The sequence below is a fragment of the Lissotriton helveticus genome, chromosome 3_1 (assembly GCF_964261635.1).
Source record: "Lissotriton helveticus chromosome 3_1, aLisHel1.1, whole genome shotgun sequence".
Taxonomy (NCBI): domain Eukaryota; kingdom Metazoa; phylum Chordata; class Amphibia; order Caudata; family Salamandridae; genus Lissotriton; species Lissotriton helveticus.
In genome coordinates this window covers 1,936,267,101-1,936,555,458 of record NC_136061.1, presented here as the reverse complement: position 1 = coordinate 1,936,555,458, position 288,358 = coordinate 1,936,267,101, and positions in this window count along the sequence as shown.

Below are 288,358 nucleotides of genomic sequence, written 5' to 3'. Positions count from 1 at the left end.
TTTATTTATAACAAGACTACCCTGAACTCTTTATGAGTCAGGGAGCTAAGCACACAACAAAACTCTTAAGAAAATACTTTAAGTCGCACAATTTACACAAATGCCCTAGGGGCACGAAAAACCATATACACAGTAAGTGGAATGCGAACTTGCTAGCAGGTAAGTAATACTTTTCTAGACTTAGGAATCGCTAGGCCTACGATTCTAAACACTGGGATTAGATGCAGGAGGCCTGTGGACGTCGTGTGCAGAGTGGGAACTCTCACGCGTAAGGCGGGAAAAAGTCTATGGAGGCTAGCAGTTGCAAAGTTACTGTTCTCGGGCGAACCCGACTAGGTGGGTCGAAAACAAGAGTGGATCCGAACACTTAGGGTGTTGGACTATGCTGGAGCACCGGAGTACTCAGGTTACCTAGCCCAGGGGCTGCGGCTGCATAGGGTTGAAGTTGCGTCGGAAACCCTCGTTGAAGATCCAGGAGCCTGAAGGAAGAGTTGCTGGCAGGCGGCCAGTGAAGAAAGTTCGGAGTGATCCAAGCCTGGATCAGGGAAGAAGAAACCTGTAAGCAGAGGGGACCAAGTTCTGAATCACTAGCCAGTGATTTGAGTGGGCACCAGGATGGCACCGGACGAAGTCACCTCAGCCAGGTGAGTGGGCGCTGCTAGGCTCTGCAGTCTCTCGGACCAGGAGGCGTTGTCGGCGACCAGGATGGAGGTGCGAGCTGTCCCACGAAGGTTCTTGCTGTCGACGTCGCTGGACCCAGGATTGGGCAACAAGTCTTGGCAAATGCAAGGCCCACGCGGTGGACCTAAAATGGCGTCTTGGGTGGACCAGGAGGGTCCAGGGTGCTCCTCTGTTGGAGGGGAGCAAGGGCTAGTCTGGAGCAACCAGACCAGCAGTAGTTGTCGTCGTGGAGCATCGTGAAGGGGTCACTAGCCAACGGGCAAGTGACCTGGACAACGCGGTTGGCAGCAAAGAGCAGAAGGGCCCCACGCAGATCTCGTGGATGCAGGGGGGCTGAACTTCGGTGCTGGAGCTGCTCAGGGTCGGGGCTTCTCTTACCCCAAAGCACTCAGTCGAGGGTCACTCGGGGGTCGTGCTGGACAAGCATCGTGCAGTTCTGAAGATGGCCGGTCCCTCGATGTCTCGTCACACCCACGGATCACAGCTGGGCTGATGATGTAGGTTGAGGTCAGAGGTGCCAGGGAAGCCGGTTCTCGTCGTGCTGGAGCAGTCTTGATCCGAAGGAGAGACTGGCAACAAACCGCGATGCTTGGTTGGTGCCTGCTGCTGCAGGGTGACTACTCCTTAGTCACAAGGGAGAATCTTGGGAAGAAGTCTTGAGTTCCTTTCGTGGAAAGTAGTTTCAGGATTCAAAGATGATCTGATTTGGAAGGGGGCCAGTTCCTACCTTTATCCTGCAAAAAGGGGCTGGCACGCGACTAAGTCCTGCCCTATGGGTGGGACTAGGGGGGGGGGGGTGGTTACACCCCTCTCCTTTGGCGGGCTTTCCCCAGGCCAGGGGCTGGAGTGCCCCTGGAACTGGTTTCAGCCGGCCTATGCACAGTGAGCACCGGGGTGCCACTTGCAGTCACCTTCCTCTAAAGCCCTGCCTACCTAGGATACACAAAATCCTGTCTGGGACGGTGCTGGCACCGCACCTGACAGGAAACCCTTTGTCCTTGCCTCCTGCTCTGGGAGGACCCCCAGCAGCAGGAGGGCAGACTTGTGTCTCGGTGGCAGCATCCATTTTGTGGAGCTAAGGCTATGTCTGACTTTAACCGGGGTTACAGGTTACATACATGTCGTGTCCCTCTAGAAGGGTGGAATGCTAACCCCGTCGCCAGAATTGGCGAGGGGTTAGTATTCCAATTCGTATGACACCTTACTCGACATGTTTTGATAAAGCGATACCAGAGTTGGCATATAACCGCGAGGATTATAATGCACTTAAGAGTATATGGTATGCGATATCATGGAAACGGCTAAGGGATGGATCCCGAAAGCCGCAGACAGGCTCAGCTCATGCCAGAGCACTATCTCACACGATTCCAAGCACTCTGCCTTCAGGATTGTTAAGGCCTGCCATAGGAGTGACTGATAGGAGATCTGTGTGTCCATTTAGGTTTAGATATAGGGATACTATATCTAAAGCAAAGGGTGAGTACACCACCTTGCCCCCGGCTGTCAAGCAGCCAGTTGTGTCTGTTTGGTTAGTCAGTCCAGGGGTGGCATAATACATGCTGCAGCCCCTGGGAGACTTCTGGGTGCACCTCAGCCCTGGGTACAGGGACTTAGAGAGGGCCCAGTGCCAATTCAGTACCTGGGTACAATTTGGAATAGAGACAACAGCTAGGCTGTGGGTCTGATTAGCAGGCCCACAGCCAGGGAAAGTCGTAAACCAGTGAAGCAAAAAGCAAAAATCTGGGTGATCATAGGATTGCAGACCCTACTCTCCTACACCTGCGGAGGAGCTATTCCTTACGCCAGCGGTGGTAAAGGCCGCTCCCTCCCGACTTTTGAAGAAGTACAGGGCCCCGGATTCGGATCCGGCTTTCCTGCGGATGGATCCAGTTCCCGACTCCGTTATAGTGACGGCGGCCAGGAAGTTACACTCTACCTCCCCGTCCTCCACCGTGCCACCGGATAAGGAAAGCCGATGGATCGACTCGGCTGGGAGGAAGGCTTGTGGGACTGCTTCCACTACCATGAAAGCCTCCAGCGATTCGGCTTTGCTGGGGCAGTACGACCGTGCCCTGTGGGATTCCCTGCAACAGTTCACGGACCTTCTACCACGAGACAAGAGGGAGGACTTCCTAGAGATCCTTAAGGAAGGGATGCTGGTTTCAAACCAAGTCATCAGCGCGGCTGCGGATATCTCTCTTTTGGGAGCCCATGGTTACTATCATGGGATCAACCAGCGCCGTCATGCTTGGCTCTGGCTCACGTCACTCAAGCCGGAGGCCCAGCAGCGGGTGGCCAATCTGCCGTTTTCAGGAGAAACACTGTTCGGAAAACATGCCGATGATGAGATGGCCGGCATGAAGGCGGAGGCAGAGACCCTGACGGCGGTGGGCTTGGAGAAGCCCAAGGAAAAGAAGTCCTACCGTCCGTTCCAGAGACGGTTCGGTGCACAGGGCAGAGGGCGAGGACAGTCTTCAGGACAGCAGCAGCAACAACAGCAGCAGTTCCAGAGACCCTTCCAGAAGCGCCAGAAGGGTAGAGGTGGACAGCAGTCCTCTACAGCTAACAAAGGCCCGTCCGGGTCTCGACCCTGAGCGGTTACTTCCCCTTCATCCGTTACCCGCTCCGGTGGGGGGAAGCGTTCAATTTTTTCTGGCAGAGTGGAGAAAAATTACTCAGGACAAGTGGGTGCTGAATATTGTTTGCAATGGATACAGTCTTCGGTTCACCAGCCCTCCTCCATCGATTCCTCCGGTCAGCTTGCAGTATCAACTGCGCGAGCTCCAAGCAGAGGCCGATATCCTGTTAAGGAAAAGGGCGATAGAAGACGTACCTCTGTCTCAAAGAGGAAGAGGTCTGTACTCCCGGTTCTTTCTGGTCCGCAAGAAGGACAAGAACGAGTTCAGGCCCATTCTGGACTTGCGACAGGCAAACAAGTGGATTCGCAGAGAAGTTTCGCATGCTGTTGTTGCATCAGATTTATCCTCAGTTGCAACAGGGAGACTGGCTATGTGCAATAGACCTACAGGATGCGTACTTCCATGTGCCCATTGCACTCAAACACAGGAAGTTCCTGCGGTTTCAAGTCGGCGCCAATCACTATCAGTACACGGTACTTCCATTCGGGCTGAAGTCTGCGCCCAGAACTTTCTCGCAGTGCATGGCAGTGGTAGAGGCACACTTGAGGAAGAACAAGGTGTTTGTCTACCCGTACCTGGACGATTGGTTGATCAAGGCCTCCTCCTTCTCGAATGGCTCAGGCTCTTTTGACCACTCCATCTACAACAGTGAGGAAGGTGTCTTCTCTACTGGGATCGATGGCCTCTTGTATCTTCCTGACGCCACACGCGCGGCTGCACATGAGACCGCTGCAGGAGTGCTTGGAGGATCAGTGGGGCCAGAGGAGAGGATCTTGGGACGACTAGATACAACTGTCTCTGCATGCTCTTCAGTCTCTGAAGTGGTGGTGTTCAGTGGGGAATCTCCTCAGAGGAGTTCCCTTCCACAAGGACATTCCCACTCAGACTATCGTGACGGATGCTTCTCTCCAGGGCTGGGGATCGCACTCTGGGGATTTACAGATTCAAGGGACGTGGTCCCCGACGGAGTCCACGTACCACATCAATTTCCTGGAACTCAGAGCTGTTCACTTGGCACTGAAGGCCTTTCTCCCATCCTTCCAGACCAACTCTCTGCTTGTTCAGACGGACAATACGACCACTATGTATTACCTCAACAAGCAGGGGGGTTCGAGATCACGCACCCTGTCGCAGGAGGCGCAGGCGATCTGGCACTGGCTTCTGGCCCGAGGACTGACGATAACGGCCACCCATCTGCCAGGTGTGCAGAATGTTCAGGCAGACGCACTGAGCAGACTGATTCAGTAAAACCACGAATGGGTCATAAACGACGAAGTACTAGGAGAAGTCTTCGCAAGATGGGGAACTCCAGACGTGGATCTGTTCGCCACCGCAGAAAACAGCAAATGCCCAGACTTCGCCTCCAGGTACTACCAGCCGGGGACACTGGGGAATGCGTTATGGATCAACTGGTCGAACAGCTTTCTGTACGCTTTTCCACCTATTCCCTGATTCCGACGGTTCTCATCAAGCTGTCTCAGTCCAGGGCGCGGAAGATACTGATTGCCCCGGAATGGCCCAGGCAGTGGTGGTTCACGGACCTGCTTCACCGGTCTCTCCTTCCTCACATGAAGTTGCCGTGCAGGCCGTACCTTCTCACGAAGTTCGGGGGGCAGATGTTGCACCCCAACCTCTCGTCTTTGAGTTTGGCGGCATGACTCCTGAGATAGTGCACTATGGCCATCTTAATCTCCCAGAAGATTGCATGGACGTACTGAAGGAGGCTAAGCGACCTTCCACTAGGACTTCTTATGCTTACAAGTGGAAGAGGTTTTGTATCTGGTGCAAGTCCAAGAACTATGACCCGACGACATGTAAGGAAGAGGTCATCCTTCCATACCTTCTACATCTGGCGCAGTCTGGCCTTAATGTCCATTCCATTAAGGTCCATCTGGCTGCATTGACTGCCTACAGGAAATGCCCTTCACAGACTTCCTTTTTCCAGATCCCTGTGATCAAAGACTTTTTGGAAGGCTTGAAGAAAGTGTTTCCTCCTGTCAGGCTTCCTTCGCCTTCATGGGAACTGAATGTGGTGCTGTCCAGGTTGATGAAGGAGCCTTTTGAACCTATTCATAAGGCTTCGTTGCAGCACCTGTCCTGGAAGGCGGTGTTCCTCGTGGCCATTACATCGGCCCGCAGGGTGAGTGAAATTCAGGCATTGTGTTGCCAAGAACCTTATACTGTATTTCATGCTGCTAAGGTTGTTATGCGTACTCACCCTAAGTTTCTTCCCAAGGTTATTTCTGACTTTCATGTCAACCAGACTATAGCTTTGCCTACGTTTTTTCAGAATCCTTCATCTCCAGCGGAAAGGTCTTTACATTCCCTGGATGTTCGGAGGGTGTTGAAATTTTATCTGGATAAAACCAAAGATATTCGTAGGTCGTACCAATTGTTTATCAATTATGGATCATTCAGGACAGATCTTGCTACCTCTAAGAAGTCCATCTCGAGGTGGATTGTGTCCTGCATACAATTATGTTACCAAAAAGCTAATAAGACCTTAGGAAGTAAACCTAAGGCTCATTCCACCAGGGGCAAAGCTGCCACGACTGCTTTGCTCCGTAATGTTCCAATTGCAGAAATCTGCAAGGCGGCCACTTGGAAGTCGGTTCATACCTTTGCTAAGCATTACTGCCTGGACACTGATGCCAGAGCAGACGCTCAGGTTGGGCAGGCTTTGCTGCGAAATATGTTCGCACAATAGTGGTGTTATTTCTCGTTTCTCCACCGCCGCTTTGGTGTGGGGATGGGCTTGCCATTCTATTCACTAGATTATGACTATACACAGAGATCCCCTACTACAGAAGGAGTAGTTTCTGTCCTGTAACTCCAGTTCTGTAGTTGGGGTATCTCTGTTACAGTCATAAGCGCCCGCCCTCCTCCCCGGTGGAGAGAGATATTCATGTAAGGAATGCTACAGGTCTGGCGTGTTACGCCTTCAAAAAGAACTGAAAGTAAAAGGGACCTGCAGTGCATTCTGGGATACTGTGAAGTTCTGGAAAGTTCTCTTAAAGGCACAGTATCCTGTTCTGAGCCACATAATGGCAGCCTATGGGGCTTGTCTGTCCAGATCCTCCTCTCTATCATTCCAGGTTTTTTTGTTTTGCTGCTGAAGCAAGGGAAATCTGTACAGGCTTTGCTGTTTTGTGGATTTTTTTGGTGGAATTTCTAGTTGAAGTACTGGACAGTGTAGCCTGGGTTATAGGCTGCATTATCTGTCTTTAATTCTCTCTTAAGTCTCTGTGCAAGTCTGCATTTTTCGACACTTTAAGAGATTATTTTTGATTGCTCCGGGGTCCACGCACATGGGCGGGACTATTCACTAGATTATGACTATAACAGAGATACCCCTACTACAGAACTGTAGTTACAGGACAGAAACTACTCCTTATAGACCAGTTATCCTAATGGTAGCATGGACAAAGCAGTCTTAGGCTAAACTCTTTTGGCATGTGAAGCCAGCTGTTTTACCACAATATAACCCCTTGAAAACCAGATGAAAGGACACCACACAGGTTGTTATGAAAATAAACAGTATATTTATTAATAACAAACACCTCTGAACTCTTTGAGATCAGAGGGCTAAGCACATGACAATCTCTTAGGAAAAATACGATAAGTTGCACAGAATTACAATGGTGTCCAAGGGGCACGACAAACCATATACTAAGTAAGTGGAATATGAAAGTCGATAGAAAGAATGGAGCTGTCCTGAGGCTGTAGGATCGATAGGACCACGCTACACTAACTCTAGGTAAGTAATAGGAGGCCCACGGAACGCGTGTGCAGAGTGTGAACTCACACGCGAGATGCGTAACAACGTCTATGGACAGTACAGTTCAAGTTAAAGGTGAGTACGGACAATCCTGACTAGTTAGGACTAAAACGACTGTGGAACTGGACACTAGGACAGTTAAACTACCCTTGAGCACCGAAATGCTCTCGTTACCTCACCCACGGGCTGCAGGAGCATAGGTGTCCAAGTGTGTCGGGTTCTCGCGTTGAAGTCTATGGAGCCTGGAAAAAAAGATGCTGCAGGCGACCAGGAGGAAGATGTCCGGTGTGATCCAAGGGTGGATCAGTGAAGAAGAAGACCTGAAAGCAGAGGGGACAATGTTCACAGTCACTAGCCAGTGACTGGAGTGGAACTAGATGTCGTCGTCGCGATCAGGTGAAGAGTAGACGCTTGACTCTGCAGCCACGTGGACCAGGAGGTGTCTTCGACGACCAGGATGGAGGCACGAGCTGTCCTACGCAGGCTCTCGCTGTCGGCGGTGTTGGGTCCGGAATCGGCGTCAACAGGCCTTGGCAAAGGCAACCCACGCGGTGAGTGGAGAAAGCGTCTTGTGTGGTCTAGGAGAGTCCGGGGTGCCCCTCTTTTGGAAGGGAGCAAGGGCCAGTCTGGAGCAACCAGACCAGCAGCAAAGATTTCAAAGTTCGTCGTCTAGGAGGCCACTAGCCAGCCGGCAAGTGACCAGACAACGCGTCGAGCAGCAAACAAGCAGAAGGGCCCCACGCAGATCTCGTGGATGCTGGAGGGCTGATCTTCGGTGCAGGGGCTGCTCGGGGCTGGGGCTTCTCAATCCCCAAAGCACTTGGTTGAGTTTACCTCGGGAGTCATGCTGGAAGCGAAGTGCAGTTTCTTTCAAGATGGCCGGTCCTACGTGTCTCGTCGCACCCACGGATCTCAGCTGTGCTGCAGATGTAGGTTGAGGTCGGAGAGGTCTGGGAATCTGGGTCTCGTCGGGCTCTGAAGTCTGGATCCTCGAGGGAAGACGACAAAGTGAAGCCGCTGGACGCTTGATGGTGCCTGCAGTTGCAGGGTGGACACTCCTTGCCCACAAGGGAGATTTCTTCAGTCTTCTGGTGAGCAGAACGTCGAAGTCCAGAGTTTCTTCTTGTAGAGTAGTTCAGGATTAATCTAATTTGGAATGGGACCAGCTCCTACCTTTATCCTGCTAAAGGGGGCTGTACTGGTGACTAGGTCCCTCCCCTGGGTGGGACCAGGAAGGGGAGTGGTTACACCCCCTATCATTTGTCCGGTTTCGTGCCAGAGCTGGGGCAGGGATGCCCCAGCAACTGGTTTGAACCGGTGTATGCACAGGACACCTTGTGTGCCCCAGGCATGTCTCATTCCTTTCAGGCCTCCCTACCTCAATACACAAAATCCTGTCTGAGGTGGTGCTAGCACCTCCCAAGGCAGGAAACCCTTTGTCCAAGCCTCCCTCGCTGGAAGGACTCCGAGCAGCAGGAGGTCAGACTTGTGTCTGTGGTGGCAGCATCCATTTTGTGATGCCAAGGCTCGAGTTAACTTTAACTGGGGTTCTCAGTTACATACATGTTGTGCCCCTCTAGAAGGGTGGAATGCTACCCCCATCGCCAGAATTGGCGAGGGGGTAGTATTCCAATTCGTATGACACCTTACTCGACTTGTTTTGATAATGTTATACCAGAGTTAGCATTTAACCGCGAGGTTGATAATGCATTTAAGAGTATATGGTATAGCGTTATCATGGAACAGCTATTAGGACTTGGTTCCGCAAGCTGCAGACGGGCTCAGCTCATGCCAGAGCACCATCTCACATAATTCCAAGCACTCTGCCTTCAGGATTGATAAGGCCTGCCATAGGAGTGACTGATAGGAATATATGTGTCCATTTTAGGGTTAGATATAGGTATACTATATCTATAGCAAAGGGTGATTACACCACCTTGCCCCAGCTGTCATGCAGCCAGTTGTGTCAGCTTTAGATGGCCAGCCAGGGGTGGCATAATACATGCTTCAGCCCCTGGTAGGCCCTGGGTACACCTATGCCCTGGGTACCTAAGGTACACTGTACAGGGACTGATAAGGTGGCCCAGTACCAATTGGTAAATGCACCTAAAGTACATGGTTGTCAATTTAGAGAGAGAACAGCCAGGCTGTGGGTCTGCTTAGCAGGCCCACAGCCAGGGAAAGTCGTAAACCAGTGAAGCAAAAAGCAAAAAATCTGGGGTGACCCTAGGATTGCAGACCCCACTCTCCTACATAACCCCCCCCCCAAACTTAGGGAAATTAAACTAACCTTGACCAGGTGAGTCTTCCTGTTCTAAGTGGAAATACCTGGAGAGACCATCTGCATTGACATGGTCAGTCCCTGGTCTGTGCTCCACTGTAAAGTCCATCCCCTGTAGGGAAATGGACCACCTAAGAAGTTTGGGGTTTTCACCCTTCATCTGATTTAGCCATAAGAGGGGCTTATGGTCGGTCTGAATCTTGAAGTGAGTTCCGAACCAGTATGGCCTCAACTTCTTCAGGGCCCAAACCACAGCAAAGGCCTCCCTCTCAATAGCTGACCAACGTTTCTCTCTAGGGGGTCAGCCTTCTGCTTATAAAAGCAATGGGCTGGTCATGACCATCAATATTCAGTTGAGATAGAACAGCTCCCACACCCAACTCAGATGCATCTGTTTGGACAAAGAAGGTTTTGGAGTAGTCAGGACTCTTGAGAATAGGTGCAGTACACATGGCCTGCTTTAGGTCATCGAATGCCTTCTGACAGCTAACTGTCCACTGAACTTTCTTTGGCATTTTCTTGCTTGTCAAGTCATTAAGTGGTGTCACAATGGACCCATAATTTGTGACAAACTTCCTATAGTAAATTGTACACCTATGGTCTCTTAACATGTGTGTATGAGCAAATAGGTAGTGCCTCTCTCAAACAAAATACTTTGTGTATAGGTGTAATAGGTGTACAATTACAATTTGGTATTTAGATTGTTAGTGGGAACATACACCTAGGGGTCTATAATTTGTCCCTTCAGACCCCCAATCCACGGTAGTTTTATCTTACTTAGTACGGTCTATGGCGTGGGTCTTTTCATCGTTTAAGTCTTGTTTTGACTAAACTTTTTCCCTTTTCTCTTTCTTTGTTGCTTCAGCTCGAATGGGGTGGCTTCTGTCCCTGTGGGTGGCGTAAGTGCAAGGGCCCGAGAGAGAGATATATAAAAAATGGCAGAGAGATTAGGTCTGACCTTTGATGAAGACATGACACGTGAGATACTCAGCACCCCCAGCATTTTAGATATCACTTCCAACACTATATCTAAACCTAATGATGACTGGGCAAAACTTACAACCCTTAAAAAATCGCACTCTAGAACGGAAGTACATGGGCTTGTAATGACAGAATACTTTAGGGCTAACTGTGCACCATCTGGCCTAATAGTCACAAATGCTCCGCGCCTATTCCTCGATGACAAACCTTCCTACGCGACTGGTCTCTCATCGCATGGAAATGCACGAGAGACTGGTTAATACTGATTATCACAACTGCAAAGAAGGCAGCCGACCTAATCCTTGTGGAAAACACTAGAAGCCAGTATTAAGCAAGCTATTGTGAGTCTAGTGTACAAAAAACAATCGGATAAGAAACAAGCAGAGGAATCCTTTAAAAAACAAGTTGAAGATACTAACAAAAACAATACTGATTTTAGGGATTCTATCCTAACCACTAAGATTGCAAAATTTAAAAAGGATCTGGACAAGTTCGCTATGGACAAAGTATATCCATACACAAGCGATGACTATGTCCCACCGCAATTCAACTGGAGAGATGGTAGATATGGTTCAAATTATTCCACTTCATCAAGCGACGATGACTCCAATATGGATGACAATACAAAATATGGTGGTCAGACTGGCAGACCATCTAATCGTCGAGGAAGAGGTCCGAGAAGGGGCAACCCTTTTGGGCAAGGATATAATCCATGGTGGCAACCAACACCATTTGGATTCCCACCGGGTAATCAACAACAAACAGTTTTTTCCGTACCCGCCATATAACCAGGTGATGCCACCACAACCTTTTTTAGGGTTTGGCCCCCCCAATCAAAGAGGCAGAAGAAGAGGTCAGAAAACAAGGGTGAGCTGGAACTCGCCTGTGGCGACAACAATAACGGCTCAACCCTCAGGAACAGCGACAACGAGCGGCACAAACAAATAATAATCAACTTGAGTACTTATACACCTACTGAACTTGAACTACAAGTCCTGAAGAAAGGGCTTGGTTTTGTGCCTACATATAAAGGGGATGCGTTCCAAGCACGTCAAGAGTTAGCAGCATTCTTCAGAAAAATTTGTCTCAATGCCTTTTTCAAGGACAGAGAACAAGGAGAGATTAACATTACTAATACTGGATTACGTCCAAAATCAACATTCAATCCTCCCATTCATAGGATTCCAGCACGCATCATTGCTTTTGAAGAAGCTGTGCTCCATGATTTTGAGAACATTACGAGCAGCAACAGGAACCAATATCAAAACCTTACCCGCATGGAAAAAACCTCTCTACGCAATTTGGCTAACAACTCAGATCTAGTTATCAAACCCGCTGACAAAGGGGGAGCGATAGTTCTTCTGAATAAAGAGACCTATAGAGATGAGTGTTTACGTCAACTTAACGACCCAAAAAAATCTTACCAGAAATTGCAACTGGATCCTACAAAACGTCTGATTAAAGAAATCAGCAGCAAAGTGGAAGAAGCGAAGGAGAAAAAATGGATCACGGATCATGAGGCACTGGTAGTTACGATTCCAATAACACCGTACTTTTATGTTCTGCCTAAGATACATAAAGCCACTAGACCACTACCAGGGAGACCGATCGTTTCGGGGATCGGCGCCCTTCTCGAACCACTTTCCACTTTTGTGGATTCTTTTCTTCGCCCTATGGTATCACAGATGCCTACCTTCGTCCAAGATACCAAACATCTTCTCTCAGAAATTCAAGGACTATCATTTGACACGGAAAAGGATTGGCTGGTATCCTTTGACGTGGAATCTCTTTATACCTGTATTCCACAGGATGAGACACTGGCCACAATCAAAACCATGCTTGAGAACCTCAATTGGGAAAGTATAACACCAATAGATTTTGTGATGTTTTGTGCCAGAAAAGTGCTTAAAGAAATTTTTTTTAAATTTGAGGATCAGTTGTACCTCCAAACTTTGGGTACTTGTATGGGCAGTGTGTGTGCCCCGAGCTTGGCAAACCTATATGTCCATAAAGTAGAACAGGAGACTATACTAACACCTAGCAACCCGTTCTCCAGCCACCTATGTACCTGGAAAAGGTACATAGATTACATTTTTGTCATCTGGCGAGGAGACGAAGAGACACTCAAACTGCTCCACGAATGGTTGAATCAGCAGGATGATTTCTTACGGTTTACTCTTGAATTCTCTAGATCTAGTCTGCCGTTCATGGATTTATTAATAAAACCTATTAATGGAACTCTAGAGACAGAACTGTACAGAAAACCTACCTCATGCAATTCTCTGCTGCCTTTTCAGAGTTATCACCCACGAGCTCTTCGCGAAAATTTGCCGTTCGGGCAATTTTTACGAATAAGGCGTAATTGCACCGAAATGGCACAATATGAAAAACATGCCAAAGCATTGTCATTTGACCTAAAAGAAAAGAAATATCCCACACGATTAATTTGTAAATCAAAGAAAAGAGCAGCAAACAATAAAAGAGAAGCGTTGCTAGAAAAAAGTACAACTAGAGCAACAAACGAGAGATTAACATTTGTGAATACCTTCTCTAGCTTCTCTTATTCCGTGAAAAAGAGTATCAACAAACATTGGGGGGTGCTGAATTTAACAAATAATACCCTCCCAAGGCCTCTATTTGCTTATAAACGGAGTGCTAACCTTCGATATAAATTGGTTCACACTCGACCACGTGGTATTAAGAATATAGAGTCACAGACCACGTTGTGGAACATGCCCCAGGTAGTTGGTCATTTTCCGTGTGGGACATGTACAGTTTGTCCCCAAACCGAGAAAACTCTTGAAATAGACATAGGCACTTCACGCCCGTGGAAAATCGACAAACACACAAATTGTAACAGCGATCGTTTGATCTATCTGATATGGTGTCCCTGTCAACTGCGCTATGTGGGAATGACCACTAGGAAAATTAAGATCCCCATCCAAGAACACAAGAGTACAATAAGATGCGGCAAACGGTCAACTAAATTGACCAATCATTTCATTGACAAAGGACATGCTGATACTGACCTACACTGGGTAGTATTAGAAAAACCCTGGATTCCACCACATTTGGCAGACCCCACAAATGTTCTTTTTCGCAAAGAACAGTGGGTGTACAAACTCAAAACAGATGATATGGGCCTAAATGATGATATACCCTGGGTCTCCATATAAAAAAACCACCTATAATCAGTTGACATATATTAAGACATGAGGGTCGATACCTTTATCACAACCTTTGTAGTTTGATAGTTACACTGAATACATAAGTATCCGTAGAATGAGTCCATAGCCTTGCGATTAGGGAGATAATTTCTCTTTAAGGATGTGACTCGGTGGTTCCCCTCGCATACAAAAAAAGCGAGTATTGAGTTGGACTATGTATTCAGTCTTTCTTTTTCAGGGTACAGGTAACCTGTGATTGGTGTACCATCTATGACCTTGTATTTTGTAGAGTACATATACTCCAGTAATTAAAATACTAGTGCGTATTTGGGGCTTTACACTAACTGCATGAGCCTCTCTTTTTCCCTACTTACGGGTGTTTGGCTATATGTATGATGATACCGGCATCATCTGTACAATCTAACAAACATTTAACACTACCATATATGCTTATTAATGGTGTCCATGCATACACAACAACGTAAATAAACACAGAAACACAAAACCGTCTTCTCAACTGCATGAGCCTCTCTTATTCCCTACCTACGGGTATTTGGCTATATGTGTGATGATACCAGCAACATCAAGTACTATTATAAATAGTACTATTATATATGTTTAGTAATGGTTTCCATGCATACACAAAATAAAATAAAAACAGAAACATTAAACCATCATGTCTTCTTCACTGCACGTAGGCATGGGGCTTCTAGAAATAATCCCGGTTAGATAGGCAGATATATAACTCAGCCGCGTCATACCACCGGGATCGCTAGGAACCCTTGCTAACCCCACCCCGACCAGCAGCGTTATATTTAACATGGGGAGGCAATTGAACACGTGCTTTTGAGTAGCTCTAAAGTTATTAATTTGAAGTCTGTTCCTGATGAGATGACAATCTAAAGTGGCAGACTATTTCCGTAATAGGCGCCTGGCCTCAGCCTCCACTTCTCCATTGCGGGTACGCATCGAACCTCTATACCCCCCACCACACAGGGCCAGCACTTCTGCCTTGCCCATCTCCATATAAGCTAGTAACTAACGGTTACCTAACTAACAGCTTGGCCAAGTTCAAAGGTGAGTGAAAGGGTGGGGTTCGGGCACAGCCGTTAACGCGATTTTGACCCCCCACAGTAATACCGCAGCGGCGGGGCAACGGACAAGATGGCCGCATTGATGTGAGGCTCGGCCGGACCGGGACATAATCCGATAAACATCTGCTGCATCATGACATATTTGAGCATGATATGCAGCTGAACAGAGTCCCGCTTACTTGCTGCATGCGTTGAAGTCCGTGGCGATTGATTTGAGGCTGCAACAACCGGGTGAAGCGGACTTTACTACTCTATGGCAAAGTTGCAGCAAATGGCGGCTGTGGTGGTGTGCTAGGCGGATCGTCTGCTGACCGGACCAGGGCCCGCTGCACCATCGTGCTCGACTCCCGTTGCACCTGAAGGGCTGCGCTGTGTGGAGGATGCAGGGTGTCCTGCTGTGATCGTCAGGGCGGCTGTCGGAGACTGCCAGCGGAGTGGAGCGGACGGCTTGGAATACCGCCATGTGTGTGGACGATCCTGCGTGGTGACCGGGGTGGAGCACTGACGGCTGCGATATTGGGCGGCGCCTCTATCGACGGCTGCCCGACACCTCCTGAGAAGGTCTCCTGCCTGAGCTGGTGCCCGTCGGCGCTGGTGGCGGTAGGTAGGGGTGGCGGTTTCCCTGCAGTACGGGCCGTGGAGGCGGGATCGGGCTGCGGGTAGAGACCGTGTCCTGCTTGCTGTGGCTGGCGCGAGGTCTAGGGGAGGTGCGGCGGCTGGAGGGGGTGCGCTGGGCCCACCTGTGTTACTCGGCAAAAAGGGATCGTGCTGTGAGTTCTGTATGCAGCTGCCGCTGGCCTGTGAGGCAGAGGGGCTGCAAAAAAAATGTGTGAGCTGCGTCTGTGTGCTCTGTGAGACTGACAAGCTGCAGGGAGCAGTGGGACCTGCCATCGGCTGCATGCATGAAGATATCCTCGCGGATGGCGGATCTCAGGGGGTGCCTTTAACATGATAACGCAGTGGGAGGTGAGCCAGCATGATTCGCGCCGTATTGCCTGTCTCTACAATGGCGCCGTGTCTGGGCCCTGATTTAATCGGAGTCTACCTCCCTGTAGTGTTGTTCTGCTCAAGGGGTTCTCTGGTCTGATTATGAGCCCCCAGGCCAAGCCATGGCTGCTGCTCTGTTTAAACCCTCCCAATTAAGTACAAGATAAAGGATTCCTAACCCATCACCCAGTTCACCGCACCTGACCCCAAAATGACGGATGAAAGCAAGATTTAGGTCAGCGTTTCTCATGCTCCTCATACCCTGAGCCCACTTTTGCTGCTCCAGCATCACCTTCTGCCCTACTAAGCGGTGATTGGGCCTGTTAATTGCTGAGTGCCACAGGAGGGCGGGAAGGCTCTCACTTTCTTCAGCGCAGCAAGTCCTCTGCTGCCATTTAGGCCTTTTACAGCTGCGCAGCAAGTAGTGCCAGCTGCACCGCTTAGGCCTTCTACAGCTGCGCAGCAAGTAGTGCCAGCTGCACCATTTAGGCCTTTTTACAGCTGCGCAGCAAGTAGTGCCAGCTGCACTGCTTAGGCCTTCTACAGCTGCGCAGCAAGTAGTGCCATCTGCACCGTTTAGGCCTTTTTACAGCTGCGCAGCAAGTAGTGCCAGCTGCACTGTTTAGGCCTTTTTTACAGATGCGCAGCAAGTAGTGCCAGCTGCACCGTTTCTGACACCTCTTTCCATGGGGACTTTTCTGACTGAGTCAGGACTCTCGCTGCATTGGCAGCAACCTTGACATTATGGTTTCTGATTAGGGTACAATAGTGGTCTACTGAGATTATGGGCGTACAATGCGGTTGGTACCGAATGTGCTTATGTTTCAGGCTGATGCTAAGTACAGTGATCACCAATAGTCACTGGGCGTTCGTCCGTGATCTGCTTTACTTTGACTTATTGTGCATTGTGATGGTTTTTGACAGTGATCCAGCTGGTCCTATCATATGTAATCTTGTCCCTTGTAAATATTATCTTGTGCACCTAGATGAAGGGCCCAACTAATACCCACCTCTCTTCCCGGACTACACATTAGTTACATTTTCCACTCCCGACGCCTGGAACATGTGCCCCCTGTTAGTCCCTATACTTCTCATCACCACCGCTCTCCTAGGTACACCCGTCTCATACCCCCCTCGCGCTCTTTCTCACGTCCCCAACATGGCCACCTCTCGAGTCAAGGATGGAATTAACTGCTACAAAATCATCTATCCTCCTGGCCAAACTAAGGCTTCAGTTAAACGATTGAAGCATAAGACTATTGAACGTTTCCCTGATTCCCTTTTTGTTGACCGATTTTACAATTGTCGTTCTGTGAGGCGCAAAAATGATTTCATTTTCTTCACTCACGACTCCCCTTCTTGGTCCTCCAGCTTTTCTAATTCCCTTAACGTCACCTCCTCCTCCTCTATCCCTCATGGGAAACAACTAAAGATTTCCCCCTCTGCGTATTTCAATGGCTCCCTCACCATCTCAATCTATAACAATGGTACTGTCTTGATCCAAGGCAAAGACACCTGTCTCTCTCTCTTTGACCACCTCTTCCCCTCTCTATTCCCCTCCTCTGCAACCAGGTTTTCACCTGACTCCATCTAACTCCACCCTTTACTCCCTTTCTCCTCCCCTGACCCCCCTTCACTCCAATAGGTTGCACCCTCGGGAGGCTCAGGTCAGCTCCCTTCCCTCCCCCTCCCTTGTGCCCTCATCTCCCTTTCCTCACACTTCACATTATGCCCCCCCCTTTTTCACGTCAGCCTTACCACTAGGTAACACGCTCCTCGTCCAATCTGCACCGTCCCGGTACCCCAATTTCATCTCGTCCCCCCTTTTCCTTTCTGCTACTCCCTTTTTTAGTCCACCCCTCCGCCAACCTCCTCCCCCAGCTAACCTTCCTTATGCTCCCCTCATTCTTCCTTCTCCCCCTTTTCTCTACCCCCTGCTCCCCTCACTTCTTTCCCCGATTTCTTCACTATCCCATTGCATCTCTCTCCTTCCCCCCACTCTGCTAGCAATGCTGTGCTGCCCCTTTTACCCCCTGGTAACCCTTTCCATCTCCCCCCATCAGGCCCAGCAGAACCATTTCCTGTTGTCAACTTCCCCTTCTCCCAAACCCCCCCACCCTACCAGATACCGGTTTCATCAAAGCCACCTCTCCTAGCCTACAGGACCCCTCCAACCACCTCCCCTCTTGTCCCCCCAAACCTCCTACACTCCTATGACACCTCACAGTCCTCCCCTCTCCTTCTTCCCCACCGTCTTGTTCCGCTCCCATCCCCCCCTAAACATGTCCTAAATTCCTTTCCTTTGTGCAATGCCAACAAGGACAACTCTCCCTTCACCTCGGATACACCAACCCCTGCTCTCAACCTCCACCTTTCCCCACCTGTGAACCCTATACCTCAACTCTCCTCCTGTCCTCCCACCTCTCCCTGCCTCCCACCACCTACACCACCCCCTCCTTTTGCCATCGAGACACTCAACCTTCCGTGCTCTGCCCTACTCTCTCTTGAAAATAAGCTATGCTCTCTTACCACCTCCATCTCCCAGCTTGTAGCTTCCATTTCTCTTTTAAGCTCTAAGATTTCAACTTTCCCATTCGCATCAACTCCTCTGGAAAACTCCCACCTTCCCACGAGATGCACCTCGCCCCCTCACACTATTATAGCCAAGCATAACCTGTCGTCTGCAAAATCGCTCACCCACACAAGCCCTTGAACGCCACCCCTCTTCAACCAGCTTCTCTGAGTAACCCAATTACCTACTCTATTCCAACCATCTCCTCTGTAAGAACCAAGCATCCACCTAAACCCTCCCGTGCACCCCCATATAGATATAATATCCCTATCACCCTTCTTAGCACAAGTGCCCCGTCACCAAAACAGTCTCGACAGAACTGCGATGCCTGCTCCACAATTGCAGATCTGCAATAAAACACAAACTCGAAATCTCTGATACCATCACCCTTCACAATATTGACCTGTTTTTCCTAACAGAGACCTGGTTCAACGATACCTCTCAATCTATGTTTGATCTTCTTCTACCCACTGGCTACTCTATTTTCAGGAATGACAGACCTATCAAAGTTGGGGGAGGTGTTGCAGTCATCTTTAGAAACTCCCTTTAACTCAAGGCTTTTCCCATCAGCGCCTTCCGCACTTTCGAATGTCTATCTCTTGAGCTTCAACTTCACCACCGCTCACCCCTTAGATTCCATGTCATATACCGCCCACCTGGCAGCGGCCCTTCGTTCATGGAGGAACTCACTGACTTCATCAGCGACCAATACGCACAAAGTGACAATCAGACCTTCGTGGGTGACTTCAATCTCCACTGGGGCTCCTTGCAAGACTCTTCCGCGAACTTGCTGACCTCCTTCCTCTCTACAAACGATCTTACCCAACACTGCACAGAATCAACACACTCTAAGGGCTCAATCCTGGACCTTGTTATTTCGAAAGCAGGCATGCTTTCTATTGCTACCGCTATTATCGTAGACTGGTCTGACCACCTCCTCCTTCCATTCTCTCTTCTCCTAGCACACTCTATTACTCTTGGCCAACCTAAGAGGGCTACCTCCTGGTTCCGTGACGCTAAAAATATTGACACTGTTTCCCTCTGTGAATCAGCTTTGCTGTCACTTCCAAGGCTTGACCCGAACCTAGATGTTGACGATCTCACCTCACAATGCCTCTCGGTCCTTGCAGTCGAAATTAATAGCGTCGCTCCTCTCCAAAGCAAAAAGAAAAGGCCCATTCCCTCAGCACCCTGGTTCAGCAAATCCCTATATGAAGAAAGGAAGCACCTAAGACTCCTGGAGAAACAATGGGGGCAAGCACCCTCCACCGATAATTTGGCTACGCTTCGTTCAGCAAGATCCAAGTACCACAAGCACATCTTCCTTGGGAAAGCATCACATTTCAGAACCCTCCTTGACTCAGCCAAAAATAGACCCAAAAAACTATTTGATCTCATCAAGAATTCTAACTTCTCTCCCCCAACCTCCAAATTGGAGGATTCTACAAAGAAAGCAGCTGAGTTTGCGGTGTTCTTTGACGAAAAAGTGAAATCCCTTGTGGTTCAGGTCGCTCATCCTACCCCTCCAGAGGAGCGCAAATCATTAGCCATCTGGCAGAACTTCGACACCATCTCTGAAGATGACCTCCTCAAGTGCATCCTCGAAACAAAGCCCTCAAACCACTCACTTGACCCCATCCCTAGTGCCATTGCCATTGACTTCTACACCCTTTCTCTTCCCTATTGGACCACTCTGGTCAACCTCTTCCTCTGTCAAGGCTCCCTTCCTGCTCCCTTCAAAACTGGGCAGGTCACCCCTCTGCTTAAAAAAACCCACTGCGGATGCGAATGACCTCAACAACTTCCGCCCCATCACTAACCTACCCTTTCTTGTGAAGATCATAGAAAGATGTGTTGCGAAACAACTGTCTCGTCATATCAAGGACAATGATCTTCTTGACATTTTTCAGTCCGGCTTCATCCAAAATTGCAGCACTGAAACTGCCCTGCTGCAAGTGATCGATGACGCGCTGCGAATACTAGACTCGGGGGGGGGGGGTCTTGTCTTCTAATTCTCCTTGACCTTTCGGCAGCCTTTGACACTGTTAATCACAACACCCTCCTCAACACTCTTCAACAGAGAATGGGCATGGAGGGGACTGTGCTTAAATGGTTTGCTTCTTTCCTTTCCGATAGATCCCAAATGATCAAAATAGCGGACAGTCTTTCACCGCCTTTGGCGGTGGGTCAAGGTGTTCCCCAAGGCTCTATTCTTGCACCCACATTGTTCAATCTCTATTTGGAACCTCTGGGAAATCTAAGTGAATCTGGGGTCAACTATCATCTCTACGCAGACGACACTCAAATCTACCTTAAGGTTGCCTCCATTCACGATCTCTCTGTCCTAAGCTCTACCCTCGACTCCATTCATAACTGGATGTCAACACATCAACTGATTCTGAACCCCTCCAAAACTGAATTCCTCCTCCTCTCCTCCTCACTTTCTCCTCCTCCGGTTCAATATTGGATGGACCAGATGAATCTGCTGAACAATAAACCCATCATTGTCGACAGCGCAAAATCCCTTGGTGTCATACTCGACACAAAACTCAATCTACTCTCCCACATTAATTCAATTGCAAAGTCTGCCCGATACCAACTGCACCTTCTCTGGGGGATTCGTTGCTTCTTCCCGGAGCATGACCTTAAAACCCTGGTCCAATCGCTGGTCCTCCCCAGACTGGACTACTGCAATTCTCTTCTGACTGGCCTCCCCAAATCCCATCTAGCCCCCCTTAAGTCTGTTCTGCATTCAGCAGCTCGTTTCATCTATGGGGCCAAAAGAAGCGACCACATCACTCCCATGTTATCCTCCCTCCGCTGGCTTCCCATCGAGGCTAGAGCTATCTACAAGACTGCCTGCATCACCCACAAAGCCTTGCACTCCTCCACTCCGCGCTACCTGGCGAATAAACTGAAACTCTCTGGAGGCTCTAGACCTTCACGAAATGCGGAAAATCTACTGCTTGAACCTCCCACTTTCAAGAAGGAAAGATCGATGGCCCAATCCTTTTCAGGCAGCGCAGTGAGAATCTGGAACTCACTTCCGCCTCAGCTCCGGACCACCACCTCCTCCCAGGCCTTCAAAACTGACCTCAAAGTTCTCCTCCTTCAAAGACACTTCCAAATGTAATCCTTGCCCTGTCTATTGTCTGAAGGAGCCCTTCAATAATTGAAAAATCTACTTTACATGACTTTGGAAGTGTCTTCCCAGTGTGTTCTTGTGGTTTGAGAGTCTGCCATTTATTGCGGTATTATCCTTTTACCTGTGTTTTGGACTCTTGCGTAACATGCACATGTCACTTTCTCTTGTAACACACTGTTTTCTACCTCTTACTTTTGTTTGTTTTTGATACCTGCACAAGTGCCACCAGTGCCTACGTAACGTTTGTACTTGTGCTTGAGTGTCCTCCTTATATTGCAGTATTATACCTCTGTTTATTTTGTATGCTTTTGTAACCTGCACATGTCACTTTTTCCTCCTGCAATGCACCTTTGTAATGCACCGTTTGCTACCTCTTGTATTTTGTTGGCTCACGATTGTCACTTTTGTAATGCACCGTTTGCTACCTCTTGTTTTTTGTTGGTTCACGAGTGTCACTTTTGTATTGCACCGTTTGCTACCTCTTGTATTTTGCTGGCTCACGACTGTCATTTTTGCCTCATTTAATGTAACGTTTGCTTTTGTTTTTTGCTCATTCATAATGTTCTCATGTATCAGTTCTGTTCCTTTTGTGAAGCGCTCCGACACCTTCGGGTAAAGTCCGCGCTATATAAAAACGCATAAATAAATAAATAAAATAAATAAACCCTAGCTAATCCTTTTTCAAGCCATCGCGTACCGATACACTTTATCTCTTACCGCGCATGCGCAAAAGTATAGTGTATCCTTCGCGCATGCGCACGGTTGGAGCGCTGATCTTTGGTGCATGCGCCTTTGGAAAACAGGCGCCTTTTGAGACTACCTACCTTGAGGCCCCATTCTTCCCGTGCACGGCTGGAATCAATTATAGGGCGACTATAAATACAGCGGTCTACCTCCCGTTCGGTACCTCCCGGGGTGAGCTCTCGTGGGCATCGAGGTACCGACGGACAGGTAAGACATCGAGTTGCTATGAATTTTAGGAACCCTTTAGATATATTACTATGGATGGTATAACTTAATAGGGTACCTTACCTCATTTCTTAAGCTTAAACCTTACAGTTCTAACTTGCAAAGCCATAGTTATTCTCTGAAGCACATGTGGGTCCTTATTATCTTGTTACACTCTGGAGTATTTTTGCTCTCCTGTTTGAGAAAGCTACAATTTTTCTGAGATTAGAGTATAGTGTACTTATTTAGACACTGATATTATTTCCCGTAGAGCCGGGCCTCCCTCCAGAGCAGCCAGCCAGGTAAAGGTGAGGCAGGACTATCCTAGAATTGAGGGTAAGTCCATGTTACTTATGACTATTTCCACAGCATAAAAACATGCAATACAGTGACAAATCCACGCAGTATGCATAGTATTACATGTGATAATCCAGCAATTCGTTTGTGTCTCTCTCTCTCTCTATTTCTACTTTTCTTGTGTTTATTTATAGATACCTGGGTATGACCTGACTGACAAATGAAACGCAGGAATACCGGTGGTGTATAATACTTTATTTTCTCAATATTATAATTTCTCACCTTATTGCAGCAGCATTTGCACATAATATATCTGGTCCTGAAGAAAGCCGCTGATACTTTGGAATAGATCAATAGGCTGAAACATGTCGACCATTAAGTGACAGTGGTTTTATGTCCATACCACTGTGCTGTTTCATTTTAACCCTGTCAAGTAGAACACATTAATAAAGTTATGTAGTGATTCTACTTAGCCAGTTTTAATCTCACCCATTCACTCCATAATACAGCGCTGCACACCTCACTACATCCATCATCTCACTTATGGGATTACCATCCTTTTTCTCATCAAAACATCTCTGAGCTCCTTCTTTAAACACCGAAGTAGTAGCTCCCAGTGTTGACTAGGTTTTCAACACTGGTAAGTGAGGGTTCTTATCCTTAAGGGATGTCTTCCCCAGCTAATTTTCTTTTGTAATTTTCTTTTGTAGTATTTTGTTTGAGAGAGGCACTACCTATTTGCTCATACACACATGTTAAGAGACCATAGGTGTACAATTTGGTATTTAGACTGTTAGTGGGAACATACACCTAGTGGTCTATAATTTGTCCCTTCAGACCCCCAATCCACGGTAGTTTTATCAAACTTCCTATAGTAACCAGACAGGCCCAAGAAAGCTCTGACCTGTGTCTGGGTGGTTGGAGGAGCCCAGTCCTTTATGGCCTGTATCTTGCTCTCCAAGGGTTGAACCTGGCCTCCACCCACAAGGTGGCCCAGGTACACAACCTGACTCTGCCCTATCTGGCACTTGGTGGCCTTGATAGTGAGGCCTGCCTTTTGCAGGGCCTCCAAAACTTTCCTCAGGTTGATCAGGTGATCCTCCCAGGTGGAGCTAAAGACAGCTATATCATCTAGATATGCTGCACAGAAGTCATCCAACCCAGTGAGAACTTGGTTCACCAACCTTTGAAAAGTGGCAGGTGCATTTTTCAAACCAAAGGGCATCACCACAAATTGGTAATGACCTCATGGGGTAGAAAATGCTGTTTTGGCCTTGGCATCCTCACCTAACCTGATCTGCCAATAACCAGCTGTTAGGTCAAATGTACTTAAGAAAGTTGCAGAAGCCAACTTGTCTATCAGTTCATCTGCCCTAGGTATTGGATGGGCATCTGTCTTAGTGACAGCATTGAGACCCCTGTAGTCTACAGAAAACCTCATCTCTCTCTTACCATCCTGGGTGTGAGGTTTTGGCACTAGAACTATAGGACTAGCCCAAGGGCTCTCTGAGGGTTCAATGACTCCCAATTCCAACATCTTTTGAACTTCTTTCTTAATGCAGTCCCTGACGTGGTCAGGTTGCCTGTAGATTTTACTCTTGACAGGCAGACTGTCACCAGTGTCCACCTCATGGGTGCACCAGTTTGTCTGACTGGGGGTCAGTGAGAACATTTGTCTAAAGGCTTGAAGAACCTGTTTACAATCCTCTTGTTGATGCTCAGAGAGGCTGTCAGAAAAGACTACACCATCTACTGACCCATCATCAGGGTTCTGAGTGAGCAGGTCTGGGAGAGGGTCACTCACTTCCTCCTGCCCCTCATCTGTGGCCATGAGCAAGCCCATGTCCTCCCTGTTGACAACTGCCTTGAGCCTGTTTACATGAAACACCCTGTGGGGGCTCCTGGGAGTTCCCATGTCCACCAAGTAGGTGACCTCTCCCTTTTGCTCAATGATGGTATGGGGTCCAGACCATTTGTCTTGGAGAGCTGCTGGGGCCACTGGCTCCAAAACCCATACCTTCTGTCCTGCATGATACACAGTTAGGGCAGCCTTTTGGTCATGCCAAGCTTTTTGAAGTTCTTGGCTGGCCTCAAGGTTTTTAGATGCCTTCTCCATGTACTCTGCCATCCTGGAGCGGAGACCAAGTACATAGTCCACTATGTCAAGTTTAGGCTTTTTGAGAGGTAACTCCCATCCTTCCTTTACCAGACATAGGGGTCCTCTTACAGGATGCCCAAACAGAAGATCAAAAGTACTGTAGCCAACCTCCTTCTGTGGGACCTCTCTGTAAGCAAACAGGAGGCAGGGTAAAAGGATGTCCCGTCTTCGCCTAAGCTTTTCAGGTAACCCTTTTATCATCCCTTTGAGGGTCTTGTTGAATCTCTCAACAAGCCCATTGCACTGTGGGTGATAGGTTGTGATGAATTTATAATTGACACCACACTCCTTCCACATTGCAGTCAAGTATCCTGACATGAAGTTTGCACCTCTGTCAGAGACAACCTCCTTAGGAAACCCCACTCTGGAGAAAACTCCAAGTAGGGCCCTGGCCACAACAGGAGCTGTAGTGGTCCTAAGGGGAATAGCTTCTGGATACCTGGTGGCATGATCCACTACCACCAGTATAAAGCTGTGCCCAGATGCTGTTGGGGGGTCCATTGGTCCAACAATGTCTATCCCCACTCTCTCAAAGGGTACCCCCACCACAGGTAGTGGTATGAGGGGGGCCTTTGTTGTGCCACCTGATTTGCCACTGGCTTGGCAGGTGACACATGAGCGACAAAACTCTTTAGTGTCTTCAGACATATGAGGCCAGTGAAAGTGTGGGGCAAGCCTTTCCCAAGTCTTGTTCTGGCCTAAGTGACCTGCAATGGGAATCTCATGGGCAAAGGTGAGAAGGAAACCTCTAAGAGACAAGGGGATGACCAGCCTCCATGGTAGCACCAGGCTTGGGGTCTTTTGCCTCAGAGTATAGGAGTCCATCTTCCCAATATACCTTATGGGCACCTGTAGCATTCCCTGCAGCCTCAGCAGCAGCCTGCTGTCTGAGGGGTTCAAGAGAGGAACAGTCTAATTGGGCCTGTATCAAGTCTGCCCTGGAAGGTCCCCCTGTCCCAAGAAACTCAACCTGGTCAGGTTCAAGCTCTTCTAGGACAGTTCCTTCTGGGGTCTCTGGGTCAGTCTCCTGAGAGGGCTGATCCTCAACCTGAGGCAGGGGAAGGGCTCTGCCTTAACCCTACCATTCCTTCTCTTGGGTAGTGTCTGGTCCATTCTTCCAGGATCCAGCACTTGTTCAGCTGGGCATTTCTTGGCCTGTGACCTAGTCACAGCAAGGACATGTGAGGAGAGACCTAGCATTTCTACACGAGTCCTGTACTCCACATCTGACCACAGTGAGGATTCCAAATCATTGCCCAACAGACAGTCTACTGGGAGGTCTGAACTAACTATAACCCTTTTGAGGCCAGTTACCCCTCCCCAGGAGAAATTAACAACTGCCATACTGTGATTGGTAGTGACATTGCTAGCATTGGTCACTAGGTAATCTGAACCTAGCATGATCTGGTCAGGATCCACAAATGTTGGTGTCACCATAGTGACACTGGCACATGTGTCCCTGTAGGCCTGAGCCATTTTTCCATTGATTAAAGGCGTTTGCCTGTATTTGCCAGGAGTACTAGGACTTACAGTAGGGGTCATATCCATGTCCCCAGTACAAACAAGAACTGCCTGAGTAGGTATTCTGACTAAGTCAGAACCCACCTCAGTTCCCAGGGTTAACCCAACTATAGCCTTGGGAGGTACACTACCACTACTAACTGTACTAGGGGGTGCAGGTGTCTTAGGGACAGTAGTGGTAGGAGTTTGGCCTTTCTTGGTGCACTCACTAAACCAGTGAGTCTTACTTTTACAGTATTGGCACCATGGTTTCTTAGGACCATCATTCTTCTTCTTTTGGGAATTTTGTGACCCACCCTCCTTAGGTTGTTGGGGCCCTGTTGAAGACTTCTGGTCATTTTGCTTATTCTCATTACCCTTCTGGTCTGCTTTCTTCTGGCCACCACCCTGGTTCTGGTTCTGCTGCTTGACCCTTGTCCTGACCCATCTGTCTGCCTTCTTTCCCAATTCTTGGGGAGAGGTCAGATCTGAGTCAATCAAGTGCTGATGCAACAACTGGTTCTGACAATTATTTAAGATTTGCTCTCTCATAATTAGAATATACAATCCTGTGTAATCAGTAACTTTACTACCCAGTAACCAGCCTTCCAAAGCCTTAGTGGCACAATCAACAAAGTCAGTCCAATCTTGAGCCTGAGTTTTCTGGGTGTCTCTGAACATTAACCTGTACTGTTCGGTGGTTAAGCCAAACCCATCAATCAGTGCATTTTTCAAGACTTGGTAATCATTAGCATCCTCATCTCTAACAGTGAGGAGCTTGTCTCTACCTTTACCTTCAAAGTAGAGCCACAATATAGCTGCCCACTGACTCTGGGGTGCCTGCTGTACTTTGCAGGCTCTCTCCAAAGCAGTTATCCACTTGTGGATATCATCTCCTGTCTTATAGGAGGGCACTATTTTACTCAGGTTTCTAGTATCAAAACCCCTTTCTCTATCCCTAGGGATATTGCTGCCAACAGTGGGGACTACCCCACTCAACTGTTGCTCTCTAGCAAAGGCAAGCTTTTCTTTGGCAAGGGCAAGTTCTTCCCTTTGGATCCTCAGCTTAGCCTCCTTCATCTTTGCTTCATGCTCTCTCCTCTGAGGGGAAGTCATTCTCCTCTGAGCAGATGCATGAGAGTGCACAGATCTATTGGAGTCCCTAGGAGATATATCTCTCCTAACCCCAAAGTTAGGCCTGCTAATGGTCAGTCCTGGGGGTCCCCCAGTTCCTTCCCTATGCATGTCTAAGTTGGCCCTGGTTAGTCTGCTGACTACTACAGGACCTTTGTCTGCCTCATCCCCAGAGGGTTCCTCATCCTCCTCCTCCTCCTCATCTACATCTTCTGTTTCAGGGAGGTCTGGATCACCACGAGTACCTTCTAAGGGGGGCATGCTCCTATCTGGATTAGAGGGGTCTGTGTCAGCAGCCCTTCTGGCATCATATGTCTCTAAGAGACCTAACAGAAAAGGAGTGGTAGGGTTAGAACCCTGTTTCAATTTCCTGGAGGTACACAATTGTCTCATCTCCTGGTAACTGAGAGCTGCATATCTGGAAAGGACCTGTGGAGGGTCACTAACCACTAGGGGAGTCTCTGAAGTCTCTCCATGGGTAGACAGGCTTTCTAGTGAGGTGTAAGTGATGCACCTACCTACACTATGGGTTTTCCTACTGATCCCATGCTAAGAGTTGTAGTCAGGGTGTGCTAGGCCCTTTCTACTACAACAGCTGGTTCAGTAGAACTCAGAGTATTTCTAAGCTTGTTATATGTACCTATAGTACCTTATGTGATCTTTCAAATGATATTTCAAGATTATATGTGGTAAAAACAACAGCAAGCTCAACTCCCAACCGCTGCACACCAATGTGAGAAGTTGGCCTGATATATGATGCTCACTATTTCTAGTGATCACCTTGTATCAGTCCAAACAACGCTTATGGTGATTGGTTGTAAGCCAACCTTATAGACCAGCTATCCTAATGTAGCATGGACAAAGCAGTCTTAGGCTAAACTCTTTTGGCATGTGAAGCCAGCTGTTTTACCACAATATAACCCCTTGAATACCAGATGAAAGGACACCACACAGGTTGTTATGAAAATAAACAGTATATTTATTAATAACAAACACCTCTGAACTCTTTGAGATCAGAGGGCTAAGCACATGACAATCTCTTAGGAAAAATACGATAAGTTTCACAGAATTACAATGGTGCCCAAGGGGCACGACAAACCATATACTAAGTAAGTGGAATGTGAAAGTCGATAGAAAGAATGGAGCTGTCCAGAGCCTGTAGGATCGATGGGACCACGCTACACTAACTCTAGGTAAGTAATAGGAGGCCCACGGAACGCGTGTGCAGAGTGTGAACTCACACGCGAGATGCATAACAACGTCTATGGACAGTACAGTTCAAGTTAAAGGTGAGTACAGACAATCCTGACTAGTTAGGACTAAAACGACTGTGGAACTGGACACTAGGACAGTTAAACTACCCTTGAGCACCGAAATGCTCTCGTTACCTCACCCACGGGCTGCGGGTGCATAGGTGTCAAAGTGTGTCGGGTTCTCGCGTTGAAGTCTATGGAGCCTGGAAGAAAAGATGCTGCAGGCGACCAGGAGGAAGATGTCCGTTGTGATCCAAGGGTGGATCAGTGAAGAAGAGGACCTGAAAGCAGAGGGGACAATGTTCACAGTCACTAGCCAGTGACTGGAGTGGAACCAGGAAGGAACCAGATGTTTTGTCGTCGCGATCAGGTGAAGAGTGGACGCTTGACTCTGCAGCCACGTGGACCAGGAGGTGTCTTTGACAACCAGGATGGAGGCACGAGCAGTCCTACACAGGCTCTCGCTGTCGGCGGTGTTGGGTCCGGAATCGGCATCAACAGGCCTTGGCAAAGGCAACCCACGCGGTGAGTGGAGAAAGCGTCTGGTGCGGACTAGGAGAGTCCGGGGTGCCCCTATTTTGGAAGGGAGTAGGGGCCAGTCTGGAGCAACCAGACCAGCAGCAAAGATTTCAAAGTTCGTCGTCTAGGAGGCCACTAGCCAGCCGGCAAGTGACCAGACAACGCGTCGAGCAGCAAACAAGCAGAAGGGCCCCACGCAGATCTCGTGGATGCTGGAGGGCTGATCTTCGGTGCAGGGGCTGCTCGGGGCTGGGGCTTCTCAATCCCCAAAGCACTTGGTCGAGTTTACCTCGGGAGTCGTGCTGGAAGCGAAGTGCAGTTTCTTTCAAGATGGCCGGTCCCACGTGTCTCGTCGCACCCACGGATCTCAGCTGTGCTGCAGATGTAGGTTGAGGTCGGAGAGGTCTGGGAATCTGGGTCTCGTTGGGCTCTGAAGTCTGGATCCTTGAGGGAAGACAACAAAGTAAAGCCACTGGACGCTTGATGGTGCCTGCAGTTGCAGGGTGGACACTCCTTGCCCACAAGGGAGATTTCTTCAGTCTTCTGGGGAGCAGAACGTCGAAGTCCAGAGTTTCTTCTTGTAGAGTAGTTCAGGATTAATCTAATTTGGAATGGGACCAGCTCCTACCTTTATCCTGCTAAAGGGGGCTGTACTGGTGACTAGGTCCCTCCCCTGGGTGGGACCAGGAAGGGGAGTGGTTACACCCCCTATCCTTTGTCCGGTTTCGCACCAGAGCTGGGGCAGGGATGCCCCAGCAACTGGTTTGAACCGGTGTATGCACAGGACACCTTGTGTGCCCCAGGCATGTCTCATTCCTTTCAGGCCTTCCTACCTCAATACACAAAATCCTGTCTGGGGTGGTGCTAGCACCTCCCAAGGCAGGAAACCCTTTGTCCAAGCCTCCCTCGCTGAAAGGACTCCCAGCAGCAGGAGGTCAGACTTGTGTCTGTGGTGGCAACATCCATTTTGTGATGCCAAGGCTCGAGTTAACTTTAACCGGGGTTCTCAGTTACATACATGTTGTGCCCCTCTAGAAGGGTGGAATGCTACCCCCGTTGCCAGAATTGGCGAGGGGGTAGTATCCAATTCGTATGACACCTTACTCGACATGTTTTGATAATGTTATACCAGAGTTAGCATTTAACCGCGAGGTTGATAATGCATTTAAGAGTATATGGTATAGCGTTATCATGGAACAGCTATTAGGACTTGGTTCTGCAGCTGCAGACGGGCTCAGCTCATGCCAGAGCACCATCTCACATAATTCCAAGCACTCTGCCTTCAGGATTGATAAGGCCTGCCATAGGAGTGACTGATAGGAATATATGTGTCCATTTTAGGGTTATATATAGGTATACTATATCTATAGCAAAGGGTGATTACACCACCTTGCCCCAGCTGTCATGCAGCCAGTTGTGTCAGTTTTAGATGGCCAGCCAGGGGTGGCATAATACATGCTTCAGCCCCTGGTAGGCCCTGGGTACACCTATGCCCTGGGTACCTAAGGTACACTGTGCAGGGACTGATAAGGTGGCCCAGTACCAATTGGTAAATGCACCTAAAGTACATGGTTGTCAATTTAGAGAGAGAACAGCTAGGCTGTGGGTCTGAGTAGCAGGCCCACAGCCAGGGAAAGTCGTAAACCAGTGAAGCAAAAAGCAAAAAATCTGGGGTGACCATAGGATTGCAGACCCCACTCCCCTACAAGGTGCTTCATTCCCCTTCTTCAGTTGTGGAACTAATGCTGCCATCTATCGAGGCTGTTACTGAGCCAGTTTTGGATTTGTAGTGTAAGCCCTTTTCATCTCCTGTGGTATCAAGGACTCTAGCAAGGAGTTATAGGGTTGCTCCTGGGGATCCGGACTTTTTGTCTTCACATCCATCTCCTGAGAGCCTGGTAGTTCAGGCAGCCTGCTCCAAGTAATCTACCGGAGCCTTTCCTCAGGTACCAAGTGATAGGGAGTCAAAGAAATTGGACCAATCGGCAAAAAAGGTTTTCTCATCGGCCAGCATGGCTTTGAAATCTACGAATGCAACATGCCTTCTGGGGTGTTATATTCACGTTCTTATGGACTCCGCGAAGCAGTTGGTTCCAAAGATACCTGTAGAGGATAGGCAGAACTTCAGTGAGATTCTAGCAGATACGCACGCTGCCGTTCGCCAGGTAATCCAGAGCGGTTTGGATACGGCGGACTCTGTGGCAAGGGTCATGGGTTCATCTGTTGCCACTAGGAGGGCTGCTTGGCTGAAATCTTCTGAGTTTTCTCCTGATGTACAGGCGACTTTGATAGATCTTCCTTTTGATGGGTCGGGTCTGTTTGGCAAGAAGGCTATGTCTCTAGGCCTACAAACCAGAGAATCTTCAAATAAGAGATTCAGAGGATTCGGAAGGTCTTCCTTTTGCTCTTACAAGCAGCAGCAGCAGAATTCCCTGTACAAATCTTACAGGGGCAGAAACAGGACCCGTGGTCGAGATAGTCAGACCTCCTCTTCCTCTTCCCACCCCCTTCTGCCACAGCAAAGCAGCCCTAGATCCACCATTCTGGATCATGTTGGTCCTGTGGGGGGTGGGGGCGTCGGCTTACTCTGCAGGATTGGGAATCGGTCACATCAGACCTTTGGGTTCTCAATCTTATAGAGAATGGGTATGCTCTTCCCTTTTGGGAATTCCTTCCAAATTACCCTTTGTGCCAAGGATTTTGCTCAGAGGACCACCTACTTCTGCTGCAGGAGGAAGTCCTGGTGTTTCTGAGAAAAGGTGCGATAGAGGTAGTTTCGGAGCAGGAAAGGGGTCAGGGATGCTATTCCCAGTATTTCCTGATCCCCAAAAAGGATGGCAGACTTCGTCCAATCCTGGACCTCAGGGTTTTGAACCTCTTTCTGAAGCAGGAGAAGTACAAGATGCTCACCCTTGCGCAGGTTCTTCAGGCGCTGCAGCAAGAGGACTGGTTGGTGTTGATCGACTTGCAGGATGTGTATTTTCACATTCCAATCCTGAAGTCGCACAGGAAGTATCTCCGTTTTACGGTAGGTTTTCTGTTCTTCCGTTCGGTCTTACTGCTGCACCTAGAGTCTTCACCAAGGTGATGGCGGTGGTGGCAGCCCATCTCAGAAGGTCGGGATACCACGATTGCCTTATCTGGACGACTGGCTGATCAAAGCACAGTCGCCAGAGAAGGTGCTCCATCATCTGCAGATTACAACTCAGTTGTTGTACAGGTTGGGTTTCTCGATAAACGTGCCCAAATCTCACCTGGTGCACTCTCAGCGCAACCTGTTCATAGGTGCGGTACTGGATACCACTGTGTGTCTGGCATTCCCACCTCCACAAAGGATTCTCGACATACAGGAAATGATTCCTTTATTTTACAATGGAGAGGTTGTTCCAGTCCTAAAGGTCCTTCGTCTGCTCGGTCTGATGGCTTCCTGTATTCTGTTGGTCGACCATGCACATGAGGGCACTCCAGTGGTGTCTCCACAGGCAGTGGTATCAGCACAACCGAGATCTCAGGGAGTCAGTGAGGATCTCCAGAGAAGCTGCGGCGGATGTATCTTGGTGGAGCGTGGAAGGCAATCTGTCTCAAGGAAAGCCCTTTCATCTACCTCCATCGGTGGCCACAGTGATAACGGATGCATCCACCCTAGGGTGGGGTGCTCATCTGGGGGATCTGAGGATGAAGGGTCTTTGGTCTCCAGAGGAAAGGTTGCCTCACATCAACCTTCTAGAGTTGCGGGCGATACGTTTAGCGCGCGAGGCCTTCCTCCCTTCCCGGTCAGTCGGTTCAAGTCCTAACGGACAACACTACCGCGATGTGGTATATCAACAAACAGGGAGGAGTGGGATCGCATTGCCTTTGCAGAGAGGCTCTGCGTCTCTGGTCCTGGGTTCAGGGCCATCAGATTTGACTGCTGGCAAATCTGGCCGGAGTTCTAAACGTACGTGCAGACAGTCTGTCGGCAGTTCTCAGCCGACCACGGGTGGAGGCTTCATCCAGAGGTAGTTCGTCACGTCTTTCGGACGTGGGGAACTCCTCAGGTGGACCTATTCTCCACTCACGAGAATGCTCACTGCCCATCATTCTGCAGTCTCCAGTATCCGTGCAGGGAGCTTTGGGGGACGCGTTTCAGCTGAGTTGAGTTGGGGTTCACAACTAATTTATGCGTTTCCTCTGGTTCTGAGGAAGGTTCGCCAAGACCGGGCCAAAGTCATATTGATCGCCCCAGATAGGCCAAGAAGGATGTGGTACACAGATCTTCTCCACCTCTCCTCGTGCTCGCCGCTCCCTCTCAGGGCAGACCTCCTCTCGCAGTCGCAGGGACAGGTTCTACACCCCCACCTCTAGAGCTTACACCTTCATGCCTGGAGATTGAACGGGGCAACCTGAATTCTTTTTCTCTCCCACCTGACGTGTTGGATGTTATTTTATCAGCCAGTCGGCACTCCACCAAGTCTATCTATTCTTATAGGTGGTCCAAGTTTGTCTCATGGTGTGGAGAGAAGTCCATTAACCCCTTGAAGGCTCGCTTGTCTGACATTCTTCAGTTTGCACTCTCTTTGGCTCAGCAAGGATTTGCTGTAGCGACAGTGAAATGTTATCTTTCGGCTTTGTCTGCATTCTTTTGTCTGCCGGACCAGCCGTCCTTAATTAAGCCACCTGTTGTTTTAAGGTTCTTATGAATAAATTTCCTCCCAGTCCTTTTATTGTGCCTCAATGGAACTTGAATATTGTCCTTACTTTCTTAATGGGTTCCCCTTTCGAGTCCTTGCACAGGTGTCCCTGGAGGTTATCTTTTAAAACGGTCTTTCTGATTGCGATTACCTCGGCAAGGAGGGTAAATGAGCTTCAAGCTCTAAGTTCAAAACTCCTGTTCTTGACTATTCATGCTGAAAGAATGGTACTCAGGACCAGGGCTGCTTTTCTGCCTAAGGTGGCAACTCCCTTCCATCTGGGGCAGTCCATTATCCTCCATACCTTTTATCCTCCCCCTCACCCTTCCAAGGAGGAGGAGAGACTTGACCGTCTGGACCCTAAGAGGGCAGTGAGCTTCTACCTTGACAGAACCAGGGAGTTCCGAATTGATGACCAACTCTTCGTGGGTTTCGTTGGCTGCAGGAAAGGCAGAGCGGTGCACAAGCGCACGCTGTCTAGATTGATTGTCCTGTGTATCAAAATTTGCTACTCCCTGGCTGTTAAGGAACCTCCAGAAGGTTTGAGAGCTCATTCTACTAGGGCAAAGTCATCTACATCTGCTTTGTCTAGAGGTGTTCCTGTGGAGGACATTTGCAGGGCGGCAACTTGGGCCTCCCTCCACACTTTCGCAAAGCATTATTGTTTAGATGCAGAGGTGAGGAGGGACGGACACTCTGCTTGTTCCGTCCTGCAGGACTTCTTGGTAAAGAAGGGTGGACAACCTCCTCCCGGAGTGGGACTTCTGTTGTCATCTATTCACAAGGTGAGCAATCCACTGGCAGATGTATCCATCAGAAGAACAAGTTACCTACCTTCGTTAACGCTTTTTCTGGTGGATACAGTATCTGCCTGTGGATTCCTCACTGACCCACCTGCCTCCCCGTTGTCCACCTTTGTATACCTATAAATAGTTGCTTTTGTGCAAGTTGTTTTAAAGGCAATGTCTTGTTTCTTTTTGCTCTCCTGCATTGTCTTCACACTGTTTGGGTTACCTTGATTATTTTGTACTGTGTACACTGCATATATATACTGTTGTCGGTCCGTCCGTGTGCCTCGAAGGCACTGAAAAAAGGGCGGATCTGATATCATCATGCCAATGGGGTCCTTTTATGGATTCAGTGACGTCAGCGGAGCCGTGCGCGATGCCGTGCTTCTGTGAGGTCGTCCACGTGGGTGTGACGAGCTACGAAATAATTTTCCGAATGTTGCGGACGCAGGGGATATTCACAAGGTGCGGAATCCACAGGCAGATACTGTATCCACCAGAAAAAGCGTTACTGAAGGTAAGTAACTTGTTCTTCAGGGCCCTAGTTTTATGCACCAATGGTCAGTATCTTGTATGGCTCTGCATTCCTGGTGCAGAAAGTTGTGTAGGGAACTGACGTCAGCGCGCATGGTGGCGCCTAAGTACTCTCCGTGATGTCATCCCGGCACTTACGCCGCCAGGGACGGACGCGGACCCGCAGGACGCCATCTACTGATGTGCAGGGTTCCTGCTAAGCAAAACTTTCCGGATCCAGCCTGACGCCTGGGGATATGCTAAGGTAATGAATCTATCACTAACTAATGTCTCTTACAGATATATTGTAACACAAGTAGTAACTTGTGCTTCGTTCCTCTGCCTGCTCCTCTAATTCACTCTGTTATATCTGGTAGACTGCCTGCACACCTACTTTCTCTGCCAACACATCTCCTCTTGGGCTGTAAACTTCATTCCCGCTGACATGTTTGATAGATTTCCTGTTTATGTTTCACTCTCCTGCGCATTCCACTTGCTGCCTGCTAACCCTCATTTCCAGGGATGTGCCTGTCGGACTGTCGAGCGTCTCCTTTGCTACCTGTGCACTGACCGTGCACCTCCTTGACTGCCTGCTCACTGCACCTCTCCTTTCCTACTTGTGCATTCCCGTCCTCTGCCTGTGCAGCGATCGCCTCCAAGTCGTGGATCGCCACTTACAACACTCTGCTTCTGTGTCTCAGGCAGCGCCTATGTGGGCCCGGCTCTCTTTCTAAGCGCCACACACGCAGGTGGGCAGCCCCTTGGGGAGTTCTCAGTTTCAGCTCACACCGCATCGAGGGCTGTGTTGAGGAGCCAGGATCGTGGTCACCTCTTCCTTCAGAGTAAATTGCTTTAACCCCTTCCACGCTGATGACGAGCTGGGCTCGTCATGAGGTAGCCTCCTGGCACGCTGATGACGAGCCCAGCTCGTCACGTAACATGCGCTTTAAAAAATCTCAGCGTACGAGCGGAATTCCGCCCGCACGCATGCGGTTAATCCCGGGATGGCATACCCATCTCTTCCGGGTAGCGTGAAATGAAGCGTTACATCTACAGCCACGCACTAACATCAACGGGCAGCATGATCGATATGTGAAGAGCATTTTCAGCCCTGCAGAGCACCGGCAGCCTACAGGTACACTAAACAAGCATTTAAAATGCAACGGTTTCGCCTTTCTAAAAGTTAGAGCTATTGGCATTGTAAATGACAAATTTTGTATTTATGTGTTGGTTTTGAAAACAGATAAATAAATGGCATTGTCATTTACAATGCCAATAGCTTAATCTCTCACAAATGCGAGACCTATTGCATTTGCACACACACACACAGAAATGGGGGGGGGGGGGGGCGAGGAGCAAAACCAAGGCCCAAGTGATTGGTTCTTTCTGAAATGATAGTGATGAGCTAAAACGATAGCATGGAATGCACGGCTAGTGATTTAGAGTAATTCAAGCATTTCCACGTGTCACTTTTATTCTCTCCCAGGAATGTGCTGCCATTATTCTCACCTAAGATCCCATTACTTGTTAGACATGAGGGCTGATAATCGAAAAAACAGGTGTAAGAGCTCATATGTTGAGTAGTTCTTCTTTTTCAATATGCATACACAGGTATCAGCAAGCAAAGCTGCGCTGTAAAGTTAACTCTTCAAAGAGCACCTCTTGCCAATGACAACCTCATCTCCTTCTGCCCTCTAGAGCAACGTTTTTGTAAATGATATTGAATCGTTCCCACTCTGCTACTTCTCAAAACAGCACGCTTATGAATGTCAATATAAACTTTCAGAAACATACAGAGAATAATTCCAAAAAGAAACGATTCCCATCTTCCATTCAGGAAAACTGTGAAAAATGTAGATTTTCACAATGACCGGGAAAGTGCTCACAAACAATAAGAACTTGCAAACGAATGCGTCCCCAACCTAACAAACTGCACGACTTTTTCTCAAATACACTAGCTTGGAAGAAGCCACAAGTTATTACAGGCTAGCAATACGTCTGTACAGGCAGGCAGGCAGAACAGTCAGGAGTTCAGTTGACCACAGATATCACAATCCTCAACTCAGCATTGTCTAATCTTTCTGAAGGATTTCTAGCCACCCTCTGCGCATGGTGATTTGGCATTCCCAACTTCAGCACACTTTGTTGTATCTCGAGGTTCTGGACAAGTAAGTTCTTTGGAATTCATGGGAGTGCAAAAATGTGTTTCTCGAAACCCTTACTTTTGTGCAATAGTATTTTGATACAATAAAGTGATTTGTGTTTAATATTAAATATCCACCTACCTGCACTGGGCTCTAAAACGGTTACGCTCAAAATAATGTTTTTTTTAAAAGTGTGTGTTATTTTATGGAACTGTCAGTCTTACTAAAGCAGACGACTCGATTCTAAGTGGTAATTTATCCATTCTGGCACACTTCTGGAAACTATTCTTCAACTATTGCTTTGGGGAAAATGTGGCAACTTACCATGCTAATTTCTTGTTTTGCCACTCAGGGTACTGGCTAGCTTCATTTGGGAAACACTACTCGCATCCCGGGATGCATAACGCTTATTAGGGGCATGACATGGGTATTGTATGAAACAAATGGAGAGCACCACTTATACCAAGGATTTTGTATGCAGGCAAGGTAGTCAGAATGAAATTATGTATTATGCAAGCATACAACAGTTTTAAGACCTATCCCATTCCATGTTGCAGCAACCTGACAACTCCCTATCCCCTATGAATATTGCTGGGTCCCCCTTCACCCTGAGACACTGCCATTGGCTCTTACACCTGTGCAAAGTAAGTCTCTGATACTAACCTTTATTCGCAAAGCCGGGTGGATGTCTGAGGACAACTGTCCTTTCCACCAATGTGGCTCCAGCTCCATTCTCCCATCCAGGGTCAAAGCACCTCCGAGATCTATAGAAATTGAGGATTGAGGTCATTAAGGGATCCTTCAACATTACAAATCCATTAGTGGCTCTTTCAAAACTACTATCAGGGAAGAGCATCCAGATGTCACTAACCCGAGAATCCGAAAATCCTCTCGAGGTTCTCTCACCCTTTTCTTACATCTTTCAGCGGATAGACCTAGGGGTTGCCCCACCTCCAAACACCACAGAAAAAATACCAGCATGTCTCCCAATCCCAGTGAAGATACCGGCGTTGTTTCTCATCAGAGGACCATAGAGTATTGTTCCCCCTTCCCATTATAAGCATTTCCAGAGGTAATAAGCTCACCTGTTCCAGCCGATTATGAATCCATAGTTAGAATCGTAGAAGACCCTACTCTCCCTCTTGGGCTCCCGTCCCAAAGTACACCTTCCAGAAGTCCCGTCCTACAGGCTAATGCTTTCCTTCTGATTTCACCAATGCCCCTCTCTATCCCCTTCAGACTCCTGCTCCTCTTCCCAGGACCTAGCGTCCTAAAGTGGCTGCCTCCACTCAGTCTCCTGCTCACCCACTCCCCATCAGAGTCCCAAGGTACCCTTCTCGAGTCAGTTATAGCGTATAGAGACTGAACTTCAGTGTACGATCACTAAGCGTCTGCGTCGAGTGAAAGGAATCATCCGCCTCCTGCTTCATTATCCATTCTCTACAATCACCTTTCCTCAGCCTAACTCCTTACCAGCCCACACTCCTCCTTTTCACTTCCCTCCACCAGCCCAATTTCTTATACTCACTCTCTTCCACGCTTCCCTAACTTTGCACTCCCGTATTCACTGTATCGTCAGTTCCCTCTCATCGCCCACCCTCCCTCCTCACTCAGACACTTCTATCCCTTCCGTGGGCCTCTTCCAGCCTTTCTCCGTCGCTCGCTCAATGGGAGCTTCGGGCACCAGTCGCCGCGCAGGCGCGACGCTAATGAAGAAATGAAATCTTCATTCTCAGGGAATACTTACTAATAGAAAAAAAGAACTTGGCACAGAAGCTGAAAATATGAAAAGACATCTTTATTAAATTTAATAAGTGAGGCCACGTCACACAGAAGCCGTAGCAACTGAATGAGGTAGTCTGAAGAATACAGAAAGCAGAGGCCTTTTATATGCTTAGGGCATGGGTACTCACAAACTTTCTCTCGGGGGCCAAATTTACAGTGTGGTTTGTGGCCGAGGGCCGCACCGGTGGAGGCGGAGCCAGTGGGGGAGGGGAAGGGGCTAGAAAGAAAAAACTGTGACCATGAAGTTGAACACAGGCCCCTGCAGCTGACGCGTTCATCCACTGACCCAACAGACCAGCATACACACACATCTCTCTTTCTCTCTCTCTCTCTCCCTATCTCTCCCTCTCTCTCTCTGTCTCCCTCCTTCTATCTCTCTCTCTGTCTCCCTCCTGCCCTCTCTCTGTCTCCCTCTGTCTCTCTCCCTCCGCCTCTCTTTGTCTTACCTCTCTTTCTCTCTGTCTCCCTCCCTCTGTTTCCTTCCCTCTCTCCGTCTCCCTCCATCTGTCTCCCTCTAACTGTGTCCCACTGTCAATCTCCCTCTGTCTCCCTCCCTCTGTCTGCCCTCTGTCTGTCTCCCTCCCTCTCTCTGTCTGTCTCCATCCCTCACTCTGTCTCCCTCCCTCCCTCCCTCTGTTTCCCTCCCTCTGTCTCCCTTCCTCCCTCTGTCTCCCTTCCTCCCTCTGTCTGTCTCCCTCCCTCTGTCGGTCTCCCTCTGTCTTTCTGTCTCCCTCCCTCTGTCTGTCTGTCTCCCTCCCTCTGTCTGTCTCCCTCCCTCTGTCTGTCTCCCTCCCTCTGTCTCTCTGTCTGTGTCTGTCTCCCTCTGTCTGTCTCCCTCTCTCCCTCTGTCTCCCTCCCTCTGTCTATCTCCCTCTGTCTGTCTCCCTCTATCCCTCTGTCTCCCTCCCTCCCTCTGTCTCCCTCACTCCCTCCCTCTGTCTCCCTCACTCCCTCCCTCTGTCTCCCTCCCTCCCTCTGTCTGTCTCCCTCCCTCTGTCTGTCTCCCTCCCTCTGTCTCCCTCTGTCTTTCTGTCTATCTCCCTCTGTCTGTCTGTCTCCCTCCCTCTGTATGTCTCCCTCCTTCTGTCTGTCTCCCTGTCTCCCTCTGTCTCCCTCTGTTTGTCTCCCTCTGTCTCCCTCCCTCTGTCTGTCTCCCTCTGTCTGTCTCCATCCATCCCTCCCTCTGTCTGTCTGTCTCCCCCTGTCTGTCTCCCTTGTCTGTCTCCCTCCCTCTGTCTGTCTCCCCCCTCTGTCTGTCTCCCTCTGTCTGTCTCCATCCCTCCCTCTGTCTGTCTGTCTCCCTCTGTCTGTCTCCCTCTGTCTGTCTCCATCCCTCCCTCTGTCTGTCTGTCTCCCTCTGTCTGTCTCCCTCCCCCTGTCTCCCTCCCTCTGTCTGTCTCCCTCTGTCTGTCTATCTCCCTCTGTCTGTCTCCCTCCCTCTGTCTGTCTCCCTCTGTCTGTCTCCATCCCTCCCTCTGTCTGTCTGTCTGTCTCCCTCTGTCTGTCTCCCTCCCTCTGTCTATCTCCCTCTGTCTGTCTCCCTCCCTCTGTCGGTCTCCCTCCCTCTGTCTGTCTCCCCCTGTCTGTCTCCCTCCCTCTGCCTGTCTCCCTCTGTCTGTCTCCATCCCCCCCTCTGTCTGTCTGTCTCCCTCTGTCTGTCTCCCTCCCTCTGTCTATCTCCCTCTGTCTGTCTCCCTCCCTCTGTCTGTCTCCTTCCCTCTGTCTGTCTCCCTCCCTCTGTCTGTCTCCCTCCCTTTGTCTGTCTCCCTCTGTCTGTCTCCCTCTCTCCCTCTGTCTGTCTCCCTCTTTTCCTCTGTCTGTCTCCCTCTCTCCCTCTGTCTGTCTCCCTCTGTCTGTCTCTCTCAGTCTGTCTCCATCCCTTCCTATGTCTGTCTCCCTCTCTCCCTCTCTCTGTCTGTCTCTCCCTCTGTCTCTATCGCTGTCTGTCTCTATCGCTGTCTGTCTCTATCGCTGTCTGTCTCTACCTCTATTTGTCTCTGCCTCTATCTGTCTCTGTCTGTCCCTGTCTCTGACCCTATCACAGGGCTCTCACTCCCTGTCTCTATCTGTCCCTGCCTCGATCTGTCTCTATATGTCTTTATCTGTCTCTATCTCTATCTGTCTCACCTCACCCGGCTCTCACTCCCTGCTGCCCTCTGTCACCTCACCCGGCTCTCATTCCCTGCTGCCCTCCCACCTCACCCGGCTCTAACTCTCTGCTGCCCTCTGTCACCGCACCCGGCTCTCACTCCCTGCTGCCCTCCACCTCCCTCACCCGGGCTCTCACTCCCTGCTCTGCCCTCCCACCTCCCTCACCCGGGCACTCACTCCATGCGCCCTCCACCTCCCTCACCCAGGCTCTCCCTGCTCTGCCCTCCACCTCCCTCACCCGGGCTCTCACTCCCTGCTCTGCCCTCCATCTCCCTCACCCAGGCTCTCACTCCCTGCTCTGCCCTCCACCTCCCTCACCCCGGCTCTCACTCCCTGCTGCCCTCCACCTCCCTCACCGAGGCTCTCACTCCCTGCTCTGCCCTCCACCTCCCTCACCCGGGCTCTCACTCCCTGCTCTGCCCTCCATGTCCCTCACCCGGGCTCTCACTCCCTGCTGCCCTCCACCGACCTCACCCAGGCTCTCACTCCCTGCTCTGCCCTCCACCTCCCTCACCTGAGCTGTTACTCCCTTCTCTTCCCTCCACCTCCCTCACCCGGGCTCTCACTCCCTGCTCTGCCCTCCCACCTCACAGGGCTCTCACTCCCTGCTCTGCCCTCCACCTCCCTCACCCGGGCTCTCACTTCCTGCTGCCCTCCACCTCCCTCACCCAGGCTCTCACTCCCTGGTCTGCCCTCCACCTCCCTCACCCAGGCTCTCACTCCCTGCTCTGGCCTGCACCCCCCTCACCCGGGCTCTCACTCCCTGCTGCCCTCCACCTCCCTCACCCGGGCTCTCACTCCCTGCTGCCCTCCACCGACCTCACCCAGGCTCTCACTCCCTGCTGCCCTCCACCTCCCTCACCCGGGCTCTCACTCCCTGCTCTGCCCTCCCACCTCAGCCGGCTCTCAGTTCCTGCTGTCCTCCCCCCTCCCACCCCCTCTCCCCTGTGTGTCAGCCTGGCTGACACAGCCTCCCAGGCACCCCAGTACTCCACAGGTCTTTAAACGACCATTTGTTTGTTAATGAGACTTTGTTCACCTGTTAGCGCCCCTGCAGCTCCACTCTTGACTGCGGCTGGAATCGCTTGGGGCCCCCACAGAGCAGGCTCTCTGATTACACACTGCTGCTCCCCGAGGTGTTTGCTGAAGTCTAAAAAAACAAACACACAGGTGCGATGTGTCTCAAGCTCCGCGGGCCGCCACTGAAGGCTTGCCGGGCCGCTACTGGCCCGCGGGCCGTACTATAAGTACCCCTGGCTTAGGGGTACAAACTTCAGCATACAAGTAAGGGGCAGTCCTAGCTTTTGCAAGCATGCAAAATGCCTAACATTCCTTCTTACACAAGCCGGACAAACCCATAATAAAAGGACCACAACCAATATCATAAACAGACCATAAAAGAAGGAACAGAAACAGATAGAAGTAGGATAAGGCATGTTTGTGTGCAGTAAAACTTTATGATGTCCTGTGCTCTGATCCTTAATCTTGATCAGCTAAAGGGCAGGAACTGGTTTAACAAGGTCAGCTTCAGGCAACAGGGTCAGTTCACTCAGGTCAAACAGGAGTCAGCACGAGCTCGAGCTAAGGTGTAAATGTCCTTAAAAGACTAGTTCAGCCACAATCATCGGCCTATGTGAGGGCAACCACAAAATGGCTGCCATACACAAAATGGAACCCACAGGTTCAGAATTCACAGAACCTCAGACCCTCCTTTTGCCCTTACATAAGCAATCACTCAGTCTGTATCTGAATCGATGTCATTATTATCTGTTATTCCCTTCACTAAGACATTATTACTCGAGTTATCTTTAATGGAACGCAAGGGATAGACTTTGTTGGCATAAATAAACATCGTCTGATATGCCCATACAGACCCATTGTAACTAAATGACAGAACCAAATAGGGAATACCTCTATCTGTAGTATGTGGCATAAGACCAAACACCCAACAATTAGTGGTGTTCATTACTAACTTGTGTTGATGCAGAAGCTGTACTAAGGAATTATTAGTAAACTCTGACCTCCTAACCAGTTCATGTTCAGATAAAATATGGAAAGAATGCGAAGAAGTAGTAGTAGGGAGAGACATAGGTTGGGAGGTGGGTACAGATGTCAATTGGGTAGCAAAAACAATCCAACCCACAAAAGACAACATCATGCTTAAAAATACTAGAAAACATGTTATTAAGAACATATGGACAACAGGAGAAAGTAATGACCACTATTACAAACAAAAGTATCATTTTTCACAACTCTTAAGCAGAAAGCAAATCCTAAAATTATCTAGTAACATTTTTTATGGCTCCTATGCATTTCAGTAACTTATTATATGTTCAGGTGAAACAGTGGTGATTCTCATCAATGCTCTGAGGTGTAAAGGGATACTCTTCCACAGGTAATGGACTTTATTCTGCTTTTACTAAACAGAATACTACTTTAAAACAATGCCAGCAAAACAGCAAAAATCAGTCTCCTAACACCCATTTTATGCAATCGCACGGGAAATACCCAGAGTCCGTCCAAGCCTCTCCGGCAGGCTTCTATTGCTCATCAAGTCCTCTTCTGTTGTTTTCTTCCGCATGGGCCTCTTCATTCCGGCCTTTCATGAAAATGGTCCTTCTCAGTATCCGTTGGAGTGCCCTCCTGGCAAACACTTGCAGCTTATTTGACAGTCTCAATGTCTCAAGGCAGTGCACCAATATCTCTCCTCTGCGGCAGGCACTACAGATAGTGTGCTCTCCATTGATCATGGGCACAGATCATCTCATGCAGACCCAAGTACTATTATTCAGGAAAGAGCAACAGGCTTTCATACTCAGCAACACTTTCAGACTCCACTACTCGCTTTTCAGTGTCCGAGGATGCTCAGGCTGCCCTTCCATTTAATCATAGGTACCACAATGTAGTGCCTTTTTCCAATCCTGGATCCTCTGGTGCACTACCTTTCCGTTGGAGCAAAGAAAAGGGGGTGTGTGGCCAAAACTCAGACCAAGGGGCTCAAGGGACTGCACACTGTCAGAGGTTACCAGCACATGACAGGTCGCTCTTTTGCACTGAAACTCTGGTTCTGTGGCAAAACCAGCTCCTCCTTCTTTTCTGATGTTCAACGCCTTCTGATGAAGCAAGTACAATACGTTGGAGATATCACTGATGACACGCTGGCGATCACTCTCTGGGTGCTGGGAGTGTCACTGATGGGAATTAGCTTTTCATCAAAGGTCCGCAGGTTATTATGACTTAATCCCGCAGAACCTACTGACGTAGGAAATGGGACACATTTATTAGTTACCTTCAATTTAGTACAAAACAAAAACAATTTGTCTTTAACAAGAGGATTGCAAGCAGGTGGTCTGCAATCTGCGAGGGAGTGGCTATACGCCATGAGACAATTCTGGTCTAGAATACAGTCATTCTCAAAAGCGATACAAAGACAAAGGCAGTAGGCAAAACAGTGCCTCTAGCCTCTTCAATTCATTTCCATGTGAGAGCATATCCTCTACCATCTAAAGGTAGATAGCGACATAGGGATTCTATCTGAATGGATATCCTCAAGCATGATGACATCGTCTAATGGGGTAAACATATGTTTTTCTCTCAATGATTAAGTCTAGGTGTTCCTAAATTCCTTATCTAGAACATCTCAAAAGAGAAATTTCATGATACAGATTATCAGGGACATGTAAATACCTCCCTTTTAATAACTGTGCATCATGTGCACTGTGCAATACACAGACTAATGATCAAAATGTGGAAACTCGTCTTATAATAGCATTGATTCAGTTAACCAGTCCATCACTACCATGACGGTCAGACTGGAAAACATCGAGGTAGGCCCAAAGAAAATTCTTAAAAACCAGTCTTGTTATACAAAAGGGATTTATACATAATATGGGGGGTTCCTAGTAAATTACTGCAATCTGGAAGTGTGAACCTAATACAATAATAACAATAAAAGAAGGCTAACTGGTGAAAGGAATATGGAAAAGGGAAAATGGGACTAGGACACAGCTAAAATCCCCAATTACTAGGCACGATGCAACATCGGTCAGGGGAGAAAAAGAAAAATCTATAGGAAGAACAAGAAATTACTTGAGTGAACAAAAATCAAAAATAGTTCAGAAATGTTAGCTCTACCGCTGGCCGCTAAACCATATATGGTAATCTCAGCTAATGTTCCAGTTTCTTTCTTCAGGGAAAAATGAAACCTTGTTTCCTTTATGGTACAAATCCATACACTACTTAGGAAATCGAACAAAACGGACTAATGTAATATAGAAATTAGGTCACCATGTACAAGAGTCACAGATCTATAATTTTATCCTTACATCCAATCAGGATACATAAATGTAGGGCTGCCTGTTCCTTAAGGGGAGGGGCAGTACGTGACTAACAGCATGTGACGCACTTTGATTCTGTATATCTCTTTTTTTATTTTCCTTTAAATACCATTAAAGCCAAATTTGACATACACTGAGGAAGTGTTGTCTGTCTTTCTGTGAAATTTAGTGTCAAAGCTAATCTACCCAACTGTTTGCAGGATACACATCGTCATGTATATCCCTTCACAACACAGGTAAACTTGTAATAGTATCAAAAACAACAACATAAACGCAAAACGCACATGTCAAGCCATCAGATATACTTGCTGTATATCAATCACAAAAAAGCATAGACAAAACAATAGCATATATAAATGAGCGGCGACGCACACACTTCAAGTCCTTTACTTTATGCACTGTGAACCTGCAGCCCAAAACTCAATATTTGGGCTTGCTTAATTTGTCAGGTTTAAAATCCTCACCCTTCTTTTGACAGCAAATCACCATTTAGTGGACATTTGGCTGTCAAATACAACCCACTATGTCTCTTCTGACACACAGGACCCGCAGGAACAATTCATGATAGGACCAAATACACAAACATGAAAAACGCATGGACATTTCTTTCCAAAGGAGTTACGCAAAAACACATCTCATTTTAACCAACCAAACTCACGTGTCTTGTCAGCCTTAAAATCACTCCGAACAATCCATGAATGATCTATGGGCAGAAGCAAAAAAAAAATACACAACACACAAAAGAGAGACATGTCTCATAGCAAACAGACATCAATTATAACTTTTAATCAGAAGACAAAATATAATACACATGAACAGACGCAAAAATTAATTTCCATTACTTAACTGTTACCATCTTGTCAGTCAGCTTGCAACATTAAGCCATTTTAACTTTCCAAAAGTAAAATTCTTTCACTGACACTCCATGTTATCTTTGCGCCACAATTCGTTCTCACTTAGGCATGTAGCCTTCAAAATTTCAATAAAAAGCTTTGTCTTATTTTCTGTCTAAGACTTAATGCAATGCTTCATTTTCGGTGAAATAAAAGCAACTAGCAGGCATTATTTTTTTAGAGGCAGAGATACAAATATATCATTTCTGCAGAGCATTTAGCATGTGTTGGGACTTTCAAAGAAACCTTTTTCATATTTTCCCTTTCGAATTAAGTTCTTTAATTTTGTGGAGAAACCAGAAGCCCTTACTTTTAGATGCCTGTTTAGCAAGGTCATTCTGCATTTCACAGAGACAAGGCCCTAATTTAAAAGGTCACAAATGTCAACATGACAGCCTCCTTCCATTGTTTACAGGGAAACTAAAGATAACACCTCAGCAGGACTTGAGCAAGCCTCTGCAGCTCTACTAGCCCCCACCCTCTGCTCATTCTGAGGCTGACAAAGGCAAAAGGCCTTCCTAATTCCCCCTATCCTGCAATAATTCACTCTATTTTGAAAAATAATGTCTCCTTTTTAGGCGCTAAAAATTATCTCAATTCCCAGATTATTAAACAACATTTACTGTGAATAATTCACAGAACCTAATAACACACATACCAGTTTTAGAACAAATGCTTGTTGCAATGGTACTTATTTCATCAACCTTAAATGAATCTCACTGGGCCATTTAAAAGCAAACCCAAAATGAGAACAGCCTGCAAATTTGTATTATACCTAAATGTATGCATTCACTGAAGCCTAAAAGCACTTTAAAGCTATTATAAATGGCAAAAATACCCAAATTCGACTTTGATGTTTGGGGCACTTAAAAATAAATATCCTATAAGTATGTTACATATTAATCATCCTCAGAATGTTCTTTACACATTACAGATATTAGACATTAGACATATCTCATGCAAATCCTTAGAAAAATGAGTTTTTTACGCCTGCGCTAGGTGAGATGTCATATGCTAATGTCCTCATTATGCAGTGCAACACAACTCAAATTAAATTATAATGCTAGGAGGTCACAGTATGAGCATTAAGCTTCATAAATAGTAAAAAACGAATTTTGTAGCACTTATTTTTAATAATTATTTTTCATAATTTAATAATTATTTTTAATAAACCCAATCATTTTTGATAATACCACATATAAAAGCAAGCTGCATCCCTTGCCTATCATTTTTAGACGCATTCATTTATAAGCCTAAGCACAGAAGCCTAACTTAAAACATGACAAAATTTGGCGCCATATTTTTCTTTCTAAAAAGGACAATTTATTCCTAGTGAATGCGAATTTTAATTTTATTTCTTTAAGCATTTAGACATTTTGCTTAATAGACTGAAAACATAAAAAACACAAACACACATTTGAGCTCATTTCAGACATAAACAGAAAGGGGTGAAACACTCAAGACACACAATATGGCGCACTTTAGCCATGTATTTCATAAATAGCGCCATCGCTATGTACTTACAGAAGTTGCACTAATGGGAAAACCACATAGACATTTAAACACACATTTAACCCACAAATCAATACTCAGATCAAAAACAAAGGACAGCCCACAGACTGTACTTAAACCAAACCATTTGTAAATACTAGTTGTAAGTCATATTTACAAGAAACACTTCTCAATTGTGTTTCAAAAGACTGCAAAAACAGCCCAACAGACTGATGTATGTCCAAGAAGCGAAAATACACTCAATTCACTAGCTTTGGCTAGCAGAACACCAAAAATCGTTCTACATATCAAAAAAAATGCACAGAACAAAGGATCCTTGTTTGTATTTTGTCATATTTTAATTCCCTGGGGATTACAGAATCACCAAGGAAGTAATATTTTTGTATACTTAAACCTATTTAAGTATTCCTTCTAGGAGAGCCGGCTAATTAATTTCACATCACACTATGGTACCTTCCAAATAAAGCCACACATTCTTCTTATGTGAGCTTTTAAACAGGCATGCCAAAAATATTGCAAAATATACAATATTATAATCAATGTAGTCTTAATGTACTTTTCGCACGTGCACCGTTCAACTAAACCAAATAGAGAAAATTCTCCTCATTACCTGTTCTACACAAATTGCAATTCGCATATACAAACCTATACAAATCCAAAGTTGGCCAACACAAATTCCAAAGTTCCAAAGTTACAGTCCTAAATTTGCTAAGACCAGGAATTTTATAGCTCACTAATCTAGCTTCAAACTTCATGGGGTTATCAAAAACGATATACTTGCAAATATACGAGACCTTCGGCTTTGATAATTGCAATAACCAAATCAAAACCAAGAAACCAACCCCTCGGCTTTGCTAATTGCAATAACCAAATCAAAACCAAGAAACCAAACAAAGTCGTGGGAGCGACCCACTTGTACTTCTTATTCTTACTAATCAAAAGGTTATCCAAATTCTAACTGTCAAGTTCTTCATGACCTAACGGTCTTTTTTAGAATAATCACGCCAAAAAGGTTCTCAGTCAGGAGTGACATCATGTGGAGGATCAAAATCAGGAAGATCAGAAATATACTTGGATGCAGAGACAAAGAATCTCCAGAATTCCTGTGCACAGAGTAGTAGAGTCCTGTCCTGTTCTCCTCAGTAGATTTCAGTCTCCTGACAAGATCACTCCTTCAGAAAGTCACTTCTCTGATGAAGCCCACGTTGGCCGCGCCATTTGAAGAAATGAAATCTTCATTCTCAGGGAATACTTACTAATAGAAAAAAGAACTTGGCACAGAAGCTGAAAATATGAAAAGACATCTTTATTAAATTTAATAAGTGAGGCCACGTCACACAGAAGCCGTAGGAACTGAATGAGGTAGTCTGAAGAGTACAGAAAACAGAGGCCTTTTATATGCTTAGGGTTACAAACTTCAGCATACAAGTAAGGGGCAGTCCTAGCTTTTACAACCATGCAAAATGCCTAACATTCCTTCTTACACAAGCCGGACAAACCCATAATAAAAGGACCACAACCCATATCATAAACAGACCATAAAAGAAGGAACAGAAACAGATAGAAGTAGGATAAGGCATGTTTGTGTACAGTAAAACTTTATGATGTCCTGTGCTCTGATCCTTAATCTTGATCAGCTAAAGGGCAGGAACTGGTTTAACAAGGTCAGCTTCAGGCAACAGGGTCAGTTCACTCAGGTCAAACAGGAGTCAGCACGAGCTCGAGCTAAGGTGTAAATGTCCTTAAAAGACTAGTTCAGCCACAATCATCGGCCTATGTGAGGGCAACCACAAAATGGCTGCCATACACAAAATGGAACCCACGGGTTCTGAATTCACAGAACCTTACTAAGCACTCTGGAGATTGAAGTTTTTTTTCTTGTGGACGAAGGAGGGAAATTAGAAAAAAATCACAAAACAGAAAGAGGACATGTCGTGAACTCATGCCCTGTAATACAAGGCGTTGCTATAGCCATCTTCGAAAAACCTCAACACTGCAATAACAGAAAGAGAAGGCCAAACAATTGTCCTTAAAACTGCCTAACGCCGAAAAACAATCGGCAGCAGGGCCTGCTTAACTCTGACTTTACCTTTTTGTTGTTGAAGAAAAGAGAAATCCGCCCGAAGACATTCAATATAGTACAATTCATAGCGTTTCTTCCCGTTTCAAGATGGCCGACGCCAGGCACGAGAAACCCGGGAAAGGGAGGCGTAGTCGTATGACGAATATGTAAAGACTGAAGTAAGTGTTAGCACGTGCCCCTTTCGAAATGGCTGATTTTCGTTGCCACACAATTGACAAAACGAAAGGGAAACTTCTTTGAAGGGATAAAAAAACAAACACACGGAAAGAGCCTGTGCCCTCCCCTTCCCATTGGCTGGAAGGTAAAATTCCAGCCTATGGGAAGAGGAGAGGGCGGGACTTAAAAAAAGACCCAGAAACGCCCCCGAATCGCGTCAGGCGAAACCTAAAAACATTGATTTTGTGCCATGATTCGCTGTTAATTTTCTCCCCTTCATATGGAGCTGCAGATTGCTGTTGTGGTTGTCGCTTTCCAGCGTGAGCGCTAGAGAGCGGACAATGCATGCATTCATTTTTAGATCAGCTGTTGCACACTCTGCACCTTTTTTGAGGGCACACACTTTCTGCAGAGGTGAGCGCCATGGAACGGAACTCCACAGACTTTCAATGAGTTTTTGTGCTACTACGCGAAATTCCGCAGAGCACAACTCCATGAACTCCACCCACCCCTGCTATTGTGACTTCTGCCACTCTGTTGAGCATGGTCACTGTCCACTCCCTGCTCAAAAGTGTTCTCAATATCCGTGGCATGCCTGACCTTAAGTCCAGCCACCTTCTTGAAATGAGGTTTTGATGTTCTAGGTTTGTCTTCCTATTTAATGATTTAGTCAGATGAGTTTTGTGAGTCCTTCGGTTTCACGTTCTCCGATCTGCGCTCTGACCGTCGTCCTCTCTCCAAACATTTATCAGGTGACTCTGCAAGGAACAAGACTAACAGGTATCAGTATCCTGATACCTGTCGGGTGGTTTTATATCACGGTTACACATATTGTAGCGTTTCTCAGGGGCTTCCTGAGGGGGAGGCCCACCCTGTGATTTAGTTATGTCTTTGTTTTTCTTATTATCCCACTTCTTCTTTGTGGAAGATTCAGATGCTTGAGCAGAGTTATACTTTACGGCATTACTCCCAAATTATCTACCCAGTGTAGCATAGGTTTCTTAGAACATTTTAGGTAAGTTGTGCTCCTGTTGTCCTGGAGCATATGCACTGGCGTATAGCTAACGCTGCTGATCACCCCTTACCCCCTTCTTACTTAACCAGACCCCCCAGGATATAGCGGCATGGATTCGCAAATTTAGCGGCACAAATATGGAAATTTAGCGGCACAAATATGCAAATTTAGCGGCATTTTAGCGGCACTTTATTTTACTCATAAGCATTCATTTTCAGCCTTAAATCAATGGAAACTGTTTTAGCAGAGTATTCCACTTTGAATAGGCGACCTGGAGTATGGAATAGAGGAAGCAGCCCACAGGTGAAGGCTGTTATCCCTTGGAATTACAATTCTTCATCTGCCAGTTGGGCTAAACAGAAGTGTGAGGTCTAAAATTTTGTGTCACATTTTGTGATGTCAATTCCTGTGAGGTCATGGGTCTTGATGCCACTTCCTGTGATGCGATGTGCCATGTCGCGCTCAATGATGTCACTCAATGTGATGTCACGCGCTATGCTGCCTAACTTGGTTAGACCCCCCCCCCACTTCTGTTTTTTAGGACCTGTGCCCTCCAAAGAAGTGAAATAAAGACAAAACAAGACAACAGGCCTCCTCCATCCGTGTACCCAGAATCGGGGAGAACATCCCTGTCTCCATCAGGGCCACCCCAGCGCGGATGAAATGCAGGGATTGAGTGACAGGCACTCACCCACACCTGACCCCCCCCTGCATGTCTGGTTTCTGCCCCCAAAGCTCTCCTGCCTCTGAAGTCATGGCTCCTGCCTGGATCCGAGGGGCAGGTGCAGAGTACAAATGATGCGGAAGTGAGTCCTGTTCCTAGGGAGGGCCGTGCCAGGGCTTGAAGGTTACATTACAACCATCGGAGTGGGCTCCTGAAGAAGTGGCGACGAACAACTTCAAATGTTAGTCAATTTTAAATTTATCTCCATGCTTACCAAGATAATTGTAAAATTTCAAAATACCCAGCTTTGAGCAAAGTTGTCTGGTGGATACTCTGCTTCCTCCAGGTCTGCTGAAGTTTCTGTAAGTTTTTCGCAGTGAATACTTATCCTACCTTTCTGCCTCAGTTCATTTGTGAATTACAGAACAGTTCATCTTGCACAGTAAGTGTGGTAATCTCCAAGGTGCCCAACGGTATACAACCTTTACAACGCACTACCATTACAACTAAACTTTTACACTGCAAAATCCATGCAACGCATGCATTTACAACGCAGTCATTACAACGCATGACACTACAACGCATGACACTACAACGCACACCACTACAACGCATGCCATTACAACGCATACCATTACAACGCATGCATTTACAACGCAGTCATTACAACGCATGGCACTACAACGCACACCACTACAACGCATGCCATTACAACGCAGTCATTACAACGCATACCATTACAACGCATACCATTACAACACATAGTACCCTACTCTATCCAACGCTTACCCTACTGTTGCACCCCCTGGAGTTATAATAGTAAATTTTACCCCTACACTATCCAACACTTACTCTACTGTTGCACCCCCTGGCGTTAGAATAGTAATTTTTACCCCTACACTATCCAACACTTACCTTACATGCAAAGTAATGTAATGCGTTGTAATGGTATGCGTTGTAAATGTAGTATGCGTTGTAGTGGAATGCTTTGTAAAGGTAGCTTCAAAGAATTTGTTGTAATGGTATGCGTTGTAATGGTGTGCGTTGTAATGGATGTTGCGGTGTAAAAAATGGGTTGTAAAGGTAGGCGTTGTAAAAGTATGCGTTGTAACGTCATACATCCTGCCCAACACAATCTGGTTAATGGAATCAGTGATTGGAAAAGTAGACTTTTTGCTCATGCTTTGTGAACTTGAAAACTGAGGCCTTAATCCCTGCCTCAATTCACGAGCTTGCGGCGAGGTGCTTGATTCATTTAAATAGTGTACACACTGTTCCGGCTTTCAGAAGCGAATATGGAAAGCTTCAATCATCAGGGCTCCTAGGTAAGAACCTTAAAGGGAACCAACTTGAAGAATTGGCTTACCATTGCATTTGCACATCTGAAATGCAGGTTAATCCACAATTGTGCATCACAATTATGTTTCATTCAGTTTTGTTTCAGTCCCGGTTAGTCTTTTTTTACAGCAAGATGTTAGGCTTCTTAGTTGAAGACCCATGTATATTGTTTATAGATATGTGCTTCTTCTGCTTAATTCACGTTTTATTGCCGCTTGTTATCAGACATGAACCTGAATATGATTGGTCTTCCTAGATATATTTCTAAGCCCTCCTCAGGAGTTGGCAGGGCTGTCCTTAACCTGGATGTAGGGAGTGCGCTGCTTCTCAGAGCTAACTAGTGGTGTAACCACCTGCCCCTGTTCCTTAAAGCAATCTGGTCGCTGGTGCTTGAGCCTCTTGTTGGGGTCTGGCTATCCACCCTGGTGTCCTTGGAATTGAGACGGCTCTTAAGGTTGATGTGTGCGGGATACTTCAATTGCTGGGGTGTGCAACACTTCTTTTTCTCACATGCTACCAGTTCAATATTTTACCAGCTTGCCTGTAGCTTTCTTTACATTTTGTTCTCGAAGAGCGAGTAATGATATCTGGTTATAAATCTCCAGGAAGTTCACTTATCCTTCCTTGCCTCCCTCCTCCCCCCACACACACACATACACACACAATTCCCTTTAACATAAACCGGTCTCCATGTATTTTACATTGTGCATTTTCTGGCTAAAATGTTTAAATTGCAACTTTTGACTGACACATGGTCCAATGACCAGAAGCAGTTGGTTTTACATATTTTCATGACTCTAGAATGGATATCTGTGGTCAGTTTGAACTGTGTTTTTTGCTTACTGATGATACAATTAACTCTTGGTGTGCCTGGCATGGTGAAGATAATTTTACTGTGCTCCGCAACTGACAGACCAAGGACCCCTTAACCATTAGGGCCCGTTTATAAAGGATTAGCTTCTACTAATGGAGCAATGGGTGGGAATGCGAATTCCCTTTAACATAAACCGGTCTCCGAGTCCGGCTGGAGTCCAAGCAGCAGTTTTGTTCAGCGAGTCTCGCCTGGACTAAGGATCGCACTGTTGAGGGCTCTGCATCTCTCTGGGGGTCCTGCTGTATCAGTGTCTGCCATAAATACAGCGCTCTGCTTTCACAGTGCGCTGCCATGGTAACTCAAGTCCCTTGGCGCAAGGGGAGCTTGGCCTAATGACCTGTGAAGTACTTGGGTGCGGCTGGCAGAGCTCCAAAACTGACTGTCTGTGTGTGTCCCGGGAAGCTGCTGACACACACGAGTGGTGGGGGCGGCGCACAGCCAATAAAGGCATTGTTTGTTTTGCTGTCTCCCGGTAGAGAGACTTTTCTGTAAAAATCGCGGCCAATATGGGTATTATCGCGGTAATCTGCCGATTTCGCGATTTTTTCGTGAATCGCGAAATCGCGATAAACTGGAGGGTCTGCTTAACATATTGGCAGATGCCGCAGCAAAATTGCCCATTAGTTTCATCTCCAAATCCAGGCCAGGTCCTGCCCTGTACTCATTATGAATCTGTTTAAGCACTTCTGGCAAAACAGCTAATGAAGGGGTAGTGGGTGTTCTTGTATACACTACAGCAAAGACTGTGCCCCCACATGGTGCATTCTTCCACAGGGGGAGCCATTCCAATTGGCAAGCAAATATTCTGCGTTTTTCCTGCGGTCCCGTCTGGGAAAACACTGCTTCAAGCTGACTTGTTTTTTGTGCAATTCAGAACTGAATCTCCTCCTATCTGGTAGGAACCTTACCTGTTACTGTATTTAGTATTTGTGGGCTGATGCCCAGTGCAGCCAATTGTGGTTGTGCAGCTTGAGCAGTCCACGCAGGGTTAAGTGATAATGTTCATATAACTAATTGTTACACATCTGTATATTGTTACTAAGTGTTTGTATAGTATCTGCAATTGTGCTGCTGACAAATTATCAACATTTGTTATTTCAAAAGATTTTATTAGAAGAGTTTTGTACAGTGCTCTGTACCCAGCTGACTGGTCATGTTGCTCCCTCATAACTGAGGGGACCTAGTCTAACGTCTTCTGTTGTGTGTGGTAGCGTGCCATCAAATCAATTTCTGTCTTCTTGGTATGTAAAAGGTATTTCTATTTCTTCATGTGGTGTGTAGTTATTTGGAATGTTGTCTTGTTTGTATTTGTGAAACAGCCCTGCTGTGTTGTCAGCTGCCATGAGCAGAACACCTCTGTCCTATATGCTTGTGAGCCTTAACTGCAAAATTAACATTTCCACCCGTAAGTGAGAGTCCGTGTTGTAATACTGTCTGAGTAAACCGCATGTCTGCAGTTCTCAGCAATGTTGAGTGTCAGTGTTGTCTCATGACATAATGGATCACAGAGAGGGTAACACAATTGGAATTAATCCTGTTGAAGTGTTTAAGCTTAAACAATCTGCAGCCTCAACATCTTTTCATGCACTGGCACCTTAAAGGCACACTTGTTGGCTTTGTTATTGCTCGAGTCAAATGCTTTGTCGAGAGAAAAGAACTGGGGGGGGAGTGGGTGGGTGGGTGTTGCTGGAGTCTTTTGTGCTTTTCCGCACTTGGACATGTTACTTGATTCTAGATTAGACTGTAGATGGCGCTGCAGCACCGTTAACGGCCGAATCCCAACCTAGCCTACACACAGCTGAAGCTCACTTTCTGGTTATAACTCTTGCATGGTAGTTTTCTAAACAGAATGCCTGGACTATGAAGAGGCCGCTAACTTTGGAATGCAGTTGTTATGCTCACTTGCCTGAATTGCCGTTCTTTATTCCGCTAGAGGCTAGAAATGAGTACAGTTCTGTGACGCAGGCTCATTCACTTCATACACAGGGCTGTAAGTGGGATGAAAAAACGGGGGGGGGGGGGGGGGGTGTCTCTCAAAGGGGCGTGGCCAATGTAATTAAGGGCGTTGCTTAAAAACACATAAGCTAACAAGCATTAGAAATGCAATAGGTCTCGCAGCATTAGAGTTAGTGCTTTTAGAATTGTTAATGGTTTTTTTTGTAAATCTTTAGCATGAGGTTGAGGGTGAGTGAGGGTGAGTGAGGGTGAGGGTGAGGGGTTGAGGGTGAGTGAGGGTGAGGCTGAGGGTGAGGGTGAGTGAGGGTGGGTGAGGGGTTGAGGGTGAGGGGTTGAGGGTGAGGGGTTGAGGGTGGGTGAGGGGTTGAGGGTGAGTGAGGGTGAGGGGTTGTTCCTGTTGGGCCAGCCCTGCTGCTGGCTGGGGGAGGGCTGGTGAGACTGGTGGAGGGAGTTGATGGAGAAGGGGTCGAGGTGTGAGTAGGGGTCTGCCGACTGGGAATACGACAGGGGCTGGTAGGGGGGCGGGAAGTACGGAGGCTGAAAGTCAGACGAGCCAGAATGAGAGAGAGGAGGGGCCGGGCTGTACAGGTGCTGGCTCATGGCCGAAAGGTGAGGTAACCTCGGGTTCCCGTTGCTGCTGCCATCATGTCGGTCCAGAGGAGAGAGGAAAAACACAAGATGTAGGTAATTGAGAAAGAAAAAGGACTCAAAATCCGCGCGCATGCTTCGTATATTCAGTTTTGCGCTTTTCACTTCAATTATCGAGTTTTAAAAAAAAGAAATTATATAGCTATATTTAACAGATTAATCGTAAGTCAAAATCGCTGGGAAAAAATATGCATCAATAAAATCAATTATCCATCTAAAAATGCACTATGGAATGGACTCCTTGCGTTTTTTTAGCGCCGGATACTTCCTATCCAATACCTGCGCACTATTGGAAGTTCGTAGAATAAAGACAGAAACACGATTTGCCCAGGATCACACAATTTTTATGGCGCTGGAAAACATTGTAAAACTCTGGACTCAGGATTGCGTAAACTACAATGTAGCCTTGATCACATGTATGACAGCTCGTTCCATGTGCATTAATGCTCAAACAGTGCTTCTCCAACACAAATGACATCCCCAGCTCACGGTAATCACCACAGGCACGCCACATCAGTCAAACAGAGCACGTACCCGAGATTTTAAAGGCATTTGAGCACCAGTTTCCGGGTGAAAAGAATCAATTAATGACAGCGAGATATGTATGAGGAAAAACACATTTGGCAAGCAATGCAATTCAGCGGTGTGCTTTGTATATTAGAAGAAGTACGGGGAAAGCTGCAAAGTGTGTTTTTTTTGTTTTGTTTTTTAGGGGTGAGGGGTCCCACTGCGGAAAAATACATAGATGTTTTTGCAAACGATTGCTGAATTTTAAAACATAGACGGGTTGCCTAAAGCAAAACGTGAGTCACCAGTGGCACAGCCTGTCATCCGAGGGCAAGGCGCTTCCAGTGCGAAGAAAAACAGATTAACATATTTTCTCACAGAAAGAAACTGTGCCGTGATTTTACCGCTCCATGCTTGCTGGAATTACACAAATACTTAATTAAAGATAGTCGCACACATACTGCCGTTACGACGCTTGAAAACGACCGTTTCTAAATTCGTTTTACGCAAGCACCAACCAGCTGACTAACAGCTCCGCGACGAAGAAATCGCAGTTTTGTGCACCCACTGGCGTCCCCGCGTTACACTGTTCATGTGGTTCAAAAGCAGCTGACATAAGCAAAGTTCTGCGTTTAGATTCCACCCTGACAAGCACATTTATCAAGTTAATGCAAATTGTTATAGTGCGTGCCAGTTTTTAAGTGCGGCTGCGAGTGAAGTGGGCTTTATGTTAATAAATAAAAGTATTTGCGGCCGTGCACATTCTAGGTATTGCGTGGCTGTGAATATTATAGGTATTGCAAGGCTCTTAATAAAGCGGGCGCCATGTTAATAAATAAAAGTTTTCAGCAGCCATGCATATTATAGGTATTGCAGGGCTGTGAATAAAGCGGGCATCATGTTAATAAAATAAAAGTATTCGGCGACCGTGCACACTGTAGGTATTGCGTGGCTGAGAACATTATAGGTATTCACTCAGCATGGTGCCCTTGTTCACATTGCCCTGAAACTGCGCTTTAGATCTTGTTTAATTTTACATACACAGGCTGATCAAAATTATTTGAATAAACAACTTACCTCTGGTTAACTGTGCAGTTGTGCATTTATTTCATGTAACACAGTTTTAACCAGTCTTTTTTAAAAGCAAATAAACCATTGAAACAGGGCTGTCTACGGGATAACATGATTAGTCTACATCATACAGTGTGTTTGAAATATGCGTTACAGCAGTTTATCTAAGTACTGCCTTGTGAAAAACTAACTACAGAACCACTGAGAGCTTTATATTGTCCAGCATTTAAATCCGGCCGTCATCCATAATGCTTGGTAGCAGGCTCTGCACTCTGATTACAGAACGCCGGTGTCATTAAGTGAGCAAATTAAAGACGTGAATAATTCACTGGTGCGGCTGATTGTTGTGCTGTTTGCACGCAAGATATAAAAGAAGAGAGGGAAGTTGGGCGCGCCAGAGCTGGATGGGGCTAGGAACTTGTTCACTTCACAGGCGAGCATGTACGTCGGGCACAAACTGTGCAACTTCTATTGCCCGGCGGGTGTCTGTATGTTCCAGGCTTACCGGTACTTTTATTGCGTGGTGGAGCGGTGAGGCGCCCGCGAGCGGAGGGAGGAAGTTGGGCAGAGCAGCAAATGCTGCAGAGGGAAGTGTGTATTAAAGAAGCGTTGCAACCTTAAGGGAAAGATTGCATGTGTGCCAAGCGTGGGGGAAGAGAGGGGATTCAATGCGAAGGGCAGGGGAGCTTGAAGGAGCACGCCGCGGCGTATAAAACAAAAGAAAGGAGGCGCCTGCTTCATGCCGGGTGAAACTGCCACGCATTAATGCACACTGCCCGGGCGAAACTGCCACGCATTAATGCACACTGCCTGGGTGATACTGCCACGCATTAATGCACACTGTGAGAGCCATCTCCCTCCCTGGCTTCATTCCCATATGAAGAGAAGCACAGGGGAAGAGCAAATTAAGTTGTGCGAGCCGGCCTAAAAGACAAGACGGAGGGAAGAGAGGGGAGGGGGGAGGAGAAATGCGACACGGCGGGAAGGGGCAGGCAGGATGACTCAGGGGAGGGGGCGGAGCGGGGCAGAGCGGCATGTGGGTGTGAAGAAGCCGGGCCTTTGAAGTGAAGCTAAGCTTCACTTCAAAGGTGTCGGAGGAATGCGGGCGGCTGTGCACGCGCTTTTAAGCTCAATGCACATGCGCATTGAGCTTAAAAGTCACGGGCACTGCAAGGAATCGCCACGATTCCTTGCAAGTTAGATAAAGAGTCGATGAGCCCCTATAGTCTCGCTTGCTCGATGCGCATGCGCATCGACAGGCGAGACCTAAAAATCTGTGCTTAGCATAGTGTGCCGCCCGACTTGTGTTTTGCTGATTGTCATTGCATCCAGACATATGATACAACAAGTAACATCATACCTACAAGAAGTCAGGACTATTTGCTTTGTCAAGGGTTGTTAGATGCAAAAGCTAAATAAACCGCAACTATGGTCTGTATATAATATTGAAAAAGCTTCCACTTAAAGCCCTGGTGACACCATGACAATGTTGCTGCTCCTGAGTTTCAAAAGGGAAATCCAGAGAGAAAATAACTCTCTTTAAAGGAGTTCCCTTCCCCTGCAATACTCACCTGGCATGACGTCATGCCGCAACTTCTCCACTACTGAGAGGTGAGTAATGTGAGGACGGCTCATGATGTGCCTGCTGTCACTGCAGTCCGAAAAAAACACGGACCGCCTGTGCCAGGCACAAAACAGAGCCAGATAGAGACCCGTTTCGAGGCCCCCTTTAAAAAACTGCCGGGTGCTCAGCACTGGTGAGACCCGCCCCACTTTAAACCCTGCTAATACCTCACATATATCCCGCTCGGAAGGGTACAAGCAATGTCTTAGGCCAGCCTCCACTGCACCTACTGTGTGTAAATCAGCAGCACACGCCCCCCGAACTCTTTATTCCACGATTATCTCACTGTGTGGGCCAGTAGGCAACTGGTTTACTGTTCAATCAGGCATTTCGACCGCATGCAGGGTCTCTGAAAGGAGGCATAGCCGGACCACAGACGGACTGGTGCCAGTGCGGCGATTCTCAGTGGCCGCTAGGCTTGGGGCACAGTCAATTACTATATAGAACGTTATCAATAAAAAAATAAATTGCAAACTGGCGCCTCTCAAAGGGCCCCAAGTCAAAATGTATCAGCCATTACTCGTACATGCATACCAACATTTTAGAGCAGGCAAGTGAGGGATTTCAAAAAATGCGTGGGGATGTTGTATTCCCTATTGACTTCGAGGCGATCTGTCTGAATCGGGTCTATTGGCATGTATGGTGACAGACAATCAAAATTTCATTTTTGGCAGTTTAATAACAGCGCCAACAAAAACAGCGTTTTGTAGCTGCTATGTAAACCTGCCAAAAATTCAATGTCGACGCATGTCACCCTCTAATTTCCCCCTCCAAGAATTAAGGGCAACACGTTCTGACTCAGGATACATATTTCCAAGCTCAAGCTGCCTTGTTTCCAGCAGATCATGATTGGACCATCCGAATCGGATTTCTGCATGCAAGAATCGAGAAGAGGAAGACGAGCCTTAAAATCGATAGTCTCCCGCCTGAATCAGGGGGGATTGACATCTACGCTAGTCAGGGCTTTTAATCATAGTAGAGCACAGTCTGGAGCAAGCACGTGTCAAGCCAGTTCCTCTCAAGTTAGAAGGGCAGAAGCCAGGCCACTCTCTTGCCTAGCCAGTCAGCCTAAAAAGGGAGCAGGGCGGAGATGAAGTCAGTTACATCTTGCCAATAAATCTGGTCTTCAGCATAATTAGGAGTCACACTACACCAGGCTCATGAGACTGCCGAGCCCTCTGCCCGTGAGACTGCCGGCCCCTCTGCCCGTGAGACTGCCGAGCCCTCTGCTCGTGAGACTGCCGGCCCCTCTGCCCGTGAGACTGGAGCCCTCTGCTCGTGAGACTGCCGGCCCCTCTGCCCGTGAGACTGCCGAGCCCTCTGCTCGTGAGACTGCCGAGCCCTCTGCTCGTGAGACTGCCGAGCCCCTCTGCTCGTGAGACTGCCGAGCCCTCTGCTCGTGAGACTGCCGAGCCCTCTGCTCGTGAGACTGCCGAGCCCTCTGCTCGTGAGACTGCCGAGCCCTCTGCTAGTGAAGAACCATACACAGTAGAATGGTTGGCAGAACTTGACTAGGTCCTATTGAATACATCTGTGCATCATACCTTATAAAACACGTCTGCCTAGAGCTCATAATAGAATGCAGTGCCCTCGTGCTGGGCATATAAACAAGAGAAACCTCTTCATACAGACCCCAAAGGCCCAATGGCCCCTTTCATGACTCTAGCCTAGTACATAGCGTTAGCAGTTCGGATGGTTTACTTGGCTGGCATAGTTCTGCAGTACTCTTGTAATTGACATTTACTAAACTCGTTTAGCTCGGACGTTGATAGAGTTACAGTGTTAAAATAGATAGCAGGGGTGACACTAAATGTGAGCATGGCCTATGATGAGGGTAAACTGAGTGATGGCATTACAACAAATGTTCAATGTAGCTGCCATGAAGAAGAAAGGTTCAATCTAGACACACAGGGACAGGTCCCCACCTTGATCTGCCTTATTCCATCTAAATAACTCAAGATATGGCGGACCAGTACCTCTCCTAAACCCCAGGGAAGAGAAAGTTGGCTCCCTCAAGGGGGGCCCAGGATGGAGGAAAGGAATGTCACAACATCAAGGGAACCCCTTGTGTGGCGGGGAGCTGAGAGGCAGATGAGGTAAACTGAAATGAGATTCACCAGAGGTGTCTTCGCCCTAACACCCAGGTACCAGCTGCCCGACCACAGAAAGCCGACTCCATTTGCAAGCAGATAAAGGTCTGTTCCCACAGCCAGGCTTCTTCCATGCTGCAAGAGGAAGGACTTTCTGAACGCAGCCTGCTAAGTCGCTTTTCTTTGTTTTGTGTATATCAGTTCAGCAGTTTGACTTGTGTGTGTTACAAAAAGATCTTGGGTGGACTCTATAGGGTTTATTTTAAGGGTATCTGTATGACTAATTTGCATATGTCAATCTCAAAATTTTAGCGATTGGAAGAGGGAGCATTTTTCCTTTCATCCAATGTGGGATCTGTGGATCCTCAGAGAATTTAAGGATCCAAACAATCTGGCTGGCAGCAACTGAAGCTCATGTCTTGGCTAAACTAATAGTCCTAGCCTTTGACACCAATTGACTCTGCCAATGCCTTTGGTTCATGCTGTATAGCATGAACTAAAAGTAACAAAAGTAATCACATAAAAAAGAAATGGGTCAATGATGCACCCGTGTCATTTTGTAGACACATGCATCATAAGACAAGTGCATGACCACACCTGCAGTTGCAAAATGACCCAAGTATCTCTTGTTTTTTTGGTTATTTAATTTACAAATCCGAAACCGATCAACATGGAGCATCAGGGGAGGAAAGAACACATGTGAATGAACAACAAGGAGAGTGGGAAGGTTAGAAGCACACGAGGGCGACAACTGGAAAACACATGCACTCTCATTAGGTTAAGTGGAAGGACACAAGTAAAGAGGTTATGCTCCATAAGATGGGACAAAATCGCGATGGACATGGCAAGCCATTGAATAAAGCCAACCAGTGGTAAGCAATGAGTGGACTGCAAGCCTGTGTATGGTCTTGGTACTCCCACAATACTCCCACAATATGTTTTTTGCAACTAGACCGCTTGCATGGGTAGGCTTGAATTAAAAAGTGTCAGAAGTAGGCTTGAGGAGGCTGAGGGTATATCCGCTGTCCACAGTGAGGATGTAAATGTGTTTGGGCAAATACTGCTGCCAGTCTCTGCTGCCAGTCTCTGCTGCTCCCGCAAAGTAGTGGGGTGGGGAGTGGGGCAAGGAGAAATAAAAATAAAATAAAAAAGATAACTTACCTGTTGGCCAGTTGGCTGGCTAATCAGGCGGTGCCTTTCTTCCGTCCAATAGTGTAATGAAACCTGAGGGGGCCTCCCTGTAAGGAACATGGAGGGACCCCGCTCTGGATTTAATCAGGAGCGCTCAGGCCACAGTACTGTGTTGAGGGGGCCCCCTGCAGCTCAGGCCCCCCACACCACAGGGGGCGGCAGCCTGTATTACGCCTAACCCTGGGCTTAGGACTACGCGCTACACGAATTGCACGTAGCACAGTGCAAAAACGCGTAGCGTAATGGCCATTTATTGCTTGCTCGCGGTCCTCAACGTCAAGTTGGCGACCACAAGCGAGTAAAATAACATCCCGGCGAGACTTTTTCCTCGTTTGTGATCAGCAACATCAAGTTGCCGATTGCGAGCGTGGAAAATAAACCTCCAGGCGAGATTCTCAATGCGGGGAGGTCAGGTTTCTCATTGCGAGTGGTCGCGTATGCTCGTGATGAGAAACTACTAGTCCGCGTTGAGAAAGCTCCTGCTCGAGTACAAATCTACTCGAGCGGCAGAAAACGACCGGTTGCACTGTGCAAGATGCGGTTGGCAATGATTGCAGAGTGCGGACAAGCATCCGGCACTGTGCAATCAGTGCGAACAGCATTTTCTCAACCGCACTACGCAGTTAGCGTAGCTTGTGTAGTGCGAAGTGCACTTCGCGTGGCTACACATAGAGCTACTACTCAAAATACGCCTAGGGTTAGGGTTAGTTACGCCACTGTCTTCGTCCTCTTCCTGGCTTCTGTTCAACCAGGTAGCAGGATAGGCTCCCCTAAGCCAATCACAACACTGCAATGAAGTGTCATGATTGGTCTGAGCACTGTGGTTTGGCGCTCAGATGGGGAATGGGAGTCTGGGCATGTTCTCCACCCAGGCTGTAACGCAGACTGGGTGGAGAACATGCAAAGTGAGCATGAATGTTTGGCTGGCCCAAGAGGGCTGGCCAAACATTCATGCGCACTTAGGAGGGTACCATCATTCCTCCCCCGTGTGCAGTCTACCCCTGCCCACAAAACTGCCCCAGCACAGAAAAATAAAATGTTAATAACATTGCGTTATTATGACTTTCTTTTTCCTTTTTTGCCGTGCTGAAAGGCAGTGGGGCAATGCTCCTCCACCTTAGCGGAGGAGCATCCCCTGACTGCCCCCATAAGTAAAAAAAAATTGCCCCCACCTTTCCTGTGGAATTCAGAGATCCAAATTCAGGTAAACTGACCCACAAATTTGCAGGTAGATCCACATAGCTCTTTTAAAAATTCACTTCCCATTTTGAAAATCCTGACCAAAAGTTAAAGCATCAAAATTGATTCATAGTGCAATTATGCATGGCAAATATCCTGAACACTGAGTGCTGTGGACTCCGGGGGCCGGCTCAGGGTCTTGCCATGTCACCAAAGCATATGTGCAGGACTAAAGGCCACATCCAGCTGGTTCTTTTGCATGGGCCGCTACAGTGCATGGCTTCCGGCCACAGGCCATGCCCTTCAGTCATCACTACTACTGCGCATCGATGTGCGTTCTTACCAGTGAATTCATCAGTGTAGTCATTTGAGGTGTGACTCAAGTTCTGTTGTACTGTGTTGTCTCCCTGTAGCAGCAGCACACTGCTTACATCACACTTCCTGTGTTATTGCACTCAGACTGTTTTATAGACAAGTACAGAGTTCCTTTGGTTGTGTCGAAGTTGTTTGCTATGAGCATGCACAGATTGACTGTATCTGAGCTATAGGCAATTGCTATAGCATATATGCAACCAGGTGTGTTTCTGGCACCTGCAGTTGTGATATACATCTGCAGACTACCTACATTCTTGTCCCTTGGAGTTATTGTTGATGTGAACAGACCTCTTTTGTTTTACTCTTCAGTGGTTGCTACAGGCAACTGTGGTCCACTTGTGTTTAGCTAGTGGGCAGTTTACAATAGCATGGACAGAGTGGCTGCTGTCTTAGCCCATGTAGCTGCTAGAGGTCATGTGTAATTGGTACAGGCATGCACTGCCACACTTACCTGTGGGTGGTTTTCCCCGTGTGGACTGGGCCTTGCAGAACTGCTACACCTGAAGCCACCCGCTTGTGTGAAGCGACAGGCAGGCTGTGCGTCGAACTAGGCTAACATATTGACTTTGCCATTTGTAATTCTGTGTCAACATTGACCCTGTCATCCAGGCTGCGCTGTTATTTGTATTTGCAGAGTCAATAGAGAGTGCAAGGTGGGGGCCGAGGAGCCGTGGTTCAGAGAAGGTGAGTGGAAGGGAGGGTGGGGGGAGGGTGAGAATGGGGAAAAGGCTAAAATCTGATGGGTGAGGACCCTGGGACAATCAAGGGCCCAGGCCATCGGCAGAGTTGATCCACTCCCTGTCCCCAGTCTTCTCCCATGTTGTGCACCTTATTCTTGGGTTAGTGATTCCTCTGGCAGCCACGTGTACCTCTGCTTCCTGCCCCCCCTTACCCTCACCCCCCTTCAGCCACAGAGTTCGGGTTTCGGTGCAACTTTTTTTTAATCATTACTCAATTTCCTCAGTCCATCTTCTTTGCAGTCCTCTGTTTTCATTTAAAACACCAGTGCATCATGGGACTTCTGTTCTTGGTGTTCTTCACTTGAACCCATTGAAAGTTCATATATGTAACTGATGATTTGTAAAAGTAAGGCCCAGCAGTCGTAGTGGTCTGAGACGTGACCTCGCGGTATGGAGGTTTATACAAAGCCTGGTCACCTGGCACCAGTACCATCAATGGAGGGGGCTGCAGTGGGGCTGTGGAGGGGTGTAGTACAGCAGGAAAATGCTGTCTTTGTTTGTGGGGTCATTGAGGCATCAGGGGTTATGTGTCAGATCCAGCGCTGTGGGCAGAAACCTTGATGGTGCAAGGGGAGTGTTACAGTTTGGGACAGTGGAGCTGTTGTGGGGCAGTGGTCTGGGAGATGGACTGTGGGGTGGGTGTAGCAGGGACCACTGGCACAGAGATGCCAGGGTTAGGGGAAAGGTGATGCAAAGCTGTTTAACTGCCAATGAGCATTCACCTCAGGTTCTGGGGTGAATTCCTTTGTTTACGGTCCCACTATTGTTTTTTTTTAATGATGGTGAGACAGGGCAGGACAGGTGTTTGCTTGTTAAATGGATACGTGAGCCTGAAAGTAACACAGAGGTCGCTCTCATAATAGCTAAGTGTTCATTGATTAAAACTCTTCACCACTGTTCAATAAATTGGTGAGAAAATTCATACTCAATCCATTTGAACATTCCATAGTCTAACCTTCAGGTAATTCCATACTCTCTCTGTCTGTTTAGGTATGTGATAAAGTGCTCATACTCAGAGGTTTCACGCTGCTGGATGACAATCATAGGTAGAGGAGTCCACTGAACCTAGCCTTCTTTAGATGTACCTAAAAAGTGTAAGGATCTGGGCAAAGAATCTCAAAGCATTCGTGTGAAAACAGTAAAAGCTCTGCTACTCTTAAATTGGAATTGTGTAACTAGTCTATTTGCTTGTGTTGTTTGAAGAAGTCTTGATAGTAGATGAAGTCTTAATCTGTACTTTATAAATGTAGGTGCCAAGCTAGAAATGCCTCTATGGGCAACGGAGTAAGCTTTAAAGGCAACCTTCTGCTTCTCGGGCCACAAATCTCGCACTTGCAGATGATCGTGGTATATCTGGTAAAATTTGATAGCGTGTTACCAGTCTTGATACTTCGTCTCTGAACCATTTGCAGCTGTTTTAGTCAGTTCAATTGAAGGTCTAAGATAAGGGAAATTGCCACAATCAATAACAGAGTTAACCCTGGTCGCTGCACCCTCGCTTCAGAATTCAAAGCAAATGCAATTTTCCTCCTAGTCCTTAGGTGGTAGAAATAAGTCACACCAGATGACTTCATATAAGGACCCAAAAAGAGTGATTTCAGCTCAAAAGAAAAATGTTTAACTTTCTGTAATAGAAAAGGGCCATTCTCAGCTGGCTAAAAGGGAAACAACCACAATCTTTCCTCCCAGAACCAATACCTCTGCCTCATTCAAATTCAGTCAATGGCACCTCATCTAGCTATGAGTAGAGAGCAAACAGGCTTGAAAATGCAAGGCCTTCACATCTAGATCTTTAAACCCCAAGACAATCTGGGTGTCATCAGTGTACATATAGCAATGGAAGTTGGTTGATGAACTCCACCAGCAACAGACAATATTCATTAAACAAGAACAGTCTGAGGAAAAAGCTTGAGACCCCACAGTCAAGGATTTGAACGGAGGAAGGGAATGGCTGGACAGCCACGACGTGAGTCCATTCTCAGCGATAGCAAGCTATCCTGTCTAGGGCTGTCCACAATAGTCCTATTTCCTTAAGACACTCCGGGAAGATGGTGTGGTCGATGGTATCAAAAGTACTATAAGCCAAAGACGCGACACTGCTGACAACTGTCCCTGTGTATTAATCCTTTCCGTTGCAATAGAGGCCTTGGAAACTCCCTGGGGGATTTCCACACTCAGCTGATCATGGAAGTATACATTAACCTGATCAAGAACAGGGACGTACTCATTCCATTGAGGAATTAGGCATTGGCCAACCAGTGAACAAGGCACTCAACAAACCATTGGTCTACAATCACTATGAAGATAGTAGCTATGTCATGCATTCTCAGGTAAGTTCTGTCCTGGGATCAAGATTTTATTATTGAAAACCAAGGCCCAGAACTGGTCACCACGAAGCACAAATCTCTAGTAGCAAAAAATCTTTTCAGGCAGAAGCAACTCGCCTGCGCTGCCAAAGGACCACCGCCCCTCCCCAGACTGTAAACTGCTCATGAACCCTGGCAGAAAAGCCAGAGTCGGTCTCCAAAGCTGAACAGCCACAACCCACGGGCTTTCTTCTAGCTCAGCAGCATCGAAGCTCTGTGTGATCAGTGTGTGCCCTGGAAAGTAAGGCACCTTGATGTATTGGATGCATTCCTGTTGCATAAAAGATAAACCATGTTCCCTACCAGAATAACTGTTCCTGCCTCCACATGATGCTTCCTTCCTTTGTTCTAAAACAAACCCCTGCCAGGTTGGGTGTCTTGAACTCACCCCTATAGAGTGATCTGTATGCTCTAGCCTTCTATTAGTAAGCAAGGGCAGTTTAGTTGGCAAAGCCGCGCTACAGGAGACGACTATTCATTGATTCCACTAATGATTTGCAACAATCACACACAATGCAGCGCATGGAGGCTCTGTTTGGTCTCCGCCGATACCTAACTTGACCACAACCTCTTCTGGCTCTTTGTTCATTCTCCACTTGGAAGAACTCTTTTCTGTCTGTCCTCGCTCTTAAGGGTACCACATTTCCGCTTTTAACATCCAAATTTGAACTTTCTTTTTCTTGCTAAGGTCTAAGGTCAAATTCTGAGCAGGAGACCTCGCCCTGACCCCTGCTCACAGCCAAGCCGAGTCTTTTCTTGCTCCACGGCTAAACTGGCGCCTAGAAACGGGAGGAGGGAGGTTCAGGCAGTGATTTCTTAAATTCTTTGATGCTCTTGTTTGGATAAATACAACAGCTAATCCAGCACGTGCCGAGGAGGCTGCAAACACCCCAGTGCTGATGCAGAGCTGCTAACTCTGCTCTCGAGAGGTCTCTTAATCTCCCCTTCAACCAGGAAGTGCAGCGGATTCAGGAAAACCAATTTCCACCGGCTGCTAATGCGTGTTCCAATCACCACCCATTCCCCCGATCCCCCCCCCCCCCCCCCGGCGACTTACGCCCTTGGACACATGCCCTCCTGTGGCAATATTTACTTTTGGGCACCTCTGGTTTCTCAAGGACACCCTTTAAGTACTTTTTAAAGGCTAACCGCACGTGTTGTGGGAATTTTACTAGAGCCTGCGGTCGAGCAGTTTAAGGAAGGCAGGTTTTCTCCAGGCCTTGTGGTCAATGAACAAGGCAGGGCTTTTTCACGCCCATGGCTCTTTGGTGGCCTACACAGTAGGCTGGTTCACACCATACCCTGTTTTCGTGAACTATTTAATGAATGGCATTTCTTAACAAGCAGTAAAATATGGCCTCCACCCATACAATGTAAGGTGCCAATAAAACCTCTTTTGGGCTGGCCCCCTTGCTGATATAAACAAGGCCCTAAGCCAAGTACAGGTCTGCCTAGGAGTGCAGAGTGCATGTTGCATCGTGTAGCAGTGCCTGGTGGGGCAAATCACAGGCAGGGTTGGGCTGTTTTTCCTCACACCCTGTCATCACGGAGCATATAATGATGGCTGATCTCAGGAAGTCGGGCAATCACAGAACCTGTAAGGAAGGAATGCTGGTTCTCATCGGACATGTAATCCTGTCTTGTAAAGCCGTGGTTAGATCTCACCATGCTACCCTGTGGGCGCGCAGCATGTAAAGAGGGGCGGCTCTGATTACGCCCTGCAGTCCAGGTGAGAACACTTCAGGCTGGCTTTACTAGGCCCTTGTGAGAAGTTGGCCTGATGTGCAGTGTTCACTATTCTAGTGATCACTATATATCAGTCCAAACAACCCTTATTGATGATTGGTTGTAAGTCAACCTTATAGACCAGCTATCCTAGTAGCATGGATACGAGCAGTCTAAGGCTAAGACTCTAGAGGGCGTGTTAAGCCAGCTGTTTTACCATCACATTACCCCTTGAACACCCAGTGAAAGGACACCACACAAGTGTTATGAAAATAAACAATGTATTTATTAGAATCACAACAACCCTGTACTCTTTATGAGGACAGGGTGCTAGGCACACAACAAAACTCTTACGAAAATACTTAAGTTCGCACAGTATATACAAATGCCCGAGGGGCACGAAAAACCATATACTCTGAAAGTGGAATGCGAAATTACTAGCAGGTAAGTACAGTACTAATAGGCTTTGGAATCGCTAGGACTTGACTATAGAATCGTTAGATTACTTCTAGGAGGCCTAGGGGACTCGGGTGCAGAGTGTGCACTCTCACGCGGGATGCGGGACAAAGTCTATGGAAGCTAGTAACGCTAAAGTTAGTGTTCACGGGCGAACCCGACCTGGTAGGGAGAAAACGACAGTGGATCCTGACCCTTGGATAGTGAGGCTATGCTGGGGCACCGAAATGCCGAAGTTACCTAGCCCAGGGGCTGCAGCTGCATAGGTCTCAAAAGACGTCGGGAATCCTCGTTGCCGGACCAGGAGCCTGGAAGAAAGATGCTGGCAGGCGACCAGTGAAGATAGTTCGAGTTGATCCAAGCCTGGATCTGGAAGATGGATGACACCTGAAAGCAGAGGGGACCAAGTTCGTGACTACTAGCCAGTAGTCAGTGGGCACCAGGAGGGCACCGGATGGTAGTCACCTCGACTAGGTGAGTGGGCGACGCTGGCTCTGCAGATCTCACGGACCAGGAGGCGTTGTCGGCGACCAGGATGGAGAGGCGAGCTGTCCCACGATGGATGAAGCTGTCGGCGTCGAAGTTACCCAGGATTGGGCAACAAGCCTTGGCTAATTCAAGCCCACGCGGTGGACTCAAAATGGCGTCTTGAGTGGACCAGGAGGGTCCGGGGTGCTCCTCTTCGGGAAGGGAGCAAGGGCCAGTCTGGAGCAACCAGACCAGCAGCAGTGATGTCATCGGGCGTCGTTCAGAAGGCCACAAGCCAGCGGGCTAGTAGCCAAACAACGCGGTGAGCAGCAAAAAGCAGAAGGGCCCCACGCCGATCGTGGAGATGCTGGGGGGCTGATCTTCGGTGCTGGAGCTGCTCAGGGTCGGGGCTTCTCGGACCCCAAAGCACTCACCAGGAAATTACTCGGCGGGCTTGCTGTGCAGAAGTCGTGCAGTCTTGGCAATAGTCGGTCCCTTGAGGTCTCGTCGCACTCACGGTTCTCAGCTTGGCTGTAGAGGTGAGTAGAGGTCGGAGGTGCCAGGGAAGCCGGGTCTTGTCGAGCTGGGCAGTCGGATTCCGGAGGAAGGACTTGCAGCAGACCGCAGTGTTCTTGATGGTGCCTGCGGATGCAGGGTGACTACTCCTTAGTCCCAAGGGAGAATCTTGAAGAAGGAAATCTTGAAGTCCTTTCGTAGAAAGTCGTGTCTTGATTCCAAAGATGATCTAATTTGGAAGGGGGCCTGCTCCTACCTTTATCTGGGAAAAGGGGGCTGGCACGCGACTAAGTCCTGCCCTATGGTTGGGACCAGGAGGGGGGTGGTTACACCCCTCTCCTTTGGCGGGCTTTCCCCAGGCCAGGAGCTGGAGTGCCCCTGGAACTGGTTTCAGCCGGCCTATGCACAGTGAGCACCGGGGTGCCACTTGCAGTCACCTTCCTCTGTAGCCCTGCCTACCTGGAATACACAAAACCCTGTCTGGGACGGTGCTGGCACCGCCCCTGGCAGGAAACCCTTTGTCCTTGCCTCCTGCTCTGGGAGGACTCCCAGCAGCAGGAGGGCAGACTTGTGTCTCGGTGGCAGCATCCATTTTGTGGATGCTAAGGCTCTGTCTGACTTTAACCAGGGTTACAGGTTACATACATGTCGTGTCCCTCTAGAAGGGTGGAATGCTAACCCCGTCGCCAGAATTGGCGAGGGGTTAGTATTCCAATTCGTATGACACCTTACTCGACATGTTTTGATAAAGCGATACCAGAGTTGGCATATAACCGCGAGGATTATAATGCACTTAAGAGTATATGGTATGCGATATCATGGAAACGGCTAAGGGATAGATCCCGAAAGCCGCAGACAGGCTCAGCTCATGCCAGAGCACCATCTCACACGATTCCAAGCACTCTGCCTTCAGGATTGTTAAGGCCTGCCATAGGAGTGACTGATAGGAGATCTGTGTGTCCATTTTAGGGTTAGATATAGGTATACTATATCTAAAGCAAAGGGTGAGTACACCACCTTGCCCCAGCTGTCGTGCAGCCAGTTGTGTCAGTTTAGTTAGTCAGCCCAGGGGTGGCATAATACATGCTTCAGCCCCTGGGAGACTTCTGGGTGCACCTCAGCCCTGGGTACAGGGACTTGGAGAGGGCCCAGTGCCAATTCAGTACCTGAGTACAATTTGGATAGAGAGAACAGCTAGGCTGTGGGTCTGATTAGCAGGCCCACAGCCAGGGAAAGTCGTAAACCAGTGCAGCAAAAAGCAAAAATCTGGGTGATCATAGGATTGCAGACCCTACTCTCCTACATGACCCCCCCCCAAACTTTGGGACAATAAACTAACCTTGACCAGGTGAGTCTTCTTGTTCTAAGTGGAAATACCTGGAGAGCCCATCAGCATTGCTGTGATCAGTACCAGGTCTATGCTCCACTGTAAAATCCATCCCCTGTAGGGAAATGGACCACCTAAGCAGTTTGGGGTTTTCACCCTTCATCTGATTTAGCCACAAGAGGGGCTTATGGTCGGTCTGAATGGTGAAGTGAGTGCCAAACAAGTAGGCCCTCAGCTTCTTCAGGGCCCAAACCACAGCAAAGGCCTCCCTCTCAATAGCTGACCAATTTTTCTCTCTGGGTGTCAACCTTCTACTAATGAAAGCAATAGGCTGATCATTACCATCAAAATTCAGTTGAGACAGAACAGCCCCCACACCCAACTCAGAAGCATCTGTTTGGACAATGAATGGCTTGGAGTAATCTGGACTCTTTAGGATAGGTGCTGTGCACATGGCCTGCTTTAGGTCATTGAATGCTTTCTGACAGCTTGCTGTCCACTGAACTTTCTTTGGCATCTTTTTGCTTGTCAGGTCATTTAGAGGGGTCACTATGGACCTATAATTTCTGACAAACTTCATATAGTACCCAGTCAGGCCCAAGAAAGCTCGAACTTGAGTCTGGGTGATTGGAGGAGTCCAGTCCTTGATGGCCTGTATCTTACTCTCCAGTGGCTGAACCTGGCCTCCACCTACAAGGTGGCCCAGGTATACAACCTGTGTCTGCCCTATCTGGCACTTTGTGGCCTTGATAGTGAGGCCTGCCTTTTGCAGAGCCTCTAACACTTTCCTCAGGTGGACCAGGTGATCCTCCCAGGTGGAGCTAAAGACAGCAATATCGTCTAGATATGCTGCACAGAAGTCATCCAGCCCAGTGAGGACTTGATTCACCAACCTTTGGAAGGTGGCAGGGGCATTTTTCAGTCCAAAGGGCATTACCACAAACTGATAATGCCCTCCAGGGGTAGAAAATGCTGTCTTGGGTTTGGCCTCCTCAGCTAACCTGATTTGCCAATACCCAGCTGTCAAATCAAATGTACTTAAGAAGTTGGCAGAAGCCAATTTATCTATAAGTTCATCTGCTCTTGGTATTGGGTGGGCATCAGTCTTAGTGACTGCATTGAGGCCTCTGTAGTCTACGCAAAACCTCATCTCTTTCTTACCACCCTGGGTGTGAGGCTTTGGCACTAGAACTACTGGGCTAGCCCAAGGGCTATCTGAGGGCTCAATGACTCCCAGCTCCAACATTTTCTGCACTTCAGTTTTGATGCAGTCTCTAACATGATCAGGCTGTCTGTAGATTTTACTCTTGACAGGCAGACTGTCTCCAGTGTCAACATCATGGGTACACCAATCAGTTTGGCTGGGTGTCAGAGAGAACATATGTCTGAAGGATTGCAGAACTTGCCTGCAATCCTGTTGCTGATGTTCAGTGAGGCTGCCACAAAAGACAACACCATCAACTGATCCATCATCAGGATTCTGAGTGAGCAGGTCTGGGAGAGGGTCACTCTCTTCCTCCTGTCCCTCATCTGTGGCCATGAGCAAGCTCATGTCCTTCCTGTCAACACATGCCTTGAGCCTCTTTACATGGAGCACTCTGAGAGGGCTCCTGGGAGTTCCAAGGTCCACCAAGTAGGTAACCTCTCCCTTTTGCTCAATGATGGTGTGGGGCCCAGACCATTTGTCTTTCAGAGCTGCTGGAGCCACTGGCTCCAGCACCCACACCTTCTGTCCTGGCTGGTACACAGTCAGAACAGGCTTTTGGTCATGCCAAGCTTTCTGAAGTTCTTGGCTGGCCTCAAGGTTTTTAGATGCCTTTTCCATATACTCAGCCATCCTGGAGCGGAGACCAAGTACATAGTCCACTATGTTGGTTGCAGGCTTTTTGAGAGGTCTCTCCCATCCTTCCTTCACCAAACACAGGGGTCCTCTCACAGGATGCCCATACAGAAGCTCAAAAGGGCTGTAGCCAACCCCCTTCTGTGGGACCTCTCTGTAAGCAAACAAGAGGCAGGGGATCAGGACATCCCATCTTCTCCTAAGAGTTTCAGGTAGCCCATGAATCATCCCTTTGAGGGTCCTGTTGAATCTCTCAACAAGCCCATTGCATTGTGGATGATAGGGTGTGGTGAACTTGTAGTTCACACCACACTCTTTCCACATTGCAGTCAGATATCCTGACATGAAGTTTGTACCTCTGTCAGAAACGACCTCCTTAGGGAAACCCACTCTGGAGAACACTCCAACTAGGGCTCTTGCCACTACAGGTGCTGTAGTGGTCCTAAGTGGTATAGCTTCAGGATACCTGGTGGCATGATCCACTACCACCAGTATAAACTTGTGCCCTGATGTTGTCTGGGGTTCCATTGGACCAACAATGTCAATCCCCACTCTTTCAAAGGGAACCCCCACCACAGGTAGTGGTATGAGGGGGGCCTTTGTTGTGCCACCTGACTTACCACTGGCTTGGCAAGTGACACAGGAGCGACAAAACTCCTTGGTATTCTCATTCATATGGGGCCAGTGAAAGTGTGAGATAAGCCTGTCCCAAGTCTTTGTCTGACCTAAATGACCTGCAAGGGGAATCTCATGGGCCAAGGTGAGAAGGAAACCTCTCAGAGACAAGGGGATGACCAGCCTCCTGGTTGCACCAGGCTTGGGGTCTCTTGACTCAGAGTACAGGAGTCCATCTTCCCAGTATACCCTGTGGGCACCTGTGGCATTCCCTGCAGCCTCAGCAGCAGCCTGCTGTCTGAGGGGTTCAAGGGAAGGGCAGTCTAACTGTGCCTTCCCCAGGTCTGCTCTGGAGGGTCCCCCTGAGCCCAGAAACTCAACTTGATCTAGTTCAAGCTCTTTAGGCTCAGTTTCCCTCAGTTCTCTCAGATCAGCCTCCTCAGAGACTTGATCCTCAACCGGGGGCAAGGGGGAAGGCAAAGCCTTAACCCTACTGCTCTTCTTCTTGGAAGGTGTCTGGTCCATAATTTCAGGATCCAGCACCTGTTCAGTGGGGCATCTTCTGGCCTGTGACCTAGTCACAGCAAGCACATGTGCTGGCAAGCCTAACATTTCAATGTGAGTCCTCTGCTCCACTTCTGACCATTGTGATGACTCCAAATCATTGCCCAACAAACAATCAACTGGGAGGTCTGAACTGACTACAACTTTCTTTTGTCCCTTCACTCCACCCCAGGAGAAAGCCACAATTGCCACACTATGACTAGTAGTGACATTGCTGGCATTGGTCACCAGGAAATCAGTGCCTGGCATGATCTGTCCAGGGTCCACAAAGTTAGGTGTCACCATGGTGACACTGGCACAAGTGTCCCTATAGGCCTGAGCCATTTTGCCATTAATCAAAGGTGTCTGCCTGTATTTGCCCAAAGTATTGGGACTTATCTCAGGGGACATATCTATATCCACTGTACAGACAAGGACAGCCTGAGTGAGTGTGCCAACTAAGTTGTCAGACCCCTCAGTACCCAAGGTTAACCCAACTAATGCCTTGGGAGGTACACTACCACTACTGACTGTACTAGGGGGTGCAGTTGCCTTAGGGGCTGTAGTGGCAGGAGTTTGTCCTCCTCTTTTGGTGCACTCACTAGACCAGTGAGACTTACTTTTGCAGTACTGGCACCACCTTTTTGACTGGCCTTCTTGAGTCTTCTTCTTCTGGGAAGCCTGACCCCCACCCTCTTTGGTTTGTTGGGGACCTGGTGAAGACTTCTGGTCATTTTGTTCACTCTTTGCATTACCCTTCTGGTCTGCTTTCTTCTGACCACCCTGGTTCTGGTTCTGGTTCTGCTTGATCCTTGTCCTGACCCATTTGTCTGCCTTCTTTCCCAATTCTTGGGGAGAGGTCAGATCTGAATCAACAAGGTGCTGGTGCAACAACTGGTTCTGACAATTGTTTACAATTTGTTCTCTCATCATAAGATTATACAATCCTGTGTAATCTGTAACCTTGCTACCCAGCAACCAGCCCTCCAAAGCCTTAGTGGCACTATCCACAAAGTCAGACCAGTCCTGAGACTGAGTTTTCTGGGTGTCTCTGAACAGCAACCTGTACTGCTCAGTGGTTAAACCAAACCCATCAATCAGTGCATTTTTCAGGACCTGGTAATCATTAGCATCCTCCACTCTTGTAGTGAGGAGCTTATCTCTACCTTTACCATCAAAGGAGAGCCACAGTATAGCTGCCCACTGACTTCGGGGAATGCACTGCACAGTGCAGGCCCTCTCCAAAGCAGCCATCCATTTCTGGATATCATCCCCTTGCTTAAAGGGGGGCACTATTTTAGTCAGGTTTTTAGTATCTAAACCCTTCTCTCTATCTCTTGGGAGATTGCTGCCACCAGTGGGAGCTAGCCCACTCATCTGCTGCTCTCTAGCAAAGGCAAGCTTTTCTTTGGCCAGGGCAAGTTCTACCCTTTCAATCCTCAGAGCAGCCTGTCTCATCCTAGCTTCATGCTCTATTCTCTGAGGGGAAGTCACTCTCCTCTGTGGAGAGTTCCTCCTCCTCTGGGAAGAGGCATTAGAGTGCAGAGATCTATTGGAGTCCCTAGAAAGAGATCTATCTCTCCTAACTCCAAGGTTAGGCCCACTTCGGGTCAGTACTGGGGGTCCCCCAGTTCCTAGCCCAAGTAAGTCTAAGTTGGCCCTGGTTAGCCTTCTGACTACCTCAAGACCTTTGTCTACCTCATCCCCAGAGAGTTCCTCCTGATCCTCCTCCCCCTCAACTGCAGTAGCAGTGTTGGGGAGGTCTGGATCCCCAGAGGTTCCCTCTAAGGCTGGCATATTCTCATGTAACTGAGAAATCTTTCTGGCATCATATGTCTCTAAGAGACCTATCAGAAAGGGAATGGTGGGGTTAGACCCCTGCTTCAGTTTCCTGGAGGTACAGACTTGTCTCATCTCCTGGAAACTGAGAGCTGCATATCTTGAAGTGACCTGTGGAGGGTCAACACTTACCAGGGGAGTCTCAGTGGACTCTCCATGGTTAGACATGCTTTTCTAGTGAGGTGTAAGTGGTGCACTTACCTACACTATATGTTTGCCTACTGATCCCTTGCTAGAGTTGTAGTTTAGGGTGTGCTAGGCCCTAGGAGCTACAACAGCTGGTTCAGTAGAAATCAGAGTATTCTAAGCTAAGTTATATGTACCTTTAGTACTTATGTGATCTTTCACAAGATATTCTTAGGGCATGTGTGGTAAAACAACAGCAAGCTCAAATCCCAACCGCTGCTCACCAATGTGAGAAGTTGGCCTGATGTGCAGTGTTCACTATTCTAGTGATCACTATATATCAGTCCAAACAACCCTTATTGATGATTGGTTGTAAGTCAACCTTATAGACCAGCTATCCTAGTAGCATGGATACGAGCAGTCTAAGGCTAAGACTCTAGAGGGCGTGTTAAGCCAGCTGTTTTACCATCACATTACCCCTTGAACACCCAGTGAAAGGACACCACACAAGTGTTATGAAAATAAACAATGTATTTATTAGAATCACAACAACCCTGTACTCTTTATGAGGACAGGGTGCTAGGCACACAACAAAACTCTTACGAAAATACTTAAGTTCGCACAGTATATACAAATGCCCGAGGGGCACGAAAAACCATATACTCTGAAAGTGGAATGCGAAATTACTAGCAGGTAAGTACAGTACTAATAGGCTTTGGAATCGCTAGGACTTGACTATAGAATCGTTAGATTACTTCTAGGAGGCCTAGGGGACTCGGGTGCAGAGTGTGCACTCTCACGCGGGATGCGGGACAAAGTCTATGGAAGCTAGTAACGCTAAAGTTAGTGTTCACGGGCGAACCCGACCTGGTAGGGAGAAAACAACAGTGGATCCTGACCCTTGGATAGTGAGGCTATGCTGGGGCACCGAAATGCCGAAGTTACCTAGCCCAGGGGCTGCAGCTGCATAGGTCTCAAAAGACGTCGGGAATCCTCGTTGCCGGACCAGGAGCCTGGAAGAAAGATGCTGGCAGGCGACCAGTGAAGATAGTTCGAGTTGATCCAAGCCTGGATCTGGAAGATGGATGACACCTGAAAGCAGAGGGGACCAAGTTCGTGACTACTAGCCAGTAGTCAGTGGGCACCAGGAGGGCACCGGATGGTAGTCACCTCGACTAGGTGAGTGGGCGACGCTGGCTCTGCAGATCTCACGGACCAGGAGGCGTTGTCGGCGACCAGGATGGAGAGGCGAGCTGTCCCACGATGGATGAAGCTGTCGGCGTCGAAGTTACCCAGGATTGGGCAACAAGCCTTGGCTAATTCAAGCCCACGCGGTGGACTCAAAATGGCGTCTTGAGTGGACCAGGAGGGTCCGGGGTGCTCCTCTTCGGGAAGGGAGCAAGGGCCAGTCTGGAGCAACCAGACCAGCAGCAGTGATGTCGTCGGGCGTCGTTCAGAAGGCCACAAGCCAGCGGGCTAGTAGCCAAACAACGCGGTGAGCAGCAAAAAGCAGAAGGGCCCCACGCCGATCGTGGAGATGCTGGGGGGCTGATCTTCGGTGCTGGAGCTGCTCAGGGTCGGGGCTTCTCGGACCCCAAAGCACTCACCAGGAAATTACTCGGCGGGCTTGCTGTGCAGAAGTTGTGCAGTCTTGGCAATAGTCGGTCCCTTGAGGTCTCGTCGCACTCACGGTTCTCAGCTTGGCTGTAGAGGTGAGTAGAGGTCGGAGGTGCCAGGGAAGCCGGGTCTTGTCGAGCTGGGCAGTCGGATTCCGGAGGAAGGACTTGCAGCAGACCGCAGTGTTCTTGATGGTGCCTGCGGATGCAGGGTGACTACTCCTTAGTCACAAGGGAGAATCTTGAAGAAGGAAATCTTGAAGTCCTTTCGTAGAAAGTCGTGTCTTGATTCCAAAGATGATCTAATTTGGAAGGGGGCCTGCTCCTACCTTTATCTGGGAAAAGGGGGCTGGCACGCGACTAAGTCCTGCCCTATGGGTGGGACCAGGAGGGGGGTGGTTACACCCCTCTCCTTTGGCGGGCTTTCCCCAGGCCAGGGGCTGGAGTGCCCCTGGAACTGGTTTCAGCCGGCCTATGCACAGTGAGCACCGGGGTGCCACTTGCAGTCACCTTCCTCTGTAGCCCTGCCTACCTGGAATACACAAAACCCTGTCTGGGACGGTGCTGGCACCGCCCCTGGCAGGAAACCCTTTGTCCTTGCCTCCTGCTCTGGGAGGACTCCCAGCAGCAGGAGGGCAGACTTGTGTCTCGGTGGCAGCATCCATTTTGTGGATGCTAAGGCTCTGTCTGACTTACCGGGGTTACAGGTTACATACATGTCGTGTCCCTCTAGAAGGGTGGAATGCTAACCCCGTCGCCAGAATTGGCGAGGGGTTAGTATTCCAATTCGTATGACACCTTACTCGACATGTTTTGATAAAGCGATACCAGAGTTGGCATATAACCGCGAGGATTATAATGCACTTAAGAGTATATGGTATGCGATATCATGGAAACGGCTAAGGGATAGATCCCGAAAGCCGCAGACAGGCTCAGCTCATGCCAGAGCACCATCTCACACGATTCCAAGCACTCTGCCTTCAGGATTGTTAAGGCCTGCCATAGGAGTGACTGATAGGAGATCTGTGTGTCCATTTTAGGGTTAGATATAGGTATACTATATCTAAAGCAAAGGGTGAGTACACCACCTTGCCCCAGCTGTTGTGCAGCCAGTTGTGTCAGTTTAGTTAGTCAGCCCAGGGGTGGCATAATACATGCTTCAGCCCCTGGGAGACTTCTGGGTGCACCTCAGCCCTGGGTACAGGGACTTGGAGAGGGCCCAGTGCCAATTCAGTACCTGAGTACAATTTGGATAGAGAGAACAGCTAGGCTGTGGGTCTGATTAGCAGGCCCACAGCCAGGGAAAGTCGTAAACCAGTGCAGCAAAAAGCAAAAATCTGGGTGATCATAGGATTGCAGACCCTACTCTCCTACAGCCCTGTAAGCAGGCCTGTCCCAAAGGTTACATCAAATGGCATTGCACCAAAAGGGGAAGGTACCAGTGTCTACTGCTGCACAGGTTCAGGTTTCATTCCTATCTTCGATTCCTCTTCTAGACCACGCTGCTCTACACTGGTCACTTTATTTCTGGTGAATGCTGTACGTTCCTCTATCTACATACCTGTGAGAATATACTCCACCTCTACATGCTGCCATTTTAGGGAGTTCACACCACACATAAGGCTTACATTTTGTGGTGAGAACACCTACTTCCTTTTTCATGCATTTGCCAGTGGTTGCCATTTTGTGGTTATCCCTGCCTGATGGTTGATACAGGCACCCAGGTGTATATACTGTATTGTTTAATGAAACGGATGCTGATTTACAATATTTCGGGGGGAATTGAGTACGTTTTTGTGAACGAGAGCCCCAAGGCTCTTTCCCCCACCCTCTAAGCCAAGATGTTTGGGGGACATGTGGCAGAAGGGCATTAGAACTAAGAACTCTCGACCCTTCACTATCATGTAACATTGATGATGGATGAGAACCCAGCAGGCATCTTTTTTTCTTTTTCCTCTTCGAGTTCCTTCTGTTTTTAGTTCTCCCAGGTGTAATTTCTAAGGCGAGACCAGGCAACATTAGACTCTGCCTGGGTGAGGAGCAAACAAAGACCTCTTCTTTTCATCTGTCCTGGGACTCCAACTGATAATTGGTGAACCCCTGATTGGTGGCAGTACCAAATGGAAGTGATTGGGGAAAGGAGCCTTTGTCTTGTACCGTTCTATGCAGGGACTACGAATTCCATTATATTCTGTGTGGCCACTCTTATGCCAACCTTCTCTTCTTACACTGTGTGTGCAAATGTGTATATACAAAATGATGCCTCCCCAAGCTTACGATCGTTGGCTCCAGGATTGTATGCAGAAGATTTTGTTTGCTCCTCTGCAGGACTCCCTCTTACTATATGTCCTTGTGGTATAACTCTTCTTTCTATGGTTCAGAACTCTGGAAGAGCTACTTCTGACAAAGGATGGTAAACTCAACAACTGTTGGAATCGAGAGAGGCAGGGGGAAAACTGGGATATGTGTTTGGCCATGGAGGCCCAGAGAACTCCATTTTCCTGCTCAGTAGTGTTGAAGCAGGATGCAGTGCTGGTGTTGATTTGTGCCGTCATGTCCATGAGGGCGCTGAGGCCTGTGAGCATATGGAGCTGTTCCAGGGATAGGCGTACCCTTTGAATGCAGTGTTAGGTGCTGTGGTGGGGGATACATCTGCATTGGTCTGGGTAAAACAGTGGACAGATGATAGTGGACCCCAGATTTACTTAGGAGATTTCCCAGTGGTTCCAAATAGAGATTGAACAATGTGGGTGCAAGTATAGAGCCTTGATGAACACAGTGGAGCACGTATGGAGCACTCTTATCCTGCATACAGGGTTTGGTAGTAAGAGACAAATGCGAATTTAATGCTTTGGACATTACATGCTTCTCTTTCACACAGAGTATACCAGGGAAGTCCACTGTGTCAATGCAAAGTTCAAAATAAATGTTTACTCTTGCCAAAGAAATTGTGAGCATTGCATGTCAACTAGGCACCAAGCATTCATATGCCATATAGGATGACAGCCCTCCTTCGGAGCCCTGTTTTTAATTGTGATTGGGAATGATCTAAAATTCCACGAGGTAGGATATTTGTTGCCATCATGCCCAGCACGTCTGCGCAGGATGAAATAAGAAATCAATTATAGACATGGGTTTATGTACAGCTGAGATGTGGGTGTATCGCTTAACTTGGGGCTGTCATATTTACCATGCATCGCACAACCTCAGTGAAATGTCCATTCGGACAGCACAGTCGACCCCTTTGGTTTAGCCACCTTGGCCCAGTCATGTCTAGAGTGGGGGTCTAAGAGAGCATTGACGTCCCCTCCATTAATGGTTACATCTTGGGTAATCCCAGGGTACCTGTTCAAAGGTCATCAAGAGTGAGTTTACATTGTTGTTGTGGGATGTATGCACTGAGAAGGTTGTATTGCTTTTCTCCCGCCAGCCCTCTATCGCCACATATCTTTTGCATGCATCAGTGATGACCTAAGAGCCAACGAAGGGGGAACTTTTGTGCAACAGGATGGCAGTGCACCTAGAACCCTTAGTGTGGTCAGTGTGGAATACTAAATCCAACTGGAAGGGGCATTGCTGGCCAAGGGGATTACTTTCCTGCAAAAGAAGTACAGCTGTGGAGTGGTAAACCTGAGAACCGCCCCTACTTGATGTGATTATTAAGGCTGTTAATATTCCATGACATCATGGTAAAGGGAGTCAAGTGGATTGCAATCACTGGGAAGACCTGTGCGCTCTATTCATGGATGCTAGGACTAAATGCAATAAGGGTAGGGTGTGTATAGCTGTACCAGAGTTACCATGAGTGTTGTATCTTGGAAATTGAGAGCACTGGAGATATAAACTAAACATAAAAAAACTTACAACCAACTGGTATAAGTTACACAAGCCCATACCTCGAGTGTTTCGATGACTGCCTCTTCTCATTTCCAACCACATACTGTAGGCTAGACACGGTCAGCATCAGTATTTTCACAATAACATTAGTGCATTGTGGGTTTTGTATTTTGATCACTGAAGGGGTGGGATTTGATAAAAGTAGGAGGAGCTGAGAATACAACACAGGTGTTTATAGTTGAAGGAGAGGGCTGAACACTCAGTATGTGGTTGGAAATGAGAAGAGGCAGTCATCGAAACACTCGAGGTATGGGCTTGTGTAACTTATTTTGCAATGAGGGATTTGAGGGATAGATAAGGTAGCTTTCATATTGCTTGATGGGATTATTTTGAAGGTATTTTGGGGATCATTTGACATTAAGCACGAAAGGAAATAAGGGGTGTTTAACTTATATCATCAATTATCATGAATTCTGCGGGCAAAACGTCCATCACGGGGTGAACTTTAGTTTCATGCACTTACTGTTGACATGTTATGCATAGGTTGTTAAATATGATGAACACGAACCATTTCAAGATGTAGCCTAATAATTGTGTTTTTAAATTTGTAGTTTAACCCCTGACGAAGTGCCACGAGAGGCACGAAATGCATTGGGTGAAAAAGATGTATTCAAGGAGAATCTATGTAGCATTTCATGCTATAGAATAAGGCTCGTAAAGGCATGTCTAAAGCATTAAGGATTTCATGTGAACATAGTGTGTCCCACATGTGACTGAATAAACCATGATCAACGTTATACATGGAAAGATGAAACGGAAATAAACAACACTGATAAATTGGATTAATTTTTGGCATCTTTGTTGTGCTTCTAACGCTGTGCGTCCGGAGTGGGGTGCAAACCCGCCCCCACTTGCTCTAGTGATTTCATTCATCACGTGGCAGGACAGTCCACGATTCCGGGCCAGCACGCGAAACTTCATTAAACACGAACGCTTTTGAAACATGGAAAAGAAGGTGTGCACTCTGTCACTACTGTTTTTTGTGATCCCCTGTATAGTGTACCATAGGTACCCAGGGCATAGGTGCACCTTAGGCCTACCAGGGGCTGCAGAATGTATTGTGCCACCCCTGGTTTGCCTTCCAAACTGACATCACAGGTCTGTTCACACAGCCTGGGTAAGGTGGTGTAATCACCCCTAACTTAGATATAGTATACCTATATCTACCTTTATATATAGACACATATACACCTATAAGCCACTCCTATGGTAGGCCTCGACAATCCTGGAGGCAGAGTGCTTGGTTTTATGTGAGAGGGTGCCCTACCATGAGCTGAGCCCCTCTGCAGCTTTCAGAACCATCTCCTTATAGCTGTTCTATGATATAGCCATACCATATACTCTTAAGTGCATTATAATCCTCGCGGTTAATGCTAACTTTGGTTTGGCTTTATCAAAACATGTTGTATAAGGTGAATTAATCAAAGGTAGGAATGGACACTGGTGTCTACTTAACCGTAGGCTAAGCTTTGACAACCCTCATAGACTGCCTGGTTCAGTTCGTTGCGGTATATCTTTTTTCCGCCCCGCCAGGAGTCATGGCATAGTCATAGGGTTGCCAAATAATGTGCGGTATGCCTGCCTCACCCGAGGCTACCTCTGGTTCAGGTAGAAGTGTCCAGAAATCAAAGGGAAAAAAAGTTTTTTTTTTTTACATTAAGAACAGTGTGTCACCTTAAAAATTTTCTTTAATGGGATGTAATCGAGTAACTAGATTACCATATATCTGTATATATATGGATGCGTCAACATGTTTCAGCTCTTTTTGGCCCAGCCGGGTCTGGAGAGCTTTCGTCAGGACAATAAGAAACAAACAAACAACATATAGAAGGTACTCACACTACTAGTGTTGGGTCCTATTTAGCTATATTAGCTTTTCTTGTTTTGCCACCTTGTTAGGTTTAGCTTGACAGCGTCAGCAGGAGTGGTTACCAGGAGCAGAGTCAGCACAGGGACTGAAAGCCGGTCCTCGCGGCAAAGACCTCGCACAGCGACTCTTCACTCCTGCTGACGCTTTCGAACAGGCAATTTTCAAGGGGATTGACGACCTGGCTCGAGATACACAGAAGCCATTCCAAAATATCACGAGATCTGAACAACTAGCATTGAATGCACTGACAAGTGACAACAACATAGTCATCAAGCCAGCCGACAAAGGCGGAGGGGTGGTTCTCCTAACAAGTGCGGGATACAACCAACAATGTATGGACCTTTTGTCTAATGAAAAATTCTACAAAATCTTATCAACAGACCCGACACCAAGACTACAAACGACAATAGCAATGATGATAGAAGAAGGGGAGACCAATAACTGGATCTCCAAAAAAGAAGGGGATTACCTGAGAACTACAACACCAAGAACCCCGTACTTCTACTCACTTCCCAAGACACACAAAGGACGGATACCACCACCAGGACGCCCCATTGTATCTGGAATTGGTTCAATTCTTGAACCTCTTTCCCAGTTCGCTGACCAATATCTGCGACCACTTGTTCAAAGAACCCCAACATACCTGAGGGACACAAGGGACCTCCTGAACCAATTAAAAAACATTGAATACTCACCAGACACCATGCTTCTGGTGGGGTTTGATGTCGAAAGTCTGTATACCAGCCTACCCCAGGAGAAGACCATGGCAACTCTAGAAGATACACTATTTAACACCACATGGTCATACAAAACTCCCAGACATTTCGTTCTAGAATGTTGCCGGCTGGCCCTTATGGAAATTTTTTTCCAATACAGAGACACGCTGTACCTACAATGCCACGGGACCTCGATGGGCAGTACATTTGCCCCGAGCGTGGCAGGACTATACGTGAGCACCTTTGAGGAGACACATATCCTCAATGAAACCAATAACCCTTATCATCATTGTATACTGTTCTGGAAACGATACATTGATGATATTTTTGTGATCTGGAAAGGAAATTACCAAAATCTGTCAGAATTCCACACCTGGCTGAATCAAAAGGATGAGTGTCTACAGTTCACTTACTGTGCAGATAACAAGAGTATTGACTTCCTAGACATAACCATCTATGCTGCGGCTAATACTCTCCAAACACGCACCTTCTTCAAGACGACTGCAAAAAACAGCCTTTTATCTTTTAACAGTTTCCATCCACGACCACTACGAGAGAACTTACCTTACAGCCAGTTCCTCAGGCTACGGCGTAATTGCAGCAATACCACAGAATACAAAGCACAAGCAAATGACCTCTGTAAGAAACTAGAGAGTCGAAATTATCCGAAAAAGATCATCGACAATTGCAAAAAACGTGCTAGAAATCAGAACAGAGAAGCACTCCTTGAGAATACACCAAGAACACCTCCTGAAGAAATACTCACATGTGTCACCACGTATAGCCCGATGACAAACAATCTAAAGAAGATGGTCAATAAAAATTGGCGGATACTCACATCAGGTAACCTTACCTGGCAGAAACCAAGATTCGCAAACAAGAGGAGCAGAAACCTAAAGGATATCCTGGTCCATACGAGGCCAGCTCCGAAAAAACCAAGAGAGAATCTAAATCCATGGGGCAATCCACAAGTGACAGGTCACTACCCATGTGGCTCATGCTCTGTCTGCAACCTCACAAAACCAACCAAAGAACTGCAACTCTTACCGAATTTCAAATGGACTCTGAACAGCCACACAAACTGTAACACCACCCACGTGGTTTATATGATTACATGTCCATGTAAAATGAATTACATTGGAATGACATGCAGAAAAGCGAAACAAAGACTATGCGAACATAAGAGCAATGTAAAATGCAAAAAGAGTACCACGAAGATGGCTACCCATTACCTAGAGAAGGGCCACACAATATCGGACCTACAATGGGTAATCCTGGAAACGTTACCATACAAAGACCATAATGCCGAAAAAATTCTCTTTGAAAAAGAGCAAAGATGGGTACACAGACTCAAGACGGATACCGAAGGGTTGAATGATAATATACCCTGGCTCACGTTGGCAAGAAAATGAATACCCTAGGAGCATCCTGTGAGCAGACAAGGCATACCCAGTTCCAAACCATAGATATGAGGCCCCATCACAGATGGAAACTAACAACTGGGGTTGTCTATAAACAAATATTCAATGCCCCCGAAAGTAACAGTGCCCCCAAAAAATATACACAGTAAAAGCAAGATGACACTGGTATACCTCCTACAAAGAAAAATACAGTCCAGTTTCGAATTTCAATCCCCGAAAGATGCATTGGACATAACACACAGTAGAACTATTCACACTAGTGAATGAGAAACCCACCTCATAGAGATATGAAAATAAAATACACCAATATGAGTCTATCAGTTAATATCTGCACCAAATAAAATGCAGAATCACATGTATTCATTAAGACTTGTACAATTGTCTAGATATGACAAGACTTATACTGCATCCTGAATAGGAAGACCCTATCATCACCAGTCCGTTTTGCATAGATAAAAACGAGCGTCGTAGAAAAGAGAATCTCCAAAATTGAAAACGCATAGCCATGAATGTTTACGATGTCCTAGACAATACTATTAGCCCAATAGGAGAGTGATGAGGGCGTAAGCACCGCCTCCCAGACAGATCTTCAAAAGTAACCCGGAAATAACACGAACCACTTCCGGTTCGGTACGAGCAGAGCAGCGCGCACAACAGCGAGCTGAGGACGAGGCGCAATAGGTAGCGAGGAGACAGATTTGATCACGTCCACAAAACCGCAAGTATAAGACAGCCGCCCTAATAATTCCTCACTTTACCTCCCCTTTAGCCCGCTCCAAAATCTCTACCGGCTGAAGGAAGTGTGCAAAAATAATGCGCAAGGTAAACGCTAGCAATGTCGGTAACTAACCGGCCTATGTATGTGTCATGACGCCGCTATAGACACCGGCGTTTCAGCTCACCAAAGCGCTCAGTATGCCTTGCATGCCACGGCTAGAGGTCGAATCAATATCACATTCGCCTTGGTAAATGATTAACAGACACAATCACTACCTTAGTATCACAATAGTCTGAAATGAATACGAATGCACGATACTATATAAAAAACACACTCTGTCCCATTGCAAGCATGCTATAGGTCGGTGCTTGAGTATGGAAAGGATAAGAGAGAGTTGACACTTTAATGAATGAAAACGGTCTACAAAAGTATTGCCATTTTTTAGTTGTTTATTAGTTGATATTTACAGCAGTATTCTGCTGTGGGTGTGTGTCTCTTCCCCATCCCCCACCCCGTGTGTGTGTGCTGAAATCATGTGTTTACTCATTACAGGTACCATAAGACCTCCAAGACATAGGAACAGGTCAATAGCCTTTTTCCTTTTCACTTTTTAACACTATATTTAATAATTCATTGCACGTTATTTCACGGTCCTGATGAATGCCCGTAAGTCCTAGAACAAAGGCAATAGAGGCAGAAACATGTCGACCAATCTTTTAACTTTTTGATACTCACAGTGCAACTATAACTCATTAACCAGTTAACCAGATGCACTACAATTGAGTTTACCAGACCCAAAACCAGACCTAATAACATTTTTTGTCTTCCTGGCTTTTCGGTCTTTTTATCTCTGGCTCACTACTGCACCAACCTTGGGTAATAACCTCCTGGTGGAGGCTGCATAACCTAATAGACCTAATGATTATGCACACACGTGAATCATAAGCGGAGAATCAAGATATACCGCTTAAAGACACCACCATACCCATCACGTGCCTGAGGGTCTTAATATTGGGACAGAAACCCCCTCACCATCCTGCAGACCTAAGGTTGATCAGGACAAGTGATCCTTTCTCCTTTGATTATACTATATCCTTTGGAAAATGAATGGATCAATATTCCATCTCCCCTACTTCTGATTAGAAGATTATTAGCAGCGCACAGCTGTGGGAGTCTCTACAAAAATTGGATCAAGAAATCCTATCGACTGCCGAAGACATTCCAGAATGGCAGAAAACCTAGGATTAAGCTATTCCATAGAAGAGATTGATGCAATACTCGCGAGACCAGCACCGTTCATGAACAGTGACCTCTCACAAACCCTTTCTAATTCGACTGAATGGGATGAACTGACCGAAGTAAAAAAAGAAAGAGTCAGAACTGCCGTACATGGCATAATTATGACGGAATATTTGAGAGTGAATGCGGCACCCAGAGGCCTCTGGGTCACCACAGCACCAAGAATTTTCCTGAAGGATCTGGCTTTCAGAAAAGATTGGTCCGCCATTTCATGGAAATGTACGAGAGACTATCTAGTCCTGATCATAAAAACAGCCACAAGATTGGCGGATGAATTAACAATAAAAATCCGAATTCTAGAAACGAGTCTAAATAACACGGTCGACATCACCATATACAAAACAAAACTAGACGAAATTAACAAAGAAATGAGTGACTCTCACGAATACCTGATACAGACCAAGCTACAGAAACTAGCAAAGGAACTCAAGAAGTTCTCTATAGAAAAAGTGCACCCCTATAGCAGCAAAGACTACAAGGCAGACGACAAAGCCTCTAATAATGGGTCAAACAGCAGTGCGTCAAGTACCAGCTCTGACCAGGGAGCCAACAATCATAACAATCCAAGACACTACCAACAGAATAAAAGAGGTAACCGCCGTGGACGGAATTCCTGGCACCCCCCCTTTTTCCAAATGGATAACCAAGGGATGCCCTTTCAGCCGTTCAATCCTCATTTCCAAGGTTGGATGAATCCATACTTCCAAGGCCCACAGATGATGAATCATCAAATGCAACCTCATGGTGGACAAAATTTCCAACCGCGCATTCCTTTTTTAGGGAATGGCCGTACATCCGAGAGAACACGGAGAAGAGGAGTGACCTGGTCCGACCAGACCAGACAGGTGCAAACAAGGAGTGTAACAAAGGCCCAAACAGGAACACCCACGAATCCCTCATCGTGAATCTCACAGATAGAATTTTGACCAAAGATGAAGAGAGCATACTCAATAAAGGACTGGGATATGTTCCTACACCCAAATTGGATGTATTCAAGACTAAATGCGAAATGGCAGAATTCTGCCGGAAACTGAAATTGAAAGCCTTCTTCAAAGGAGATGGACCCGAAAACCGAGAAGGAGATACAACCCTAAAAAAGAAATCATCTTTCTGCCCATTAAACTCTCAGGTTCCAATCGAGATACAGACTTTCGAACAGGCAATTTTCAAGGGGATTGACGACCTGGCTCGAGATACACAGAAGCCATTCCAAAATATCACGAGATCTGAACAACTAGCATTGAATGCACTGACAAGTGACAACAACATAGTCATCAAGCCAGCCGACAAAGGCGGAGGGGTGGTTCTCCTAACAAGTGCGGGATACAACCAACAATGTATGGACCTTTTGTCTAATGAAAAATTCTACAAAATCTTATCAACAGACCCGACACCAAGACTACAAACGACAATAGCAATGATGATAGAAGAAGGGGAGACCAATAACTGGATCTCCAAAAAAGAAGGGGATTACCTGAGAACTACAACACCAAGAACCCCGTACTTCTACTCACTTCCCAAGACACACAAAGGACGGATACCACCACCAGGACGCCCCATTGTATCTGGAATTGGTTCAATTCTTGAACCTCTTTCCCAGTTCGCTGACCAATATCTGCGACCACTTGTTCAAAGAACCCCAACATACCTGAGGGACACAAGGGACCTCCTGAACCAATTAAAAAACATTGAATACTCACCAGACACCATGCTTCTGGTGGGTTTTGATGTCGAAAGTCTGTATACCAGCCTACCCCAGGAGAAGACCATGGCAACTCTAGAAGATACACTATTTAACACCACATGGTCATACAAAACTCCCAGACATTTCGTTCTAGAATGTTGCCGGCTGGCCCTTATGGAAATTTGTTTCCAATACAGAGACACGCTGTACCTACAATGCCACGGGACCTCGATGGGCAGTACATTTGCCCCGAGCGTGGCAGGACTATACGTGAGCACCTTTGAGGAGACACATATCCTCAATGAAACCAATAACCCTTATCATCATTGTATACTGTTCTGGAAACGATACATTGATGATATTTTTGTGATCTGGAAAGGAAATTACCAAAATCTGTCAGAATTCCACACCTGGCTGAATCAAAAGGATGAGTGTCTACAGTTCACTTACTGTGCAGATAACAAGAGTATTGACTTCCTAGACATAACCATCTATGCTGCGGCTAATACTCTCCAAACACGCACCTTCTTCAAGACGACTGCAAAAAACAGCCTTTTATCTTTTAACAGTTTCCATCCACGACCACTACGAGAGAACTTACCTTACAGCCAGTTCCTCAGGCTACGGCGTAATTGCAGCAATACCACAGAATACAAAGCACAAGCAAATGACCTCTGTAAGAAACTAGAGAGTCGAAATTATCCGAAAAAGATCATCGACAATTGCAAAAAACGTGCTAGAAATCAGAACAGAGAAGCACTCCTTGAGAATACACCAAGAACACCTCCTGAAGAAATACTCACGTGTGTCACCACGTATAGCCCGATGACAAACAATCTAAAGAAGATGATCAATAAAAATTGGCGGATACTCACATCAGGTAACCTTACCTGGCAGAAACCGAGATTCGCAAACAAGAGGAGCAGAAACCTAAAGGATATCCTGGTCCATACGAGGCCAGCTCCGAAAAAACCAAGAGAGAATCTAAATCCATGGGGCAATCCACAAGTGACAGGTCACTACCCATGTGGCTCATGCTCTGTCTGCAACCTCACAAAACCAACCAAAGAACTGCAACTCTTACCGAATTTCAAATGGACTCTGAACAGCCACACAAACTGTAACACCACCCACGTGGTTTATATGATTACATGTCCATGTAAAATGAATTACATTGGAATGACATGCAGAAAAGCGAAACAAAGACTATGCGAACATAAGAGCAATGTAAAATGCAAAAAGAGTACCACGAAGATGGCTACCCATTACCTAGAGAAGGGCCACACAATATCGGACCTACAATGGGTAATCCTGGAAACGTTACCATACAAAGACCATAATGCCGAAAAAATTCTCTTTGAAAAAGAGCAAAGATGGGTACACAGACTCAAGACGGATACCGAAGGGTTGAATGATAATATACCCTGGCTCACGTTGGCAAGAAAATGAATACCCTAGGAGCATCCTGTGAGCAGACAAGGCATACCCAGTTCCAAACCATAGATATAAGGCCCCATCACAGATGGAAACTAACAACTGGGGTTGTCTATAAACAAATATTCAATGCCCCCGAAAGTAACAGTGCCCCCAAAAAATATACACAGTAAAAGCAAGATGACACTGGTATACCTCCTACAAAGAAAAATACAGTCCAGTTTCGAATTTCAATTCCCGAAAGATGCATTGGACATAACACACAGTAGAACTATTCACACTAGTGAATGAGAAACCCACCTCATAGAGATATGAAAATAAAATACACCAATATGAGTCTATCAGTTAATATCTGCACCAAATAAAATGCAGAATCACATGTATTCATTAAGACTTGTACAATTGTCTAGATATGACAAGACTTATACTGCATCCTGAATAGGAAGACCCTATCATCACCAGTCTGTTTTGCATAGATAAAAACGAGCGTCGTAGAAAAGAGAATCTCCAAAATTGAAAACGCATAGCCATGAATGTTTACGATGTCCTAGACAATACTATTAGCCCAATAGGAGAGTGATGAGGGCGTAAGCACCGCCTCCCAGACAGATCTTCAAAAGTAACCCGGAAATAACACGAACCACTTCCGGTTCGGTACGAGCAGAGCAGCGCGCACAACAGCGAGCTGAGGACGAGGCGCAATAGGTAGCGAGGAGACAGATTTGATCACGTCCACAAAACCGCAAGTATAAGACAGCCGCCCTAATAATTCCTCACTTTACCTCCCCTTTAGCCCGCTCCAAAATCTCTACCGGCTGAAGGAAGTGTGCAAAAATAATGCGCGAGGTAAACGCTAGCAATGTCGGTAACTAACCGGCCTATGTATGTGTCATGACGCCGCTATAGACACCGGCGTTTCAGCTCACCAAAGCGCTCAGTATGCCTTGCATGCCACGGCTAGAGGTCGAATCAATATCACATTCGCCTTGGTAAATGATTAACAGACACAATCACTACCTTAGTATCACAATAGTCTGAAATGAATACGAATGCACGATACTATATAAAAAACACACTCTGTCCCATTGCAAGCATGCTATAGGTCGGTGCTTGAGTATGGAAAGGATAAGAGAGAGTTGACACTTTAATGAATGAAAACGGTCTACAAAAGTATTGCCATTTTTTAGTTGTTTATTAGTTGATATTTACAGCAGTATTCTGCTGTGGGTGTGTGTCTCTTCCCCATCCCCCACCCCGTGTGTGTGTGCTGAAATCATGTGTTTACTCATTACAGGTACCATAAGACCTCCAAGACATAGGAACAGGTCAATAACCTTTTTCCTTTTCACTTTTTAACACTATATTTAATAATTCATTGCACGTTATTTCACGGTCCTGATGAATGCCCGTAAGTCCTAGAACAAAGGCAATAGAGGCAGAAACATGTCGACCAATCTTTTAACTTTTTGATACTCACAGTGCAACTATAACTCATTAACCAGTTAACCAGATGCACTACAATTGAGTTTACCAGACCCAAAACCAGACCTAATAAAAAATGTTGTCTTCCTGGCTTTTCGGTCTTTTTATCTCTGGCTCACTACTGCACCAACCTTGGGTAATAACCTCCTGGTGGAGGCTGCATAACCTAATAGACCTAATGATTATGCACACACGTGAATCATAAGCGGAGAATCAAGATATACCGCTTAAAGACACCCACCATACCCATCACGTGCCTGAGGGTCTTAATATTGGGACAGAAACCCCCTCACCATCCTGCAGACCTAAGGTTGATCAGGACAAGTGATCCTTTCTCCTTTGATTATACTATATCCTTTGGAAAATGAATGGATCAATATTCCATCTCCCCTACTTCTGATTAGAAGAAACCCTATGACTATGCCATGACTCCAGGCGGGGCGGAAAAAAGATATACCGCAACGAACTGAACCAGGCAGTCTATGAGGGTTGTCAAAGCTTAGCCTACGGTTAAGTAGACACCAGTGTCCATTCCTACCTTTGATTAATTCAGTATTGAACTAGGGGAACTGAATGGACCGTGAATCCTCTTCCCTCCCTTTTGATAAAAATGTTGTGTAAGGTGTCCAACACTTTGGAATACTATCCCCCCCACCGCCAGTTCTGGCGGCGGGGGTAGCATTCCACCCTTCTAGAGGGAGAAGACATGTAGTTACTGCTTTACCCGGTTAAAGTTAAACAGAGCCTCAGCATCACAAAATGGATGCTGCTGCCACAGACACGAGTCTGACCTGTTGCTGAAAGAAACTCCAGCAGGGTAGGCCTGGACAATACGTTTCCTGTCCAGGTAGGTGCTGGCACTTCCCCAGACAGGGGTTTTGTGTATTGGGGCAGGGAGGGCTGCATGCAGTGAATGCTTCTAGACACTGCCTGGGGCACACAAGGTGCTCCATGCATAGCCCAGTTCAAACCGGTTGCTGGGGCACACAGCTCCAGCTCTGGCGCGAAACTGGACAAAGGGAAAGGGGTGTAACCACCCCCTTCTCAGGTCCACCCATAGGAGGGACCTAGTCAGGTAATCCAGCCCCCATCCTTAGTATAAGTATAGCAGCTGTGTCCCTAGGACTTTAGATTATCCTGGACGAATCTTTGAAAGACATATCTTGGACCTTTGACATTCCATTCTGACTGGAAGATGGAAGACATCTCCCTTGTGGTCAAGGAGTGACCACCCTGTGCAAACAGGCAACAATAGCATCTGTGCCAGTCTGCAGTTTCATGGCTCCCGTCAGAACCCGAAGACTCTGCGACACAAGAACTGGACTTCCAGACTTCTCTGACCCCTACCCACATCCACAGCAAAGCTGAAACCCATGGCGGACACGAGAGACGTGGGACCGGACATCTTGGACATCCTGCATTTTGCTACCTGCACTCCTTTCCTAAAGCCTCAGTAAGTTGTGCATTGGGGTACGAGAAGCCCCAGCCCGAGCACCATTTGCACCAAAGCCCAGGCCCCCACACTCTACGAGTGTCCCATGGGCCCCGCCTTTGCATTTGAGCTTGATGCATCTTCCTGGTTCCTAGTCTGTTGGCTAGTGAGCCCCCCGAAGACTCCATTTTGAATTTAACTTGCTTTCCTGGTTGCTCCAACCGTCGGAGCCGCGTGAAGAGGGAGGAAGTCAGGAAGCCCTGAAAGTAACCGTTGCCTTACCTGGTAGAACGGACCCCTCCTACACGCTGTGGCTCATGAGGCCATGTAAACCTCTTTCCATAAGTGTCTTGAATCGCCAATTGGGCGCAACGGACCTTATTTTAAACATAGATAGGTACATTTTCACCATATCTTTTTTGTAGAGCACACTTTTATATCTACACACATGTGAGTAAGGTGGGGATAAGTAGTGCATATCCTCGTCCTGAAGAAGGAGTTCTTCAAACTCCGAAACATGTCGACGCACTGACATGGTTGGGTTACCCTAATTAGTAGACCACAACCATCACAGCACTCTTTTTAATAATACCAGCCGGAGTCTTAATAAATTTTTCTGTACTCACGTGCCAGGTATTTTTTAATTTTTTCACCTTCACCTCACCACTCACATTGTTTTACCCACACACACCAAACACATAGTTCACCTAAAAGTGCTCCTGCGTAGTCGTGAAGTCGTAGCACGCCGCATTCCGTAGAGGTTTTGCGAAGACCCCGATGATGAAGCATGACACCAAGGGGCCTGTTGGTGTGTGAGGGGTATTCTAACAACCCAGGTTGCTCCCCACCATTGTGGTAGCAACCACCTTCCACCCTGTGGATTCCTTTTGTTTATGATGATGCTCCAGGCTTGCTCCAGCTTCCCTTATAGAAGCACCACAGACCTTGCTGGTCTGCAACAGAGCCAATCTCGACATCCTGCGTGGGTTGTGGTTGCCAAGGCTTATTGGGTCCAATCTGGATACCGACACCGCAGTCACCTAGATCCATTGTGGGACAGCTCGAATCCAGCGCCGGGTCATTGTCGATGCCTCCTGGACCTCGTGGCTGTAGAGACAAGTTTGACTACTTCACCTGAAATCACCCGACATCGCCTGGTTCCTTCCTGGTCATTGGATAGTGACCCAGACTCTGTCCCCTTTGCTTTCCGGTTCTTCAGATCTTCGATCCACTCTTGGATCCACCCGGACACTTTTCCTCTGGTCTCCTGCAGCACTTCTTTGCAGCTCTCCATAGAAAACGACGACGAAACCCGACACGAAAAGACACCTATGTGTTTAGATTAAATACATATATATTTGATATATACCTTGTGTGGTGTCCTTTCATTTGGTACTCAAGGGATTATGGGCCCGATGTAGGTAAAACGCATTTACCGATTTTAAAATACCGAATCATACCGAATCGGTATTTTGAAATCGGTAAATGAAATGTAGGTAAAATAAATCGGTAAAATACCGAATCGGTACCAATCGGTATCGGTGTTCGATAATTACCGATTCGAAAGTTGCCGAATCGGTAAATACCGAATCGGCGAATACCGACTCGGCAACAATCGAATCGGTAAATGCTATACACCCCCATGGGCCAAAAGGCCCATAGGAATGCATTGTAAATACCGAATCGGTATTTACCGATTCGGATTTAGCCGATTCGGCCATTACCGAATCGGTAAATACCGATTCGGTAAACACGGATTCGGCAAAAAAGTGAAAATGAAACTAATGACAACAGCCAATGAGGTTGAAGCACCCTCCCCCACCCTAGCAGGGAGTGGCTACCCAGGCAGGTGCAACTCATCAGAAGTTTCTGGAGAGGCAGTTTGAACTGAGCATTTGGAGTGAGCAGCAGTGGTAGCAGCATCCTGAACTGAGTGGAAATGGCAAGCAGCTCTGAGAGCCAGAAGGCTGAGCGCAAACGCAAGGCCAAGTTCAGCACCAAGGAGCTGCAAATGTTGGTGGAGGAGGTGGTGAGGGTCCACAGGCAGCTGTTTGGGAAGCTGTCCCTCACAGTCCCAGAGAGCACCAAGAGAAACCTGTGGATTGCAATAGCTGGGAGGGTGAATGCAGTTGGTGTCACCCACAGGAGCCTGGACGACCTCAAGAAGAGGTTCTATGACATTTGCAGCCTCACAAAGAGGAAACTGGCCGACCTGCACAAGCAGGCAGGACTAACAGGTGGAGGCAGGAACCCAGCGCCACCCCTCACTGACCTTGAGGAACTTGTGTCCACGTCAATTGAGAGAGAGAGTGTGGTGGGAGTTGGGGACCTCGACAGCTCATCCAGAGCCACAGCAAAAGGTAAGAAGCACGCGCAGCATGACACACCCTACCAGACACCTCCCCTTCAGCCCCAATGCACAGCCAAACCCCAGCCCAGTACTGCTTGCAACATACATGTGCAATGCATCAAGGAAAATGTAGTCAGCTGCATGTAGTAACAAATGCCAGTGCACATCCAAATTAAATGGACCTAGAAAATGAAACAGAGTATTGAAAATGACATGTGCAATGTTTTAATTGTAGTGACTGTTAGACATTTGCACTCAGTTCACAAATGCTTCTTTATACCTAGGGGCACCATCAGGCAGTGGAGCAGCAGCTACACAAGCTCCAGCTCCAGAAGCATCAGACAGTGCGGTGGCAGGGCAAAGCAGCACTGTACCATCACAGGAGGAGGAGGAGAACAGCAGTGCCATGGGCCATGAGGAAGACACAGGACATACCCTCTCATTTCCACACTCCCCCCTACTGTCACTTACGCCCCCATTGCAGTTCTCACCTGACAATTCACCAACACAGACCCACCCTCCACCTGCCACATCTCCTGCCAGGAGGATCACCGTTGCACCATTAAACATCATGGAGGGAGCAGCGGCTCAGGATCCAGCACCCACCCCTGCAACAGCCGTGGCACCCCAGCCCACACAGCAGGACAGCAGCAATCGGCGCAGGCCACGCACATCCAGCCCTGCTGTACCAGCACGGGTGGGCAGTGTATTTCAAGGGCTGGAGGGGAGTATGGTCCGGATCCAAAGGATGCAGGCCAAGTCGATCCTGGCTTGCCATCGCCAATTGCGGGAGCACAACCTGCACATGGGGGAGATGAGAAAGGGGTTCAATAGTTTAGTGGAGAGCAACAAGGAAATTGCTAATGGACTGGGGCGCATGACTACTGCCATTACCCAGCTATGCAGTAAGATGGAAGAGCACGAGCACTGTAGGCGCAGGGATGCCCGGCTGCAAAACAGGTCACTCAACCGCCTTGCTGTAGCTACCGCCCAGCTATGCCGTCGAGGGGCTAACATGGAGGACTGCCTCACCAAGAACACTTCTGAGGTGACATGGGGCATGTCCCGCATCACCACTGCCATGGAGGCATTAATCATTTCTAATACGCTGGTGAACCCTGCCCTGGATGTGGGTGAGGCTGGGGACAGCAGCAGCCGCAGCAGCCCGGCCAGCGCTGTATCTGAGCCGCGCCGGAGCAGCAGGCGCTCCGCAGAGGCTGCAGGACACACAGAAGGGGGTGAGCCACATCCAAGTGGGTCAGCTAAGCGCAGCAAGACTGCCAGGGAGGGTGATGCAACCCGGACTATTTACTATACCCACATATTCTGTGTTTGTTAAATGTGTTGCACATCAGTGCAGTTACTTTGTGCCAACATTAGTAAAACTTTGTCATTTCAACATCCATAGACGTCTCTGTGCATCTGTACTCACTCAGAAATAGTTGGCTGTTATCTCCTCACGTCTGTACCTCCCGTCACTTGGTGTAGACACTCCAGCAGGTTCTGTTAGTGGCACAGCTATGTCATCGTCAGGGTCCTCGTAGTGAGACAACTCTACCTCTGTGCCCTTCTTGACCGCAAGGTTGTGCAACATGGCAGATACAGCAATAATCTTGCAGCAGGTGATGGGGGTATATTGTCTAGCACCTCCGGTCTTGTGCAGGCATCTGAACCTGCTTTTCCAGATGCCGAAGGTCCGTTCAACTACATTCCTTGTGCTTTTGTGCGCACGGTTATATCTCCTTTCGCTGGGTGTTGAGGGGTTGAGGTAAGGGGTGAGAATGAATGAGCGGAGGGCATATGCACTGTCGCCTAGAAGAGAATGGGGTAACATTACTCACATGCATACATGTACTTCACACTGCTATTTAGGTTATGGGGGTCTGACACTGTGTCTTACCTAGGAGGTATCCTTCACCGAATTCCCCTGCTGTCAGCCGTGCATAAATGCCACTATTTTGAAAGATATAGGAGTCATGGGTACTCCCTGGAAATTTTGCTACCACGTCAGTGATGACACACTTGGCATTACATATTACCTGCACATTTATGATGTGCGTTGATTTTCGATTTCGGTATATGTATTCCGTGTCAGCAGGGGGACAAATCGGAATGTGTGTGCCATCTATGCAGCCAATGATGTGGGGGAATCCTGCCATCTGGTAGAAGTCTGCTTTTGTCTTTACCAGTTCAGCATGTGTTGCAGGGAAGGAAATGTATTGGTCCATCCGTTCGATCATGGCGTCTAGGAACTTGTGGAAGAACCGGGACAGGCAGCTCTGGCTCACCCCTCCTACCGCAGCTACTGCACTTTGAAAGCTGCCAGACGCAAGCAGGTGTATGCTGCATAGCACCTGCACGTGCACTGGGATTGCGTGTGCCCTTGGGGTGGGGTGCTGCATCAGGGGTTGGAGGTCCCTAATGAGCTGTAAGATGGTCTCTGGGTCCAGCCTGTACCTCTGTAGGATCTCTGCATCTGTCTGCATGGACAGGGTGAGACGCTCTCTATACACCTGCTCCTCTCTCTGCCATTCCCTCTCTCCATCCTGCTGTAGCCGTAGCCGTCTTGCTATTACATAAAAAGCTGCCATGGTGCAAGCAGAAATGCATTTTGGGTCCTTTATTATAGGTTGCACCTGGTTACCACCTGATTCAAATCTAAGGTAAATACCGATTCTTAAATAACGAATTTGACGCTAAATCGGTATTTCAGACCTTTCCTACATCTCAATCTTCAGTTTTGCACACAGATTCGGTTTTAAACCGAATTGGTAATTCTACCGAATCGGTAATTTTACCGATTCGGTATTTTTCCCCGAATCTGTGTTTTTCCGATTCGGTATTCTACCGAATCGGTGATTTTTCCGATTCCATATTTTTTACCGATTCGGTTTGTTACTGATTCGGTATATTTGCCGAATCGGGGAAATTTCCGATTCGGTATTGTAACGATTCGCTAACTTTTCCGATTCGGTATTTTCAACGATTCGGCCGGTTTTGGGACTGCTACATCCCGAGGGCTCGATACCGGTCGGTAACGGCCGAAAATACCGATTTTCGGCCGTTACCGACCGACCTACATCGGGCCCTATATATGGTAAAACAACTTGCTTAACTCGCCTACTGAAGTCTTAGCCTTAAGACTGCTGGTTCATTCTACCACTAGGATAGCTTTCTATAAGGTTGACTTTACAACCACCATCAATAAGGGTCGATTAGACTGGTGCAAGGTGCCCACTAGAACTAGTGGACATCATATGCCAGGCTAACTTTTCACATTGGTGTGCAGCGGTTGGGATAAGAGTTTGCAATTGTTTTACCAAATAATCTCAAGATATCATCTGAAAGATCATATCAAGGTACCTGTAGGTACATATAAATCAAGTCTTATATATACATAAGTTCTACTGAACTTAGTAGTTGTAGGTGGCAAGGTGTTAGCACAACCTGACTACAACTCCTAGAGAGGTTCTAGTAGGAAAACAAGTAGGGTAGGTAGGCGCACACACCACACTAGCCATGTCCTTGGAAGCAGGGCCTAGTGGGCCTCTCCCAGAAGACAACCCAAGGTTGCCTTCTAAGTATGACCGATTCTCTTTTCAGGAACTGAGAAGCCTGTGTGTGGTCAGAAAGTTAAGACAAGGACAGAGTCCAACCTTTATCCACCTGGTAGATATCTTAGTGGCTCATGATGTAGAGAATGCATCAGACCCAGGTAACCAAGGTAGTAGAGCGGGGGGGCATCCCTCAACAGAAGAGAATCCTACTGGGGAGGATCCAGTGGCCTCTGATGGTGATGTGGATGTTGACCAGTAGGAGGTTGATGAATGTGACCTGGGAAAGTCAGGACTATCTGGAGGTGGAGAGGGCCAAGGTAGGCCCCTGCCCTCTAACCTTACAAATAGGCCTAACAGTGGAAACGGAAGGCGCAGATCACTTTCCAGTGGTTCTGATCATTCTGATTCCTCAGTAGGGTCCAGTGCCTCTGCTCTGAGGAGGATGACTTCCCCTCAGAGGAGAGAGCACAACGCTAGACTGAAAGAGGTCAATCTGAGGATCAAGAGGCAAGAAGTTGCCCTTGCAAAAGAGACCCTAGCTCTTGAAAGAGAGAAGAAATTGTGTGAGCCACAGCCCACTGATGGCAGCATAATTCCGAGAGATAGGGAAAGGTCTCATGACCATAGAAACCTGAACAAGATTGTCCCTCCCTATCAGGTTGGGGATCACATCCACAAATGGATAACTGCTTTGGAGAGGGCTTGCAAAGTACAGCAGGTACCCCAAAGTCAGTGGGCAGAAATCTTGTGGCTCTCCTTTGCAGACAAAGGAAGAGACAAGCTCCTCACTGTAAGAGAAGAGGATGCTGACAACTACTATGTCCTGAAGAGTGCCTTTGATAGATGGGTTTGGCCTAACCACTGAACAGTACAGGTTGCTGTTCAGAGATACCCAAAAGACACAGACTCAGGACTGGACTGATTTTGTAGATTGTGCTACTAAGGCTCTGGAAGGCTGGTTACTGGGCAGTAAAGTAAGTGATTATACAGGATTGTATAACCTTATTATGAGAGAACAAATTCTTAACAACTGTCAAAACCAGTTATTGCATCAGCACTTGGTTGACTCAGATCTGACCTCTCCCCAAGAATTGGGAAAGAAGGCAGACAAATGGGTCAGAACCAGGGTGAAGCAGAAGGTGCAGAATCAAGGTGATGATCAGAAGACGTAAAAACCAAAAGGGTGGGGAGAAAGCAAAAGACCAGAAGTCTTCTCAAGGTCCCCAAAAAGCTTCTAATGGTGGGGGTTCCAAACAATCGAAGAAGAAAGAAGACCCAAAGAAACAATGGTGCAAAGTTTGAAAAGTAAATACTCACTGGACCAGTGATTGCACCAAGAAGGAGGAAGCTCCAGTCACCATTGCTCCTAAGGCAACTGTTCCCCCAGCTCAGCTCCAAGTGGTGGTTCTCAACAGAAGGGTGTAGTAGGGTTAACCCTGGGAACTGAGATGGATTCTGGCCTAGTCAGAATACCAACTCAATCTGTTTTGATCTGTGATGGGGACACAATTATGTCCTCTACTGTGAGTCCCAATAACTTGGGCAAGTACAGACAAACTCCTTTAATTAATGACAAAGTGGCTCAGGCCTACAGGGACACATGTGCCAGTGTCACAATGGTGACGCCTGGCTTTGTGGACCCTGGACAGATCATACTAGGTGAAAATGACCTAGTGACCAATGCTAGCAATGTCACTACCACCCACAGTATGGCAATTGTTAATTTCTCCTGGGGAGGGGTAACTGGCCTCAAAAAGGTTGTGGTTAGCTCAGACCTCCCTGTAGAATGTTTGCTTGGAAATGACCTGGAGACTTCAGCTTGGGCTGAAGTGGAGTATAGGACCCATGCAGAAATGTTAGGGATATCAGCACATGTCCTTGCTGTGACTAGGTCACAGGTCAGAAATTGCAACACTGAACAGGCACTGGATTCTGAAACAATGGACCTACCAGGAGGAGAAGCAGTAGGGTTAAGGCAGTGCCTTCCCCCTTGCCTCAGGAAGAGGATCAGCCTTCTCAGGAAGCTGATTGTGAGACCCAGGCGGAAACTGTCCTAGAAGAGCTTGAGCCTGATCAGGTTGAGTTTCTTGGGACAGGGGGACCCTCCAGGGCAGATCTGAGGCAGGCGCAGTTGGACTGCTTTTCTCTTGAACCCCTCAGACAGCAAGCTGCTGCTGAGGCGGCAGGGAATGCTAGTGGGACCCACAAGGTTTACTGGGACGATGGGCTCCTGTATTCAGAGGCTAGAGGCCCCAAGCCTGGAGCTTCCAGGAGGTTGGTCATACCTTTGGCATTCAGGGGCTTCCTTCTCACATTAGCCCATGATATTCCCCTTGCAGGACATCTTTGCCAGAACAAGACTTGCGACAGGCTTGTCCCTCACTTTCACTGGCCTCATATGTCAGAGGATACCAAGGAGTTTTGTCGCTCCTGTGCCACCTGCCAAGCCAGTGGCAAATCAGGTGGCACCACAAAGGTCCCCCCTATACCACTACCTGTAGTGGGGGTTCCCTTTGTGCGTGTAGGGATTGACATTGTTGGACCAATGGATCCCCAAACAGCCTCTTGGCACATATTTATTCTGGTGGTAGTGGATCATGCCACCAGATACCCAGAAGCCATTCCCCTAAGGATCACAAAGAGCACCTGTTGTGGCAAGAGCCCTCCGGGGAGTTTTCTCAAGAGTGGGCTTTCCGAAGGAGGTTGTCTCAGACAGAGGTGCAAACTTTATGTCTGGATATCTGACTGCAATGTAGAAGGAGTGTGGAGTGAACTACACGTTCACCACAGCCTATCATCCACAGTGTAATGGTCTAGTTGAGAGATTCAACAAGACCTTAAAGGGCATGATTAAGAGGCTCCCTGAAAAGCTCAGGCTGAGGTGGGACATCCTGCTGCCCTGCCTTTTGTTTGCTTACAGAGAGGTCCCACAGAAGGGGGTTGGCTACAGCCCTTTTCAACTTCGGTTTGGGCATCCTGTAAGAGGACCCCTTTGTCTGATGAAGGAGGGGAGGGAGTTACCTCTCAAACAAGACATTGTGGACTATGTACTTGGTCTCTGCTCTAGGATGGCAGAGTACATAAAAAAGGCATCCAAAAACCTTGAGGCTACTCAGGAATTTCAAAAGGCCTGGCATGACCAAAAGGCTGTGCTGACTGTTTACCAGCCAGGATAGAAAGTGTGGGTGTTGGAGCCTGTGGCCCCAGCAGCTCTCCAAGACAAATGGAGTGGACCCCGCACTATTGTCGAACAGAAGGGAGAAGTCACCTATTAGGTTGACCTTGGAACTCCCAGGAGCCCCCACAGGGTGCTTCATGTCAACAGATTGAAACCATATGTTGATAGGGCAGACATGGGCTTGCTCATGGCTACTGATGAAGGACAGGAGGAAGAGAGTGACCCTCTCCCAGACCTGCTCTCTCAGAACCCTGATGATGGTTCAGTTGATGGTGTAGCCTTAGCAGGCAGCCTCACTGACCAACAGCAGCAGGACTGCAGACAAGTTCTACAGTCCTACAGACATATGTTTTCACTTACTCCAAGTCAGACTACCTGGTGCACTCATGAAGTGGACACTGGGGACAGTCTGCCTGTTAAAAGTAAGATTTACAGGCAACCTGATCATGTCAGGGGCTGTGTCAGGACAGAGGCTCAAAAGATGTTGGATTTGGGAGTCATTGAGCCCTCAGAGAGCCCTTGGGCCAGTCTAGTAGTCCTGGTGCCTAAACCTCACACCCAAGATGGTAAGAGAGAGATGAGGTTTTGCGTGGATTACAGAGGCCTCAATACTGTCACTAGGACAGATGCCCATCCAATACCCAGGGCAGATGAACTAATTGGCATCTGCCAAGTTCTTGAGTACATTTGACCTGACAGCTGGCTACTGGCAGATCAGACTAGCTGATGATGCAAAGCCAAATACAGCATTTTCAACCCCTGGTGGGCATTATCAGTTTGTGGTGATGCCCTTTGGTCTGAAAAATGCACCTGCCACATTCCAAAGGTTGGTGAACCATATAGATGATATTGCTGTCTTTAGCTCCACTTGGGAAGATCACCTGATCCACCTAAAGAATGTTTTGGAGGCCCTGCAAAAGGCAGGCCTAACTATCAAGGCTACCAAGTGCCAGATAGGGCAGAGTTAGGTTGTATACCTGGGCCACCTTGTAGGTGGAGGCCAGGTTCAACCATTGCAGAGCAAGATCCAGACCATAATGGACTGGACTGCTCCAACCACCCAGACTCAGGTCAGAGCTTTCTTGGGCCTGACTGGGTATTACAGGAAATTTGTCAAGGGGTATGGTTCCATAGTGACACCCCTGAATGACTTAACTTCCAAGAAAATGCCAAAAAAAGTTCAGTGGACAGTCAGCTGTCAAAAGGCATTTGATTACCTGAAGCAGGCCATGTGCACTGCTCCTATTCTGCAAAGTCCAGACTACTCCAAATAATTCATTGTTCAAACAGATGCTTCTGAGTTGGGGGTAGTTGCTGTGCTTTCACAACTGAATAACAATGGTCAAGAACAGCCAGTAGCTTTTATTAGCAGAAGCCTGACCCCTAGATAGAAACGTTGGTCAGCTATTGAGAGGGAGGCCTTTGCTGTAGTTTGGGCCCTGAAGAAGCTGAGGCCATACTTGTTTGGTACTCACTTCAAGATTCAGACAGACCATAAGCCCCTCTTGTGGCTAAACCAGATGAAGGGTTAAAATCCCAAACTGCTCAGGTGGTCTATTTCCCTTCAGCGGATGGACTTTACAGTGGAACATAGACCTAGGACTGACCATGCCAATGCAGATGGACTCTCCAGATATTTCCACTTAGAACATGAAGACTCAACTGGTCAAAGTTAGTTTAATGTCCCTGCGTTTGGGGGGTTGTGTAGGAGAGTAGGGTCTGCTTCCTATGGTTACCCCCACTTTTTGCTGTGATTCTCTGGTTTTTCGACTTTAGTGTGGCTGTGGGCCTGCTAATCAGACCCACAGCCCAGCTGTTCTCTCTCTGAAGTGATACCATGTACTTTAGGTACCTACCAGATTGGTTACTGGGTCACTCTTGTGAGCCCATGTATAGTGTACCATAGGTACCCAGGGCATAGGTGCACCTTAGGCCTAACAGGGGCTGCAGCATGTATTGTGCCACCCCTGCTTTGCCTTCCAAACTGACACCACAGGTCTGTTCACACAGCCTGGGTAAGGTGGTGTAATAACCCCTTACTTAGATATAGTATACCTATATCTACCTTTATATATAGACACATATACACCTATAAGCCACTCCTAAGGTAGGCCTCTACAATCCTGGAGGCAGTGTGCTTGGTTTTATGTGAGAGGGTGCCCTAGCATGAGCTGAGCCCCTCTGCAGCTTTCAGAACTATCTCCTTATAGCTGTTCTATGATATAGCCATACCATATACTCTTAAGTGCATTATAATCCTAGTGGTTAATGCTAACTTTGGTTTGGCTTTATCAAAACATGTCGTGTAAGGTGTCAAACACTTTGGAATACTACCCCACCGCCAGAGCGGGGGCAACATTCCACCCGTCTAGAGGGAGAAGATATGTAGTTACTGGTTTACTCGGTTAAAGTTAAACAGAGCCTTAGCATCACAAAATGGATGCTGCTGCCACAGACACGAGTCTGACCTCCTGTTGCTGGATGAAACGCCGGCAGGGGAGCCCTGGACAATAGGTTTCCTGTCCAGGGAGGTGCTGGCACCTCCCCAGACAGGGGTTTTGTGTATTGGGGCAGGCAGGGCTGCATTCAGTGAATGCTTCTAGACACTTAATGTTCGGCCTTCCCACTAACTTGTAATAGATTAAAGCAAGGATGGCTCACCCAGGCACAGTGGCTTTGAAGAACCGGGTTTTAGAACCCAGCGGCGCCAGGGGCCCGCCCAAAGTCTTCGGGTTCACCTGTCTTAGAATACAGAGACACAGGATACTTCTGAGTGGCGTCAAACATCAAATTTATTGGCTGCAGCCAGTAACAGAAGTCCTAGAAGTCAACGCGGTTTGAATTCTCAGGAGACTGCTCAACTTTACAAAGCAAGTCATCCCTTTTTATGCCAAACATTATGCTTCAGGCAAACATTCCTTGTTTACAGTTTAACCAATCACATGTTTCCACAATGAAAGTATTGCATGACGACAAACCCATTTTACAGTTGTCCGGCCCATATTCAATCATTGAACAAACCCAACATTCTTCTTTAGACAAGCCGGACAAACCCACAATAAAAAGGACCACAACCCATATCGTAAATAGATCATAAAAGAAGAAACAGAAACAGATAGAAGTAGGATAAGGCATGTTTGTGTGCAGTAAAACTTTGATGTCCTGTGCACTGATCCTTAATCTTGATCAGCTAAAGGGCAGGAACTTGTTTAACAAGGTCAGCTTCAGGCAACAGGGTCAGTTCACTCAGGTCAAACAGGAGTCAGCACGAACTCGAGCTAAGGTGTACATGTCCTTAAAAGACTAGTTCAGCCACAGTCATCGGCCTATGTGAGGGCAACCACAAAATGGCTGCCATACACAAAATGGAACCCACGGGTTCAGAATTCACAGAACCTCAGACCCTCCTTTTGCCCTTACATAGGCAATCACTCAGTCTGTATCTGAATCGATGTCAATATTCATCAGATCATTTAGGTGCTGCTGGAGCATCATTCTATCTCTCTGTACTTCTCTCGAGACAGGCGGTCTCCTTACACACGTAGTAGCACAAAGGCCACATATGGCAGGACCACACTGTACACAAAGACAACACAGAAAAAGAATCGCTAAAGCCGTACCAATGACCATCAGAATCTTCCATCCCCAAGTGGATAACAGTCCCCAAAACCATCCAGTTAACGACCAATCTCCTTTGTCCACATGTATAGACTCGGAGATCTTATGCAGTCTGGAAATGGCCTCGTATACTGTAGGAGCATTATCTGGAATGAAAACGCAACTCGATTGGATCACTTTACATACTCCACCTCGATCTGCAAGTATGACATCTAAAACCATACGGTTCTGTAACGTCATAAGACGATCCGCTTGAACCTCAGCAGGCAAATTACTAAGGGCACCGGCAGTTTCATTTACGGTGGACTCAACCACTCTTGTCAATTGGCGTATGTTCCTACTGTTAACCATAGGTCCCCAAAACGTCAGGAAACCCTTCAAGAAGTCTCCCACTTCTTGTCCAGCGGTATCTTCCTGATCGAAGACACCTCTAATAACTCTCGTTCTGTGGTAATCTGCAGCAGCAGTGTACGTAGGGGGCAACAAATACGCCACATAACATGTGCCCGAAAAATCAGGGGGCAACCATGTATATGCTCTGTTGAAGCAGACAAAATACGTGCCCTTAGCTGCTAAAAACGGTGGGGAAGATTGAGACGCAAAAACGTACGTCTGAGTACATACACTCTTCCCTAACTGAGCTCTCGGATTCTTGCCATTACCTTGCAAACAAAAATGACCTCGGTGGGGTACGATCCAAATCGGAGGTGACCTCTTCCGTCTCTGCTTCTCACCCAGACTAATACTATATCCGGTTGCATTCCAACCAACATATGCTAGTAACTCATCCTTGGGAATAGTCCTATACGTTTCGATATCTCTACTCATATTCGTAATTCCCTTCACCAAGGCTTTATTACTTGAGTTATCTCTCATGGAACGCAGGGGATAGACTTCGATGGCATAAATAAACATCGTTTGGAAAGCCCATAGAGACCCATTCTGACTAAACGGTAGAACCAAATAGGGAATACCTCTATCCGTAGAATGCGGCATAAGACCACACACCCAACAATTAGTGGTGTTCACTACCAACTGGTGTTGATGCAGAAGCTGTACAAAAGAATTATTCACAAATTCCGCCCTTCTAATCTGCTCTTGTTCAGGTAAGATATGAAAAGAATGCAAAGAAGTAGTAGTAGGAAAAGACATAGGTTGGGAGGTGGGTGCAGAAGTCAATTGGGTAGTGAAAACAATCCAACCCACCAATGCTAACGTCATCCTTAAAAATATCAGAACACATGTTATCAGAAAACATTTGCTATGCATTAATTTACACAGTTTCATTTTAAAGTTCATTTCCTCGGCAGCTCTCTCCATCACAAAAAACTCCATCCTCTAACCGTGCTGTTCGCGGCAGTTGGTTTTCTTCCGCTAAGGAATGCGTCTGTCAGTCCAGGGAACGCCCTAGGACCAACCAGAACCGTCGACCTTGTGTATACATGGCTGCAATCCCAAGTCTTTATACCGCAACCCTACAGCTGAGCTCGGATGGCAGCTCGAAAAAGAAAAATAGGCCAAAACAGTTTCTTGGATGAGAGAGTGCAAATTATGTTTTTATTTGTCCATTGTTTCTCGGTCGTAAATTATAATGGCCTTTACCAGGCACTGTCTGATCTTTAAACAGAAGTTCAGGCTCAGTGGTGTCCAATCTCAGATGCGGAGGTACAGCTGCTTGCAAAATGTCGTTGTCCTCTCGTTCAGACTTTGTCCATACTAGATGTGCATCGCTAAACGGCATGAACTTCGGCACCCGTTCTGTCTCTGAGTCACCAATACCTTCACGGATCCACTGGTCGTACGGCAGAGGTAAAGGCACCCTCTTACAATGTACGCCGTGGACCCAATTCCGCTTCCCGAAGACCTTCACCGAGGTTCTTGTCGACAGGAGCACCTGGTGGGGGACGGTCCCACGGGGGTGCTGCTCGTTTTTGGTCTGCTGAATTTTTTCATGAGGTCCCAGTCACCGGGATTGATGGTATGACCTGGGTCCACAGATGCTGGTGGCAAGTTATCGTGAACCTGTTGATGCAAGACACGCAATTTAGCCGTCAGGTCATACAAATAGTCCACCAACACAGGATACTCGATGTCACTAAACTTCACTGGCCTCAGCACTCCCCACACATTCGCCGGGCGTCCAAAAACAATTTCATATGGACTAAGCCCAATTCGGGAATGCACTGTAGTTCTATTTGACAAAAGTGCCAACGGCAAAGCATCGGGCCATTGGAGACCAGAACTCGCCTGAATTTTGGCCAATTTCAATTTCAGGGTGCCGTTATAACATTCCACTAAACCAGCTGATTGGGGATGATTCGCAGCATAAAATTTTTGTCTTATGCCCAAACCCTCACACACTCTCTTCATGATCTTCCCCACAAACTCACTTCCATTATCACTCCACACCATTCTTGGCAATCCAAACCTAGGGAAATATTCTTTGAGCAAGACTTTAGCTGTGGACGAGGCAGTATTATCTTTTAGGGGATATGCCTCTACCCATCTAGAAAAGGCACAAACAACTACAAGGACGTATTTCAAATTATTACATCTTTCCATGTGGATAAAATCCAATTGCAGAACCTCGAACGGATACGTCGGAGGCGCAAAGTGACCAGCTGGAGTTGGAGTTCCCTTACCAGGATTATACATCAGACACACCATATAATTCTTGACCACATTCTCCGCACATTTGGGAATTCCACCATTCTCCCACACTGGAGCCAACAACTTACAAATCCCGTTCGCACTAATGTGAGACAACCCATGTGCTATCGTAACCACCGCAAGCACATACGCATCCGGCAACATCCATCTTTGGTGTTCTGATAACTCAACCCAACAACCAGTCGAATCCAATCTACCCGTAGTTTCTCTCCACACACTCTTTTCATTTTCAGTGGCTTCAACAGGGATTGACTTCACACTCTCAATCGTATCTTCACACATTGCAACTGCACCAATCCATCTCGCAGGGCCTGCAACATACATTCGACTCATCACTTTTTTCGCTGTTTCTTTCGCAACTTCATCCGCAAATGCATTACCTCGACCAACATCATCCGTAACCTTCCGGTGAGCACTACACTTCACAATCGCAACTTGCTTCGGCAAAGTAAGTGACTCAAGAAGCTCATTCACCAACTGCCCATGTTGAATCTTAGTCCCATGGGATGTGAGAAATCCCCTTTCTTTCCACAAGCGTCCAAAACTGTGTGCAACACCAAACGCGTACTGGCTATCGGTATACACATTCACTCTCTTTCCCTCAGACAGAATACACGCTCTCGTTAATGCAATCAATTCCGCTGCTTGTGCCGAATTATAGCTCACTCGTGCAGTTTCAACAATTGTGCATAATGTCGTCACGGCATATGCTGCAGTCGTATCACCATTCGGGAGCTTGTAGCATGACCCATCAACCCATAGCGTACCATCAGGATCCAAAAGGGGAGTGTCTTTCAGATCGACTGTACCCTTCGTTTCCTCTTCCGTCCTCAAAAAACAATCATGCTGTTCCTGACCATCTGTATCCACAGAAATCGGCAACAATGTTGCTGGATTCAATTCATTACACCGTTTGATGTGCACATGACTAGCCAAAAGCGTCAACTCATAACCCGACAACCTCGCACTAGTAAGGTGCTGAGTCTTGGTTCGATTTAATAAAGTATCCACTGCATGTGGAACCATCACAACCAACGTATTATCCATCACCAATCCAGCAGACTGTCGGATGGAAACAGCTGCTGCCGCTGTAGCTCTCAAACAGCTTGGCAACTGTGAGAAGTTGGCCTGATGTGCAGTGCTCACTATTCTAGTGATCACTATATATCAGTCCAAACAACCCTTATTGATGATTGGTTGTAAGTCAACCTTATAGACCAGCTATCCTAGTAGCATGGATACGAGCAGTCTAAGGCTAAGACTCTAGAGGGCGTGTTAAGCCAGCTGTTTTACCATCACATTACCCCTTGAACACCCAGTGAAAGGACACCACACAAGTGTTATGAAAATAAACAGTGTATTTATTAGAATCACAACAACCCTGTACTCTTTATGAGGACAGGGTGCTAGGCACACAACAAAACTCTTACGAAATTACTTAAGTTAGCACAGTATATACAAATGCCCGAGGGGCACGAAAAACCATATACTCTAAAAGTGGAATGCGAAATTACTAGCAGGTAAGTACAGTACTAATAGGCTTTGGAATCGCTAGGACTTGACTAGGGAATCGTTAGATTACTTCTAGGAGGCCTAGGGGACTCGGGTGCAGAGTGTGCACTCTCACGCGGGATGCGGGACAAAGTCTATGGTAGCTAGTAACGCTAAAGTTAGTGTTCACGGGCGAACCCGACCTGGTAGGGAGAAAACGAAAGTGGATCCTGACCCTTGGATAGTGAGGCTATGCTGGGGCACCGAAATGCCGAAGTTACCTAGCCCAGGGGCTGCAGCTGCATAGGTCTCAAAAGACGTCGGGAATCCTCGTTGCCGGACCAGGAGCCTGGAAGAAAGATGCTGGCAGGCGACCAGTGAAGATAGTTCGAGTTGATCCAAGCCTGGATCTGGAAGATGGATGACACCTGAAAGCAGAGGGGACCAAGATCGTGACTACTAGCCAGTAGTCAGTGGGCACCAGGAGGGCACCGGATGGTAGTCACCTCGACTAGGTGAGTGGGCGACGCTGTGCTCTGCAGATCTCACGGACCAGGAGGCGTTGTCGGCGACCAGGATGGAGAGGCGAGCTGTCCCACGATGGATGAAGCTGTCGGCGTCGAAGTACCCAGGATTGGGCAACAAAGCCTTGGCTAATTCAAGCCCACGCGGTGGACTCAAAATGGCGTCTTGGGTGGACCAGGAGGGTCTGGGATGCTCCTCTTCTGGAAGGGAGCAAGAGCCAGCCTGGAGCAACCAGACCAGCAGCAGTGATGTCGTCGGGCGTCGTTCAGAAGGCCACAAGCCAGCGGGCTAGTAGCCAAACAACGCGGTGAGCAGCAAAAAGCAGAAGGGCCCCACGCCGATCGTGGAGATGCTGGGGGGCTGCTCTTCGGTGCTGGAGCTGCTCAGGGTCGGGGCTTCTCGGACCCCAAAGCACTCACCAGGAAATTACTCGGCGGGCTTGCTGTGCAGAAGTCGTGCAGTCTTGGCAATAGTCGGTCCCTTGAGGTCTCGTCGCACTCACGGTTCTCAGCGTGGCTGTAGAGGTGAGTAGAGGTCGGAGGTGCCAGGGAAGCCGGGTCTTGTCGAGCTGGGCAGTCGGATTCCGGAGGAAGGACGTGCAGCAGACCGCAGTGTTCTTGATGGTGCCTGCGGGTGCAGGGTGACTACTCCTTAGTCACAAGGGAGAATCTTGAAGAAGGAAATCTTGAAGTCCTTTCGTAGAAAGTCGTGTCTTGATTCCAAAGATGATCTAATTTGGAAGGGGGCCTGCTCCTACCTTTATCTGGGAAAAGGGGGCTGGCACGCGACTAAGTCCTGCCCTATGGGTGGGACCAGGAGGGGGGTGGTTACACCCACTTCCTTGGCGGGCTTTTCCCCAGCTCAGGGTCTGGTGTCCCTGGAACTGGTTCAAGCCGGCCTATGCATAGTGAGCACCGGGGTGCCACTTGCAGTCACCTTCCTCTGAAGCCCTGCCTACCTAGGATACACAAAATCCTGTCTGGGACGGTGCTGGCACCGCCCCTGGCAGGAAACCCTTTGTCCTTATCTCCTGCTCTGGGAGGACTCCCAGCAGCAGGAGGGCAGACTTGTGTCTCGGTGGCAGCATCCATTTTGTGGAGCTGAGGCTCTGTTTGACTTTAACCGAGGTTAGGGGTTACATACATGTCGTGTCCCTCTAGAAGGGTGGAATGCTAACCCCGTCGCCAGAATTGGCGAGGGGTTAGTATTCCAATTCGTATGACACCTTACTCGACATGTTTTGATAAAGCGATACCAGAGTTGGCATATAACCGCGAGGATTATAATGCACTTAAGAGTATATGGTATGCGATATCATGGAAACGGCTAAGGGATAGATCCCGAAAGCCGCAGACAGGCTCAGCTCATGCCAGAGCACCATCTCACACGATTCCAAGCACTCTGCCTTCAGGATTGTTAAGGCCTGCCATAGGAGTGACTGATAGGAGATCTGTGTGTCCATTTTAGGGTTAGATATAGGTATACTATATCTAAAGCAAAGGGTGAGTACACCACCTTGCCCTAGCTGTCGTGCAGCCAGTTGTGTCAGTTTAGTTAGTCAGTCCAGGGGTGGCACAATACATGCTTCAGCCCCTGGGAGACTTCTGGGTGCACCTCAGCCCTGGGTACAGGGACTTGGAGAGGGCCCAGTGCCAATTCAGTACCTGAGTACAATTTGGATAGAGAGAACAGCTAGGCTGTGGGTCTGATTAGTAGGCCCACAGCCAGGGAAAGTCGTAAACCAGTGCAGCAAAAAGCAAAAATCTGGGTGATCATAGGATTGCAGACCCTACTCTCCTACATGACCCCCCCCAAACTTTGGGACAATAAACTAACCTTGACCAGGTGAGTCTTCTTGCTCTAAGTGGAAATATCTGGAGAGCCCATCAGCATTGCTGTGATCAGTACCAGGTCTATGCTCCACTGTAAAATCCATCCCCTGTAGGGAAATGGACCACCTAAGCAGTTTGGGGTTTTCACCCTTCATCTGATTTAGCCACAAGAGGGGCTTATGGTCGGTCTGAATGGTGAAGTGAGTGCCAAACAAGTAGGCCCTCAGCTTCTTCAGGGCCCAAACCACAGCAAAGGCCTCCCTCTCAATAGCTGACCAATTTTTCTCTCTGGGGATCAGCCTCCTACTAATGAAAGCAATAGGCTGATCATTACCATCAAAATTCAGTTGAGACAGAACAGCTCCCACACCCAACTCAGAAGCATCTGTTTGGACAATGAATGGCTTGGAGTAATCTGGACTCTTAAGGATAGGTGCTGTGCACATGGCCTGCTTTAGGTCATTGAATGCTTTCTGACAGCTTGCTGTCCACTGAACTTTCTTTGGCATCTTTTTGCTTGTCAGGTCATTAAGGGGGGTCACTATGGACCCATAATTTCTAACAAACTTTCTGTAGTAACCAGTCAGGCCCAAGAAAGCTCGAACCTGAGTCTGGGTGATCGGAGGAGCCCAGTCCTTGATGGCCTGTATTTTACTCTCCAATGGCTGAACCTGGCCTCCACCTACAAGGTGGCCCAGGTATACAACCTGTGTCTGCCCTATCTGGCACTTTGTGGCCTTGATAGTGAGGCCTGCCTTTTGCAGAGCCTCTAACACTTTCCTCAGGTGGACCAGGTGATCCTCCCAGGTGGAGCTAAAGACAGCAATATCGTCAAGATATGCTGCACAGAAGTCATCCAGCCCAGTGAGGACTTGATTCACCAACCTTTGGAAGGTGGCAGGTTCATTTTTCAATCCAAAGGGCATTACCACAAATTGATAATGCCCACCAGGTGTAGAAAATGCTGTCTTGGGTTTGGCCTCCTCAGCTAACCTGATTTGCCAATACCCAGCTGTCAAATCAAATGTACTTAAGAAGTTGGCAGAAGCCAATTTATCTATAAGTTCATCTGCTCTTGGTATTGGGTGGGCATCAGTCTTAGTGACTGCATTGAGGCCTCTGTAGTCTACGCAAAACCTCATCTCTTTCTTACCACCCTGGGTGTGAGGCTTTGGCACTAGAACTACTGGGCTAGCCCAAGGGCTATCTGAGGGCTCAATGACTCCCAGCTCCAACATTTTCTGCACTTCAGTTTTGATGCAGTCTCTAACATGATCAGGCTGTCTGTAGATTTTACTCTTGACAGGCAGACTGTCTCCAGTGTCAACATCATGGGTACACCAATCAGTTTGGCTGGGTGTCAGAGAGAACATATGTCTGAAGGATTGCAGGACTTGCCTGCAATCCTGTTGCTGATGTTCAGTGAGGCTGCCACAAAAGACAACACCATCAACTGATCCATCATCAGGATTCTGAGTGAGCAGGTCTGGGAGAGGGTCACTCTCTTCCTCCTGTCCCTCATCTGTGGCCATGAGCAAGCTCATGTCCTTCCTGTCAACATATGCCTTGAGCCTGTTAACATGGAGCACTCTGAGAGGGCTCCTGGGAGTTCCAAGGTCCACCAAGTAGGTAACCTCTCCCTTTTGCTCAATGATGGTGTGGGGCCAAGACCATTTGTCTTTCAGAGCTGCTGGGGCCACTGGCTCCAGCACCCACACCTTCTGTCCTGGCTGGTACACAGTCAGAACAGCCTTTTGGTCATGCCAAGCTTTTTAGAGTTCTTGGCTGGCCTCAAGGTTTTTAGATGCCTTTTCCATATACTCAGCCATCCTGGAGCGGAGACCAAGTACATAGTCCACTATGTTGGTTGCAGGCTTTTTGAGAGGTCTCTCCCATCCTTCCTTCACCAAACACAGAGGTCCTCTCACAGGATGCCCATACAGAAGCTCAAAAGGGCTGTAGCCAACCCCCTTCTGTGGGACCTCTCTGTAAGCAAACAAGAGGCAGGGGATCAGGACATCCCATCTTCTCCTAAGAGTTTCAGGTAGCCCATGAATCATCCCTTTGAGGGTCCTGTTGAATCTCTCAACAAGCCCATTGCATTGTGGGTGGTAGGATGTGGTGAACTTGTAGTTCACACCACACTCCTTCCACATTGCAGTCAGATATCCTGACATGAAGTTTGTACCTCTGTCAGAAACAACCTCCTTAGGGAAGGGGGAGGAGCCAAGATGGCGATCGGAACAGTCGCATAAACGCCTCGCTCCGAGATCCCTTCCTCCCCGCCACCTATCCTGTCTTTCATCCTGTTCGGGGTGTTCCGAATTCGGTTGCCAAGGAAGAGCCTTCACTTACCGTCTGTTTCCGGGGCTCCGGCGTGCAGAGGTTTCTGCGTTCTGCCCGTGTCGTCTTGCTGGCCTTCCCGGCCTTGACGCCGGGACCTCGAGTGCAGTGTCTGCCCGGAGGTGTTCGGAGGGCCGGCGGTCCGGAACCGGTGGAGAGACCCGATGGTGGGAGCCTGAGAGCCGCGAGCCGGAAGCGCCGGAGCGGACCCACCCCCGATGGTGGGCCGCCCCGCATGCCCGTTTGCCTGCCGCACCAAAGAAGAGAAGCCGCGCTGTCCGGAACCCCACGGGTGAGAAGCCCGCTCCTGTTGATCGTCCCGCCTGGGATCCGGTGCAGGGCTCCCCCGAGTGTTGTGGGGAGCACGCCCGTTCTTCTGGTGACTCTCCTTTCTCCGCCAAGCGCCATCCGCCGCGGATCGGCTGTGTGTCCTGTGGCCTCCGGCACTCCGGGTGGACTTGGAGGCGGATGCGACAATGTCGTCGGGTGTTGTGCTCAAGATGGCGGATGGCCCCTCGGAGTGTCTTCCTCCCGGAGACAGGGACGTTGCTGCATTTGCTCTCCCCGGACCTCGTTTGAGTTGGGCGGCCCCTACACGGAGTGTTGTCTTGCTTGCCCTGGCTACTCTGCGGAACGACCTGTCCTTGAAATGCCTGGACTTGGAGTTGCGGATCGCCGCCATGGTTGCTCCGCCATTTTGTGTCGCGGTGTCGTCTCCCCGAGTTGGTATTGTTGAGACTCCTCCAGCTGCTGTGCTGGGATCTCCGGCGGAGTGTTCGATTCTGTGGGATCGAGTGGACCCGGTGCCGATGCTGCAGTGTTTCCTACATCCTGATTTCTCTGCTTCGTGCTGGACAGCCCAGATTTTGTGCTTGGCCACGTGGATCTTTGATGTACTTTTGCATTCTGACTGCTGCCGAATTTTCCTGGTTGCTTCTTGTTGGCCGGGACGGTGTTCCGTGCAGATCCCACTTGCCTTCCCTGACTGGTATGGACCCACTGTGTCATGCTGTTCCTTGGCCGTGCCGGGGTCTGGCAGCTCTACTCTTCATAAAAGTGGACAGGGGTGATCGTGCCGGGGGGCCTGCGGGGATTTCGTTCTGTTAAATGGCGTCTCCGGGCTTCATTGTTTGGACAGTTCCTGTTTCATTCTTGTGTAGGCTTTTCTCAGTCTCCTCTCTGACCCCGATTAGTGATCCGTTGTTGCGGGTGGGGAGGTGTTCTGTATTTCGATCGCCGGCTCCTCTCTCCTTTTTCTCTTCTTTGTCCTTTCTTTCTCTCCCTTTCTCCTTTTTCTTTCTCCATTATTATTCCCTTTCTCTTTCTTCTATATTTCGGGTGACTCTGGGCGACAGGCACGCTGTTTAGTGGGGTAGGCCATAGCCATTACAGTGATGTAGGGTGGGGGGGGTATTTGGTATTTTAGTTTGTTTTATTCTATGGTCCCTTTTTGCTTTCTTTCTAGGGGGTGGGCTATGTCCCTTTGTTTTTTCTCCTTCATTTCGTAAGTGTCTGCACTTTCTCCTGTTTCGGGGCGGGAGGGCTATTTATGTGGCGTCCCATTCAATCGCTTGCTATGATTTGTCTTTTATATTTGAACCCTTTGAGGGGCATGGGATGTCTTTGGGCTTCGCCCTACTGTGGTTATCTGACTGCGTGGGGGGCTGTATCCCTCCCGTCCCCCCCCTCTTTTTCTATATATGTTGCATGACGCCCTGGTAGATATGGCTGCTGCCTCCTCTATAAATCATAAAATGAAACCTTTCTTATCCTGGCGCTTACTGTGTAGCGATTTTATTCCACGTCTATCCTGTATTCATTTTACCGTACACATTGATGTTGCTCCTCTTTGACTCTCCTGATTTTGCGGCCGGACCCTGTGGTTGTAGGCCTGCGCTTGTATTGATCCGTGTCTCTCAATAAAGGTTTTTAAAAAAAAAAAAAAAAAAACCTCCTTAGGGAAGCCCACTCTGGAGAACACTCCAACCAGGGCCCTTGCCACTACAGGTGCTGTAGTGGTCCTAAGTGGAATAGCTTCAGGATACCTGGTGGCATGATCCACTACCACCAGTATAAACGTGTGCCCTGATGCTGTCTGGGGTTCCATTGGACCAACAATGTCAATCCCCACTCTTTCAAAGGGAACCCCCACCACAGGTAGTGGTATGAGGGGGGCCTTTGTTGTGCCACCTGACTTACCACTGGCTTGGCAAGTGACACAGGAGCGACAAAACTCCTTGGTATTCTCATTCATGTGGGGCCAGTGAAAGTGTGAGACAAGCCTGTCCCACGTCTTTGTCTGACCTAAATGACCTGCAAGGGGAATCTCATGGGCCAAGGTGAGAAGGAAACCTCTCAGAGACAAGGGGATGACCAGCCTCCTGGTTGCACCAGGCTTGGGGTCTCTTGACTCAGAGCACAGGAGTCCATCTTCCCAGTATACCCTGTGGGCACCTGTGGCATTCCCTGCAGCCTCAGCAGCAGCCTGCTGTCTGAGGGGTTCAAGGGAAGGGCAGTCTAACTGTGTCTTCCCCAGGTCTGCTCTGGAGGGCCCCCCTGAGCCCAGAAACTCAACTTGATCAAGTTCAAGCTCTTTAGGCTCAGTTTCCCTCAGCTCTCTCAGATCAGCCTCCTCAGAGACTTGATCCTCAACCTGGGGAAAGGGGGAAGGCAAAGCCTTACCCTTACTGCTCTTCTTCTTGGAAGGTGTCTGGTCCATAATTTCAGGATCCAGCACCTGTTCAGTGGGGCATCTTCTGGCCTGTGACCTAGTCACAGCAAGCACATGTGCTGGCAAGCCTAACATTTCCATGTGAGTCCTCTGCTCCACTTCTGACCATAGTGATGACTCCGAATCATTGCCCAACAAAAAATCAACTGGGAGGTCTGAACTGACTACAACTTTCTTTTGTCCCTTCACTCCACCCCAGGAGAAAGCCACAATCGCCACACTATGACTAGTAGTGACGTTGCTAGCATTGGTCACCAGGAAATCAGTACCTGGCATGATCTGTCCAGGGTCCACAAAGTTAGGTGTCACCATGGTGACACTGGCACAAGTGTCCCTGTAGGCCTGAGCCATCTTGCCATTAATCAAAGGTGTCTGCCTGTATTTGCCCAAAGTATTGGGACTTATGTCAGGGGATATATCCATATCCCCTGTACAGACAAGGACAGCCTGAGTGAGTATGCCAACTAAGTTGTCAGACCCCTCAGTTCCCAAGGTTAACCCAACTAATGCCTTGGGAGGTACACTACCACTACTGACTGTACTAGGGGGTGCAGTTGCCTTAGGGGCTGTAGTGGCAGGAGTTTGTCCTCCTCTTTTGGTGCACTCACTAAACCAGTGAGACTTACTTTTGCAGTACTGGCACCACCTCTTTGACTGGCCTTCTTGAGTCTTCCTCTTCTGGGAAGCCTGACCCCCACCCTCTTTGGTTTGTTGGGGACCTGGTGAAGACTTCTGGTCATTTTGTTCACTCTTAGCATTACCCTTCTGGTCTGCTTTCTTCTGACCACCCTGGTTCTGGTTCTGGTTCTGCTTGATCCTTGTCCTGACCCATTTGTCTGCCTTCTTTCCCAATTCTTGGGGAGAGGTCAGATCTGAATCAACAAGGTGCTGGTGCAACAACTGGTTCTGACAATTGTTTACAATTTGTTCTCTCATCATAAGATTATACAATCCTGTGTAATCTGTAACCTTGCTACCCAGCAACCAGCCCTCCAGAGCCTTAGTGGCACTATCCACAAAGTCAGACCAGTCCTGAGACTGAGTTTTCTGGGTGTCTCTGAACAGCAACCTGTACTGCTCAGTGGTTAAACCAAACCCATCAATCAGTGCATTTTTCAGGACCTGGTAATCATTAGCATCCTCCACTCTTGTAGTGAGGAGCTTATCTCTACCTTTACCATCAAAGGAGAGCCACAGTATAGCTGCCCACTGACTTCGGGGAATGCACTGTGTTAAAACCTGAGTCGGGTCGGGGACAATCGATATTTGCCCGGCGGTATTGCCTCTGTGACCCTCTAGTTATTTAATCAATGAAGAGGCAGGCGCTGGAGACTGGAAAGCAGGAAACAAGGTTTTTATTCTCTCCGGAGGAGAACACAACAAAACCGGCAGAAGGTATCGTTCTGAGGTGCTCTGGATACATTTCTGAGGCCTGGCCTCTTATACACTGTTTTATGACTTTATTGTAGATTACACATTCATGTTAAAGCTTTGATGTATGGAAAAGACATTCCCGGAACTCCCCTTTGGGCCCGTTCCCACACACATTTACAGTTGAAGTCCCCACCCTAGTCACAACAGGTGATGAGTATCACGCAGCTGGATATTCCGCCGATTCACGGAATGTGGGGGGTTTGATCGGATCTCATGGAGTGGGGGCTTTGATCAACCCGGGGATCCTTTGATGGGGGAAACTTTCTATTGTACGGGGAGGGGCAAGGAATGGTATCGGCAGAGCTGGGTGTCGGCCTGGGAACGGGGAAGACAAAACGGGCACACGGGGAAGAAGGGGGGTTTGCATCTAAGGGCCGGAGATCATGAAAGGGAAGCAGGGGGGTGTCGCGCTGGGAACAGGATGAGGGCCTGGGGCAGAGCAGCGCCGAAGAGGGGTTTATGACTCAAGGCAGGTGCAAGCAGGGGGTGGTCAGCGTGCAGGCTTAGTGAAGGCGAAGGGCTATGTCAGGGGCCAGCGGCATGCAAAAGGGTTCGTTCTGATCGGGGCATCTTAAAAAATGGCGGGCGCGCACGACAAAAGTGTGGCATCAGGGGAAGAGGCAAGATGGCGCAGATAATGTTCATCAAAACGTACTAATTTTCAACAGTCCTCCCTTTAACATATTCAAGACATCTTGCTGGCTCATTTTCTACTCGGTTCTATTGTGGTGGGCATGAGAAAGAAAACGGTAGGAACCCTAGATGAAAAGAGTTGTAAACAATACATTTTAACATTTCTAGTTTTTAGGAGGTGAGCCTATTTGATAAACTTTGATCAATTTGTTTAGCAGGAAAGTCATAGGAATGCAATGCAAAAACGATTCTGTAGCGAGAGCAGCAAGTATATTTCATACTGGCAGGTTATTACATATATATCAGGTTCGGATTGGAGCATGATCAATACAATGGCGGCTGGGAGAGAAATGAGGTCTAGTAGAAACGGCGATTGGGGATGTCAAATGTTCGAAGTTTAACGAGTTCTCATCATTCTTTGTTGCCTTTCGTTGGCGCTGTTGAGCACCGGCGGTGGAGCTACAAGTCCAGCTCTGTTCTAAGTTCTGCGTTGCAGGGCACGACCCTTTCCTCGCGTTTCTGGTCGGAAAGGTCCTTTTCGCCCTGTGTCCTTTGAGGTGATTGTCAGAAAGTTCAGATGGAAGAAGAGCGTACAAAACAGTCCATAGGGTAGGTCAGAGGAAAAGGGGGATGGAGCAAGGCCAAATTAGGAACAAACTAGGGGAACGAGAGACTTCAAATAGGCGGGCGTGTGACCGAATTCAGAGAGCGGGGACTTGTCGACAAACACTGGACATCGAGCAGGGGCATCAGGTCGACCCTTTCTTCTCATGTTGTCGAAAACAGTGCCTCGTCCTGCAGCTCTTTTCTGTCGTGGTCTCGCCTTGGCTAATGTCGCAGGTGTTCCTTAGTCTGCAGTCAGGCCTCGTGCTCCCACATCCGGTCCTTCTCTCCTCCAACAGCAGTACCCTTAAACAAGTTTGAAAAGACAGTCTTTAGAGAATTTGCAGATGAAGATAATCAAAAAGTCTATTTCTCTCCCAGCTCCAGGCAAAGAATGAAAATGCCCGTTATATTAGTGTTCACAACTGGCATATGAATGACCGGTGACGGGCCTGTTGGATTTACTATGACTTTCCTTTACAATTATTTATTACAGTCACGACAGTTCATCTGATGGTGACCCACCTTCGTGAGACGAACCTGGCAAAGATATGCCGTTCTCTAGAGTTTTACATTTACAAAGGGTACTGTGAGTCGTCAACATGGTACTACACAGGTATTTTGCTGAGAGACGATCATGGCTAAACATTTCCTTTCTATCGATGCATCCTGCTTTTCAACTACTACGGGGTTTATTTCGATGATTTCTTTACCTTGGACTAGTCTGTTAACCTTGTAAAACATCATTCTGGATCCTACGTAACCTTTTACAGCCCGATTACTTAATTAGGAAGGACAGGGGTTTTATGGGAAACAACCAGGGACATAGGAAACTTGTGGTAAGGGCATAAATCGACCCATCTCTCACAACCGGAAATGAGGGGTAGTTTCATAATTCCAGTTTTTGGGCGGCTGATACAGGGGAGGTAACAGGGGTGATCATTTTTCCGGTTTGGGTATTGCGACAATTCGGGGAGGGGAGGGTCGCGTATTCTGAGGTCCTTGTTTTATACCATAGGAGCCGTTGACATGTAGTTCCCTTATTTCGGGTCAGATTAGGGAACCTCTGTCGTCTTACCTGTCCTTTCCCTTACGGCCCAACCTCGGTTCATTGACTTCTAGCGGAAAAGGAGAGGTAATGACGCGGCCTCAGGGTGATTGTATTAAAGACAAGTTTTTGTGCAAATACTGACGGTATTTGAAGCCAATTAGGTGGTGTGCTAGGGGTGGCAGTCTGCCAATTTCGGGGCTAATCACTCGGAAGAGTGGGAGTGCAAAAATAGAGGGAGAGAGAGAGAGAGAGAGAGAGAGAGAGAGAGAGAGAGAGAGAGAGAGAGAGAGAGAGAGAGAGGGAGCGCAACGGCAGGCTAAATAGTACACGTGCAACAGAGAGGGTGGCAGTGTATTCAAGAAAGGCTATTTAGTGCATTACACAGTAAAGGGCATTCACGGGTCTGCGTTAGAATCTTGTAATCATGCAGTTTGAGCATTAGACAGGGTAGAGGGGACGTGCCTTGAGAAAAAGGAAAGAAGAAAGGAGGTACCATTTTGTCGCACTTTCTCGCATTCTCGGTCCTTCGACCAGTTGGGTCAACGCCTCAGTCACACACACACATTCCCTCATAGTTTCGCATCATACGTGACATGGGTTCATTCGTCCGGTCTGGTTTAAGGGTGATCACTTTTTATCGGGTTGTGCTAATTTTTCGGGTTTGTTCGATACGTGAGTAGTTTGCAGGCGTGCTTAGACACCACCTTGCGGCGCTAGTCCGCTTCGTGTATTAGACATGGCAAGGCTTCAGATCTTCGCCACACCTCGGCTGTAATCTCTGATGTAACCTGCAGAGGGAGGGAAAAAAAAGGGGGTGGGGGAGACAGCATTCGCGCATATTCAAATACATGGATTCATAAGTTCTTTACTTACCTCTTACTCGTCTTTCCTCCTCGGGGCAGGGTCCCCGGGGATATGGTTTCTGGAGTCGAGGGGGGTAGTGTGTCCATATAGGTCGTGTGCGGGGAAACGTAAAAAGGAAACCAGAGGTGCTTAGTGCGAGGTATCTAGTCAAAGGATGTATCTCACTATCGGGATCCTTAAACCTCTTTCAACGCTGTGGCGTTCTAAGGTTCTTCGGTTCTTGGGTCAGCTCCGTTCCCTGATACTTTGGAACGTTGTACTTTATAACATTTACATTATTTCATTTCACCCTCCTTTTACATTCCCTCATTTACACCGTTCGTTTTACCCATCCTTGGAAGTCAAGGTCTTCCTCTGCGCGAGAGTTCATGGGTCAGTCGCGTACTTTGAAGGCGGAGTGTCGTGTTGTCGATCCGATCCGTCCTCCAGGGCTGGCAACCATCTTCTTTTAACCTTAAAGAGAGAGCAGAGTAGGGTGCACAGAAAAGAACTTTCCCACCGATCCCACATTTTTAAAATAAAGCATGCAATACCCGTCCATAGTTTCAAAAACTTTATTTTGCAAAATCATTTCAGCATGTGGATTATGAGGGTGCGGTCGTATTTGGCCGGTCGTGGCAATGGCTAAAGTGCGTACAGTGGGGGGTGTCGTTCGCAGCAATAAAAACATCGGAAAGTTTTACTCATTCATTTGTAAGAAACTAAAACGTCTATTAATTGGCTGGGGGTTCGGGGGCATTTATTTTCATAATTTAGAAGCATAATCATAATAGTTGTAATCAGATTTCCTATATGCATACCGTACGTGTGCGTCGTAAATGAGGTTTACATCAGTTATAAAAATATAATACATTGTACATTTGTAATCAACATTTGTAACGGGGATCCTTTCATACTGTTCGTCGAGTGAGTTCTCCTTGTCTTTTCTAGCCAAGTGTACAAAGGATCATATAAAATCTCAGAACATCAAGTTTATATTAGTGCGAAGGAACACCACGAGGTGTTTGTAAGTTCCGATTGATACCAGCGCCATTTTGGGCGGGGCCGGCTCAGTCCGGAAGCAGCATCAGGGGGAAATGTTTCCCATTACTGGCAGTTTGGACCAGAGTCCTTTTCGGCAGTTCTAGAATTCATGCTAACAGAAGGAGTGGCAATGTCATGTTTGTTTCGTTGGCGATCAAGGCAGCCGTCCCTTACCGGAAGCCTGCAAAGGCCGAAGGTTCCGCCGGGGACCTTTGTAGGATCTTCAAGGCTGCGGAGATGCTGTCGGAGATGGGGGCTCGTGCTCCAGGGGGCAAATGTTCGAGTTATATTGCTGGTCAAAGTTACTCTAGTGGCCGGGGCCCGCCTTCCAGCGGACCCAGACGCCATTTTGAGGCCCTACAGGGGCCACTCTCGTCGAGTTTGCAAGAGTGGGAGAGATCCTTCGGAGTGAAAGGAAGAGGTCCCTGTTGTGTGAAAGCGGGACGTTCAGCTGGGGTGCAGCTGTGATGCCCCCACCTGGGGGGGGGGGGGCGAGGGAGACTCGTCCGCATCGTCTCCTTCTCCCGGTGCACCCCATGCCGCTCCTTTTCATCGCCCCGCATGAAGGTCTCTCCACATCCGGTGTTCCCCAAGTCCTGTGCTCAGTGCTGTGGGAGTATGGCCACCTGTGGCGCGCATTCGGCGTGGCACGAGTATCAGTGCAGTCATTGCAGGTTCGGTGTTCCGAAAATATGGCCACCATTGCACGTTCGGTGCTGCACAAGTACTGGGGTGCCACCATGGTGTGTTCGGTGCTGTGGAAGTATTGGCACCATTGCCTGACTGGGGGTGTTCGGCGTCGGGCCGGGGGCTGGGAGACCTCCTATCGGTGGAGGTGGGAGAGGCTCGTCCGCGTCGCCTCTCCCTCCCAGCCCAACTTGGACAAATTGTTGTGGAGGTACGTGCAGGACATCCCGCCGTCCAGAGCTGCTGCGGCTGTTACGGAAGGGAAAAGAAAGAGGTGCCTCGTTCTTCTCTGGACATGTGGCGGGACTACTTAAGTCTATCCAGGCCCGTTGCGGCTGGCTGAGGAGACATGTGGCGGGACTACCTACAACTGCCCGGGCTGCTGGCTCCTGCCTCTCCTCCGGCTCCCCCATACGTTAAGATTTCCTGACCAAGAGTTGGCGGCCGGGCCCGCCTTATATGGGTTGCCGTTGGTTGGGCGTAGCCGTAACCCTGCCCTACTTTGGAAGGTTCCAGAATGGGGGGGGCGAATGTTCTGTTTGACTTTCATTTTCTACAGTTTACCGTTATTATTCCTTGTTTGTTGTGCTAAATTAAAAGTTCAAGTTCATTAATGGTCTACGGATTTTGTTTTACCATTTCTTTCTTTCCAGGTTGCTTTTATGCTGAGTTTCTGCTAACAGAGGTTGAGTAACACGGAAACACGTGTAGAGGGATGACGCAGATTTGTACATTACATACACACAAACTCAGACGGGGGACAGTACAAGTACGACATACAAAGACCCAAGACGAATATAAAACAGTTATTGGTCATAATTATCTCTTTCCGTCTGCGAATTTGAAACGAGGCTGGGTTCCCGTCTTGACGTTGCCCGACCTAGGAGAACTTGAGCATGCCGCTGAAATTGTCCTGGCGAAATCTGTGCCATCGGGCATAATCGAACGTGGTGGTTCTGTCTGGTCTGTCTATGTAAGTCGGGTTCTTCTTTGTCTCGCGCTTTTTCTCGTACTGCCGGTCTGTCGTTCCTGTCGGCCCTTTGCCTTTACTCACGCTCAGTAGAGTCGGGCATTGGGCTTTCCAGTGTCCGACATACCTACAAAAAGCGCATTGGTCTGGCCCTAAGTCTGGTCGTCTTTTGCATAGTGTCGGGGGATAAGTTGTGGGTAGCGGTGTCCTGGGGTTGTCCTGTCGGTATATTTCTCTACTTGGTTTGTCCTCGTCTTTTCTCTGTCGTTGCATAGCCTCTCTGCGCCACATACCGAGACTGTCGAGCATAATTGGCGTTGTCTTATTATTTCGAAGGGCTATTTCTAACGTTTCTATTTTATCAAGGTCAAAGGATCCTGCCAGTGGCCACTGTTTGTCTTGACTCTCTTCGGTATACCTGTGCCACAATTTATTATAGGCTATGGTGACTAATCCATAGTTTATGAACATGTCCTTATTAGGGGTGCCTTCTAGTGGAGCTATATGGTCCACCTCTAATACACGGTCCGGGCTAAACAGGCTATTAATCAGTGGGGAGAAGACAGACATGACGGCTCGTAACGAGGGACTAAAAAGTCAGCACTGCCTATCTTATCACTAGGTGCAAAGACTGGACAGAATATTTCTATTCAACGTTGTTTGCAGGCAGTGAATACCTCATGGATCAAAAAATAACAAAAAAGACCAATAAATAACAATGGGGAGAATGAGTAGGTCTGCAAAGATCTGCGTTACCTACCCTTTTCACTATCTGCAAAAAGGGTGGTCTCTTCCCTGTTTGCAGACAGGGAATCTCCAGGAAACAATAGTTTTGCGAACAACAGTTCAGTTTCAAGTAATTATTGAGTGGGGGAGAAAAAATAAGCACGGCTGCTGCCCTACCTATCCTCCACTGCTTGCAAAGAGAGAGCCCGTTGTTTCTCCGTTTGTAGACAGTGAATCTCCAAATAAATAAAGAGCAATACTAGTATTTTTAAACAATCAAACAATCAAGCAATCATTTCGCAACTTGTCGTGATTACACGACCTTACCCGGACCATGTGGACAGTTTCTTGTCTTCCGAATCCAGCGCCCGATCGTCCTCTTTTTCTCGTATTTCTCACGGCACTCCTGATGGTCCCCAGTCAGGACCGTAGATCACTCGAGAGAGGTCTGTTCGGAACTAGTGAAGTTCGGATGATCGGCTGCCAGACGAGGGTCTATTGGGCAAGAGCTCTCCCGATCGTTGCAGTCGTTCACTCTGTCGTCGGGACCTCTCCCACTGGATCCACGAGTCGCTGATGGGCCCCACGCTTGGGACGCCAATTGTTAAAACCTGAGTCGGGTCGGGGACAATCGATATTTGCCCGGCGGTATTGCCTCTGTGACCCTCTAGTTATTTAATCAATGAAGAGGCAGGCGCTGGAGACTGGAAAGCAGGAAACAAGGTTTTTATTCTCTCCGGAGGAGAACACAACAAAACCGGCAGAAGGTATCGTTCTGAGGTGCTCTGGATACATTTCTGAGGCCTGGCCTCTTATACACTGTTTTATGACTTTATTGTAGATTACACATTCATGTTAAAGCTTTGATGTATGGAAAAGACATTCCCGGAACTCCCCTTTGGGCCCGTTCCCACACACATTTACAGTTGAAGTCCCCACCCTAGTCACAACAGGTGATGAGTATCACGCAGCTGGATATTCCGCCGATTCACGGAATGTGGGGGGTTTGATCGGATCTCATGGAGTGGGGGCTTTGATCAACCCGGGGATCCTTTGATGGGGGAAACTTTCTATTGTACGGGGAGGGGCAAGGAATGGTATCGGCAGAGCTGGGTGTCGGCCTGGGAACGGGGAAGACAAAACGGGCACACGGGGAAGAAGGGGGGTTTGCATCTAAGGGCCGGAGATCATGAAAGGGAAGCAGGGGGGTGTCGCGCTGGGAACAGGATGAGGGCCTGGGGCAGAGCAGCGCCGAAGAGGGGTTTATGACTCAAGGCAGGTGCAAGCAGGGGGTGGTCAGCGTGCAGGCTTAGTGAAGGCGAAGGGCTATGTCAGGGGCCAGCGGCATGCAAAAGGGTTCGTTCTGATCGGGGCATCTTAAAAAATGGCGGGCGCGCACGACAAAAGTGTGGCATCAGGGGAAGAGGCAAGATGGCGCAGATAATGTTCATCAAAACGTACTAATTTTCAACAACTGCACAGTGCAGGCCCTCTCCAAAGCAGCCATCCATTTCTGGATATCATCCCCTTGCTTAAAGGGGGGCACTATTTTAGTCAGGTGTTTAGTATCTAAACCCTTCTCTCTATCTCTTGGGAGATTGCTGTCACCAGTGGGAGCTAGCCCACTCATCTGCTGCTCTCTAGCAAAGGCAAGCTTTTCTTTGGCCAGGGCAAGTTCTTCCCTTTCAATCCTCAGAGCAGCCTGTCTCATCCTAGCTTCATGCTCTATTCTCTGAGGGGAAGTCACTCTCCTCTGTGGAGAGTTCCTTCTCCTCTGAGAAGAGGCATTAGAGTGCAGAGATCTATTGGAGTCCCTAGAAAGAGATCTATCTCTCCTAACTCCAAGGTTAGGCCCACTTCGGGTCAGTACTGGGGGTTCCCCAGATCCTAGCCCAAGTAAGTCTAAGTTGGCCCTGGTTAGCCTTCTGACTACCTCAAGACCTTTGTCTACCTCATCCCCAGAGAGTTCCTCCTGATCCTCCTCCTCCTCAACTGCTGTGGCAGTGTTGGGGAGGTCTGGATCCCCAGAGGTTCCCTCTAAGGCTGGCATGTTCTCATGTAACTGAGAAATCTTTCTGGCATCATATGTCTCTAAGAGACCTATCAGAAAGGGAATGGTGGGGTTAGACTCCTGCTTCAGTTTCCTGGAGGTACAGACTTGTCTCATCTCCTGGAAACTGAGAGCTGCATATCTTGAAGTGACCTGTGGAGGGTCAACACTGACCAGGGGAGTCTCAGTAGATTCTCCCTGGGTAGACATGCTTTTCTAGTGAGGTGTAAGTGATGCACTTACCTACACTATGTGTTTGCCTACTGATCCCTTGCTAGAGTTGTAGTTTAGGGTGTGCTAGGCCCTAGGAGCTACAACAGCTGGTTCAGTAGAACTCAGAGTATTCTAAGCTAAGTTATATGTACCTTTAGTACTTATGTGATCTTTCACAAGATATTCTTAGGATATGTGTGGTAAAACAACAGCAAGCTCAAATCCCAACCGCTGCTCACCAATGTGAGAAGTTGGCCTGATGTGCAGTGCTCACTATTCTAGTGATCACTATATATCAGTCCAAACACCCTTATTGATGATTGGTTGTAAGTCAACCTTATAGACCAGCTATCCTAGTAGCATGGATACGAGCAGTCTAAGGCTAAGACTCTAGAGGGCGTGTTAAGCCAGCTGTTTTACCATCACATTACCCCTTGAACACCCAGTGAAAGGACACCACACAAGTGTTATGAAAATAAACAGTGTATTTATTAGAATCACAACAACCCTGTCCTCTTTATGAGGACAGGGTGCTAGGCACACAACAAAACTCTTACGAAAATACTTAAGTTAGCACAGTATATACAAATGCCCGAGGGGCACGAAAAACCATATACTCTAAAAGTGGAATGCGAAATTACTAGCAGGTAAGTACAGTACTAATAGGCTTTGGAATCGCTAGGACTTGACTAGGGAATCGTTAGATTACTTCTAGGAGGCCTAGGGGACTCGGTGCAGAGTGTGCACTCTCACGCGGGATGCGGGACAAAGTCTATGGTAGCTAGTAACGCTAAAGTTAGTGTTCACGGGCGAACCCGACCTGGTAGGGAGAAAACGAAAGTGGATCCTGACCCTTGGATAGTGAGGCTATGCTGGGGCACCGAAATGCCGAAGTTACCTAGCCCAGGGGCTGCAGCTGCATAGGTCTCAAAAGACGTCGGGAATCCTCGTTGCCGGACCAGGAGCCTGGAAGAAAGATGCTGGCAGGCGACCAGTGAAGATAGTTCGAGTTGATCCAAGCCTGGATCTGGAAGATGGATGACACCTGAAAGCAGAGGGGACCAAGTTCGTGACTACTAGCCAGTAGTCAGTGGGCACCAGGAGGGCACCGGATGGTAGTCACCTCGACTAGGTGAGTGGGCGACGCTGTGCTCTGCAGATCTCACGGACCAGGAGGCGTTGTCGGCGACCAGGATGGAGAGGCGAGCTGTCCCACGATGGATGAAGCTGTCGGCGTCGAAGTACCCAGGATTGGGCAACAAAGCCTTGGCTAATTCAAGCCCACGCGGTGGACTCAAAATGGCGTCTTGGGTGGACCAGGAGGGTCCGGGATGCTCCTCTTCTGGAAGGGAGCAAGAGCCAGCCTGGAGCAACCAGACCAGCAGCAGTGATGTCGTCGGGCGTCGTTCAGAAGGCCACAAGCCAGCGGGCTAGTAGCCAAACAACGCGGTGAGCAGCAAAAAGCAGAAGGGCCCCACGCCGATCGTGGAGATGCTGGGGGGCTGCTCTTCGGTGCTGGAGCTGCTCAGGGTCGGGGCTTCTCGGACTCCAAAGCACTCACCAGGAAATTACTCGGCGGGCTTGCTGTGCAGAAGTCGTGCAGTCTTGGCAATAGTCGGTCCCTTGAGGTCTCGTCGCACTCACGGTTCTCAGCTTGGCTGTAGAGGTGAGTAGAGGTCGGAGGTGCCAGGGAAGCCGGGTCTTGTCGAGCTGGGCAGTCGGATTCCGGAGGAAGGACGTGCAGCAGACCGCAGTGTTCTTGATGGTGCCTGCGGGTGCAGGGTGACTACTCCTTAGTCACAAGGGAGAATCTTGAAGAAGGAAATCTTGAAGTCCTTTCGTAGAATGTCGTGTCTTGATTCCAAAGATGATCTAATTTGGAAGGGGGCCTGCTCCTACCTTTATCTGGGAAAAGGGGGCTGGCACGCGACTAAGTCCTGCCCTATGGGTGGGACCAGGAGGGGGGTGGTTACACCCACTTCCTTGGCGGGCTTTTCCCCAGCTCAGGGTCTGGAGTGTCCCTGGAACTGGTTCAAGCCGGCCTATGCATAGTGAGCACCGGGGTGCCACTTGCAGTCACCTTCCTCTGAAGCCCTGCCTACCTAGGATACACAAAATCCTGTCTGGGACGGTGCTGGCACCGCCCCTGGCAGGAAACCCTTTGTCCTTATCTCCTGCTCTGGGAGGACTCCCAGCAGCAGGAGGGCAGACTTGTGTCTCGGTGGCAGCATCCATTTTGTGGAGCTGAGGCTCTGTTTGACTTTAACCGGGGTTAGGGGTTACATACATGTCGTGTCCCTCTAGAAGGGTGGAATGCTAACCCCGTCGCCAGAATTGGCGAGGGGTTAGTATTCCAATTCGTATGACACCTTACTCGACATGTTTTGATAAAGCGATACCAGAGTTGGCATATAACCGCGAGGATTATAATGCACTTAAGAGTATATGGTATGCTGATATCATGGAAACGGCTAAGGGATAGATCCCGAAAGCCGCAGACAGGCTCAGCTCATGCCAGAGCACCATCTCACACGATTCCAAGCACTCTGCCTTCAGGATTGTTAAGGCCTGCCATAGGAGTGACTGATAGGAGATCTGTGTGTCCATTTTAGGGTTAGATATAGGTATACTATATCTAAAGCAAAGGGTGAGTACACCACCTTGCCCCAGCTGTCGTGCAGCCAGTTGTGTCAGTTTAGTTAGTCAGTCCAGGGGTGGCACAATACATGCTTCAGCCCCTGGGAGACTTCTGGGTGCACCTCAGCCCTGGGTACAGGGACTTGGAGAGGGCCCAGTGCCAATTCAGTACCTGAGTACAATTTGGATAGAGAGAACAGCTAGGCTGTGGGTCTGATTAGCAGGCCCACAGCCAGGGAAAGTCGTAAACCAGTGCAGCAAAAAGCAAAAATCTGGGTGATCATAGGATTGCAGACCCTACTCTCCTACAGCAACGCTCTAGCTACCGGATCTAAAGTTGACGAGAAATACGCACATGGACGCTGTTTATCACCAAACTGTTGAGTCAAAACTGACAATGCTCAACCCTCTCTCTCGTGAACATAGAGTGTAAAAGGCTTACTGTAGTCAGGAGTACCCAACACTGGAGCAGAACACAACGCATCACGCAATTCAGAAAAACTTTTCTGACAATCGTCAGACCACGGAAGAGGATTCGGTGTATCTTTACAAGTCAAAGCCAACAGAGGTTTCGCCAATAGAGAGAAATTTGGAATCCACTGTCTACAATACGACGTGTTACCCAAGAAAGCACGCACTTCTCTCTGTGTGCTTGGTACAGTCATTTGCGCAATCGCTTGAATTCGTTCTGGGGTCAACCTTCTTCCCTCCTTTGACAAGAGATGACCTAAGTAGGTCACTTCTTGGCGACAATACTGCAACTTAGAAGGTTACACTTTATGATGCAAGTCCGACAAATGTCACAACAAAGAAAGAGTAGCTTCTTTACAAGTTTTCTCATCATCAGCAGCCACTAACAGATCATCCACATACTGTATAAGAGCAGCACCAGCAGGTAACACAAGAGTATCGAGCTGAGTTTTCAAAGCCTGACTATAAATGGAGGGACTTTCACAATAGCCCTGGGGAGCTCTCTTAAACCAGAAGTTTCGGCCTCCTAAAGTGAAGCCAACAATATCTCTACTCTCCTCAGCAATTGGAATACTGAAGAAAGCATTTTTAAAGTCTATGACTGAAAACCAGGCAGCTGAAGCAGGAATCAAAGTCAACAAAGCAGTAATATCCGGAACAACTGGAAACTGTGGCACAACAATCTTGTTAACCTCTCTAAGATCGATCACAAACCTGTAAACAGGTGGCTGAGAAGATTCAGTGTGTTTCAGGACAGGCAAAACAGGACTGTTACACATATTACCTCTTGTTTCTTCAATCACACCTTTCTCAATCAAATCATAGATAATCGCTAAAAGCGCTCTTTCACCATCACTCGAAATCCGATATTGGGGAATGCGTGGCAATTTAACATTCGATTTGAGCGTAACAACATAGGGTGGAATCTCCAAAAGACCCACATCATTAGGACCAGTAGCCCAAAGAGTATCAGGGAGAGAACGCAATTCCAGTGGAAGTCGATCTTTCTTACCCAATGTAAGATGTACTCCAGAAGGAGAACAATACAATGTCGCATTCAACCTTTTCAACAAGTCCAAACCCAACAAATTCTCACCACAACCTGTCGTTAAAATGAGATGTGCTTCCAATTCACAAGGCCCTATAGAAAGAGACAAGGGACTAGAAACTGGATTACGAACTGGGGCGCCAGAAAATCCTACCGAAACGTTCGTTAAGCCAGACAAATGTGCGCCAGGGAGTTTAGAGTGCATGATAGAACTCTTCGCTGCACCGGTATTCAAAAGAAAAGGCGCTACCACACCTGATGTAACTACTGCAACATAAGGCCCACTCTGATCTACTGGAACCAACACTACTCCCTTTCTTTGTCCATGGCTGTCCTAGCAATCATTATAGTCAGCATTCTCACTTTCGACATAATAGTCATCAGCATAGTACTGAGTCGACTGACCAAACGCAATTTTCTGTTGATCAAAACAATTCATAGAATTTTGTGGGGGAAAGGAACGTTCGTTCTGAGGAAACGCACCCCGTCCTCTACCCCTTGACACTTGCTGAAAACCACCACGACCTCTCGGGGCCGTAATACCACTCGCGCGCTGTCGCAACACAGGGCACTCATTTTTATAATGACCTTCCTCCCTATAATACGCACACTGATTTTAACCCAAAGGTGGTTTTGGAGGAAAATACCCAACGTTCTGTTGCGGTCTCTGGAATGGTGGAGGTTGCTGAAACTGTGGGCGTTGCTGCGATTCTTGCTGATTCAAGCGAGGCGGATACGCCTGCTGCAAAAGAACCTTTGTTTTTAAGTCTTTTGTCTTTTTCTCTACTCTGTCTTTCTCGTCCTTATCCCTATTCTCATAGTACTGTGCAGTCGCCAATATCTGGGCCGACGAGGAAACGGCCCAAGAACTCTCGGAATCTTTCAACTTATTACACAGTTCAGGAAGTAAGTTAAAGACAAACTTATCTACGAACAATCTTTGTCCACCTTCCGTACTCATATCTTGACCACTATGGTCTATAAATGTCTCTTCAAACCTAGTGAAGAAATCAGATACACTTTCGTCCTTCTTCTGCTTAAATGCTGCTAACTTGTCCCAATTTACTCGTAACGCTGGCATCATCGTTTTCATAAGATTTATAATTCTGCCAGGTAGATCTGCCACTAGAGGCTCAGGCTTGGAACCACCAACTTGTCTTGTGTCCGCAGCAGCAATATTGAGCCATGAGTCACCTAATTCAATCGCATGATCCTCATGACGAATCTTCGCCCATAGAGGTTGAGGTACTACGTTACCCAACAGCATATCTATGTCGGCTAAATTCATAATGCATGCGTCAACTGTCTGGGACAATTCTTTGTAATAGCCAGCCGGATTCTTACGGGGATCAGGTAAAGACTGTTTAAGGGCCAAAACTTCTACTCTCTTCCATGGCACATGTACCCATACTCTCTGAAAATGAGGCAGAACAGGCGGATTAGCGTTTGCGTCCCCTTCTCTCCAAACTGGGGGAACCTCTCTCATTGGATATTGTCGTACCTTTCTCCTGACTGCGGAATCAGGCTCAAACAGTCGCTGAGAAGGGAAATCGCTCCTAAACGCAAGTATCATCGCAACTGCTTCCTCAATTCCGGGACCCACTATCGTCCCTTTCGCAAACTCAGACTGGACATTTAGCAACTCTACGGGGACTGAACACAAATCATTATCTTCCCATTCCTCACGAAGGAAAGTACACATAACTTCAAAAACATACCTTTGCTTGGGTGCTTCCCACTGCTGGAAAACATCCATAACTGACTCTAAGTTATACCTCGAAACATTCGAAACCTATCTGCGAGCCAAGAGATCTAACACTGCCCGTTCTTCGGGACCAGGTAGCTGACTACGCATTTGTTTACGTGCAGAAACAGGGGTCATACTCAATGACCCAAAGAAAGGAGACAAAAGACCAGTAACAGTATCAGTCATTCGTTGTCGAGCAGAAGGAGAAGCTGTCATAAGGACAGGAGACAAAGTATTTTCAGGTGATAGAAGCGTAGGGTTAGTAGCAAGAGAAGTTGAAGGTACAGGAGAATAAGGCAAAGTAGTTCCAGACAAAACTGTTAGCTAAGTCGGTGGCCCCAGAGGAGGCTGCGTCGTAGGAGGAAGAACCAGCTGAGGAGGAGTCGGTGGCTGAACAGCAAAAAGAGGTTGTGCAACTGGAGGCTGCGGAGGTGCCGTAGCACTCTGTGCATAAGGGGCTGGTAATCTCAACAAATGTGACATCAAAGGATCCTTCTCAGGGTCCTTCGTTGCATTCTCAAGAAGAGATGGCAAAGCTGGATAACATTTATCAATAGCCATATTATGTTGCCTATCTGACACCTCAATTGCTTTATCTTCTTCGTTTTCTTTAAACTGCCTAGCAGCTTGCATTATTGATACATCCTTTTCTCTTTTATCTCTTTTAGCTTGTTTAATTTCTCGTTGTCTGGCTTCTTTACGCCAAAGGCGAAAGGAGTCAAACATTGCCGGCCGGGCTTTCTTCCTAAATAATTTAGTTTCCAAATTGTCTAAAATCTCTGTATCAAAGCTACCATGTTGGGGCCATTGTAAGACACCATCTTTTCTAGTATAGCGGACCCATACTTCATTAAACGTAATGGGGCCCACACCCTGTTTAGAATAGAGCTCATAAGTCGGAGTTCCAACTGGAGGTATCGGACATGAATCCTCCAATCTGGAATCCCTGTTACAACCACAACAGAATATCCTCCTAATTTTGCTAAAACTAGGCATCTTCGCTCACTAATCTAGCTTCAACTTCAAGGGATTATCTACAAGGATAGTCTCGCAAATATACGAGTCCCTCGGCTTTGGAAATTGCAATTTTCAAATCAAAACTAAGGACCAAACAAACTAAGAACCAAAGAACCAAAAACTAAGGACAGGGAGCGACCCACTTATACTTAACTGAGGTATCAGTCACGCCACCAGAAGACCCGTCTATCGTCTCGCCGTACAAAGCATCACAAATGTGTCCAAGACAGGGCAACAGTCAGGGCAGCAGTCCTTCGTAGCCATTAGGAAAGCGGGAAGCCTCGCAGCCAGGACCTTCAGTCCACGTTCGACATGCCGGGCTCGATGAAGTGGTGGCCGTCCTCCAGAATTTCCTCATGAAGCTCCTCACGATCTTCAGGCTTGGACCGGTACCGCTGAAGTCGCCCCACGTGGGGATGACAGGCCCAGAGGAGGTCTGTCGAAGGGCCATTCAATTTGCTTCTCAGTTCGCAAAGGGCTACCATCTGTTTCTGTTGTCCTCATGTTGTGCATGAATTCCTGTTTTGAGGGGAATGTTTGAGTTTTAGCTCTTTCCTTTTGACTGTCCAGTCCCATGCAGCCATAGGAGATTTGAAGAAGGAGCTAGTGTTTTTGGATCACTTTAAGCCTGGCTGAGAACATAAGTGAATACTTAAGGTTAATCATTCAGAGATTCTGTTTAACTTCCTCAAAAGACTTTCTTTGCTTTTGAACTAGACAGGTATAGTCAGGAGAAACCTCTCAGGAGATGCCCCCTACACTTCCTCTTGAAAGACCATGAAGAAGAGGTTGTTACTCCTTGCCCTGTTCTCAGTATCTTCTGATTATTCTTCCAAGATTTCGGACGTGGAGGATTGCAGTTCTGTAACTACTTCTTCCAGTGTTGCCATGTGTTCTTCTGTGTAGAAGATCTTGTCTTCTGCGTAGGTCTTCTAAGAGGAGGAGTGTTACGTCCACTCCTATCTCCCCTATTCTTGTTTCATGAGCCATGTAGGAAGCTTGTATTGCTTCTGATTTGGTGCCAGTGTCTGATGAACTGAGGGGTACATCTGACTCGGTGTTGCTGCATTTGCCTCTGTCAGCAGAGAGATAAATTGTCGATTTTGGTTTGTGGATGGGGCAGGTCAGTCTCTTTCCATGGTTGTTGCCCTGATAAGCACTGGTGTACAAATACAGCACTCCCCTCTGTCAACGGGATGTCGAGAGGTAGGGGATCTCTATCCCACAGGTGCCACATGGGGTACCACAAGCAACCCTCCCGGGCTTCAGGGGTGATGCTTGCACGTGTTAAAAGCAAAACGACAATCATAAACATTACCTGCGCCATCTTTTCTGGTGGAAGTTCCTACGTGCACATAAGCTGCAGTCATTCTGACCGACCGCAGTCATTTTGTATTCTGTTGGTCACCTTTGTTTCACCCTGCCCTTACTAGCATCCCTCTGACCAACCTGGTATGTGAGCTGGGGGCTATAAACTATTGCCACGACAAACATCAACCCACTTGCTGCCACAAACTCGTTTTTCCTCTCATCTCTGTTTACAGGCAAACCCATGGACACTCCTACACAAACAGGTTCCAAATACCAAACAGACTCTAGCAAACATGGTTTATTGCACTGAACACAGCAAGACTTGTTTTTGCCAACAATGGGACCTGTTTTTATCAACAGAACAGACTCTTAGATCTGGCCGGTCGCACATGTTTTAGACCCTGAAGCAAGGTCCAGCTGCAAGATTAGTTTGTCTGTTTTGACCTGGGTGGGAGGAGAATTAATGTTGGGCTTGTGTAACCATGTTGATGAAACAATGTTGGGCTTGTGTAACCATGATAATGAAACAAATGCATTGTGTCAAACCTGTATAAAAGGAGGAGTTGCCAGCAGAACACCTCCCTGAGACATCCCGGTGTCTGCAGTTGATGTGGTCTCCTCTTAAGAGTAAGAAACCTTTTTCTTGCCTTCCAGTTTCCAGCGCCTGCCTCGTTATTTTGATAGCGAATCCAAAGTGAATTAAAGGTGACCCTGCGCCGGGCAGCATTGGGGGTCTTAGGAGACTCGCTGCTTTTCACAAATTGGCGACCCATCATTGGGGCCCATCAGAGACACTTGGGTCCGGTAGAGAGTGTTCCTAACAACGGAGTGAACGACTAAATGATTGGAGTGCACCTGCCTGAAAGAGACCCTCGTCTGGCTGCTGATCGACTGAACTTCACCGGTTCCGAACGGACCTCTCTCGAGTGACCTGCGGTCCTGCCTGGGACCTTACAGGAACGCCGCATTGATTGTTGTAGTAAGAGGACAACCAGGCCCTGGAAGGGGAAGAGGAAGAACTGTCCATACGGTCCGGGTAAGGTCGTGAAAAAACGACTTAAATTGATTGATTGATTGATAGAAATACTAGTATTCCTTTTTTGAGTTATTTGAGACATTCCCTGCTTGCAAACAACGTAGAATAAGAATATTCTCTCTTTTCAGACAGCGAAGGACAGGTAGTGCAGACTTTTTGTCTAAAATTAATTGAGATATTCATTTTGACCGCTAAATTCATCATGCCTGTTTTCTCTAGATTGTTTGATTGTTTTGGACCGGACCGTTTGTTAGAGGTCAGTCATCCGGCACAGCCGGAAGGCACCCCTAACAAGGACATGTACGTAAAATATGGATTAGCCACCGTAGCTTATAGCGAACTATGGCATAAGTACACTAGGAAGGACCGGGTAAATCAGTGGCCACTGACGGTATCTTTCGATCCCGCTAAAATAGAAACGTTAGAATTAGCTCTCCACAAAAAGAAAGCTAGGCCAGCCATGTTTGACAGTTTTGGTTTATGGCGTAAAGAGGCAGCTCAACGAAAGAAAAGAGACGAAGCAAGACAAGATATAGAAACGCGAAAATCAGCTTACCAAGCCTGTAAAAAGTTAGAAGAAGAACTAAAAGAGAAGGAAATCGATAAAAAGGAACGGGAATCAAATATATCAGGTCAATGCCCTGTTAGAACGCCCTTAACTCTTTACCCCGAGTTACCACCAAAACAGAAGGTAGATGATGATTTATTGTTAGGTCCCCCAATGATATACATGCCACCCCCTTATGCCCCTACTCATTCCGTAGTACAACGCCAGGACCCCCAAAGTATAGCTGGAGATGGCACGATCGCCTCAGTCTCCACTGCCTCTGCTCCCACTGAGTCACCCACACCAAATGCCTCATCAAAGGATGCAGTAGTAGAGGTAGGAACAAAAGAAATAGGAGCGCCCAGGGTACCACGATTAAGTAAAAATGAGTGAGCAGGCATTGATAAAATAGTTAAAACCCTCATAGATAGGAAAGAAACAGAAGAATATGTAACTGACATATGCGACTCCTATGTTGAAAACCACAAACGATACTTTATTGTACGTCTCTGTTACCACACCCTTACTGCATATGAAGAGAAGTACCAAGACGTAGGGCCCGAGCGACTAGTGGCTCTCTATAGGAAGGTAGACATCGTAGATGAAGGCGACAACGATGTTGCAGAACTGTTTTCATCCGCACTAGAAGTATTACGTCACCTCGAAGAACAAGGACAGATAGATAGGGACAGGACAACTAAGATAGCAGGACCCCGGGTGGAAAAACCAGATAGCATGATGCCAATAAAAGAAGCTGCCCCTTACTGGGTACCTCCTAGAGTACAAGTGACTAATGACGATATAAACCATCAAGACGCTAGAGGAAGGGTGGTCTACAATTGGGTGTATCAGCCATGGGACAGACAGGACATCTTGACATTCCGTAAATCTTTGCAGGATTTACGAAAGAACCCCACTGCCTTTTACACCGAGCTAGGTACCGCTCTGGGATCAACAATAATGACACTTGCCGACATAGACTTGTTCTTCGGGTTATGTTTGCCAGCTGATGTGTGGAAACAGATTAGAAAAGTAGACCATACCGAACTGTTTGGTCATACCTGGGAACAACTCGACACACTAGATTATACAGAGTGGTTTTACTTTAGCTTTATTTGGATATAAAATATCCATAAAAGTGCAGGTCAGAGGATACCAACAACAATACAAATTATTATAAAATAACAAAACATAAAAACAATGGGTACATAAAAACTTCCAAATTGGATTAGCGGACTTCAGTAGCGTACATGTGTTAAGAAAGGCAAAATATACACAACAACCGTAACAACAATGGTATTTGGGCAAAAAATAAATTTGAGGGCTTAACAATAGCAATGTTATGCTGATGGATACAATCAAATGGTCAACAACTAGCAGCAGATAGTAGGAAAATGCAATCAAATGTAACCAATTTTAGCAGCATTTAATAAGGTGCAATTTAATGTAAACTGTATGCCTTTAGAAAAAAAACATTGACCAGCCCTTCCGGTTATTGAGTAAAATTACGGTATATGTAGCGTATGAGAATTGTAAGGCCTATGTTTAAAACTGTGTTCTGTAGTAGGGGATCTCTGTGTATAGTCATAATCTAGTGAATAGTCCCGCCCATGTGCGTGGACCCCAGAGCAAGCAAAAATAATCTCTTACAGTGTCAAAATGCAGACCTGCACAGACACTTAAGAGAGAATTAAAGACAGATAATGCAGCCTATAACACGGGCTACACTGTCCAGTACTTCAACTAGAAACTCCACCAAAAAAATCCACAAAACAGCAAAGCCTGTACAGATTTCCCCTGCTTCAGCAGCAAAAACCCTCTGGAATGATAGAGAGGAGGATCTGGACAGACAAGCCCCATAGGCTGCCATTATGTGGCTCAGAACAGGATACTGTGCCTTTAAGAGAACCTTCCAGAACTTCACAGTATCCCAGAATGCACTGCAGGTCCCTTTTACTTTCAGTTCTTTTTTCCGGCTCCTGCAAGCAGGACCCTGGAGCATTGAGCTCTCCCTTTTCAAGGGTTTATTGGTGATTTTTCACTATTTATTTCGTTTTGAGTGCTTCTAAAGTACTTTAGTGCTGTTCTTCTTGGGTTTTGCTCCTTTTTGATGTCAAATATGCCTGCATTATTTGACAAATGCCCGGAGTGCTCCAGGAAGAAGGCCAAATCGGATTCCCATGAGGTGTGTATCCTCTGCCTTCCCTCTTCCCATGTCCCAGAGGAGTATGAGATTTGTCAGGGCTTCTCTGGCAGGACCTTGAAGGAAAGAAAGAAGATCAGGCTTCAGGGACTCAAGGAAAGAAGGCTGAAGGCACAAGGTGGGTCTGGAGGGGCTCCTTCTACCCATGCTGAGGCCTCTGGGGGGCTCCCCAGGGGCAGGAAGACCAGCAAACGTGCCCACTCTCCGTCTGGGTCGATTGCAGAGACCACGACGTCGAGAGGAATGACTGCGGTCTGTTCCCCGTCCCCCCAGGGCTCTGGGGCGAAGCGCCGTCGGCGCTCGACGTCAAGGGATGTGCACAGACCGCCGTCGAAGTCTCCGGTGACGATTTTGTCGTCATCCTCGTCGGTCTCGACGTCGAGCGATCGACGTCAAAGGGCCCGGCATCGGCGCTCGCCGTCGAAGCGACACCGCCGTTCGCCGTCGGCGAAGAGGAGGAGGACATCGTCGTCGAGGGAATCCTCGTCCTCGAGTAGTGGTCCGACGTCGAGGCGGAAGAGGTCGCCGTCGAGGCGAAAGAGGTCGCCGTCGAGGCAGTCGAGGTCACCGTCGAGGTGGTCATGGTCGACGTTGAGGTGGAAGAGGTCGCTGTCGAGGCGTAAGAGGTTGCCGTCGAGGCGCAAGAGGTCGCCGTCGAGGCACAAGAGGTCGTCATCGAGACACGAGAGATCGACGTCGAGGCGTACGAAGTCGACGTCGAGACATGGACGACGGTCGACGTCGAGGAAGAGACGCTCGGCGTCGAGGGGCCGACGCTCGCCGTCTGGTCACCGTTCTTCGACGTCGAAGAAGCGGGAGAGGAGGCCTTATGCCATGGGAGGCTCTCCGAAGCCCCAGGCTGGTGATGGATCACCGGGCTCGGTGTATTCCGAGGTATATACGCCTTCGCAGGTTACGCCTCCGCCGCCATTGCCGAGGGGTCCCCCTCCGAGGGTTCCTACCCCTCCGCCTTTGCCTCCGCTTCTGCAAACCGTACCTCAACCTCAGGTGCCACTGAAGCCTCCTCCGGTGCCTCCGAGGTCGTTTTCGTTGCCCAGGTTTCCGACACCTCCCAAGGGGACTCCTAAGCTGCAGGCCCCGGCCAAACCTAAGACGCCCGCGCCGGTGGAACCGGCGGATCGCCCGAGGCCTAGGAGGTCAAGATCGCGCTCAGGACGGAGAGGAAGATCTAGGAGTCAGCGCAGATCCTCCACTAGATCTAGGCGCCGCCATAGGAGGCGAGGGTCCAGGTCCCGCACGGACTCCTCCAGGACACGATCCTATTCGCCGACCTTGTCGGATTCCCCGGGGACAAGGGTGTCTCCGGTGGACGACATCAGCACGTTCCAGGAGGTTCTCCTGAGGGGGGCTACGAAATTGGGCATCACGGTGACGGCTCCTACACCTACGACGTCCGTGATATTCAAGACACTTCACAAGAAGCATCTGTCTCGCCCTCTGCTGCCATTGGTGCCAGGACTGGTCGAACCTGCGGAGGAGCTGTTTCTTACACCTGCGGTGGTGAAGGCCGCTCCCTCCCGACTTCTGAAGAAGTACAGAGCACCGGATTCGGACCCGGCCTTCCTGCGGATGGACCCAGTGCCCGACTCAGTTATAGTGACGGCGGCCAGGAAGTTACACTCTACCTCCCCGTCCTCCACCGTGCCGCCTGATAAGGAAAGCCGATGGATTGATTCGGCTAGGCGGAAGGCTTGTGGAACTTCTTCCACGACCATGAAAGCCTCGAGTGCTTCGGCTTTGCTGGGGCGGTACAGCCGTGCCCTGTGGGACTCCCTGGAACAGTTCACGGACCTTCTGCCACGAGACAAGAAGGAGGACTTCCTAGAAATACTTAAGGAAGGGATGCTGGTTTCAAACCAGGTCATGAGCGTGGCTGCGGATATCTCGCTGTTAGCAGCCCATGGTTACTGTCACGGGATCAACCAGCGCCGCCATGCTTGGCTCAGGCTCACGTCATTCAAGCCGGAGGCCCAGCAGCGGGTGGCCAATCTGCCCTTTTCCGGAGAAACGCTGTTCGGAAAACATGCCGATGATGAGATGGCCCGCATGAAGGCGGAGGCGGAGACCCTGACGGCTGTGGGCTTGGAAAAGCCCAAAGAAAAGAAGTCCTACCACCCGTTCCAGAGACGGTTCGGTGCACAGGGGAAAGGGCAAGGACAGTCTTCGGGACAGCAGCAGCAACAACAGCAGCAGTTCCGGAGACCCTTCCAAAAGCGCCAGAAGGGTAGAGGTGGACAACAGTCCTCTACAGCTAACAAAGGCCCGGCCGGGTCTCGACCCTGAGCAGTTACTTCCCCTTCATCCGTTACCCACTCCGGTGGGGGGAAGCGTTCAACTTTTTCTGGCAGAGTGGCGAAAAATTACTCAGGACAAGTGGGTGCTGAATATTGTTTGCAATGGATACAGTCTTCGGTTCATCAGCCCTCCTCCATCGATTCCTCCGGTCGGCTCGCAGTTTCAACTGCGCGAGCTCCAGGCGGAGGCCGATATCCTGTTAAGGAAAAGGGCGATAGAAGACGTACCTCTGTCTCAAAGAGGAAGAGGTCTGTACTCCCGGTTCTTTCTGGTCCGCAAGAAGGACAAGAACGAGTTCAGGCCCATTCTGGACTTGCGACAGGCGAACAAATGGATTCGCAGGGAGAAGTTTCGCATGCTGTCGTTGCATCAGATTTATCCTCAGTTGCAACAGGGAGACTGGCTATGTGCAATAGACCTACAGGATGCGTACTTCCATGTGCCCATTGCACACAAACACAGGAAGTTCCTGCGATTTCAAGTCGGCACCAATCACTATCAGTACACAGTACTTCCGTTTGGGCTGAAGTCTGCGCCCAGGACTTTCTCCAAGTGCATGGCAGTGGTAGCGGCACACCTGAGGAAGAACAAGGTGTTTGTCTACCAGTACCTGGACGATTGGTTGATCAAGGCCTCCTCCTTCTCGGAAGCTCAAGCGCACTTCCAGAAGACGTGCGTTCTCTTGAACAAGCTGGGGTTGCACATCAACATGTCCAAGTCTGTCCCGACTCCGGTCCAGTGCATTCAGTACTTGGGGGCCACCATCGATACGAGGTCAGCAAGCGTGTCTCCTTCGGAGGAGCGACGATTATCGCTTCGTCGGAAGGCTCAGGCTCTTCTGACCTCTCCTTCAACAACAGTGAGGACGGTGTCTTCTCTATTGGGATTGATGGCCTCTTGTATCTTCCTGACGCCACAAGCGCGGCTGCACATGAGACCGCTGCAGGAGTGCTTGGAGGATCAGTGGGACCAGAGCAGAGGATCTTGGGACGACAAGATACGACTGTCTCTGCATGCTCTTCAGTCTCTGAAATGGTGGTGTTCAGCGGAGAATCTCCTCAGAGGGGTTCCCTTCCACAAGGACATTCCCACTCAGACTATCGTGACGGATGCGTCTCTCCAGGGCTGGGGAGCGCACTCCAGAGACTTACAGATTCAAGGGACGTGGTCCACGACGGAGTCCACGTACCACATCAATTTCCTGGAACTCAGAGCTGTTCACTTGGCACTGAAGGCCTTTTACCCGTCCTTCCAGACCAACTCTTTGCTTGTACAGACGGACAATACGACCACGATGTATTACCTCAACAAGCAGGGGGGCTCGAGATCACGCACCCTGTCGCAGGAGGCGCAGGCCTTCTGGCACTGGCTTCTGGCCCGAGGACTGACGATAACGGCCACCCATCTGCCAGGTGTGCAGAATGTTCAGGCAGACGCACTGAGCAGACTGATTCAGGAAAACCACGAATGGGTCATAAACGACGAAGTACTAGGAGAAGTCTTCGCAAGGTGGGGGACTCCAGACGTAGATCTGTTCGCCACCGCAGAAAACAGCAAATGCCGAGACTTCGCCTCCAGGTACTACCAGCCGGGGACGCTGGGGAATGCGTTATGGATCATCTGGTCGAACAGCTTTCTGTACGCTTTTTCACCCATTCCCCTGATTCCGACGGTTCTCATCAAGCTGTCCCAGTCCAGGGCGCGGATGATACTGATTGCCCCGGAATGGCCCAGGTAGTGGTGGTTCACGGACCTGCTTCACTGGTCTCTCCTTCCTCACATGAAGTTGCCGTGCAGGCCGGACCTTCTCACTAAGTTCGGGGGGCTGATGTTGCACCCCAACCTCTCGTCTTTGAGTTTGGCGGCATGGCTCCTGAGATAGTGCAATATGGCCATCTTAATCTCCCAGAAGATTGCATGGACATACTGAAGGAGGCTAAGCGACCTTCCACTAGGACTTCTTATGCTTATAAGTGGAAGAGGTTTTGTATCTGGTGCAAGTCCAAGAACTATGACCCCACGACATGTAAGGAAGATGTCATCCTTCCATACCTTCTACATCTGGCGCAGTCTGGCCTTAATGTCCATTCTATTAAGGTCCATCTGGCTGCATTGACTGCCTACAGGAAATGCCCTTCACAGACTTCCTTCTTCCAGATCCCTGTGATCAAAGACTTTTTGGAAGGCTTGAAGAAAGTGTTTCCTCCTGTCAGGCTTCCTTCGCCTTCATGGGAACTGAATGTGGTGCTGTCCAGGTTAATGAAGGAGCCTTTTGAACCTATTCATTAGGCTTCGTTGCAGCACGTGTCCTGGAAAGCGGCGTTCCTCGTGGCCATTACATCGGCCCGCAGGGTGAGTGAAATTCAGGCGTTGTGTTGCCAAGAACCTTATACTGTATTTCATGCTGCTAAGGTTGTTATGCGTACTCACCCTAAGTTTCTTCCCAAGGTTATTTCTGATTTTCGTGTCAACCAGACTATAACTTTGCCTACGTTTTTTCAGAATCCTTCATCTCCAGCGGAACGGTCTTTGCATTCCCTGGATGTGCGGAGGGTGTTGAAATTTTATCTGGATAAAACCAAAGATATTCGTAGGTCGGACCAATTGTTTATCAATTATGGATCAGTCAGGACAGGTCTTGCTACCTCTAAGCAGTCCATCTCGAGGTGGATTGTGTCCTGCATACAACTGTGTTACCAAAAAGCTAATAAGACCTTAGGGGGTAAACCTAAGGCTCATTCCACCAGGGGCAAAGCTGCCACGACTGCTTTTCTCCGTAATGTTCCAATTGCAGAAATCTGCAAGGCGGCCACTTGGAAGTCGGTCCATACCTTTGCTAAGCATTACTGCCTGGACACTGATGCCAGAGCGGACGCTCAGGTTGGGCAGGCTTCGCTGTGAAATCTGTTCGCACAATAGTGGTGTTATTTCTCGTTTCTCCACCGCCGCTTTGGTGTGGGGATGGGCTTGCCATTCTATTCACTAGATTATGACTATACACAGAGATCCCCTACTACAGAAGGAGTAGTTTCTGTCCTGTAACTCCAGTTCTGTAGTAGGGTTATCTCTGTTATAGTCATAAGTGCCCGCCCTCCTCCCCAGTGGAGAGAGATATTCATGTAAGGAATGCTACAGGTCTGGCGTGTTACGCCTTCAAAAAGAACTGAAAGTAAAAGGGGCCTGCAGTGCATTCTGGGATACTGTGAAGTTCTGGAAGGTTCTCTTAAAGGCACAGTATCCTGTTCTGGACCACATAATGGCAGCCTTTGGGGCTTGTCTGTCCAGATCCTCCTCTCTATCATTCCAGAGGCTTTTTGCTGCTGAAGCAGGGGAAATCTGTACAGGCTTTGCTGTTTTGTGGATTTTTTGGTGGAATTTCTAGTTGAAGTACTGGACAGTGTAGCCTGTGTTATAGGCTGCATTATCTGTCTTTAATTCTCTCTTAAGTGTCTGTGCAGGTCTGTATTTTTCGACACTGTAAGAGATTATTTTTGATTGCTCCGGGGCCCAAGCACATGGGCGGGACTATTCACTAGATTATGACTATAACAGAGATACCCCTACTACATAACTGGAGTTACAGGACAGAAACTACTCCTTCTCTGGGTTCAGAGCTGCAATTACTGCCTGCCTACAGGTCCGGGTTCCCAGCCTGTTCCACTCAACTTTCAGTTTTCGTCTGCGCTGTGGCGCAATTGCTGGGCAGAGACAGACTACATGTTCTAAAGTTTCAGCCACCTTACCGCACCCCCTGCACGTTACATCCTCTGACGTACGACGCCAGTGAGGTAAATACTTTAAAAATTGCCAGTCACCCAGTCTAAGAGCCAAGAAGCCAAGCTCTAAATACAAGGGATAAGTGCAAGACAGATAGGGGAGGGGAGTGGCCAGCCCATAGGAATTCATTATTGCCCATGCATGTTTGCGTTTAGCAAAATGAGCTTTGTCAGCAATTCGGGACCTCAGTCTAGTGCGTTTCTTGATGCTGATTTTAAAAACGGCCTTACTAGGGTTGAGATCCCATAGTTCGCCCACGGATAATTGCTTGACTGCATCCTTGAAGAGACAGCCATACGACCCCCCTGGATTTTTCTGAGAGATATCTAACCAAAGTAGTGACTCCAGAGTCCCTGGCTCTGCTTGTCTTAGTTTGTGGCACAGATTCAAATAAGAGCCAGGGTTCGTAAATTCGTAGTTTAATAGACACAGTTCTAATCTGATCTGTGCTGCAGAAGCAGATTTACGCATATGCAGGTTGTTTTTGTAGATTTTGGTCACATGTTGGTTTAGGTTGACATTTAATTTTCCCCTAAATATTTCAATGCCGTACGACAAAGTTGGCCTGAATTTTGCTCTCATGACTTCCAGTAATGGTGATAAACTCGGAACGGACTGTTTTTTTGAGAGCCTAGAAAAAGTTACCTGAAGGTTCATGGCTTTTAGTGCTATTTCACTGCGTTGTTTTACGAAGGAACCCCTGGAGTCAAAATTGACCCCTAAGTATTTATATGTTTTTCCAACTGTGAGGTTCATCTTATTGTATAGCCATCCACCTCCAAGGTAGCGTTTTCTACCGAAGATTACCACTTGGGTTTTCTTTAGGTTTACCTCTAAGGAATTCATAGTAGTGTAACTGTGCAATTTGTTTAGTAGCCTTTGCAGACCTACCCGGGTGAGACTAAAAAGAACCAAGTCATCTGCATATAAGAGATTACTTATTGGCTCACCACCGATCTTGGGTGGGTGGCTGTTTATTTCCTCTAGGGTGGCTGGTAAATCTGCTATAAACAAGTTAAAAAGTAAAGGGGCCAGCACACATCCCTGTTTGACGCCTCTGGTTGTCATGATTTTCAGAGAGAAATGTGTGCCAGACCCCAGCTTCACTTGTAGCCATGTGCCTAAGTGTAATTGGATTATGGCGTCCAGAAGTTTGGCTGGGATCCCCCATTTTTTTAACTTTACCCATAGAGCAGCCCTGGGGACCCGGTCAAAGGTGGCTTTGAAATCTACAAAGCAGCTGAAAACAGCCCTAGATGTAATAAGTGCTTTGTCAATGATTATAGACAGTGTCAATAAGTTAGTCGTGGTGCCCGAATTTGCAGTGAAGCCTGTCTGGTTCTTTGGAATCAAATTATTCAGCTCTGCCCAAGATCTCAGTTCCTCCAGTAAAATGCATGAGTAGTGTTTTGCCTCAATGTCTAAAAGAGCGATTAGTCGATAGTTGTTTGGAGAGGCGTGCGATCCTGACTTGTAGATAGGATGGATTATCGCGCCCCGCCAAGAGTCTGGTATGATTTAATTACTTAGTGCACAGTTAAAAAGATTGGTTAGGTATCCCGACCAAAGAGTTATATTTGTTTTAAATAGGATTTGTGGTAGGCCATTTAGGCCAGGTGCACCATCAGATCTTGCTTTTAGTAGCACTTTAGTGACCGTTTCTTCGGGTATCGTCAAATCTTCCCTCAAAGATTCCAAAGATACAGTGAAGTTGCTCCATCTATTAATCAGACTTGCTTTGGTTGCGTCGGAAACACATGTGTCAGTAGAGGGCGTTTCCTCTGTAGCCCTAAAGTGGTTGGTCAAGAAAGCAGCCCAGTCTGCTTCTGAGATATTTGCGCTCCCGGAGCCGGAAGAACCCGAGTTTTGGCGATGGATTAAGGCCCAGAATTTTCTTGAATTGCGGTTTTTACTCTCCCATAGTAATTGGCACCAAAATTCATCCAAGTGGAGTCGTTGGTCTTTTTGTTGAGCCAACCTAAATGACTTTTGGACAGTTTTATACGTATTCTGAAGCTCAGTGTTCTCTGGGAATTTCTTGAAACAGCGCAGGGCTTTATTTCTCATTTTCTTTAATGCCACAGTTTGGATTGAGATCGAAAACTGAGGGCCGATGTGAGCCTTATGGAAGTGCTGTTTAGATGGAAAAAGACTTATCAAGTGGGAGCAGAAAGTGGGCCATGTTTCGGTGGGGGGTTTTGCCAAGTCAGGGCCACCTGCTGTAAAGGTCACACATTCCTTCATTACGTTTGTGGAAATGTCGTCGCTCCATCTAAGTCGTTTTAGATTTTCCGTGTAGAATCCTGTACATGTTGATGAGGCAGTATTATGATAGGTTGGCTTCACATTAAGGGTAACGACTTGTGGGCGATGATCGCTTTCCGTTCGAGTAGGGAATACTGTAATTACCCAAGTGTTGCAGCAGGGCTGCGTTGCAGATGGTGTAGTCAAGATAGGATTGTTTGTGACCGTTTGTCCAGGTCCACTTTGGTGGGGTGTCTTTCAAGCATCTCCCATTCATTACCAACAAGCATTTACAATGCAATGGTCTCGGCATTATTAAAGGTAGAGCGATTGGCATTGCTCATGACATTTTTTTCATTTTTTTTTTAAAAACATAAATAAATGGTATTGTCATTTACAATGGCAATAGGTGAACATTAGAGAGTAGTAGAGAGTATTCGGGGACACAGTGGACACACACAGACAGAGCCACGCGCACACACACACACAGAGCCGCACACACACACACAGAGCCGCGCACACACACACACAGAGCCGCGCACACACACACACACACAGAGCCACGTACACACACACACACACACACACACAGCCGCGCACACACACACACAGAGCCGCGCACACAGAGCCACGCGCACACACGCACACAGAGCTGCGCGCACACAGAGCGGCACGCACCCACGCACACAGACAGAGCCACGCACACAGACAGTGCCGCACGCACCCAGACAGAGCCACGCACACCCAGACAGAACCACGCACAGAGACAGAGCTGCACGCACACAGACAGAGCCATGCACACAGACAGAGCCACGCACACAGACAGAGCCATGCACACAGACGGAGCCACTCACACAGACAGAGCCACGCACACAGAGCCATGCACACAGAGCCACGCACACACACACAGATAGAGCCACGCACACACACAAACAGAGCCACGCACACAGAGTCACAGAAAAACTGGGATGACAAGCAGGGAACAGAGGCACAGAAAAATCGGGGGAACCGAGGCACAGGAAAACCGGGGAACAGAGGCAGAGAAAAACCGGGGTGACAAGCAGCACAGCTTGTGCTTAGTAACCCAGTACAGAGTGCAGACACCCTGCTCTTTCAGATGTAAACACTTGCAACACCACAATCCTCATCCAGCAACGAAATGCTGGTTGGAGAAAGAATACCACACCAGTATATCAGATGAAAGCAAGTACAATGCCACAATCCACGCATAGTAACTGAGCCGAGCTCTAAGGAGGAGGTACCCAGACCAGTAATCAGATGTGAGGTAGAAAACCACAATTGAATTGAACTTTGTGCAGGAACATTACACTAACATCCTAGATGTAAATATGTGCAGCAGCGCAATCTGCACTATCAGCAAAAAGATGTCTTCGCTTGCATTCCAGATGTCAAAATAGGGAACGCCACAATGCCTGCATATCAGCTGTGTCATGTCCAACAATGCTATTATAGACTGGGACTGCAGAGAGATGACCATATTAAATGTCAGATCCAGCTACAATCCCTGTATATTAAGCCAGTAGAACTCTGCAGAACGCTGACCACACTATCCTTTCCAATCCTTGAACAGGAGCTATGCGCAGAAAAATGTACAACACAGCAATCCCTTTATTATAGCAGATCAGGGACCCTTTAATAATTGGAGATTAGTGGCGCCTGCAAAAAGTGACCACAATGAAGATTCTTATATGTACAAAATCACGAACTGTGTGCAGGGACAGACCAGTTGTGTCTGCAGAAGGGTAGGAAGATGTGCACAATGGATATGTACATTTGCAATGCCAAAAACCCCATTGAGTAAGCGCGAAGTACACACACCACGTCCGACTTGTAAGCTAAAGACAGAGTGGAACGGGTGTACACCAAACACACACACACAAATGAGAAACCCCGTCCGCCCATAAACAGATGACAGAGCGGTACTGTTGTAATCTCCCCTCTGGTTCTGGCCTTCCCTCCTTTCTCCCCTGTGGCCATACGCCCAGTGGTTTGTTCCTAGAACCTTCAGAGGAAGGCTGCATTAGAATGTTGACTGAATGTTTGTTCCCCTCTGGCACTGGAGGCACTCAACTGCTTTATACTGGTGACAATAAACAAAGGTGTTACCTAGAAGCTGTTTGTGATTTATTACCACAATTTGGCGACAGAGGACGGGATGCTGTGTCAGGGACAGCGTGGTGCCTTCCCCTGAAGGTATTAATTCTTGCCAGAGGACGGGAGTTTTGAAGAAGTTACTCTTCATCTTAAACGTGAGCGACGAGCTCCGGCATTTCAAGGACTTTTATTGCCACAAATGTAAAGGAGCTCCTTCCTATGCGGTCTTGGGTTTGTATTGGTGTTTACTTTAATCATCTGTGGTGCGGCCACCAACCTTTGCGGAAGTTCATAGGAGCCTTCGCGTAGGAGCGGAGACCTGCTCGAGAGTATTTACCGTAGGAGCAGTGCGGTGTGGTGTGGCCGGAATTCGAGTGTCAGGTCGGACACTGGGGCTGCGTGAGGAGCGACATTGTTGAAGGGGGACCTGTATTAGCGTTCTTCCAGAGGCTGAAAGGCGCAACCACCCCCAGGAGTGGAAGCTGTGAAGAGCCAGGTGAGGTGATCTGGTTACGTAAGGGGCAGCTGCGGAAACTCGTGTGTCAGGTCGGGCACAGTGGCGGCGTGTGGAGAGCTGCGGATGGGGTGTTTGTTCATCGGTGTAGACATTGGAGCGAGGAGACGCGTTCAGAACCTCGTAAACGGCAGCGCAGCAATAGTCCGTTAAAGTGGACGCTTAGAGGCAAAGATTCCTGCTCCGGTCAATATTTACAAAAAAAATTAAATTATTGGGAAGAAAGTCAAGTGGTTTTTACCTCATTCGGCGTTTCCCGGGCGGCGGACATACAAGCCTGGCTGACACCTCTCACAGTCTCCTCCTCAGAGGAAGTTCCCGCCCGAGCAGTGAGCTGATTGACATACAAGGCAAAAAAAAAAAAACATAGAAAGGGGGCTTTTAACTGATATCGGTCTGGTTATCCTAGGCAACACTTTCCTCGAAATGGCTAGAAAGACGCAGACAAACACAAAACACAAAGACTGTGGCGCTCACCAACTTGAGAAATACCACATTTACGTCTTCGATTTTAAAACTGCTGAACATGTAAATGAAATGTTTTGCTTTACCGCAGCCGTATGCTCGGAAATAAAAATGTACCTTTAAAATTGTAAGCTTCAGAAAGCAGCAACAACTTAATTCGATGCAGGGTCGTAATTAGCAACACCCGTGGGTAGCACTTAACAAGCCCATTTACTTTGCCACCCCCGTAGCCCCTTCCTTCCGTGGGCCAGCCTGTAAGCCGTAGATTTATCTGTGGCAGCGACGCATAGCACAAAAAAAAATGGCTGCCGCAAGCTTCCGAAATTTTCGGATTCGGGGGCGTGTATTTGTTGTTTTGAGTGAAGGATGACGTCACTGGCGAAAGAACAGCAAAATGTACGCCCCCGAATCCGAAAGAGACGGAGCTTCTTTCGAGGGACGCCTCTCTCCTCCAATGGGTGGCCTCCGTTTAGGAAGCCAGCCAATGGAGGAGAGACGAGGAGAGAAGCGGGTTTAAGCACCCTACTGAAAGACATTAAATCTCCGACTTCCGGCTGGCAAGCCAGCCTTCGGTCCTCGACCTAAAAAACCAGCACTATAAAGTTGCAACACACAGAGCTCTCCTAGGCCACAGTATGCTTGATTTGCTGGTTTTGACTGTGCCTCTATTTTCGATGATGTAAATGGAGAGAGCCCTTCAAAGTCAGCGGGGTATCCCTGGAAGAGGTTAGTGTTGTAGTCTCCGGTGATCATGCAATCAGAGTGAGGATAATCAATAGCCAGGTCACACACGATTTTAATTAGACGTGTTAGATGCCCCTTTTTCGAACATGTACTTGGGTTGATGTAAACGTTTAGTAAAAGGATCGATCGGTGTTTGCTCCATGAGCTAATTTTTACTCAGAGTAACCAGTCCTCCTCCAAGTTCAGTTGCTCGATCGGGCCTTTTATGTTATTTGTGACATAAGTCGACAAACCGCCTTTGGGGTGTCCATAAGTACAGGCTCTAGTTGCAGGTTTCCAATATTCCATGAAGCCCGTCACTGGGCAGTTTCGAATAGCCCATGTTTCTTGAAGGGCTATTAGGTCGTGCCCAAATGTAAAATTGTGCGTCTCCAGATTGGTCGTTTTCTGATGGAGACCACTAATGTTCCATGAGCACAGTGTAAAAGGTGGCTGCGAATCAGAGTTTGAAAGGATTGTAGGCGATGATGCTTGGGGTCCTGATTGAGCCGAGTCATTGCGGTTTGGGAATACAAGGCGGTTTCCCAGTGGTCAGTCTGATGCTTTTTGGGACAGGGCGGCCGGAAGCCATCCCCAATCTGGAGTTTTTTCAGTGATAGGGGCTTTGGCCCATGGATTTTCAATCAATTGAGACGTGCCTAAGTCTTTTTTTAGAATTGAATAAGGCCCATTTTTTACTCCAGGTGATCTTGTCGAGGTGGCTGTATTTAAATTTGAATTTAAAAACATTTATTGAGCGCACTTATACCAAGCGGTTTCATGGCGCTTTTAAGGGTTACGACCAGCAGGTAGCAGCAAAAAGCATTTTAAGTAGAAAAGGCGCTGGAAAAGAGAAAAGTTTTAAGATTTTTCCGGAACTCTAAGTAAGAGGATGAGGTACGGAGCCCCAAGGGGAGGGAGTTCCAGAACGTTGGTGCCAGGGCCGCAAATTTTGCCCCGCCAGCTTTCTTTTTCTTGAAGCGGGGTACGGTCAGGAGTGCCATGTGGGTTGAACGAAGTTCTCTGCCCGGTAAGTAGGGGCTGATAGCTGAGTTGATAAACTCGGGAGCAGTGCCCTTCCTGGCCTGGTAAGTGAGGCAGCCCAGTTTGAATAGGGATCGTTCTCTCACAGGCAGCCAGTGCAGGGCCTTCAGCAATGGGGTGGCACGATGGTATTTGGGCAATCCATAGATCAGGCGGGCAGCCTGGTTCTGCACCAGCTGCAAGCGATGTATGGCATAGGCCGGTGCGCCATTGTAGATTATGTTTCCATGATCAAGGCGCGAAAGCACCATAGCCATTATGATGACCTTTAGCGCCGGGAGGGAGAAAAAACGGGATATTTTCCTGATTATCCTGAGGGAGAAGAAGCAGGAGGATACTACCGAGCTGACTTGGGAATGTACAGAAAGTTGTGCATTTAGCAGGATCCCAAGGGTCTTGACTTTAGGGACCGGGAGTGGGGGGGTACCAAGTGAGGGGGGCCAAAAAGACAGGGACCATGGACTGCAGCCACCTCCGGTCAAGACTAACTCAGTCTTGTCTGGATTAAGCTTGAGGTGGTTGCAGTTCATCCAGTCCTGAATGAATAACATGACAGTTTGGACGTTCTGAGCGGATGAAGGGGAACGGGAGAGGTTGAAGATTAGCTGGAGGTCGTCGGCATAGTTGAACACCGTGACCTCCAGCTGCTGCAACATAAAAATGAGGGGGTAGATGTATAGATTAAACAAAAGGGGGGAAAGTGACGAGCCCTGGGGGACGCCGCACTCCACCTTGCGGGGAGCGGCAGTGAAATCAGCAAGGTGGACCGCTTGAACCCTATCGCATAGGAAGGATTCAACCCATGAAAGGGCTGAGCCCTCTATGCCCGCCGCCTTGACACGGGTGAGGAGGGTGGAATGGTCCACCGTGTCAAAGGCGGCAGACAGGTCCAGAAGGATAAGGGCCTGCGAAAGATTGGTGTCAATGCCTTCGCGAAGTCCATCCATTACCGAAATCACTACCTTCTCCGTGGAGTGTAGCGGTCGGAAGCCTGCCTGACGGGGGGAGAGACAGTGGTTTGCTTCCACGTGAGCACTCAGGGTGGTGGTGACGTGAGTTTCCAAAACCTTTCCCAAGTAGGGTAATAGGGAGATGGGACGGTAGTTGGAAGGGGATGAAGGGTCGACACCAGGTTTTTTCAGGATTGGAATAACGACCGCTGCTTTGTGAAAGTTGGGGACAATGCCATAGCTGAGAGAGTCGTTGAGGAGAGTGAGGGGGGGGACAGGGCAGTTTAGGTAGATCTCTCTAAGAATGTGGGCAGGGCCGAAGTCTAGAGGAGAGCCAGATTTTACCCGTTGAAGCAACGGGGGAAGAGAGTCCATGGTCAGAGGAGGAATAGTGGTTCGTTTGATGGCAGTGGGAGGGGGAGAGGGATTAACGAAAGTTGGTGAGGGAAGGGGAATGTTAGTTTTGATTTTAGCAACCTTCTCAAGAAAGAAAGCATTGAGCGAGTTGCACAGATGTTGGGAAGGGGGGATCGTGGCCGTGGCTCTGTTGGATGCAGCTAATTCGTGCACCGTGGCAAAGATTTCTTTGGACTGGGACTCGGCCATTAAAACCCTATTAGAGTAGAAAACTGTCTTAGCCTCAAGTATGGCTTTTTTGTAGATCTGGAGAGCAGAGAGGTAAGTGGTTTTCAGTGTAGGGCAATAGGCTCTCCTCCAAGCTCGCTCAGCTCTCCGCGTAGCTAGTTTCTTTGCCTTAAGGTCTGAGTTGAACCATCTGTTGGCTGCGTGAGCCCTTTTAACCGTGATGCGTCTCAGGGGAGCGAATTTGTTGCCTGATTGAGTTAGCCAGTTATTGATGGTTGCCAGCTGGGTAGGGGCGGCGAGGCCTGAGAGGTCGGGGCTGGTCCTGGCCAGGGACGAGCAAAAGGAAGGCATGTCAGCTTTGCCCCATTTCCTGACCCAGATGTTCTTGCGGAGTGGAGGCTTCGCATCGGGGGCAAGGGCAAGGGAGAATGAGATAAGGGAGTGATCAGACCAAGAGCAGGGGGAGACAGTGGGGGGTGAGATGGGGACATTCAAAGCCCAAATCTGGTCCAACGTGTGACCGTGGATATGAGTGGGACTGTGGATGTAAGATGTAAAGTTGAGACTGGTCATGAGGTCCGTAAAGTCCCTGGAGTGGGGACTTTCAGCTGGGTCATTTGGCCAGAAATTGAGATCCCCTAGGACGAGGACTGAAGAGTTGTTGATCGCCAAAGTGGCTAGGAGTTCTTGAAAGCTAGAGTAAAAAGATGGGGTGAGGTGGGGGGGGCGGTAAATGAGGACACATGTCAGGGGCGTCTGATAGGAGGTAGAACCTGCTACCAGGTAGTCCACTTCTGGAATTGGGGGGGAGGGGAGGATCTGAAAATGGAGGTCAGTGCGAGCTATCAAGGCCACTCCTCCACCCTTCTTGCCCTCTGGCCGATCCGCTCGGATGGCAGAGTGTGAGGGGGGCAGTATAGCTAGAATATTGGGTAGGGAGTCCGCCTTGAACCAAGTTTCTGTTAAAAACAGGAGGTCGGGAGCATGCGTGTCGATGTAGTAAGATAGCTCGTGCTGGTGGCTAACTGCTGACCTGGTATTGAGAAGCGTGGCCGAGATGTTAAAAGCCGGAGTTTGGGGAGTGAAAGGGTGATCGGGGATCGAGGGTGGTGGGACATGCGGGGGTATCATTTGTGACACAATCGTAGGAGGGGAACGGGGAGGGGAGGCAGACAGGCCAAGGGCAGACACCAGGGTTGCTACAGGGGAGGGGATGGTGCCAGGAATCCAATGAGAGCAGAGCTGATATGGGGGATAGGTGATCAGCCGGGCAGAGTGTGGTGCCCCTTGCCCCTGCCGGCCGCGGACGGGCGCAGACGGGCTTGCCTTTGGCACGCCTTCGGCACGCTGACGGCGCGCCCGCTGCGCCTGTCCGCTGCGCCTCCGGGATGATGGCTCCATTTTGTATTGCCGAGGGTGGGAGGGTGGGAGGGGCCGAGCACTGGTCTGCTCGCCCTTCTCCTGCCCTCAACCAAGATGGCGGGGGCCCCAGCAGCGTCTACTCGGCTGCAGGGGGAAGGTCTGGGGAAGCTGCAACCCACCGGCACACCAGGGATTCTGAAAGGCGGCGGGGGTGAAGCACAGGTAAAATACAATTGTGCAAACTAGTAAAATCAGTCCACAAAGTTAAAAAAACGTTAAGAGAAGTTAAAAGCCACAGTAATTAAAAAGCGCTAAAAACATAGAATATTTGCAGGCAAGTCCCGGCTTTTCGCCTCAGGACGCTTTTTACCACACTCCGCACACTATCGTAGTCAGGGGGAATGTGAAATTGGGGCTTTTGTATTGCCGAGGGTGGGAGGGTGGGAGGGGCCGAGCACTGGTCTGCTCGCCCTTCTCCTGCCCTCAACCAAGATGGCAGGGGCCCCAGCAGCGTCTACTCGGCTGCAGGGGGAAGGTCTGGGGAAGCTGCAACCCACCGGCACACCAGGGATTCTGAAAGGCGGCGGGGGTGAAGCACAGGTAAAATACAATTGTGCAAACTAGTAAAATCAGTCCACAAAGTTAAAAAAACATTAAGAGAAGTTAAAAGCCACAGTAATTAAAAAGCGCTAAAAACATAGAATATTTGCAGGCAAGTCCCGGCTTTTCGCCTCAGGACGCTTTTTACCACACTCCGCACACTATCGTAGCTGTGGCCTGTAATAGCGCTGTGGGGTAACCTGGAGTGCAATAAGGCTGGATTTTAATTCCCCATTGCTGAAAGGTGGCCTTTTGGGCTAAGAATAATCGTGCCCATGTGTCAGATCTAAATGTCATCAGGGTGGGCTCCGAGGATTAAAATCCTCTTGGTGGCAAAAATTCAATGGACTCTATCTCGTCGGATGTCAGAGCCTCAAGTCCCGGGGCAGCGTTTGCTAATTGAATTATGTTTGATCTATTTAAGATGTCGTGCTGCCCTTTTGATATATATTCAGGAACAAGGAGTATTTTGAAGTGTTGAAGGTCATATTTGGCACTATGAGTTGTAGGGCTAGATTTAGGCAGGATGGAATTATCAATTCGAAAGCCTAAGTCTAGTCCCTGATGATGTTGTAGTGCATCTCTGGGACCATGGCTGGATGTCTGGGATTCCTTAGGTGCGGTTGAAGCATTAGTAAAAATTACTTTCAAGGGGATGGGACTAGTATTTAGTTTTTCAGAGTAGGGAAGACTTGAAAGGGAGACTGGTTGTTGTTGGGTTGACGTGTCTATCGTCCTCATTGGTGTTGGGACGTTAGGTATACCCTTTGTTTTTTTGATCCCGGACTGCAAGTCAGGAGCCTCTATTTCCACGGGTGAAGCATTTGGATCGGAATGCCGCACAGAGATGTGTTGACTGGCATTTGAGGCTAGCTTGGCCATTAGGGGGCTTTGACAGATGGCTGTTGAAATTGGTGGTGGATATGAGACACTTGTGACCTTTTTGTTATCAGCAGTTATAAACAGTGGGAATAGCTAAGGAAGATCCACTGATGGGTTTGATCTTAGTTTATTTCTTTGTTTGCGTTGACGTTTGCGTTCTCGCTTACTGCGGGCTGCCAAAGGGACAGGAAATGCTTCAGGCTTAAGAGCTGGAGCAGCAGCTGATTTGGCGAAAGACTCTACCGCGTTGTTACTGGTAGGATGAGGGTCCCCACTCTCTGACTGAGGACTTATAGCCGACGATGGTTTGAAAGCCGCAGAAGGTGAAAAGCCTTGTTCTTGGGGGGAGTCTTGGAGGTGGTCGGTCTGGTTTGAGGAAGATCGTAGATCCCCGATCACCAAGGTCCCAGTTGCGGACGTGGTCAAGGGTTCGACCAATTCCGGGTTGGGCAATTGGGATTTATGAAGTTACTGGTCGGGGCATTCAGTTGCTCGGTCACCCTTCAACAGCTTAACTTCGTTGATTACAGTAGTTAAAAAAGCTGGGAGCGAGGAGAGAGAGTCAATGATGGGCGAACAACAGCAGACTGACTGGACTAGTTTGGATGACGATTGCGCTCCTATTATTAAGTTGTTCAATTTTTCCAACTTGTTGTCAATCCCTGCTGTAAATAGGGCTAGGGCGTTCAATAGATCCACCTGCATGTCCAGTTTGTCAGAATGATAGTTTAAGGCCGTGACTGTAGATTGAAAGGTTTGGAGAAGTTGAGGCCAAATACTAGTTGTTGATCGGTCATCCGGGTTTGAGTCAAGTATTGATCTGGACTTAGGTGTAGTTTGAGGGTTTTTTAAAAGAAAGACCGGTCCGATAGCAATTGATCATTTAAGTCAGTTTTTTGTGGAGACTTTGGAAAAGCTGTTACAGCTGCTGGAGGTGAAAATAGTTGTGGTTGAAGTTCAATTGACTCTGAACAGGTCTCAGAAGGTCTTGAGCCCTGTGGTGAGCAAAAGCTAAATATTTCAAAGTTGGACACTGCATCTTCTTGGGTATAAATTTGTGGAAAAGTTAAAAGAGAGTTTTGTGGGAGCGTAATTGGAAGGTTCTCTGCTTGCGAGGATAACTGTAGTTGGATACTGCAATTGTGAATGAGACTCTCGGAAAATGGTTGATTGGGACAGGCCTCTTGCTTACAGATGGCATAAGGGGGAGAAAGCTGACTTAATGAGGATTGATGAGTTGGTGATGGATTTTGAGTTGCCCTCATGGAACGCTCCGTGGCAATGATCTGGTCATCGATTAATGATCCAAAAATAAAATCGTCCGGTGTTAAAACAGATTTGTTGATTGATGATTGAGGCTGTAGAGACAGGTGTTCACTTGGCTCAGTAAGTTGCTGGAGGTCGCAAAACTTGGTTCCCTCAGAGACTTAGGGGGATGCGGGGTACTTCGCTCCCCTAGGTGCTTTTTTGAAGTAGTCCTAAAGAGAGGAGGTTTTTAATGCGTTCTGGAGTGTTGCGTGAGAGGGTGAGTACATATTGCTGTTGTTGGGAATTGCAATCCCTCGGTGTGACCGTGGAGGTTGATGCATTCATAGAGCTGACTGGGGCACCCTCCACGTCTGCGGTCGATCGTTTAAATTTTTTCCGACTTAGTGTGGCAGGTGCTTTTCTTATTTTCCCAGATCTCATCCCTTCTGTTATTATGCAGAACTTATTTCTGAGTCTGAGTCTGAGTCTGAGTCTGGGTCTGGGTCAGGGTCAGTGAGTTGTAGCACTGGTTCGGATGGGTCCTCTGTTGTCCGGTGTGTTGTTGACAGCCGTACCAAGAAGTGGTCCTATTTATCAGAGGGAGACGTGAAGAAACAGCTTGGCAGTGGGCCCAGGAGACCAGGAGAGCTAAATCTTTGACAGTTGACGATGGGCATGGTGCACAGGCACCCCCCGCGCTCTTTGTCCCACCGCTACCCCTCGCCTTTCACTGCCAATGAGACCCTATCCGCACTCCTAAGACTTGATACCAGGGGCTGACTCCCAGGCCCCCACACCAGGTATGGCCTCTGCGACTCGCAGGCCTGCACAACCAAGTGAAGGCACAGTGAGAGGAAGTGGGGGGGTGGGGGTGTCGGGTGAGCCAACACGGACCAAATCTCGTCTGGCGGTGGGTCCGGCGGTGCTGGCAATGGGTAGGGGGGGGCGGGGGAGCAGAACCAGGGCTGACCAGAACTAGGCGAGCGGGCACCCAAAAGCGGAGGCCGAGCACGTTGCTGAGGAGCTGTAAGAACCAGGACCGGGACCAAAGCTGCGACGGCTAGAGAGGGGTGAATAACAGCCTGGGCAGGTGACGCACACCGAGCAGGGCAGTTGGAGGTGGGGTCAAAACCAGGCCCAGACCGAAGGACCAAAGGACCAAGGGCCAAGGACCCAGGACCGAGGGCCGAGGACCCAGGACCGAGGGCCGAGGACAGGGCAGGAGACCAGCGAGGGCAAAAGCAGACCAAGGGTTCAGGCTACCACCACAGGCCACGGGTAAGGGGACCAGGACCAAGACTGGCACAGTGCAGAGAAAGTGCAGGAAAAGTGCAGGGTGACTGACCATGGTCTCGGCCGTTCAGGGCGTCCGCAGTGCTAATCGACTCAGGACTCTGGGCCTTAGGTGGCCAGGTCAGCACCAGCACCAGCACCAGCACCTGCACTAGCACCAGTACAACCCGCACAACCCGCACAAGCCACTTACTTGGCTCCGCCGTCCCCCGCCGTCAATGTCTCCCGTGTCTCCCGTGACCACCTCTGACCCGCAACGCCCTGCTACAACTGCCGCCACCGCCGTGCTCAGCCCGGAGCCTGAAACCTGAATCCGCCTGTGCACCACCTGTGCTCTCCCCTCACCAGTCCACCCACGCTTACGTGCACGCTCACAGTGATTCTGACATCCGTCCGTAGATAAACAGCGGAACCCTGGTCATAAACCAGTTAAAGCAATATTAGACCTCCCTGACAAAATAGTGCAGAAAGTGAAAACGCTGATCCCAGAGTAAAAGATAGACTGGTCCATAGTAACCGCATGCCGCCAGAAACCACAAGAGGATGTCTCAGAGTACTTCTCCAGATTTGAAACTGTGTTCTCCGATTACAGTGGACAAGACATGTCCACCGCACCCGGACACCACTTATTTGTGCAGAACTACGTCAAAGGACTACTGCCAGATGTATCCCAGAAATTAACAAGCCAGCAAAAGTAGTTGGGCAGCATCTAAACCGACGGCCATTCTCCAAATGGCCCAGTACTACGAGCATCAGAGAAACCAAAATGACAGGGCTACAGAAAGGAAAAAGAAGGACTTGAAGGAAAGGGTAATGATAGCACAACTCCAGGGGGCGAATACAGGAAGGGAGCAATATAGGGGAGGAAACCAGCAGAATACCCCTAGAGTACAACCACCTAGGAACAATCCATTGACATCCTATGTAGGACGCCAAGACCTAGGACAGGATCAATGTGTATTTTGCAAAGAATACGGACACTGGAAATCCCAATGCCCAGCTTTGTTAGGAGCTGGTAGGGGCAGAGGGGTGAGGGAAATAGCAAGTGGACAGAGAGGAAGAGAACGTGGGAGAGTTTATGCGAGTGAAGAAAGCGAGGAAAGGCCAGGAAGAGTGAACACATTTGACCATCCCAGACAGAATCAGTACCAACAGACAGTTTACGACAACACATACGACTTTGCATAGGACAGCCAAGGGCAAGGGAGGGATCCAGTCGAGCTCTATGTTGATCAGCAAGGCCCTTATGTTACCGCTGAGATCCTGGGCACCAAGTCGCCATTTTTGGTAGACACGGGAGCAACACGTTGTGCACTATCCAAACGACTGATTGCAAGGGCACCCTTGTCAGGCTCACATGTGACCTCAATAGGATTTGACGGTACGCCCTCCACCAACCCTTTGTCCCGACCAATCCCTTTTAATCTTGACAGCAATGGCGTCAAAACGACATTCCTCCTCTCATCTAACACCCCAGACGCCATTATGGGTCTCGACCTTTTGAAAAACTTCCAATGCTGCTATCAGATGCTCACCAGACGGAGTGCGTGTCATCCTGTATGACAACCCCCAACGCCATAGAGAGAACCCTTTTCAGCACATGTTTTCCATCTCCAAGACTGACGCATCCCTACTAGACACTTTGCCATCACACTTATGGGCTAGGGCTGATTCAGACGTAGGACGAATGATGATTGACCCAGTACAATAACAATACGACAGGACATAACCCTATCGAAGGTACCGCAGTACAAAATATCGCCAGAGGGTGAGAAAGCACTGACAGAGATCATACACTCTTTGGTAGAGGCACGGGTGGTAGAGGAAGTAGTAAGAAACATTTGTAACAGTCCCATACTACTGATTGTAGAGACAGGGAGAGGGAGAAGGGAAAGCCTACCGCTTCATCATTGACCTGCGGGAGGTAAACAAAATCGTACTGCCACAATACCCAGTAGTTTCCGACATCACGACAATTTTGACTTTAATCCCCTCCACTGCCACCACCTTCACTGTGATCGACCTCAAGAACGCCTTCTTTTCCATACCTATACACGAGAACAGCCGCTATCTTTTTGGATTTACCCTAAATTCCCGTTCGTATAGATTTTGTAGAGCACATCAGGGGTACACTGAGAGCCCAAGCATCTATAGCCAGGCGCTTAAAAGACAGTTGGACGACATAAAATTGTCAGATGGAGTGGCACTAATACAATATGTAGACGACATCCTTCTAGCTGCAGACACCATACCAATAGCCATCACAGCCACCATCAAACTACACCATTTCCTTGCTGAGAATGGTCACAAGGTATCTCGAAAGAAATTGCAGGTCTGTGAATCACAAGTGACCTATTTGGGTCACCTTTTATCAAAAGAAGGGAGAAAACTAACGCCTGACAGGATCCAGACAATTCTAGACACCCCTGTCCCCAAAAATCAGAAGCAAGTCCGCTCTTTGATAGGTCTCACCTTGTTTTGCAGATAGTGGTTACCAAATTTTAGCCTCATTGTCAAACCCCTTCTCTCCCTCCTAGCTAAAGACATCCCCTCACCTCTCCCCTCTAGCTAAAGACATCCCCTCACCTCTCCCCTGGACCCCCGAATGCCAGATAGCCTTTAAAGAACTACGCAATGCTCTTTGCTCAGCGCCAGTCCTAGGAACCCCAGATTACTCCAAACCATTCTTCCTCTACAAACACGAAAGGGAGGGATGTGCATTGTCTGTCCTAACACAATCAATTGGTCACAAACAACGCCCTTGTGCATATTTTTCTGCCACCCTCGATCCAGTAGCCAGAGCGCTGCCAGCGTACCTGCGCACTGTGGCAGCTGAAGCAGTATCAATACGCCAGAGCGAAGGAATAGTGCTCTCCAATCCAGTCACTGTTTTAGTACCCCATGCAGTCGACACACTACTGAACCATACCAAAACCCAACACTTGACTAGCGCCCGATTGACAGGATATGAGTTGACCCTGCAAGCACCGCACATTACCCTAAAGCGATGCACCACCCTCAATCCAGCCACACTGTTACCCCTACCCGGAAAATGATCCTAACGTGGCTCCACTACACGACTGTGTGACACTAACCGAGGAACAAACAAAGAGTAGAGTAGACCTCAGAGACAGCGCCTTTCTAGAGCCAGATGGAGAACTATGGGTGGATGGTTCGTGCATCAAACTCCCGGACGGCACCACCTCAGCTGCATATGCTTTCACCACAGCCGAACCATTCTAGAAACAGCCCGTATTGCCCAACGTTCCGCACAGGCAGCAAAACTCATTGCCCTCACAAGAGCATGTATTTTTGCAGCTGGCACAAGAGTTAACATATACACCGACAGCCAATACGCCTTCGGGGTGGTTCATCATTTTGGGATCTTATGGAAAGAAAGACGGTTCCTGACTTCACACGGTACACCCATCCTGCATGGAGATTTAGTCTCCGCCTTGACGCAAGTAGTCCTCCTCCCCAAAAAGTTAGCAGTGATAAAATGCCAAGCACATGGGAAAGTGACTGATCTCATTGGACAAGGAAATGCACTAGCAGACGTTACTGCCCGAGCCACGGCAGGAGACAGAATTACGACACAAATGTATGTGACCAGGTCACAAGCTGAACAATGGACTGATGCTAGGACCACTGTAAGGGACATCCAGACTACAGGCACACAAGACAAATTGACCGAGTGGGAAAAGGTGGGACTAAAAGACGAGGAAGATTGCTGGAGAACTAAAGACGGAAATAAATGGCTGTTACCCAATGCCTACCTCATCCCCATATTGACCATGGCACAGGGAAGGGGACAGTAGTACCACGGGGAGGGTTTGGCATCCCTGACCACCCCTTTGAAGTCCTTCAAATGGATTACATCCAACTAGAGAGATGCCATGGTCTAAAATATGTCCTGGTGGTTGTGTGCGCTTTTAGCAAATGGGTTGAGGCATAACCCACCCGCGACAATACTGCCATAGCAACTGCAAAAGTATTGTTGAAAGAATTCTTCCCCGATATGGCCTTTGCCGAATTTTATGGAGCGACAACGGCCCACACTTTGTAGCCGAAGTGATACAGAACATACTGAAAGGGTTGGGGGTAAAACAAAAGTTCCATGCCGTCTTCCGCCCCCAATCCGCGGGCCTGGTAGAGAGACACAATGCAACATTAAAACTAAAGCTAGCCAAAATAGTTGCCACGACCGGGTTGGAATGGCCCGACGCCCTTCCATTGGCATTGCTACCAATGCGCTCCACCCCAACCAAACACAGCAGACTGACCCCGTATAAAGTGGTCTTCGGCGGGCCTATGAGCATTTGGGCGGCACCAAGACCCACCTCCATTAATGATGTCCCGAACATATTAATGTCAGATTCTTTGCATAAATTTACAAATGAGCTAACAGTTATCCACCAACAGGGGCAGCAAGCCTTGCTTGACGTATCCAGAGGCCCAAGACACATGATAAAGCCTGGGGACTTCATCCTAGTTCTCAACTTCCAAAGAACGAAGAATCTGGAGCCCAGGTGGATGGGCCCCTGGCAAGTCCTGATCACCACTCAAACCGCCCTCCGAGTGGAAGGAAAACTAAACTGGCTGCGCGCCCATCACTGCAAGAAAGTCCCTCCAATGCTGGCAAACTGTGAAGAGGTGGAGGTGCAAGAGGAAGTACTCGTGAAGGACCGACGAGCTCTGAGTTGCTACCCACAAGAAGACACCCTCCAACTGTCTGAATTTCCCGACCCCACGGTGCCATCCAGGGAAGGGTACAAACTAAGATCGACGAAAGGGGGGAGCTCCAACAACCAGGCCACTAACTGAGTCAGAGTCTCAGATCGGCCAAACAACGCTACCAGGAAAAGCGCCAGACAAAAGTCTGTGGTCCTAACAGTTGGTGAGCTCCTCGAAGATGATGGGAGAAACAGAACACCTGCAAAGCCACCGCAAAGACACCAAGACTGTTGAACTGCACAGTACAAAGACAATTGCACTTGTAGCCGCAATTCTCACCTGCCTCCTGCTAATGGTCACACTCTGGATCATTGAAGAGAATGCACCTGCATACAGAACATTGTCACCAACAATGCAACCAATCACCAAGAAAGAACACTACCTGGTATCACTGTCGCCACATCTCCGAGAACGACGCAAAGAATTCTGGAATAATTCTTTCGTACAGATGCTGCATCAGCACAATCTTGCCACCAATGCCACTAACTGTTGGGTCTGTGGGCTGCTACCACATGTCACTGAACATTCCATCCCTTTCATCCATTCACCCTTTTCTGTTCACGGATCTTGCCTTGCCTGGATGATGCTCCTACACGAAAGTTACAAAGACAATGCCACTTCCGGTGGGACAATCACTCAGTTCTACAACGAGTTCTGGCCAAACAAAACAGGAAGAAAAGCCACTCCCCTTTTGCCTATACACCTCCAATGCGACATTCCCAATGAATGTCCCCTCCAAAGAACGAGTGGAAATACAAGTGTTCAATAATCCTGTCAGAGCCACATTTTCCTACCTGAAGAAAAGAACTGCTGCCACCCTGACTGTGGCCCTATCTGTGGTCTCTGGCCTTGTATGCATTGAAGGCCGTGGGACTAAGAATGTGGGTCACAGCACTTGTAACATTGTAAGGACTTTGAACACTGCCAACCCTCCAGCATTTGTTGCATCACCCAACATGTACTTTGTCTGTGGAACCAAACCCTACACCTAGCTCCCAAGAAACTGGGGGGGCACGTGCTACGTTGCCTTTGTTTTGCCACCAACCTGCCCCTGCAGAGTATCATCGAGAAAAGCGTTCTAAAGACACTGATCAAGCAGACTCTGCCCCATCACAGTTCCTCGACGCATCAAAGGGCTCGTCCCGCTATGGGGTCCGATGGCAAACAGCAGTGCCATCAGACATCTGTCTCAAGCGGTAGAAACCGCTCTGAACGTCACAGCTGGCATCCTCACCAACAACACTGCCAAGCTTCAAGCGGTCCGTCTGGTGGCCCTATAAAACCGCATGGTCCTGGACGTGGTACTAGCGGACCATGGAGGAGCATGTCGCATCATCGGCGCCAGTTGCTTCATACACATCCCTGATAATTCAACTTCTGTCTATGAAGCAATCGAACATCTCCACACACTGTCTTCAGAAATTCATCAAGGATCAGAGACTTGGACAATTGAAAGTTGGCTTTGGGGCATCTTGAAGGACTGGGGTTGGAGAATATCAATGATTCTCTTGGTCCCAGTATTGGCAATATGTGGTTGTTGTTTGGGTGTACACTGTATATCACTTTTGTGTTCTCTTTGCATAAGTACCTTGCGCCCTAAGACCATGGACACTCAGCTAACAAAATTTAGAGTAATGTATGAACAATAGATACAGGACATTATGGAGATCGAAATAGACTGACAAGCTGGCTAGTTATGTTCAAAGGGGCGGCTGTTAAAAGCAAAACGACAATCATAAACATTACCTGCTCCATCTTGTCTGGTGGAAGTTCCTATGTGCACATAAGCTGCAGTCATTCTGACCGACCGCAGCCATTTTGTATTCTCTTGGTCACCTTTGTTTCACCCTGCCCTTACTAGCATCCCTCTGACCAACCTGGTATGTGAGCTGGGGGCTATAAACTATTGCCATGACAAACATCAATACGACTTGCTGCCACAAACTCGTTTTTCCTCTCATCTCTGTTTACTGTCAAACCCATGGACACTCTTACACAAACAGGTTCCAAATACCAAACAGACTCTTGCAAACATGGTTTATTGCACTGCACACAGCAAGACTTGTGTTTGCCAACAATGGGACCTGTTTTTATCAACAGAACAGACTCTTAGATCTGGCCGGTCTCACATGTTTTAAACCCTGAAGCAAGGTCCAGCTGCAAGATTATATTGTCTGTTTTGACCTGGGTGGGAGGAGAATTAATGTTGGGCTTGTGTAACCATGTTGATGAAACAATGTTGGGCTTGTGTAAACATGTTGATGAAACAATGTTGGGCTTGTATAACCATGATAATGAAACAAATGCATTGTGTCAAACTTGTATAAAAGGAAGCGCTAAAGGAGTTGCCAGCAGAATACCTCCCTGAGACATCCCGGTGTCTGTAGTTGACGTGGTCTCCTCTTAAAAGTAATAAACCTTTTTCTTGCCTTCCAGTTTCCAGCGCCTGCCTTGTTATTTTGATAGCGAAACCAAAGTGAATTAAAGGTGACCCTGCGCTGGGCAGCATTGGGGGTCTTAGGAGACTCGCTGCTTTTCACACACAGGGTTGGTGGGACTGAGGGTGTGATATCAGGGTCTCTAGGCAGCGATCAGGGTTAACACGCGAGTAAGGGAAAGATAGAGCCCGGAGTGCGGCATTACAAGTTTCACAAAGAAAGGGAAAGAAATGCTCTCTGTCTTTAAAAATCCAGGGAGCATAGTTGGAAGTATCCTTATACATGGGCTGTATGCCAGTACAGAAAATCTTACCAGTGCTTGTTTTAAGGCTTCAGAAGGTCAAAAAATAAATATGGGTTTTAAGTGCTTGAAAGTAATCATTCTGGAACTATGTGGACTTGATGAATCGCTGTCAGAGTGAACATTTACTCACTCAAATGTGTCTACAATCTGTGTAAACCTCTGGCAGAAAGAAGATCATGAAATTTGTTTTTGCTGCCCAAAGGTGTTAAGGGTAAATGAGACATTAATTAATATGTGTGATTTGTATGTATATAGAGCTTACTGAATTTGAATGAAACACATACCTCCCCCCCTCCCACCTCCTCTTATGGAAAGCCCTGCAGGGTTAAGGCAGTCAATTACATGGCTTATTTCAAAGCAGGTGATCAATAATCTAAAACTTGCATTGAGTTGAGTGTTTTGCTGTTTTCTATGTACTCTGTCCAATGAGAGCTTGAAAAAGTGCTTAGGGATGACTGCACGTGTGCAGCAAGGAGCCAGGATTCAGGAGCCCTGCTGGAAGGAATGCAAAGGATCCGCCCGTTCCCGCTGAGATGCAGGCAGTCCCCTAGGGCTGCTTCTTTTTCTTTCCCAGCAATCTTCTGCTTATCAGGGTTATGCTCAAACTAACCATGCTTTTGAAGCCTGGGGTTTGGTTTTCAGTGCAGATCCGATCCGAAAGAACCAAGGGGGATATTTGCAACAGAATGGCAGAGCGTTCATTCACAATGCTGCATTTCCCCTAGCGCTGGCATTAAATCTAGCTGCCTAGCGCCAATGCAGGCATCCTTGCACCATACTGCAAGGGTGCCTGCGCTGGGGGGGGAATGATTGTGTATGTGCAGAAAGGTCTCCCTTCTTGCACATAAACAATCCAGAATGGCGATTTGTAACTCCTATGTGTGCTGCATTGGGCAGCACACATAGAAGTTGCAAATCGTCTTTTTTTAATTATTGTTTATGTGCAGGAAGGGACACCTTCCTGCAAATACACAATCATTCATGGCGATTTGCTGTTTCTATGTGTGCTGCACAATGCACCAGCAGCACTCATAGAAACAGCAAAACGAGTAGAAATTAACCATTTCACCATGTTAAGATCAGGTTTTCCCTGGTCTTAATTTTGAACTGCCTTTTATTTACGCCACCCTTATAGGGGGCAGCATCAAAATCAATGGGTGTTGTGGTGGAACACCCGCTGCAACACCCAGTATAGCGTGAAAGGGGTCCTAATTTACAAGACGTCTTTAAGCCACGTTAAGGGGCTTAACGCCGCCTAGTAAATTAGGCAAAGGGTTTAATCCCATAGGAACGTCATGAAAAGTGCCGTACCTGTGGCGATAGGGTCTTGGAAATATGCCCCCATGGTCTTTATATTATTACTAAGTTTAGAGTTCACAGTCAGTGATAGGATTCACAGCAGCAAGAGGTGCTATCCCATTCTAGAACAATACCTGTTGGCCCAAATGTACTGTTGGTTTGTGCAGGCACTTTTCTGATGTCAATAGGTGCTTTGTAATACAAAGAGCTGTGACTATCAATTTTGCCTCAAACTATTTTGTAATGAAAGTTGGTGTAAGTGCAACGTAAGTTCGGAACAGGACAAACATTCATTAGTTTTCATACAAAGCTAGATCAACAAATTTGTGTGACAACCTTCAAGTCAAATGAAACCAGATGCAAACAATGAGCAAGAACAATATTGTGCAATATTCCTACACTTAAAATCACCACAAGATTGTAAAAACGTACACATTGTACATGGCTTACCTCGTGCTGAAGTTTGATGCTGGGTCCAGTTATAAGACCACTAATCAGGTGTTTACCACTAGCCCGCCTTGGAGAGTTCTCCGTTGTGAATAAAAGGGGTGCAGTTAATCCTGATATCCTAGGAATGCTGACCAGTCGGTTGATCAATGAAGGAGAAAGGAAAGATTAAGGGCCATGTGTTTCAAATAACAGTTTTGCATTTCTCAAATAGCGATTTTTAGGGAGTCGCAATTAGAGAATCGCAAAACGCTATGTATGTAGGATTAGCAAATGATTTTGCGAATCCTACATATTCCTTAATTACGAATCGCAAATTGTGATTTGCAATTAAGGAATACCTCCACATTCATTCCTAGGACCTAGAGGCCCATAGGAATGAATAGGAAGACATTCTCAACTTGCGATTCTCAATTAGAGAATCCCAAATTAAGAATGCTATTTCAAGGGTACCAGGGTGCCAAAAAGACACCCTGTTGCACCCCTAAAAAGGGCATGTGTGCACATGTGGCGCACATACATGCCCTGAGGGCATGTATGTGCGCCACACAGCACTTTGAAAAATGCCAAAAAGTGAATTTTTCAAAGAAATTGCAAATTGCCACCAATTTGAAGTTGGTGGTAATTTACCATCCCTTATGGGCAAATTGCACATTTTCTGTGCCTCTTACATTGCATTTAAGGAATCGCAATTTGCGATTCCTTAAATGCAATTGCAAAATAGGGAATCGCTATTTTGCGATTCCTTATTTTGCGAGGCTGTTACACCCCACTTGGCTAAATTGCGATTGCAAATGCTGAAATTCTGCAAATTTTGGCGTTTGCGATCGCAATTTTGTTTAATACATATGCCCCTTAGTGGATGAGTGAGAATGGAAGGGAGGGGCCGAGACTTGGAAAGTCCGATCCTCCAAGTAAGATGCAAACCAAGAAAGGGCCCGGCCCTTGACACTGATCTCCTCCAGCCGTAGGTGCAGGATCTTGTGGGAGACCGTGTCAAATGCAGTACTCGGATCCAGCAAATTAATGCTGTGGTTCTGCCGGCATCCAAGGAGGTCCGTAGTTGTTCCATGACTGCCAGCAAAGTGGACTCGGCGCTGTGCCGAGGCCGGAATCCATTTTGAGAGATGTCAAGTATATAATTAACTTTAGGAAGGACGTTAGTAGAGAAATGACGTACGATTCCGAGATTTTAGACAGAAATTGAAGCCGTGAGATAGGACGTCAATTTTCTGGGCCAGAGGACCCCATCCCCTGGGGCCAACACTAATAATCAGGGAGGGGCGTGTGGTCCCCCTCCCCTAGCCTTAAAAGGCCCCATGTTCCCATCCCTCTGGGCATTTTTCATTCTATGTTGGTGACCTGGTGCTCACCCGGGGCACCCACAAAAGATATAATTGGGGCCACGGAGCATTCTGCAGGAGCAATCACTGCTCCCGCCCAGAGGGAACAGCTGTTTTCGTTTGCTCCCTTCTGGCAGGTGCAATCAAAGTTTTCCTGCCCGCAAGAGCGTGGACAGGAAAACAGAAGTGTATTTCCACCCGGCAGGGGCATTTTCAAAGCTCTCACTGGGTGAGAGCACCTGTCTTTCTCTGCCTGCAGTCCTGCAGGCAGGGAAAAGTACTGTGTCCCAGGGGTGGGCTCCCTGGTACACAGGTAAAGAGCTAGCCCTGGGAGACTGGGTGCCTGGGGACTTGTAAAGCTCGGGGAGAGGGGCCACCCACCCCTGTCCCCACTAATTATTGTTTGGCCCCAGGTCATAGGGGTTTCTGGGGCCATCTAACCACACAGGGTGGGAGCTGTATGCCCCTCCACATATATATGACCTACATATATGTAAGGCCCCTTAGATTAGGTTTCTACCATAACCTCCGGACAGGGAATTATGTCCCCCGAGTCCTGCAATGGCTGCCTGCAACATTTTTCCTCATGTTACACCCAACCAATTAGAGTCTTGATCCTGCGGGAGCAAGCAAGATTACCCAAGGTAAAAAAAAACACCTTGCCAATCAAAAGTCTCTATTCTTTAAAACTGAGTTCAAGGGACTGAGCCACCGCCCAGATATACAAATATTTTTAACAATATTTCAAAAGTGCTTTACTTCAACTCACAAAAAAACACGATTTCTGGACTAAGTTCTATCTTTCTGAAAAATTTTATGTAATTCCATTCAGCAGTTTTTGCAGTAGTGCTGTTAAATAACTTACTTACTTACTGGGTATAGACCATCAACCAGGACTCTACAGCCACCTCTGTCCTATGCATCTGCTTGCATTCAGCCTTGAGGCCTGGGTACCAGGTGTTTCTTCATCTTCCTCTTTTCATTTTCCCGGAGGACTCCAGGTCAGAGCTTGCTTCATGGTGTTTGAAGCGGGCTTGCGGAGGGTGTGACCTATCCAGCCCCAGAGTTTTGTCATGATTTCTTCATGAGCAAGGATTAAGGAAGTCTGCTGCCATGGGTTGTTGTTGCTGTTGGTGTTTGGCCAGTGGATTTGGAGGATTTTCCTCAGGCAGGTGTTGATGAAGGTCAGGACTTTGTTGGTGGTGGTTTCTGCTGTCTTTTTCTCCATGCAGAAAGACTAATTTTACACCTGTGTTAAAAAGCCTGATCATGGTTTGGCAGTGGTAGGTCCTTGGAGCTCCAGATCTTCTTTAGCTGTAGGAAGGCAGCCCATGCTTCGTCGATATTTGCCTTGATGTTGGCATCTGTGCAGGCCTGCTTGTCCATGACACTGCCCAGGTAGTTGAACGCCTCAATCTCTTTCAGTGCATCCGCTGCAAAAGTGACTGCTGTTGTGCTAGAAGTGTTAAACTTCATGATCTTGGTTTTTGCCCTGTGAATGTTGAGGCCAAGTTGTGCTGTGATGTGGCTGCCACCTTGTTTGTCTTCTCTTAGAGCTGCAGCTGGGTATGGGAGATTAGGGCCAGGTCATCTGTAAAGTCTAGGTTATTGAGCTGGGTCAAAGGTGTCCACTGGATCCCACTTCTCCTTGCTATGGATGTCTTCATGATCCAGGCTATGACCAGCAGGAAGAGAAAAGGCGAGAGCAAACAACCCTGGCAGACTGCGGTCCTCACTTCCGGCTTCTGAGAGTTGTCCTCCATGGACTATCCTGCAGGTCATTCCCCGTAAAAGTTCCTGATGATTCTTACCAGTTTATCTGGCACACTAGTGGCTGAGTAGTTTCCAAAGCGTCTCTCTGTCTATGCTGTCAAATGCCTTCTCATAGTCAATGAAGTTGCCATAAAGGTGGGAGTTCCATTTCTTCGACTGCTCAATGGTGATGCGCAATGTTGCAATCTGATCTGTACAGGAGCTATCTTTGCAGAAGCCAGCTTGCTGATCTCACAACTTAGTGTTGACTTGTTCCTTCATTCTGTTTAAGATGACTGTTGAACACTTTGCCTGGGGTTGATAGTGAGGTTCCGTGACGATTTTACCCCGTGTTTTTAACATTGTCGCAAATACATAATTTTGGTATCAATGAACCGCAAATGATCCATTTAGTATATCCTGGTGTTTTCGCTATGCTACGAGCAAGAGCACTCCTGTTACAAACACATTTCTGTTCTACCCATGGCATCCATCTTAGAACACGGAAGCCATTTTGTATTCTTTGCCCTCACATAGTCAATGAACACGCAATAACCTCTTTCAATTAAGGACACGTAGGCCTTAGCCGGCAATTCACCTTGCTAGTGACACGTGCACCTTAGGCAAGCAACGCTGTGGCAGCATGACTCAGCAAGAGCTGCCTCCCCAGCCTAAGGCCAGTCCTGCTATACTGGTTCTCGTGTCCGTTGGCCTGATCATGATTAGGCGGCCGAAGCTGGTAGCCTTGCCCATTTACGACCCACAAACATCTCTTATCCTACTGTTCTATCTTCTGCACCTGGCTCTGCTCCTTTCCTTCTGGGCCTTTATTAGGGGGAGGTAACGAAATTTACGATGAGGCGGTCCGGGTCTTGAATGAGAAATTGACATGGGATTATGATGGAATAGTGGGAACCCCTCGTTCGTAATGTTTTGACATCAGATATTGTTGACGATTCCTGTGCAACGTCAAATATTTATTGTACAAGATACAAAGGTTTTTGGAATGTGCTAACATGTAAAGAATTTGCCTGAAGCCCAATATTCAGTATATAAGGAGCAACCCTCTTTGTACAAATTGAACAGGCTCCTAGATACTGCCCATGTGTAGTTTCTGTGACTTCTGTGTCCCTGCAGTAATAAACCTTTGGTCTTTGACGCCACCATCGAGAAGCCCGTGTTTCTGTTTGTTTGTGCACCGAGGCAGGTTGAACTCCGGGGTCTTCAGGTGTTATCCCTGACACCTCTGGACGGAACCAAAAAGTCCAGAACTCCAATTGGCGCCCAACGTGGGGCGACGTCATTCGGTACCGGTCCAAAAGCCTGAAGAGTTCGAGAAGCTTCGTGTGAAGATTTCAGAGGGAGGCGCCCCACTTCATCGATCCCGGCATATCGCAAAAGTGGCCCGACGTTCTCTTCCACGAGGGTTCCCGTTCAGACGGCTGCAGTGGTTCGTTGCCTTGACCGTCGCCCTGTTTTGGACCCGAGGTGCAGTCCTTAGTACGGCGAGACGTGACGGGTTTCTCCTTGGTGACGTCTTCAGTGCCTCAGTTAAGTATTAAGTGGTTGCTAGTTGGTTACTTCGTAAGGGTTGCTCCTGTTTGGATAATCCTTTTAGTTTTTGGTTTGGTTTGGTTTCGTAAGATTATCACTGGTTGTTCTGGTTAAGATAATCATTTGGTTTAGTTTGGGTATCGATACATTTGTTCACTTTGGTAGGCCTAAGTTCTTGGTTCGAGTGCGCACCTTTTGTTTGTGTTTTGTCTGTTCTGTGTTCCGGATTATAAAATGGTAAATCGGAAAAATTGTATGTTGTCTTGTTTTAGTTGCAACAGTGATTCCCAGTTGGAGGACTCATGTTCGGTTCCTCCGATTGGAACTCCCCTTTATGATCTATATTGCAAATTTGGTGTGGGCCCTATCGCTTATAACGAGGTATGGATCCACTATACAGAGAAAGATGGTGTCCTTAGTTGGCCACTGCATGGTAGTTTTGAACCCCAAGTTCTTGATAATTTAGAAACGAAATTGTTCAAGAAGAAAGCCCGGCCGGCAATGTTTGATTCTTTCCGTTATTGGCGAAAAGAATCTAAACAGAGAGAAATTAAAAAGTTGAAGAAAGAACAGAAAGAGCAAGAGTTGACTTTAGAACAGTCTGCTAAGCAGCTACAACTCAACGAGTCTGAGAAGGCGATGGAGGTGGCCAATAGAGAGCGTAATTTAGCGATAGACAAGTGCTATCCTGCCTTGCCATCGAGTACAGCTAAGATAGTAGAGGACCCTGAAAAGGATCCCCTGTTGTCTTACTTGTTACGATCACCCCCACCGTATGCACAGGGTGCTACGGCTCCACCTATACCAAATGTTCAAGTACCGGTTGCTGGACAACCTGGTGTTCCTGCTCCTCTGAATCAAGGTCCTGTACCTCCTGTGGTCAATATTAATGTTCCTTCGGCACCCCCTCTTCCAGGGTTGCCGGCTTCTTTACCTATACCTATATCGCTCACATCTGCTAGTTCACAGGCTATTTTGCCCGCTACTCCTACTGCTCCTGATCTATCTGTTCCAACTGCTACTCTATTTACTGCTTCTGCTAATATTATGACTCCGCTTTCTGTTCGTCGGAGAATCACTGATTCTGTCTCTAATATTTTATCTCCCTTTTATAAAACTCTGATTAAGACTCCTACCTCTGACTCTGTGCAGAGACGTAGTCAGCTTCCCAGTACTGAAAAGCGAGGAATATTAGATTCCACTGCTCTTAGATGGGTTTCGAAAGTTGGAAGGTATAATGTACAAGATGTATTAGATACATTTATGCAATGGAACGAACCGACACAACGATATGTGTTCGATGAAATGTGCTTCCTTCTACGTGAGGAATTGGAAGAGGATGACCCTGAATCAAATCTAGAAGAATTAATTAATGTTCAGAAAGAGTTTGCTGCAGGTATGATAGTTGGTCAAAATATAAAAGAAGCGATGGAACTGATTTTAAGTTATAGGAATGACCCATCCCTTCGTTCACCGAGGGAGTCAGAGAAACGTAGTACGAAACAAAATCGTCAATACCCAATGAGGGAGGTTCCACCAATTTGGCGTGAAGCTGTGCAAGCTAATGCAAACCTTGGTATTGCAGCCGCTCCAGCTCAATTCCAGAGAGTATGGATACATATTCCATGGAAGCGAGCTGAAGTATTAGCAGTGAAACAGGCCTTGCCAGATCCGCGTAAAAATCCTGCAGGATACTACAAAGAGTTGGCTCAGACAGTGGACGCCTGTGTTTTAAATCTAGCTGACATAGATCTGCTGTTTGGTAATGTAGTACCGCAACCAATTTGGGCTAAGATTCGTAAAGAGAATCATCCAGTTGCCCTAGGTGGTGATTGGGCAGCTATAATTGCAGCGGATGGTCAACAAATAGGTGGTTCTAAACCTGAACCCTTAATTGCTAATTTGCCTGGTAGAATAATCGATTTAATGAAAACCCTGATGCCTGCATTACGCGTTAACTGGGACAAATTGTCCGCGTGCAAACAGAAGAAAGATGAAAGCGTCTCCGACTTTTTCACAAGATTCGAGGAGACTTTTGTGGATCATAGTGGTCAGGATATGAGCACAGAAGGAGGCCAGAGATTATTTGTTGATAAATTTGTGCACAATCTGTTGCCAGAACTTAGTGGTAAATTAAAGAATTCTGAAAGTGCGTGGGCTGTCTCTACGACTGCGCAAATACTTGCGACTGCCCAGTACTATGAAAATAGGGATAAAGAGGAGAAAGAAAAATCAGATAAAAAAACGAAAGATTTAAAAACTAAAGTTCTTTTACAGCAAGCATATCCGCCTCGCACGAATAATTCTCATACACAGCAAGGGTCATATCAAAGGACGGAGTATAATTCTCAGAGGCCACAGTACCAATGGAATCAGTGTGCTTATTGCAAAATGGAAGGCCATTATAAGACTGAGTGTCCAGTCTTAGCGCAAAATAATGCTGCGACAGCTCAGAGAGGTCGTGGTAGTTCTATACAAAACTCTAGAGGTCGAGGACGAGGTGCTATGCCTCCACAGACAAATGATCGCCCTTCTAATCATTTCGATCAGCGAAGTGGACAATCTGCCCAACAAAATAGGTCTCAACAATATCATGTTGAAGATTACTATGAAGCTAGTGAGGAAGTTCAGCCAAGGGAGTACTAGGACAGCCATGGACAAAGAGAGGGAGTAGTATCAGTTCCAGTAGATCAGAGTGGGCCTTATGTCGCAGTAGCAACATCAGGTATAGTCGAACCGTTTCTGTTGGATACTGGTGCAGCGAAAAGTTCTATCATACATGCGAAACTCCCTGGCGCACCTTTGTCTGGCTCAACAAACGTTTCAGTAGGTTTTTTCAGGCGCCCCTGTTCACAACCCTGTTTCTGGTCCTTTGTCTATTTCTGTTGGACCCCGCCACTTGAAAGCTCCCCTGATTTTGACGACAGGTTGTAATGAAAATCTGCTTGGTTTAGACTTATTAAAACGCCTGTACGCGACATTGTACTGTTCTCCAGAAGGAGTACAGCTTACGTTGGGTAAAAGAATCACCTCTCCGATGTACTTGTCGATGGATGCGCTCCCACCAGAGCTGCGTTCTCTCCCTGATACTCTTTGGGCGACTGGTCCTAATGATGTAGGTCTTTTAGAAATTCCACCCTATGTAGTAACTTTGAAAGCAAATGCCAAACTTCCACGAATACCACAATACAAGATCTCGAGTGAAGGTGAGCATGCGCTCCTACTGATAGTACAAGATCTGATCAAGAAAGACGTTGTAGAAGAAACTAGAGGTAATGTCTGTAATAGTCCTGTACTGCCTATTCTGAAACGAACTGACCCAACAAAACCTCCAGTATATAGGTTTGTAATTGATCTTAGAGAGGTTAATAAAATTGTGATTCCACAGTTTCCTGTGGTTCCAGACATTACTGCATTGTTAACGTTGATTCCTGCTACAGCAGCATGGTTTTCGGTTATCGACTTGAAAAATGCCTTTTTCAGCATTCCGATAGCCGAGGAAAGCAGAGATATCTTCGGTTTCTCTCTAGGAGGACGAAGCTTCAGGTTTAAACGTGCTGCACAAGGTTATTGTGAAAGCCCATCTGTAGGAAGGTTGATCCCTGACTATGGTTGCCCCCAACTTTTTGCCTGGTGTTTTGCTGGTTTTCTGACTTAGTTGACCTGAGGCCCTGCTATTCAGGACCTCAGGCCCACTGCTCTCTCTGTAAAATGGATTCCATGTACCTTAGGTACATATCTAAATTGGATACTGAGCCACCTTATCAGTCCCTGTACAGTGTACCTTAGGTACCCAGGGCATAGGTGTACCCAGGGCCTACCAGGGGCTGCAGCATGTATTATGCCACCCCTGGCTGACCATCCAAATCTGACACAACTGGCTGCACGACAGCTGGGGCAAGGTGGTGTACTCACCCTTTGCTTTAGATATAGTATACCTATATCTAACCCTAAAATGGACACACAGATCTCCTATCAGTCACTCCTATGGCAGGCCTTAACAATCCTGAAGGCAGAGTGCTTGGAATCGTGTGAGATGGTGCTCTGGCATGAGCTGAGCCTGTCTGCGGCTTTCGGGATCCATCCCTTAGCCGTTTCCATGATATCGCATACCATATACTCTTAAGTGCATTATAATCCTCGCGGTTATGTGCCAACTCTGGTATCGCTTTATCAAAACATGTCGAGTAAGGTGTCATACGAATTGGAATACTAACCCCTCGCCAATTCTGGCGACGGGGTTAGCATTCCACCCTTCTAGAGGGACACGACATGCCTGTAACCTATAACCCGGTTAAAAGTCAGACAGAGCCTTAGCATCCACAAAATGGATGCTGCCACCGAGACACAAGTCTGCCCTCCTGCTGCTGGGAGTCCTCCCAGAGCAGGAGATAAGGACAAAGGGTTTCCTGCCAGGGGCGGTGCCAGCACCGTCCCAGACAGGGTTTTGTGTATTGTAGGTAGGCAGGGCTTTAGAGGAAGGTGACTGCACGTGGCACCCCGGTGCTCACTGTGCATAGGCTGGCTGGAACCAGTTCCAGGGTCACTCCAGACCCTGTGCTGGGGAAAAGCCCGCCAAGGAAGTGGGTGTAACCACCCCCCTCCTGGTCCCACCCATAGGGCAGGACCTAGTCGCGTGCCAGCCCCTTTTTACAGGATAAAGGTAGAGACTGGCCCCCTTCCAAATCAGATCATCTTTGAAGCCTGAAACTACTTTCTGCGAAAGGAACTCAAGACTTCTTCCTAAGATTTCTCCCTTGTGACTAAGGAGTAGTCACCCTGCATCCGCAGGCACCATCTAAGAACACTGCGGTCTGCTGCAAGTCCTTCCTCCGGAATCCGACTGCCCAGCTCGACGAGAACCGGCTTCCCTGGCACCTCTGACCTCTACCCACCTCTACAGCACAGCTGAGAACCGTGGGTGCGACGAGACCTCGAGGGACCGGCCATCGCCAAGACTGCACGACTTCTGCACAGCAAGCCCACCGAGTAATCTCCTGGTGAGTGCTTTGGGGTCCGAGAAGCCCCCACCCTGAGCAGCCCCAGCACCGAAGAGCAGCCCCCCAGCATCTCCACGATCGGCGTGGGGCCCTTCTGCTTTTGCTTTGCTCACCGCGTTGTTTGGCTACTAGCCCGTTGGCTTGTGGCCTTCCTGACGACGCCCGACGACATTTCTGCTGCTGGTCTGGTTGCTCCAGACTGGCCCTTGCTCCCTTCCCGAAGAGGAGCACCCTGGACCCTCCTGGTCCACTCAAGACGCCATTTTTAGTCCACCGCGTGGGCTTGAATTAGCCAAGGCTTGTTGCCCAATCCCGGGTAACTTCGACGCCAACGACTTCATCCTTCGTGGGACAGCTCGCACCTCCATCCTGGTCGCCGACAACGCCTCCTGGTCCGAGAGACTGCAGAGCCCAGCAGCGCCCACTCACCTGACTGCGGTGACTTCGCCCGGTGCCATCCTGGTGCCCACTTAATCACTGGCTAGTGATTCAAGAACTTGGTCCCCTCTGCTTTCAGGTTTCTTCTTCCTTGATCCAGGCTTGGATCCATCGAACTTTCCTTCACTGGTCGCCTGCCAGCAACATCTTCCTTCCAGGCTCCTGGTCCGGCAACGAGATCCCCGACGTCTTTTCAGACCTATGCAGCTGCAGCCCCTGGGCTAGGTAACTTCGGCACTCCGGTGTCCCAGCATAGCCTCACTATCCAAGGGTCAGGATCCACTGTCATTTTTTTCCTACCAGGTCGGGTTCGCCCGTGAACACTAACTTTGTGAATTCTAGCTTCCATAGACTTTGTCCCGCATCCCGCGTGAGAGTGCACACTCTGCACCCGAGTCCCCTGGGCCTCCTAGTAGTAATCTAACGATTCCCTAGTCCAGTCCTAGCGATTCCAAAGCCTATTAGAACTGTTACTTACCTGCTAGTAATTCGCATTCCACTTTTAGTGTATATGGTTTTTCGTGCCCCTCGGGCATTTGTGTAACGTGCTAACTTAAAAGTATTTTCGTAAGAGTTTTGTTGTGTGCCTAGCACCCTGTCCTCATAAAGAGTACAGGGTTGTTGTGATTCTAATAAATACATTGTTTATTTTCATAACACTTGTGTGGTGTCCTTTCACTGGGTGTTCAAGGGGTAATGTGATGGTAAAACAGCTGGCTTAACACGCCCTCTAGAGTCTTAGCCTTAGACTGCTCGTATCCATGCTACTAGGATAGCTGGTCTATAAGGTTGACTTACAACCAATCATCAATGAGGGTTGTTTGGACTGATATATAGTGATCACTAGAATAGTGAGCACTGCACATCAGGCCAACTTCTCACATTGGTGAGCAGCGGTTGGGATTTGAGCTTGCTGTTGTTTTACCACACATGCCCTAAGAATATCTTGTGAAAGATCACATAAGTACTAAAGGTACATATAACTTAGCTTAGAATACTCTGAGTTCTACTGAACCAGCTGTTGTAGCTCCTAGGGCCTAGCACACCCTAAACTACAACTCTAGCAAGGGATCAGTAGGCAAACATATAGTGTAGGTAAGTGCACCACTTACACCTCACTAGAAAAGCATGTCGACTCAGGGGGACTCTACTGAGACTCCCCTGGTCAGTGTTGACCCTCCACAGGTCACTTCAAGATATGCAGCTCTCAATTTTCAGGAGATGAGGCAACTCTGTGTCTCCAGGAAACTGAAGCAGGGGTCTAACCCCACCATTCCCTTTCTGATAGGTCTCTTAGAGACATATGATGCCAGAAAGCTCTCTCAGTTACATGAGAGCATGCCAGCCTTAGAGGGAACCTCTGGGGATCCAGACCTCCCCAACACTGATTCAGCAGTTGAGGAGGAGGATGAGGAGGTACTCTCTGGGGATGAGGTAGACAAGGGTCTTGAGGTAGTCAGAAGGCTAACTAGGACCAACTTAGACTTACTTGGGCTAGGATCTGGGGGCCCCCCAGTACTAACCCGAAGTGGGCCTAACCTTGGAGTTAGGAGAGATAGATCTCTTTCTAGGGACTCCAATAGATCTCTGCACTCTAATGCCTCTTCTCAGGGGAGAAGGAATCCTCCACAGAGGAGATTTACTTCCCCTCAGAGAAAGGAGCATGAAGCTAGGATGAGACAAGCTGAACTGAGGATTGAAAGGGAAGAAATTGCCCTGGCCAAAGAAAAGCTTGCCCTGGCAAGAGAGCAGCAGATGAGTGGGCTAGCTCCCACTGGTGGCAGCAATCTCCCAAGAGATAGAGAGAAGGGTTTAGATACTAAACACCTGACTAAAATAGTGCCCCCCTTTAAGCAAGGGGATGACATCCAGAAATGGATGGCTGCTCTGGAGAGGGCCTGCACTGTGCAGGGCATTCCCCAGAGTCAGTGGGCAGCTATACTGTGGCTCTCCTTTGATGGTAAAGGTAGAGATAAGCTCCTCACTACAAGAGTGGAGGATGCTAACAATTACCAGGTCCTGAAAAATGCACTGGTTGATGGGTTTGGTTTAACCACTGAGCAGTACAGGTTGCTGTTCAGAGACACCCAGAAAACTCAGTCTCAGGACTGGTCAGACTTTGTTGATTGTGCCACTAAGGCTTTGGAAGGCTGGCTACTGGGTAGCAAGGTTACTGACTTCACAGGATTGTATAATCTTATTATGAGAGAGCAAGTCTTAAATAATTGTCAGAACCAGTTATTACACCAGCACCTGGTAGACTCTGATCTGACCTCTCCACAAGAATTGGGTAAGAGGGCAGACAAATGGGTCAGAACCAGGATTAGGCCCAAGAACCAAGGTGGTGACCAGAAAAAGGAATCAACCAAGCCTCAAGAGAAGGGTGGGAATAAATCTCCAGATCAAACCACATCAGGGCCCCAAAAATCCTCTGAGGGGGGTGGGTCCCAGAATCCTTCCAACAACCAGAAGAAACCTTATTGTTATCCCTGTAAACAGGTGGGTCATTTAAAAACTGACAGCAGTTGCCCAAAGAATAACAATAAGGAAAACATACCCCCAAGTAACATTCCCAAACCTCCTGTTAGTACTAGTAGTAATCCCCCAGGTGGTGGGAGTGCCCCCAAGAATTTGGGTGCATTTACTTTGGGAGTTCCTGGGGACTCTGGCCTAACCAGGTCCCCAAACTCAGATACTCTTGTCTGTGAGACTGGCATGGGGTTTGCCAACTTCACAACTTGTCCCAACACTTTGGGCAAGTACAGACAGGAGCCCCTCATCAATGGTATAAAAGTTGAGGCCTATAGAGATACAGGGGCTAGCATCACTATGGTGACTGAGAGTCTAGTCCCCTCAAGGCAACTTTTACCTGGTGCCACATACCAGGTGACCAATATTGATGGAGTACAGAGAGATCATCCCATGGCAGTGGTCAATCTCAGCTGGGGAGGTGTCACTGGCCACAAGAGAGTGGCAGTGTCACCAAACTTGCCTGTTGATTGCCTACTGGGGAATGATTTAGAGCTCTCAGCCTGGGCTGAGGTAGAGCAAGAAACCCATTCTAGAATGGTAAACATCCATGGTAAGGTTAGTGGGGCAGTGGTAGCCACAGCCCCAGTCCAAGATATCCTCCCTGAACAGGTCAGGAGGGTTGTGCCAGTCACAACCCAATCTCAGACAACTTCCTTCCCAGAACAGGTTGTCAAGGCTGTGATGGTAACAGCCCACACCCAAACTGAGCCCCCTCCTGAAAAGGTTGGGAGAGTTGTGATGGCCACAGCTCAAACTCAGACAGATGACAGTGTTGTGAAGCCTGAAACTATGGATCACTCCACTCAGACAGAGAGTATTGAGGAGGAAGAGAAATCTCCCTCCCACCAGACTTTAGGAACAGATCAGCCTCCTCAGGGAACTGATCTGACCCCTTGTGAAGAAACTGCCACAGGGGTAGTCAGGCCTAGCCTGGCAGAACCCCTGATGTCAGTGGACCCTTCCAAGGTGGGACCCAGTCTGGAGCAGGTAACCTGCCCCTCTCTACCCTGCCTCAGTCAGCCCAGGGCTGTAGAGGTCAGGGAGGCCAGTGTTGGACCCCAAGGGGCCCCCTGTCCAAAAGAATTTCCCAATCAGCAGATTAAGGGCACTGAAGCTAGTAGACCTAGCCAAGTGAAAATAAGACACACTCCTGAGGGATCCCCCTTAAAATTAGTTAGGGACCTCCCACAGATGGACACTGTTGGGCACAGCCAAACTTGGGACCTGAGGGCCCCAGACCTGAACTGTCCCTCCAGTAAGCCAAACAGAGGGACCCAACCTCCAGCTGTAGGTAGCCAGAGGTTGACCCTGAGAGCCCAAAACAACTCAGTCTTGGAAAGAAAGGCCTCTATGGTGGATAATGATTGGAGGAAGCTGAGCCCAAAGTTAGTGGAGCCTCACTTCAGTACTCCATTTCAGCACCAGCCTTTTTCTTTGACAAAACACACCACAGGTAGAGATTCCCTATGGTGGAGACCCTCAGACACCCTTAGGGTGAGGGATTGCTTAGTGGACCATGACATAGGGGGTAACCATGCCAGTGCTGGTACTTCCTTAAATGGCCACTTAGGCAATATAGGCTTACCTGGACAAGGATAGCCTTATCTCCTTTCGTTTGGGGGGGGGTTATGTAGGAAGGTTGATCCCTGACTATGGTTGCCCCCAACTTTTTGCCTGGTGTTTTGCTGGTTTTCTGACTTAGTTGACCTGAGGCCCTGCTATTCAGGACCTCAGGCCCACTGCTCTCTCTGTAAAATGGATTCCATGTACCTTAGGTACATATCTAAATTGGATACTGAGCCACCTTATCAGTCCCTGTACAGTGTACCTTAGGTACCCAGGGCATAGGTGTACCCAGGGCCTACCAGGGGCTGCAGCATGTATTATGCCACCCCTGGCTGACCATCCAAATCTGACACAACTGGCTGCACGACAGCTGGGGCAAGGTGGTGTACTCACCCTTTGCTTTAGATATAGTATACCTATATCTAACCCTAAAATGGACACACAGATCTCCTATCAGTCACTCCTATGGCAGGCCTTAACAATCCTGAAGGCAGAGTGCTTGGAATCGTGTGAGATGGTGCTCTGGCATGAGCTGAGCCTGTCTGCGGCTTTCGGGATCCATCCCTTAGCCGTTTCCATGATATCGCATACCATATACTCTTAAGTGCATTATAATCCTCGCGGTTATGTGCCAACTCTGGTATCGCTTTATCAAAACATGTCGAGTAAGGTGTCATACGAATTGGAATACTAACCCCTCGCCAATTCTGGCGACGGGGTTAGCATTCCACCCTTCTAGAGGGACACGACATGCCTGTAACCTATAACCCGGTTAAAAGTCAGACAGAGCCTTAGCATCCACAAAATGGATGCTGCCACCGAGACACAAGTCTGCCCTCCTGCTGCTGGGAGTCCTCCCAGAGCAGGAGATAAGGACAAAGGGTTTCCTGCCAGGGGCGGTGCCAGCACCGTCCCAGACAGGGTTTTGTGTATTGTAGGTAGGCAGGGCTTTAGAGGAAGGTGACTGCACGTGGCACCCCGGTGCTCACTGTGCATAGGCTGGCTGGAACCAGTTCCAGGGTCACTCCAGACCCTGTGCTGGGGAAAAGCCCGCCAAGGAAGTGGGTGTAACCACCCCCCTCCTGGTCCCACCCATAGGGCAGGACCTAGTCGCGTGCCAGCCCCTTTTTACAGGATAAAGGTAGAGACTGGCCCCCTTCCAAATCAGATCATCTTTGAAGCCTGAAACTACTTTCTGCGAAAGGAACTCAAGACTTCTTCCTAAGATTTCTCCCTTGTGACTAAGGAGTAGTCACCCTGCATCCGCAGGCACCATCTAAGAACACTGCGGTCTGCTGCAAGTCCTTCCTCCGGAATCCGACTGCCCAGCTCGACGAGAACCGGCTTCCCTGGCACCTCTGACCTCTACCCACCTCTACAGCACAGCTGAGAACCGTGGGTGCGACGAGACCTCGAGGGACCGGCCATCGCCAAGACTGCACGACTTCTGCACAGCAAGCCCACCGAGTAATCTCCTGGTGAGTGCTTTGGGGTCCGAGAAGCCCCCACCCTGAGCAGCCCCAGCACCGAAGAGCAGCCCCCCAGCATCTCCACGATCGGCGTGGGGCCCTTCTGCTTTTGCTTTGCTCACCGCGTTGTTTGGCTACTAGCCCGTTGGCTTGTGGCCTTCCTGACGACGCCCGACGACATTTCTGCTGCTGGTCTGGTTGCTCCAGACTGGCCCTTGCTCCCTTCCCGAAGAGGAGCACCCTGGACCCTCCTGGTCCACTCAAGACGCCATTTTTAGTCCACCGCGTGGGCTTGAATTAGCCAAGGCTTGTTGCCCAATCCCGGGTAACTTCGACGCCAACGACTTCATCCTTCGTGGGACAGCTCGCACCTCCATCCTGGTCGCCGACAACGCCTCCTGGTCCGAGAGACTGCAGAGCCCAGCAGCGCCCACTCACCTGACTGCGGTGACTTCGCCCGGTGCCATCCTGGTGCCCACTTAATCACTGGCTAGTGATTCAAGAACTTGGTCCCCTCTGCTTTCAGGTTTCTTCTTCCTTGATCCAGGCTTGGATCCATCGAACTTTCCTTCACTGGTCGCCTGCCAGCAACATCTTCCTTCCAGGCTCCTGGTCCGGCAACGAGATCCCCGACGTCTTTTCAGACCTATGCAGCTGCAGCCCCTGGGCTAGGTAACTTCGGCACTCCGGTGTCCCAGCATAGCCTCACTATCCAAGGGTCAGGATCCACTGTCATTTTTTTCCTACCAGGTCGGGTTCGCCCGTGAACACTAACTTTGTGAATTCTAGCTTCCATAGACTTTGTCCCGCATCCCGCGTGAGAGTGCACACTCTGCACCCGAGTCCCCTGGGCCTCCTAGTAGTAATCTAACGATTCCCTAGTCCAGTCCTAGCGATTCCAAAGCCTATTAGAACTGTTACTTACCTGCTAGTAATTCGCATTCCACTTTTAGTGTATATGGTTTTTCGTGCCCCTCGGGCATTTGTGTAACGTGCTAACTTAAAAGTATTTTCGTAAGAGTTTTGTTGTGTGCCTAGCACCCTGTCCTCATAAAGAGTACAGGGTTGTTGTGATTCTAATAAATACATTGTTTATTTTCATAACACTTGTGTGGTGTCCTTTCACTGGGTGTTCAAGGGGTAATGTGATGGTAAAACAGCTGGCTTAACACGCCCTCTAGAGTCTTAGCCTTAGACTGCTCGTATCCATGCTACTAGGATAGCTGGTCTATAAGGTTGACTTACAACCAATCATCAATGAGGGTTGTTTGGACTGATATATAGTGATCACTAGAATAGTGAGCACTGCACATCAGGCCAACTTCTCACACCATCCATTTACAGTCAAGCATTAAAAAGCCAGTTAGACTCATTTGTACTTCCTCCTGGTTCTGCTTTAATACAATATGTCGATGATCTTCTAGTGGCTGCCGATGACAAGGAAACTTGCAAAACAGCTACAATTTCTTTATTGCATCATTTATCAAATTTGAATCATAAGGTATCACCTTCAAAAATGCAATACTGTTGCCAAGAAGTGACCTACCTAGGTCATCTCTTGTCAAAGGAGGGAAGGAAGTTGACCCCAGAGAGAATAAAAGCAATTACACAGATGAATGTTCCTAGCACGCAGAGAGAAGTACGTGCCTTTTTAGGTATTACCTCATATTGTAGGCAATGGATCCCAAATTTTTCTCTTTTGGCAAAACCGTTGGTAGCTTTGACTGGGAAAAATGTTCCGAGTCCAGTGCCATGGTCTGCCGAATGTCAGGAGAGTTTTTCTGAGTTACGAAATGCACTGTGTTCAGCTCCTGTACTGGGTACACCCGATTACAGTAAGCCATTCACGCTCTACGTCCATGAGAGAGAAGGTTGTGCGTTGAGTGTTTTGACACAGAAATTTGGTGATAAACAACGCCCTTGTGCGTATTTTTCATCAACGTTAGATCCGGTAGCTAGAGCGTTGCCTAGTTGCTTGAGAGCTACAGCCGCAGCTGCAGCCTCCATTCGACAATCTGCTGGTTTAGTAATGAACAACATGCTAGTGGTTATGGTTCCTCATGCTGTGGATACACTCATGAACCGAACCAAGACGCAGCACCTTACCAGTGCTAGATTATCAGGTTACGAACTGACATTGCTAGCGAGTCATATTCAGATCAAAAGATGCAATGTATTGAATCCAGCAACATTGTTGCCGACTAGCCAAGAGTCGAGTGATTCCGAACCACACGACTGTTGTTTCAGAACTGAGGAAGAAACAAAAGGACGAATTGATTTAAAAGACACTCCGTTATCAGATCCAGATGGCACGTTGTATGTTGATGGGTCTTGCTTCAAATTGGAGAATGATGATGTGACTGCTGCCTATGCAGTAACGACTTTGAGTACGATTGTGGAGACTGCAAGAGTGAGTCAGAATTCTGCCCAGGCTGCAGAATTGATCGCGCTAACAAGAGCGTGCGTTTTAGCTAAGGGAAAGAGAGTGAATGTGTTCACAGATAGCCAGTACGCGTTCGGCGTGGCCCATAGTTTTGGCCGTCTGTGGAAAGAGAGAGGTTTCATTACGTCCCATGGGACTAAGATTCAACATGGCCAGCTAGTTAATGACTTGTTGGAATCTCTAACCTTGCCGACTGAAGTTGCGATTGTGAAATGCAGTGCTCATAAAGCAATCACGGATGATGTTGGTCGTGGGAATGCTTTTGCTGATGAGACTGCAAAACAGACAGCTAGAAATATGATGAGTAGAATGTATGTTGCAACGTCTGCAAGATGGATTTCTGAGTCTGGAATGTGTGAGGACACAGTGGAAAGCGTGAAAGAAATTCAGAAAGAGGCGACTGAGGAGGAAAAGCGTGCATGGAAAGAGAGCACGGGTAAATTGGACTCGAGTGGGTGTTGGATTGATTTGTCGGAACAACAGCGTTGGATGTTGCCTGATGCGTATGTACTCGCAGTAGTAACGATGGCACATGGAGCAGCGCACATCAGTTCTAAAGGGATTTGTAAGATGTTGGCTCCAGTTTGGAAGAATGATGGGATTAGTAAGTGTGCAGAGAGAGTGGTGAGAAATTGTATGGTATGCTTGATGCATAATCCTGGCAAGGGAATCCCCACACCTGCAGGTCACTTCGCTCCCCCTTCCTGCCCCTTTGAAGTGATTCAGTTAGACTTCATTCATATGGATCGTTGTAACAACCTAAAGTACGTCCTAGTGGTAGTTTGTGCGTTCTCCAGATGGATCGAAGCATACCCACTGAAGGACAATACTGCTTTGTCCACTGCCAAAATCCTTCTTAACCCCTTCAGTGCTAATGACAAGGGTAACTCGTCATGGAGTTTCCATTGATTTCAATGGAAAGTCAATGGGAAGAGGGGGATGTACCTTAGCAGCCAAGTGGTTAAAGAATACTTCCCCAGATTCGGAATGCCACGGATTGTATGGTCAGATAACGGAAGTGAGTTCGTAGGGAAAGTTATGCAGAGTGTGTGTGCCGGCCTAGGGATTAGGCAAAAGTTTCACAGTGCGAACAATCCCCAGTCCGCGGGTTTAGTTGAGGGTTACAATGGCACCCTTAAACTGAAACTTGCTAAGATACAAGCATCCACGGGTTTGCCCTGGCCAGATGCACTGCCTTTGGCTTTGTTATCAACAAGAGCAACTGTACATTCTAGAGTAGGGCTTAGTCCATATGAAATAATTTTTGGTCGTCCTGCAAATGTTTGGGGGGTACCTAGACCGAAAGAATTTAAGCAGCTGGAATACCCAATGTTAATTGATTATCTTTTCGACTTGACTGCTAAATTGAGCCTTATTCACCAACAGGTTTTCGATGCATTGCCAAAGCCACCGGAGAGTCCAGGTCATCAGCTGAAACCTGGGGATCAAGTAGTCATTAGGAATTTTGCAAGAACGAAAAATCTTCAGCCCAGATTCGTTGGCCCTTTCCAAGTCCTATTGGCGACGAGAACTGCTATTCGAGTGGCCGGACGGAAGAATTGGATCCACACGACACACGTCAAACGTGTGCCTCTGCCACTTCCTTACGACAACTGGGTAAAGAAAGGAATCAGTGCCTCTGAAGCAGAACAAATACCCAGGTTCATCCCTTTCAGTGATGCAGAACTGATCACTGATACATCAAACTCTGACTCTCCTCCTGAAACTGCTCTTTTGAACCCTGAACATTTGTCATCTGCACCAAAAGAACATTTGTCATCTGCAAACGCGAACATTGCAACGTCGGCTGAAAATATATTGTTTCCAGATCAGACAGCTCCTGCAAAACTGAGATACAACTTGCGACCTCGCAATATGGACAAATAAAGCAGGAAACTGCCTATTTTCACATTTGAATTTTTTATACATTGCCTCCAGCCAGGAAGTTTGCTATTATTTTGTTGTTTTAAATTTTGCCTTGCCGTCTGGGTAGCCGTAGGGTCGTGGCTGTGTGCCTAGTTGAATCTGCGGGGGTCAGACATAAGGTCGATCTTTCTGTTAGTTCTGGGAACTCCCAGGGCTGATAGAGGCATTTTCATCTACGTACACATCATCAGTGGTCACGAGCGGATTGTAGAAGATGGAGCTTCCTGAGCTGCAACGAAAGAATGTAATTTATGTTCGCAGAAATAGACTGTACCAAATACTTCACAGCAAATGCTTTCTAATGCAATGTGCAGTTACATTTTTAATTGTTTTGATAACATTGGTGGGTGGAATCATCTTTGGTGTGCATTTGATTTTTATGCCGGTAACTACAGTACCTCCCCTTGATCCTACTACTTCTACGGTTTCTTCTATGCATTCTTTTCACTCGTTTCCTGAACACGAACAAGCTCGACGCTCTGAATTTATTAACAATACATTTGTACAGCTCTTGCATCAACACCAACTGGTAGTTAATACTACAGACTGCTGGGTGTGTGGCTTGATACCTCACACTATGGATAAAGGCATTCCCTATCTAGTCTTGCCTTTCAGCTATAATGGATCATTTCAGGCCTTTCAGACCATTTTTTCCTATGCCCTTGAGACCTATCCTCCGCGTCCACCACGGTCCACTAAATACAACTCAGCCAACAAAGCTTTGGTCCAGGGAATTATTGACATGATTAAAGACGTCAATAATACTCCATCTTACCCTAGAGATGAATTACGGGTGTATTTGAGTTGGAACTCTACCGAGTATCGCTTTAGTTTGGGAGAAAGCAAGCGTAAAAGCTCCACTTCAGTCTGGGTCGTGCCTCACCGAGGTCAGGTCTGTTTGCAAGGAAATGGGAGAAATCTGAGAGCTCAGCTAGGGAAGAGTGAGTGCGTTGAGACTTACGTATTTCCGTCTAACTTCTCCCCTGCCTTCCTTACTGCTAGGGGTACTTACTTCATCTGTCAAGACAGAGCGTATACATGGCTGCCTGCTGACTTCTCAGGTTCATGTTATATTGCTCGATTGTTACCTCCGACATACACTGCTTCTTCAGATTATCACAAGACCAGAGTAGCAAGAGGTGTCTTCAGCAAGGAAGATACCGCTGGTCAGGAAGCTGGAGACTTCTTCAAAGGTTTCCTTCCGTTTTGGGGGCCTATGGCCAATAGTAGAAGTCTACGTCAACTAACACGGGTAGTTGAATCTACTATTACAGAAACTGCTGGTGCCCTTAGTAACTTAACAGCTGAGCTTCAGGCGGATCGTCTCATGACGTTGCAGAACCGTATGGTTCTAGACGTAATACTTGCAGATCGAGGTGGGGTATGCAGAATGATCCAATCGAGCTGCTGTGTTTTTATTCCCAATAATGCTCCAACCGTCTATGAAGCGATCTCTAAGCTACACAAGATTTCCGACTCTGTACACGTAGACAAGGGAAACTGGTCCTTCATGGAGTGGTTTTGGACTTTGGTATCAGCATGGGGATGGAAGGTTCTGATGGTCATTGGTATCATCCTAGTATTTCTGTTCTCATGCTGCCTTATTATCCAATGTGGTCCCGCTTTGTGTAGTCTCTGTGCAGCAACCTGTTTCAGAAAACCACCTACATTTGGAGAGAAGGTACAAGACAAGATGATGATACAACAACATGTCACTGACCTAATGAGCATAGAGTTAGATTCTGACATAGATTGAGTAATTGCCTATGTAAGGGCAAAAGGAGGGTCTGAGGTTCCGTGACGATTTTACCCCGTGTTTTTAACATTGTCGCAAATACATCATTTTGGTATCAATGAACTGCAAATGATCCATTTAGTATATCCTGGTGTTTTCGCTATGCTACGAGCAAGAGCACTCCTGTTACAAACACATTTCTGTTCTACCCATGGCATCCATCTTAGAACACGGAAGCCATTTTGTATTCTTTGCCCTCACATAGTCAATGAACACGCAATAACCTCTTTCAATTAAGGACACGTAGGCCTTAGCCGGCAATTCACCTTGCTAGTGACACATGCACCTTAGGCAAGCAACGCTGTGGCAGCATGACTCAGCAAGAGCTGCCTCCCCAGCCTAAGGCCAGTCCTGCTATACTGGTTCTCGTGTCCGTTGGCCTGATCATGATTAGGCGGCCGAAGCTGGTAGCCTTGCCCATTTACGACCCACAAACATCTCTTATCCTACTGTTCTATCTTCTGCACCTGGCTCTGCTCCTTTCCTTCTGGGCCTTTATTAGGGGGAGGTAACGAAATTTACGATGAGGCGGTCCGGGTCTTGAATGAGAAATTGACATGGGATTATGATGGAATAGTGGGAACCCCTCGTTCGTAATGTTTTGACATCAGATATTGTTGACGATTCCTGTGCAACGTCAAATATTTATTGTACAAGATACAAAGGTTTTTGGAATGTGCTAACATGTAAAGAATTTGCCTGAAGCCCAATATTCAGTATATAAGGAGCAACCCTCTTTGTACAAATTGAACAGGCTCCTAGATACTGCCCATGTGTAGTTTCTGTGACTTCTGTGTCCCTGCAGTAATAAACCTTTGGTCTTTGACGCCACCATCGAGAAGCCCGTGTTTCTGTTTGTTTGTGCACCGAGGCAGGTTGAACTCCGGGGTCTTCGGGTGTTATCCCTGACACCTCTGGGCGGAACCAAAAAGTCCAGAACTCCAATAGAAGAGTTCTTCCTCTGTAGTTTGTGCACTTACTCAGGTCGCCCTTCTTGGGATCTTGATAAGATATCCCACCTTCCAGTCTGACTGCACCTTTTCACCTTCCATGACCCTTCCAAACATGGGGTAGAGCACGTCCCTTGAGGTTTCAATGTCTACCTTCAGTGTCTCTACAGAAATGTTGTCGGAACCTGCTCAGCTGCCATTTCTCAGATGTTCTTCCTTGGTTGAGCTTCTGCACTCGATTGCCAAGACCTTGTCAACTGGCTGTATGTCTGGTGGAGTCTGCAGCACGGGCTTGTTCAGCAATTTTTCAAAGAGCTCCACCCATCTTCATTGTTGTCCTGCATTACCTATGATTGTCTTCCCATCTTTATCTTTAAAAGGTCTTTATGGCTTGTTAGATCTGCTGGAGAGTTTTCTTGTTATGTTGTAGAGTTCTTTCAAGTTTCCATGGCTTGCTGCCACCTGGGATTCTGTGGCAAGGCCATCAATGAATCTGTGCTTGTCTGCGTTTAAGCTTCTCTTTGCTTCCTTGTTGGTTTTGGTGAATTTGCCTTAAGCTTTTGCTTTTTGTGCTCCTATTTGGCTGGTGTTGACAACAGCTTCCTTTTCCTTTCTCACTTAAACTTTGTGGATAGTCTCGGTGGCAAACCATTCTTTATGCTGGTGTTGTTTGGGGCCCAGTAACTCCTGACAGGTTGATGTCACTGTTTCTTTGATCTTCTCCCATTGACTTTCTACTGGGTCTCTGTTGCTCTTTAGTTGTTGCAGTACTTCAAACTTGTTACTGAGCATGACAGAATATTCACTTCATTTCGAGGATCTTTGATGAGGGTGGTGTTATATCGTAGGTGGTGGTTTGTCGGTTCCGTCCATGGTTTCTTCAACTTTAGCCTAGCCATGACAAGGTGATGGTCCAATGCCACATCCACTCTTATCATCACTCTCACATCCTGCAGAGACCTCCGGAACTACTTGGCAATGTAGACATGGGTGATCTGATTCTCTGTCAAATGGTCTGGTGACACCCACCAGACCATAGTCTAGTGCTGTATTATTTTGTGTGGGAACACACTACTGCATATCACCAGACTGTTCAGGGCACAGAGATCTGTGAGCCTTTCACCATTCTTGTTCATGTTGCCAAGGCCATTGTTGCCCATGACATCTTTGAACCCCATGTTGTTGGCTCCAATCTTGGCATTGAGGTCCCCCATTAGTATGGGGATGTCTATCTCAAGGCATTTCTCTAGGATGGCCTAGAGTCTGTTATAAAATCTTTGTTTTGCCTCTTCTTTGCTGTCATTTGACCTAATACTGGATAACATTCATGTTGATTGACTTTTCTTTGTGTGGAATGTCACTGTGATGGTTCTGAAACTGTGGGCTTCCCACCCAATCCGAGCTCTGTTGGCTGCTGGAGTTAGCATCAGTACTACTCCCTGAGTGTGTGGAGTGTTCTCTTCCACCTGTCCAGAATACAGCAAAATTCCTCTTGGAGCCAGTCTTTTATTTCCAGACTATGTCCATCTGGTCTCGCTGATGCCAAGCAGACAGGTTTGTCTTTTTTCATGTCCGCTGCCACTTGGGCTGGCTTATCTGTCTTGTACATGGTCCTCATGTTCCATGTCCCAATGGGGATGGTCTTGATTGAAATAGGTGGATTGGCTTTGCAGCTTCCAGGGATCTTTGGCTATCACTACAAGGCATCATAGCTCTCTGTGAAGGAGATTCCTCTCTTTTCAAGGCCGGGATGTCTTTTGGCCTTCTGGTTGACGTTTCTGTAGATAGGATTTTTTTCCATGGTGGAGTAGGTTAGCCACATGCATAGCCCTCCGTCAGCTGGGCTTGGGACCAGACATGGCGGAGTTGCTGTTAAAAAAAAGTATTTGTAAATGGCATGGGGATTTTCCATTTTGGGATCCCCTTTTTTCTCACCCTTTACATGAAAGATCACCCTGAAACTTTCCATGCACAATATAAATAATCTGAAGCACTTGTATGGATAGTTTCATAAAGATTCATCAGTGTGACAAAGTTATTAGCAAAACAACATTCCTCTGATTGTTGATTGGCAATAACTTTACCACCAATTTGACGAATCTCCATGAAACATTGCAGATCTATTCCTTTTTTCTACATTGGCTGGTGATGCAAAGTTTTGTGGTGATTAGTTATTGGGGTGCAAAGTAAAAATCGTGGGTCTATAAGCTTGTTTTTCCACAAATGCATTTTCCATACACTTTTTTGACAGACGTAGTGGCAAAATGGCTGAACGGAGTTTCATGAAATTTTGTAGAAGTATAGATTATTGTGTGGAAAGTTGTTATTAGATCTAAATTGGTTCATTAGTTTTTAAATAATAAGGGACAAAGTCTTTGTGATATATTGGGCCGGGGTATACTGTGGTACCTTCACTGTATACCGCAGAACCTGGTGAAGATGAAACACAATGTGACTGGTTAATGAAAGCCCTTTCAAAATGAAAAGACAGCCATATTGTTTAAACCACATTTTACATTTGTTCTATGTTTGAATGTGAAATATAAGTTATTACTTTTGTTTTAATGTAGAGGAAGAATGGAGGCAGGCTCTGTAAAGGAGGGGAAAGAAGTTCTATTGATTGATATATATATTTTTTAATTTATGGAGTACCACAGTAATCTCATGAAAGAATCTGGAAAGTAAGAAAATAACTTGTATATGAAAAAAATTTGACACAGCATAGGATGGCTCTTAAAAGAGACTGTGTTGTTTTTTTAACTAAGAATATTTAAATATGTTTGCCAAATCACGTTTTTAGGTTTGAAATGAAAATATGTTTTCCATAGGTTGCACTGTATCGTCCATCAGGACGATACAGTGCTACATTGAAATAGTTTGAATTCAATTGAAAAATGGGAGACATTTCATGACCTCAAAGGAATACCCAGACTGCCTTGTTGACATGTCTTTGTGTCTTTTCAAACTGACAAGCTTTTAGAGTAGACCAATTCCACTTTTGTCTCTAACAAATATTTGAGAACAGAAAATATGTGTTTGGAAACATAGACATTAAGATGGAAAATGTCTGCTTCATCTCAAATTCCAATCTAACTCCAGTTAATTACATCATTGCCACCGCAGTGGATAACCATAACGTGTGGATTGTGACGTATTAACAGAGGAAAGTAGAGGGAGAACCTGATTCTGTTTCAAAACTTTTCACCAATCCATGCCATTTCAACACCTTTCAAATAAATCATTTTCAACATCTGCTTTATTGGTATGCTCTCTGGACCCAAAAATGAAACTGTGCCCAAAAAGCCAAATTCTGACCGTCTTGCACATATACTGACATACAAGAATGAGGAACACAGAGGCAGACAGGCAAATATATTAAGAGTTAGATGACTGGTCATTAGGAAAGTACATAACATCAATAACTTAATTTTGAAAGGAGGACAATTATTGGCTTAACTAGAATGTGGGCTAATAATCTAGCACAGTACTACCAAAACCAAAATGAGGTAAGAAAATAAACTAGTATATAGCATTGAAGTTTATCAAGTACTAGACATGCCTTTGAAACACACATTTCTGGTCACATGACAAAAAAAACCAATTGAAATCTGGATACAAAATAAAATTAGCAAGTAAATTATTAGGTGACTGGTTATAAACACACAGAGGGCTATAAAAAAGCCTAATTTAACTAGATAACACCAACAACTATAGCAACTCTACTAACTGTTGGATTTCTTCTTCAAGGACGTTACAGAAAGATTGAAATTATACTTCATCACCTCTATCTCTACACATGCCACTCCACTGTAAGACATGCCACTTCCTCTGAATCTCTACTCTGCTGCCACCCCCTCTAAGAAACTGTGTGACTTGCCATTGTATGAGATGCCACTCCACTCTACTGTACGACATGCCTCTCCACTCTACAACACTCTACACCAGTCTATGACACGCAACTCCACTCTACAACGTGCCGTGCCGTTCTGCGACATGCCACTCCAATGTCTGGCACACCACTCCACTCTACAACACTCCATTCCCCTCTACAGCACCATACTCCACTCTGTGACACTCCACGTCACTCTGTCATGCCACTCCGATCTATGCCACTTCATTCTAAGCCTCTCTATGACACGCCACGCCACTCCACTCTACTGTATGACACGCCTCTCCTCTTTATGCCACTTCAGTCTACAACACTCTACTCCACTCTAAGCCTCTCCACTCTACGCCACTCAATGATACACCTCTCCACTCTGACATGCCACTGCACTCTATGACACACCACTCCGCTCTACGACACAGCACTACACTCTACAACACACCACCCCACTCTATTACATGACTCTCCACACAACCACATGCCACTCTCCTCAATGACATGCCACTCCACTCTAAGACACTCTGACACGCCACTCTATGACACACCATTCCACCCTACTGTATGACACACCTCTTCTCTCTACGCCACTCCACAACACTCTACTCCACTATGACATGCCACTCCACTTTATGAAATGCCACTCCATTCTACCACACACCATTACACTCTACCTCAAGCCTCTCCTCTCGAAACCACTCTACTCTACTCCACTTTATGCCACTCCACACTTTTTCACTGCCACTCCACTGTACGACAAGCCACTCCACCTCACTCCACTCTACACCACACCACTCCACAACCTGCCACTCTACACCACGCCACTCCACTCCACGCCACATGTCAATGAAAACCAGTGGAAAACTAGAAAACTAATAAAATTAAGAAGTGATGCATTATGTGATTGGTTATTAACATAAAGAGGGCTATAAACAATGACCAATATTACTAGATAACACCACCAACTATAGAGACTCTGCTGACTGTTGGAAAGCAATACAGCTTTATTTCTTCGTCAGAGAGATTGAAAATTATGCTTCACCACCTCTATCTCCACTCATGCCACTCCACTGTAAGACATGACACTCCACTCTGAATGTCGACTACACTGCCACTGCACAATTTGCCACTCCACTCTAATGTTCGACATTTCTCCCTTTCTGGTCACACACTTTATTTTGGTCCTGATGAAAGCCTCTTGAACTAACATAAAGGCTGAAACTAGTAGACCTAAATCTCTGAAGGGATACAGAGGTACATTTTAAAACCTCATGCAGATCCTGATGATGTTTTTACCTATGACCTAGGACCCTTTTATTAAAACTTTTATAAGGGTTATTCCTAGAGGCATTTTTAACAAATAACTGCACTTCACATACCACTACACTTCTCTTACACAAACAACCTGCTCCCCTGTAACTCAGGCATTGAAGCATAGCTGGATTGCACTAGGTGATCCAGCTGGGCCCCGATGATGAAGCATGCCACCAACTAGGTAGGTGGGTGAGGGGTTTCCTAAAACAATTTTCAGTTGTTTGCGCTCCTTTCTTTGAAGGTTTTAATCGGGATCTATGACCTGAAAACCTCTAAAAGGACTTGTCCATTTTGTTTATTCATCATGAGATTTTAACCAAGTCATTTTATCCTATTCTTGATTATTTTCCTAAAGAAATTGGTGTATGATATGTATTGGTATCTGACTCACAAAATGATTGATTAGATAAAACTTGTAAAACTCTCTCGAGTCTGTGGTCATTCAAAGAATAAAGTTAATGACATTTCTACCTATTCAACTAACAACCTGATCTATTGACCGGAGGAAATGAAGACCCAAGGTGATAGGGTTGGTAAGAATTGGTAAAGGTAAGCAGGAATATCGAAATTGATCGCAGCAGTAATTACGGCTTAAGGGTAAATGTTTGTGGGCCTAGGTGTGTATGTTAGTTTATGAGTAACCCAAGCTGATAAAACTGGTTGGATCAAAGGCTAGAGTTATTGGGCTTTGCCAATGCTTGTTTCTTTCCTTAGCGATTGTTGTATTCAGAGCTACAGCTGCATATGTGAATATATTCCCGGATATATGCATGATATATTTATTAGCTTGCATAATTCCTTATAGTGTACATGCCCCATGAAATAGCAATTTTTATTTTGTTGGAACAAATGATTTAATTAGAAATGGAGGATTATAAAACGAGTGTGTGCTGAATTCTCGTGAGTATGGCCTCGTGTAAGCCCAGGTAGCTTTCCTTCTTGTTTTCTTGGATCATGTATCCGGCGTGCCACCTAGGGTGACCAACTGGCATTGGTGCAAATTCAGGACGGTGAGTGTAAAAATTCAGGACAAAGGGTCAAAATTCAGGACACAAATTCAGGACAGGAGGTCAAAATTCAGGACAAAACTTCAGGACAATAGGTAAGTTTTACAGACACGTCAGAGGTCGCGCAATAGTATATAATTAAGCCCAGCCATTTCCAAACATATGCAACTATTTGCAAACCTATCCATCGTGTATCCTTCCATCTATCATTTCACTCATCCATCGCTTCATCCATCCCTTCATCCATCCTTTTACTCATCCATCCATTATCCATCCATCCACCCTTTCACCCTATCCATCTGTACACTTATCCATCCACTCTTCATCCCATTCATCCATTCACTCATCCATCCAGCCATTTACCCTTTCACTAATCCAGCCATCCTTTAACTTACTAATCCTTCCACCCATCCACTCTTTTACTAATCCATCCATCCTCCCTTTCTCTCTCCATCGACCCTTTCACTTAGCCATCCTTCCATCCATCCATCCATCCATCCACCCATCCATCCATCTACTCATCCACTCATGAATCCATCCATTGACCCTATCACTCATCCATATATCATTTCACTCCTTCACACATCTATTCATTCTTTTGTCCATCTACCCTCCCTTTCACTCACTCATCCATCCTTACATCCACCCTTTCACTCATACGAACATTCATTCACCCTTGCACTTATCAATCCATCCATCATTTCACTCGTCCACCCAACCACCCCTTATTCACCCAACCATCCACCCACCCACCCATCCATTTTTTCAACCACCCACCCACCATCCAATCCACTCATCCATCCTTTCACCCACCCACTCATCCATCCTTTCACCCACCCACCTACCATTCAATCCACTCATCCATCCTTTCACCCACCCACCATCCACCCACCCATCCATCCTTTCACCCACTCATCATCCATCCATCCATCCTTTCACCCCCCCATCATCCATCCATCCATCCTTTCACCCACCCACTCTCTATCCATCCATCCTTTCACCCACCCACTCATCATCCATCCATCCATCCCCTCATCCATCCATCCTTCCTTTCACTCATCCATCCATCCTTCCCCTCATCATCCATCCATCCTTTTACCCACCCCCTCATCATCCATCCATCCCCTCATCCATCCATCCTTCCTTCCACTCATCCATCCTTCCCCTCATCCATCCATCCCCTCATCCATCCATCCTTCCCCTCATCAATCCATCCATCCTTCCCCTCACCCATCCATCCCCTCATCCATCCATCCTTCCCCTCATCCATCCTTCCCCTCATCAATCCATCCTTCCTTCCCCTCATCCATCCATCCTTCCCCTCATCCATCCTTCCCCTCCCCTCATCCATCCTTCCCCTCCCCTCATCCATCCATCCTTACCCTCATCCATCCATCCTTACCCTCATCCATCCATCCTTTTATCCATCATCCATCCTTCCCCTCCATCCATCCATCCCCTCATCCATCCATCCCCTCATCCATCCATCCTTCCACTCATCCATCCATCCTTCCCCTCATCCATCATCCAGCTACCCTTCCACCCATACATCCAGCTATTTGCATTTTCTCTCATCCCTCCTTCACCTCACTCATCAATACATCCATCCTCTCTCATTATCCATTTATTCAATCTTTCATTCATCCATTCACCCTTTCACTAATTCATCCAGCCATGCCTTCACTTACTTACTCGCCCACCTTTCCATATTAATTTGAGCTGAGCCCTTTTGAGAAGAGGCCCATCAGGAACTACACTCTCGCTGCAGGAGCCGTTCCAGGACTGGGACAGAAGCCACCCAGGGCAGAGACAGGATCCACCTATGGGGGGGGACAGGATCCACCACAGTGGGGGGACAGAAGCCATCACAGGGGGGGGGGGCACAGGAACCATCACAGGCGGGGGGACAGGAGCCATCACAGGAGGGGGAACAGGATCCACCACAGGAGGGGGAACAGGATCCACGAGTGTGGGCACAGGGGTGGGCATGCAGTATACTAGTATCATCTTGGGCTCCTCACCCCCTCCTGCACAAGACAACAAGAAGACAGGCTCTCTGTCCAAAATGCCCTCCCCCACTGTGATGTACAGTACTTATAGGAGATACTCTAAGAGAACTGGTTTAACTGATTGTCCTCCATACTTTGTTAATCAGTGTGGGTGCGATTGTGCCATTTCTTAATTTTATTACATTATAGACTGCATGTTTGAAGAACCGAGGTCGGTGTAATCTGGCAGAGTCTAGGATGTTTGGGGCCCTGGGTGAAATGGAATGTGTGAGGCCCCTCTAAATTGCAGAGACATAACGCATTCTGTGCTGTTTGCATCTGAATAGATGCCCCTGCTCCTGAACCTTCAGCCCCTCCCTCTCCGTCACCGTCAAGCACCTCTTAACAGCTCATCACAGGCTGAAGGTGTGAGGCGTTGCCATCCCGCTGTGCCTCCAATGCTGGGTGTCTGAGCTTTGGAACAGCCTCGGAGTCAAAGAGGGAGGTGGGTGGAAGGTGGGCCCGGTTAAAATTACGGACAAATGGCGTCCGTTAAAGAATCCTTCACGGACAACGGACAGACGGCCAAAATTACGGACTGTCCGTGAAATTTACGGACGGTTGGTCACCCTAGCACCACAAACCGCCTCTCCCAACAGACTGGCTGGCTATTCTGCGCCCTCATTCGCTCCCTGAGCTGTCTCCCTTCCCTGACTCACACGAGACCTCGGGGGCCGCATCCGAAGGGTCCACCTGAGACCAGCGTCCATCAAAAACCCAATTACCCTAGGCGTCTTGGGCGGTAAATTGCCAGATCCGGTTATCACTAAAAAGAGGGGAGTTGGTTCCCTCCCCGGTTTAATATCTGCTGATGCTGCGCGGAGTCTTCATAAAGCAGATGGATGCCTTCAATTAGCGTCGCGTCGCGCTCGGGGTGTCGAGCGGAATTCGCGCCATTACTCACTGGAAATGAGATCTTTACGGGGCTCGCTGGGTACCTCCTGCGCAGCAACGGAGACACGCAGCCCGCAGGCCCTGGGGGCTTCGGTGTATGAGAATCGTGGTGTGCGTGTGGGCTTCCGGGACTAACAGTACACTGGCTTAGAACTAAGGCGAACCATGAGCCCAATGCAAGCAAAAGACCCGCTGCCAGCGGCTGGGTGGTAAAAATGCAACCATATTGGGGCGCCTCTGGCCTCCTTAGGCAGCAGGTGGCACTGCACATGGCAAAATATTGATAGTTACGCAGGAGCGTCCTCCCACTAGTCAGTCAGTAACAGAAAAATAACAAGATATTAAAACAATATTTTATTTTTCTGTGAAGGGCTCTAGCTGACTGCCTACGTGCGGGGTGGGGCCGGGCCATAACATACAGGAGTGGCCACAAAGTAGTGCGCATGCAACTTTGGCTCACCGTCTCAGGCCGGTCAAACAGACATGCGCACTTCTATTTCTCCAACCCATCTGTGTTATTCAGCCCTGTTGGAGAAAAGCTGGAGGCTCCCAGGCAGTGTTTGATGGCAGAGCAGGCTACTCAGACCAATCCTGGGGCTGCTCTCATAGATGGAGAGCAGCGTCTGGATTGGTTGGGCAGCCTGTGCCTTCCCAGAGACTGCCGGGAGTGAATGGCCAGAGGTAGGTTTTTGAAATATTTTATTCAACCCTCTATCCCCCCTCCCACCTTCAAAGTGCGGCTATCGCCACTTTTATGTTAAATTCTTGATATGGAAATTTAGAAGTGCAAGTACTCTTGTAGTAGAGTACCTATTTGCCACTGAGTAGTGTCAGTACTCTCCAAATAAAAAGCGTTGGAGAAGTGCTGAGAAGTGCAGGTACTATCCCTTCTAAATTAAGGGAGTGCAGATAATGAGAACCTGAAAGCACCTAACCATTTAAAGCACCGGCTACACCCCTGGCACGATCTTTGAGGGTAAAGAAGGCATTGGGTGAAGGCCAGGGAGTTAGTGTGGCAGTGTAAACGAGACACTCTTACACATGTAGAACGGGTAAATGTTCCTGAGAAGCCCACAGCATATGTGGCATACAGTCAAGGATTTCAAATCAGCAAAATGCCAGGGATGGCATAAGTGAAACCTCACGCATTTGGTCCCCTGATGATTTCAAAGGAAATGACATCATATGATCTTTGCCCCAGATGGTAGCACCAGAAGTTATTCCACATAACCTTTGACCCTGATGATAGTCGAATGGAAGTTATTGAAGTTAGATGAAACATACAACTCGTGCATGTATAATAATACCAAAAATGTCACAGGTGTAAGAGGGCTTTGGATGGGGCGGCTGACCGGAGGGAGGCTTGTTCCTCCCGGGGGGGGTTTGGGGCCTGGGGGGGCGGGGAGGAGGAGGGCAGTAGCCAGCACCATAAGTGGGCTGGTTTTGGGCTGGCTGGCTCTTTTGGGCTGTTTTGGGCTATAGCTTGCGCTACTTTTGGGCTGCTATAAATATAAGCGGCCATTTTAGGTCACTGGCCACCATTTCGGTGGCAGTGACACAGCATACGGCTAGGGGTATCTGTGGGCTTTGTCTTATTTTGTCTTATTGAGTTGTACTGTAGTATGGTCGTGGTTGGAAGAAGCCTTGTGTGCACGCTGTCCTGGGCGTCGCGCTGCGGTGGTTTGAGGCCTGGTGTGTGGTGCGGGTCTGCGAGGGCGAAGCAGGTCAGCGGTGCGGCTCTGGGCAGGAGCGTGGTTCTGTGTGACGGTGCAGCAGGTTGATCGGAGGCACTTACCTGAACGACGGCGAAGCTGGACAACTCCAGCGTTGTGGAGGCGCTCCGCTTTCTGGATGAAGCGGGCCGCATGGATATCGTGTTGCCCGGGGTGAAGGGAAGGCCGCTGCGGCTACGACGCCTCGGTGGCGGTACTGGTTCAAGAACCGCTTCGGGTGCTGCAGCGTCTGGAGGCGGGGGGAGTGGGGCGGGGCCAGGGGTCCGGCGAGGGGGCTCGGCGCGGCCGCAATGCAGCCGCGGGGAACAGGGGGAAGAGGCGGGCGGGGGGGAAGCGGGGCGCGGCTGGCAGGCCGGCACTGGAATTTACGGTGGGAGAGGAAGGGAGGGTGGGGAGCAGAGCATCAGTGCGGCGTTCCAGGTGGGAGGGGGAGGGGCACGGCGAGGCAAGGGGAATGGCGCACCTTCCAGTCGAGAGGAGTTAGCAGAGGGCGGAGGAGGGGCTCACATGCCGGCGCTCGAGGGGGGATGTCCCCGGTCTTGATTGAAGAGTCGGAGGTAGAGGAGGGGGAGGGCTGGGAGGCAGGGAGGGCGGTGCGAGGGTAGAGTCATCCTCTGAGGGGGAGGGGGGTGTGGTGGCACCCAGTAGGCAGCAGTCACCAGGGGTGGGGGCGCGATGAAGCACACGTGCAGGGGGCACAGGGCAGGGGGAAGGGGGGAGAGTGAGTGGGGGAGGCAACTCGGTGGGGGTGAGCAAGCAGGGGATGCTGGGGGGGAGAGCGGGGAGGGGGGACATGGGGACAAGGTGATGGCGAGTCGGAGGACTTGTTGCGTGCCGGTAGGGGAAAGGCTGGATTGAGCCGGGTAGAGCCTATGGAGAGGGGCAGGCTGGGGCTAGAATTGGTGGAGGGGCAGGAAATGGATCAGGGTGAGATGCTGCAGCTGGATTACTAGGAGATCTCTTCTGAGTAGGGGGAGATTCAGGAAGAGAGGGGGGAGGGTAGGGTGGGGGGAGCGGCGTAATGATGTTCATAGTGTGTTACAGGAACGCCCGACACGAACCTGCGAGAGTGACAGCCCCCAATGCTCCACTGGTTAGGCGCCGGGATCCAGTGCGGACGCCGACCTTGACGCCTGGTAAGGACGGTGCAGGGAGCGGGTTAAGTGCACCCATTCGAGTGGATGTGTCAGTGGGGACGGATGCAAGGGGAGATTTGGGGGTGCGCCTTAATAAGGGGCGATATGTGAAAGATACGGGGGTGGGCCCGGATGAGGCGGGCACTGGTGGGGCGGGTGACGGTAAAGCTGACGGGGGCAGCGTCGGGGGTGCCGGGGTGGCGAAGCCAGGCGATGGATCCAACGGGGGAAAAGGGGGGAAGGAGAGCTGTGACGTGCCGGTGCAGAAACTCCCCCATATGGGCATTACGAGGCCGCTGGGGGCGCATCTGTCGCTGGCGACTAAGGAAAAGATTTGGAAGGGGGAATATGTGGAGATCCTGAAGCTCCTTCACAGAGAGCTAACGGCGAAGGAAGGGTCAAAGGAGGAGGAGCAGGATTTGGCTCGGAGACCCAAGGTGCCTTTGACCATTGATAACTGGTTGGCGGCTTTTCTGATCTTCGCCAGCGTGTACTGCGAAAAGTACCCGGATCGGGCAGTGGCGCTCTTCAATATATGGATGTGGTCCGGCGGGCACAGATCACGTATGGGGGTATGCCTGGTCACATTATGATGAGGAGTTTCGCGCACGCTTGGCGTCGGATCCTGAAGCGAACTGGGGCGAGATTGACTCTGGGGAAGAGAAGTTTGGTAACACGATATATACGGCTAGCGGCCTCCCGCTTACGCCGTCCCCATTTTCGGCGCGCCCCACCCACGGGGGGGGGGGGAGCGGGGGGTTGGGGCAAGGAGATGGTACCGCATCTACCACAGTTGGAGCCTGTTGGGACTTCAACAAAGGCTTGTGTGGCAGGCAATATTGCCATTTTTGGCATGAGTGCTCCAAGTGCGGGAAGAGACACCCGGTGGTGCGATGCTGGGGAGCCGGTGGCAGTGCACAGGGACAGCAGTCCGCGGCGGCAGGAGCACAGTCAGGGGGGAGGGGGCGGGAAAGGTGGTCGGGGCTTTGGGAAAAGGCTCATACGCCGGTTAAGCTGGAGCGGCTTGACCCCTCTTCGCGTCCTATCCATGGCCAGAAGATGCGGCCACGTTGCAACGGGGTTTTCGAGAGGGTTTCCGGTTGGGGTACGAGGTCCCGCGGATCGCCAGGTGGGCAGAGAATCTCAAGTCAGTGAATGCGCACAAGGCGGTGGTACGGGAAAAATTGTTCAAGGAAGTGCGGGAGGGGCGGATGGTGGGCCCCTTTTGGGAGGCGCCCATTCGGGACTTGATTATATCACCTGTCGGCATCGTGCCCAAGAAGGAAGCAGCGCAGTTTCGTCTGATACAGCACTTGTTGTGGCCAGAAGGGTCATCGGTGAATGACTTTATCTCGGCGGGGTTGACGTCGGTATCTTACTCGTCCGTGGATGTGACACGGCGGTTGGTAGCGGCGGGAGGGGCGGGCGCTCTCATGGCAAAACGCGATATCAAGTCGGCTTTCAGGCTGCTGCCAGTACACCCGGCAGATCACCAGTTGTTGAGGATCCCGTTTGACGGGGGCATTTATGTGGATAAGGCGTTGTCCATCGGGTGCTCGATATCGTGCGTGTTGTTCAAGCGTTTCAGTTCCTTTTTGCAGTGGGCTTTTTCCTGGCGCTCAGGCTCTAGCACGGTGACGCACTATCTGGATGACTTCTTCTTGGTGGGACAGCCTGGGTCGACGGACTGCAGCAACTGGACGGTTTTACTGAACTCATGGGCTATTTGGGTGTACCCTTGGCGCCGGAGAAGATGCACGGTCCCTGTACGGTTCTGACATTTTTGTGAATTGAGCTCGACTCGGTGGCCATGGAAACACGCCTGCCGGAGGAAAAGGGGGCGAAGATGTTGGCGTTGGTGGACGGCATGTTGGACAAGCGGAAAGTAACGGTGCGTGAGGTACAGGTGCTGGTGGGACATTTGAACTTTGCATGCCGTGTTGTGCGGGTCTGGCGCTGTCTGGTTTGACTCTGCCACATCATCATTTGCGCTTGTTGGCGGGGACGAAGGAGGTCTTGCGTATGTGGTGGGCCTTTTTAGTGCATTTCAATGGTGTGCCCATGGCGCCCCGAGGACTGGGAATGGGACGTTACCATGTCATCGGATGCGGCGGTTATAGGCGGCTTCGGCCTGTACTGGGGGGTAGGTGGTGTGCAGAGCAATGGGCGCAGCATTGGCAGGGCGGGGGCGTAGCATTGCTTTTTTGGAGCTTTTCCCGCTGGTGGTGGCGGTATCCGTCTGGGGTCGGAAGTTAGCACACAAACGGGTACTGTTCAAGGTGGACAATATGTCAGTGGTACAGGTGGTTAATAGGCTGTCGGCCAGGGACCCACAAGTGTTGAAGTTGATGAGAGTTTTCGTGATGCGCTGTTTGGAACATGACATTTTGTTTCAAGCTCGGCATGTGCCAGGGGTGGACAATGACATTGCGGATGCTTTGTCTTGTTCACAGTGGCAGAGGTTCCATGGGCTAGCCACGGAGGTGGACGAGTGCAAGACGCCGGTGCCAGTGGAGTTGTGGGCGGTAGGAGAGACCGGGTCGTACAACAAGCGTCGGTGGCCGTTTCTACCTGGAAGGTGTATGAGCAGACCTGGGGTGAGTTCTTGCACGGGGGTGCGGTGCGACAGAGTGATCGATGGCGCCTGGAGGAGCAGGTGGTGCAATTTATGCTGAGTTTGATGGATAAAGGTTTATCGGAAGTGACGATCGTGGGGAAATTGTCGGCGGTGGCTTTCATGGGGAAGTTGTGGTGGGGCTATGCCCCGCCTGCGGCGGAACTGGGGACGCGTCTCTTGGAAGGCTGGGCGAGGGAAAAAGGGGCCAAGGTGAGTCAGCACCGGTCCATTACAGAGGGCATGCTCACAGGTTTGGTACGGACCTTGCCAGCAGTTTGCCGCGACCGGGGAGAGGCTCTATTGTTTTCCACGCTTATGTCGTGGATGTATTTTGGAGCTTTTTGGGTTTCAGAACTGGTGGGACTGAAAGGTAGGCCAGGGGTCCTTTGGGAGGAGGTGGACCTGAGGGTTAAGGAGGTTGCGGTACGGTGCGACATTCGAAGATGGATCAGCAGGGGGTAGGAACGTGGGTGGTGATGGGACCAGTGGAGTCAGAAGTGGTTTGCCCGGTGGCGTGGGGAAGCCTGCTGGCGTCTGAGCGGCGGGATCGGTCCTGAGAAGTCTTTGGCTGGATGGGCAAGGGCACGGTGATGGCGTCGCAGTTGTTGTGGGTCCTGCGGCACGCCCTACGCATCATGGGTGAGGATCCAAAGGCTTTTGGGACGCATTTGTTCCGGATCGGAGCGACGACAGAGGCGGCAAGGCACGGTTGGGGGAGAGAGGAACTCATGCGTTTGGGGCGTTGGCGGTCGGATTGCTACAAGAAATATGTCAGGCTGAGGGGGGTTGGGGCGGAACAATGACATGTATGATTTTCCGCCCTCTTACATATGTGTCTTTGCAGGTGCAGTGGTGGGGCCGTGTGCGGCAGTCATGGAGATTTTCATTATAGGACATTCTTTTGTAAAGCGAGCGGAGAGGGCTGAGTGGGAGAAGCAGCGGAATTTGAACTTGGAGTTGGATCCGGGGTTGTTTCACTGTACATGGCAAGGAAAAGGGGGCATGAGGTGGCATTAACTTTTGCCGGCATTGGACAAGGTGGTCAGAGGGGGAACATGCCCGGATGTGGTCATCATTCACTTGGGGGAGAATTACTTGGTTCAGTGCACGGGGATAGCCCTGGTGAAGCAGATGAAGAGGGACTTGCTGGAGATAAGGCGAAAGTGGTCGGGGTGCCATGTGATATGGTCAGAGTTTGTTCCAAGGAGGATTTGGAGGGGGGCGGAGAGGCCGGGAGCCATAGACAAGACCCGTAGGAAAATCAACAGGGAGATGAAGGGGTTTTTTGAAAAGGAGGGGATGAGTACGATGGAACTTCCGGAGCTGAGGTATGGGGCTGTGTATTTCTTTAGAGAGGACGGGGTTCACCTTTCTAGGTATGGGATGGAACTCTACGTGGTTCCGTTGAAGGAGGCATTGGATAAGGCAGCGTCCTAAGGGGGGGTCGAAAGCCGGCAGCCGAGTTTCGAGTGGCGTTTTTTTCCTAAGTACTTGGAGAATTTAGGAGGTCTGCTCTTGCCGGGGGGCAGAGGGGTGGGGGTAAGTGCAAGAAGTTATTTAGTTAGTTAGAGAGGCAAGTTGAATTGTTGCTAAATTGGTCTTGTTTGATGTTTGGGGGGACCATGTTTAGGGGAGGGGGTGGGGGGTTTCGTTAGTAACATGTTTACTTAGCGAGGCTTCGTTTTTTACGGCACAGGCCAAGGGAACTTTGTGAGGTGCAGCTGCGTCCAATAAAGCGGCCTTTGTCACACCTTAAAACAAGTCTGTGGTCGGTGATGTCCCCCACCCTCCCTGGTGTGCCCCAAGGTAAGCCACTGAGGCACAGGGGAAGGGGGCAACCCTTCAGCAGCCCTCCAATCCTTCAGGAGGGCCCCATCCCAAACCAAGGCCAATGAATATCTAGGAGTTGTGGGGAAACTCAGGGGCCCCTCTTCTCATTTTACAAGGGTGTGGCTCAGTATTTTACGTTACACTACTTCAGAAAATTTAAACAGCAGGTAAGTCTAGGTTATATCCAGATAAAGATTTGTAATATTATTATTAATAATAATGACAATCAAAGCATATTTTTTTTAAAACAGCGGAATGTTGCAATGTAAAAGTTTCTTTCGGTCAATATGCAGAGATACCACTGTAGGACTCCAAGACATTTGGCATGACAGGTGTTAATTACTTTCTGCGTTTTGCTCTTGGGTATGTGCTTAGACTGAAAACGAGTACAGAGACAGGTTATGTTGATATTACTTTTATTTAGGAAAAACACTATCTTGAAAGAAGATTTTTATCAGCTACGTCATAGTAATTTTAAGGAAAATTAAACAAGCAAGGCTCCTCCGGGCTGGATATAATACTCTTAGGCCCAGATGCCCAAGGTAAAATCTGCTTGCAAAGGGGCAGATTCTCAGAATCTGCCCCTTTGCGACCGGTATTTTTGCATTTGGGATACATCATACCAAATGCAAAAATCGCAAATTAAGAATTCGCTAAGTTGCGATTACTTGCATTTAAGGAATCTCAATTTGAGATTCCTTAAATGCAATGCATCAAAGTTAAAAAATCAGCGATTTCGCTAATAAGAGTAGCAAATTACCATGAAGTTCAACTTCATGGTAATTTGCAAAAACTTTGAAAAATGCACTTTTGTGCATTTTTCAAAGTTTCATGTTGCGCACACACATGCCCTAAGGGCATGTGTGTGAGCAACATATGTGCACAGATCATTTTCAGGGGTGCAACAGGGTGTCTTTTGGACACCCCTGCACCCTTGAAATTGCATTCTCAATTTGCGATTCGCTAATTGCGATTCGCAAATTGAGAATGTCTTCCCATTCATTCCTATAGGGCCTCTAGGCCCATAGGAATGAATGGGGAGGTATTCTTTAATTGCGACTCGCAATTTGCGAGTCGCAATGAAGGAATTTTAGGAAATCGCTATTTTTTGAGCGAGTTCTTCTTGCATAGCATTTTGCTATTCCTTATTAGCGATTCCTTATTTTTCGCTAATAGGGAATCGCAAAATGGATGCTTGATGCATCTGGGGGTTAGTTCCTCTTTTGAGATGACTATCATGGTAAACAAAGCTGTTATTTTCCGGGAACTTTTTTGTGTGGTCGCTGTCTTCTACTATTCAAGTGCTAGCCCAGCAGAAACTATTTATTGAATTGTATTGCAGCGTGTGAATATTCTCATTACGATTTGAAAGTCCAGACACATGTAATGTTATGTACTCTACGATGTGAAGTCGATCATGCTAAATACCGCTGTCATAGGTTTTTGATTGCAAAAGAAATGTTTTTTTTTAAACAATTGATTTAGAACAGTTATTGTCTGGGCATGTTTGTCTACAGTGCCATTAGTTGCCCTTATTATATGAGGAAAAGTGGCCTGCTGACTTTGTGACATGGGTAACTAGATATTAATCCTGCCTGTGACACAAAATTCTGTGATTCTAGGCAAATCTCCCTGTACGTAAAAAATGTGTAGCATATTCTGGTTCTGTTGCAAAGCGATCTAATGTCCTTGGGCCAGGTTCGTACTATAAAAAAACTGCGAATGAAGGGGCATATTTACAAGATATTGGCGCAGTGCGGCGCAGTAAGCCATCTTCCTGCGCCGAGCTGCGTTATTAGGAAAATGCAGGGATGATTTGTACTTACAAAAATACAATGGATTCCTGTGCTTTCCTCTGCACTGGCGCACAATAGGCTGCCTAGCGCCAATGCAGGCACCCTTGCACTACAGTGTTATGGTGCCTGCGTGGCATGGATGGTTGTTTTTGTGCAGGAAGGGACACCTTCCTGCACCAAAGCAATCATTGATAGAGTTTTCCTCCTTCTATGTGTGCTGCAGAATGCAGAATGCAGCACACATAGAAAGAGGTAAAAAACGAGGAGAAATAAAGGTATTTCCACTCGTTGAGCCACTTGTACACCTCCCCTGGGGACGCGTTAGATTCTGACACATTGGCAGTTTACGAAACCTTGTAAATCTGGGAATGCGTCAGAATCTATGGGTGTTTCCATGGGAACGACCACAGCAAATCCCATGGAACGCTCCTTTCACACAGAATAATGCGTGAAAGGGGGCCATATTTACAAGGCCATGAAGAGTCACGCAGGGTGGATTTGCATGGCCTTGTAAATATGGGCCAGCACACTGTGCCACTGGAGCGTCGTAAATATGCCCCGAAATGTTTTGAGGCTTTGGTGCCAACTGCCCCCTTGTCAAAGGAAATGCCTTTATCTGGCCTTGTGTTTTATATTTTATAGGTAGAGAAGACTTGACTGCTGGAAATTGTAAGCCTAAACCTTTGCGGTAAAAGCAAAGCCACGTGTCCCATCATACCAGGTGGTGTTTCTAAATTACCAACATAGATAAAGATAATCTTAGTGCCACCAGCACAATCGACGATCTTTCGCTCTTGGCCTCAATTTTCCTGTTAAATTATTTTGATAGAACATTCTTGTAGTCTACAAGTAACTGTCCATCTTCACTGTGTGTGTCCATTAGTGTGTACTTGCCATGCCACTGAAAATGATTAAGTACTTATTGCTCGCTCATTAGGCTAATCACTTGTAATTTTTTGAAACATCAATTATATACCGTGTATTTTTCACAGCAGCAATTTTGTTTCTTTCCGTGATTAAGTCATTGTTATAACAGGGCTCGTCTACTCTAAAATAATGGGTAGGAAGATTGATGTTTTTTGTGTTACTTGCAGTGTTCAATGCTTTTCCCATCCCGTGGCTAGATAGCTCGATGGAAGTGGTCACCCCTGGCGTCACCCTTCTACAGCCTCCAATTTGCTGGCTAGGGTTAGGGGAGGGCATATGGTGGGGATAGTAGGAATGGTACAGAAAGTAAACAAGGCTAATGGACGCCTACGGTAAGAACTCACCCTGCTTGGGTTTGTGTGGCAGTCAGGGGCACATTAGGATAATTCCTTCTCCTCGCTCTCATGACCCCTTGGCCTTCTGGGAGTGAGGAGGGGTGGTCACGTGGGTGTTCCTTTCAGCTCTCTTCCTGCTCCCTGCTTTCTAGGGCATGGGTACTCATAAACATTTTCCCAGGGGGCGCAAAAGTTTGGTCTATGGTGTGAACGAGGGCTGCACTGATGCCAGCGGGGGATGTAAAGCGGGTGTAGGGGAAGCAAAGCATGTATATCTAGTGGCTGTCTTTAAAAATGAAGGTGTTCCTAAAGTTAAGGGCCTAGTTACTTCCTTTCCCTAACTGCAATGAATCTTTAAATAAGTGATTGCTGTATATTTTAATTTTTTTCCATGTTAGTGCTGAGTTGAGTAAACAGCAGCTCAGTGCTGCTGCTGCTCAGGGGGCAACATGTAAAGGTCAGCAGGGCCGCATGTGGCCCCCGGGCCGTACTTTGAGTATCACTTCTCTAGGGTCTTCTGGTCCCCTGCAAGTGGGGGTGAGGAGGATGAGGAAGCACATCCCAAGTTGGTGGTGTTGCCCTGGGCTGGTATCAGAGGAATGACCTGTTATTTAATTCAGCACCAATTTGGCGTCTGCCTTTGTCTTCCCTCAATCACAGCCCTGCAGAACCCTCTGAAGCTATTGATATGCCAGTTGTGGTGATCAACGCTTGCAGTATGGCTGGCCAGCATTAAGAAGCAAACCGAAAGGGCAGCCTGCTGCAGAGCCAGAGTCTGTTGATCCAGGCTGGTGTGAAATAGGCTCTATTTAAAATGTTACATTGGATATATTTGGAACGGGACCACCTACATATTTTATGAGGCTATTCCAGTATTTTAGTCCAGTCTATGTCATGAAGTGGCTTAGCTAAGTCTGTCTCCCAAGCGGCTCTGAGATGTGGCCGGGTTCTGTCAGTCTGTTGCATGAATGCTCTGTAGAACCATTTTCTACGTTTATTTATGTCATGTACCTGCTACGTGTAATCTTTGATAAACGTCATGTGTTTGTGGTCGTTCTGTGCCTTGTGTGAAAAAGACCATAGAGAGTTTGTCTTATACGTTCGTATTGTGAGAAATTGCCTAAGCAGGAGGTCATAGATAGTGTTTGTAAATCCATCAATTCGCTGTTAAGAAATAATTCACCTGTTGTGCAGATAACAGTAGCATGCCAGGGTTGTAAATGTCCTGGCCTCAAGCATTCTCTTGTGATTGACTCACCAACCAGGGGAATGGCGGGAGCAAAGGGGATACCTGTAACTGCCAGTCTGTTCATTCTAGCGAAATAGGACACTGCTAAGAAGAGTAGGCCTGTAGCAAGGGGCCCCAAGCGAGTGGAGGTAAACAAGAGGTAATGTAATAGTCCCTCCTGAAAGTCAGCCATTGATAGCCCTATCTCATAAAGAGAGTGACTGAGAGCCAACAAGCTATCCATTGAAGCTGTGCAGCTAGAAAATAGACTCATAGGCTGGGAGGGCCAGCCCATCCACTTCTAATGGGAGCTTCAATGTGGCTAGAGCTACGCAACGTCACCCAGACTCCTAAAGAAAGGTGATCAGGCACGATCCAGTTGTTTAAAAAACAGGAGAGGGGAGAAGGATGGGAAGGTTAGTGAAATAATGAAAGAAACAAGGGCGAACCACAGTTCTTATTAAGGCCACGCGATCAATCATGAGAGAGGTAAGGATGATCAGAAAGTCATATGAGATCAGAGCGCTCGCATCGCTTTGCCCAAGTTTCAGTCTCATAAATCTGCAGCGGAATGATAAATGCTAACTCTTAAATATTTGAATGTGACCATTTCGACTTGCAGTCTGGGACCAAATTGTGTTTGGGAAGTGAGACTACAGGTTTATTGTAGAGCGACGCAGGATTTAGCCCAATTCCCCTTGAGGCCTGAAGAGTCACAAAGTCAGAGAATATCGGTGCAATTATAGACAAGTCTGAGTTCATGTTGTGAACATACAAAGAAGGTAATCGGCATATAGGTAAACTGTGTGGGTCAGACCCCAATCGGCTCCGTGGAGACAGAGGTGAGCTGCCAAATGTTTCATGACCATAGCGAATAGTAGCGGCGAAAGGGGGCAAACCTGTCTGGTACCTCTATCCGTGGACCATGAAATAATATAAATATACTGCTTTTGACATAAGCTTTAGGAGTGGAATATAATAGTTGTAGCCAATTCTACCAACGGAGGCCTACGGCAAATAATTGCAGTACCCTGTTCATACACTCCCAGTATATTGAATTAAAGACTTTATCTAGGTCCATTGCAATACAGACTGCAAGAGTGTGCAGAGTTGCCTTTAAAATGCCATAATCGGCGAATGTTGAGGGGACTCTTGCAACCTAATAAGAGCTTGCCTTCTCCTCGTGAATGATGTCCGATAATTCCAGGAATAAACGACAGGACAATAATTTAGCTAAGATCTTATAAATTAGTATTTAAAATTGACAATGGGTTATGTTCCACTAAGTCATCTGGGTCTTTATGTGATTTCAGTGTGAATAAGCGCAGTGTTAAGGGTTGAGGAGAGAGATCCTATTGGTGTTGTAAAGTGACTCTAAATTGGATGCCAGTGTATGAGGTAACTGGGCAATAAACTCGGCCGGTAAGCCGTCAGCCGTCTGTCCCTGGGACTTTCCATCAAGGTGATCTCTTGGGTTATGATAGGGGCATCAAGGGACATTTGAGCATCATGGGATAAGCGGGGAAGGGGGATATGAGCAACACATTGGTCAAACAACGCGTTCAATATTGACAGTGAGGCTGCATAAAGTGTACTATAAGATGAGTAAAACGCAGAGTTGATGGTCTTTTGTGTGTGGGCAGTGTCCCCTGATAGAAGAGAGCTGGCTAGTGGCATAGTATCCCTCTAGGGAGGTGTCACCAGTCGAGTCAGCAGACGGATAGTTTTATCACCTTTGTTATGTGTTCTAGTGATGTAAGCTGCATGGTCATGACAGCGGAGCAGCTCCACCGTGTCAAAAAAGCCGGCTAATGGTGCTCGCAGGTCGTCAAATCTGTCTTAAGAGTTTACCACGGTCTGCTCCATCCTCTGAAGCTTGGGTTCTGCCCCTGATACATCCCTAGAGAGAACTCTGTGGACATTTACCGTGGTCTGGATACATAACCTTTGCGTAACAACTTTAAAAGTTTTCCATTCAATCAGAGGAGAAGGGTTGTACTATGGAACCATGTATGCCATTACTACACATGCCTTTAACATGCCATCACTACAATGAATGTGTCTTTACCACACATGCCTTTACCACAAGCATGATTTTACCATACATGCCTTTACAATGAAACTCTTCTTCTTTAAGGCATGTGTGGTAAAGGCATGGGCGTGGTAAAAACATTTCAGGTAAGTATATCCCTTCTCTCTCTCTCTCTGGCGGCCCCGCTCCTTTCTTTGATTTTTGTCCCAGTGAGGTGGTGGCCCCTGGGGCTGCAGGGGAGAGGCCATGTGCCCCCCCCACATTCAATTTACCAAAAGCCTCGGGGAAGTGGCGGTGCCCCGGGGGCAGAGGGTCCGAATGCCCCCACATTGATTAACATTAAAGTCCGGGGAGGTGGCGGCTCTCGGGGCTGAGAGGGGGTCCGCCTGCCCCCATACATTAATTAACATCAAAGCCTGGGGAGGTGGCAACTTGCGGCTGTGGGGGGGGGTCTGCCCACCCCTGCATTGTTTCCTGTTAAAGCCCCAGGGAGGTGGTGGTGCCCAGTTAAAAATAAATAAGCCCTGGATAAAAATTGGTCCCCGGGGCACCGGGGGAGGCCATACGGACCTCTCCTGCATTAACTTTTAAACAAGCCCAGGGAGGTGGTGGTCCCCTGGGCAATATTATGCTCCTGGAGGGGGCCCATGTGCCCTCCTCCCTTATTAAAAAAATGCCCCCTCGATAATGAACAAAGTGCGGAAGCCCTTGCTTTGGTTTTTAAATTTGGAAGAGAATAAACAAATAAAAATGCTTTTTGGCCCTGTGGGGTCCCTTAGGCCTAGGAGGTCATGGGGTTTCAATCCTGCTCCTTTACTTTTTCTATGTTTTTTCTGGGACTCGGCTTGTGCTGAGTCCCAAGATGGCTGACAACACTTCTTAGTATGAAGTGTTGTCAGCCAATCAGATCTCAGCACGAGATCAGGAGGGGTCAGGGATCCTCCGTGTCCCTAGATATGCAATTGGAAATTTCTTTCAACACTCCACAACAACTGAACGGATATATGGGAGTCCTAGATTGACCACCTGGAAATGGGCATGGTGCGAGGGACAGATACCGCTAAGAGAAGCTAAGACAGGGTTGAGAAACATGGAGGTGGTCAGTGTAGGAGAGTAGGGTCTGCAATCCTATGGTCACCCCAGATTTTTGCTTTTTGCTTCACTGGTTTACGACTTTCCCTGGCTGTGGGCCTGCTAATCAGACCCATAGCCTAGCTGTTCTCTCTTTAAATTGACATCCATATACTTTAGGTGCATTTACCAATTGGTACTGGGCCACCTTATCAGTCCCTGTACAGTGTACCTTAGGTACCCAGGGCATAGGTGTACCCAGGGCCTACCAGGGGCTGAAGCATGTATAATGCCACCCCTGGCTGGCCATCTAAACAGACACAACTGGCTGGTAAGACAGCTGGGGCAAGGTGGTGTAATCACCCTTTGCTATAGATATAGTATACCTATATCTAACCCTAAAATGGACACATATATTCCTATCAGTCACTCCTATGGCAGGCCTTATCAATCCTGAAGGCAGAGTGCTTGGAATTATGTGAGATGGTGCTCTGGCATGAGCTGAGCCCGTCTGCAGCTTGTGGAACCAAGTCCTAATAGCTGTTCCATGATAACGCTATACCATATACTCATAAGTGCATTATAATCTTCGCGGTTGAATGCTAACTTTGGTATAACATTATCAAAACATGTCGAGTAGGGTGTCATACGAATTGGAATACTACCCCCTCGCCAATTCTGGCGACGGGGTTAGCATTCCACCCTTTTAGAGGGACATGTATGTAACTGAGAACCCCGGTTAAAGTTAACTCGAGCCTTAGCATCACAAAATGGATGCTGCCACCACAGACACAAGTCTGACCTCCTGCTGCTAGGAGTCCTTCCAGTGAGGGAGGCCTGGACAAAGGGTTTCCTGCCTTGGGAGGTGCTAGCACCACCCCAGACAGGATTTTGTGTGTTGAGGTAGGGAGGCCTGAAAGGAATGAGACATGCCTGGGGCACACAAGGTGCCCTGTGCATACACCGGTTCAAACCAGTTGCTGGGGCACTCCAGCCCCACCTCTGGCGCGAAACCGGAAAAAGGATAGGGGGTGTAACCACCCCCTTCCTGGTCCCACCCATGGGAGGGACCTAGTCACTAGTGCAGCCCCCTTTAGGAGAATAAAGGTAGGAGCTGGACCCCTTCCAAATTAGATTATCCTGAACTACTCTACAAGAAGAAACTCTGGACTTCGATGTTCTGCTCCACAGAAGACTGAAGAATCTCCCTTGTGGGCAAGGAGTGTCCACCCTGCAACTGCAGGTACCATCAAGCGTCCTAGTGGTTCACTTTGTCGTCCTTCCTGCCGGAACCAGACTTCAGAGCCCAACGAGATCCAGACTTCCAGATCTCTCCGACCTCAACCTACATCTGCAGCACAGCTAAGATCCGTAGGTGCGACGAGACACGTGGGACTGGCCATCTTGAAGAAACTGCACTTCGCTTCCAGCACAACTTCAGAGGCATCCTCGAGAAAGTGCTTTGGGGATTGAGAAGCCCCAGCCCCGAGCAGCTCCTGCACCTAAGACCAGCCCCCCAGCATCCACGAGGTCTGCGTGGGGCCCTTTTGCTTGATTGCTGCTCGACGCGTTGTCTGGTCACTTGCCGGCTGGCTAGTGGCCTCCTAGACAACGATCCTTGAAATCTTCACTGCTGGTCTGGTTGCTCCAGACTGGCCCTTGCTCCCTTCCAAAAGAGGAGCACCCCGAACCCTTCAGGTCCACTCCAGACGCCGTTTCCACTCACCGCGTGGGTTGCCTTTGCCAAGGCCTGTTGACTCCAAATCCGGATCCGACACCGCCGACAGCGAGAGCCTGCATGGGCCAGCTCGCGCCTCCATCCTGGTCATCGAAGACACCTCCTGGTCCACGTGGCTACAGAGACAAGCGTCCACTCTTCACCTGATCGCGACGACAGCACCTGGTTCCACACCGGTCACTGGCTAGTGACTTTTAACACTGTCCCCTCTGCTTTCAGGTCCTCTTCTTCCTCGATCCACCCTTGGATCGCACCGGACATCTTTCACTTGGTCGCCTGCAGCATCTTTCTTCAAGGCTCCATAGACTTCGACGCGGAAACCCGACACACTTTGACACCTATGCACCCGCAGCCCGTGGGTGAGGTAACAAGAGCATTTCGGTGCTCAAGGGTAGATTAACTCTCCTAGTGTCCAGATTCCCAGTCGTTTTAGTCCTAGATAGTAAAGACTATCCGTACTTACCTTTTTCGTAAACTGTACTGTCCATTGACTTTGTTCCGCATCTCGCGTGTGAGTTCACACTCTGCACACGCGTCCCGTGGGCCTCCTATTACTTACCTGAGGTTAGGATAGTGTAGTACCAGCGATCCTACAGCCTCTGAACAGCTCCATTCCTTCTATCGATTTCCTTATACCATTTACTTAGTATATGGTTTGTCGTGCCCCTAGGGCACCATTGTAATTGTGTGCAACTTATCGTATTTTTCCTAAGAGATTGTCATGTGCTTAGCCCTCTGATCTCATAAAGAGTTCAGAGGTGTTTGTTATTAATAAATATACTGTTTATTTTCATAACAACCTGTGTGGTGTCCTTTCAACTGGTATTCAAGGGGTTATATGTGGTAAAACAGCTGGCTTCACATGCCAAAAGAGTTTAGCCTAAGACTGCTTTGTCCATGCTACCATTAGGATAGCTGGTCTAGAAGGTTGACTTACAACCAATCACCATAAGGGTTGTTTGGACTGATACAAGGTGATCACTAGAACTAGTGAGCATCATATATCAGGCCAACTTCTCACAGTCACATCCTGGGAAGCTCTATTGAATGACTTAACACACCCTGACTCGGAGATCCCGGAGGGAACGCCTGCATAGTCTGAATGAGTGTCCTCTGGGACGTGCACCCCTCTACTAATCAAACCTCTCACGTAGACCCTCGTGAACTGCAACTAGCAGACTGTTGTACTGACCTAGCACTGCTAGGCCCCTAAATACACCTGACACTGACGTTTAACATACTAATTATGTACCCAATATATATGTTACCACAACGTTGACTGCAATAACAACATAGCAGAATCATTGTCTCTTATGGGAGCACTTGCAATGTACAATATGATTCTAACTTTTTATCATAATTTTACGGTGCTGATGTTGAAATTCAATAAATCTGTTTACAAAAAAACCCCCTACTGAACGGATTTACACCAATTTATAGAAAGGTCGCTTTCAGGTCCAACAGCTACCTTTCTGCCAAATTTGGTGTAATTCCGTTCAGCAGATCAGGCTGTAGCTGTGTCTAAAGTTCCTATGGAAATGAACGTGGGAAAAATGTGTTTTGAGACCCTCCCCTTTTTCTCAGCCCCCCACATCATGGATCACCCCAAAATGTTCAAGAATGCAGCTGAGGTGAGTGGCAAACTAGGTTTGGAAAATTTGTGAGGATTCGTCAAATGACGTCAACATTATTGGCAAATGAAAAAACAATCCTCCAATGGAAACTACATCCTAAATATAAGTACCTACTACCTACTGGCGAGTAGGTAATATATATATAAATAAATATATTTACACATACACCCTTATCACCCAAGTACCCACCTTAAACCCTATAACTATCCTTACCACCAAATAACGAACACCCACTCAAAACCCTAAAATTACCCTTGCAACTCAAAAACCCATGCCCTCCCTAAACCCTAAAATTCCCCTTGCAACCAAAAAACCCACACCCACCCTAAGCCCTAAAATTACCATTGCCAATCAAAGAAACCTACACTCACCCTAAACCCTAAATTACCATTGCCACCCAAAAACCCATACCCACCCTAAACCCTAAAAATACCCCTGCCTCCGAAAAAAACACATCCACCCTAAACCCTAAAATTACCATTGCCACTCAAAAACCAATAGCCACCTTACACCTTAAAATTATCCTTGCCACCCAAAAACCCACACCCACCCTAAACCCTAAAAATACCCTCAGTGAGAATTCCCTAAACCTAAAGTCCTCCAATAACATTAGCAGCTCCCATGTATCATTCTTGGATCTCAAAGTATTTATCCAAGATAACAAACTATATAGGCAGTCCACTGCAGGGAACTCAGTGCTTCATGCCAGAAGTCACCATCCCAGGAAATTGATAAATAGTAAATCTTATGGAGAGCTACTGGGTCTCAAACACAACTGCTCAACGCTAACTGAGTATGAGGCAGTAGAATCTAACACATAGACAATATTTGGAAATTATAGCTAGTCACCAACGCTGCTAGAGGCCGCTAAAAGTAAAGTACAACATATGACAAGTAACACTTTACTAATAGATACGTTGGAGGGGCATCCCGAAAAATAAGGCACAGTGAGAATAATAACTACATTCTCCACCAGTTCATCTAAGGTATACAACATCCTCAAGCAGAACTGGGTAATTTCGAAGGCAGATATGGTTACTGGCCATCAACTGATAACCTGTCCACAGTCACGTACAAAAGATGTCCGTCATTAAAAGACTATCTAGTACATAGTTCATTTTGTGGATACTGGATCTCAATACCTATTCCAAAAAGGAGCCAGGGTATCTGCACCACTGAAAGTAACAGGTCCTGTGTTGTTAATGATACTGGATCTCAGCCAGACAAAATAATAGGGTTTTTTCCTGTACAAGATGTAAAGCATGTAAAGCATGCAAAGCAAGCAGTCGAAAAAAGTAATATGAGGTTCCGGGAAACAAAGGAAAATGTCCTATCACTAAATTATTGAATTGTAACTTGGAATTTATTATATATTGTCTAATCTGCCCTGTAACTTGAAATACATTGGGGCACCACGCATGCCTTAAAAAAAAGCATATTAGAGCATATGCGCGGGATCACAAAGAAAGATGCATACCCAGTAGCACAAAGCCATGCATAGAAGTAATCAACGTCTTCTAAAATACTTTTGCTTTGATCAAGTGCAAAGATTTCAAAGACGAGTAAATAGCAAACTTAGACAACTTAAGTCTAAATACATCATTAAGCTGCAGACCTACATGCCAATAGATCTTAACAAGGATGAGGAGTTATGGGTACATTTAGGGAATTGAGATGCTAGGAGATCCAGACCACTGATAGTGAAGTGGTGTGCAGACCTGACTGGCGCAGGCAATTAACAGCAGGGATTCAGCTCTGGCTTGGTTTCTGCTCCTTTTATATACAATGGGAAGAATACACAACAATATCTGTGTAGGCCCATGCAGGGCAGAATAGTAAGGGGGCACTGAGCATGAAAGCACTGTGCACACATTAGTGTTGAATAGGATGGATGCTGATGAAGTGAAATTAGAATTTACCGTAACATGATTATTAATCAAGTGCTTCCACAGTATCGATCTTGCACCGCACCCCCCATAAAATACAACCTCCCCACCCATTGTCCTTTCTCCCCCTTATCTGATAGAATATGGGCAAAATTCAGGAACAAAAACAAGGACTAGTCCATATAGGGCACGATATCAACTACAGAAGCTTTTAGGCCTGTTTTGAAGGAGGTTTAATTTCCATGTTATGAATTGTTTGGTGTGCATCAGTGTTTGAAGAAATGTATTTACACTATTAGCTGGTCATCAAAATGAAGGTATGGTACTGTGACACGATGAATTGGTCAATTGCACTTATGAAATTATGAGCATCATTATCACAAAGTTAATTTGATTGTGAAGAAAAGTATTGTTTTGAATTGCCAGTTTCAATCATTATTGTAATGTGAATTCATTTTATGATAATTGCCTTAACAGTTCTTGGTCGAGAAAAAGGGGGGCCGGGTCGGAAAATGTGCATTTCCCATAGGAATTTTAGTCACGGCTACAGCCCAAACTACTGGACGAATTACACCAAATTTGGCAGAGAGGTAGCTCTTGGTCCAGAAAGGGGCATTTTTGTGATCTGGTGTAAATACAATAAGTGGTTTTTGAGATATTAAAGGAAAATAAATATAGATATCTAGAGATGTGGACCCTTCATGATATCTAGAGATGTGGACCGTGTGCAGCCTCTGTCCGCGCGGACCACAACCTCCCTAGGGCTGGTCCTACATAAACAAAAGAGGTTAGCCATGTGCCCTCCCTCCCTTCTGGAGCCAATAATGTCCCTGGAGACTGCCACCCTCCCTATGTTCCGAGGTGCCCACCCTCGGGACATAGTAGTTTACTGTCACTTGGCAAGGGCTATGACAGCTCACGCCAAGCAAGAGCAAACTGTAAATCTGCTCCCAACAGGCGGGAGCAGGGAAACTGTTTCCGCTCGCTGGTAGTGGACTTTTCATCTGTTTTCCTGCCCACTCACAAAGGGGCAGGAAAACAAGATGAAAGAGTTGTTCCTGCATGCTGAGAGCAGCATTTTTGCTGCTTCCTTTGTAAAGGAGCAATGCCAGCTCCCGCTAGAGGTGGGGAGCTGGCAGGGACTGAGGGGGCATTGCAGATCCCCCTCTGATCACATTTTGTGCACAATAGCGGATTCTTGTTGGATACACAGGCAGGTGAGGTTCCGAAATTAAACCTAAGCGGGAAGCACTTACAAATATAAATATAGCAGGTGCACCAGTTGAAGCTCCACTTCTGTAAAGGACAAATTATCCTATCTTCCAGGGCTTGATGAAGGCAAAACAAGAGTATTTTCTCTGCAATTCCTCTTTGATAAACGATCTGAAATCCTTGGTGGGGGTGAATGCAGCATTGATCTGACGGAGCACAATCTGTAGGGACTGTGACAAATGGGTTAACTCTTGTCCTCTCCTGTTGAGAGCAGAGTCCATGGTTTGCCCTTTAAATTACTATGAGTATCCAAATGTGAAAAATCAACTTAAAGCCTCTCCTGTTTGGCTCCGCCCCGTTCAGCTTAGTAGTATGCAAAGGTCTTCCCACCATTTGCCAGAATGATGGGCAGCTTATCAAAAGGTTCCCCAGCGTGTTTCCTGTCAATGTTGGTGATGCCTTCTTGATGCGATGAATATGAGGACATCTCCACCAAACAAAGAAGCACCTACTTTATATAGTTAAGAAGAAGTATCCTTGTTTGGTGGAGATTCACATCTTTGTAGACTTGTCATCTCTATAGGAGAATTCATGTTATCACAAATTTCTGGAAGAAGACAGATGAGGAACAATCACATTGCCAAAATTAAATGCACAGAAGGTCACCTGAGAGATTTCCTACTGGTCTATTATGGAGCTGTAGTATAGAATATGCACTAGATATTTATCCAATAAGAAGTATTCCAGTTGGTTAGACATGGTGTGCAAAACTGAGGACTCTTGTTGGATAAAGGGCAGGTTAGGTTTGTTATGGCCCAGTCACTCACACAGCTACTGACACACCCACACAGACACTCAGACACCAACTCACACACCTGTTCACCCACTTTCATATCCACTCACAGACCCACAGGGTCACTCACATGCCCATACAGCCACTCAGACACCCACAAATGCCCTCACAGATCAATTCAGCCACTCACACACCCACATAACCACCAGCACACCCTCTCACAGACCCATACAGCTACTCACTGACCCACAAGACCACTCACATACCCACTCACCAACCCATACAGCCAGTCACACACCCACAAAACCACTAACACACCCACTCACATACCCACCTACAGATCCATACAGCTACTCACATACCCTCTCACATACCCATACAACTACTCACAGATCAACTCACAGATGCATACAGCCACTCACAAATCCACTCACACACCCAGGCAGACACCCTCAAAACTACTCACATACCCATTCATACACCCTAACAAATAGTCACACACCCATTCACAGACCCATACAGCCACTCACATACCCAATCACTGATCCATACAGGTACTCTCACACACATCACAGACCAAGACAGCCACTCATACACCCACTCACAGACCCATATAGCCACTCACACATGCACTCATACAAAATCACCCACACACCCATTCACAGATCTATACAGCCACTCACACACAAACCTATAAAGACACTCACACACCAACAAAACCACTCACAGACCCATAGAGCCACTCACACACCAATTCTCAAATGTTACAGGTTACAATTAGGAAATAAAATTTAAAAAAACCTTAGAAATTCACTAAAAAAGCCAAAGGTTATAGCGGCATTATAGATAGGAAATAGCATTAAAAAACCTTAGAAATTCACTGGCAAAAACAAATGCTACAAGGACGTTATAGTTAGGAAATAGAATTTTAAAATATTGTAGAAATTCACTGAACAAAGGTTACAGGGATGTTGTTGTTAGTCTCAGATTTCACATGCACATAATAACCATAGAAATTCAGCAGTTATAGTTACCTGAGCTAACTATAACTTACGCCCCTGCAATACACTGGTTATGACCTCACATATTGCATCACTTATGACATGGTCAGTAATATCACGGATGACATCTCAAATGACATCACGGATGATATCATCTATAACCACTCACCTACCCATTCACACCCCTATACAACCTCTCATATACCCACTCACAAACCCACACAACCACTCCCATACCTATCCACAGACTACTCACACATCTACTCATCATCCATAGAGCCACTCACACACTCGCTCACTCACTCATACAGCCACTCACACAACCACTCACTCACTCATACAGCTACTCACACAAACACTCACTCACCCATACAGCCACTCACACACCCATAGAGCCTGTTAACACAGCTACTCACTGATCTGTACAACCACTCACACAACCACTTACATACCCATTCACATATCAATACAACCACTCACACACTCACTCACCCATATGGCCTCTCACACAGACACTTACTCTCCAACACAGCCACTCAATCCCCAACTCACTGAACCAAACACCCGCTGAAGCAGCCACTTACTGAACCATACAGCCACTTACACACCCAGAAACTCACTCATACATCCACTCACATAGCCACTCTGCCACCCATACAGCCACCCACACATTCACTCCCCCACCCATACAGCTACTTACACAGCCACTCACTCACCCATGCAGTCACTCACACACCCACTCACTTACCAATACAGTCACTCACATAGTCCCTCACGCACCCATACAGCTACTTATACACCCATACATCTACTTACACACTCACTTATACAGCCATACAGTCAGTCACACATCCACTCACACACCCATACAGCCACTCACACAACCACTCACACAGGGATGCACACAGTCACATAGCCACTCACATAATATATTATAGAAGAAGTATTGCTCATTAGTAGTACACTAAGGGGCATATTTACATGAAAGTGACAGAGCACAGCGTTAGCCTCCTTGGCTTAACGCCATGATCCACCACTTTTAAAATGCAGGACTGCGCCATATGTACAACAATATGGTGCAGCCCTGCATTTCCCACGGGCCTGGTGTTAAATTTAGATTCCTAGTGCCGATGCAGGCCCCCTTGCACCATAGTGCATGGGTGTCTACGTTGCTGGGGAAGATTGTTTATGTGCAAGAAAGCGTCCATTACTGCACCTAAATAATCTTTAAGTGGCGTTAATGCAGCACACATAGAAGTTGCAAAATATTATTTTTTTAATGATTGCTTATGTGCAGGATGGGCCACCTTCCTGCACATAAATAATCAATGGCGTTTTGCTGTTTCCATGTGTGCTGCACAATATAGAGCACATGGAAACAGCATAATCGAGGAGCAATTAAACATTTCTCCTCGTTTCACCAGGGTAAGACCAGGTTTTCATAGGTCTTAATTTTGGTGCAGCTCCATATTTATGGCACCCTTTTAAATATGGGGCAGCATCAAAATCAAGGGGTGTTGCAGTGAAACGCCCACGCAACACCCATTGACCTTCCCTTTCACGCTAAGTATAGTGTGTAAGGGTGCCTTATTTACAAGGCAGTGTTAAGCCACTTAATGTGGCTTAATGCTGCCTTATAAAAAGGCGAAGCTGCCACCACAACATCCAAAAAAGTGACTTTGTGGTGGCGATAGGGGCTTGTAAATATGCTCCCTAGTATACGAATTTAACTTTTGTAGTACCTTAGTATATATGTTTAAAATTCATAATCTCTTAGTAAACACTCACAATCACTGCATTAAGTCATCGGTGATGTCATGTGAAATGTCATCAGTGATGTCAATGACCATGGCATGAATGATGCAATATGTGAGGGCATAAGCAATGCATTGCAGAAGTGTAAGTTATAGTTGGCTCAAGTAACTATATCTGCTGAATTTATATGGTTTTATGCACGTGAAAACCGAGCCTTACTATAACGTCCCCGAAACGTTTGGTATTTTCAGTGACTATATATATATACTAGCAGCCCGTCCCGACGTTGTCCGGGTATGAATTGCTGCCGGCCAGTAGTATATTGTTTTGTAGGATTTCGTTTTGATAGCATTTCTTATCTGTGATAGGCCTGTGAAACACTCCAATTCACAGTGCACTGCTGATGCACTTAAGAGTGTGCGTTCAGTAGTGTGTGAACTCGAGTTTCCCTACTTTATTTTTCCTTGCAATATTATATAGCGCGAACTCGACAACATGGCATGAGCACAATTTGCATTACAGAAGAACACATTCACTTGTGGTAGGCACGGGGAGACAAAGCGATTTGCCTGGAATCACAGGATGTTGAGCTGATGCCGAGATTCGAACGTAGCTCCCCAGCTCTAAAGTTCGCAATTCTAGAACTTGTGGCGGGAGGTGTGTCTAAAAGTGTATGTCGATGCTGGCCATCAATGAGAGAGACCTGTGCATTTTTCAAATGGGTGGTGAAAAAATATGAGTATGTTGCTGGATATGTGGGCCGCCGTGCCACCAATGTACTTACCGGGGGAGGGTAAACACCCATTATTCCGGAACTTTCTTTCCGCATACCATCACTCCGCATACTTTCATTACGAAAGTACCATGACTCCGCAATGCCATTTTAACGCATGGCATTACATTTTATATGCTTTTACCACGCATACATTTACAACGAAATTCGTTGTAAATGCATGAATGGTAAAAGCATGTTTTTTTTAATGTTTGGATAAGGTAAGTATGGGTATAGGGGTATATGTTTTGGGGTACTGAGGTATATGTTTTGGGGTGTTTGGGTATTTTAAGGGTTCAGATATAGTTTTGGGTAATGGGGTACAGGGGTAGTTTTAGGATTTAGGGATAGGTATGGGTTTTGGGGTACAGGGGTATTTTTTTGGGTTCAGGGCTAGATTTGGGTTTGGGGTATAGGGGTATTTTAACCCCTTCCAGGCTCATGACGAGCTCAACTCGTCATGCAGTACACTGCTCCTGTGCTCATGACAAGCTGAGCTCGTCATGAACAATGGGAATCCAGGTCCTGCAGCACATCAGAGGAATCGCCTTAGCACTGATGTGGTTAAGGGTTCAGGGCTAGGTTTGTGTTTTGGGGTACAGGGGTATTTTTAGGGTTCAAGGCTAGGTTTGGGTTTTGGGGTACAGGGGTATTTTAGGGTTCAGGGGTAGGTTTGGGGTTTGCGGTACAGGGGTATTTTAAGGGTTCAGGGCTAGGTTTGGGTTTTGGGGTACAGGGGTATTTTTAGGGTTCAGGGGTAGGTTTGGGTTTTGAGGTACAGGGGTATTTATGGGGTTCAGGGCTAGGCTTGGGTTTTGGGGCACAGGGGTATTTTTAGGATTAGGGATAGGTTTGGGTTTTGGGGTACAGGGGTAATATATGGGTTTAGACATAGGTTTGGGTTTTGTGGCGGAGGGAATATATATAGGGTTAAGATGGGTTAGTGTTTAAGGGTATTGGGGTATTTTAAGGAGTAAGGGTGGGTTATGATTATGGGGTGAAGGGTTATTTAAAGGGAGCAGGGTGGGATTAGCACACAATATGAGACATGGCATGAAGGGCGGAACGTACCACACGCCCCCAGCATTTGTCACGCCCCCAGCACACGCCCACAGCACAACACAGACACGCCCACAAGGGACTACTTTGCTGGCACGGTTCTTTTACCTTTTAAATGTATATGGTGGGCGTCTGCATAGCCTATGTCCTTCTGCTGCAACTGCCCTTTCCAACGCTGTATTGGGTGTTGTGATTGGTGCTGTGGTTCCTGAGATTACCCGCCTCAAATGTTTGGGCTCTCTCTTTATTATATTAGTACTAGCAGCCCGTCCCGTTGTTGTCCGGGTATGAAATAGAATGTGTGTATTTGGCAAGGGCAATTTATTTTAAAATCTCGCAGTAGACAACATTTTTTGTTTCATAAGAATAGGGACGGAGAAGGGCCAGCTGCTGCCTTGGTTGATGTTAGCAGGCGCGTGTAATTGGTGTAGTGATCTACCGCCTGAGCCCGGCTACAGCCCTGGTTGATGTTAGCAGGCGCGTGTAATGTCGTTGAATGAGAAAGTTATGAGCCGCGGGTAAATCCGTTTAATGAGAGAGTTCAGTGACAGCGAGTAGGAGAGGCTGCAGTAATTGTCCCCGCAGACACGCTCATTTGAGTGTTCCCCCCCTTGAGGCCCAGATGCAGGTCTGTTTGATGTTAGCAGGCTCGTGTTCCCCCGCTTGAGGCCCAGCTGCAGCCCTTGTTGATGTTGTCAGGCGCGTGTAATTAGTGTACTGATCCGCCGCCTGAGCCCGGCTAGAGCCCTGGTTGATGGTAGCAGGCGCGTCTAAATTCGTTGAATGAGAGAGTTCAGTAACAGCGCGCAGGAGAGGCTGCAGTAATGTTACTTACCAGGCCTCCACGTGAACGCGTTTGTCATGCCCCCAGCACACAGCCACAGCAGACGATCTTCTGATTAATGTACGACCCACATGGCATGAAGGGCGGAACGTAGCACACGCCCCCAGCGTTTCTCACGCCCCCAGCGTGCCCCTTGATGCGGCGCAATTGCGTTCACATGGCATGAAGGCCGGACACACGCCCCCAGCGTTTCTCACGCCCCCAGCGTGTCATGCCCCCAGCGTGCCCCTTGATGCTGCGCAGCAACGTAATTGGCGCTTGTATGTACGACTCACATGTCATGAAGGGCGGACAAACGCCCCCAGCGTTTGTCACGCCCCCAGCACACGCCCACAGCCCACGATGTGATGGCCGTACCACACGCCCCCAGCGTTAGTCATGCCCCCAGCCCACGCCCACAGGACAACGCAGACACGCCCACAAGGGACTACTTTGCTGGCACGGTTCTTTTACCTTTTAAATGTATATGGTGTCCTACGGTACAATTGTATGTCTTGCACTGTATGATTGTGATAAACACCACTGTTTCTTGAAAAGTTACTAAAAACAATTTTTAAAAAAATTATATGGTGGCCGTCTGCATAGCCTATGTCCATCTGCCTCAACTGTCCTTTCCAACGCTGTACTGGGTGTTGTGATTGGTGCTGTGGTTACTGAGATTACCCGCCTCAAAGGTTTGGGCTCTCTCTTTATAATATTAGTATGGATATATCTATCTATCTATATATATATATCTATATCTATCTATCTATCTATCTATCTATCTATCTATATATATATATATATATACATATATATACATATCCCTCGCAACTTGCCTCGTCGCAGGGGGAGCACTATCGTGCTGGTGCCATCGTCGGGATCAAGGCAGTATCCCGTCGAACATTTTCACACAAAGTTCCATAGGAATGATGGCACTCCACTCGGGGAAATTTTGAAGTTTTTATTTCAACAACTGAGATCTCAGTTGTAGAAATAAAAACTTCAAAATTTCCCCGAGTGGAGTGCCATCATTCCTATGGAACTTTGTGTGAAAAAAAAAATATATATATATATATATATATATACACTTGCCTGCAAAATACTTACATTTTCGTTGTAAAGGCATATATGGCAAAGGCATAGTCGTCATAAAATCCTGTGTGGTAAAGACAAATGCATGGTGAAGGCTGCTGGGTTCAGCCGTCATTGTAAAGGCTTTTTCCCAAGGAGAAGAAGAGGTACCTGCCTTGTCCTGAAAGAAGATGTCAATACGTTTCAGCAGTGTCTGGTGAAAGACTGTATCCTCTAGCACTGGGATTGCGAGCTTCCATGTGGTAATTAGGGATGGTAGGTCTCCCTAAGTCAGAGGGCTGTGGTCAGAGAGGACTCAGGTACAGTAATGTATATGACTGACAATTGATTAAAGAGGTGACAAACAGAAAAATCTGTCCAGGCGTGAGTGTAATTTCTGTACTGGGGAATAAAAGGGAAATTTCCGGTTTGGCGGGTATTTGAATTAACAGGTGTCATCTGGTATCCAGTGGGTTAAACCATTGAACAGCATTGAAGTCCCCTGCAAACACCAATGGAGCGATAGGCTAATCAAACTAAATGATCATCAATTGGGACCAAAAGGCCTGCTGATCAATGTGTGGTGCATAGATGACCCCTAAATTTAGTGGACCACCATCGAGGGTGACCATAGAAAGTAAAAAGCGACTATCTGTATCAACAGGGACTTTGTCTACCCTAAATGGGACTCCCGCTTTGATCCACAGTATTACCCCTCGGGCATATATGGAGAACCTCATTCCAAACACCTGCCCTTTCCAGTTGGACTGTAATTCAGATACCTCTAACGCTATTAAATGGTGTCCTTCAAAAAGATGATATGGGCTTGCTAGCAGAGGAATGCTACATGAATTTTGTAGCGTTTTCACAGAGAGTACATGCCCCTGATATTTCATGTCATCAAGTTGTAAGCATTAGTGAACTAAAAAGGAGAAAGATGTATAATTGGGGACACCGGGGAGTTTAGTGCCCAGGAAATGTGAGTGCCATGCCTAAAACAAATGAGGATGAAGAGTGGAGTACTATATGATGGAACAGGCATCAGCCAAACACTAAATGGAGGTGAGAGGCATTCATAGGACAGTACACAACAGCGCTGACCAACAAATACAAACAAAACAGGAGGAACATAACAACCCAACCAAGAAAAGAGCATGGAAGGGCAAAACATAACCACATCAGTCCTTTAGCCATATTCGACAAGGGAGCAAATAGAGGGACATGCCTACGGTGGCATAAAGGAGTCCGGGGGGAGGGGCATTGAGCTGTGGGCTCCAGTGGGGAAGCTCCAAGTTAATGAAGATATCTTCCAATGTGTAGCAAAGAGATCAAGAGAGGATACAACATGTCTGATACTGTTAATCCTGGACACAATCATGGGAAGCCTGCAGGAAGTAACTACCCCAACTCTGCAATAGATTGTGCCTTAAAACTTGCAGAGGTAGCACATCATAACCAAGTTTCTTCAACTTATGATCATCACCAGAGACCTTAGAGTCAGAGGAGAGCAGATGTAGTGTAGGTAAAAGCCCTAGTAGGGAGGCTGCAGCGGCCACCGCATCTTGCTGCTCCCTTTAGATCTGTGCAAGCAAGGGCACTCCATGTCGTGGTTCCAGTGGTGCAGTCTCCAAACAGTATTCTTTATTTGATCAATTTTAGGGGTGGAAGGGGAGGTGGTATGGGAAATTACTGAGAGTTTGTTTGTCAAATGCTTCCACTCAGTCCCATGCTTTTTCAGGCTGGGTGAATAGTAAGTTACACCGGCCATCTGAGAAGCGAAGTTTAGCAGGCAACAGCAAAGCATACTTGGGTCAGATGTCCTGCAGCTTCTTCTTGACCTCGAGAAAGGACGCTCTCTGGCACTGAACCTCCAGCATGTAATTCAGGAAAAATATCAATTTCCTATTACCATATCGGATAGCGCCTTTGTTTTGGGCCACAGCCAGGATAGCATCACGGTCTCAGTAGATCAGCAGTCTCATAACCAGGGGTCTGGGCAATGCACCTCGGGGTGAGCACAGAGCCAAGACACTATGTACATACTCTATCACAAGTGTGATGAGAGTGTTGAAGGGGCAATGTCTTGATGCGTTCAAAGAAGGTGATGGGATTGGTCCCTTACGCGTCTTCCAGAAGGCCAACAATATGGATGTTATTATGACAAGAGTGTACCTCTGCATCATCTAGTTTACTCTCCGCTCAGTGCAGCCTCTTCATGATCAATTGAGTTTGTTTACCAATGGCACAATATAGGTTAATTTTTTATCTGCACGTGCCTGTTGGTAGTTTGAGTTGGGGTAACTCCTGGAGTCCAGGCCCATGTAGCCAGACATGTTCCATTGTTCTCTGCTACTTTCTTCCCCATGTTAATGGCCACCATAATCTGTTTGTTTGTATATGTGTGATATGGTTGAGAATATCTTTAACTTTTTCGTGCAAAGTTTAAAAGTATTTTGGAGGGGTAATTGATGTTGTCTTAGCTGTTTGTGTTTGGGACATTTTTTAAGTTTAATTAATTTTCTTTTTTGACATTGCTGATTTACTAGTAGTATTTAAACGGCAGTTGCATGCACGGGCCCAGACACTATTGGGTAAATAATATATATCTGCCCAATCCTTTATCTGTAGTGCTAAAGAATGTGTTGGGGGCGACGGGGGAAGAAGGTGCTCCAGGCATGAAAGGGCAACCATGTTCTTTGGTCCATGTGTCTCTTTCTTTGATGGCCATGTGGAGGAGGCCATTTTCTGTAGCCAGTGTGTTTGTGTCTTTTGTAAATTGCCATTTTTGGTTCTACATGCCCCCTACTTTTCTTGCCATGAGTGGTTGCCATTTTGTATAGCCATTGTGTGCGGTGGCCATTTTCTCTTTGTTCTCTATTCTTTCTTCTTTGCTGGCCATACGACGACCACCATTTTGTGGAGCCACTGAGTTCATATGTGTGGTGGCCAATTTGTCTTTGTTTTCCATGCCTCTGTCTTTGCTTCCCATGTTGAGAAGAGCTGGCTGCCATCATTTTTTGCAGGTGGTGTTTCATCCCTTTTATTCCACTTTTAAAAGCAGTTTTCTAGAAACATTGCAGGAGAAGCCCATACATTTGTTCTTGCTGACATATTTTGTGCTTGTGGCTGATCTTGGTACTCAGTTGTTGCTTTTGATTCTTAATTTGATTTAAGTTTGCACCCTACCTTTCATATGATCCCAATGGACTCCAGAGGACACCAGCAAATATTTAATTCATTTATTAGATTGTTACCTGCCTACCACTGCCTCCCATAGGGTCTCAGTGGGCCCTGGAGAGACTCAAGCAATTATTTAATCAAATATTTGATTGTTGCCTGCCCCCTGTATCCAACAGGGTCTTGATAGGCCCTGGAGGGATACCAGAAATTATTTCACTGAATTAATGTATTTAACTGTTGTCAAGTTTATTTTATTTATGGTTTCGGAACTCAGATGAGATCCACATAAAAATTTAAACAATTAAATACATTTACATACATGAAAGGACACCCAGCAAATTATGTATTTATTTATTTTATTTTCCCTGCCCACACCATGTACTATAAGGTCCCCTGGGCCCTGCAGTGACACCAGCAATTATGTAATTGTTGTATTGAATTTTTGCCTGCCCCAGCCTCATATAGGTCCCCATGGATCAGCAATTGTTTTATTAATTGATTAACTGTTTGCCTGCCCCCAATTTCCCCCAATCACCGCTGGGTGTGTGAGGCCCCAGTGTAGGGGCACATGTTGTGCTGTAATTTCCCTCACCCTAGTATGGCCAGGCATTGCAGAGTCCCTCGCCCTAAACTTACATCCCGTCCCTATCAAGGCCTCTGGGTTCCACAAACTCCCCTTTCCCCCGGGGCATAGATATAAATCAACACAAATGTCTTGGATTAAGGGTCGGAGAACCCCAGACGTATTTTATTAAATGATAAAAACATATTTAAGATTTTTATATTTACAACACGCAGAAAACCCGTCTATCAGTACAGAATACTCATACATCAACCAAATTTCTTATACAATGTATTTACAATTATTTTGGATGGCTAACCTTAATATGTTGTCTAATACATAGCCATTCCTAATCTAAAACTTAAATTATGTTGATTTTTGTTTTTCTGCGTATCCGGAATGAGCCTACTGGCAAGGTCAAGACTGGTCCAGTTACGTGCCTGGTCCCACCCCTCTTACTGGAGTAACCTTGCGCAGGAGGCTTGGTTGCCCAGAAGATTACTTCCCTTGGGCACACCCTATACCCTGAAGTACTACCTCCAAGGGAATGTGCTGTTATGCCAACTTGGTGCACATGTGCCTCTGCGGGGATTGGCCCAAAGGCCTGCCAGAAGCGGAACTTCCCCACCCCCGCACCCTCCAGTCTATCGGCCTTAAACGCCCCCTGGAGTTCCATGAGAGACCACTGTCCCCCCCAGGCGTCCCCATTAAGAATAGTGATGCCTACTAAGGATGGTAACATTTCCCATCAATCATGACCTTACCGCCACAGGCCAGCATAGTTGACCGACTATATGGCCCCTTCCCCATAGAGACGTCCTAAGGCCATGCCCTGTCCAGGGCCGGACTGGGAACGAAAACCGGCCCTGACAAAGTGCTCGGCCGTCCCCCCACCCTCGGACCGAGCTCTTTGCCAGGGCCGGTTTCGGCCGATTTTGTTACAGGACACGGTCCTGTAACAAAACCGGCCCCCACCCTTGCGGCGCACCGGGGGATTGCCCGGTGCCCGCAACGGCCAGTCCGGCCCTGGCCCTGTCCCTTATCCCTACCAACCATGCTAGCAAGTTCTCTAGAATAATTTAATTGCCCAGTTTTAAGAGGTGAACTCCATCCTGCAGAAAAAAACCTCTCCCCCGATGCACCCATGCACAATTGTCTGAAGTTTTGGGGACCTAAACATCTTGTCAATCCTTTTATTAATTCTTTTTACTGAGTGTTTCTAGGCCCAGACCGACTCCCCCAGCCACTGGAACTTGGGAATGATGTGGGACCATAACAATTCTGCCTGTGGGCACTTCCTTGCCAACCATCCTATCTCAGGAATCAGTGCCTCGACAACGTCCTTCCTACCCAAATGCACCAGGTTGTTACCCCCGGATGCACAATTACAGTACTTGCCACCTCTGTAAAAGTGAATATCGGCTAATTGCCCGAAAATGTGGTTTACAGAGTGGAAAGTGGATTGCTATCAGTCAAGAGGTTCGCCCTGCCTGGCATCTGACGCCTTTCTACTCAAAGAGGGGCCGCCTTCCTCGCTTTGTTATCAGGAAAGTCTTAACAAGCTCCAGCGCATCCCTGCTCTCCGTGGCCCGGGGATACATTCACGGCGCGACGGCGATATTCAGACTCATTAACAATGTGACGGTTTACTAATTAAAAGCCGCTGTGTCAATCCTTGTTTAACAGTTTACTAATTAGAAACCGTTGTGTCATTCTCATTACAGTCACTTCCTTGTCCGGTGAGTATCTATGCTGAGGAAAGAAAACAACGCTGCGCGCGCCCACAGATCGCAGGGTGAAAGGCGACGAGAAGGCATGACGGGGAGATTACGTATGTGGGTGGACATCCGAATAAGTATGGGAAACAGTGGCAATTTTAAGTCTGGTGTGACAACCCAGAGTTGGCTGGCCTTATGGGATAAAAAAAAGTGTTTTCGGGAGTACAATAAAGAGGGAGAGTGGCAGCGCTCAGAGGATGGTCATCTGAGCACGGCTTCCATTTGTCAAAGGGTGTGTGCTTCCACAGAAATAGTGCTTACCTCTCAAACAACTTTAATCATTAGTTTATCCAGCTGCTTTAGGCATCCTGTTTATTCAATTAAAGCTATTGTGTTTGACGACCTTTCGGTCACAAACACGCCACTTTGCTTACAGTCAAACAAATGCCACTGTGATGCTCTTTTACAATGTCTCATTTTGGTGTTTGTTCTTCTCGGATTGCTATGTTCTGAACATTTATGGTCCATATAACAGGGCTTTGTTTGGTAATTATGGTGTCAAAGCAATGACCAACCAATAAGCTAGTGTCTTATGAAAAGTTATTTTCCTGAATCATTTATTGTGAAAATGATATGTTACAGTCATAGATTTAAGGGTGGATTACTATTACCCTATTAATACCATAGAGAGGTATTTTGTTACAAGCTGGTTATGATGACAAGCCAATGACAAAGTCCATAGCCCTGATTGGTTCAATCAGAAAAACTATGCTAGATGCTATAGTTCTGGTCTGTTTTTATAACTTTTACAAAAGAAAGCCAATATGTCTCATTTATTTACTATAAATTAGGCCTGGGCGGTGAAGTCCGCTCAGTTCGCGGAGTTTGCAGAGTTTTCGCAGAAAACCCCGCTCCGCATAGCGCAGCAGAGTATTTCCCTGCTAGCGCTCGCCAACGGTAAGTTGCCGAGCACAAGTTGCCGCTCGGATACAATTTCTACCCAAGCGGCAGAAAGATCAGTGCGAACGCCAGTTCATGCCGCACTCTGCAGCTTGCGGAACTTCACTCAGTTTTTTTGTCCCTCTGCGGAGTTCCGCATAACTACGCCCAGTCACAAATGTTAAAGCCAATAAGCCTTTAAGGTTGGATTGTAATTGTAGCGTGTTAAGCCTGCAGACATGTATTTTGTTAAATGAAATGCCACAGATTACCTTTGCATGCAAGGTGTTTGATGTTGATACTCCCTATGACAAATCCTAGAGGTAGAAGATTTGCACTGCAATTACAAGATTCTGACAGGCTGTAGGCTTTGTAATGGTGTCTCTACCTTGATGAAAATGAGGCTGCTAGACCTGATGAGGGCGCAGAAGTGAGGGAAGAAGTGAAGAGGTGCCTTTCTATATTGTTGAAATAAGCTTGTTGGATGACTCACATGCCACAATCTTGGTGATTGGGCAAATGATTACATGTGGTCTGGTACGTTTGCAGCAGTCCAAGGGCTACCATCCCGAGTTTTAATCTGGAAACTAATAGCCCTGCAGCTAAAAAGGCATGGCAGTGTGGATTTTTGAAAAACACTGGGATGACTAACAAAACAAATGATTGATGCATCTGTGAGTAACTATTCTGTAGTATACTCCTTTCGTAGTTTTGCATCTTGTCTGAATGAGAGTATGTGTAAGTATAGCCTTATTTGCATTTTTCGGAACAAAATTATACTCTAATACAGTGAGCAGTTTAAAAAAAATAAATAGAATAAGTTCAAATCTATCAAGAAATAAACTTTGTTAAGAAACACAGAATCACAAATTCCAAGGATGAACTTCTCACATCAGCGCAACTGTAAGTGTGATGAAGGAAGACAAAGGGCTGGGCCTTACTCAAAGTGTCCCAACAAAATCTGCAACCCCACCCATCTGACATACCAAAACGACAGTGCTCAAGGAAGTTAAACCAGCAGCCTCTTTGAATCTCTAAAGGAAGGCCTGTGACTATTCCTTTCACGCCATTTTCTGGATCTCCGCCCAACAGCTACTGAGACGCAAGCAATATACTTCCACTTTATGGGGAAGCTCTCCTTGCCCTATGTCTTGTGCAGTGTCAGAGCAGAGGCATCCAAAATGGATCCCCCTTTGTCTTGTAATTAATAGCGCGTCAAACTTGATGATGAACATCAGAAGCCTTCTGCTCCAGAATGCACAGAATCTCATTTTCAATATTTGCATTAGTCACCCATCTATTTATCTCGCATAACGATGAGACTGATGTTACTGCTTCCTTTGAGCACAGCCTAAAGCTCTCAAGATTTCCCTTCATTTGTGCCCAACCATGACTTTATGCTTTCAACCCATGATCCAATCCTCTCCCCTTGCTGAAATAGTGGTCTAATGGCACCCTAGTTGAGGGCAGACTGTATGCCTTGAGACAGAACAGCGCATAGTTGTACACTACTTTCTGAAGCATTTCACCACTATAACATTTTTGAATAAAGGCAGAATCTAGTTAGGTGTTGTCTTTCATTGGATGGTGTACTGCAGGACATTTAAGTGTACAGAAGAGCTGGGTGACACTCAGAAGTGTCTAATATAGTAATATTTTCACCTATATATAATGCTGCTTATTTCTACAGTCTTGCATCCTCAAACTGCGCACTATATAAAAATAGTTTCCTCCATATATCGAAAATCCATCATGAAACCTGACCATAAGTCAAAACTTCTGATTGTTTCCTTTCCTTTTTTCTTTCAAATATCGCTCTCCTTCCCCTCCATCTCCTGTATGCCTCCCCTCTCTAAACACTATCTTCTCTTAGTCATTTGCATGCTTCCCTTAATATTTATTAATCTATTGTTGCAAAATGCCCACAACCCATTTCAAACATCACAAACTCTCCTTCCTTGAAAGTCATGACCCTGCAACCTAACAATACCTAATCTTCTGTAGCGCATCTTTTAAGCCCACAAGTCATCTGCATCAACTAACATTATCCCTCCGCCCCCACTAATGATCATGCATAATTCCTATTATTCTAATCTCCCACAAAAAAAACTGGAGTGAATGCATGGAATGGTTTGCTTGAGTGCACAAGAGTAATCCCTATAACAGACAATAACCAATAACACAGGATTAACCACTAACCTTGGCTTCCAAAGAGTGTGTTGCCTGACGGAAAGCACTTCAATGCCTCATTAGGGGTAGTAGAAGCTATATAAATGCAATTACAATAACTTTATATATATATTGACTGAAAAAACCAAAGGTTAAAGTAACGTTAAAGTTAGGTGAATGTGTCAGCAACAACATTAGCGTTTTTAACTTAAAAAAACACAGAAATTTACCAGTTATAGTTAGCAGAGTCATACACTGCTTATGACCTCACATATTACATCATTCATAACATGTTCTATGATATAATTTATGACATTATTGATGACATTTCGAATGACATCTTTGATGACATCCTTGGCCCCATCCCTGGGGCTACATACCATTAAACCTCCCTCCCCGAGCCTTAATAGCAAGGGCGGCCGGCATGGCTCACGGGTGGGTGGGCGGGCGCAAGGTGTGAGCGGAGGGGATGGGGGGACATCGCGCGTGGTGTCGCGCTGGAGGGAGGAGGGGGTTGAATTAAAAAAAAATGAAACTTACCTTGAGTCTGGGTCCGCGTCTTCTCTGCTACTGCTGTCCAGCCTCTGATAGGAAAAGGAAGCAGACAGCCAGGCTCCCTCCCCTAAGCCAATCACAACACTGCAATGCAGCATTGTGATTGGTCTGAACGCCATGACAGGGCGCTCAGCCAGGGGCTGGAAGGGTGTGCATGTTCTCCATGCAGGCTGTATTGCAGCTTGCATGAAGAACAGGGAAGTGCGCATGACTGTTTTGGGTTGCCTGAGAGGGCTGACCAAATTGTTATTGCACACTTTGGAGCAGCCGCGGCCCGTGGAGGGAGTTCCGTGGGACAGAGAGGCGGACGGGGAGGGGCAGGATGGGGGGTTCTGAACACCGGAATATGGATGATTGCAGGTAAGTAAACAATTTAATAAATAGAACGAATTTCGTAGCGCGCCCTGCATTGCAAAATGCTACGAAATTCATTTTATTTATTAAATTGTTTACTTACCTGCAATCATCCATATTCCGGTGTTTAGAACCCCCACCCTGCCCCTCCCCCACCCAGCCTCTCTGCCCCACGGAACTGACACCGTGCCTTTAAGGCACCCATGACCCCCGGTATCCTATCATGCCTCAGGGGTGACAGTTAGGTCAGTTGTTCTTTTCGGAGACTGAAACAAACCCAGTAACAAAATAGGTTAACAATATCTCCTTATTAAAGAATATCCTTTGCCCGGGGGGCGGGAGGGTTGCTTATGACTTTGATGAGGATACCCCTGGAAGAGAACTAGGATTACAGGTAAGTAACTAATCCTTCTCTTCCAGGGGATCCTCATCAATAGTCATAAGCATTAGAATAGAATAGCGAGCCTCTCCTCATCCTTGCGGGCAAAGGAATGACAAGACAGTAATCTTATCAACAAGCCTGAGCAAGCTATAGGCTACCCAAACAGATTTCTCAAGGAGGCTTGCCCTACTTGAGTATCGGCCCTGGAATCAGATTCGAGACAGTAATGCCTCGTAAAGGTATGAACCGATTTCCAGGTTGCAGCCTTGCATATTTCTGACATTGGAATGTCATGTAAGAAAGCTACTGTAGCGGCTTTCCCTCTAGTGGAATGCGCTTTGTGTGACACCAATAAAGGCTTGCCTGCAAGCTGATAGGCCAATTTAATGGAAGAGACAATCCATCTGGAGATGGACCTCTTGGCCGCTGGAAAGCCCGTTCTCATTGAACCATAGTTCACAAACAGTTGATCCATTTTCCTGATCCCTTTAGTCTTTTCCAAATAGAACTTGAGCACTCTTTTAAGATCCAAGGAGTGCAGTGACCGCTCGGCTGGGGTCGTAGGATTTGGAAAAAATGAAGGGAGGTAAATGGACTGATTTATGTGAAAATCAGAAACCACTTTAGGCAAGAAAGATGGATGAGCCCTCAGGGCTACTCTATTGTGGTGGAAAACAGCATATGGTTCCTTCGCACAGAGCGCTTGTATCTCGCTCACTCTGCGCGCTGAAGTAATCGCCACCAAAAAAGCCGCCTTCCAAGAGAGATGTTGCAAGGAGGCCTTGTGGATGGGCTCGAAAGGAGGTGACATTAACCTGGATAGAACCAGGTTCAATTCCCAAGGAGGAGAAGGATTTCGCACAGGGGGATACACTTTTTTTTAACCCCTGGAGGAAGTCCTTAACCACCGGAACCTGAAAGAAAGAAATCTGATCTGGTGATTTCCTGTATGCTACTATGGCTGACAAATGCACTCTAATGGAAGCATATTTCAAACCAGAAGTTGCCAAGGAAAGGAGGTATGGCAGGATTACCTCCTCCTGCCCTTTAGTCGGATCTAAGTGATGATCCCTACACCAAATGAAGAATCTTTTCCACTTGAACGCATAAGACGCTCTCGTGGAAGGTCTCTTAGCCTCCTTTAAAATGTGCATACATTCGGGAGGCAGATTCAAATGCCCATATTGCAGGACCTCAGGTGCCATGCTGTCAGGTTCAGTGATGGGAGGTTGGGATGCAGTATCCTCCCGTTCTTCTTGCTCAACAGGTCCGGCCTGCAAGGAAGTCGTCTGTGTGGAAACACAGACAGATGCAGAAGGTCCGGGTACCACCACTGCCGTGGCCAATCCGGAGCTATCAAGATCATCTCCATGTCCGACCTGAGGAGCTTGGAAACCACCTTCGGAATCAGAGGCAGGGGAGGAAACGCGTAGGCAAAAGTTCCCGACCAATCCATCAGGAGAGCATTCCCCTGCATCCCTGGCCGGTGGAATCTGGATGCGAAGGCGTGGCATTTTGCGTTTTCTTCGTCCGCAAACAAGTCTTTGGCTGGATGCCCCCAACAACGAAAAAGCTCTTCTACCACTTCGTCGTTTAGCACCCAGTCTGGCTGATCCTCGAAGTGCCTGCTGAGTGCGTCTGCTTTGATGTTTAACTCGCCTGGAAGGTGCACCGCCACCACTGACAGGTTTCGAGAGAGAAGCCAGTGCCAGATGGTTTGAGCCTCCCGGGAGAGAGGGCGAGATCGTGTGCCTCCTTGTTTGTTCAGATAGAACATGGTGGTTGTATTGCCTGTCTGAACTAAGACTGAATTGGACTTGATCTAGAAACACCGCTCTGAGTTCCAGTATGTTTATGTGGTACGTCTGCTCCTGTGCAGACCACTGACCCTGAATCTGAAGGGGACCCATGTGCGCTCCCCAGCCTTGTAGAGAGGCATCTGTTACTATAGACTGGGTGGGCAGTGGCTGATGAAAAGGTACTCCCACCAGCACATTCCTCGTCCGAGTCCACCATTTGATGGCATCCATCGCTGTTTGGGAAAGAGTGACACGATCTTCCCAACGTCCTGTCGCCTGGTCCCACTGGTCTTCGAGAGCCTGTTGTAGAGGGCGCATTCTCAGCCTGGCGTTCTAATTTCTAATTTAAAACATTTCTAAAGCGCGGCGTACACCATGCGGTTTCTTGGCGCTAATGAGCAGGATCGGCAACTGAAGGAAAAGACAAGAGTGATAGGAATGAAAAGCTAAGCGGGGAAAGCCTGGTTGAAGAGGAAAGTTTTTAAATCTTTACGAAAGAAGAGGTACTGGGAAGCAGAACGGAGATGGTCAGGGAGGGAGTTCCAGAATGTTGGGGCCAAGGTGGAGAAGTTGGCCCCACCCCACTTTTTACGTGTGAAGCGGGGGATCTGAAGGAGGGACTTAGAGGAAGACCGGAGCTCTCTTGTGGGAACATAGGGTTTTATTAAGGAAGAGATAAAAACGGGGGCAGTGCCCTGACGGGCCTGGAAGACCATGCAGCCCGTCTTGAAAAGGGAACGTTCTTTTACGGGGAGCCAGTGAAGCTCCCTAAGAAGGGGGGTGGAATGGTGATAGCATGGGAGGCCGTAAACCAGCCGGGCCGCCTGGTTCTGGATCGACTGGAGTCTTCGCAGGCTGTATGCTGGAATGCCATGATAGAGGGCGTTGGCATAATCCAGCCTTGATATCACCAAGGCGGCCATGATAATCTTGAGTGCCTGAGGGGAAAAGAAGCAGGAAACAGAGCGGATGGTGCGGAGAGTGAGGAAACAAGAAGAGACCACGGAGCTGATTTGTGAGTGGAGAGTGAGCTGGTGATTCAATTTAACACCCAGTGTTTTGACCGTGGTTGAGGGGGAAGGTGCAGGCCCAAGAGAGGGGGGCCAGAAGAGAGAGTTCCAGGGGCTGGATGAGCCACCAGTGAGAACCAATTCGGTTTTGTCCGGGTTCAGCTTAAGATGGTTGTGGTTCATCCAGTCCCTGATGAACGTCATAGTCGACTGAAAGTTAGAGACAGAGAGGGGAGAAGAGGACAGATCAAAGATGAGCTGGAGATCATCCGCGTAGTTATACACGGTGACCTCCAGCTGCTGGAGCGCGAAGATAAGAGGGAAGATATAGAGATTGAAAAGTAGGGGGGAGAGAGAGGATCCCTGGGGAACACCACAAGTGACAGGGAGGGGAGTGGTAGAGAAGTTGCCTAGCCGCACTGCCTGGGTGCGGTCCCTGAGAAAGGAGGAGAGCCAAACCAGGGCTGATCCCCCGATTCCAGCCGCCCTGACACGGGACAGTAAGATGGTATGGTCCACCGTGTCAAAGGCGGCGGACAGGTCGAGGAGGACCAGTGCCTGGTATTTGTTATCATCCATACCCTTTCTGAGGTTGTCTAGGACTGAGACCACAACCGATTCGGTCGAATGTCTGGGACGGAACCAGTTGATCAGCACAGCAGCAGACGGAAACCTGTGCTAGGGAGCTGTTAAGGAAGGCAATGGGGGGTTCAGAACAGCAGGAGTAAATTTGCTGCAGGATACGTGCCGGACAGACATCCGCCGGAGACCCCGACTTCACTTTGGGAAGGATCGCCAGAAATGATTCCTGAGTGAGGGGGGGAATGGAGGTGAGGGGGCATTGAACAATGGGGGGGGAAGGATCAACAAATGCAGGTGAGGGTGGTGGGATGTTGGCCTTGATGGTAACGATTTTATCCAGGAAGTAGGCATTAAGTTGATCACAAAGAAGCTGGGAGGGAGGGATTTGGGGTGAGGTTCGATCTGAGAATGCCAGGTCATTCACTATGCCGAAAATTTCCCTGGGTTTGTTTTCAGCGGACGCTATTTTAGCAGAGAAGTGGGTAGTTTTTGCGGCAAGGATTGCTGTTTTATACTTGGCCAGTGATGTGAGAAAGTGAGTTTTTGATAAAGGACAGTAATTTTTCCTCCATTGCCTCTCCGCCCGTCGGGTGCTCAGTTTAAGCTCTTTCAGGTGGTCGTTAAACCATCTGTTAGAATCCTTAGGTCGACGGATGGATATGCGACGTAGGGGAGCCATTGCGTCACAGCCACCAGCCAGCCAGGTGTTTATGGCCTTGGCTTGAGAGGTAGATGATAAGCCAGAGAGGGTGGGAGCGGAGTTTTGAAGCAGAGAGGTCAGGGAGGGAAGATCCAGTCTGTTCCAGTTCCGCGCCCAGGTGTTTTTGGCATGCGGAGTTTTTAAAACCGGATTACGGGGAATGGAAAGGGAGATGAGGGCATGGTTGGACCAGGGGCAGGGAGAGACTGCCACCGAGGCCACTGGGAGATTAAGGGACCAGACCTGGTCGAGCATGTGCCCATGGGAGTGAGTGGGGACAGTTATATGCGGTGCAAAGTTGAGAGACAGAAGTGATTCTGTGAATTCTTTTGAGGCCGTACACTCATGTGGGTCTGAGGGCCAGTAATTAAAGTCTCCCAGCACCAAGACCGAAGCGTAGTTGACCACCAAGTTGGCCAACAGGTCTTGAAATGCCAGTAGGAACGAGGGCAAAGACTGAGGAGGGCGGTACATTAAGAGACAAGTAATGGGCGGGGAGGATAAGAGAGAGCGGACTACCAAAAAGTCAGCAGGAGGGATAGGGGGAAAGGGAAGTGATTGAAAATTCAATTCCGAGCGAGCGATTAAGGCGACCCCACCGCCAGCCCTGCCTGCTGGACGGTCAGCACGTAAGGCCACATAGGAGGGGGGTAGGGTGGCCAGGAGAACAGGGAGGGAGGAATCACAATACCAGGTTTCGGTCAAGAGCAGTAGGTCAGGTTTCTCTGAGTCAAGTAGGACGAACAGCTCGTGATGGTGCTTGACCGCTGACCTGGTGTTGAGTAGGAATACAGACAAAGGCGGAGTGATGGGGAGAGGGTGGGGTGGGGGGGGACAAGGTGACGGGAGTGTGTGCAACAGAGGGAGTGGCGTCGTGGGGGAGGAAGAGGAGGAAGCAAGGCCCAATAAGGAGACGAGCCTGCGGGTGGGATCGGGAAGTGGCCAGTGGCCTTGGAGGGCGATGAGTTCCTTTGAGGAATAAGACATCATTTTGGCATGGTGTCGTGCCCCTAGCCCCGTCCGTCCGCGGACGGGCGCAGACGGGCTTGCCTTAGGCGCGCAAAAGTCGCGCCCGCTGCGCTCGTCCGCTGCGCTTCCTACCAAGACACATACTTTATGCCAGTGGGTGGGAAGGTTGGGGGGGTGTGGCCAGCCGAGGGGGCGTGTCTCGCCTCGCCCTCGGGAATGGCGGCTGAAGGAAGGGAGTCGTTGCAGCGAGAAGCGCTGTTTCTGGGAAGCCAAAGATGCAGGTAGGTGAGGGTAACAGTTAAAAAACACAGTATTAGATCACAAATGCTTTAAAAATTATAAGTCCCTGCTCCCGGCTTTTCGCCTCAGGAGCCAATCATCAATGCAGCGCCTAGAGTCGGCGTTCGGGATGAGAAAAATGCAGGACGCCATGAATCCCAGAAGGGAGGCTACCTGTCGGACTGTTGGAAGCCGAGACTCCAATAGAATCCCGCACTTCTGCTTCATAGAAAAAAGCCTCTCCTCCGAAGGAAACGCTTTTCCCAATTTTGTGTCCAGAACGGAGCCTAGGTAGTGGATGGACTGTGTCGGCCGCTGGACTGACTTCTCCAGGTTCACATGGAGACCGAGCCTGTGCAACTGGTGCAGGCAAAGTTGCAGATCGTGCGTCACCTGAACCGGAGACGGGCCCTTTAGGAGCCAGTCGTCCAGGTATGGGTAAATGAAGAGTCCCTTTTTGTGAAGAAAAGCCGTCACCACTGCCATGCATTTGGTGAAGACTCATGGTGCGGACTTGAGTCCGAAGGGTAGCACCTTGTACTGGTAGTGTTTGCTTCCTACGACAAACCTTAAGTACTTGCGATGCTGTAGAGCAATCGAAATGTGAAAGTATGCATCTTGCAGATCCACCGAACACATCCAATCTCCGGCTTGAAGATGCGGGCATATTTGGTGAAGAGCTAACATGCGGAACTTTTCTCTGACGATGACTTTGTTTAGGAGACGCAGATCTAGTATAGGTCTGAACTTGTCCTCCTGATCTTTTTTGGGGACAAGAAAGTATCTCGAGGAGACTCCCTTTCCTCTTTGAGAGGGAGGAACTTCCTCTATAGCTCTTTTTTGTAGTAGGACTGACACTTCTCTGCGGAGTAAGCTCAGTTGGTGAGGGCAAGAGGTCTTTGGAGGAATGCTTTTCGGGAGCGCACGGAAACGTAGCCTGTATCCATTGCGCAGTATATTCAGCACCCACTGATCTTTTGTGATGCTGACCCACTCTGCCAGGTGTTGTGAAGCACTTCCTCCCACTGGAGTGGGCAACGGCGCTAGAGGAAGCCACTGATCAAGCCTTTCCTCCTCTCGTAGTGGTAGAGGACTGCTTGTGACCTCCTCTACCTCTGTTGGATTTGCCTCGGAACTGGGATTTTCCTTGGTTCTTATTCTGGGACCACTGAGGGGTTTGAACCCTCTGTTGAGCCCCTCTCCCCCTGTTGGTCTTAAAGCGGCGTTTGAATTCTTTTTTCTTCTCCAAACCCACCGCTTTTACCGTATCCAGTTCAGTCTTCATACGGGTCATCTCTTCGTCTGCATGTTCCCCGAAGAGAGAGGAACCTGAAAAAGGAAGATTAAGGATGCGATGCTGAGCATCCGGCTTCAGCCCTGTGAGGCACAACCAAGCCGACCTCCTGGCACAAACCCCATGTGAGTAGGAATGCGCCGCAAGCTCTGCACCGTCTGCTGCTGTGCTGATCAACTGGTTCGCCACCAGACATCCTTCTGTCATAGTTTCTTCAAAGTCCTTCTGGTCTTCCTTTGGCAGTTTGGACTTGAACCTCTCCATGGAGTCCCATAAGGCTCTGTCGTATCTACCCAGCAGTGCGGCCGCACTGGAGACCTTCAGCGTGGAGGCAGCTGAATTGCAAACTTTGCGACCCCACGAATCCTGAGATTTGCTGTCATTATCAGGTGGGACTGAAGAGGAAGCAGCAACTGCATGCATCTTCCTCGCCGCTGCCACTATCACAGAGTCTGCTGGAGGGTCAGATTTTACAAAAACTGGGTCAGAAGAAGCCGGCTTGTATTTCTTTTGTATGCGGGCTGGCACCGCTCTGATGGCTGCTGGGGTTAGGAAAACGTCCTTGACCGGATCCATAATCCCCGGGGCTAAAGGTAGCAATGGACGAGAGATAGATTTTTTGTGCAAAGTCTCAAAAATCACTGTCGTAGTAACCTGGGGGACAGACATTTCAATGCTCAGCTTCTGAGCTCCTCTCTGCAGGACATCCAGATAAGTGCCGATGTCATCCACTGGAGAGGATCTGGAAGTAGGACTATCCGTCAACGTGGGAGAGTAATCCCTCTTGGAAGACCTGGTCGAAGAGATGGAGGAAGTAGACGGAGTTCTTCGATGTCTACGATGAGCACCGTGCCTCCTCTCATGTGATCTTCTTGGATGCACTTCCTTTCTAGTAGAGCGAGATCTGACCGAATCCTGTCTTCTTGGTGAACGAGATCTGACAGGATCTTCTCTGGGAGATCGGGATCTCACCGGATGTTCCCTTCTGGGAGAGTGAGATCTGGTTGGTCTTCTCACAGGTGATTTGTCTGTTTGGTGCCTGGGAGGACTACGCCTGTCCACTTCATCTACCAGTCTCTGAAGAGGAGATCTGAGCAGCGGACTGACGTACTCTTGCATCCGTTTGGTAGCCCCTGACTCTCGCCAATGGTCCAACGATTTGTACCATCTGGGTGATAGTCTGACCTCCGCAGCCGAAGGATCAGGCTGACGCACAGGAGATCTGGGGGCAGGACTTCTGGACCTTGAAGATGTTGTTGAGGAGCCAGAAGACTGCGAAGTAGAATGACGAGAAGCTGAGTCTGTTACCATGACCACAGAGTTTCTTGACGACGATCGAGCCCTTTCTGAAGGTCTCGACGTCGAGGGTTCCGGCGTCGTATGTTTTTCTCTCGACGTCGCACGCCTCTGGGGAGTCGGCGGGTCCAACAATCTCGACTTCGAATGCCTCGACGGCGATCGATGCGAGGATCTATGGTCTCTTGACGTCGAACGGTGATGACCAGCCATCGACGGAGCCTTCTCTCTCGATGTCGAACGGCGATGACCAGCCGTCGGCGGAGCCTTTTCTCTCGACGTCGAACGGTGATGACCAACCGTCGACGGAGCCTTCTCTCTCGACGTCGAACGGTGATGACCAACCGTCGACGGAACCTTCTCTCTCGACGTCGAACGGCGATGACCAGCCGTCGACGGAGCCCTCTGTCTCGACGTCGAATGTCTGTGCGACGACGGCGGAGGGATATTGGTCACCCTCGACGCCGAATGTCGACGAAACGCCGACTGAGACTGCGCCCTCGACGCCGACCGATGTGTCGACGGCGGAGGGGTCTTGGTCCTCGACGCCGAACGTCGTTTCTTAGACGACGGCGGAGGGGTCACACTTCTCGACACCGGTCGTCGTCTGGATGACGACGGCGGAGGGGTGACCTCCCTCGACGCCGATCGTTGCTATGTTGACGACGGCGGAGGGGCCTTGGATCTCGACGCCGACCGTCGCCCGGTTGACGGTGGCGGAGTTACCTTCCTCGACGCCGATCGTCGCCCGGTTTACGGCGGCGGAGGGGATTTCGACGACGGAGCTGGATCCTTCGTCGTCGTCAACGTACCTGGTCTTCTTTTCGACGGCGAGCCCACCGTCGACGATAGTTTTGAAGACAAACGATCCACCTGTGGTTATTTCCTTAGCGCCAAGCCTGACGCTGAAGCTGAAGGGTGGGAAGACTTCTCTTTTGAAGATGTTCTAGCCTTCTTGGAACCCTTCTTCACCGGAGACCTTCCTCTGGATGACCTGTGAGCCAGGCCATAGATGCGAATTCTCTCCCTGTCTTTGAGAGTTCTTCCTGACAGGTGCTCGCAGTGAGGACAGGTGCCTGGATCATGTTCTTCAGGCAGACACAGGATACAAACGTCGTGATTGTCTGATTTTGCCTTCTTGTTACCACAAGAAGGACATTTAACAAGAAGGACATTTGTCAAAAAGTGAAGGCATTCTCAGCTGAAAATGCTCACTAAACTGACTTAAAAAGACAGTTTCTTACTTGACTAGATGTAAAATGTCAAAGTAAGCAGAAAAAGTTGTTCAAAAAGAAGTAATTTTCTGTCAGAAAACAGAAAATTAGTGGAGCTGTGTAACCAGGATCCTTCCTGAAGGAGGCGGAAAGAACAACTGACCTAACTGTCACCCCTGAGGCATGATGGGATACCGGGGGTCATGGGTGCCTTAAAGGCACGGTGTCAGTTTTTTGTATACAGCTACAGGTTAGCTTTTCAGTCTTTTTAGACTGTGTGTTTGCAATGCAGCCTGGGAGCTTTCTATGCTTTCAGGGTGTTATAAGAATTTCTACTGCTGCTTAAGCATTAAAACAGTTTCTAAACAATCTTTGGTGTTGTTTCTCATGTTTCTAATGCATATTATTCATGTATGGTGGAAATTCTTCACAGCATATTTCAGCTCTGGTGTGATTTGGCTGCTATTGAATGTTTATATATATACATGTATATATATATATATATATATATATATATATATATATATATATATATATGAGTATATATATGTGGGGCACATATAATATAGTGTTTCCGGGGTCCCGCGCATGGGCGGGAATATTCTAATGCTTATGACTATTGATGAGGATCCCCTGGAAGAGAATGTGGTTTTATAGAAAATAATGTAAGTCCTCAGTATTATTTAATCCATTAGGGAACTAACTATCTAACTCCAAAATCATACGGGACTCCATCTGCCTAAGTTTCCTTTCCCTGTTGCCACCTCTTCATAACTTAAGGACCGCTGCCACCACAAAATATTTCGAACAGTTTAAATTGTTGTCATGCATCTGTTTGAAACGGCGAGCCACCGGATAAGTAGTGTAATTATTCATGATGGCTCGTAGGTGCTGCAGAATTCGGACATGCACCTGCAGCTTGGTACTTCCCACATACCTAAGGCCGCAGGTGCATGTCAAAATGTACACAGCATACTCCGTTCTACAGTTAAATTTGCCCTGGATAGCAATACTATCTGAGCTGAACAGAGTGGTGTAATGGGTTGTATTTTCCCCGAATCTGCAAGCCCTACAGGAAGAGCATTTGGTGAAACCCAGTTTCGGTTGCAGCCACATAGTGGCTTTAGACAATTCTGGGCTGCTCTTCACAATCTGAGTGCGCATTGAGGGGCCTTTTCTGTATGTAATCACAGGTTGTGCAGGGAGCCTAGAAGCCAGTACCCCATCCGTCAAAACAATTGGCCAATTGTGTTTGATATTGGATCAAATCTTCCTTTCTTGTTTATTGTAGGTGGTGATAAGTCTGGGGGCATTGTTAGCATCATCACCATCTCTTTTTTCATCATAGTTGGAAAACAGAGATTTTCTTGTTCTTTCCCTTATTTTCCTTTCTGTCTCGATTAGCACTTTGTTGTTATACCCTCTCTGTTTAAATCTGCTTAGCGCTTCTTCTATACACATTACACACACACACATATATATATATATATATATATATATATATATATATATAGATATAGATATAATATATATATATATATGTATATGTGTATATATATATATATATATACATATATATATATATATATTAGAAACCTTTGTCAATGTTTGTTAATGTAAACATTATTCACATTTACATAACAATTTCATTTGTCACTCAAAATCCAAGTGACTATGTTGACCTGGCAATCTGATATAGGCAAAGATGGCCGATGTAGAACATTGAAGTGAGCCACCCTTGCTTAAGTCCTTTATCTATTTTGTAATGGATTTTGAGTGACGAATGAAATTGTTTGTTATTTAAATGTGAACAATGTTTACGTTAACTAACATTGACGAAGGCCAGGGGGGCGAAACGCGTTTGAGTTAGCTTACATCGATGGAATGAGCTGGAATAAATATCTATATTCCGTATGAGCCCATGTGCGCAGCTTTCTTTGTTTCCTGACATTGGTTTCCGTTAAAAATATGTCGCTGAGCCACTACTGCGAGCTGCTGCACCCATACTTCAGAGAGCGGTGATTGACAGGTGGTTCACATTTTTGCATATATATATAAATATATATACATATATATAAATTATCCAACAAAGGACTGTACGGGAAACTCGTTATTGTGAGCAGATAGACACGTTTCAGCTTACGCCTTTTTCAATACTTGCTTTCACATTCTTGGCATGTGGGTAAAGTCAAATCTTTCACATAACATTGTATGCTCCTGTTAAAAGAGGAAACACAGCAATTAGGCGAGGTCTTTTGCTGTGCTTATTCAAATACATATCCTGCAGGGCCATCTATAGTGGTAAATATCCATGATTTTTAATGGTTCTACCCCCAATCTCTCGTCAATAGCCATTAATTCAATTTTTATCAATAATTCTTTTATTCAAAGTTTGACAGAAGAACAGGTAGGTACAATTTTAATATCCCCACATTTATGGCCACATTTGCTAAGTCCTTGCTCCATTGTCCCCCACATTGGATTGCTGCTAAGCCTCATAAGAAGTCACAGTAAGTCCACATGAAGCTCCGTGCAGAATCAATATTCCCCTCGCCATATATATAAAAAAATAAATACATAAATATATATACATATATATATTCCAAGAACTTCGTCTCGATATCCTTTATCACTGGACACAAAGAACGAATCGGACCCAATCAGGTGAATTTGCTAAATTTTATTTTCGTGCAACCTTCTGTTCGCCATGACGCGTTTCGGGCCCTGAAGCCCTTGATCACATGACATGGTCAGCCTCTCTTCGTGATTTTAAGGTGCATACATGGGTCACCTGACCCTGGGCCTGTAGACATAAACAACCGACTTCTGCCTAATCCACAGTAATTTGAATACTTCGGCGAGAATATGCATATATGTGACAATCACCAACAATGTTGTTAAAATGTGTACATTACATCGTTCTCACCTTGATAATTCTCCCCTTGTAAACCCTTGGACTACAGAACATTTTAGCATCTTGTACTTGTTAGTCCTCCATATACTGCATTATTTATGTGCAAATTTCGCAAATAAATAAATAAATTAATATATATATATATACACATGAATATCTAATACAACCAAATAGATTTATAATACATTATATGTAAAATTAAGGTTCGATATTTCATTATATTTATACAGAAATGAATATAAATAAACATTCTACATTTATTTTGTGCAAATATGCTGGAAATGTGCAACATCCACTGGAAATATGTGCAAAATACGCATTGTACATGGAAATTGGGTACATAAAAAAGGGGGGGGGGAGAATTAAATAAAGCCCAAGTGGGCTCGGTTCATTCTGGGATAACTGTTTCTACACTGCCCTCGTAATCCTGTTTACCCATTGCACATATTTGTGGGAGTTCTGTTACTTCACCCTGTGAATATAGTGTATATAAAAAAATCCTTAAAAGCAGTTCTCTGTTTGATGACTCACCCCGCACGTTTAATCATAATCTGACCCTAAGATATTACTCCTACTGATATGTTCTACATCTAATCTCAGTTTATAAGCATGTGTGCAGGTCCTCTGTCGCGTTCAGACCATTCGGCGTCTTGGTGTTTAATTTGAGAATATATCTGGTCTCAAGTAGTCTCAAGCATGCTTCCCTGTCACCACCTCTGCGGAGCGGCTGCACCATGTCTATGGCGAAGTAGCTTAGACAACCCATATATATATATGTATATATATTCCCAAAGTTCCAAGTATCGTACGTATGTACGTCGTGAGCAAGGCTCTTTAGCCGAAACATGTTGTTGTAGAAATAAACACCCTGAAAACGATTGCTGGCATCTCGCTACATTATTGAGAGCGTACGATACTTGGAACTTTGGGACTATTGATTTCCGGCGCGCTCCGCCGGTGTGTACGCCAACTCCCGAGGGGCCCAAACGATCGGAAGGAGCATTTTTTGGGAAATATATATATATATATATATATATATTTTTTTTTTTGTTTGTTTTTTTTTACTGAAAAAGCTAAAGGTAAATGGGATATTATAAGTAGGTGAGAATGTCAGTTAAAAGATACCATTTTAAAAGACCAAAACCACTGAAATTCACCAGTTATAGTTATCTCAAGTAATTGTAACGCGATCCCTAAAATATCTATAACTCATGCCCCTTTAACCTTTGTTTTTTTCAGTGAATGTCTACGTTTTTTTAAATGCAAAGTAGGATATTATTATCATACCTTACTTTAACATCACTTTAACCTTTGGTTTTTTTCAGTGATTTTCTAGTTATTTTTTTTAACATAAATTAATATTTTAATATCATATGTGATGACAACCCCACGTCTTTGGTCGTGCCCAGCATGGAGATGGCCCCAGGGAATTTCCTGGGGCCAGGCCCTTCATCCCACCCCAAGCAGGTGCCTGTGCACGGCGTGGGGATGGCCCTGGCGCCTGGCTGCGTCCAACCCCATGCGGGTAAGCAAACCCATGCTGCGCAAGGGCTTCTCGTGGTTTGGGTTGGCCTCCTGTTGCTATGTTTAATTTAATTTTTTTATTGTAAGCATATGCCTGCCATGTTTAGGTGGTAGCATGTTTCTTTTTCTACTTTTATTCTTTTAATTTATCTTGCATATGTTGTTGAGTATGTGTGAATTTATTTTGATTCTGTAATTGGAAGAATGCACGAATGAGTCCGTAGGTAAATGAATGAACTCATACGTGCTAATGTGAGTGACAGAATGCATGTATGATCACTTATTGAATGCCTAAACCCATCATTGACTGAGGGAGCAGTTTCATTTAAACGCCAGACTTACTAGAATTACTAATGTTATTTTATTAAAATAAACTGGAAGTTATTAGGGGGTACAGTTTGAAACTTCTTTTACAGATAACTCAGGTGTAAAGAATTGTGATTTTCATTTTGCTCACTGCCCCACACCTGCGCTGGTTGAGGGGAAGACTGCGGCCACGCCCACCACCCTCAGGCCACGCCCCCTCTTCTCGTAGCTTTAAAAGAGCGCGCTGATCTACAAACGCGTTCAGAGTCCTGTCAGCTCCTGAGGTGAAAAGCCGGGAGATTTTTAACTTAAGTTTTAGCTGTGTGGTGTAATAACTCTGTGTTTTTAAACAGACTTACTGCTGCTATTACGTGCACTTTCCCAGCGAGCCGATCTCAGCGCTCACGAGGGATTTGACACACCTGCGCTGGTTGAGGGGAAGACTGCGGCCACGCCCACCACCCTCAGGCCACGCCCCCTCTCCAGCATAAAAACATGTGCTTCCCCCGGAAGCGCAGCGGACGGGCGCAGCGCCGAAGGCAAGCCCGTCTGCGCCCGTCCGCGACCGGATCGCGCCCAGCGCCAGCCATGCTGCCCGTGCCCGTTCACACAACCAAAGGATAGTCTGGACCAGTGCTGAGCTACGGTCGTTGAACGTCGCCACTCCTTGTCAGTCGCCTGAGCTCAATTTGACTAATCTGGATCTACCCCCTGTTTGCTCACGTTGCCAAAAGGCACTTGGCGACGTCTCTCCCCAAACAGTCACACCTCTCAAAACAGCAAGCCGACTACCACCCAACACTTCCACTACTCACTTTAGGATCGGGCTACTTAATTGTAGATCCCTCCCTAAGCATGCTGATGATTTATGCTTGCTGATAGCGGACTCTGAATGGGACGCCTTGTGCCTTACCGAGACATGGCTCAACGAAGATAACATGGCATCCATTTCGCTAGGAATTCCTCCCGGCTTTAAACTTAGCTTCTCTAATAGAAAGGAAGACAGAAGGGGTGGCGGAGTGGCTTTCATCTACAATGATAAACACACATTGCTGTCCTCCACTCCTACCACATTTCCGGGTATAGAGGGGTTACACGTTTGCCTCCAAATCACCCCCCAACTGTCTCTAACAGGTCTAATCATCTATAGATCCCCGGACTGCCCGGCGTCATCCCTGTGTGAGCTTATGGACTTCATAGTCCTCAGCTCTTTAGCCCACCCGCACTATATCGTAGCCGGTGATTTTAATATTCCTGCCGACAATCCAGACTGTCATCAGGCTACTCACCTCATCACAACCCTGCAAGCTGCCAATCTAACTCAAGTTATTTCGGGCCCCACGCATCGGGCGGGGCACATGCTGGACCTTTTCTTTTCCAACATACTGAATACAAAAGCTAAATCTCCGATACCATTGTTATGGACGGATCATTTTTTAATCACTTTGTCAATCTCGCTCTCCTCTCAATCTCAGATTACAGGGAAACGCTCCTATGTGCGGAGAAAATGGGACAATTTATCAGCGGACATCTTATGCCCGGCTCTTATAGATAATCCCCTATCTCTAACCTCTGATGTAAACTCCAATGCAGTATCAATGAATTGTTGGATTGGCAACCTAGTGGATTCCCTCGCTCCGGCCAGAATCGCAACGCCGTGCAGAGAATCGCCCTCTGCACCGTGGTTCTCCCCGGAGCTGATGGCCGAAAAAAGCAAATGTAAAAAGTTGGAGCGCCTTTGGCGAGCAAATTATTGTGATTCAGCCAAAACCAGCTATAAAAAGCCCTTCATGCCCTCCACTTATCCATAAAAAAAGCCAAAAAAATCTTCTTCGCGACTTCCATCCAGCAGGCGGAGCAATCAAGTAAAGAAGTTTTCAAAATTGTTCAATCTTTCTTTAAACCCAGAGCCATTGAGACTTAAATCATCCCATCTGTAAGACTCTGTGAAACTATCTCAGATTTCTTTGACACAAAAATAATAAAAGGCAAGATACCTTTACGGACCCCGAGCCTACAGTTATGACTGAATTGGGAGATACTGAGCCACCCGCTACCTCTTTAAATCAATTTCATCCTATCACCCTCACTGAGGCACTGAAAGAAATACTAAAATGCAAATCAGGGGCACCTGATGATCCATGCCCACTTAAACTTTGGAAATTGATGTCGGATGCAATCGTAGTTCCCCTTTTACATATATGGAACACGTCCATTGAAACTGGCACGTTTCCGGATTGCTGGAAACAGGCCACGCTCCTCCCGTTGAAAAAAAAACCTAATGGCGCGCCGGACGACCTGAGCAATCTCCGACCCATTTCCCTTCTAGCAGCCCCTGGAAAAATGCTCGAAAAGCTGATCCAACTTCAGCTAAATAGCTTCATTGAAGAAAAAGGCGCCTTACATGAAACTCAGTCTGGCTTTAGGGCCGGTTTTAGCACCGAGACGGCCCTCATTGAGGTTGCTGAGTCGATCAGGTGGTCCTTAGATTCAGGAGCATCAGCTATGCTGGTGCTCCTGGATCTATCAGCTGCTTTTGATACGGTGGATCATAGCAGACTGCTGCGGCGGCTGAAGGACATAGGCCTAGGAGACAAGGCACTGAGTTGGCTCCACTCCTACCTCACAGATCGGTCCCAGAAAGTGGCGCTGGGCACCTTCTCTTCTAAACCCAAACGCCTTTGGTGCGGTGTCCCGCAGGGGTCGGCACTCAGCCCTTTGCTGTTTAATGTCTATCTGGCCCCACTTTTCACTCTGATTACTAAATGGGGGGTCAAGGCAATTTCGTATGCAGATGATGCGCAATTGGTCTTCCCCTATAAAGACACGTCGGAGGCAGCTTTTAGTAAAATCAGGGGCTGTCTTCGAGACGTGGCTAGCTGGATGAACACAAATAAACTTAAAATGAATGCTAGCAAAACGGAGGTGTTATTCTTTGGAAAGCATAAACATCCCCCCCCGGACTTATGGTGGCCGCCTGAAATGGGCCCAGCCCCTTCTCCCGGAATCCATGCAAAAAATCTGGGAGTAAGATGGGATGAGAATCTCTCCTTCTTGCCGCACATACAACAGCTTACCGCCGGCTGCCTGCATAAACTTAGAAATCTTCGAAAATTCCTGCCTCTTTTACCAGTCGAGTGTCGCGAAATGGTTGTTCACGCGACAATTACATCTCGACTAGACTACTCAAATGGTCTTTTCCTTGGTCTGCCCAAATATCTGGTGCAACGCCTACAGATCGTGCAGAATGCGGCTGCGAGACTGATAAAGCGCATTCCTTTTAGGCATCCTGTCTCTCCGCATCTGCACGAGCTACATTGGCTCCCAGTGGCAAGCAGAATTAAATTCAAGGTGCTAACCTTGGCGTTCAGAGCGCTAAAAGGTACCTGCCCCAACTATTTAAAACTTCGACTCCCCCGCTATCACCTAGAGCGACAGCTGCGATCTAACTCTATGCTTAAGCTAACTATCCCGCGTGTGAGGAAAGCCAGACTTGGAGGCAGGTCCTTCTCGGTTGGCACGGCGAAACTTTGGAACACCTTGCCCTCTGCCATCCAATCTGCCACGACATAAGCCAGCTTTAGGAAGCTCCTAAAAACTTGGCTTTTTATGCATTAAAACTTGAATTTCCTCCTGGCCACTCGCTCGCTGTTGAAAGACTCGTTAGCGCCGGAACACCTCACCCAGAGGTAGCTGTTCGCGCTTTACAAGCATCTGTATTATTATTATTATTATTATGTAAGAGTTTAGAAACAGTAGTTGATACTGCTTTCATTTTCTGTAGTTACTCTGATTTTCATTTTATGTTACATATGTAGGGTGACCAGATGGCTCCTCCATGTCACTGGGACATCACTTTTCCATTTCTGGACTTTGCTGTTACATATCATTGCTATCGTGAGTGGCGGACCAATGAGCTCAATTAAAATAAACCATGACTATGACTCCCAGAATACACTGACATGATGAATCAAAACCCAGACTGGAAAGGTTGTGTCCAGGTGATATGCAGTCATCTACCCACCCTAGACAGATGGGCACATTGTCAATTTAGAAGGGTCAAATGTGTATATTTACTCACGTTTGCGTGGGTTCTACTGTTATGCAATGTGACACAAAATTGAGTGCCTATTTACTATAAGTTATAAGTACCCACTAATGCAGTCAAAAGGTTGTTCTGGTGTTGGAGCTGCAGTGTAAACCATAACAAACTCATAAAATACTGTTAGTAAAAGTATAACGTTACATTGACTCCAGGTATTCTCAAACCTCCTACTGAGAGACTTGGGAGCCCCTATACTTCGGAGTAGCACAGTCATGCAAGGTTACCAGACTAACTTGTCAGTAGACTCTCTTTTTAAAAAGGACTGATCACCGGTGTGCCAATTGGTTCAATTCTACCAACCCACAACTTCCAGGAATGAAAGTCTAGTTGTGAAATCATGGCGTCATCCGTTAAAGTTTACGGTCTGGTCTGGTATAATGTACCACTTAACCTCTATTCATTAATTGCGGCCACTACTGTGGCTCTGGACTCCTGTGTGGCTCTTGACTGATTTGGTGCAGGCTTAGGGTGTACACCTACCTCACGGTCATCACAGACACGGGTTCCAGTCCTGAACTTTCCTGTGATAAGTTAATGTATTTTGGGTGTTGACGATTTGTTTTTCTTGGATTCATGTAAATAGATTAACATCCCTAAAAGCAATTATTTAGAACGGTTCTCCACTGGAAACAGGATTTTATTGACTTGGAGTGCAGTGGTCATCCCATGCAAACTGGAACTTGCATGTGTGGCTGGAAGAGTGCATGGTTGTAGTGTGGCCTGTGTGGGAAATTTTAGTGTTAAGACCACGGTTCTGAGAGGTTGTTTTAACTAGTTTAACTAGTCCCTATGTGCTGACACTCTCTGGGTGCATGCTTGTGTCATGAAGAGGAGCGAGTGGCATTAGGCACCGTACTTTTTGGATTGAATACCTATCCCCATTTATTCCTTACTTGGTCAGTGCCACTGTGATGTTCAAATTAAAGCTGACTGAATCTTGTGAGGGACAATGTGTCATCTGACCTGGATGCTTGAAATGGTATAAGCAGAACTTTCAGTTTTCTCAGTTCCATGAATGAGTAGTTTATCCACTCTAAACAGACAATTCCTATGCTCATTTGCAGTCCAGCTGTAGCTGATGAGGGGACCCCCACATCCAGATCATGCCTGTTCAGTTCCATTTGAATTATATTTAAAGAGGAATCAACACTTGCCATTACCTATACTTGCCTGTGTGATTATGGAGAGAAATGATCTATATTTTCAGAACCCCGCAGATCTATACTTTCTAGTGTTTGTGCATTTAACCAATTCTGCAACATATTTGTTGACCAGCAGGATTATGAGACAGCTACACGTTTGCATATTTTTGAACATGCTGCTGATCCATAACGAGCAAGAGTATTGTCTTCGAATTAACTCAGTATCCACTTTTTGTTAATAGAATGTATTGATTAATTTGCTTACTTCAGACCAGTACTTAACTAAATTCGAACACACACAAAACATATAAACTAGACTTTATGTACCTCTCTCTATTTTCTGATTCTTTTTTCCTTTCAATATTTATTCGGTTTCAAAACATAATAATCCCTAAAAGTACAATATCTTATATACACAAAATACAGACTAAAAGTATCCAGCTATGAAGTCATTTAAAGCTGCATTACATCACAAATATATTGACATATATATCATATATGCATAACGACATAATAAAATACATATAAAACTGCATTACATAACATATAAACACAGATGTTACAAGGCTTTCCTTTTGTGTGTAGCATCGTTGAAAAACCTAGCGACAGCTTTACATACAATAACATCATTTAAATTAATCAGATACTGACATGCCTCCCGATAGTCGAACAGCTTCTCTTTTAAAAATAGTGGTTTACAAAATTGTTTCCTATAAACAGAATACAATTTCCGGAAAAGTGCCGAGTGCAAGGTTGACTGAGTGGATCTCATGTCACAGGGGCATATCAAGTTATTAGAATCCCAGCAGCCCCTTTTCGAAAATTAAAAAAAATGATGGATCATAGGTAGACGGAATGGAGTTAGTATATATCTAGGGTGCACATTAGAGACCAAACTCAGGTGAGGTTGTGTCCCTAAGTACTTGTGAGTTGGCACGTGGCTCACTAAGGTAATTTTGTTATGGTCTCTCAGATGTCTTTCGTGTGCAGTCAAACCATTGGAGAAATCTTGGAATTCCCTTTTGAAGAACTGTTATATATTTTCCGAAGTCTTCCAAAGGTCTCAGTCTGGATGATCAAGTGTGTTATAATGTCTCAATACGTGCTATCCAAGGTTTCTTTTAGCACATGATCCACCGCTAAGCAATCTTTAAGAATTGCTTCAGTAAACCGCGTCTCAGTTTTGGACCAAATTGAAAGCCACGGTAGTAGCGATTTAGCATATATTATAACCATTAAGAAGAGGAGTCCTAATTCCATGTGAGTAGCAGTCTATAAAATAGAATGTGGGACTGCAAGAACATGTCTTAAGATTGCATTCTCTTGCCTTTTAATATTATATTCTTCCCCACCCATATTCCTGCACCATACGTTGCTGCTGCAACAGTTTTAGCAGCATAGAGAATCAGCATTTATTTAATCAGCTTAGTTCCTAATTTAACTTAGCATGTTCGTGCAACCGATGTCCTTCTGCAGGGCCTCTTGGGTGTTGCAGCGCCATGAGGAGCAGGCCCAATGATGAAGCATGACACCTTCGGGTGGGAGGGATGTATGTCAAGACAACGCGGGCTTTACCCCGCGCTGCCATTACGACGCATCCATTGCAACGCAAGTCGTTACAACGACTTGCGCTGTAGGCGTTGGATTGTGGAATAGTTTAATTTTCTATTCCAACTCCAGCCCACGTAACAGTAGGGAAAGTGTTGGAATAGAAAATAAAACTATTCCTTTACCAAGAGCGCCCTCCAGCGCAAGTCATTGTAACGACTTGCGTTGTGATGGCAGCATCGTAATGGCAGCGCAGTGTAAAGCCCACGTTGTCATGTCTGTCTCCCGGGTGGGGGAGGGCACTGCTCTTAAGAGCACACAATCCCAGTGACCACACCCAGACCCCTATCCTGAGTCTGTTGAGTCAGTGTGGCACAGTATACCCCTTTTTACACTGCACTGTATCGGAGGAGAGTGTATAGGGGACCGGAATTCTCCTGGTCCTCCCAAGTATAGATGCACATGCACTGCTAAAGAGACTGTGATGCTCTTACTCTGTGTCTGCCCGGCCATGTTAAATGTACGCAGAAGGATGTTGTGGAAATCCATCCAACCAAGTGATTGTGCAAACCTTTCGTCAATCGCTCATCGCAGCATTAAACACGGAAAGTGCTTGTTTAGACACACAGATAGTGACGTTTCTGGCTATTTTTTAATCCAGAACAAAGGATTCAGACTGTGACACCTAAGCAGGAGACCGTCCACTGGTAACTGGGAGGTTTCTGATTACTTTCCGTTTCTTTGTCAAGAAATAACAATTTCATCTGTCTACATACACTTTCGAAATGCCAGCTCTATAATCTATCAACCTAAACATGTGGCCGAATTTCCTCAGATCTGCTACTTCCGGTTACTGGTGCACAAGCTGGCACCTTATTCTGTTGACCTTAACGTGCAACTGAAACCCAACTACGGCACTTTATGACATCCTACTATAAGCCCAGAATGGCGTCTGGCAGCGAGGAATCCCTCCTGGCGAATGTGAAGTGCACTAGTTCACGTGCACTTTAGGCAATTTTGTGCATTATTTAATTGCTCTTGAATCGTGTTTGAACGTTAATAGTTCTTGCACTTTATGCTATTGGAGTCCCTTGTGAGGTAAGTTAAGACCACTAGTCCGCATGTGCTTTTGCAACTCTGGCATAATATTTAATTGACTTCAAAGCACGTTCGAATTTTAAGAGCTCTTGCACTTCATCCATTTATTTGAACACAGGAATTTTAAATATGTACTGTGTAAGTGTGTAAAGGTTTTAACTAACTTAACACGATTTAAATAAAACTATAGGTAACTAACCACCTTTGGCCATCGAAAGAAGTGCATTACTCTCCTACTTGCACCAAAGTGTGCAAAGTGCAGCTAGTAGTTAGTGTTTGACATAACTCCAGAGGATTTCAGGTCACCCAGCTTTCCTCAGCATGTCATGTAAGGGGTGTTCATCTGCAGTGTGAGAACTGGTAACGTGGTAAGTGACGTCACCAGCACTGGAAGGAACCTACTGTGAAGGTGCCAGCTAGTGGCTCTTCATCAGGTATTTAGGGGTCAGCCCTGGAGGGATGGATTCGCCCTCTCTAGATCCTGCTGCCACAGTCACCTCCTGAGGGAGGAATCGAACCCCTTCTTACCCTTGCGGTCTTTGCTGGCAGAGCAAGGGGCAGTTTGATGCATTGTTGGGTCAGGCGTTGGGCGTATAGTTTGATATTTCTTCCCCTGTTGCTCACAGGCGGACAGTTCAGTTATGAAAGCCACTGCCCTCTGCCAGCTGTTTGATAGCCAGGGTGAAATGATTTGGTGACCTCGCTGCAGGCATTGGTGTCCCTGTAAATACAAGCAGGGCTGGCAGCAGTATTGGCAGTCAACAGAGAGGCCAAAATAGACTCAAAGAGAACAAGGACTAACAAACTGTTCATCCATCCAGGGCCCTGGAAAATATATTTTTTTCATGAGCGATTCTTGCTCTTTCTAGGAGTGGTTGCCAGGCAGAACGGAAAGGGGTTCATTTTACATGCCGGTTTTACAAAGGTATTGTTAATATGCACTTGATGTGCAGGCAGCTCTTTAAAGAACCGAGAGAAATGTGCATTCATAGCAGGTTGTGGCACAATTTTTAGGAGCATAGGTTCTATGCAACACGAAAATGATATGCAGGCCCATAACACAAGTGCTCGCCAGGTTGGGAACGTAAACCGGCCATGGCAATTGAGACGGACCGGCTGTGGGGGGGGGGGGGGGGTGCGTGTGGAAAACATTGTAGCTGCTTTTGTTACAGGGGGCAGATATTGTGATATAAAACCGTCCCACCAGGGGTCCAAAACCGGCCCCCACCTCGGCGACCAACAAGGGAAACGCCCGGTGCCCGCTATGGCCAGTCCGGCCCTGGCGTGCGCTGGTCCCTCATAGCTGACTCCTCTCAGAGATGTACAGACTGGGATCATCTGGCAATCCAGTTCTGAAAGCAGACCTCCCACCTCTGCAGGCTAAACCTATCACAGAGCAGCCCATTGAAAGAGTGGGTTCCTTATCATTTAAGGTGTCATCAGTGATTTCATCAATGATGTCGTAGAACATGCCATGAGTGATGTTATTTGTGAGATCATAAGCGGTGCATGGCAGTGGCACAAGTTATACTTGGTACTGCTAACTATAACTGGTAAATGTATGTGTTTTATTTGTTCAAAACATTAATGTTGTTATTGACAAATTCACATAACTATAACTTTACTTTAACCTTTGTTTTTTTCAGTGAATTTCTAAGTTTTTTTTAGAAACGAAAACAGATCTTATTCTCACACCTAACTGTGACGTTACTTTAACATTTGTTTTTCCCCGTGAACTTACATTTTATTTAAATAGTAAAGTAATACTTAATTACCAATAAATGCAACCCCCCCCCAAAGCGCACGACCGGAAACTAGGCCCTGCAGTTAACCCCCCACTCTATAAAGCCAACCCCAGGCTTTGCACGGCCATGCACAGTGGGGGGATTGCCCATAGGGTCTGACTCTGGGAACCCCATCCCCCTCGGCCGTTTGATTTTTAATTCAAGGGGAAGGAGGGGCATGCGGCCTTCCTCCCTAAGCTATATTAGGCCCTGGGGACTCCACCCCCAGGATCATTTTTTTTTTAAAAAGGGGAGGGAGCTATGCGCCCCCCGCTTCGAACCTCTTCCCGCCAGGGGACCCCATCCCCCAGGGCCATGTATTTTTTTAAGGGGAGCTGGGTAGCACCTCCCTGAGCCGTTAATAGTCCTGGGACCCCATGCCCTGGGCAGGTTATTTAATTAGAGGGGTAGGAGCCACATGGCCCTCTCTCTTCCCTGAATCTTTTTAGGCCCTGGGGAACCCATCCCCCAGGGCCACTCTTTTAAATAAATGGTTAGGTGGCGTACAACCTCCCCCTCCCAGGGACCATTTCAACCCGAGGATCCCCATCTCTCAGGCCCTGTGTTTTTTTGCTGAGTAGAGGAGCACGTGCCCCCATGCCAATTTTGACCGAAGAGACCAGTATTATTTATGAGGGGGAGCAGGGCCTGCCAATATTTTGAGGAGGATGGGCCCCAGGAACCCCATTCCTGGGGCCCAGCAGCTTTTTAGGGGAATGCGGACACATGTGACCCTCCTTCCTGGGCCTATTTTGGCCCCGGGGACCCCATCCTCCAGGGCCTAGCAGCATTTTAGGGGATGCAGCGTGCGGTTCCCTGCCCCGGGCTGAAATTGGGCCCAATTCCCAGGGGCCCAAAGCAATAAAAGTTGGGTGCCCTGGTGCCAACCTAAGGTACCCACCATACTGTCATTGGGAGTGATGAGGGAAGCCTAGAGGCCCCCGCGACACCCCAGCTGGCCCATCACATACAGCGAGGGGCAGCATTGCTACTGCCTGCTGGTAGAAGCTAATAATGCTGCGGGTGCAAGTTAGTCCTTCGAGCAAGTAAGGTTTGGATCCCCTGCATAATGTCTTACACACAGTGCCATATTCAGATTTCTTATTTTTTGTAATGATGCTGGTTGCCTCTTCAGAGAAAATTGATGAATTGCTGATGAATTGTTACTGATTATCTCCTTGAACTGTCTTGGAATGTAACACTCATTTAGTAAATCCCCTGATGGGAACTTTATCAATATTTTATATTTTAATTATTAGAGTTACTCAATATATACTTCAATATGGGTCTCATTCTTTAATAGACACCTACTTAGTAATACCTATTCAGATCACTCCGTAACAAAAGTAATAAAATGGTTCTTGCTAGTAAAAAAAGACTGTGGCTATTTGATTATGAAAAATGTAATAAAAAATTAATTTAACACTCCAGTATACAATATAAACATACTATTAATGTTGAGACTTGAATGCCCCCTGCATGATTTATGGGTGTGTTCCCCAGCCCCAAGTGCCTGACTGTATTAATTTCTGGTATTCTGAATCTTATTTTGGCACTGGTGTCACTCTAATCTAAGCGTATGTGTAGATGCCTACGTCTGTCACTGACTCTGCAAAGCAAGTACACAACAGGAGCACAGGGGAAACAGATCAGATCGTCCCCACTCAATCCCTTATAAACATCACGAGACCTGACCTCCTCAGAACAGATATTTTTTGAAGATAGTTAGCTTTCCTCACAGGACAGTCTGACTGCCAATAACCTGTTAGTCCGACTGTTCAATTTTTTAAAGAAACGTCAGCCAACCACATATCATACACACAAAAGAGTGGTTTAGAACCACAGCAAAATTTTGTGAGACAAAAAACATTTATGTTAGACAAAAAAAGGTACCAAACAAAATGATAATGGAGACTGAGTTTAAGGCAGTGGGGGTAGAACACACGTGTAATATGATTGTGTCGTTGTGTTGCCAGAGGATAGGGACCTCCTTGGACAGGAACGAGATAACTCGGGCGATTCAGGGTCTGAGGTCTAGGAAAGCAAGTGGCCCCAATGGCCTACCAATTGAGCAGTACAAAGTAACTGCTACAAAATTAGCACCTCTTCTAAGACAAATGTTTAACGCGAGCTGTGATAAAGGGAGACTCCCAAGAGACCAAAGAATAGCTAACATCGTGGTAATTCGGAAGGAAGGTAAACCTGCCGAGTGTGGCTCATATAGACCTATCTCCCTTCTAAATGTAGAAATAAAATTCTTGGCCAAGTTACTCGCAACTCATCTGACTCAGGTGGTGCAAACATTAGTTCACCCTGATCAGGCGGGGTTAAAGCCGGAACAAAATACGGCACTCAATCTCAGACGGCGACATGAGGTCATAGGGAGAGCGGCAAATATCTGTGAAGAGGCCGTGGTGGTGTCTTTGGACAACCATATGGTGTTTGACAAAATAGATTGGCCATTTCTATATGTAGTGTTGGAAAGACTGGGCTTCGGGCCAAGAATCCTAGCGTGGATTAAACTTCTATATTCAGAGACCGTGGCACAGGTGTCAGTGAAAGGAAATGTGTCCGGGGTCTTTGCGTTTCAGAGAGGGATGAGGCAGGGATGCCCTCTTTCCCCACTGTTATTCTCGCTGGTGTTGGAGCCCCTGGCGGTATGGATACACAGTGATCCCATGATACGGGGACTGCGTTGGACCCTGAAGTGGAAAGGAAAAATGTCCCTATATGCCGAAGACAATTTAATGTATGTGGTGAGCCCCAATACCACGATCTAATAGGATTCTGCACATATTTTGCCCATTCCGCAAATACTCGGGTTACACCATCAATTGGGATAAGTCGTGATATATATCCTAGCAGGTGACTCCCCTGATGCTGTGATATACTGATAGATGCAAATGCGTTCCGGTATCTAGGGGCATACATTACTAGGGATCCTACAATTTTCTATGAACAAAATTTAGCACCTCCACTGGAGCATCTAAAAAAGGCATCCAGCATTGGTGGTCGTTGCCACTGACCCAGCTGGGTAGAGAAGCACTCTTCAAAATTATGGTACTGCCTAGATATTTAAGTGTATTTCAAAATACACCCTACTTGGTGCCCACACCCTACTTTCAACAAATAGACTCTGCAGTGAGACAGCTACTATGGAATGGAGGCGTGTCAGGAATCTCACTACCAAAATTGACCAGGGGCCGGTACGACGGTGGGATAGCACATCCCTCCCTTTGAAGGTACTATTGGGCCGCACAATGTATTGTGATCAATTACTGGGTACACAGATCCCAGGGTGATCCTGCGTACAGAATGACTGTCATAAAATGCAGCCAGGAGCCTACCTCAGAGCGATCCAAGGGGGAAATAGATGGGCTCGTTCCACGTGCTGACCTCGACCACTGCATATTTGACAAGAGGGAACAAGAGCACTGGGCTGGCAAAACAGGATCACCCTAATGACCCCACTGTAGGCTCCCAAGAGATTGGGACTGCTGGTGCAACAGAAAGGGTTTGACAAGTCGAACTTGATTTCAATCTCCAGGGTGGGCGACCTGTTGAAAAGAGGAGAAGTTAAATACTGAAAAAAGGACCACCAGATGTCGCAGTCGGACACCTTTAGATACCTTAAGATTACCCATCCGCTGAAAGCAGCAATACCAAAGCGGACAGTACTACCCGAATCCTCCCCACTGGAGGATAGATTGTTAGATGACTATTTAGACAAAAATTTGATCTCCCTGGTGTATCGCAAAATTATGAACAACACCCCAGAGCCCTTGTCATTTCTCCAAACTTGCTGGGAGGGAAACATGGATGCCCTCGGAGACGAGGAACAGTTGGAAGCATAGGCAATCCCCAAAGAGGTGGCCATACGCTCGTGCTTCAGGTTAGTGCAGCTTAAGATTTTACACACAGCCTACTTCGCATGCACCACTCTGGTAAGGATGGGGATAATGGACTCGCCGCTCTGCCCTGGGGCTGCGGACAGGACGGCACCTTCTTCCACATGATATGGGGCTTCCCACCTCTCCAAGAGTACTGGGAGACGATACTGGCAAATATGAGAGAAGTATATAACGTTGAGGGGACTAAGTTACCAAAGTCTGTTGAATATATGGGTGGAATCAGAGCTCACAAATGGATAGCGTCTATGGGTTGTGCTGGGATTTATGGTAGCAAAGTTGTGTCGGCCTTGATGTTGAATGAATGGATGGCTGATGTGGATTGGTGTATGCCTGCAGAAAGTGCGGTTTACGAAAGTAGAGGCTGCCCACACAAATGGACCAAAGTTTGAGGGAAGTGGAACCAATATCGAGGCCTGATTCCCAGACCGGTTGGGAGACTAAGACGAGTTCGAGAAGCAACAATGTCTGAATGAATGAGACAGAACAGTGGAGAGAGGATGGAGTGAGGTAAATCAGCTACTGTATGACAATCGCACATTATCTTTTGGTTTACTGAAATGTCATCGTATTGGTATAATGTAAAAGTATGTCATTATGAAGGCAAAGCTGTTGTATCAATAAAAAGGTTTATTTTTTAAATAGCAGAACTAGTATAAATACTAGTTTTATTCTCAAAATTTGCAGCTGCATAAGCCCTTTTAATGTCTGTTTCCACTATCTTTTCCGGTGGATCTGCTGGTGAAGCATCTTCTAATACCATCAAGCCCTGGGAAGACAGTCCTGCCATGAGGGAATTCACATAAACACAGATGAAACCTCTTCGGTAAACATTTCAATACGATCACTCTTTGGCAAAAATCTTTTTTTTAAATTATGTTCCACATTTTCCCTCTCATGCATCATGACCTTCCTTATTGATGCACACAAGGGCAGGGAACAGTGTTCTTTGTTGTGGTATTGACTGAAAGGTCACTCCAATGTGGCTGGCAAGGCTAGGTTTCTACTGATATGTTGCAGAACAGGACCCTGAACAAAGTGTCCTTGGAATTGGTCTCATCATCATCATCAGGACTCCTTTCAGTAATTTAGGAAGAATAGCAAAGGTCTTTTTTTAAATCAAAATATGCCTCCACAGCAGATTGAATAATAATTGCATAGATTTCATTGTTATCTTTTCTGAAAAGGCAGTCTGAGCCACCTCAAAACCAGAGTCGGCCTGCCTTCACTTTTTAGATCTTGGCTAGACAGCGCCTGTGCTGTCTTGGAGACAATTTATTTTCTATCAGTAGGCTTGGAGGTCACCCATTACTTACCATTGGTTGGCATCGTTGTCACTCTCATATGCCTGCTTTTCATTTGTTAATTGCAAAAGGCTTCCATCTTCTTTGTGGGTTTCTCTCTCTCTAGACCATGGCTGCATTACTTGTGTTTCTCCAATGCCTTTTTTTTTAGGCGCTACTTTTTTGTTAAGTTTAAGCAATCTATCAGAGTGCAGGTTTTTCACCTGTCGCCTTGTGTACTTCTCCCTCCCTCATCCATTTTGCTTTCCCCCATCTGCCCTTTCTTGTCTGTTTTGCTTGGACCCACCCATGCTCCTTCCCTCCTTCCTTTGATATCTGTGCTGTTTCTTGTCTCCACCTGCCCTCCCTTCTTCCTTTGATGTCCGTGCTATTACCTGCCTTCCCTCCTTCTGTTGATGTCCAGGTTGTTGCTAGCCCCAGCCCCTCCCTCTCTCCCTCCGTTGTCCTTGTTGCCCGAGCATCTCCCTTTGTTATCCATGTTACTCCCCGACTCCCCCTCGCTACCTCCATGTTGCCTGCTGACCTATCCTGTCGCAGCACAGGTCTCCTATGAGAACTATCGGCATGGTCCATGTTTTGTAACCATGCTGACCAGTACGCTATGACTATCCCATTACCCTCTCCCTCCTACCCTCGCTATAAATGTTTGGGTTGCCCCTTCCCCTCACCCACCCTGTCATTGACCGTGTTGCCACCCCAACCAACATAGGTGGAAAAAAGGGACATGACAGGGCCATCCCTGGCAGTATCATAGTGCGTTAAAAAAAACTTTTTTTTACTTTTAACCATGATGCGCAGCTGCTGCACTACTGTACACCATGGCTAAGCGACGTTGCCAAAGCTTTTGTTTTTGGTTTGCTGGAATCGATTGTGTTGACCAGCATACTGGATGTCAGCAAGGCAAAAGGGGTATTAATATCTCTGGTTTCCAGCCACTTCTTGAATTCTGGTGGTGCACGTGACTAGGGCTTGGGCTATCTCAAGAATTCATTCATCTCCAACACATATAAGCCCCAGCTGCTGCTTGCGCTTCCCCCATTGAACTAAAAGGGACCACTAAGTGGGTCCTAACTTCTAGCGCAATGTTGCCCCAAATGCTCAAGCAGGTCGTGGATTCAAGATCTCATAAAGATGTCCCTCTTTGTTTGGATTTTCTCCTGAGATATGCTGGGTTCGTGTAGTTGAAAACTCGCTCTGCTATTTCACAATGAAATAAAGACAATTACCAAATCGAGGGTAGGAGCTGTGGCTAGAAATGATAAGCTGGTGACTTTCTCTCTGGCAGTCGGCCATCTTGCGATTATGTTTTTTTTATTTTTTTTATTTTTTTATTGTTGCTCACACATGGTACATAGGAACGATGAAAGATTCTTCAGAGCAGCGTCAACATTCAGCTGCCCGCAATCAAATAGAGCAATATTTTATATTTTACCCCCCCAACTTAAAACTAGTTACTTCAAGGGTCAAAGTTCTCGAACCGCGTTAGAAATTCAATGTAATAAATGGCGTGTCTAGTAGCATCTAACGGCAATTTATGCATGCATTGATAAAAACAATCCCGTCTACACTCACAGTTCCCAGGGCCTCGTATCTTGCACTGCTTCTGGTCCCCACCCCTCACTCCCTCCCACTACTCCATATCCTCCTCTTCCCCTGAGCTGTCCCCATCTTCCTCTTCAGGCAGAGGCTCACAAATGTCCCCTCTGTAAGTGTTCCAGGGTGTCCAAATTCTGTTCCATTTGCGTGGATTAAGTCTCTGTTGGTACACCGCCCTCTCTGTCACCATAAGCAAGTCCATGTTTCTGCACCACTGCGCCAGTGTCGGTGTCTCCAATGCCCCCCAGTTTCTTGCGATATCCCGCTTTGCCAGCATCACACCAATGACCACCCATCGTTTCGCATGCAGTGACATGTCCGTTGGGCCCCAAACATTCAGTAGGCATACCCTAGGGTCAGGCGTGAACGGGTTCTGGAGGGTCTGGCCTATCGTGCGTGTTACACGCCTCCAGTATTCCTGTATATTAGGACAGGTCCATACAGTGTGGAACAGTGTACCCTCCTCCCCACAATTCCTCAGGCAATATGGGTGGTCTGCCCTGTGGATTTTATACAGTGTCGTGCGGGTGTAGTAGACCCTATGTAATACTTTAAATTGGACCAATCTGAATCGGGTGGAGATACCTGCCTCCCTGGGCGACGCCAGAGCTGCATTCCAGTCCGCCTCATCCAGGTCCCCAATCTCGTCCTCCCAATATTCCTTCAGCTTCCCTAGTGGATCCGGCAGGTTGTTCAGTAGTTTGCGGTAAGTGAGGGAAGTTGCACTTGACTCCATATAGTCCGTAAGCAGTCGGTCCTCTAACGGAGCCGACTCCGGAACTGTCACACCCGGGTCCAAGACAGACATGAGTGCGTGCCTAATTTGTATGTATCTGTATGTTTCAGTCACCCCAAGGTCGTACTGCTCCCTCAGGGTCGCAAAGGGGAGCACGCCCTCTCTTGTCCATAGATCGCCCACCGTGGAGATTCCGATGTTATCCCATTGATCAAACCCTTTGGAGCTACGCAGGTTACCGAGGGCCTTGGTATCCCACAGCGGTGTGAGTTTAGTGATCACTCCCTCCCACGCCAGCCGCCTCTGAGCTTTGTGCCATATAGAGACAGTGTGTCTGGTAGGTCCCTCCAGCTTCCTCACCATTCCCTTGTTGTAGAGTGGGGCCAGGAGGGTGGTCGTGCCCAGTTGGCGTCTATCCGCCATGTAAGCCGGGTCGTCCTGTGCACTATGGATCCACTGGTTGATCACCTTAAGGTGAGCTGCCCAATAATACAATTCAAGGTTGGGGAGGGCTATCCCCCCACTGTACCAGTCTCTAGTTAATTTCAACTGTGCTACCCTGGCCGGTTTTCCACCCCACAGGAGGCCTGACAGCTGCGCCGACACGTGGCGAAAGAACGATATGGGGACCATCGCCGGCGTATTTTCCAGGACATACAGGAAGCGAGGCAGCGCCATCATCTTAAAGAGCGCTGCCCTACCCAGAAGTGTCAAGGGGAGATTCTTCCAGTGGCGCACGTCTGCCCTCAGCCTGTCCAGTTGGGGCTTAAGGTTCAGGTCTAGGAATGTTGTGTGGTCCCTTGTAATTTGAATCCCTAGGTATTTAAAGGAGATGGGTTCTACGAGCAGCTGGCAATACGTAGGTAGGACCGGAGGGTCGCCCTGCACCATATAAATTATGGACTTGGACCAGTTAAGTTTATAGCCTGAGGCTGCACCGTGTCTCTCGCACAGTGCCAGTAAGACCGGGATACCGTTCGTGAGGTCCGTGAGGTAGACGAGCATGTCGTCTGCATACAGGGAAACCCTATCCTCCCATCCACCTCCCCACTGTACGCCTTTCAGCAGCTGGGTGGTCCTGATAATCGTGGCCAGGGGTTCCAGCACTAAGGCGAATAACAGCGGTGAGAGCGGGCACCCTTGTCTCGTGCCCCTTGCCAGCGGAAGCTCCCTCGAGATATGTCCGTTTGCAGTCACCCGTGCCACGGGTTCGGTGTACAGTAACCTGACCCACGATATGAATTTCGAGCCAATACCCATGTGTTCCAGGACCGCAAAGAGATAGCGCCACTCCACCATGTCAAACGCCATTTTGGCATCCAGCGACAGCACTGCTGCCGGCTCCTCCAACTGTGGGGCTCGGGCTAGCACCCCGTGCAGCCGTCGCAAATTCAGCCCCGTGCTCCGGTGAGGCATAAAGCCCGACTGGTCCGGGTGTATCAGGTGCGCCAGATGGGGCAGCAGTCTGGTAGCCAATAGTTTTGCCAAGATTTTACTCTCGGCGTTGAGGAGGGAGATCGGGCGGTATGATCCGCACTCTTCCGGGGGTTTGCCGGGCTTAGGAATTGCGATGATTGTGGCCATGCGCTGATCAGGAGGCAATCGCCCCTGCTCCTGGCACTCCCTGAACATATGGAGCAATGGTGTGGACAGCGTTTCGGACATGAGTTTGTACCATTCTATCGGCACACCATTGGGGCCCAGCGCTTTCCCTGGGTGTAATGCAGCTATAGCCAACTGTATTTCGTCAGCCGTCAGGTCGGAGTCAAGCTCGTCCCGTTGGTCTTGTGGGAGAGTGCGGGTAGGCACCCCTATGAGAGAGCTCTCCGCCATCCCCCTTGTGACCTCGTACTCAGAGGAGTATACGGAGTGAAAATGGTCTGCCAGGAGTTCTACTATGCGCGCCGGACTGGTATGTATCTCACCACTAGGGTCCTTCAGTTGCAGTACGGCCCTCTGCCCTCCCCTTGTCTTCTCCAACCACGCCAGGAGCTTCCCCGCTTTATCTCCTACGTCATATACCCTACTCGTTGTTGCTGTCACACTGTCCATCACCCTGCGACGTAAATGGTCGGTGTGACGCTGCTGGCACAGTCGGAGGCGATTATGTTTTTTAAGTTAGCAATGGTACAGCCATTTCTGGCCTAGAGATGGGTAGATCTGGGACTAGGACAAGGAAAACGGGTGAGGAGGTAATGGGCGGTCCAAGGTAAATCTATACAGGGTTGTACTCTGTTTTACTTGCCTCCCTGTGCTCTAATGTTGGCGCATGTTTTTGAGTGAGTAAAAGAATCCTCTTTCTCTGCAGGGAAGTAGCATACACTGTCTGTAGAACAAATAAAGATGCTGGTCTGCAAAGCTAGCCTTTGACCACTCCCTACTCACTGATAACATCTAAGACAAACATGGCGGAAGGGCAAGTGAAATAGAAACTAGTCCACCCGCCCTGCTGATTTCACTGGGTCATGGGTTGGGTCGGTCACTGCTACCGAGCCCTGGCTGGCATTTGCAAGTGCCAATAGCATGTGTGTGCAGAACACCTCAGGGTGAGTCAACCTCGTGAAACACTGTGCCACCTCCGCTGCCAACTGCACCCACGGCCAGTGCCCCAACCTTGAGCCGGAAGCAGCAATGTTTGTCCAGAACTATTCTGACTCTCACCCAGAGGCAGACCAGGCTATGGGCAACCAAAGCATTTCTTATCTGGCTCTTAGAGTTGAAGATTAGACAGGGCTGGAGTGGAATCAGACAAGTATGGACTCATGTTTAAAGCAAACACCAAACCGTAATCTTTGCCCTGGTGAAAAAGTGACGCCCCTTCCCAACACCATTTTCCACGCGCAATCTGGAAACAAATAAACAAATATACTCACACTACGTGTACACTCTTTCCCATGGCATTCATTAACGTAACCTTGTCGTTTCATTGCTTTGTAAATATAAGATGTTTCTATTCAACTCAGTGATAGGCATTTTATTGTTTGTAGAAGGATGATAAAGCAGAGGTGCCTGAAACTGTTTGTAAATGTATGACCTTCAGGTTGCTCCATGATTACCACAAAAGGAACATTAACACATTGGCTACCTTCATGGCAGAATTTGCTGGACAGCTTTATTTCTTTAAACGTTTTGTTCTGATTTTATTTTTCCTTATCAAGCACATTGCAGAAATAATCTAGTAAAATGTTAAATATAGCAGAAGAGTGTCAGAATTCCAGAGAAATTGCACGTTCATCAAAAAAATAAAAAATAAAACGAACTAAATACTGGGCGTCGTGGTCAACAGGATAACTTCAAAGGGGTGGAAAAGACAGCAGATGGGAACGTCAAAAGAAATTGTTGCCAAACTTTCTGTAACTTTTGAAAGTTCGCTTTGGCCTTTGTTATCTGTTTTTCAAGCATGTGCTTTACTCAATTCCATACCCCCATTCTTAAAGAAAAAAGTTGGATCTGTATCTTTCTTGTTCTGAGCTAAGATTGCACTTGCTACTGTTGAACAAAGCAGATTTTCCCCAGATATCCTCAAGCACTGCTTGACGTTAGTCGCCTCTAGTTCAATCGTAGTTATCAATTCAAATCAAATCAATTAAGCTTTATTCGATTCAAAAAATATAAATCATAAAAGCATACAAATTATTCAGAACAGTCATAATATTTACATTTCACTAAAATAGTTATTTACACGTTTAAAAGAAAACAACATTTTACAGAGTTTAATATTTAGAGCGTGTTAAGTTAGTATTAAGTCAGCTAGGGGCTTCCCCTGTGTGGATTAATGTAAGGTGATCCACGCCAGAATCGGGGCAAAATCTAGAATTGATTTGAAGTCAGCATTTATAACCATTTTGTACATATACGTTTCTGGCCAAGTGATGGTTGCTCTCTGCTATTGATCTTGACGGGGTGAGGAAGAACGCCCTGGGATAAAAATCATGTAATTGCCATGTAGATATAGGCCCATCTCCCAATTGGGGCTGCCAGGATTGTAAATAGGGGACGACACGTTCATTTCTAAATCTTACCAGGACAAGATCCCCTTTGGTATCCTTAGGGAGCGATCCCAGCCAACCCACCCTTCTGACACTTACTATCGAGCCGTCAATATGAGGTGGCAGGGGTCTGTTTTTCGTTAGCCAAAAAACGACTTTATTTCTTAAGTTGTGCTGTGTTTCAAATATTCCTTTCTTAAGTGGTGGGACACCCGAAAGGACACATACAAAAGGGGCGGCTATTGGGGGTAGATTTATGTGGTCGCTTCTGCCAGGGATGATACCTTGGTTATCAGCTATCTCATTATGAGGTGTTGGGCCTAGGGTCGACATTACTTTGGGGTAGGGCCTCTGGGGTGTAATGGAGTGGCTAACTACGTTTAGATTTTTTCGTGCTGTCCTATGTGCAACTATTGATTTATTCCCACAGTTATTGCTTTGAATAGTTGATTCGTGCACCACAGTGGCAGCTCGAACAGGTTGCTGGCTGAGTTCTGCCATGTTCTTTATTAATGACGTGCTTGCATTAATTGACATCTCAATTTCACTGAGCTTTTCTCCTAAACTATTTATTCTTACTATCAGTGGGGATATGACATCTCAATTTCACTGAGCTTTTCTCCTAAACTATTTATTCTTACTATCAGTGGGGATATGATAGAAGTAACCAACCGTTCTATGGCGTCCAGTAAAATTGCCTGGGAGGTAGGTGCTTGAAATTCCAGAGTTTTGTGTATCTTAGCTGCTATCGGGGAAAGTATAGTAGTTGCTAGGGAACTTGGACACAATTTTCCTTGTTTGGTTTCACTCCCCATGCATGTTGTTCCGTGTCGCTTACTTTTGGCGGGTGGGATGTTAAGGGGCCCTATATGATTGCTGTTAAGTTTTACAAGTGGAGATGGAGAGAGGGCATCAGGTGTGTTAACATCTATCAGTAAAGGCGTGGTGGGCGGGGCATTAGGAGTTGCTAAGGGACTGACCAGAACATGGAGTTGCTCGGTTACATAATCTGCTGCTACATACTGGGTCTTACAAAGATCATTCAGTTCTTTCAGCAAGGCTGATCCATATGCTACCTCAGCTGTCTGTGTGACAGGGTGATTGCAGAGCACGCTATCTCTGGGCAAGCGTTGTTCTAAACTATCTAGTTCATGAGTGATAGGTAAAATTACCCTTTCTAGATAGCAATCCATGGGCCCCGTGACCTCGCTCCTCTGCGCGCCACAGCTCTTAGAAGCCATCTTACATGACATGAAGGTAGTAGATCAACAGTAAAGTCTCGAAGTAGGATTCGTAGCGAGGGTTTTTGGAGTGATCAAATGTTAATACGCATAAAATCGATGTCAACATTTACCTTACTAACAAAACCAAGGGGAGAGGCCCGGTCCGGTCTCCTCTGGCCTCTGAGGGCCACAGAGGGCCCGCCCTTTGCCCGGGCTTTGCCCGGCACACGTCCGCGCACGTCCCGCGACGCGGGGCTGCTGATTGAATTTATGGCGCCTCCAGGCGCGGAAACGGGATCAGGCGGCTTCCTGCCGCAAAGGACACTGGGGGTCGTAGTCTCCCCCGCTCGGCGGCCGCGCCGGGATCTCACAGGCTGCGGCAGCGGGGGGAGACAGAAGCAGGAGCGGTCAGGTAGGAATGCTGGTCGCTGGTCAAAAGGGTCCGATTTCCCCCCAAGGCAGCCCGCTCCACTGGGGCTGCTGATTGAATTTATGGCGCCTCCAGGCGCTGAAACGGGATCAGGCGGCTTCCTGCCGCAAAGGACACTGGGGGTCGTATTCTCCCCCACTCGGCGGCCGCGCCGGGATCTCACAGGCTGTGGCAGCGGGGGGAGACAGAAGCAGGAGCGGTCAGGTAGGAATGCTGGTCGCTGGTCAAAAGGGTCCGATTTCCCCCCAAGGCAGCCCGCTCCACTGTGGCTGCTGATTGAATTTATGGCGTCTCCAGGCGCGGAAACGGGATCAGGCGGCTTCCTGCCGCAAAGGACACTGGGGGTCGTATTCTCCCCCGCTCGGCGGCCGCGCCGGGATCTCACAGGTTGCGGCAGCGGGGGGAGACAGAAGCAGGAGCGATCAGGTAGGAATGCTGGTCGCTGGTCAAAAGGGTCCGATTTCCCCCCAAGGCAGCCCGCTCCACTGGGGCTGCTGATTGAATTTATGGCGTCTCCAGGCGCGGAAACGGGATCAGGCGGCTTCCTGCCGCAAAGGACACTGGGGGTCGTAGTCTCCCCCGCTCGGCGGCCGCGCCGGGATCTCACAGGCTGCGGCAGCGGGGGGGGACCAAAGCAGGAGCGGTCAGGTAGGAATGCTGGTCGCTGGTCAAAAGGGACCGATTTCCCCCAAGGCAGCCCGCTCCACTGGGGCTGCTGATTGAATTTATGGCGCCTCCAGGCGCGGAAACGGGATCAGGCGGCTTCCTGCCGCAAAGGACACTGGGGGTCGTAGTCTCCCCCGCTCGGCGGCCGCGCCGGGATCTCACAGGCTGCGGCAGCGGGGGGAGACAGAAGCAGGAGCGGTCAGGTAGGAATGCTGGTTGCTGGTCAAAAGGGACCGATTTCCCCCCAAGGCAGCCTAGTTATCAAATAAAGAGGCGGGCACTGGAAATTGGAAAGCAGGAAACGGATTCATTCTTCGAAGGAAAACACGTCAGGTCAGACGAACGGGGCGTCGTTTCGAGGTGCTCTAACTGCATCTCTGTGGCCTGGCCTTTTATACACAGTTTTATCTCTTTATTGCAGTGTAACACATTCCTGACATTACTTTGATGCATTATAAACCATCTTGGGAATCCCCGCTTCAGGCCCGTTCCCACACATATCAATAGTACTGTACCCCACCTCGGTTTCAATTGGTGATTGCTATCGCGCAGCTGGGCATTCCGACAGGAGCTGAAATACACACAATCCGTCGGTTCTCATGGGGTTGTGGCATTGATTAATTCCGGCTCCTTTGATGGGAGGCGGAATCCTACTGTACTGGGGCAATAAACTGTATCCGCAAGGGTTGGTTATGGCCTGGGATCGGATCGAACAGCCAGGTGCAGGGGAGGAGATTATGGAAGGGCCTGTTTGTGCGCAAGGGATGAAAGGGTATGTGGGTTCGGCACGGGAAGTGGCTCCTGGGTAGGGTCGCGCTGAGGATGCTTTATGACTCTAGCATGTGTGCTTGGGGGCTGCCAGCGTGTGGGGGATGATTGCGAGGTCGGGAGACTTGCAGGCGATCGGCAATGTTATGAACTGTCCACAGTGTCTAAAATGACTGCCGCTTACGTGCTCGCAAAGGCCTAAGTGGGACAAGATGGCGCCGGTAATGTTCGCATCGCAATTTAATATTTAACAGTCCTTCCTTTGAACATGCCTCGTCATCTTGTCAATCTATGTCAATGTTCATAATACTGTGTATTTCTTTGTCATACAATGCTTTCATATTTTCAAATTTAGTGTCCAAAGTCCTAGGGCATATCAAATTCATTAAAAGAGAGCACAAAGGCGGTATGCATTGTATTCTCAAGCAGCAACCACATATCACAAAAACTGGTACCAATATTATCATCAACAGTTTCCAGCCCCAGTCTTTCAAAATGTTCCAAAACCAGCTTCCGAGTGTCCAACCTTCTTGTTCCTGATGGATCTCCGATGTTAGTTTATGAAGGTGTTCTATTGCTTTGTAGATGGAAGGTGAATAGTCTTAGCCGAAGGTGCAACAGCTGGCACCGATGATGCGGCATGCTCCTCCGCGATCCGCCAGCACCACGTCAATCACAAGGCGGTTCTGCAAAGCCACAAGGCGGACCGCCTGCAGCTCAGCTGTGTTGTTGATGAGGATGCCAGCCGTGATGTTCAAAGCTGTTTCGACTGCTTGAGTCAGATGTCGGATGGCTCAACTGTTTGCCATCGGACCCCAGAAAGGGATAAGTCATTTTGCTGCATCGAGGAACTGTGATGAGGTGGAGTCTGCTTGCTCTGTGTCTTTCGAGCGTTTCTGTCTGTGATAGGCTGCTGGTGCCACGTACGTTGGAGGAAGGACAAAAGCGATGTAGCATGTGCCCCCCAGCCTTTTGGGAGCCAGGTGTAAGCCTTTGTACCGCAGACAAGTACATATTTGATGATGCAACAAATGAATGGGGATCGACAGTGTTCAGAGTCCTTTTTATGGGGCAGGAGCTGTGGCCCATGATTTTCGTTCCACGGCCCTCAATGCAAACAAGGCCTGAGACGTTCACCACAGATAGGGCCACAGTCAGAGTTGCAGCAGTCCGTTTTCGTAGATATGAGAAGGTGGGTCTGGCTGGGTTGTTGAACACTTGCATTTCGATTCGTTCTTTTTCCGGAATGTTCATTTGAAAGGTAGTGTTTGAGGTCAGAGGGCAAAAGGGAACAGAGGTTCTTCCAGTTTTGTTCAGCCAGAACTCGTTGTAGAACTGTGTGATTGTTCCGTCGGATGTAGCATTGTCCTTGTAGCTCTCTTGTAGGAGCATTAGCCAGGCAAGGCAGGACCCATGAACAGAGAAGGGCGAAGGGATGAAGGGAATGGAATGTTCGGTAGCATGTGGTAGCAGCCCACAGATCCAACAGTTTGTGGTATTGGCAGCAAGGTTGTGCTGATGCAGCAGTTGTACTAAGGAGTTGTTCCAAAATTCTTTGCGTTGTTCTCGGAGATGGGGTGATAGTGAGACCAGATAATGTTCTTTCTTGGTGGTGGGCTGCATAGTGGGTGAAATTGTCTGGTGCGCAGGAGTGCTCTCTTCTATGATCCAGACGGTGACCATTAGCAAGAGGCAGATGAGGGATAAGATGAAAAGTACAATTGTCTTTCTGCTATGCAGTTCGGCAGTCTTGGGGTCTTTGCGGTGGGTCTTCGGTCGTTCGGGATCTTCTATCACCTTCAAGAGGCTCGGTGACTGGCAGGACCACATACTTTGTCTGGCGTCTCTCCTGGTAGCCTTTGTAGTGTTAGCTATCGCTCTGAGATTTTTGACTCAGTTAGTGGCCTACGTTGTCGAGGCACTCTCCTTTCATCGCAAGTTGTACCCTTTTCTGGATGGCACAGTGGGATCGGGAAATTCTGCCAATTCGAGTGTCTCTGATTCTGGGTAACAACTCAAGGCTGGTCTGTCGTTGTTCAGGAGCTCTTCTTGGGTGTCCACATTTTCGTTCGTCATCAGGGTCGGGGATATTATTTTACAGTGGTGAGCATGGAGCCAATTTTTCTTCCCTTCCACTCGAAGTGCAGTTCGGGTGGTGATCAAGACTTGCCAGGGGCCCGTCCACCTGGGTTCCAAACTCTTCGATCTCTGAAAGTTCTTGATCAGGACGTACTCGCCAGGTTAGATGTCGTGTCCGGGGCCCCTGGATGCGTCTGGTATGGCTTGCTGTACCTGTTGGTGGATAACAGTTAGTTCTGTGGTAAGGTTATGCAAATAATCAGACATTAGGATGTCCGGGACATCATGGATGGAGGTTGGCTTCGGCGCAGCCCAAATGTTCATTGGCCAGCCCAAGCCAACCTCGTACGGAGTCAAGTGGTGTCTGGTTGGGGTGGAGCGCATTGATAGCAATGCCAGTGGGAGGGCGTCAGGCCATTTCAGTCCTGTGGTGGCAACTATCTTTGCTAGTTCTAGCTTCAGTGTGGCGTTGTGCCTTTCTACTAGGCCTGCAGATTGAGGCTGGAAAACTGCGTGGAACTTCGGTTTTACTCCTAACCCTTTCATTATGAGTTGGATAACTTCGGCTACGAAGTGGGGGCCATTGTCGCTCCATAAAATTCTACAAAGGCTGTAGCGTGGGGAAAATTCTTTTAACAACACCTTTGGAGTAGTGGTGGCGGTATTGTCGCGGGTAGGGTACGCTTCTACCCATTTGCTGAATGCACATACAATAACTAGGACGTATTTCATACCATGGCACCTTTCTAACTGAATGTAATCCATTTGGAGGACTTCAAAAGGATGGTCGGGGACTCCAAAGCCTCCCCGTGGTACTACTGTCCCCTTCCCTGGATTGTGTTGCAGGCATATATCATGCATTGCTGAACTAGGCGTTTCGCTGAGTCTGCTATCCTGTCATTATGCCATACTCTAGTGATCAGTTCGGTCATGGGAGCGGAACCTATGTGTGCCGGTAAGTGTGCCATGGTCAATATGGGGATCAAATATGTATTGGGTAACAGCCATTTGTCTTTGTCCTTTGTCCTCCAGCAGCCTCCATCGTCTTTTAGTCCCACCCGAGCCCATTCAGTCAGGTCGTGTGGTGTACTCGTCAGTTGGATATCCCTAATAGTGGTCCTAGCATCTGTCCATTTCTCTGCTTGTGACCTGCTCACATACATCCGTGACGTCGTTCTGTTTTCAGCTGTGGCTCGGGCAGTAACGTCAGCTAGTGCGTTTCCCTGTCCAATAATGTCTGTTACTTTCTTATGTGCTTGGCATTTGATTACTGCTAGCTGTTTGGGGAGGAGGACTGCTTCGGTCAGGGCGGAGACTAGATCTCTGTTTAAGATTGGTGTGCCGTGTGAAGTCAGGAATCCTCTTTCCCTCCGAAGAAGTCCGAAATGATGAACTACCCCGAAGACATACTGGCTGTCCGTGTAAATGTTTACTGTCGTCCCTGCTGCTAGGATACACGTTCGTGTGAGGGCAATCAGTTCTGCTGCATGTGCAGATCGCTGGGCAATTCGAGCTGTTTCAATAATGGTTCGGGCTGTGGTGACGGCATATGCGGCTGAGGTGGTGCCATCGGGGAGTTTGATGCACGAGCCATCTACCCATAGTTCTCCGTCAGGTTCTGGGAAGGCAGTGTCTCGGAGGTCTACTCTACTCTTTGTCTGTTCGTCGGTGAGGGTCACACAGTCATGTAGGCGAGTTACATTAGGGTCGTTTTCAGGCAGTGGTAACATTGTTGCTGGGATCAGAGTGGTGCATCGTTTCAGAGTAATGTGTGGTGCCAATATTGTCAGCTCATACCCGGTCAGTCGCGCACGAGTCAGGTGCTGGGTCTTGGTTTGGTTCAGGAGGATGTCAACAGCATGGGGTACTAACACTGTAAGGGAGTTGATAAGCACAATTCCTTCACTCTGTCGTATCGAGACTGCTGCGGCTGCAACAGCTCGCAGGCAAGCTGGTAAAGCTCTGGCTACGGGGTGAAGAGTGGCTGAGAAATAGGCGCAAGGGCGCTGTTTGGGGCCAATCGATTGGGTCAGAACAGATAATGCACATCCTTCTCTTTCGTGTGTGAAAAGGGAGAATGGTTTGGAGTAGTTTGGGGTTCCTAGAAAGGGTGCCGAACAAAGGGCGTCTCGCAATTCTTTGAACGCGGTCTGGCATTCAGGGGTCCATGGGAGGGGAAAGGGAACATCTTTGGCTAGAAGGGAAAGTAAGGGCTTAACAATGAGACTAAAGTTCGGCAACCACTGTCGGCAGAATGAGGTGAGGCCTACCAGGGAGCGGACTTGCTTCTGGCTCTTAGGGACGGGAGTATCTAGGATAGACTGGAATCTGTCAGGTGTGAGTTTTCTTCCTTCCTTTGATAAGAGGTGTCCTAGATATGTTACTTGGGATTTACAAAACTGCAACTTCTTTCGGGAAACTTTGTGACCATTCTCTGCAAGTGTAGGAGTTGGATGGTGGCTGTGACTGCAAGTGGAGTGGTGTCGGCTGCTAAAAGGATATCATCGACATACTGTATTAACACCACTCCGTCCGGTAACTGAACTGCATCTAACTGTCTCTTGAGTGCCTGGCTATAGATACTCGGACTTTCGGTGTTACCCTGGGGTGCTCGACAGAATCTATACGAGCGGGATCTTAGCCATGGGACTGCTGCTGCCGCAAGAGATCTGCGATCCTTGGCATTCTTGCAGCAGTCTGAGGCTCCTAATAGGCTGGCAGTGCCGCTGCTGCACCACCAAGAATATTAGGAGTTTCCTCACCATCACAGTTTTCATGGCTGTGAGTCCGCCATGAAAAGTGTGGCGGTGAGGAAACAAAAGGGTCCCCCTGTTGCCTCTACGCCAGGGGATGCATCCGCCCCCTGCTATGCATGCCCCCCAGTTCCTGCAGGGAATGGACTTGACAGTCCATGCTCTGCAGGAACCTGCAATGGTGTTCCCATTGCGGGGCCTTGCTAAGGCTCAGATATGAGCCTTAGCACTGCACCGCCGAAGGCCAGGTGCCGCAGTACTGCCCGACCTGGATTCCAGTTGGAATCCGGCAGGCAGTCTACATATGGCTTTAGTGGTGTGGCAGCGGGGTGCTGGCGTGGCTGGCCACTGCCACACCGCCAAAGTCATAATAAGGCCCTAAATCTTTATTGTATCATACAGTAGCAAAGAAAATCCTAAGCATCAGTAAAGGTGACACACTTAATCCATAAGTTACATTGAAGCTCGTTAAACTAAAGGAGATTATATCTGTACATAATAACATCTTAGTCTAGTCGATCAAATCATAGGTAATCATAAGTAATCAGCATTCATGCATCAAAGAAGAGAAAAAGGAAAAAGAAGAAAGTAACCAGTAGCAAAACAATTGGGTAAAGAGAGTGACCCAAAACTATTACCTGCAAACCTTCAAATATTGTTTGTTATTAGAGCTTCTTTGAGTTCAACTTGTGTATCACAGGATATAAACAAAGCAGAAGGAGAGAAGTGGAAAGGGTCTTTAACTTTACCTCCTTGAGAAAACAAGCATTGGCATAGTCAATAGGTCTCGCCTTTGGGACCTTGTAAGTAAAATAAAATGAAGTATAAAATTTCACGTTTACATTTACTTCGTATTTAGGATGCATTAAAGGTAAACGTGAAGTCTTAAACTTTAGTTTTTTTTACTTACAAGGTCCCAAAGGCGAGACCTATTGGCTATGCCAATGCTTGTTTTAATTTGTTTTGTTAGTAGTCTGTATTGTTTTGCTAGTAGTCTGTATATGTGTACTTGTTTTCTGCAGAGTGCAATCTGGCTTTTGCTGTGCACAGACTGTTACTTAGGCAGGGAAAACGGACAGTACTTTGATGCGAGACAAAATCCTTCATGCCTGGTCGATATCAATCGGAAGAGGTTCTGCTGTACGTGCATACTTTTCTCTCTGGTGAAATATATAGACCCTATAGCATCAGGTTCCATTTGGTACTACTGTGTGCTAAAATGCCAAATTAGAAAGAGGACACTGCCACAGAATATTCCACACTGGTTGCCTTTATTGCTCAACATGCTGCACAGGTCACCTTTGCTTGCTGCATTGTTTGTACTTCCTTTGTCCACTAACTAAATCAACATAGTCACTTAGTTTAATCCTCGCTGCTACATGCTTCCGCCTGCCCCGAGGTGCTGTCCTGGACAAGATGTGAAAAGGGGCGGGTGCAGTGCTTAATTTGGAAAACTAGGAGTGCCAGTGCCAAAAAGCGCTGCTCAGAAGCCGTCGGTCAGCGCTATTAAATGTCGGCGCACCAATAACCAAAGCTGCGTATTGCTGAGTCCGGATTGGGCCTCTTAATCCCCTGCCAAGCACTCCCTGCCCCTTAATCTCACTCTTGGATGTAAGTGGATGCGTCATGCGTATCTGGACGTGAGAGATCCCATGTTGTTTATGTCTGGACTAGGAGATACAAACTAGGTTAGCTCTTAACACTCCTGTGACGACAGCAGCAAACATCACCCTCGAAGCGAGCCTTTTAGCTGAGGGCACAGACAGCATGGCTCGGAAGCACTGGACAGGGAATTGTGTGTAATGTTGAATTAAAGGCTGTTGTCCTGATGAATGCCGATTATTGGCCAAGTGACACTTTATGCTGTCTGGTATAATCTCGCCAGCTTCATGTTTTACAAAAAAAAGCATACTAAAATAGGTCTCACTGTGCTGGCCAAAACATCCTTGCGTAATGTAATTGTGTTCATGTGAGGTTACAAACACCTCGTCTGACTGCCTACAAATAGCCTAAGGCTAGGTAGGAAGGGGGGTGTCTGTGGTGAAACACAGCAAAGTCCTCCCTGGAGCCATCCCACAAGCTTATCTGTTGTCTGTTATTTTAACAAGTCTGATGAGGGAACCACTCAAAGGAATTTCAGTGGAGCGAGGCCGGAAGTCCATGGACAGCCTTTACCTTGCGAGAGGGAGCACGATAATTGCAAACAGATGGTGCCGCCGCTCGCTCCCGCAAGTTAAATGCCACACATGCACGAGTTTCCCAAAAAGTCCTGAGCGATTCCAAGAGATCCCTCCTAAGCAGTACTTGCGCGCTGCGTAGGTGAGACCTAAAAATGGGTTACTAAATTTAAACGAAATGTCATGTATATCAAGTTCAGAATGAGATCAAAACAGAGGAGTGGTTAGAGCCATGTACAGATGTAATCTCATTTAGTTTAATGTCCTTCAATGTAACTTATGGATGAAGTAGGTCACTCTCTAGAACGTTTGACAAAATTACCTACAAAACCAGTCTTGAATATGTAATTACCCAGCCCCTATGTGTCAAGGGTTATTGCAAGAGTTTGCTAGCCAACTTGTGCCATCTGTTAAGGTAGCTCTGTTGGTCAAACCAGGGGCTACAGAATTTAGATTTGTGCGTCAGCACCAGTACTGGAAAGATGGCTAAACGTAATAATGCACTTGCTGTTGAGATCTGTGCGTATTTTAAGGGCAGCAAGTTTCAAATATTTTAGGAGTTCCCTGAGAGTTAATGGGCCTGCTGCAAAACACTGCATGACTATACGGTTACTAGAGGACTACATGCCACCCAAGGTGTAACATTGCGGTTCTGGGGTTATACAGGAACCTAATGCATTCTGGCAGTTCTAGGCTTTATTCCCATTAGAGCAACCAATTGGACTCAATTATAAGACTACAATTGTTTGAAAAGAAAAGTTAGAAAATAGGCCAATGTAATTTGTACTTGTAAAACACACTAATACCCCAACTGGGGTGTCCTGGCGCTGTAACGCATACCGCTGTGGAACCCTTCCTGGCTTTTCCCTGTGAAATGTCCACTCCTGGGCACCCCCAAGGTGAAGCCAGGCATCCCAGCGCTGTTGGGGCCATTGTGGAGATTAAGCAAGCTATTGCCCAGAGTTGCAGAGTGGGACCCATGATTAGAATAGGCACCGAGGCGAGAATTATCAGGTCCGAGAAAATTGAGCCCAAGACCTGCCGAGGCGGGAATTGAACCCTGGTCCCGGGCCAGACCTCTGCATCAGGGTCTGCCGCTCTAACCATTGAGCCACACTTCTCCAATGTGCCCTTCGTGACATTAAGTCATTTGATAACCTTAACAATATATAACTTTGGCCACAAGTTCAAATCCCAATAGTGCAGGGTTTTATGCCCTCTTTACAAAGATGTCACCTCCTGGCCTGAGTCCTTTCACGTAAAGCTTACCAGACAGTGCAAGCAGATTGGTTGCAAAAGCCTATTGTCAGCTTATTATTATGGCGGATGTATAGAGCGCATGGCTGCCTTAGGGCTTCCCAGCTTACCAAGAACATACAGTGGGCTAAAACCTCATCCATTTCTTACCATTGGTTGGCTATAATGTCCCTCTCTTTTGATTGCTTTTTATTTGGTAGCTGGTCATGTCCATCTTGTGTTTGACCCTCCTCTGGACCATAGCCTTTTCACTCGTATCTCTCCACAGCTTAAGCACTCAATAAGAATGCACGTGTATTTCAGCTGTCTCCCTTCTGTGTTTCTATCCCCCTCCCCGCACTCCCCCGCTCCCACACATCCATGTGCTTCTACCCAACTGTGTTGCTCTCTCTTGCCTGTGTGCTTCTCTTCCCACACGCTCGATGCTGCTCTCTCACCAGTGTGCTTCTCTCCTCCCCTCGCTGTGTGCTGCTGTCTCGCTCGTGTATTTACAAAGACATAGGTCCTAAGCATCAACTAGATAGTGAACCAATGTAATATAGACCACAATAGGCTCTATATATTTCTTTTCCTTGTCCAGCCGGACAGGGAACTTTAATAATTAAATGATTAGCAGTCTTGTTTTCAATACAAATACACAGCAACAAATCATTGCAGTACAGCACACTCCTGTGCCGTACCGTGGAAAGCGAGAAAGAAGAATAAGGTGATAGAAAAGGGTGTTTCAGGCAAAAGAGAAGAGCGGACAGGTCACTGCTTTGAGTCAAGAATTTTAACAGTGTATCCTGAGGTGATGCACACAACAACAAATATACAATGAATATACTGTATGCCCACTTAAAGGAGTCGAAGTTTCGATCCCGCGCTCTAATTAACAAGGGATCATCATCAGGACTTAATAAATTGTTTGCCTGGTTTACTCATTGTATTAAGCCTGTTGGGGAGGAAA